General features: G+C 43.4%; 2 protein-coding genes across 5 annotated transcripts; one reads left to right on the forward strand and one right to left on the reverse strand.

Moving 5' to 3' along the window:
• The first annotated feature begins 4,707 nt into the window (after positions 1–4,707).
• Positions 4,708–28,379, forward strand: SSR1 (signal sequence receptor subunit 1). 3 transcript variants are annotated; one of them, XM_065397776.1, is made up of 9 exons: positions 4,708–4,887; positions 13,744–13,862; positions 16,443–16,530; positions 16,752–17,014; positions 17,876–17,952; positions 20,237–20,315; positions 21,437–21,530; positions 26,432–26,495; positions 28,246–28,379. In XM_065397776.1, exons 1-9 carry the CDS (start codon positions 4,803–4,805, stop codon positions 28,250–28,252), a joined length of 876 nt encoding a protein of 291 aa, XP_065253848.1. In that variant the 5' UTR covers positions 4,708–4,802; the 3' UTR covers positions 28,253–28,379. The 3 variants fall into 3 exon arrangements, with proteins under 3 accessions (XP_065253848.1, XP_065253850.1, XP_065253849.1); XM_065397778.1 differs by having other exon boundaries at positions 26,432–26,466; XM_065397777.1 differs by lacking the exon at positions 28,246–28,379 and having other exon boundaries at positions 26,432–27,259.
• A 42,952-nt stretch (positions 28,380–71,331) lies between these two features.
• RREB1 (ras responsive element binding protein 1) lies at positions 71,332–215,668 on the reverse strand. 2 transcript variants are annotated; one of them, XM_065397861.1, is made up of 14 exons: positions 215,600–215,668; positions 215,270–215,458; positions 149,428–149,541; positions 147,797–147,996; positions 143,183–143,272; positions 141,748–141,911; positions 119,249–119,393; positions 117,917–118,056; positions 98,404–98,593; positions 91,590–94,341; positions 84,910–85,074; positions 75,828–76,565; positions 71,750–72,076; positions 71,332–71,698 (listed from the first exon to the last, which is right to left on the reverse strand). In XM_065397861.1, the coding sequence occupies exons 2-14, from the start codon at positions 215,421–215,423 to the stop codon at positions 71,556–71,558; spliced, it is 5,322 nt and encodes a 1,773-aa protein (XP_065253933.1). In that variant the 5' UTR covers positions 215,424–215,458; positions 215,600–215,668; the 3' UTR covers positions 71,332–71,555. The 2 variants fall into 2 exon arrangements, with proteins under 2 accessions (XP_065253933.1, XP_065253934.1); XM_065397862.1 differs by lacking the exon at positions 84,910–85,074 and having other exon boundaries at positions 71,332–72,076.
• Between the last annotated feature and the right edge of the window lie 72,690 nt (positions 215,669–288,358).

The raw sequence follows: 288,358 nt of genomic DNA on the forward strand, positions 1-288,358 counted from the left end.
ATCTTTGTAATTTCCACAGGCAAAGATGTTGGCCTGCTTTTCCAAAAGCCATGTCTGAGGTAAGTCAAAGAATGTTGCCAACGATTGTTTGTAATCAAAAGTGACTTATTTTGAGAAAAGTTGGCAAAATATATCTGTTTGGATATTATCTGCTGAGAGATACTTGCCCCAATAACCAGGATTTAGAGCAGGGGTTCTCAAACTGGGGGTTGGGAACCCTCGGGGCTCACGAGGTTATTACATGGGGAGTTGCGAACCGTCAACCCCCACCCCAAACCTCGCTTTGCATCCAGCATTTATAATGGTGTTAAATATATTAAAAAGTGTTTTTAATTTATAAGGGGGGCCGCACTCAAAGGCTTGCTATGTGAAAGGGGTCACCAGTACAAAAGTTTGAGAGCCACTGATTCAGAGGGTCTTATCCAGTTTCAGATTAGACTTTATTGTAAATCAATGCATAAGAGCATTTCAGTACATTAAGAATGAGAAGTTAAAAAAAAAACCTAGAGAAATCTGCAGACTGTGATTTATGTTTTTTCCTATAATTTACAGGGTCAAGACGTTCAAAAATCAAATGGAAACAATGTAGATACTAAAGAACAGAAGATGAAATATTCGCTCTGTCACTGTCAGAGCAGCAAATTGCATGTGTTCAAGTGATGTATTACCATGGACAAAACACTATTCATTTTACACCTTTCCTTTGTATATAAATTACTGAATTAACAATGGGAGAAAACTGAAAGTTTGAGGGCAGCTTTTGGATGCAGTGGATTCTTTCCTGAGTGCTTTGCATACTGGACTGGGGAAGGCTTTTCCCAGTTTCAAACTCAATATATATCTTGCATTTTGATTAATAGTAAAAAAATCCTACCAGTTTGACGTTGGAGAGCCTGGTAGTTGACAAGCCTGGGATTATTTATGTGGAGAAGCCACTGCAGGTATCTCATTCTATGCCTAGCCTATCTGTGGTGGGGGATTTAAAAATAAACTCCAACTTTAAACTGGGAGCATATGAAACACTGCAGGTTATACAAAGGAGTCTGCATGGAATAATGTAATAAGCAGCTGCAGGTTTAAGGCTCAATTATGCAGTGCCTTCTGGAGGAAATTAATAATTCTGTCTTCAGAGCAGGGTTTGGATACTGTGCAATAAGACCTGGGGCCATGCACTGAACTATTAAGAGAAAACAAAATGTCGAATAGCTGCTTAAGTAAGCACCATCCATCCTGAGCACTGAATGAAGCAAAAAATAGTATGTGGTCATGCAGTTAAATACTGTATCATAATGAATGTGTGCAAGGAGAACAAATTAAGGTTGAATTTTTAACTTTTGAGTAGTTGACTTTGCAACCTTATTAGTGTTCTTTTAACATAGTTTGTTTAATTAAACAATTCACTCATCATTATAATATTAAGAAAGTTTAATTCTCAACAATATTCAGAGAAACTAGGAATTGTTTTGAAATATACTACTAAATAGAAAATTTGGCATCTCTGCTTCTTACTAGTTTGCAGAAAATCAGGCCTCATAGTTTTGCTAGATGGTTGGCTGTTTGAAATTACGGCACTTTTATATGCAAAAGTACTCTAACGCATATGGGCCCTGACTCAATTCTCACAAAAGTCAACAGCCATCTTTCCATTGACTTCAAAGGACATTGAATCAGGCTTATAGGCCCCAGTTGAAAAGTACATAGGCACCTGCTTAACTGTGATAAGATGTAAGCACATTACACATTTGTTCCTGGCAAGTGTGCAACACATGCACACACAACTCATATTGATCCCATGGTTTAAGAAAAAAACCACCAAATACCACGAGTTTCACAACAAAATTATGAGAGTTAGCAACACTGAACAAAACCCTAATCTGAGCTTCTGGAGATGTCAGGTCCTGGTGAACGACACACCAGGGAAAGACCCAGTGCCTGACATGTCCATTTCATCTATCAGTATCCTACCCCAAAGAGATGCCTGGTGCCGACATGGACAGTGGTAGCCAGGTCCTAAGTGCAGGGGGAGCAAACATAAAAAAGGCGCCCCTCTTAGCTCCTCCTCTGGCCACGCCCCCCTTGGCTCCTCCTCTGGCCGGCCACGCCCCCCCTTGGCTCCTCCAGCCACGCTGTGGTCATGCTGCGCCCCCCCCCCCCCCCTCAGAGGGGCTTGGTCCGGGGGGAGGGGGCCGGGGGCGGGCTGGCGGCGAGGGCTAGCTGGGGCTGGCGGCTCCCCCTGGCGGAGCAGCAGGCACAGCCTTTGGGGAGGCCAGAGGGCTCCTCATGGCGGAGGTGGGGGGAAAGCCACACGGCTCCGGCCGCGTTCCGGGAACTGGGGCCGCCGCCCTGGGGCCGGAGCCGTTGGGGCCGGGGGTGTTCGGCCGGCGCCGCTCGGCCAGGGCCGGAACCGGGGCTGGCGCGGCCGGGGCCGAGCCGGGCCGGAGCCTCCAAGGCCGGAAGCGGGCCGGTGCCGTGGGGCCTGGGCCGAGCCGGAGCCGCTGGGGCCGGAGCCGCCAGGGGTGCTCGGCCGGCGCCGCTGGCGCGCTCGGCCAGAGCCGCCAGGGCCGGGAGCGGGCCGGCGCGCTCGGCCGGAGCCGCCAGGGCCGGGAGCGGGCCGGCGCGCTCGGCCGGAGCCGCCAGGGTGCTCGGCTGGCGCTGCTGGGGCCGAGCCGGGACGGAGCTGCCAGGGCCGGGAGCGGGCCGGCGTGCTCAGCCGGAGCCGCCAAGGCTGGGAGCGGGCCGGCGCCACAGGGCCTGGGCCGAGCCGAAGCTGCTGGGGCCGAGCCGGGCCAGAACCGCCAGGGCCGGCGCCCCAGAGCCGAGTCAGGGCCGCTGGGGCCGGCCGGAGCCGCTTGGCCGGGGCCAGTGGGAGCCGCTCGGCCAGGGCCGGACTGGGCCGGACCGCGTCTCATCTCGTCTCCCCGGAGCCCTCCTTCTCGCGTCTCCCCCCCCCCACTTACCTGCTGCTGCCGCCGCTGGCCTGCCCCCTGCTTGGTTTTAGACTTCCCGTGAACGTGTGATTCATGTGATTCGTGGGAAGCAGGGGAGGAGGAGGAGCAGGGGGGCGGAGCATTCAGGGGACGGGAGGAGGGGGAAGTGAGCTAGGGAAGGGGTGGACAGCTGCTTTTTTTTTAGGCGCCGCTTTTCAAAAATGTGATGGGGGAAGCGGCTGCCTCCCCTGCACCCCAATAGCTCCGCTAGTGGACATGGACCATCTTGGATGGAGAAGCCAGTGCCTGGGAGTGGATGGTGGGGGATTCACACTGTCCTGCCTTGATTTAACCCAGGGGTTCTCAAACTGGGGGTCAGGACCCCTCAGGGGGTCACCAGGTTATTACCTGGGGGTCACGAGCTGTCAGCTTCCACCTCAAACCCCGCTTTGCCTCCAGCATTTATAATGGTGTTAAATATATTAAAAAGTATTTTTAATTTATTGGGGGGGTCACACTCAGAGGCTTGCTATGTGAAAGGGGTCACCAGTACAAAAGTTTGAGAACCACTGATTTAACCCCAATGAAGGGTGAGCCCCCAGCCAGCAGCATGAGAGTCTTGGTGAGTTATGACATGGGTGTTGGGGTGGGGTTAGTTCTCTCTCCTCCTGTTGGGGTTGCTAGGCCTATATGAGCCAGAGTTCTTCCATGTTTAAACTATGTCCTTCCATGTTTAACTCTAATCGGCCTCAAGAGCCAAGGACAGGAATTGGAATGTGTAAACAGCCAGTTACCAATTACGACCTTGCTCATACTAGGTACCAAGCAATAATGATGAGGTTTGCATGTTTCTAGCTGGAGAAGGGGCAATAAACTAAGGGTAAACAAGACCAGGTAACTATTTAGAGGAATGTTACTAACAAGCTAGATTTATAGCCCTAGAATGATTTAACGGCTTAAATGTATAAACATGCCTTCGGTAGAGAGGGGAGGGGGAGTAGAGGGAGGAATGGTGTGGGGGGGTGGTAGAGGGGGAGAGAGGGGGGGCTTAGTTGTAAAGTATAAGAAGAGAGAAACTGTTTTTGCTGGTGTGCTCGATTTGAGACTTGCCTGTCTCCTTGCACCACTTTGAGATCTCAAATAAACTTTGATTGTTTCTCCACCCCGGTATGTTTATTGGCGCGAAGCACACCGGGCAACGAACCCCGCTGTTGTTGTCCTCGGGCCTCTGTGCCGGCAACACTCCCACACCTGCAAAAAAAAGTAGGGCTGGCATTAATAAATGCAGGAGGTGCTGAGTTTAGAACAGACGTCTGGGTTATCTCACATTATTAAAATGGACAAAACGTAGTCATAGCACAAAGCTACTGGGGACAGTGACAGCTAGCATGGCCCCCGTTCCCCCCGTAGCCAGGTTGGCTGCACCTCACAGCTACCTGCATTGGGACAACCAACCTAGTCCCCGTCTGGCGCAGAGTCCCCCTGCTCCTTCGCATAAGCGCGGGGGGAAAGGAGCGCTTCCCATAGACTTGACAGAAGAACAAGTTCGCACATGCGCAACGTGAACCTTACGGAGCACCTTGCTTGAGCGCACTAGGGGCCTCGAAAATGAAACCGTTCGTCCGGCACATGTGCGTTTGAGGTTCTGGGCATGCGCCCTAAGGGCCAGAAGAAAGCGTACGTGTTGTTTAAGTCACGTGATCCCCTCCCTCTTCCCCGGCGGAGCCACGTCCTCTGCGGTTCGGGGGCGGGGTCGGAGAGCGTGCGTGGCGTGGCGTGGCGTGGCGTGGCGGCGCCAGGTTCCCGGATGGAGGCGATGGTGAGCGCCATTTGGGCAAGAGCAGCAGCCGTGGACGGCGCTAGGTAGCTGCTACTATGAGATCCCCGACCCAGCTGCTGCTGCTTGTGCTGTTGGCCTTTCCCGCCGCTCTGTTGCTCGGCGGAGTTCGCGGCGGCCCGGGTGAGGACGCGCGCGCTCGTGTTCGGGGAGACGTTGATATTTGAAATTCGAACGGGAAACGTTAACCGCTTCCTGGAGCGGGCGAGCGCGTGAGGGGCTGGGCCGGGGCTTCCCCGGGTGGGTGGAGAGACCAGGTTCCTGGTCACAGAGTGTCGGGCGGGGGGTTGGCCCGGGATCCCCCTGTGCAGTTTGGAGGCGGCCAGGTCCTGCCTTCCTGGTGCCTGGCGGTGCTGGACGTGCCAGCGGCAAAGGCAAGCGCCTTCCCCCGCGCTCAACTGGGGCGAGCCGGGGGGCGCGGGGAGGTTGAGCTGCTCGCTGTCCGCGAGGCTGACGTGTCACTGGTCTCCCCACTCCGGCTACCGGCCCTCGCACGCCGCTACCCCTGACCAAACTGCCCCGGGTCCGTGGCTTCATCCCGGACACGTGCCGCACTCCCCGGTGCCTCCTGGACGCCCCTGGCAGCCGGACTAGCCCGCGCCGGTACTCGGGGGTAGGTGGTGTCTCTGGCGGCCGAGTGGTCTTCCCTCGATCGGTCACACCACAGCGCGGCCAGCCTCGGGGGCAGGGACTGTCCTATTGGCCTGACACGTCGGGCCACAGTTTGTACTGCTGCAGTGAGCAGTAACTTTCTAGCGGGCACCTTCGCTTGGGGGGGGGGGGGGGGAGGGAGCATCATTTCAAGGCAGCCAGTAAGGGCTGTGTGACTACGCAGAGCGGCTGCTAAATTACAGCAGGGAGTGCTTGAAATGGCCGTAAGGATCGTTTTTCTGGACTTGCTATATAAATTGATGAGTGCCTACTTTAAAACGGCAAGAAAATGCTTTGGCAGCCAGTCTTCTCTTCTTCCCTGCCCCGACGTGTCCTTCAAATAATAAAACAAACACTCACGTCTGTTTACACTGTAATTGTATCTGATTTATGCCTTGAAAATTGCTGATAATATTAAGTTGAAAGAGGGTTGAAGGGTAATGCTGTATTTGCACGCTCTTCTGCCTGGGTACTGTATCAGATATCATGTGTTCCTCTTCCCACAAAAAAAGCAGCTCTCTTTTTCTACTATTGCCACATCATCATTCCTTCTGAAATCCATTGAAGGGATCGCAGATTAGTGTGTTGTTTAGGAAGCACGTTTATGTAGTGAGATATAAAATAACATAGCAGGCACTGGCTATAGTTAAGGTTATGTCATGACTTTAATTATAAATCCAGTATTCACAAACTCTTAACTTTCTGAAACCTTGTAGGGCTGAAATTATTTCAATTAGTTGTGGCTAAGCAGTAAACTTGAAAAGTTTCTGAAAGTCTTTCTACAAATTGCTAAACATAAAATTTGAATTCTACAGATGTTCTAATCCTCACAGAGGCTTAGGGCCTAGATCCACAAAAGGATTTAGTAATTGTGATGCTGAACCTTGTGACACCTAATTTTTAGGCACCTAGAAAATCACAGGAATTATACTTCAATTTAAGAAGCCTGAATTAGGCGCCTAGGCTCCTATATAAAGAGTGGGGAGAATTAGGCCTGGGCTACACTGAGGGGGAGAGGGGGTTTCGAACTAAGATACGCAACTTCAGCTATGCTATTCGTGTAGCTGAAGTCGAAGTATCATAGTTCGACTTACCTGGCCGTCCTCACGGCAGCAAGTCGACGGCCGCAGCTCCCCGTCGACTCAGCTTACTCCTCCTGCCGAGGTGGAGTACAGGTGTCGATTCGGGGGTCGATTTATTGCGTCTAGGGAAGACGTGATAAATCAATCCCTGATAAATCAATCCCTGATACATCGAACACTACCTGCTGAGCCGGCGGGTAGTATAGACGTACCCATAGACTGCAATCCCCTAAACCAGCAGGATAGGCAGGGAGCTGCCTAAACTAACCAATGAGAGATGCCAACTGGAGGGGTATAATAAGCAATCTGAATGAGACTGTTTTAGTGCCACACTAAATCCAGATTTTTCTCTGGTCCAGGAGAATTGCTCCTAGCCTGTTTGGGTGTAAGTGCCCTGCAAAGCTGCTGTTTTGCTTACAAGTTCCTTAAACTTGATAACTTTGGATTTTTCCTCTATTTTTGGGGTAGAGTGAGGAAGGGAAAGCAGGTGAATTAATTTTGTTTCTGTAACAGTGAAAGGTCACTATGAACTTGAAATCTCTTAATCTAAAATGAGTTGAATAGCTCCAGGTACTGTATCTACCCTTGATCTCCCTGACAATTTTTTTGGATTTACAGTCCCATTCTACTATATTTTAAAACAATATCTTTCCTACTTAGTTGTAGGTAGGTTGATGCCTCCAGGCCTCGCTCAGGTTTTGGGCCCACAGGGGAAATAGTAAAACTGATTGCACATGAAATGCTGTCAAATGCATGAAGTAAATAGGGATTTTCTTTCTTTTCTTTTCAGTTAAGGTAATTTTAGGTGTAACAACAGGTAAATTAATTCAGACAAATGGGGTTAAGTTGACTGTCTTTCAGATCACAGTGCTTAGAACAGTGGGGGGTCTTATACATAGATTGAGTTATTCATATGTATGTTTGTAGAGTTGGACCTCTGAATGCTTGTCAGGAAATTAAAGTTCACTTTATTATAAAAGGTGTGGCTATGTTGTGCAAAGGTGTTCATGTTCTTAAACATGATAACTCTTAATGTTTGATGAAACCATGCCATTCAATAGAAAATGTAATATGGTCAAGTTAATGAGACCCTTAATTTTCTTGTTGTTGAGCATTTAAATAGTTGATCGTGCACACCTGCAGTTCTGTTTCTGGTGGGGCGCCCTGCATGAGCCATATGATTGGGGACTAAATTTGTAGTCTTCAAACTTCATCAGTATGTGCCTACATATTTTAAATGTGTGTCAGAACTCACTTTTACAAATGAGGATTTGAGCTAATTTCATAGGTGCTCATATCATGAATGTGATAAAACGCCTAATGACTTTGAATTAAAGTGCAATTGATCCAAACCAATTATAGATGTGAATGCCGATATTTGTGATGGGGGAAGAATTTCAGAGCAGGTGTGGAAAAATAGCACAAGGTGACTTTAGTTATAAATCCACTATAGCATTCTGATCATTTTGACCTGCTAAAGTGAACTTTCTTAGGTCCTTGAATTGTATCCTTTGCTATAATTTGATATATACTATATGATATTAGCAAGGCCCTTGCCTTAGTATTTATCGAGTTCCCCCCAGCTCCCCAAAAATCCCAGATTTTGAAGAAGCTAGTATCTGGATTTTACCTTCCCCCCCCCCTCAATTTTGATGTTGGGGGAGGGGGGCGAGGGGACCCAGGAATCTCACCGAGGAAGCGGATGGGGTCAGGAGGGTGCTCTGTCCGGCAGGGAAAGTGGACAGGGCTCTGTGCAGGCAGTCGCGGCTCCCTGCTCATCTCATTCCCCCAACGTGCATGCGCAGCAGCCACCAACTGACAGTTACCCTCCTCTGCCCAGGCATGCTGAGGAGGCTGACGGGGATTCTGCGAGGAAATGAATAGGTCTGCACTGAAGGGCCAGGTCAGTTGGGTTCTCTGCCCAGTAGGCGAAGTAGACGGGACTCTGTATCCTGGAGAATGAGATGGGCAGGAGCCAGGTCCCAGTAGCTGAGAGAGCCCACACACAACTCCCCTTACCCCTGCTGGAGAGTGTTAGTACTCATGGGGTGCAGCCTTCCACTCCCCTCCTGACCTCAGCCCTTCAGTGCATTCCCATTCACTTCCTCTGTACAGGGGGGAAGCAAGAGGGGCAGGGAGCCAGGCTCCAGCACCCAAGACCACCCAACCAGTATGTCATGAGTACCCTGGCTCCCATGAGCACTGAACACCCCTTCTCCCATCTCCTGCCTGCTGCCTTTTGTTTTCATATTTTACCAATTTTCACCTTTTTAATTTTTGAATAAACACTGATATGTTCTTAGGAAACTTAAGAAAAAAATAAAACTGAAAATGAGAAGGGCTTAGATCAGGGGTCGACAACCTACAGCACGCGTGCCAAAGGTGGCACGCAAGCCGATTTTTGATGGCACGCGGCTCAGCCCACCGCTGCTCTGGGGTTCCGGCTGCTGCCCCGTTGCCAGCCAGGGTCCCGGCCACCGGCCCCACTCAGCGCTTGCTGCTGGCCTGGGGACCCCCAAGGAGCCCCAGGCTGGCAGCGGGCTGAGCAGGCCGGCGGCTGAGACCCTGGCTGGCAGGAGCCGGCGGCCGGAACCCCAGAGTGGCGGCGGGCTGAGCGGGACTGGTGGCCGGGACCCCAGACCGGCAGCAGGCTGAGCCGCTCAGCCCGCTGCCAGTCTGGGGTTCTGGCCACCAGCTCCTGCCAGCCGGGATCCCTTAGCCCGCTACCAGCCTGGGGTTCTGCTCACCCAGGCCGGCAGGAGGCTGAGCGGGGCCGGCGTCTGGAACCCAAGACTGGCAGCAGGCTGAATGCTGAGTGCAGACTGGCAGAGGGCTGAGTGGGGCTGGTGGCTGGAACCCCAGACGAGGATCCCAGGCAAGGATCACACTAAATTGATAAGATCTGCATTTTAATTTTATTTAATTTTTTTTATTTTAAATGAAGCTTCTTAAATATTTTAAAAACCTTATTTACTTTAAATACAACAATAGTTTAATATAGACGTACAGAGAGACCTACAAACGTTAAAATGTATTACTGGCACGGGAAACCTTAAATTACAGTGAACTTGGCACACCACTTCTGAAAGGTTGCCGACCCCGGCTTAGATGTTTGATTCCATTTAGTTCTAATTTCAGACATTTTCCCATCTTGAGCCAAAATATTTTGCAGTATAACAAATAGCAAGGGATAGGTAATGAGCACTGGAGCATCTAGTTTAGCTCAGTGGTTCTCAAACTTTTTTTTCGTGGACCACTTGAAAATTGCTGGGGGTCTCAGTGGACCACTTAATGATATTTCCAAATGTTGTTTGTACCATTAGCTAACTATTGTAAAGCGCTTTGGATAAAAGCGCTATATTAAAAAAGCCCCTTAATAGGTTTTTTGTTCTACAAATAAAAGCACACAACTCATATTTTTGTATCAGTAGTCTTACCTTTCTAATGCAAGGATATGCCCTCTCTCCCCCGCCGCAGCAGCCCCCGAGATGGGGCTGGGAAGGAGGGGGGGTCTGTCCCCCACCGCAGCAGCCCCTGAGCTGAGGCTGGGAAGGAGGGGGGGTCTGTCCCCTGCTGCAGCAGCCCCTGAGCTTAGGCTGGGAAGGAGGGCTGTCTCTCCCTGGCAGCTGCAGCCCTAGACCCTGGGAAAGTTGCCTCTTTTTCTGGCCGCTGCAGCCCTGCACATCTCAAATTCCCCCCACCCCCTCTTCTCACCCCACTGCCCCCTCCCACCGACACCTTATTCCCCCCAAGACCACTACCTCACTTTATACGTGTGACTTCTCCAGCGTCCAGGCACCTAATTAGTGGAGCCATGCCTGCGTGGCTCCAATAATTAGGTGGGTGGCCCTTTATTTTGTTGTGTGCAGCCGCCCAGGCACGCACCTTAGAGGGGACTATCCGCAGACCACCTCAATTGAGCTTGTGGACCACAGTTTGAGAACCTCTGGTTTAGCTGAATGTACACATAAAATGGTGCATTTATTTCTGGCTTTTAAAGATTTCTCAAATATAGTCCAGATTCTCATAGACTTTAAGGTCAGAAGGGACCATTATGATCATCTAGTCTGACCTCCTGCACAATGCAGGCCACAGAATCTCACCCACCCACTCCTGTAACAAATCCCTAACCTATGTCCGAGTTACTGAAGTCCTCAAATTGTGGTTTAAAGACCTCAAGGTGCAGAGAATCCTCCAGCAAGTGACCAGTGCCCCATGCTCCACACTGCAGAGGAAGGCGAAAAAACTCCAGGGCCTCTGCCAAACTGCCCTGGAGGCCCCAATATGTCCCATTAGCACACACAATGTTACTTTACCTATCCCACAGTTGCTGAAATGTATAATGTCATTTGCCTGCTCGGTCAAGGTGTGTTTGTGATACGAGGAACAGAGTGGAATACTTTGAGGCGTGTTACAGAGCTGTGATTATATTCGGAAATCTGTAGTTTGCACCTTTCAACATGTAAGAGCAAAAGGAAGAGCTGCATGTGTACCTTTAGGATCCAGTATGCATCGTTTCAATGCAGAATTGTGTAGGTTGTGTCAGCAGCAGGGCATACAGCTTTTATTACTAAGGATCTTGTCAGCTGTGAGATGGAATATGAGAGAACTAATGCTTTAATGATGGTTAAGTGAAAGTGTAGGTTTGAGATAACTGGTGAGTAAGCACAAGGGAGGTGCAAAAGGCTGTGAAATGGTTCTTAAATTGTACCTGTGAGTCTTTCTAAGAAGTTGGCTAAGGGTATGTCTACACTGCAATTAGACACTCATGGCTGGCCGTGTCAGCTGACCTGAATTGTTGAACTACATGAATGAAAGCAATCCAAACAGTCAGATTCCTCAATATACATAAAATACCATGATTTTATTAATCCTAATGATTACTAAATTAATTTGCATCTGATTTTTCAACTTCCTGTTGTATAAATGTTTAAAATTTAGTGGATTACTTAGAAATAAAGAACGAGGAGTACTTGTGGCACCTTAGAGACTAACAAATTTATTTGAGCATTAGCTTTCGTGGGCTAAAACCCACTTCATCAGATGCATGCAGTGGAAAATACAATAGGAAGATAGATCGATAGATATACACACAGAGAACATGAAAAAATGGGTATTGCCATACCAACTCTAATGAGACTAATCAAATAAGGTGGGCTATTATCAGCAGGAGGGAAAAAGACTTTTGTAGTGATAATCAGGATGGCCCATTTCAAACAGTTAGAATCATAGAATATCAGGATTGGAAGGGACCTCAGGAGGTCATCTAGTCCAACCCCCTGCTCAAACCAGGACCAATTCCCAACTAAATCATCCCAGCCAGGGCTTTGTCAAGCCTGACCTTAAAAACCTCTAAGGAAGGAGATTCCATCACCTCTCTAGGTAACCCATTCCAGTGCTTCACCACCCTTCTAGTGAAAAAGTTTTTCCTAATATCCAGCCTAAACCTCCCCCACTGCAACTTGAGACCATTACTCCTTGTTCTGTCATCTGGTACCACTGAGAACAGTCTAGATCCATCCTCTTTGGAACCCCCTTTCAGGTAGTTGAAAGCAGCTATCAAATCCCCCCTCATTCTTCTCTTCTGCAGACTAAACAATCCCAGTTCTCTCAGCCTCTCCTCATAAGTCGTGTGCTCCAGCCCCCTAATCATTTTTGTTGCCCTCTGCTGGATTCTTTCCAATTTTTCCACATCCTTCCTGTAGTGTGAGGCCCAAAACTGGACACAGTACTCCAGATGAGGCCTCACCAATGTCGAATAGAGGGGAACGATCACGTCCCTCGATCTGCTGACAAGAAGGTGTGAGTAACAGTAGGGGGGAAATTAGCATGGGGAAATAGGTTAGTTTGTGTAACTCTCCAGCGCATCATCAAGGATCTACAATCTATCCTGAAGGACGATCCCTCACTCTCCGATTTTGGGAGACAGGCCAGTCCTCGCTTACAGACAGCCCCCCAACCTGAAGCAAATACTCACCAGCCACCACGCAACAAAAACACTAACCCATGAACCTATCCTTGCAACAAAGCCCGTTGCCAACTCTGTCCACATATCTATTCAGGGGACACCATCATAGGACCTAATCACATCAGCCACACTATCAGAGGCTCGTTCACCTGTACATCTACCAATGTGATATATGCCATCATGTGCCAGCAATGCCCCTCTGCCATGTACATTGGCCAAACCGGACCGTCTCTACGCAAAAGAATAAATGGACACAAATCAGACGTCAAGAATTATAACATTCAAAAACCAGTCGGCGAACACTTCAATCTCCCTGGTCACTCTATTACAGACCTAAAAGTCGCAATTATTCAACAAGAAAAACTTCAAAAACAGACTCCAACGAGAAACTGCAGAACTAGAATTAATTTGCAAACTGGACACCATTAAATTAGGCTTGAATAAAGACTGGGAGTGGATGAGTCATTACACAAACTAACCTTTTTCCCCATGCTAATTTCCCCCCTACTGTTACTCACACCTTCTTGTCAACTGTTTGAAATGGGCCATCCTGATTATCACTACAAAAGTTTTTTTTCTCCTGCTGATAATAGCCCACCATATTCGATTAGTCTCATTAGAGTTGGTATGGCAACATCCATTTTTTCATGGTGTGTGTGTATGTGTATGTATGTATATAAACTTCCTACTGTATCTTCCACTGCATGCATCCGATGAAGTGGGCTTTAGCCCACGAAAGCTTATGCTCAAATAAATTTTAGTCTCTAAGGTGCCACAAGTACTCCTCGTTCTTTTTGCTGATACAGACTAACACGGCTACAACTCTGAAGCCTGTTAGAAATAAAGAACACTTTCATATCAGCTACACCAAATGTTATAATCTTACAATAATAAGACATTCATGGTAAAATCAGGGGTCTAAGAAGCAGCTTGGTTACTTCCTAGTACCCTAAGGCAAACACCTTGACAGACCTTATTTTCACTTTTTTCTCTGCAGTTGTGTGCACCAAAGCTTTAATTTGTTTTGAAATTGCTGGTACATAAATTACTAAATTTTAGAAACTTATTCAATAGAAACTGAAGTTTCTAAACTGATAGTGATTTCTGCTTATACAGACCAAAACTTTTGCATAATATTTTGCAACTAAAACCTCAAACTATTTATCTCCTGCCAGTAAATGTAAGTCTTGGAAAACTGAAGTATGATCCCAACATCCCGTTAGTCAACCACACTTACAGAAAATAACTTCTGTTATTTCCATCTTGTTTTGTTACTAGGTTCAAGTTTACTAGTTGCAGCCCAAGATGCTACGGAGGATGAAGAAGCAGTGGAAGATACGGTAGTTGAAGATGAAGATGATGAAGCTGAAGTTGAAGAAGATGAACCCACAGACTTGGTAGACGTGCATACATTTTGTTTCAAAGCATTAGATTATACAGCTTCTTTAAGTTAGAGGTTAGATGGATTAGAAATATGGATTTTAGTATACCGTATTTAATTTCTTTAAAGTGGCTAAAGAGAAATATAATTAAGGACCTTAGAAATACTTTCAATTTGGGCAACTGGGAGGATATAAGAGGAACAACTAAATAGTAATTGGAACACTGGCTGTGCCTAACAGCATCTTAAAAAGAGAACACTAACTGAAATTGCACAGTTTGTTTTTTCCCACTTCAACATTCACCTTAAAAAGATAATGGTATTTCTTCAGTGTAAATTTGGTTTGTCATATTGTCTCTTTGAAGTCTCACTTAAGCCCTGCAATAATGTTTGAAGTCTAGTTTTGAGGCATATTTTTGCTTCTATTAATTACATCTGCAGTCTGAAATAAAATCACCAAGGTACATTTGTCGTGCCACCAGAAATGTCACTTTCCTTTTTGAGGTAACTATTTCAAAATCTTGATGTGATATGATTTATGTAGTGTTACTAGTCACCTCTGGCAGATTTAACATTCAGCTGTTAAATACCTCGTAGAGGCTAATCTCTTGATATCCACTCATGCACATTAATGCTAAGAAATTAAAATGAAAACTTGAGGTGTGGGAATGGGAAAATAAAGGAAAATGGAGAGAAGATGAAAAGAGGAGGGTGTTTGTGAATTTTTATATATAATAAAAGCAAAGAATTGCTAGATTACTGCTTGATAAATACATTTGATGCATTTTACTGGTTTTCATCAAATTTATTTGATGCCCTTCCATACTACGTGACCAGCTTAACAGCAGTCAGATACTATTCAGCAGGAATTAAATATTGGTGGTATTAATGGAATACATTCAGTGTACATTGTCTATTTAACCATCTCTAGTAGTAAGTTGAAAATTGTTAAATAGTGTTCAAACAGTATAGAACTGGTTTTGTAATAACACAAGATGTGGCTTTGCATTGAGGCATGAGATATCTTTCTCTCTGGTTAGTAGGCTTAGTTCTTGGGTTAGTAAGGGAATAGAGGTAAATTTTTGAAGTCCTAGGGATGAATAAAGTAGTGAACGCTCTAAAAATTTCCTGTGTGCTTGATTTTCTTCAAAAAATATTTGGTCCAAGAATAAACATAAGAATGTAAGCTTAACTGAAGCCTAACCTTGACCAACAAGTTGACAGCACTTGGTTAAAAGTAACCTTCACACTCTAACTTTTATGTGATTAACAGTATCTCTCACAATATATCTACAGAGTTCTACAAGTAGAAAACAATATTATAATGTGAGGTGTACCTCATTTCAAGGATTGTAGCATTGGTAATATCCTTACCAGGCTAGAAACACCTTTTATTATAAATAGCTGCTGCCCTTAAGAATTCCTAGATTAATAGTAAATCACTACCCAAATTTTTACAAGACATAGGATGCCTTGTTTCAAAAGTCTGTCCTCTTATTTGGAGATGGAAGGACAGGCAATTGGTATACTATTATAAGATAGGGATGAGAAAATGAGGCCTGTCCAGAATGTGGACTCAGAGAACAATTAAAGGGACTGAGTTCAAACACAATACAACTTTTTTACCATTAACATCTTAAAATTCAGTGGAAATAGTCTTTAAACAAAGATTTGTCTGCAGCAAAACTTACTTTTTATTGTCTAAGCTATATTCTGTAAGACCTTTGTTTTAATAAGCGACTGACACCATCTTGGAGTGGGTATGGAAACTTGCTTGAATTTTTGAAGTTATTTTTAGACAGTTCATTTAAACAGTGATTCTCCTGTTGCTTTGTGATCAGAAGCCTTATCCTTTAGGTAGAATTGAAAGGTGTTTGTCAAGACATCAGTTGAGATTATCTTCCTTGTAACAGTTGACTACTTCTGACTCCTAAAAAAAAGTGTCAAAGTACTGCACTGCTTTAAATGTTTAGTCATGTCATCAAATAATGCAGAGACTATACAAACTTATACACCTAACTTGGTTAGTAAACAGGGAATTATATTTTGGCTATTTAAGTAGTTACTTAAAAATCTTCTTAATATGTTTACATTTAACACAATTTTATATTGCATAGACAATTATTTACAAGAAGGATGCCTTGTTCTCGATTTTCACTTTATTATAAAGTAACTAGATGCAGAGGGATAAAACAGCCCTTGGCTTAGACCAAGCTCTTTGCTTGTTTTCAAAAATAGAGAACAACCACGTAATCGGGGAAAACAAGACTCCACAATTTTAGATTACCAACTTCTAAGCACCTCTTGTACTCTAGAGCCTATGAATATGGTAATCATGCTGCATTTAACTCTGTGGCCATTTACAGGGCTGGAGAACTAGCAGCTCAGGGTCAAAGAGAAACAAACAGCAGAGAGTTGACAGTCTGTCACATCTGTTACAGCAGCAGCTGTAAATGTTTTGTCCCACTGATTTTGTTACAGGATGCCACACAACAAAATACTTCCGTTACACTTAACGTATAGGATTCTCATAAAATGTGCATATTCTTTGCTTCACCCTTTATTATAGGTTTTTCAAAAATTTCTCTTGTCTTAGATAGAAGAAAAAGAGGAAGAAGACTTATCAGGAGAACCTAAAGCCTCACCTAGCGCTGATACAACTATCTTGTTTGTGAAAGGCGAAGGTAAGATGTGCACAAGTCCTGTAGCAATCTAACAAATGCTTGGCTGTTGCTGACTAGTCGCAAGTTTTAAATGTCATTACACATGCATAAAACAATGTTGAAGCTCTAATAAAGCACTGTACAGTTTTGTTAGGGCTGAGTTTAAACTGGGATTCTTGTGCACTTTAACACTGGCATGGCATATAAAAACTTTTTTCTAACTTTATGATATTATGTTCTAGACTTTCCTGCAAACAACATTGTAAAGTTCCTGGTAGGCTTCACCAATAAGGGTACAGAGGATTTTATTGTGGAGTCTCTTGATGCCTCTTTCCGGTACCCTCAGGACTATCAGTTTTTCATCCAGAATTTCACAGCTCTTCCTCTGAACACAGTGGTTCCACCACAAAGACAGGCCACATTTGAGTACTCATTCATCCCTGCAGAGCCTATGGGTGGTCGTCCCTTCGGACTGGTTATAAATCTGAACTACAAAGACTTAAATGTAAGCCCAATTTTGGAATTACTTTTACTCCTTCAAATTAAAGTGGAATTGTGGGCAGGAAGGGAAAGGCTAGTGTTTTAAAAAACACTTAGTGTCTGTGTAGATTACATTAAATGCTTAGACCAACTTATTTTTTCTGTTATGGATATGAATTTGATTGTAGATCTGTACATGTTTTGTGTGCTATAAAATTACACTTGAACTTCCATTAGCTAGGGACATTATAGCACTTAAGGATAGTGAATGGTGCTCTGTCTTTACAGAAAATCTTGACTTTCTCCTGAGATCTCGTAAACTCACTGGGTGAGATTTGTGTAGTCCCATGAATTTGAATGAGTGAGCAATGCTGGCAAGTGTTGTCATTAGCTTTTTAAAAGATTTATCAAAGGCACTAATGGGAGTTAGGTGCTTGGCTCCCATTGACTCTCAGAAGGAGTTAAACATCTAACAGCTTCTTGCACCTTTGAAAGTTCTCTCCAGTGAACAATGTAATAAGATCCTCGGGTGCTCAATAGAACATCTCTATCACACTACAGAAAGACATGAAATTAGTATAGCATTTGTGCTAAAGCCATGGATGCTGTATCACATGTTCTTATGTAAGATTTTTTTTTTGTATTCTACGTACTTACCAAAGGTATTGCTCTGCAAGTCTTCAGCTAGCTCCAGTTTCAGAACCTCTTGCAGTGTTTTCTCCCATAGCTATATGACTTACCTTTTTGTTGTGAGCTAATCAGTTCCTCTGCTCTCCACATAGTAGTTTGTCCTCAGCAGAGGTTTTAGAATCTCATCACATTTCCTTGGAAGGCATTACAATTATGAGAGGTTAAACTGATTTTAAAAAAATCATCATTGTTGCAGGGCAATGTGTTCCAAGATGCTGTCTTCAATCAAACTGTTACAATTATTGAAAAAGAAGATGGATTGGATGGAGAAACGTAAGAGAAATTTGAACTTGCTTTTGTTGGTAGTACATCAGCAGTAATGTACTGTTATATGTGGCCACTTAAAAATGGCCTCATTTCATGGAATGCTGGAAATCCTGTATGGCCTGGTGATGGTAGAGTATTCAGAAGAGGGGAGAGGAAATGTTAACCCAACACCTCAGAAATAGAGGCTGTGCTTTCTTGTTTAATGTGAAATAAAACTGATTGGATATGCAGTTAAGAAATTCTGTACCTAATTCATATTTCAAAATATAGCCATAATATTACTATTTCAGATAGGATAGTTTTCACTACTTTTCTGTCTCAGATCCAAGTCCAGAGCATAAGTGTGGCCTATTGGGAATTGCAGGAATAGTCTCAATCTGAGGCTGTATTCCTAAATAAAATTATTTGTAGGGAGGAAGGGTGTCACAGATGGTTCAGGGTATTGAGATGTGGTCCACATTTTGAAGGCTGAAGTACCTGTGATATACAATTTTACTTCTGAGGCACTGTTTTAAATTAGTCTAAGTTGCAATCTGAGGGATTCTTTTCAGGTGGCAACATGTGAATTTTTAGTCTAATTCCTAGTTAACCATATGCGCTCCTCACAATTTTGGGGAAATGCAAAGAGGCTAAAGGTGAATTGCTGTGAAAACAGAATTACTTGTCCCTGGAAGTAGCTTGCAGTTCCTTGTAGGGAAACTTTTAGCTGCTTTACTTGATCTGTGGATTAGAGGCATTCCTTATGAGCATTCAACTAAATCGTTAAAAGAGAGAAAGGAAATGATGTGGTACTCTCACTACTTGTTGCAAGGATGTGGCACAGTACATACTTGTTAAACGTACATTAAAATATTGTGTGTGGCATTTTCAAAAGCACCTACATCACCCTTTTGAAGAAGATACCGAGCATTTACAGAGGACTGTGTACTAGAATTTGCCTGCTTAGCAAATCAGTTTTCAAAAGCTTACTGAAAACGTCTGTCTTTTGATGAAGATTCTGATTAAGCTCTTTCTGCAATGATTTTTATGAAAACAAGAAGTCCGGTGGCACCCTAAAGGCTAACAGATTTATTTGGGCATAAGTTTTCGTGGGTAAAAAACCCACTTCTTCAGATGCAAATAAATCTGTTAGTCTTTAACGTGCCATCGGACTCCTTGTTGTTTTTGTGGATACAGACTAACACGGCTACCCCTCTTATACTTGGCACAATGATTTTTATGGTTCATAGATTTAGAACTTCTTGTCAGCTTCAGCTTGTAAAATTGGTTAGTTTAATACCTTGGAGGATGATCTACTGTTCATAAGAATAAGGGAACCTAACCTCTTAAATACTGAATGAGATTTAAACTATAATTGGAATCTATAGAAAAAGAATTCAACTATCCACTTAGTCTGGGAAATGTACAGGCTGTTTCAGAGAATTCAGCTGTAGAACACTCTCTCCGTAAGTTCTAATTTAGGTACCCACTTCTTAGGATGCTCCATCACCAGTAAAGACTTCAGGGTATCCTTGCAACATGAGCATTGAGGTGGTGTATACTACAGAAGTGATTATGTAATGGGGCCTCATAGCTTTTGTAACTGATTAGTAAATTAGCAGTCACATTTATTCATTCTCTCTCACTCACACACACCCCATTTTAGAATTTGGTATGTTACGTTAACTTTAGCAAATGTGAACTTAGAGAAATGTCAGTAGCTAAATACATACACCTCTACCCCGATATAACGCGACCCAATATAACACAAATTCAGATATAACGCAGTAAAGCAGTGCTCCGGGGGGGGGGGGGGGCTGCGCACTCCGGCGGATCAAAGCAAGTTCGATATAACGCGGTTTCACCTATAACGCAGTAAGATTTTTTTGGCTCCCGAGGACAGCATTATATCGGAGTAGAGGTGTATTTGTTGAAGTCTACCAAATGGCACTTTTTTGTATGAAAATTTACCCTGTTTTTCCAAGTAAAAGTTAAGATTACTGTAACTTATGCAAGCCAAACAACTCTATTTGGTTTACTCTGTATTTTACAGTACTTTGTATTAAGCTTCATTATTTCTCATCCTCCATTTTTTCCTGAGAGAGATGGGAGAGAGACCTCAAAACTTATTTAAAAAAAAAAAAAAAAAGTGCTTGTAAAACCACACAATATGCAGAGGCACTCCAAGGACCTGATAAAATTTCTGCAATTACTTCTCATTCTTTGTTTTAAACAACTGATTAGACTTCAAACTGAAGATGACCCTACATTTTTTTTTTTTTTTTTTTTCTTCTCCCTCTTACCAAATAAGAATCTTCATGTACGTGTTCCTGGCAGGACTTGGCCTACTTGTCATTGTTGGTCTACATCAACTGCTAGAATCTAGGAAAGTAAGTAAGCAATTATGTACACTTGTTAATCATATACAGTATTCTGTTGATACTGAAGTGTTAGCTTCCAATCAGAGCAATACACCTTTTGTGGCCTATTATGGCACAAAAGAACTCATGAAAATTTAACTTTGATCAGTGAAATTGAAGGGAAGCAGATTAATACTAGAATTCCTCCTAGTCTTGAAACAGAAATGTGTCTTATGAGCTGTTTTGTAACTTGAAAAAATTATGCTGATGAGTTGCTTGTCTACCACTACCTTTGCTTACCTTCTTCCACCATAGGAATGGTCAACCTTGTAGAATAAAAGGCTCTGGTGTTTTCCAAATGTCAGGCGTGTGCAGCTACAAAACTACATTTTCACGTACTCTTTACAACCTCATTGAAGTCCTTCCTCATTTCCTGCTGTTATGTCAGCTGTTAATGCCCTGTCTTAACTTGTATTGTAACCTTTGGGATTGGGATCATGTATTCCTACATGTTTATATTTGCTTAGCATGATAGGCCTGAGTCTTGAACACTATCATCATATTACAACTAATGGTTTGTCGTCATACTGATTTGGCCAAGTAGTACATCTAGTGAAAGTGTAACTCAACACTCCAGGTACCACAAGGGTGTTGATTTCAAAGAGTAATAATAGAATGCTATTAGGGAAAAATCCTAACTTTTTCAAAATGATAGATCATAAGTATACTGGAGATAAGAGTAGTGTTTTGTAGATTTGTGCTTTTTTGGTAATTATTTTAATACTGTACTGCATCACTTATATGTATGGAGTTGTATGGGAATCTAGATATAATTCCTGCTACATGGAATGAGGATAATCTGAATTTAAAAGCGCAAGATCTGACACTTTATAAGAGTTCTGACAAATTACTTAAGGTGTCAAGTTTGCTGAAGTTAGGCTACAAGGAGGGCTTGACACTGTAACTGTTCACAAGCTTAAAGGTGTATTATTTTGTGTTTGCTTAATGACAGTTGGCTTTTACTAAATACAGGAATTCCTTATTTAGGTTTAATACCCTGACATTTGTACTACATAAAGCTTCCTTATGGAAGGTAAATCTGTTCACATCTCTGTGTGAGATAAACATATTCTTGCCTCAAACTCTTCCAGAGAAAGAGACCAGCACAGAAAGTAGAGATGGGCACATCAAATCAAAATGACGTTGACATGAGCTGGATTCCTCAAGAAACTTTAAATCAGATCAGTAAGTAGTAAGCCTTTCACAACTAGGGTATGATTCACTTGTTTTATCAAACTGTAAAAAATTTTTTTTCCAGATTCTTAAGCCATCTGCTTCATGAAACAAGTTCAATCTAGAAGTATCTTAAGTATATGCACCTTTTTGTAATAACTCTTTTGCGTATTACACAGTAATTGGTTATTTTAAATAGTGAGCTGTTTTTAAAGGTAGACTCTAAACAGACTTTTGTAGAGCTAACAGTGGCAGCCACCACAAACTTTGCCTGCCTGCCTGCTAGTCATTTTCATTATATTCCATTTCACTGGTTAGCTAGAAGCGAAGTCCAAAATAGGTGTTACATGGCAGAAGTGATCTATATAGAGGCTTTTTTTAAAAAAATAAAACCTTTTCTTTCTTACCCATGCTTTCATAGACTGGCTTTCAGCACTGCTGACCCTCCAACCAAAGTTTGATCACAGAAATCTGAAGGGGTCCTGCTGAGAAGTCCTAGTGGAATAAGACATTTTCCCATTCCCTCCCCTCCGAGTTTTCAGTCTGTAGAATGAACCCATTTAAGACTATCAAATGATCATCAAAGTGTATGATCTTGTACTTATCAAACACAAAACATTAAGACTAAGGTTGTGTAGTTGTATTGGAGTCCTAAATATCACTAACTTCTGTTAAGAATGCTAAACCCAAATTCAGTATCTGATTTTTCTAAGGCTGTTTGAATGCTTGTGGATATTTCTAACTTCTCTTTTGCTGTCTTTTCTGTTTTGCTTTCCTGTGGCTTCAGTGCAGAGTAGAAGAGGTGAGGCATTTAAACTTTGGTGCTTTATAGTAACTGGGGGGCTTTTACTATGCATCTACACTAACTGGTCTCTAGTAAAATTCTAATTCATCGCTGTATATGGGAGTCAGTGTAATAGCATGAAAGCACTGGTAAGATTTAGGGCCGTCAAGCGATTAAACAAATTAATTGCACGAACAATAATAGAATACCATTTAAATATTTGTGGATGTTTTCTACATTTTCAAATATTGATTTCAATTACAACACAGAATACAAAGTGTACAGTGCTCACTTTATATTTTTTTTACAAACATTTGCACTGTAAAAAACAAAGTATTTTTCAATTCACCTAATACAAGTACTGTCATGCAATCCCTTTATCATGAAAGTTGAACTTACAAATGTAGAATTGTTTTATTTTTGAATGCAGTTATTTTTTGTACACAATGTAAAACTTTAGAGCCTCCAAGTCCACTCAGTCATACTTCTTGTTCAGCCAGTCACTAAGGCCTGGTCTACACTAACCCCCAAATTCGAACTAAGGTACGCAACTTCAGCTACGTGAATAACGTAGCTGAAGTCGACATACCTTAGTTCGAACTTACCGCGGTTCAGACGCAGTCCACACGCGGCAGGCAGGCTCCCTGTCGACTCCGCGGTACTCTTCTCGCCGAGCTGGAGTACCGCAGTCGACGGCGAGCGCTTCCAGGATCTATTTATCGCGTCCAGACCAGACGCGATAAATCGAACCCGGAACTTCGATTGCCAGCCGTCGAACTACCGCGGTAGTGTAGACCTGGCCTCAGACAAGTTTGTTTACGTTTGCGGGAGATACGTTGCTGCTTGCTTCTTGTTGACAATGTCACCTGAAAATGAGAACAGGCATTCACATGGCAGTGTTGTAGCCAGTGTCGCAAGATATTTACGTGCCAAATGCGCTAAAGATTCGTATGTCCCTTCATGCGTCAACCACCATTCCAGGGGACATGCATCCATGCTGATGGGTTCTGCTCAATAACAATCCAGGTCAGTGCGGACCAAAGCATGTTCATTTTCATCATCTGAGTCAGATGCCACCAGCAGAAAGTTGATTTTCAGTTTCAGTGGTTCTCGTTCTGTAGTTTCCGCATCGGAATGTTGCTCTTTTAAGACTTCTGAAAGCATGCTTTACACCTCGTCCTGCTCAGAGTTCGGACGGCACGTCAGATTCTTAAACCTTGAGTCGAGTGTTGCAGCTATCTTTAGAAATCTCACATTGGTACCTTCTTTGGGTTTTGTCAAATCTGCAGTGAAAGTGTTCTTAAAATGAACTACATGTTCTGGGTCATCATCCAAGACTGCTATAACATGAAATATATGGCAGAATGTGGATAAAACAGTAACAGACATACTATTCTCCCCCAAGTAGTTCAGTCAGAATTGAATTAACACATTTTTTAACAAGCATCTTCAGCATGGAAGCATGTCTTCTGGAATGGTGGCAGAAGTGTGATGGGGCATATTAATGTTTAGCATAGCTGGCATGTAAATACCTTGCAGTGCTGTCTACAAAAGTGCCATGCGAACACCAGTTCTCACTTTCAGGTGATATTGTAAATAAGAAGCTGGCAGTATTATCTCCCGTAAATGTAAACAAATGTGATTGGCTGAACAAGTAGGACTGAGTGGACTTGTAGGCTCCGAAGTTTTACATTTTTGTTTTTGAGTGCAGTTATGTAACAAAAAAATCTACATTTGTAAGGGTACGTCCAGACTACCCGCCGGATTGGCGGGTAGTGATCGATCTATCGAGGATCGATATATCGCGTCTCATCTAGACGCGATATATCGATCCCCGAACACACTCCCGTCGACTACGGAACTCCACCAGGGCGAGCGGCGATAGCGGAGTCGATGGGGGAGCCGCGGCCGTCGATCCCCCGCCATGAAGACGGGAGGTAAGTCGAAATAAGATACATTGACTTCAGCTACGCTATTCCTGTAGCTGAAGTTGCGTATCTTACATCGACTCCCACTCCCTAGTGTAGACCAGGCCTTAGTTGCACTTTCACGATACAAGTACTGTCATGCAATCTCTTTGAGGTGAATTGAAAAATACTATTTTTACAGTGAAATATTTGTAATAAAAATAATGTAAAGTGAGCACTGTACATGTATTCTGTTCAATATATTTGAAAACATCCAAAAATATTTAATACATTTCAATTGGTATTCTATTGTTTAACAGTGCGATTAAAACTGCGATTAATCACGATTAATTTTTTTAATTGCAATTAATTTTTTTGAGGTAATTGCGTGAGTTAACTGCAATTAATCAACAGCCCTAGTAAGATTACGACAGAAGTTTGGGTGTTGCAGGTAAACAACGTATTGCAACATCTAACATATATAGATCCTCCTTTAGTTTTAGTATTCTTGTGACTCTTGTTTTGGTAGTCTAGTTTAAAGTGCACAGCATTTTATTCCCCTCATAGTATTGCATAGATGAAGGCTGCAATTGTGAGGAAACTTAGTGAAAAGAACAAAAATCATGCATATGAAACAAGGTCATGTATCTCATTTTAAACAGTTAGTTCACTTTTAGTACAGATAACTGCATGTGCCATAATATCTCTTGCATGTAGAATTTTGCACACAGTTAGTCAAATCTGTGAAACTTTAGAAATCTTTATTACGGTGTGGAACTACTCATGACCAGGACAGGGAGAAAGGTAGGTGAGTACTGCAGCAGCATCCAGGAGAATACCACAGTATGCACCTACTGTATGAAATTAGTTATGCAAGCTGATGGAAGTAATAGTGGCTATGGATCTGTGGCCTTAGATAATGTGGCATGTGAAGTGTAAGAGTAACCATTAGAAAACTGACAGTTATATGACTCGTGAGGGACACTGGTCTGCTGGATTAGGCATGGATGCTATTGAGACCTAGTTTATAATCTTTAGGCTGACACTGAGTTGCTGTGATTGTGGGCAGACTACTTAAACTTCCTGTGCCTGTTTCCCTATCAATAAAATGGGAATAGTATTTTCTTACCTGATAAAGGTCTGAGGACTGGCTGTTTGCACACTGCATCATAATTGTGAAATGCTATAAAACTATTGGGTCCCTTCCTGTATCCTACCTATTTCTTTCCACAGGTCTTTTGGTGGGGAGGTAATGGTATAAAAGACACTAGAAGGAATAAGGAGGTTTGTAGAGGGAATGTGTATCAGAATTATGAAAAGGTGCATAAATTAGCACCAGAGGATTTGAGTAAAATGGAGAGATTGATAGGGGTCTCAACAGCAAGGCATAAAATACTCTCCCTGGAGCCATGGGTTCAAATTTAGGCATGGATTTATATTTTGGATTGTATTAATTCTTCTACTCTGTTTTTGTTTGCACAAAAAGCATCCCTAGAGCAAAGGACAGTTGCAGGCCTGCCATAATCCGTTTTGTAAACTACCAGGATTAAACATCAAATGATTTTATAGTATTGTAAGGCTTGAATGATTCCTAGAGTCATGGGATTTAAAATCATCATGGCTAATATCTCTTTTGCCCTGCTGAATTCTGATATGGTTACCTCAAACCATTAAAGGAATACTTGATTCCAGCTGTCAGCTGGTAAAGCATTACTCTCTAGAGGTTGATATGATGCTAGAAGATAATATGCAAACTGTTGAAGGTGTTTAGTTAACGGAAGGTAAGTGTAGGGTTTTTGGCATGGCTTCTAAAGGAACTGATAAAGCGTGTAATCCTTTTAGCTGGGTACAGATTAATGTTTTGAATGCAAAGCATCTTTCATTTAGGGTGTATTTTAGCATTTTTATTTTTATTTTTTTACAAACAACTAAATATAGTCAGTCCCGTGAGGTATGTGTCAAAGAACATGAAGATTTATATGCCCTGAAGTTAAATAATAGATTTTAAATACTATGCTATTAGCATGTTCAAAACCAATCAAGTAAGTTTCTCTTTCATCCCCAATCTGCCTCCTGCATGGCAGTGTGCTGGAAAGCCAAATGGCAATTTCCATTCTATTCAGGAAAAGCATGAGAATATTTTAAAAAAGAAAAATGTGCCCTTTTAATCTGATGTACTATTTGCAGCAGTTTAGGTAATCTTGTCTCCTTTTCTCCTTCAGATAAAGCTTCACCCAGGCGGTTGCCGCGCAAAAGGGTACAGAAGAGATCAGTGGGATCTGATGAGTAAATGTTAATTAATACAACAATTCAGCCTTTACTAATCCTGCCCCTCCTCCCCCTTTTTTTTCCTGGATTGCAGTAGTGCACAGAATCCATATCAACATGAGGAAAATACTACTTACTATTTGGACTGATCAATTTATCTGACTGGTGATAACATTGCTGAAAACATACTTCTCATCCCTTTTTTTAAGATAACAAAATTGCTTTGGGGGCAGGGGGAATAAGAGTTAACCATTAAGGTGTGTGTGTGTATAAACAATTGATCTTAACAATCATTGTGCTACCTGAAATGTGCCTTTAGAGTCCTATGTAATGCTGGCTTGTCATCTGAAACCTTTCTGAAGTGTTTTCTCTCCCCCGCCCCCCAGAAATCCAAATGTGTAGTTGCCTAATCTAGTCTGATTGTATCCTGTTTATATAAGAGACTTCATGCCTTTTTATTATGTAGTATCCTAAAGTTATGAACTTCATTCTTTGCTGCACACATAGCTACTTTTGTTAGGATTTTTTGTATTTTCCTACTTCAGTGATGATGCACTGATTATCTGGACTTTTTTTAAATGTAGTTAGTATTCTAAAGGCACAAGCAGGTGTAACTGCTTTTAGCAGTACAGAATTTTTTTGCTGCTGTTTGATATAATGCGCACACTGAGACCTAAGAATCCAAATGTATTTGTATAAATGTTAGAGGGATTTTTACAGCAGCAAAATTTGTGAAGCATGGAATGGTATGTAATCTATATAAAATTCTTTTTACAAAACCCCCCGTTATATCTGTTTAAATTGTTAGTTTATTTAACTGGTGCCAACAGTTCTGGTATTTTGGACCATAGAGAGCTTTGGAATGCTTGCTCAAGTAATTAATAGGCCCCAATTAGTGTTCAGTGACTTCCCCACCCTTACAAAAACTAGAAGAATCACAGGTAGCAAAATGCATTGAGTTTCATAAGTTATATTGGATGCAAAAGATAACTGTCTTATGAAGTTGTATGTTATGCAGAGACTCTAGTTAATGTACAGTAAAGAGACTAATTTTAATTTCGAATATAACCTGCAGGTGTACAAAGCTGAGTTTTTAAATGACAGTAAAAAAGAAATTAACTTTGACCCTTTCTTTTGTGAAGTTTTGATCTTAGTGAAGTACTTAAATTTTGTTGTAAAATACTCATAGTTTTTTAAAGTAGCTGAGTCGTAGTGAAATGACAGCTATTGGAAATACCTAATTGTTACTCAGACTTTAAATTAGATGGTGCTTCATGCAAGTTTTGTTTAACTTGCTTCTTCAGGTTGATAATTCCAGTATATTCCCATTATTAAATACATGCTAATTTAACATACATTTAAAAGATACAATGCAAGCTATGCACCCTCAAATAGGATTTGTTTTGTAGAAGACTCTAGTTTCATGATTACTATGAACTTAAGTACAGATCTGTCACTAAAAATGTATAGGAGAATAAGTTTTGGTATAGGCAACTGAATTTCAGTCCTGCATTCTCTGATTGACAGTAAAAGGAAGGAACATAGGGTCATATTTTTGTATACAGATATTTAGGTATCTAAAGATATAGATAGGTGCTTCTGAAAATCCAACCTGTCTGAATCATTAGGTGCCTAAATACCTTTTTTAAAAGTCCCTTAGTCATCATTTTGAAGTTTGCTCAGTTTGGGAAAGGCAGTGATTTGGGACGTGTAGTTTAGTTTTATAGTTTTCCTAGTGCTTATTTCTTGATCTGCCTTTGTTCTGCAGGGACTGAGCATCTGAGCCAATGACAGATGAACAATACCTGCAAATCACTTCACCACACTCGGTGTGAAACAGGGTCTAAGGTCTGAAACTCCCTGTACTGGCGCTACTATACTATAAACTTCCCTGTAAATGAAGTGTGAAGTATTTTGACTCTTGTCTTGGTGTGGAAAGTAACTTTAGAAACATCTACTTCCTGTTTTTAAAAGTGCTTGACTTACAAACTTAACATATAACTAGCCAGTAAAGAATATTTAATTACCACACTGCAGGATCTAAAAGATTATTAAAAGAAATCTTGTACAAGCTGATCATAGTAAATCAAATACACTTAATCAGTTGAATGTTACCTTCAAAACAACAACTTTGTACATCAGCTAATGCAAGCAACAGGCCACTTCAGCTAAACGGAGGATGGTTTATCAGGTTATATTCATATTTCTCCTGATTCAGCAAAGCAATTAAGTCATCAGGGGAGAAACTGACTGAACCCTTTGCATTTTAATCTCAGGATTATGCCTGGTATTTAAATTTACGGTTGCCCATCATCACATGCTGGAAAGATTCTTAGTGAATTCAACATCTCTCCTAGAGTCAATTTGAAGTCTGGAAATAAAGTGTTATCTCCATCCACATTCCCAAGGAAAATAAAGGTAATGAGGACAATTCTGGATGTGAGTAGTTGCGTTGGAGACAGTCATCACACAGGAGGCAAACCCTCTGCACTGTACAAAGGCAAAGGACCAGAACACAGTTACTGTGATGGGGGTTCCATACGATAGCAATTTGGAATATCCAACTTCATTCTTTCACCTTAGTGTAAATGAGAAAGTGGCCCTCATTCTTAAGACTTCTGAAACAGATACATAGTACAGCTTGAGATTTAATAGGTACAGCTCTTAAACTACACAGAACTCAGATGGAAGTATCATGTTTGACAGTTATTTCTAAACAATACACTCACCTAAGTTGAACTGAACTCTTGATCTTTCTTAGCAGTGGACCAATTTAATGTAAAATAGAACTAAGAATAATTACCACTGGAACAACTCAAAAATAAGTTGTATAAATAGATTGTTATACCATTAAGTTAGTAAAATCAAAGTGTTTTTTTTAAGGCGAGCCAATTGTTTAATACCTCCATTACATCAGGTAATCAAGGTCACACTTAATGGGCACCCAGCCAGTTGGAAAGGGAGGAAGAAGGTGGCTGTATGTGGTACAGAAGGAACTAGAGCCAATCTTCAAATTTCTAAGCTTGCATGGGGTGTTGCAGTAGAGGCTGGGTATGATGTAAGAGGAAAACTTTGGGGTGGGGGGTTACAGTATGCTAATTTTACTTAGTGACTTGAGTTGTAGTAATCACACTTGCTTAATTTCTTTTTAAGGCACTACTTCCACCACTAGCATGAAATGCTTATAGTGCCACCATTGACTTAGGGGTTGCTTACTACAATTTAGTGATATCTAACAGCTTCTTGGGGAGAACCTTCCTACTTTTGGCTCTCCATTAAGTACTTTGCATGTATGAAATAGCATGGTTCCAATTTTTTGTTCTCCTTTAATATACTATAGTTAAAATTTAGCAATACTGCAGTTCTGTGTGAAATGGCTGAGCCTATAGCAATAATAATTGATCCATGTGTTGAGAGGAGATGCTAAAATAATCAATCTTGTACACTAAGGTCTTAGTTGTATGCCATAATGGGCTACCTTACCATCTGCAATTGTACACTTACGAGTTAAGTATTAAAGCTTTTTAGGATTACCATATTACTTTAAAGGGGTGTAAGTAGCCTACTTTGTGCACATATTGGGCATTTCATCAGGTCACTAACTTTTAGTCTAAAAAGGGAAAGCTATTAATCACTTTTCCAAAGGAGAACTTGCATTAAAATCAGTTTCACGTCGTTAGTGCTCATAATAGCATGCTGACTATTAATTTGAGTATGTGTCTTAAACAGTTCAGATTATCAATGCTCCTTTTTCCTTCATCCTACTATCAAATGCTCTATCACTGAAATTTCAGCCTGGCAGAAGCAAATAAGCACAAAAGTAAATCTGAATGAACTGCTTTCCAGGCAAATCTGATACAAGAGGAAGTGACTAAAGCCAGACTTGCAAATAGAATTTTGTATGAAGAACCATGGCCAAGTAGCATAAACCAAGAAATTAGATGGAGAAGGCTCTAGTGATAGGCCTGTTGCAGATTTAGTATGACTGGGAGACATTTGACATGGCTGTACAGATCTGTGAAAAGGAAATAATACTTCAGTCTTTATGCACTGTTTATAAAGGACTCTTGAAATCCTTGCTGGTGCTCAAGACCCATTACTTACACTGAAGAGCACTGAATTTATGGCAGCTAGGGGAAAAGGTCAAATACGAGTCCCAATCTCTGTGAGGGAGTTAATGTTAAGTTCCTTTGAAGATGAAAAATGCTAAATTCATAGAAGTAGCTCATGTAATACTTGTCAAGATTTTCAGTACTGTGCTGCAAGACTTGGCCCTACCCTGATTTGAAGAGGTGGTGATTGCTGTACAGAAGACTTATGCCCTTCCACTTGATCAGTGCTCATACTGGATAGAGTGCAGCAGCCTTACAGGGCATAAGAATCTGGATTTTTTTTTTTTATATACACCATACTATTGTTTCGCTAAATATATGAACAGAGAACCACAAGGAACTTTCACTGTAATAAAGTAGGTTCAGAAGCTGACTTCACTCTCTCCATTCTGTTTGCAGTACACTAACCATCTTAATCACTTTTCCATGTAAGCAATTTAGTTACCACAGCAATGTTATGATTCTGAATGGGAGGGAACATGCTCTTTACAGATATAGTTTACAGACCCACTTTGAGAACCCTTTTGAAAGTGACGGGACAGACTGTTCTGGACAATTGAGGTTCAGCTCATTGAAGTTATACCACAAATGAAATACAAATTGAATTTTTACTTTTCTTACCTGCAAATTCTTAAACAGTTTAAGGGAAAGCAAAATCACTCTTGAAACTACATCTCTAGGGATTTTTTTTGTAAAACAAACTTGAAATTCTTAGCTTTTTGTAGTTTGGTTTGTTAAATAAAGTACTGGTATAGCACTAAAAAGCTTGATTGGTATTCTGTGATTATTTTTGCTGATAAGTGACTGCAAATAATTTAACTGTGCACATGTATTTAAGCAGACTTAAAACACCTTGTACTTTAAAAGCTATTTCTGTATTGAACTGTTGTACACAAACCAGCAGCCTGAGCTCATCTGTAAAAAGAATAAAGTACTCGATTGGGAGGGAGGGGGAAAGCAGCAGCAGCACCTGTTCTGAGCATAACTTATTTATATTCTTCTGTTATCCTCTTGAAACACTTCAAGAGGATAACAGTTAAATTTACAATGACCAGGAAAATTTTCAGTTACCTCCAACTTCCTGCCAGCTTGAAAGGGTTTACAGGTTCCTGGATGATTGGATCTATGAATTTCTGCACCTAGGAGAGACTGAAACAAAATGCTTAAGTAGTTAATTCATAGTTGATGGTTGCCCATACTCTAATTCACAAAATCAAACTTTCATGTTAAGCTCAAGTTACTATGGAACAGTGGAGAAACAAACAACAGAAGAAGTAGAAGCAGTTTCCAAAACACTTATCTTTGGTTTCTGGTGCTGCTACCTTTTAAAAGAAACTGGAACTTAGGCGCACACACCTTCAATTTAGTTATGACATTTCTTAGATGACAAACTAGCCTTAGGTATGGATTCCTGGCACAAATCTTCACATAAGCTAATGCTGGAATACAAATTTGTACATTAAAGCTATAGGGTAGGGGTGGCCAAACTGCTGCTCCCAAGTCCCATGCGGCTCTTTTACAATTAAAGTGCAGCTCATGGAGTGCCTCATGTCCCCTACCCCATTCTTTGCCTACCAGACTGGGGGGAGCTCTAGGCTTCTGCCTTGCGGCGGGGTGGTGATACAGGCCAGAAACTCCAAGCCCTGGCAGGTGCGCCCAGCTCTCAAACTTCTGAAGATCATAGTCTGCACCTCAGAGGGTCAGTAAATTTGGCCATCCCTGTTATAGGGTGAATAGCAGTAAATTATAATCTGCAATAGACTAGTAGTATAGTTTGTAGGCTGACACTGAAGGAATTAGAAAGGTACTACTATTAAAGGTGTAAACTGTAGTTGCCTTAGAAAGTATAGTTCACATGCTCCTTGTTTTTCTTATACATGCTCTGTTTTTTTAATGTCCTGAAATGTCAAATTCTTTCATAGACATCTTTCACCCCCAGCTGCAGCCTCTAGTTTAACTGAGACCAAACCAGGTTCCCTTAAGTCTTTGAAGAAGCTGGGCCTGCTTTCCCCCTTATGTTACCAATTTTGCTCATTCTCTTTATAACAGTGCCCTTACCACTTAGCTGGTGCTTTGGCCATGTGGATACCCTACCATGCTACTCTGTGCACAGTACTAATTTCCATGCATAATATACATCTTCCCTCTGTTAGTTCCTAATAGTTGGGGAGTCAGTGTAGCCAAGACTTCCAACCTGCCTCAACAACCAGATCCTTTCTCTTGGCATAGCAGGCATTAGTGGCAATCCAAAAACACACATGGTCCAGTGCCCAAAATATTAGGCAGCTGGAGTTTGGCCAGTCCCCTAAGATTTGACACTAGAAAATGTGCATATGTAATTTGGTTTCTAGAACTACTTGACTGATTTAGTTAATTCAACTACATTTAGTTAATTCTGATAGTGTTATGCTGACAAAAATTTATTGACCAACACATGATCTAATCCTTTTTACACTTGAATATAAAATGCAAACAGGGCATTAGAATTTGGTATTGGATCCATGGTGCAATAGCCAAGTTAGTGGCTGCTGTTAGTAAAAACTGACTTATCTGTTAACACGAAGTGAAGACTCCATTCAGTCTCATAACTTACAAAAAGGTACTGTGTAAATTACAGAGGAGTACAGCAGGACTGAGACACTGGATTGATCAGACAGGGAATATATAACAAGGCAGTTTTAAGAGACAGGAAGAGCTAAGCCAATCTCCACCATAATTTATTTTCAATGGGTGCAGAAAACCGATCACATCTGTTTTACTTTCTGTATCATAAACCTTGATGCTTCATGAAAGTATGTAAGTTGGACAACAGGATCCCTTATTGCAGCACCAGAAAATAGAGAAAGGAGTCGGGTACAGTCAAGCATGTTAAAAATTAGCCCTGCTCAAAGTACACAATTGAAAATAAACAATATAAAGTTAGTATAAAAAAGCCCCCAAGTGACAACCCTAATGTCACACCTATCTGAAAGTGAGAAGCTGTCCAGCCTTTAACCCAATTTAGCCAGCCACCCAAGCGACAGCTAAGCAGCAAACACTCACAAAGGAATGAAGTACTCAGAAACTACATCAAAATGTGCCGCAAGTAAATAACACATGCTGTGCAGATCCAACAGCTGAGACTTCAGGCCACTTCCGCCATGTCTGAAGCAACATATTGGAACACTACTTATTTACCAGGTCTTCTGCATCTCTCCCAACTTGTTCTGGGCAGCTCTGTCCACAATGCTAAACTCATGGTATAGACAGCTAGTAGGAAGTGGCTTCCACAGTCAAAGTGAGAGTGCTGATCCCCTCATCATGAAAGCTAGGTGTGGTCAGGGTCCTCCTGGCATGTCCTTCAGATGGGCAGGAGATGGGTACTTTTGGAGCAACCACCAGGAAAAACTTCTCCATAAAAATTTTCCCTGTAGTTCCTACATCTTGCCCTCTGTAATTTGTGAGTGAACTACTTACTAGACAAGTGAGACAAAAATGGACCTCTAGATTGTCATTTTTTAAACATACGAAATCACAGACCCACGTTAAGTTTTCTTTTTTACAGCATACATTGTGTGCTGTCATATAAACATGACCAAATTTTGTAAAGGGGTTCATATAGATCAGTTCGCTAACTCGAATAACCTGTGTTAGGGGGAAAGGGGTAGGGAGCTTAGAAAGCAACAGAAACAAAGCCAGACTAGACATGTAGGAAAATGGCTCAACATAAAAATAAAGTGGTTGTGGCATGTCCCGTTGTCATGTTTGGGGGGGAAATAATCTTAACTCATGGAGTCATGGGATTAAACTATCTGCAGCAATAGAAAAACACCCAAGTCAGGAAGAGCTCTATTTGAATATTAGTATCTCATGCAACACCATGTGCTCAAAAAGTGAGCCTGGAGTAATGGACCTTACCTCACATCCAAGTCTATGTGCTACAAATGAGAGGGAGGCTTTCTAGCTTTCAGTCACAGCAATCCAGGTCCTTCCTTTGGCACCTACCTGCAATTTGAAAGCCTTGTACTATTTTTGGACAGTCAGATGCTAACAAATATTTGACCATACTACATCGAATATGGAGTCAACAGGTTATACTCCCTCTTTTGGTGATCTGCATGGAACAAATCCATGGTTCAGTGCAAGTCACATGCACAACAGCCCACTGCAGCAGAACAACCACTTAGCAGTCTTGTTTGCAATCTCAAAGGGCCCTGAACGGTCATAGAAACAAGTGCCCCTAGACATGAGTCTGGGTTCTGAACCATGCTTGTTGGGCGGTTGCCCATGAAATGTTTGTTGTGAGGATAGAATGATTCCCTGTCCAGAATTGTCAATCTGACACCAGTCCCTACTATTCATTCACTTAAACAAAGCTCTCTACTTAAAATCAAACATAAAAAGTGACTTAGGGTCTGAGCCTCCGTTTCCCTGCACATTGTGCAATCATTTACACCAGTGCAAAGTGAATACAAAATGCTACCGTGATGCTGTGGTCGTGGTTTACACTGGTGCAAGTAACCACAATTTCCGTGCTCCCTATTGACTTGATTTTCCATTGCCCTGCACTTGTGTTATCATTTATATATCTGCAAAGTGAATGTAAAACACTACCAGATCAGAATGGTAGCTTTGCACAAATATAAGTGACTGGACAAGGTGTAGGGGCACTGGAGAATCAGACCCCGTCGTTCCAATTCTGGAAAGTTCATAAACACATGCTTAAGTCTGTTCCTATTAAAGACAGTCCTTAAGCATATCCTTAACTAGCTAATGTCTATAGGATTTATGCACCCTTCCTCAATAGGGATGCTTCCAAATCCTGCAGGAATCTGTATGCTTGCTGGGTACAGATTTTAATAACTTAAAATAAGTGTCTTGACTGCTGCCTCAACCTGCTCTGTACACACCCATTTGCCTTCAAAAGTCATAAGAAAACTAGTGTCATCTGTTACAAGTCTGCCAGCATTTCAAGTTTTGCCTGTCCCAAAGATTTAAAAACAAGGAAATAATCTAGCACAAGTGCCAGGACCGTGAGATACACATATGTTCCTGCAAATTTCATTTACAGAAAAATGTGTATGGAAGTCAAAGAGCAGACATACTTCTCATTCAAGAGCCAAGATTTCCAAGTGCACAAAAGAGCAAAATCAATTCTCATTTTCCTGAGCTGGAATCTGCACCAGTTCCTTCCCCAGAGACCAAGATTTTGAACTTTTTGAGAGCAGACAGTATAACCACCAGTTAATCTGCACCACTTGGGTGAAATAGTTAAGCATTAATTAGACAGGATCATGGTGAAAATCTTACCACACACATTACTATAGCCTGGAGAAGATTATGCAGGCAGCAGTACCACAAGTTGCCAGCTGGGGGATCTCCAAAAGCAAGTTACAGTTCATGTTCATAAAAGGTAAATCTAAAGTTTCTTCTCTCAACCGCTCACTCTTTAAAAAGCAGAATTAATCTGAATGGAAAGATCACAGATTAAACTGACCAGTTTTTTTAGGTTTTTATCCTTCCCCAACATCCATGGTGACTTTTTTTTTCTCATCTCCAATTGCATATTTGTTAGATGGTATGAAATGATCATGTTTTGATTACAGGCATCTACTACATGTAACTTTACATTTGAACTTTGTTCTTATACAAATGTTGCAGTAGTACTATGGAATATTAAAGTACTGCTGTAATATTAAAGAGTTTCGGCAAAATACATATATGCAGATACTTGGTAACTCAACTAAGCAATTAAAAAAAAAAACCTCACCAACCTCAATCTGGATTACTCCATTTGTTCTTTTTCTTGTGAGAAGGATTTGATGATCAAGAAGTTGAAGTCCACGTTTTGCTTGTGGACAGTTTGCACCTAAAATCATGGTTGCACATATACACAAATTTGGCCCCAGTGGGCCACTGGAAGCAGGCGCAGGATGACAAACTGTATGCATGTTTCACCCACATTGCTCCGCCAATGCACCTTCGGTTCCAAACCTCATCACCTGTGCTCTGCGAGTTGTGCCAAACTGTGTGGTGGTTTTGTTATTGGAGGAGGAGACCAACAGCTTCATTCACTTGGGACCTAAATCAGGCTTTCAAACCCAGCCTCTAACTCTCCATGCCACCTGGCCACTCAGTGAGGTTCTTAATGATTCATTAGAGGAAATGGGCCAAGTTCTGCCCTCACTTCTGTGGTTTTTCGTGAGATCTAAGTCAGAGAAGAATTTGGCCCAATTCATCTAAAAATTACTGCGTGTCACGTGGTCATTCAAAGTGCAGCTGACAAATAACCAACATGCTGAGCAAAACACTTAACACTGTCACCTCTACATAGTGAACAGTGGAGGATTATCAGAATCCCAAGCAAGGACCTGTAAAACCTTTTAAGCCTGGTTGACACCAATTTTTTTTACTGGTGTACCTATTTTGGTTAATGATAATTTTTACACCAAAATACTTATGACTTCATCCACACTAGGGGTTGTACTGGTATATTGCTATAAAAGGTACCGTAGAGTTTATTCCCCTTTCAGCGTGGGAATAGCTATACCAATATAAACATCTTTATACTGGTATAATTACATCACACTCGGGGGGTTGTACCACTTTAACTACACTGGTCTAGTTAAAGCACTAAATCTTTCTAGTGTAGAGAAGCCCGCAAGTCTTTGTCTTGCAGGCAGCCAGAACAGCTATTGCAGAAACCCAGAGGCAAAGCTTACAGGGATCAAAATCTCAGTGGGTACCTGAGTAAGCATTCTATTTCACATTCAGCTAATCATTTCTACTGCTGTTAGTTCTTAGAGGAATGAGGGATGGCAAGCAGCCTTCTAGGTTCACACCCATTCCCTCTCTCCCAAAGGCTGCTTGACATCCTTTTTGTCAGTGCAGGATGCTGATCCTTTCGGAGATTAATCAGTCAATAAGGCTGTGTATTCCTTTCCCCAACATGGGCTGCGGGGTGTGGGAGTGCCACTTTTCACAGAACAAAAATGTACTGTGACAGATTCCAAGAATCAAAAGAATAAAGGCATTCAAACATGATACACTTCAGTAAAATCAACCCAGGTGTGCCAGAGCATCTACTGTATCAAAGTCTTTGTTCAGTTGAGTTCATTCCCCTGCAGCATCCTGTTCAGATACAAGTTCTATGGCTTTAATGGCTTGTGTTTACCATGTAGCAGTGGGGCATGACCCGAAAAGGATCTTTCGGCACTTGCGCTGTGGACTGGCACACAGACAACTAACCGCAACATTTGCCAGTTCTAGAAAACCTTCTGTGCTGGCCTGCCAGTTCTGAAGGATGGTAATAAAACCAGTGCATGCCTAAACCCTTAGGCCTTGGCTACACTTGCAGATGTACAGCGCTGTGAGTTAAACCTGACTTCATGCAGCTGAGTAGGGAAAGTGCTGCAGTCTGTCCACACTACAGCTGCCCAGCGCACTGTCGTGGCCACATTTGCGGCAATTGCAGCGCTATTGGGAGCGGTGCATTATGGGCAGCTATCCCACAGAGCACCTTTTCCCATTCTGGCGCCGTGGGTTGTGGGAAGGGGGCGTGGGTGTGGGGCATTCTGGGTCCTGTCCCAACGCCCCGTGATGCATCGCTTCACATCCCAGAAATCCCTTTGTTTCCGTTCACCTTTGGCACCATCTTTCAACGGTTTCTGTGCAGCGCGATCTGTCTGCGGGAAATGGAGCCCGAACTGCTGAGGCGTATGCTGACTTATCTCACCAGCACGTCACATTTGGTTGTCGAACTATTCCTTAAGATCCAAAGTGACAGTGAGAGTGAGGAGTCCGACGATGCTATCGAGCCGCGTAACGCATATGACACGAAATTGCCTGTGGCATTCACGGACATGCTCAGCACCGTGGAACGCTGCTTTTGGGCTCGGGAAACAAGCACCGAGTGGTGGGATGACATCGTCATGGAAGTCTGGGATGACGAGCAGTGGCTGCAGAACTTTCGGATGAGAAAAGCCACTTTCATGGGACTGTGTGAGGAGCTTGCCCCCACCCTGTGGCGCAAGAACACGAGATTGAGAGCTGCCCTGCCAGTGGAGAAGCGGGTGGCTATTGCAATCTGGAAGCTGGCAACTCCAGACAGCTACCGGTCTGTCGCAAACCAGTTTGGAGTTGGAAAGTCGACCGTTGGAATCGTGTTGATGCAAGTTTGCAAGGCCATTAATCGCATCCTACTCAGAAGAACCGTGACTCTGGGTAACGTGCAGGAAATAGTGGATGGCTTTGCACAAATGGGGTTCCCTAACTGTGGAGGGGCAATAGATGGGATGCACATTCCTATTCTGGCACCACCCCACCTAGGATCCGAGTACGTTAATCGGAAGGGGTATTTCTCTATGGTTCTCCAGGCGCTTACGGATCACCGTGGGCGTTTCATTGACATTAACACAGGCTGGCCTGGAAAGGTGCATGACGCATGCATCTTTCGGAACACTTGGCTGTTCAGGAAGATGCAGGCTGGGACTTTTTTCCCAGAGCGGAAGATCACGGTAGGGGAAGTTGAAATGCCCATTGTGATCCTTGGAGATCCCGCTTACCCGTTAATGCCGTGGCTCATGAAACCCTACACAGGGAGCCTTGACAGCAGCAAGGAACGGTTCAACTACAGGCTGAGCCGGTGCCGAATGACTGTGGAGTGTGCCTTTGGCCGTTTAAAGGGCCGCTGGTGATCTCTGTATGGGAAGCTGGACTTGGCCGAAAACAGCATCCCCGCGGTTATATCTGCGTGCTGTGCCCTCCATAATATTTGTGAAGGGAAGGGTGAAAGCTTCACTCAGGCACGGACCTCCGAGGTTCAATACCTGGAGGCTGAATTTGCACAGCCAGAGAGCAGGGCTGTTACAGGGGCCCAGCGCGGGGCTGCAAGGATTAGGGATGCCTTGAGGGAGCAATTTGAGGCTGAAAACCAGCAGTGATATCTGGTGCCCTGCACGGAAGTGAAGTGCAGTAGTTCCAATCTTTAGGAATCAGTGTCTGCTAAGCAGACAAGCAGACTTGCAGTGCCTGTTTATTTCCTGGGCTAAGGAGTCTTTTACTTTATGCAATAATAAAGAATGTTTTCAAAGCCAAAAAATCCATTTATTGAAAAGAAACAAGGGGGTGGAGTGGGGAATGGTACAATCACAGATTCGCGTATGTCCTGTCTGGTGTGCTGTGCAGTGAGTGCTGCACTTCAGGACAGCTATACTGCATGGTGATGGGGGTTGAGTGCAGAGGGTAAGGGTCGTGGTTTTCAGGGCTGGGTGGTGAAGATACTGGTGTTGGAGGCAGCGGGTGGCGTGAAGAACACGGAAGTTGGGGAAAGTGGGTTGGAGGTGACAGTGGGGCACAACGGAAAGAGTTTTGGGACAAGGGCTGTAGGGGGGGGTGGCGTTTGCGGTACTGCTCCTCTTTCTGCATGGCTACGAGCTCCTGGATAGCGTCTGCTTGGTGCTCCAGGATGCTTATGAGCCGATCCGTGCTTTGCTGCCAGTGCTCTGTGCTTTGCCGCCGGTGCGCTGCGTTTTCCTGGCGGATCCTGCTTTCTCTCTCCCTCCAGTTCTGTGCTCTCTCATTCTCTTTAATAGATTGCCGCATCACTTCTTGCAGCATGTCTTCTTTGCTTTTTCGCGGTCTCTTCCTGAGTCTTTGCAGTCTCTGAGCAGGCGATAAGAGGGACGGCTGAGGTCTCAAGGTTGATGCTGCTGTATAGGCAAAATGCAACATTTAACAGAGGCAGCATTGTTTATACCAGACAGAGTAATGATTCCCCCCGCACTTAAGGAGTAGAAAACACACAGGGTCTACACAATAGCATAATTTTCCCGTCCGAAACAGAGCACACATATCCCACTGGAGCCTCAAAATGGTGAGTAAGGGGGACTGATTGTTTCAGGGCTGCACTGTCCTCTGGGTTTCTGTGCCTTGGGGAGAGCCAACAGCTTCAGGGGGCACCTACACTGAACACTGTCCCAACATTTTCCACAGGAGTTCGTCCTGGACGATATCTCGCTGCTGAGGGTGACCTGGGAAGCAAGGGAGGGTCTTCTACTGCAATGCGGCTTCCGCCCTGGCCCATATGCAGCTTGCCTGTGTGCAGCAATGGTCCCCCTGCCCCTCGCGGCACAGTGGCGTGGACACGTTAGCCTGGCTGGGACAAGGACCACGGTGGCTCTCCCGATAAACCTGCGCAAGTGCATTGCACACATTCTGGATGAGACATTCGAGGAGATTACCGAGGCCGATTACCGCGATGTGATAAACCACATCAATGCACTATTCCGCATCTAGGCATGCATGCCTAACCCTCCTCTCCCAAAGAGCCCGCACCAAAAAAATTCCTTCCCGGAAAAAAAAAACCGCTTACCGGGAACCTGCTCTTCTGTTTGTCCTCCACCAAGTACCAGCCGCTGCGACTGGCTACCTTCCTCCTGGCTCGAGAAGAGCTCCTGGCTGCATGGCTCCAGGGATTCGGGGTGTCTCCATCCGGCCCACCACCATCACTCCCATTTTCCTCCTCCTCTTCCTCCCCCCCCCCCCCCCACCGGCTCTGAAGTGTCCATGGTGGTGCTCGGAGTGGAGGTGGGGTTAACCCCAAGTATCGCATCCAGCTCTTTGTAGAATCAGCAGGTCACGGGGGGAGCACCCGAGCGGCAGTTTGCGTCGCGGGCTTTGCAGTAGGCACTCCGCAGCTCCTTCACTTTAATCCTGCACTGCAGGGCGTCCCGGTCATGGCCCCTTTCCATCATGTCCTTTGATACCTTCCCAAAGGTATCGTAATTCCTACGGCTGGAGCGCAGCTGGGACTGGACAGCTTCCTCCCCCCAAACACTTATGAGGTCCAGCAACTCGCCATTGCTCCATGCTGGGGCTCTCTTGGCACGTGGAGGCATGGTCACCTGGAAAGATTCGCTGATAGCACTCCACGCCACGCCGGGCTGAGCAAACAGGAAGGGGATTTTTAAAATTCCCGGGGAATGTAAAGCGTGGGTCCCATGGTTGGTTACCTGAGGCCAGGGCAGTAGAGTTTGAACTGATGACCAGAGTGGCTAGAACAGGCATTGTGGGATACTGCCGAATAATTCTGGAGGCCATTCACAGCGCATTGGGCGGCCACACTGGCGCCGCAGCGGCAGCGCCAATACTCACTATTCCTCTCAGGGAGGTGGAGTACATGCAGCGCTGCAACCACGGAGATACAGCGCTGCAAATGCCTTGCCAGTGTGGACGGGGAGTGAGTTACAGCGCTGGGGGCGGCTTTACAGCGCTGTAACTCGCAAGTGTAGCCAAGGCCTTAGATACTTCTCATCTGCAGATCTAAATGGCTTTACAATGGTGGCCAGTATCATTATGCCCATTTTTAATCGATGGAGAGACCAAGGCACAGGAAGGTGAAGCAACTTACCCAAGGTCACCCAGTGTCAGAACTAGGAGGAACAGAACTCAGCTCTCCAATTCCCATCCAGGACCTTGTCCAATAGATTATCATCCTATTCAGTTCAACTGAGCTGATTCCTTGAACTTTCTGCAGGTAAATTCCATATTGCACTTTTGCTGGGACACTGGAATAGATCTGATCCCCTGTATACAGACAGGGAGCCTTGGAAGCATCAAAACTGGCACTTGCTTCAAATTAGGCAGCAGCAGAGGGAAGTGTGATTAATCTGAGCAAGCTTGTTGTCAAGCTTAAAATGAACAACAGTATTGCCAGTGTTAGGCCTAAAACTTCCGGAAGCTTTATAAAATGAGCTTTGCAAAATTATCTTTAAAAAGCAAGCTTTGCAAAATTAAGCTACAACTTGTGGTCAAAAGACGCCTACAACCAGACAATATTTTATGCTGACTCCTATATTGTAAAATAGGTCATGCCCCCGGGTACGGTTTATTGAAACCACCTTTGAAATTTGTGGTTAAGAGACGCTGCAGCCAAAGAACTGATTCCTATGTGGGTTTGATGGGATAGGCCTTTAGGCATAGGTCATCAAGATAACCTTACCCACAATCAAGTTAATAGCCCATTTAAAGGTAAGTTACCTAGAAAACTAAGAAAAACCACAGTCGAGACAGTGGGCTATATAGAAATAAGCTATCTCCTTAAGCATAACTTATAAAATTAAAACAATAATTGGCTACAAGGAAATAAGTAAGCATGAATTATACAGCCAAAGTGACAACACTAAATTTGGCCTAACCTGATTGATTGACCTGCTTCAAAACACGGCGGGCAAATAAGATTAAATGTGTAGAACCTCAGGGGTGTGTGTGTGTGTGTGTGTGTGTGTGTGTGTGTGTGTGTGTGTGTGTCTTGGTCTAAGAAGTTATTCTCTTTGATCGGTCTAACCCGCACCCCCTGAACCAAGGAAACCTGAACTGCACCGACTATCTGCACTTGGCCAATACAAAAAGCGGTCGACTAGAAGGTAACATATTCTCGGTAGAGTAAGGTTTTAAAAAGAAAAAGTCTGGTTGCATGCAGAATAAGGTAACGGAGTAAAGAAGTCTGGGTTGCTCAAGCTGTTTTGATCTCAAGTTGTACTGACACTATAGTATTAAAAAATAATAGTGTCGGGATAATTTGATCTGAAATTATATTAGTGCTGCAGTATTAAAAATAGTAGTAAAAGTTTAATACTAGTGTTAAGTTGTTGTATCTTTGTTTGTACTTATGATTATTAAGGGCAGGAATAAAACTTGTAAAAACTGTCAATGTTAAAAACATGCTTTTATAGTAATAAGTAGCTAATGCATAACATTACCTGTACTTGTGCTTGTTTGCAATATAATTTGTCATTTATATTAATCCTTATTCAATGCTGGTCTTTAATTTTTCTTTTCCTATTCTGTCTGTGTTGCATTTATAGCCGTAAGTCATTAAAAGCCTATCTGTAGAAATAATCAGTAGTTTTAATTTCTTTATACGGACACCACTTAACCTCATTACATCTGTGTTGGATGGTGGGAAGTAGCAATCACCCAGAGCCCCATTTGGGCCCTGATGTGTGTCCCCTTCTTCCTATATCTCCGCAGGAAGAAAGGGAAGGAAATAAAACTTAGGGGAGAGAAAGGGGACCCTGCCCAGGATTCCTTTGGGAGCATTGTGTCCCCTTCTCCTGTAAGTCCTCTGAGTTTATCCCCCCTGCTCCCTCCACTGCTCTCAGCGATCTGATCTACAGGCTCAGCCTAAGCATGCCTCAAGAGCAGATCAGCTGGCTCCAGGCATCCCCTCTGCCTCCTACACTCCCATCTCTCCCTCAGTGAGAGTGATAGGTCCATCCCATCACACCTAGGGTGACCAGATGTCCCGATTTTATAGGGACAGTCCCGATATTTGGGTCTCTCTCTTATATAGGCTCCTATTACTCCCTACCCCCGTCCCGATTTCTCACATTTGCTGTCTGGTCACCCTAATCCCACCTCTCTGGCTTTTCTCTGCACATGTGAAATAGGTGAAACGCCAACAGAGTTTGAATCTCACGCTTCACAGAGGTTGTGTGTCTTTCATGACAGAAGATCAGGACTAAACTTTTGCTGACCTCCTGTAAAGGAGAAAACTAACCACCAATGCCACCTACTGGTCAGGCTGGGGTAAGGTTGCCAATTTTGGTTGGACGTATTCCTGGAGGGCTCATCACATGACATAATCTTTAATTAAAGATTAATCTTTAATTCCAGGAGACTCCAGGTTGATCAACCTCAGCAGGGGTGCAGCAGGTGGTTGCCCCTTTTCAGTTATAGTCCTGTTCTTCAGTTCCCCAAAAGGCTTCAGGGCTTCTTCCTTAGCGTTGTGGAAATAACACAGCCTTCTGCCTGTCAACACAGCTACTTAGGCTATGTCTACACTCAGGGCCGGCTCTAGGATTTTTGCCACCCCAAGCTAAAACAATTTTGGCCACCCCCCCCCCCCCCCGTTTTTTAATTACCCCACCCCCGGCCCCGCCTCAACTCCGCCCCTTCCCCAAATCCCCAGCCCTGCCTCCTCCCCCCAGGCTCTCAAGCCTAGGAGGGAGGGAGGGAGGGGGAGAAGCGGCGCGTGCGCCGCGGCCACTCAGAGTCTCCCCCTTTCTCCCAGGTTCTCAAGCCTGGGAGGGAGGGGGAGCAGCGGCGCGCGAATCAGCTGTTTCGCGCGCCGCAGCCGCTCGGGATCTCCCCCTCCCTCCCAGGTTTGAGAGCCTGGGAGGGAGGGCGAGTAGCGGCGCGCAAATCAGCTGTTTCGCGCGCCATGGCGCACGAGCGGCAGCAGCAGCGGAGGTGAGCTAGGGCGGCCGGGGCACATTTTTAGGGGCGGCAGGGGCAGCATTCTGGCACCAGCCATGCCGCCCCTAAAAATGTGCCGCCCCAAGCACCAGCTTGTTTTGCTGGTGCCTAGAGCCGGCCCTATCTACACTACAGCTTATGTCGGCATAAGTGACTAAGGCTATGTCTACACTGCACTTTTGTTGGTAAAACCTTTGTCTGTCAGGGATGTGAAACCCCCACCCCACTACCTACCGACAAAAGTTTTACTGACAAAAAGCGCCCGCATGATCAATGCTTTGTTGGTGGGAGAGGCTCTCCCACTGACAAAGCCACCGCCACTCGTTTTATTTTTGGTTTTATTTTTGCCGGGAGGAGAGCTCTCTCCTCCTGAGGAGGCGGAGGCAGTGGAGGACGGAACGGCTTCCTAGCCTGCTGAGGAGTGTGCAGGCCCAAGGAACAGAGGGTAGCACGGGAGTCTTTAAGGCTGTGGAGCCATGCATCAGTAAGCTCAGAGAAGAGCCCTGCTCCCTCAAATGGGGGATCCTGCAGAGTAGTCTGCATCACCCTAATGCCCATGGGCCGGATCCGGATCCGGCCCGTGGGATTTGCCCCCGGGGTGCAACAGGCCCCGAGCTGCTTTCAGAAGCAGCTATCAGGGCACCATGTCTCTGGGGCCGGGGGGGTTGCTCCAGGCACCGCCTCCCGAAGCTCCCATTGGCCGGGAACGGGGAACCGCGGCCAATGGGAGCTTCAGGGGAGGTACCTGGAGGCGCGGCAAGGGCAGCGTGCAGAGCCCTGTGCCGCCCCTCCCCTCCCCCGGGGCTGCGCAGGGACGTGGTGAGCGGCGCGGCGTGGGGCAAAGGAGGCAGGGAGTGTGCCCGCGGGTACGCGGCGCCGGGCCAGAGCCCGAACCCCTCCTGCACCCCCCATCCCTGCCCTGAGCCCCCTACCTGCACCCTGTTGAGCCGGGCTCCCCTTCCCCAGGACCGGGCTGGCTGCTTTAACAGCCCCATGTGCTCCCTGGCAGCCTCCCACCCGGCAGCACCAACACAGCCGCTTAAGGTGGCCCGCGGGGGTGCTGCCACAGCCCCCCCCAGGCAGCTGCCCCCCCTCCAGCCCCTGCGGCTCCCCGCGCTGGCCGGGGGCCCGGGCACCACCCGGGGGAAGTCAGGCCGCCCCTGAGCCCAGCCCGCCTTAAGTGGGGCCCGGGAGCCAGCAGGCCCGGGGCAGGGGGCTAGCCCGGCCCACAGGACCCCCACGCAGCCCGGCTGCGAGCTCAGCTCCCCGGTGCTGTTCGGGGGCTCCGGCCCGGCACCCTCGGCCTTGAGTCCAGCCCTGGGAGCAGCCCGGCCCCTCTGCGATCCACCCCGGCCCCGCTGCGATCCGCTCCGGCTGCCTCTACCCGGCCCCAAGCGCCCAGCCCGGGCCCCAAGCCTGCCTGCCGGGACGGGGGAGCCCAGATCCCCAGCCCCGGGCCTGCCTGCAAACAGCCTACCCTCCTGCACCCCAACTCCCTGTCATGAGCCCCCTGCCTGCACCTCTCACCCCAACCCCCTGCCCTGAGCCCCCTGCCTGCACCTCGCACCCCAACCCCCTGCCCCACAACTCCCTGCCCTGAGCCCCCTGCCTGCACCTTGCCCCGCAACCCCCTGCTCTGAGCCCCCTCCTGCACCCCAACCCCCTGCCCTGAGCCCCCTGCCTGCACCCTGTACCCCTCCTGCACCCCAACTCCCTGTCCTGAGCCCCCTGCCACACCTCTCCTGCACCCCAATCCCCTGCCCTGAGCCCCCTCATACAACCCCACATCCCTCCTCTGTCCCAATCCCTTGCCCTGAGCCCCTTCCTGCACACTGCACCCTTCCTGAACCCCAGCCCCCTGCCCTGAGCCCCCTGCCACACCCCGCACCCCTCCTGCACCCCAGCCCCCTGTCCTGAGCCCCCTCATACAACCCCACACCCCTCCTCTGCCCCAATCCCTTGCCCTGAGCCCCTTCGTGCACACAGCACCCCCTCCCACACCCCACCCTTTATGATGTTCGCCTTTAAAAAAAAAATTCCCTGGGTGCACACCCTAATGAAATGTGCTGCGCACGCCTATGGTCTGCATCTCCTGGGACAGCCCAAGGACAGTAGCCAGGAGCTAAGCCTCATGACCACTGCGAAGGCGACCACCCTGGCCGCCAAGTCCGTAGCGTCCCAGACCATGTGGAGGGCACCTGTCGCTACCACTCTGCGTTCCTCCACCAAGGCGGCGAACTCCTGAACTCGGTCTTGTGGAAGGCCTCCTTGAACTTGCTGATGGAGTCCCACAGGTTGAAGTTGTACCTGCCTAGCAGGGCCTGATGGTTAGACACCTGAAGTTGCAGGCTGGCCATCAAATACATTTTTCTGCCAAGCAAGTCCAGCCTCTTGGTGTCTTTATTTTTCAATGTGCCACGCGCCTGGCCCTGCCTGGCCCTCTGATTGACAGCGGACATTACCAGGGACCCCGCTGGAGGGTGAGCGTACAGGTACCCAAACCCCATTGCTGGGATATAGTACTACTTTTCCACCTTCTTGGAGGTAGGCGGGATGGAAGAGGGGGTCTGGGTGGACGGGCAGTGCAACCCAGGCCAGGGCGGAGAAGACTGACATTAAAGAGGTCGGACTCCTCTGCTAGCTCCTTGACCTCCAAGTTCAGATTGGCAGCCACCCTTTTGAGGAGGGCCTGGTGCTCGTTTGCGAGGAGCCCGCCACTGCTTCATCCAGAGACGACAATGATGACTGCACTGCAGGGGGAGGGGCGGCTTCCCCTTGCTTGTTTGGGGACAGCTCCTTGGGTGTCAGAGCCTGCTATTGGATTCAGCACCGTGCTCCAATTCCAGTGCCAGCGATGCTGGAGGTGGCTTGTCCCATGCAGCCAGAGAGGAATGGTGGGAGTATGGGACCGGCGTAACAGGTACGCCCCACGTGTTCCAGTACTGCCACTGAGCAGGAGTCACGCCGGTCTCACGGATCAGTGGTGATTCACCTTTCCTTGGTGAGGAGCTGAACTGTCCTTCGGACTCGGACCACTGCCTTTCCAGTGACCAGGGCGGAACCATAGAAGTCTGAGTGTGCCGACTGACCCTCATCAGCGACCAGTAAGGAGAGGACCGGTGCCTGCCCAAAGAGCGGTACCAGGGAGTTGGAGACCAGTGCCGCGACCGGGAATGATCCTGCACTGGGGGGGGCGGTCGACACTGGGAGACTGCCTAGGCGATGGTGACCTGCGCCGTGGTGATCTCTGGTGGGAGGTCCAACGGTACTGTGGGTATGGGGATCGGCGTCACAACTCAGGTGTCCCGTGCCTCATAGGTTGAAATCGTGGTGTGAGGGGCCTGGGTCTTCTAGCCGGGGACCGAGGCTGCAGTGCTGGGGTTCAAGGCCGCAGCGATGGGGACCGACACCTGCAGTCTGGGGACCAGGGACATTCCACTGTTTTAGAGAGTGGTCCCATAACTGGCTTGCACTTGGATGCTGGGGCCTTAGCCGGGTCCGTTGTTTGGCTTGGCGTCTGCGGTGCTGGCAAGCCTACTTGTTCTTTGGCCACTGGGGCCGCTTCGGGCATTGAAGGCCCTATGGGAAGTCAGGGTCCCCTGCTGCTCCCAGGAGTCGGATCCCTCGCTGGACTAGGAGGGCTAACCACAGCGGTACTCTCATGTAGCTCCGGGATGGGCATGTGGCCTGACACAGGTCCTTTGCCTGAAGCCCCCTTCCCCTCTGGTTCCGGCGGGCCCGTTGACTTCTTAGGCACCAGGGAGGGGGAACGGTGCCAGGTGGGTTCTGGTGCCGGTGATGCGCTGCGTGCTGATGCAGAGGTGCTGGGTGTGGACTCTGATCGAGAGGGCTCTGAGGCAGGATGAAGCGCAGCCTCCATGAGGAGGGTCCCCAAGCAGATATCCCTCTCCTTCTGAGTTCGAGGGAGAAAGGTTTTGCAGATCCTGCATTTGTCCTTTCTATGGGACTCCCCCAAACACTGTAAACAGCTCTCGTGGGGGTCACTAATGGGCATCGGCCTGCTGCACAATGAGCATGGCTTAAAGCCTGGGGACGGGGCATGTCCTGCTCTGAGGCGAAGTCCCAGCTGGGACTCTAACTACTAAACTACACTAACACTTAATGGTCTAACTAAGTACTATAAATACAAAGGAGACAGAAAAATGGGTTGTAAGAACCGCGAACGTTCTTGCGATGCAAGACAAGGCGCTCCGACCAACCGTCACTGGCGGTAAGAAGGAACTGAGAGGGTGTAGGGCCGGCGGTGCCTAATATACCGATGCATGAGCGTAGCACTCCAGAGGGCGCCACAGCCGCCCTACGGATACAGCCAAGGCAAAAATCTCCTATAACTGTGCACATCGGCGCACACAGACCTAGACTGGAATTGACATGAGCAAGCCCTCGAAGAAGAAGCAGCAGCTAAAGTACAAGACCACTCATTATGCTGTCTAGATATTATGGAGATGAGTGCCATAGAAATAATATAGATTAGAGATATAAATGTGACTGTAAATGTCCTAAGAACTCAAGCAATAACAGAAATGTCCTTTGTTCTCCCTAGACTCATTTATATATATTTCAAAATTAATAAAAACTTCCCTGGCTCTTATCAATATTCAATTACTACAATATACATAGAAGAAGAAAGGTGCTAAGTGAATGCCCTGGGCTCATTAACCAGTGATTATCTCCATCACCTTAGGTAGCTTGGAAATACCTGTCAATGTTTCACTTGTGCAGGGTGCAGGTGTCTCTTTCTGTGGAGCTAACATTTTGCTGACACTTCCTCACTTTGCTTTTCAGCAGGTGAATCCTGTCTGATGAACAGGAAATGCATCTGCCAGTTAGACAGCACAGGAAAGGCACCGTCTTTCTAGCAGATGCTTTAGAGTAAATCCCTTTCCATTTCTGGTTTTACTGTTTACCCCAGCTGGGAAGTTTCTTTTCTAATGCATTTCTAGTTTCCTAACTTACCTCCTCAGGCTTGTCCCAGTGGCAGCTGCCCATTTTAACGACATTGCCTTGCGTTTAAGGCATGTGTGTTTGGCAATAAATACATACATACAATTAAGGGCCAAAAATTCTGCCATCAGTTACACTGGTGTCAATGCAGACAGCCCCATTGACTTCAGTGGAGTTACTCTGGTTTTACACCAGCATTAGCAGGGTAGAATCTGACCCTAAAGGCTCAATCCTGCAAGGGACTAAGCTCCCTCCACTCTCCTGGAGGGCACTTCACAGGATTGGCCCTGTAGTAGTTGACTCTTTTTTGTAGTTCAATGTAGTGTTTAAAAATCTCTTTTCTACTACCCAGCAGTTTTCCTTTAAAGTGATAATATGGAAGTGCCTCCCCTCCTTATTACTCTTTTGTCAGTTCTGCAGAATCCTATGCAGACTCTGGTGTCTGGGAGATGCATTGTGCTAGCAATAAAATAGGCTGCTAACAAGGAAGTGTTAGCAAATCACAGAACATCCCACTGCTGCAATAGTTCATTGAAGTACTGCCACAAGGAGCCTTTCTAAGCAAAACGGAAGTGGCAGCAAGGGAATAGCTGCCATCTCTTTTAATTAGAAGTATGTTGGTTAAAGTGAGAACCTTTATCATCAGGCAATGACTTTTGCCAGGCAGAAGCTGACATGCAGCTGAAAAAAAAAAAAGCACTATAATGATATCAAGAGAGTCTGGAGTACATTGAAAGACAAGCACTACCCTGGGTACCATCACCAGATCCACAAGTGATGACATAATCCAATAGCCAAAACAGGGTAGGCATTCAGTGCCAAAACCTACCACCCCGTCCTCTAGTCACCACACTGATCAGTTTCAAAAGGCATTCCTTCCTCTCTCCTGGGACCCAGGAAGAGCACGCTGGGATTTGAACACTGGTGGGTCCAGGTCTGGGACACAGCCGCATGGGATATGTCTACACTGCGATAAAAGAACTGCAGCAGCAAGCCTCAGCGCCTGGGCCAACTCACTTGCACTCAAAGGGCTAAAAATGGCAGTGTAGATATTCAGGCTTGGGCTGGAGCCCAGGCTCTGAGACCCTCCCCCCTCACTGAGTTTCAGAGCCTGGGCTCAAGCCCAAATCTCTACACTGCTATTTTTAGCCTCGTAGCACAAGCCCCACTGGCCTGAGTCACTTGCTGCAGGCTCTGAGACTTGCTGCTGTGGGGTTTTATTGCAATGTAGACCTACCCAGTGGCAGTTTCAGTCCTGACTGGTGCTCATTCTACAAGATTTGAGGGATAACTGTCTAGAGCCAGGAGTCTGAATTCTTGGGATATAGAGCTGGCTCTGCCACAGACTTGCTGTGTGACCTTGGACAACTCAGCATGCCTTCGTTTCCTCTTCTGTGAAATGAGGATGATACTACTTTGCAGGGGTGTTGGGATGCTTTGTTCCATAAAGCCCTGTGAGGTCATCAGAGGTAATGATGCTGCAGATGTGCAAAGTATTATTATTATTCCTATTACCATAGAGCCTCAGAGGCCCAGTCATGAACCAGGACCCCATTGCATTCTCTAATGACTTTCTTCCACTGAATATTATGTAAGTAAGGGGAAAGAGAAGGAGACTGTAGCTCTGAAACCCAGACACGACATAGCACACTTGGGGTTTGTTCACATTAGGGATTTTTGCACTGGTGTTGCTATACCAATGTACTACTGCAATCTCCCCAGTGTAGATGTGTAGTACTGGTCTACAGTGGGGCACCTGTGTGATGAATAAGTGTAGCAACGCCAGGGCAAAGTTCTCTCAAATACATGGCACACAGCAATATTTTAGAACAGGAAGTGAAGAATGCAGTTTCCAATTCAAACGGCAAGTGGGGTAGATAAAGTTATTGCTTAGTATTATTTGTTATTTCTACAGCTGTAATGTCTAGGACCTTCATTGTGGTAGGTACTGTACAAACAGAACGAACGGACAATTCCTCCCCCAAAGAGCTGACATTCTAAGCAAATTAAAGAAATTGCAATTCTGAAGGACAAGGAAGGGATTCAAAATCCAGAAGGCATTCAACCCAAACTCCACTACTTATATAGTGAGATATTGTATAGTTGTTAGTGGAGCTGGAGACACTTAAAGGGACACAGTTAAAAAATAATTTACAGAAAAAAATTCTTTATATACTTGCATTACCTTAGGTATGAAGAACTTTCCTCCATCTATGCTTGTTGATTGTTGCTTTCCTCTCAGCATGGATAAGGAAAATAGTCATTAATTTCACATGTATTTGTTTACAGTCAGTTTCTAATCCCTTTCACTTAGGTTCCCATGCCATAGTCCCCTAGCACAATGTTTGGGTTGCAAACACTGCATGAAAATGTTTGCTGTTCAATAAAAGTAACCCAAACTCACTATTAGAACCAAAAAAAAAAATCCCACCCCAAACAAAAAAAACCACCCCAAAACATTTCTTTAGGTTGTAGGTTTTTAAAGAGCTGGATGTTTTTATTTGTTATAACACTGAAATTTGAGGCCACCTTTGAGCTGACGGCAGCCCTTTCTGCATATGCAGATCCTCTACACTTGAGCTAATGAGAGGAAAGGTGAGCAGACAGCAATGGATATTTGTCCAGATTAGGACAGAAAGTAGTTTTTTAGTGTGTGTTAACTAGCCCAGTCTAACACGTATTCTGTAACTTGAGGCAAGTTGACGCTAACATGTGCTACGGTACAACTTACCTTGTCTACACTAGAGTTATAAGACATGTATGTTAGAACGTGGTAATTAACACATTCTAACCCCTCCCCCCCATACTTTTTATCCTACTCTACACATACCAGTCCTATAAAGGCATGTTCACCTAAAGGAATAGCAGTGAGTATGTTTAAATTGGAAGCTCTTTGGGACAGGGACTATCTTTTTATTCTCTATTTGTACAGCGCTTAGCACAGTGGGTTCCTGGGTCTATGGCTGGCAGTGGTGCTCCTAGGTTCTACCACAATACAACTAACATCCAATAATAATAAAGGTGTATTAATCAATGGAGAGGCTTTTGCATAGTTCAGACTTGATTCTCTGAGGTGCTGAGCACCTCCTGCAAGATACTTAATGCTTTCACTTTAATTGACTTCAGAGAGGCTTGAGAGCACTCAAGCTGCTCTCATGATTGGGCCCTTAGCAAATGATGAATTCTGTTTACCTGAACCTTCCTGAGCCTGTTGTTCTGCCCATCCCTAGACTCAGAAGAGAGGCTATAAATGCTAAACATACTTGAATAGTTCTCTGTGTACGTGCTGCTGACAGAAGTGTTTTGCCGCTTGCTTACCTCTACTGCTCAGATTATGTATCATAATAAGACTGTCTCTCATGGTTCAGGCTGGCATGTTATACTAGCCAGGACACATCTTTATCAGCGACTTGGCCATGTTCCATATTCTGTCATGGGTTGTATGCACAAGAGAGTAACTGTCTGAAAACTAGCCCCGGGCAAATTATTTTGCACTTACCACATTAATCTTCAGTCATAAAATATGGAAATGATCAGGCCTTTCATATTGAAAGGGAAAATTCTCCTTTTCAATCTGTATTGCTTATCTCCTGGGTTGCCCAATTAATACAGTAACTCCTCACTTAACGTTGTAGTTATGTTCCTGAAAAATGCGACTTTAGGCGAAGCGATGTTAAGCGAATCCAATTTCCCCATAAGAATTAATGTAAATCTTTAGACCAGACAAAAGACTATATATATATATATATATATATATATATATATATATATATATATATACACACATACACACACACACACACACACAGAGTATAAGTTTTAAACAAACAATTTAATACTGGTACACAGTGATGATGATTGTGAGGCTTGGTTGAGGTGGAGGAGTCAGAGGGTGGGATATTTCCCAGGGGATGCCTTACTGCTAAATGATGAACTAGCAATTGGCTGAGCCCTCAAGCGTTAACTCACACTCTACAAGGCAGCAGGAATGGAGGGAGGGGAGACAGCATCGCAGACAGAGACAGAGACACACACCTGTGTGTGAGAGAGAGATGCGCATTTCCCCTTTAAGTACACTGCCTCGTTAATTAGATCAGCTTGCTGAGACCGCAGCTGCTGCCAGCAAGCTCCCTCCATCCTGAGCCCTGTTGTGTGTGCCCCTGCTCTATGGAAGATGGGGTAAGCGGGGTGCAGGAGCAGGGGGAGGGGGACACCCTGACATTAGCCCCCCCTCTTCCTCCCCTCCCCCCTGCACAGCAAACAGGAGTCTCGGGGAGCAGCTCCAAGGCAGAGGGCAGGAGCAGCACATGGCAGTGGGGGGAGGGACAGCTGCAATTGCTAGCCTGCTGGGAAGCTGCTGCACAGGGAACTTAGGGGGAGCTGATGGGGGGCTGTCAGTCCACCCTGGTTCCAAGCCCCCACCAGCTAGCTGCAACGGGCTGCTCTTCCTGCAAGCAGTGGACAAAGCAGGCGGCTGCCAAACAACGTTAGAAGGGAGCATTGCACAACTTTAAAGAGCATGTTCCCTAATTGATCAGCAACGTAACAACGAAACAACGTTAACTGGGACGACTAAGTGAGGAGTTACTGTATTTGTAAACTGCTTTACCGTTCTCTGATGATAGGCACTAGAGAAGTTCAAAAGTGGTTATTATCCACAGTGTAGATCTCTCCGTGGCATATTCTCCACTCCTGCATATAGAACATCCCTTTGGGTCAATGGCAGTGCTCTGAGCAGAATAAGTGAAAAACATGGAGTGAGGCTAAGCAGACTGCCTTAGGGATTGGAGGAGGGGGGGGGGGGGAGTTTTCTCTTCAGTTTTTACTGTTGGGAAGATCACTGTAAGAATTTCCACTGCTCTACTTTTTGAGCTAGTTGTGGAGATGTAGCACACATTGCCCTGGTCCACACCACTAAATTACTTCAATATAAGTACGAATTATTCACACCCTTAAGTGACGTAGTCATACTGGCCTAAGCACCGGTACAGACAGCGCTATGTCAACGGGAGAAGCTCTCCTGTCAACATAGCTACTGCTTCTCGCGGAGGTGGATTAGCTAAGCCGATGGGAGAAGTTCTCTCCCATTGGCATAGAGCGTCTTCATTAAAGCGCTACAGCGGTGCAGCTGTGCTGATGCAGTGTTTTAAGTGTAGACCTGCCCATTGTTACAGCTACATTATCAATAGCTAGAAAGTGCCTGTTTTGCCAGCAGGATTCCCTTTCTCCAGGGGATACTAGAAGTGTTATGATTTATGTGGGTTTCAAGGGTTATCTGCACTCTGAAAAATCCTACTATTGCAGGGATTTATGATTTGATTGTGATAGAAAAATTCCTTCTTTTCTGGAGTGGCTCCGGCTTGTAGGGTCTCTGGAAGGAGCCATGGTAGATTAGCTTTATTTCTAATGTTCCCCACACACATCTTGGATCACCCAGGGTCTTTTACAAAATCATAAATATTTTCTAATACACAATACAAGCAGTAACATTTCACAAACTCTTGAAATTTGAAACAGAACAAATGGAGGGGATTGAATACAGGGGAAAGTGGGAAAGGGAAATAAATGTGAAGCCTCCACGATGCTACTCAACTAAACCTTGGGGGCAAAAAAAGGTTTAAAGATTTTTGTTGTTTGCTTTTTAATTGGGCAAGGTGATCTGAGTGGATTCCAAAGGGGGCAAGCTCTGCCCCCTAGGGCCTACCACAGGAATAGCACAACTGATAATCAATTGACAGGTTTGTCTGCACTGAAAATTTAACCTGGCTTCAACAGAGTTTTCCCCTTAACACACTCTGTGTTCACACATCTGCTGCACAGTGAGGCGGCCACCATGTCCTGAGCTATCAGACAGACCCTAGTTAGCAATAAGCAGGATAAGCTACACCAAGGTTAACTTCAGTGAAAACTGGGTGGCCTCTACCAGTCACAACAATCAATAGATGATGGTCCTTCAGTCCCTTCCCACAAGCTCCTGAGCACCCAATCCTGTGTACTAACTTGCCATCTAACTATGCTCTGATTCCTCACTGCAAAGGATCAACCAAAGTGGACAGCACTGCAAGGAAAATATAAAAGGGCTCAAGGTGAGCTACCAGAAGACCATTTCCAGGTCTGGTACTGCCCTGATGAGCTACCCATTGCATGATGCTCTGTTCTCAGTAGCATCCTGAGCATGGAGCTCCATTTCAGTTGAGAATCATCTGTAGAAGTGGGAAGGGGGTGTGTTGGAATTTGGATGTCTGCAAGGATAAGGAACTCTCCCCCTCTGGACAGCCAGCCCCCTAGGGAGGGAGAGGACCTTGGCCCCAAATTGCAATATTTCTTAGTTGATCCAGATCAGGAAGAGCACAGCAGGGTGAAGAACCACCACCAAGGGAGGACACAGCCATAGTGATCCACAAGGCCCTGCATAAAGATGGAGCAGTATCCTTTCCAGCTAGTGTACTTGCTTGCTTTCTATGGTGGCCTTAGGGTGGGTACATGTTTCACATAAATTGCACTGGTACAGCTCAAGAACCCCATCTGCACAAATCCCACAAATATTTCAGAGATATTTCCAACTATTACAATCCTGGAGGCCAGAACAGCATTAACCACCTTGCAAACCTTCATGCCTACTGTGCCAACTGTGGCTTTACCAACCAGGAACTGATTGGCATCCACAGACTGTTACAAATCTGTTGGTAGCCTCCACAGGGCAAAAGCCACACACTTCTCCTCCCACCTCCTTATCCCATCATCTGCAAGCATTGGCATGCAAACATCCACCATCTTAGTCTGTCTGAAGTGGCACTAAGGTCCACCTGCTTACCATCTTCTTGGATGCAATCCATCCATCACTTCCTCAGCTTTCCTGGGGGGCCTCTTTCCTACCACCTTTTCCTGCCAGGCTATCTTCACCACGTTGTCTTCATTCATCCTCTGTTTGTGTCTGATCCAGCGAACTCATGCTTCCTAGATTTTGTCAGCCACATCATAGACTGATTTCCATCCTAATGCTTTCATTTTGAAATCTGTCTCTTCATGTAACTCCTCTTATGGCACAAAGAAATCTCATCTCAAATACCTACAGGGCTTGAACCTGCCACCTCTTTACCACCCATGCTTCTGCACCATACAGCATTGTGGGGTGCACTATTGTTCTATACAATTGGGCTTTTAGTCTCAGTGGCATACAATTGTCATATACAACACCTGAGATGTTATTCCACACTCTTCCAGCACTCCCCAGTTTGGACTGTATCTCACATTCTAGATCGCCATCTTCTGTGACCCACCCACCAAAGTACTTGAATTGGTCAGTCTGATTTAGTCTCACTCAGTTAATCTCTATGCCCAGTTTCCCTGTGGCACCTCTATTGGCCAATATGACCTCAGTCTTAATCATGTTCCTTTTCATCCCATTACAGCTTAGCTAGTCATACCACTGATTTACTATTTCCTCTAGGTCTTTTTTTTTTTTTTTTTTTTTTTTTTTTTTTTAAAAGGCTGTCCTTATTTCAATGTCATCTGCCTATAGCAGCTTCTCACCTTTTCCCATTGGGATCCTCCTGTTGACATAGTCCATCAATGTGATAAAAAGCAGCAGACTGAATGCCAACCCCTAGTGCAGCCCAGCTTTCACTTCAAAGGGACTTGTCATTCCAACATATGTTTGGATCACTGTTTTGGATCACTCACCATAGCTATTAAATCATTAGACAATCCATATTTCCTCAACACTGGGGTGAGAATCCTTCTGGCCATTTTATCAGATGCCTTTTCTAGGTCTATAAAAGCACAGAAGCCATCCTATGGATACTCTGTTTCTCTATCACTTGCCGAATTACGAAACGTGGCATCTGTGGTTCCTTATATTTTCCTAAAGCCAAATGGTTCTTGTTTCAGGAGTAGCTCCATCATTCTCCTAATCCTAGCATTCAAGATACTTTCCAGTAACTTCATCCCTTAATGGTTTCTGTAGTCATGGAGGCTTCCCTTCTTATGTACTGGGACTAAGACAGACTTGCACCAATCTTCAGGATTTCTCTCGTCTCACCGTACAGCTTTAACCATTCTGCTCATCCATTTTATGCATCTCTTGACCAAGACTTTCTGCCATCACATCATCAGGTCCTACTGCCTTAACATTCTTCATTCCCTGGACTGCATTTCACACCTCCTCCTCTGTCATGTCAGACTCAGACACCATATTAGGATCACAGATTTGCAACACCACCAAAAAAAAAAAAAAAAAAAAAAAAAGGGGGGGGGGGGCTTGCCTCATGTAAGAGACTCTCCAAGTATTGTTTTCTCCTCTCCTTCACTTGTTCAGATGTTACTAGCTGTTTTTCTTGGTCAGCATTTACAAATGGTATTGGCGACACCAACCTCCTTCCCTTTGCGTCTTGTTTTTGCAATGCTATAGATGGATAGTGATGCACTTCTGAAAAGTTATTCACCTCATCTGGGCATTCAGCTACTCAAAGGCCAAGGCGAGCTCCTCACAAACCTCCAAGAATGGGGCTTTCCTCAGACAAAAGTACTGGACCTACTGCTATTCATCACATGTTTCCATCACAATGTAGTCCCACCACTCTGTGCTTATGGTCCTGGTCAAAAGCAAAGCGCAGCAAGTTGTGGTGCTATGAACCACAGAATATGCACCGAGACAGCTGCACTGTCTCTCACGGCCAGATACAGCACCAGTGAGGATACAGGGCATGACAGCAGCCTGCTGATGCTGACACTTTTGTCCAGTGAGTTAGGCTACCACATGTTAATTGACCCATGATTATTTATCCCATGGTTAACATGCATTGAAGACATAGCTTAATACACATTGGTGGGAGCCCCTGCAAGGGAGATTGAGAGAGGGAACAGCTGCCAGCACAAAAGGCATGACCGCAGGGACAAAGAAAAAGGGAGCGGTCTCTTGGACCATAATCTAAGTCAATTTTGAAATTAACATCAATGTGCATCTTTTAAAAAAAACAAAAACAACAACAACAAAAATGGCATGAATTACTGAAAGAAATGGGAGGGAAAAACCAAAGTATTGGAACTGAAATAGGAGGGGAAACAGGAACATTCAAAAGAGTAAATCATTACCAAAAAGCCTTGCATACAAGGAATTCAAGTGATATTTGCATTGTCAGGAGAATGAACATGACAACGCATATTTACTTTCCATCGCTAAGTTCTATGAAACATTTTGGATGACCACGAAAATCCTGTGAGCAAAGCAGTGAAGGTCATACAAGGCACATCAATAGTTTCAGAATGTAAACGATTAAAGAAAAAGAAGATAAGAGCAAGAAAAATTGCAAGTGCAAAGAGGATTTCATAGAATCATAGAATATTAGGGTTGGAAGAGACCTCAGGAGGTCATCTAGTCCAATCCCCTGCTCAATGCAGGACCAACACCAACTAAATCATCCCAGCCAGCGCTTTGTCAAGCCAGGCCTTAAAAACCTTGAAGGGTGGAGATTCCACCACGTCCCTAGGTAACCCATTCCAGTGCTTCACCACCCTCCTAGTGAAATAGTGTTTCCTAATATCCAAACTAGACTTCCTCCACTGCAACTTGAGACCATTGCTTCTTGTTCTTTCATCTGCCACCACTGAGAACAGCCTAGCTCCATCCTCTTTACATGATATTAAGACAAATGTGAGATTTCACATAATGTGTGTGAAACCAGAAATTAATGAGACGTTTCCTTGCCTCAGTGTACTGGAGACAGCCTGGGAAACATGCCAGAAGCAAAGATGAGTTTTCTGAGGGGAAGAGGGGCATTACTTACCTGTAATTGTAGGGTCAATATATGTGGTCCCTATTCGTATTCTACACATGGGTATGCATGCACTCCATGTACCTGAGACTGGAGATTTCTATTAAGTAGTGTCCGTTCGTCTTTGCCTGTGGAGTTGCTCTTCTTGTGCTCTAAAGTGAGGGTGTAACGGGCGGCATGGGCTGACCCCTCTCCAGTTCCTCTTCTTACTGCAAAATCAGGAAAGATCCAAAGCAGATGGGAAAGAGGGTGGGCAGTGGACTATAGATAGGGACCACATATCTCAAAGAGCCTCCAGTTACAGATAAATAATCTCCATTTCTTCAAGTGCGGGCCTTTATGCGTATTTTCACATGGATGGTGGAAAGCAGTATTCAAACAGGACGAGGGTGCCAGGATGCAGTTGGAATAGATGCCTGCATGACTGCAGTCCCCACAGCAGTGCCTGCTGAAGAGGCCTGGACTAAAGCATAACGTTCTCTGAAGATACAGATGGAGCTCCAGGTAGCTGCTCTACAAATGTCCAGTACAGGCACTTTTGCTTGAGGTTGCTTGTGCTCTAGTGGAATGGGCTCTCACCCTGCTCAGGGGAGGAATAGGTGCCAGCAGATAAAGAACAATGCAGCCAGAGATCACCTTAGAGAGTCTCTGAGTAGATAGTGCTTGTCCTCACAATTGCTCCGCTATACGGCAAATAATTTTGGTGACTCCTAATCACTTTTGTCCTTTGTAGACAAAAAATGCCAAAGCTCATCTGGCATCAGGAAGTCTCCTCCCCTTATTGGAAGTATGAGGTTTTGGAAAGAAATTACCTTGGGGATTAATTTTGGGTGGAGTCGAAGGGAAGCCTTCTTATGAAATATGGTGTATGGCAGGTCAGCCTCAGTTCGTTCATCCTTCTGGCTCAAGGTATGGTGACTGGGAATGCGACCTTCATTGAGATGTGGGACATGGAACACGTGGATAGCAATTTGAAGGGTGGTCTGATAAATGCTGAGAGTACAACGTTGAGGTCCCATTGTGGTGGTGCTGGTTTCACCACTGGTGGGAGGTCCTAACAAGACCCTTCAGAAATCTAATTATTGTTGGGTGAGTAAAGATAGAGTGGCTTTTTACTGGAGGATGGAGGCATACATTGCTGCTAGGTGCTTCAGCAGCAAATTAATGGAAAGCCCTAAAGTCTTCAGGTACAAAGGATAGTTTAAACTATCAAGGTTATCTGCTGCTTCTGGGGATAACTGTTTCTGTTGCATCCAAACTAGAGAAATGCCTCCATTTAGCCAGATAACATTTTCTGGTGGAATCTTTTCTACTTTGAATGAGAATAGATTTAAAAGCCTTCGAACATGAGCATTCTGGGTCTGATGCTCATCCAAATACCAGGCTGTGACATATAGGGAGTTCGGGCTGGGATGTTTGATCTTGCTATTCTCCTGGGTTAACAGATCTAGGAAGGGACAGATGCTGATAGGAGGAAGGATTGGCATTTGTAAGCAGTCCGGAAACCAGAATTATCTGAATCAGTTGGGTGTGAGAATGACTCAAGCTTTACTGTGATAAATCTTTCATAAAACCTGTCGTAACAGAGGGATGGGAGGAAAGATGTACCTCAGTGGACCTTTCAGGATAACAGGAGGACCTCACCCCTGAGGCCTGGCCCAGTGCTGTGCTGGAGCAGCATATGTTGGACTTCTTGTCTAAGAGGAGAACAGGTCTCAGGTGTTGCTCACTGCACTGGTGGTCTGGGGAGAAGTGACCACTAGAGTTCTGTGCACCTGGTAGATATGTAACTTACATGTAATGTTGTTCCTGATGCACCAGTTCCATAAATTGACTGTCTCTGTGTTGAAAGAGAAAGACATTTGGATTGTTTTCTGTTTTTGTAGTTCAAACACTTAATGCTGCTGAACCACACCAGAATTTTAAGAGTAACAAAGAGGAAAGCTTTGACTCTGGCAACTGAAGAGATACTTAGGGACTTGAGCAAATGTGGCCCATACCCTTTGTAGTGCGGTCGCCCCTTCCTTGGGTCAGAGAGAGGCCACACCGCCTCACTACGTCACCAGAATTGCTGTCTAGAATCCAGGGAACTAATGAATCAGGTGCTAGCGCCCTGACCATCCTGGCGGGCCGGAGCACCAGACAGTCTATAGGCTCAGGTCCTCAGGCAGGGCAGAGCAAATAAGCAGTTTGTATGTTCTGGCCCTCAGGTAGGGCTGAGCTAACAAGCAGTCTATAGGTCCACACCCTCAGGTGGGGCAGAGCCCCAAACAGCCTGTCTTCCCAGCTCTGGCAGATGGCAGACAAACGCAGGCCTTTTGGCCTATGGTGGGGAGGCTGCCGCCCCAGGATTTGAGTTGGCAACAGGAGTAAGGGGACTCGGGCCCACCCTACTCCACCAGGACCCAGCCCAGAGCCCTAACAGTGATGGAATGTTTCGCCACTGGGTCAGCAGGGACTTGCCCGCAACATGCTGACATGGATTCAGGCCACAACCCAACTAGACTATAGTCTAGTGTCCCTGTTACACTTCCTACTACCCTTTTGTTAGGTACCTTGGCTCCGTGGGTGTCCTCCATCTCCCTGACGCAGATAGACAGTGACAGTCCCAGCAGTTCTTCTGCGGACTCTGTCTCCTCCAGGGCCAGGGCACTGCTTGGTTCAGCAGCAGAGTCAGAGGCCTGCAGCAAGTCAGGCACATCGGTCTTCTTCCCTGGCTTGGCTCCAACTGAGCTGGAGGATCCACCTTTTGTATTTCCTGTTCCATCTCTCAACTTCCAGTGGCAGGGGATAGCCCAGCCTGACTCTGCCCACCTGAGTGCCGAGAGTGGTTCCTCCCCCTCTGGCTCACAGGGAGGCCACACTGCCTCCTACGTCCTCCCATCCCTCATATTTAAAAAAGGATATAGGTCCTGGTCCTGGAAATGTTTGCTACTGATGTAGAGCATACTACTAGGCCTTGTTCCATTGGAGTTAATGGAACAGCAGTGCTTGCAGGATCAAGACCCAGTATTGCAAGTAGTGGTACATAAGACACCTCTCCCGTGATGGAAGTGATGAGCAGAGTTCGGCAGGAATTAGCATCTGGTTTTACTCACACGGAGTATCAGTGGCTTGGACATAGGAATGCACAGCAGCCTTTACAAGTCTACAGCTGACCCAAAACTAGAAGGGTTTGTAAATACCTCTGAGGGGGAAGACATTAGATCTAAAAGAAACTTTATTAAAAAGAGGGCAAGGCCTTCAAAGCAGCTCATCTGATTTAATGGAGAGAATGGTGAGGTGGGGTAGGTAGAGGTGGACAGGAAATGTAAAAATAGATTGGGCAAAAATGAGGAGAGGGATTATCCCTAATAAACAAACACACTACGAGACACTGACATGGAAGAGGATGTGGGGTTGAGATGGGGACAGACCCTTAGCCAGCAACTCAGTGTTTGGCATCGGTTACAATGAGATGACGAATAGCACCCACGACAGAAGGCAATGTGTCGCGATGCTGATCACGAACACTTCTGCGTATTGTTCACAGTCGTGGGCACCACATCACAGGACAGCAAAAGCAGTGAAGAATTAGCAAGAGGTGCAGGGGAGGGCAAAGGTGGTATGTGTCTCCAGGGCTAGCATTATGTGGAGAAGGAAGGAACACTAATTCATATTGATTTAAAAGGGGAATGAGGAGACCTTCTGATGATCTCCTAGGCCCTGGTGGGGGTTCACTATTGTAGCCCTGTGGGGAGCATTTGCCTTTTTTTATAATCACTGAGATCCTGAGATTTACAGCGCAGCAACACTGATGTCCCACACTGAGTGGAGGTGGCACCACCAAGGCCTCCTTTTCCCAGCACATTATGTAGCTTCCTTACCACTAGGGGAACCTCTCAACTTTAGGTGGCCATGCATAGGGGACCACTTTCCTAGAGGAGACTGGCCAATTTCTCACCCTCTCTCCACATGCCTTCTCTTCTGGCTATAGAATGCCTTTTTACTCCATGCATGATTCTCACTGCTCTAGGACCAGTTTCTCCAGCACTTTATGCTTATTTCTTACCCTCTGCCCGGGTCACTTCATGTACAAACTTCCCTCTCCTGACCCCGAAAGCCTGGCTTTGGACCCTCCCTTTTCCTCCTTTCTAACTGAAAGGAGACATTATCCCAGGCCTGCACAACTCGTAAAGCGGCGAGGGCCATATTACTCCAAAGAAAACAGCTGAGGGCCGAAACCCCCCGAGCGCCGCCAACCCCCCCCCCCCCCCCCCAGCGCCACCCAGCCGCCCCGAAACACAACACACACTCACACACACACAGCGCCGCCCGCCCCACGGAAACAACCCCCCCAGCGCCGCCGAAAAACACACGCACACCCCGTGCCACCTGCCCCATGGAAACAAACCCTCTTTCCCCAGCGCTGCCCCACCGAAACAGCAGTATTGAACCTCGGAAATATGTTATAGCGGGCCCCTAATATAGTATAATTAAGGTAAAAGAAATATGTCTTTTTGCTAGAAGTAGAATAAGATCTCCCCCCTCCCCCTTGTAATCAATTGCCCTGTTGAATGAATGAGGTGTGAATGAGGAAGGCGTGGAAGGCAGGCACCTCCAGACAGCTGCAACCCTTGGAGAGGGCAGGGCCGGCTCTAGGATTTTTGCCGCCCCAAGCAAAAAAAATTTTGGCCGCCTCCCCTTTCTTTTTCATGCCCCCGGCCCCACCCCAACTCCACCCCTTCCGAACCCCTTCCCCAAATCCCCAGCCCTGCCTCCTCCCCCGGCGTGCCGCATTTCTCCCCCCCCATTGCTTCCTGTGGGCCCCCCGTGACCTCCCGCTCTAGCTCACCTCTGCTCCGCCTGATCCCCCGGGTGTGCTCCCGCTCCGCTTCTTCCCACCCCCCCAGGCGAGGGAGGGCAGAGAAACGGAGCAGCGGCGCGTTCAGGGGAGCAGGTGGAGCAGAGGTGAGCTAGGGTGGCGGGGTGCAGGAAGTAATGGGGGGGTAGAGGAACCGCTCCCCGCTCCAGCTCACCTCTGCTCCACCACCACCGCCTCCCCCGAGCGCCCGCCACACGGCTTCTCCTCCCTCCCAGCCTTGCTGCGCGAAATACCGTTTTCTCACATGGCAAGCTTGGGAGGGAAGGGGGAGAAGCGGAGCGGCGGTGCATTCAGGGGAGCAGGCGGAGCGGAGGTAAGCTAGGGTGGGGGGGCGCAGGAAGTAACGGGGGGGTAGAGGAACCACTCCCCGCTCCAGCTCACCTCCGCTGCCTCCCCCGAGCGCCCTGCCGCTTGGCTTCTCCTCCCTCCCAGCCTTGCTGCGCAAAACAGCTGTTTCGCGTGCAGCAAGCCTGGGAGGGAGGGGGGAGAAGCGGAGCGGCAGCGGCATGCTCAGGGGAGCAGGCGGAGTGGAGGCAAGCTGGGGCGGTGAGGGCACTTTTTCCCCATGCCCTGGAGTCGACACCTATGATGGCCAGAATGCCGCCCCTAGAAATGTACCGCCCCAAGCACCTGCTTGTTTTGCTGGTGCCTGGAGCCAGCCCTGGGAGAGGGGATGGGAGCCAGACCAGATCAGTAGAACAGGTCAGCCACCGATTCGCCGCTCGCCTCCTCAGCCCTCCTCCCCCGGCTCGCCTACTCACCCCCCCGCCACTGCCTGCTCGCTCGCCTCCTCAGCCCCCCACCCCACCTGCCCCCCCACCAGTGCCCACCCACTCGCCTCCTCAGCCTCCCACCCCCCCGGCTCGCCTACTTACCCCCCGCCACTGCCCGCCCACTCGCCTCCTCAGCCCCCCCCCCCGCCACCGGCTCACCTGCCCCCCCGCCACTGCCCGCCCACTTGCCTCCTCAGCCCTTCACCTGCCCGGCTCGCCTACTCATTCCCCGCCACTGCCCGCCCGCTCACCTACTCAGCCCCCCTCCCTCACCCGCTGCTTGCCTACTCACCCCCCTGCGGGCCGCACACTGAGCCCATCTACTCAACCCCTGCGGGCCGCACAGTGAGCCCACACGGGCCGCAGGCGCCCCCCGGGCCGCATGTTGTGCAGGCCTGCATTATCCCATGATTGAAGAACGGAGGCCTGGGTGCAATTCCTGGCTCTGCCCACAGACTTGCCGTGTGGCTTTGGGCAAGTCACTACACCTCTCCATGACTCCATTTATCCCCATTTTATCAATGGGGATAATGATACTAACTTTGCAAATCACACTGAGATCTACAGCTGTTAAGTGCAAATTAATCTGTTACTATTATGATTATTGCCAGGGTGGAGCATGTTATCCAGCCTTAGTCCCAGCAAGCGAGCCAAAATTTCTTGGGTCACATTAGGATACTCAAGGCTATAATACTAAGAAGGATTAACACCTTTTTTCTTAACATTGGGCTTCTAGAGGCAATCAAGCTATGGGAATTCTAATCAAGCTCCTTTCACCTTAAACCAGACAGTGAGACATGCCCCTTTGTCATCTCTTGCTCCTCTTTATGCCTTGTCTCTCTCCTTGGATATTAGCACGGAGAGTCAGTCTAAGGTACTGCCTCAAGGTGGTACAACAGTTACACCTGCTGGGTGGGTGCAGGGCCACTTCCAGGAAAGTGTCCAGCAGGCCCCTGGGTTTTCGCCTGAATCCAGATAGTTGTAGCTGCAACAATCAGGATCCCTTGAAATTTCCACACGCAGCTTGTTTTTCTTAGCAAGTTGCCTGCAATTTTGAGTCCCAAGCATAGATCTCCACAAAAGCAAGCAAATTAATCTGAGCTGGAGGTTTGAAGAGAAGTCAGAAGGATGTTTCTTCCGGTCTTTTGCCTCCTTACTTTCTGGTTTGCGAGGCTGAGTCTGAACAGAGTGATGGAAGGATTTCAATTCAGGGTGGGGATGAGAAGTACAACTTTAAGAAACAGAACGGGCCACATGCATCTGTCCCAGTCACTACTCATTTCCTATTCTTTCCCCACTCCCTGTAAGTACTGCGTGCGCACATCCCAACTACTGCTATTATGTGACTAAGGAGATAATGGCAAATATAAAATATTTTTATTCCTTTCTCCTTACCAGAGATTTCCAGGCTGAATTTCCATCATCTCTTACCAATAGCAACCCAAGTCAACATTTCGTATTGCAATCTGGGGGCAAATATCGGGTTTTCACCCAACTCCTACATTTTGAGACTCTCCTCCCATTCCCCCACCCCCAGCTACAGATGCCAACTTTGTGCTTTACACCACCATGCAAGAAGATGGGGTCTGGTTCCTTTCCCAGCAGAGGCACCCTTAACCCTCAGCAATGATTCCCTGCAGTGCTCTGTGAATGTAGAACTTCAGTCTTTTCCCCAAGCCCAATGCTTGGAAAAACAATAAATGTAGTTGGCACTCAAAAATCAAGCCGAAACCCCATGGTTATTCCCAAAACAGGATGGCTCCGTTGCCCACTCTGTGGGAGTTTTGCTTAAAACATATTATGTCAACAGAATCAAAATAATCTAGGTAAAACTTCACGTTTAACGCACATCTGAGAGAACAAAGAGGTAGCATTTTTGGCATATAAAGGTAACACCAATAGCCCCAAATGTCTTGGCACTTCCCCCACACATCCGCCAACCAGCTGACAGCCCTACAAATGGTCTTCAGAAACCAAGTGTCACTGTGGCAATGGGGGGGACTAGAAGGAGCAAAATAAGGTTGTTTTGGTAGGTAGCTGTATTGCCCAGTAGTAGTATTTGGTTTCTCTCCTAAACTGTTGCAGAACCAGGACAGGAAAAAAATCACGGCAGTCACAGGGCCAAATTCAAATGGAATGGAAGGGAGTGTAAGTTACATGTCAGCAAAGCCGTTTCTGGGGAGCTTAATTTGGTATGATTTAAATACATGAGGCTACAAAAAGGTGTAAATCACAGCAGCACAGACTCCTTTACACATCACTTCACAGGTTTAGAAGGCAGGAACGATCATCCACAGGGAAGGGATTTAAAAAGAAGCAGATTCTAAGGCCTTGGCTACACTGGCGGTGTACAGCGCTGCAACTTGCTGCGCTCAGGGGTGTGAAAACGCCCCCCCCCGAGCGCAGCGAATACAGCGCTGTAAAGCGCCAGTGTAATCAGAGCCTGCAGCGCTGCACACTCGCTCGCAGCGCTGCAAGCTACTCCCCTCGGAGAGGTGGAGTACATACAGCGCTGCGAGAACTCTCTCGCAGCACTGGCGGCGCGACTATACTCGTGCTTCACAGCGCTGCTGCGGCAACGCTGTGAAGTCCCAAGTGTAGCCAAGGCCTAAAACTCCCTGCATTTCCCTGGGCTCTAGAATCTTGAGCTCAACCCAGATGGTCGTCACCACCCTGTGAAAGGCATTCTATATGGCAGACAAAGTGCAAGTCGGAAGGCCGTATTTACCTGACAAGCTAAAATAAAGCAACATTCTCAGGTACTTTGCACATAGCTGTCTATTACATCCTGAAGATTTCACAGCTCTAATAAATTCCCTGTGGAAAATTCAACTGTGATGGTAGTCGCCACAGAACAACTATTTCATTTATAAAGAATACTATTCATATTTTTTTTTAAGTACATCCCCTGACAAAGCCATTTACGTATGTGATCATAAAGCTGCAGTTTAAAAGTGGAAAGAGAAGTTCAAACTAAAGGTGGCTCTAGGAAACTGGCATGAAAATTTTGCCCCAACTTTTTAGTGAAATTTTAACCAAAATCTCCCCCCCTCCCCCCAAAAGCCATCGTTTTCAAAAGCTGTGACTTGCCCCAAACTGGTTGGAATACAGGACAAAATGTTCAAAATCTTTTGACCATCTCTAGTTCAAACACAGCCCAACAATAAGGGAGAACCATAACACCATCCCTACACATAAACGCAGACTCTGGTTTGTGTATAATCCTTCACAGATAGGCTTAAAAGCAAGTTACAACAAACCCACAAGAAGAGCCGTGTCCATTTTGCAACCTATAATTTTTAAATATAACATTTTATTGCTTAGATGGTTTGATACAGAACAGGTTTACTTTCAATTTGAATTTGGAAGTACTGTACAACTGAATAAAGAGAGGAATAAAAGTACCAAAACAAATGTGTGATTCTCTGTTCATGTGGCATAAACCAGTCTTGTACACAACTTTTAGCAGCAGTTTAAGTTCCCTTTAGAAAAAATATGAATTCTACACATTTATTATTGTTTCCTGCATGGGCTGAAATCACTAAGATTAACTTTCCTTCTTGAATAGAGAGAGGGAGAGAGAGACACACACACAGAAGGGGAGAGAAGATTATGAATCATTCTGAAAATGGAATCAGACTGTCACATAGCTCCGAAAAGCCATTTGAGAATAGTCACAAACATAAGTTCTCTTTTTCTTTTTGCGCTTTCACAGTCAAGTGCTTAATGTAGTGATTGAATTATTTCATCGTTAAGTCCATTGCAACTCTGACAAAAGAATTTCAGAAGATCCATTTTTTTTTGTAAAAGCCCTGAGAAAGGAAAAATAAAAGGATTCAAACAAACAAAAATAATAGAGACACAAATTAGCTGAACATGCAAACTAAGCCTAAGATTCACCCATAGTTTAAACATGTTATAAACTTCACAGTTTAATATTGGGGAAAAAAAACAACAACAAAAGTTTTCTCAGTCAAACTCAACTAATAAAAATGTCAATAAAATGTGGCAAGACCTTATAATCTACTAGGATATAGATAAAGGCTAAATAAAGCTTTAAATCAATAGTGATTATTGCTAGCAGATGTCCCGGCAGGCTGCTGGGAATTGATTACTCGCTACATTGTTCTGCAGCATATAGTTTAGTAATGGCTTCTCCCCCACAATATTGCGCAGTTTAGTGTGGAGAGCTGCAAAAAAAACCCCAAAATTAAAAATAAACAACAAACAAACAAAAACCAAAAATACCCACAATAATATAATTATTATTATAATTATAATAGTAATAAAAAAAATTAAGGGATGTGTGAACTTGTTTAAACTAAGTAGAACACACCTGGTAAAGTTTTAAAGGAATCATTGGTTCTGATTTTTATTAATTTGGAGTAACTTATTTCAAAACTGGTTCATACATCCCTAATAAAAATCACATATACCTCAACCATTTTTTTTTCTTATTTTATATGCGAGAATATCACTTGAGAACATTTTTCTTCCTTTGAATTCTGGGGAGTTGGATTTCAGTCTCCAGAAATTTGTTGAAATATATATATATTTATATTTATATTTCAACAAATTTTCCAAATATATATATGGAGAGAGAGAGAGAGAGAAAAAGAGAGAGAGATTGATTTAAGGCCCTCTTCTTCCAAGACTATTGAAAGTAGGACATGTGATTTTGCATGGGAAGGGATAGGAGGATCACAGTGTGGGTGAGGGAGCTGAAGTGGTGGAACAGCACAATGAGACTCCGGCAATACTATGGCTCTGTCTGTCCCAGAGATCATGACTGAAGGACACCAAGAACAACAGAATGCTGAGCATACCTAAAAATGCACAGCTACAGTAGGATACATTTTGCTTAACCCAGTAAATGCTGGTGGTTGGGAGTATCTCCTGTTGTAGGCCACAGGAGGCCTGTGGAGAAATCCCAACCCCCAGCATTAAAGCGATTAAACTATCAATATGAAATTTAGAAACACACACTAGTCTTCAAGCATCAACCCCAAAACCTCAGGAAGAAAGATTTTTTTTTAAAACTTATTTTATTTATTTTTAACATGTTTTATATTTGTAGTTTTATTACCAGTAGTATTTTCTTGCTTTAGAAAAAGACGGTAGCAAGATCACGGTAAGGCTCGCATTTCTTTCTTGCTTTCTTTCAACTGGAAGACTAAATAACTTTGCTCATTAGTAACAAATGTCATGTGATCGGAACCAAGCGATTTGCAGTGCCTTCCTCATGCACTCAAGGTGGGAAAGGGAGTCCTTTCATGACCCTCCCCACACACACCCATGCTATCACTAGTGAGATGTTCCCCTGTACATTTGTGATGATTACTTGCTGGCCTCCATTTGATTCTCCAGTCAGAGGAAGGGTTCCATTTAAGTACAGTAGAAGAGCTGCAACATGAGAGGGGAGTTGGTGAAAGCTTAAACAGGGGATCCAAGCTGCACTGTAGATCTCCGTGGGCAAATATTGCCCATTTGTTTCTGCTGACTGCAGAGACTAGCAAACTGATGAATTTATAAAATAATAATAAAATAATAATAATAATAATATATTGAAGCAAATCAAACATATATAACAGCGGGTGCATAATTTCCATAGGTTAAGTTGCTATGTAACTCTTCTCTGTGTACTCAGTCCACAATGGCCAGAAAGAATGTCTTTAAATGGTAACTAGATTACCATTTCTAATGCTGAAAAGTGGAAACAAGTTATGAGGTTGAAAGCTCTTTGTCTTTCCTGGTTTTGGCTTTAACCAACTTTGAACACCTTCAACCACCATGTCGTTAATACCTGGAACTGGATTAATGCTCCATCGTATGGCAAATGCAAGAACGTCTATACTGAGAAAAATCAGCATCTTGTACATATTTCCTCTGGCTATCTCATCTGAAATTCATGTAATTTTCTTCCAGTTATTGGCTGTGGTATCCAAGGGCTTCCCCACCCCACTGCCCCCATTTCCAGCTCAGAGAACAAACACAGCGACTATAACAGATATACAAGAACAAGCTCACACACACACCAATACGAAAGGTAACATTAATGCTTAAATGAAAAAGGTCCTCTCCAAATAATTCATTAAAATATTACAAAAAAATCATTTTTTTTTTTTTTTTTTGAAAAAACCTATGATACCAAAAGATCTAATAAAGTAGTAAGGCACTCAAATCAGTATATACCGTAGTCTCTTGCATTATTATACTGAAAGGCATATGGCACTGAATCCAGTCTGCCATACTATGCCACAGCTGAAGGTCACTCTTACAAAATATACTCCAAAAACCTTGCTCTGCTGGTTTTAGTTTGTATGCTGGGATGGGTCCAATTTCATAGTAAGAATTCACTCAACTCCCAAAAGCTGAGGTGTACTATCTGCAGAGGCAAGAATGTGATTCATGGGAGATTTTTTGTTGTGCATCTCCAGCAAGTCCTGAATGAAACCTGATGGACTCTCGTGATCACAGTTACCCCGAGATTCCTGATCTTTTGTGATCTGTTTCTGTGCATTCTTGCTGGACTCTGAAAGGCAAGTACTGGCTGTTCGTCCAGGGATTTTCTCCTCTCTGCAAAGGGAATCCTTCGCTGCATTGGCCGGACTTTCTTTTCGGTTTCTAGAGACAGATGAATGGTTACCAAGGCCTGCAACTGAGTCACACTCATTTTCTGAGATGGGGTTAGTGCCACTGTGGATAGACTCATTTTCACTGTCTTCTTCACACCTAGACTGGGTCTCTTCTTTGTCACTCTCCTTCTCATGGTTCCTAGCGTTCTTGACCTTCTGGTGTATGCGCTGATGACGAACCAGGCTGTGTTTCAGAGTGAAGGTCCGTTCACAGGTCTGACATTTGTATGGTCTCTCTCCTAGGACAGAATTAAGACCAAAATATAACTAAGATTATAAATACATTTCCCTCTCTCTTTTCAGGACAGTACAACATACAAGACTGTTCTAGACCAACGATTCTCAAACTGTGGGTCGGGATCCCAAAGTGGGTCACAACTCCCTTTTAATGGGGTCGCCAGGGCCAGTCCCAACAATGTTTAGTCCCAACATTTACTGTAGGATTCCCTTTCACGTGACTTGGATAACTACCTGCTACTTGAGTAGTAAGGCCGACAGTTAGGTTCCTAAATAAAAGAGACCTGATTGAGAAAGGTAGTGAGCTTCCACAGTGGGAGCTGCATGTAAACAGCACCTCTGAAAATCAGGCTGCTTTTCTTTAGGTGTGTAATTTTAGACACCAACATTTGCAGGTGTTGGCTTTAATTGAAGTCATATACCAAATAAATGCGCGACTTGCCACTTCTGTAACAACGGATATTTAACAACTCTGTACCTAAAATCTGTGTAACTATATTGTTTCAAAATCTGGCTGTAAAACTACAACTAGACTGAACTGTATGTCCACCTGTGTATCCAATTGCCTATTTAATAGTGAATTTACCTGCAACTACCCTACTGAAACACAAGCCAATGGTTTTAGAGAATTCTTCAATCTTACCCAAGGTCAGCAGGATCTGGTAGTGAGAGAGTACAACCTGCTCATATGGTTATTCATTGTTAAACATTTAGCTATCACATAAACCTCAGGGGACTGTAAAGGCATCTGCTGAAACATGTATTTTTTAAAGGGACTATGTAGTAATTTGGGTAGATGGGTTAGTAAATTGACATGCTGTATTCAGCATCCATAATTCATGTCTGTTAACATTCCGTGCCCTTAAGTGAGCAACTTTTTCTGCCAGAAGTTCAGAAAAGTCTTTTGAAACTCAAAGATGTTTGTAAAACTGAGCCAACGGCATTGAGGCAGCAGTTTCCTTTGCAGGATAAACAGACTGCATGACTTTCTTTCCCCCTGAAAAGGATGGAAATTACCACAAAACAGTAAAGACTAGCCCATGGCACACAGGGGATGGGGTTCATAGAAGGAATGAGGATGATGGGCCCAGTTTTTCTGAGCAACCAGTATTTAAAAAACAAGCCAGGCAGCATGTGAGAAAACATTTCTTCCTCAGTCACTGATAGAAGGGTGAACATTTTACACACAAATTATTAAACCAACTAGAATGGAACCTGCATACAAATGAGTTCTGAAATAGCAAAACTATTTCTTGTTAAGTAAAATAAGAGTCCCATAGTGATTCAATGTGCAAATGTGGACCAAGCTGGAAAGTACCTACGCTTATAAGAGGTTTCTGAGGCAGAGAGTAACTTTACTCTCAAAAGGTTCTGGTTAGAACCAGGGGAAAAAATTTAACCCCCCCGCCCTTTCTTATTTTTCCAAAAAAATGTTTCACAAAAAACTGGCAGAGTGCTGTAAAGCGTCTTTAACTCAGAATCAGGTCCTGTTTAATGCTGCACAAGCCCTTTGGTGCACTGCATATCCTGCATCCATGATCAACAGAAAGGAAATTAAATTATGCAAGTTTGGTATGATTCCACGAATATGATAGCTTCTTGATCTTTTAACAAATATGAGTGCATAGAGTGAGCTCATAAATTTGAAGAGCCCACAGCAATGGATTGAGCCAGACTTACTGTAGGTTGTATAATATACTAGAAAATAAACTGTAGGGAGCACCCTGCATTGGAAGAGAAATGGACTAGAGATGAGCGAATGGCTCTTCCATGCATCTTATTTTTATTCTTCAGGCAGGCATTGTACAAATTTTCCCCACATAGCCCTGCCAATACACCTCAGTCTTAACCCAAAATATTCTTGCTATGCTGATCCTAGCCCTCTTTTTTGTTTTATTGAGAGGTCTTTTTTAAAAACGAAACTTTTCAAGAAAGAGAAAGCATCTCACAGATTTTTGCCACATATAAATTTGAACGAGCAAGGGAAAAAAAAAAGTCAATGTAAGTGATTGAGAGTCCCCAGTTGGGGAAAAATGTGGATGGGGTCACAAAAACAATTTTTTAGAAACAACTATCAATGAAGCTAGTTAAATGTATTACGTTTGAAGGAAAAAATCATGCATTGGTCAAAGTAGTTATTCAAGACTACTACAGAAAAGGTTAAAAAGTTAAAGAAAGCGGGGGGGGGGGGGGGGGGGGGGGAAGAGAAGAGAAAGACTCCAGTGACAAGTCCAACAAACCTTCAGGAACAATGAAAATATTAAAAGTATCTGACACATGGATTGTTGAGGAGCTTATCCTCAGAAAGCACAAAAGCAGCATTTGGCTCATCAGAGAATGCTATGTTAGACTTAAGAATCTTTCACCAAAGGCTTTCTTGAACACAGATGTATGTAGTGATTTTGTAATGGACACAAATAAATACAAGAATGAGACCAAACTAGTTTTTCCTTGTGACACAACCCACATGTCTAGCAGTGAAAACTAAACTCACTACAACACTCATCCTTCAGACTCATAGCCCGATTTTCAAAGGTGATGATCTTTCATTGACTTCAAGAGGATTTGTGGGTGCTCAGCACTTTGGCAAAGTCACACTAACGGAGATTTGGTGTTATTTTTTTTAAAGACTTCAATCAGAAGTCAGTTTTGCATCTGAGAAGTTAGTTACTCAGGTAGGTAAAACATTGGACCCGCACACTTTTTAAAAGTGTCGTAGTGTCGTTACTTAAGTGAAGCTTCACCTTTGATTAAAATTTAAATATGACGTACCTAAGCTTAATCAGAAAATATGTAACAATGAAAAGCTATGCCAAAAACCAGCACACAAAGGAAGTCTCTTTTCCTGATGTCACTTCAGCTTACTGCTAAGTGAAATTAAGCACACCTGAATTCTACACATTTGGAGTGGTGTGAATGATTCACACCTCTTTGGGGTCACAGTTATTGCTCAGCCATTCTACATGTGGATGACTGCGATTTTACTAATAAAAATGGAAGAGTCATCTAATCCTCCCTCGTAATGCAATGTTGAACAATATCCTATTGCATAAGCAGAACCCCATTTATTCCACGACGACTAACTGCACAACGAAGTCACTGGAGGGCATTGTACTAAATGTATACCACCTGCTCTGCTCGGGTTCAGAGAAAGAGTGGAAGCTGATCATGGTGTTGCCTCTCATTCAGATAAACATAGCGAGGAGTGTGATCAAACAGATCCACCGAGGCATGGAGATGCTGGGTCTCTAGAATCATATGCTAAACCGACTCCCCTCCTCCGATGTATTCCCTTTATAATGTCATTATACTCCAATGTGCAACAAAATATAAGAGAAGAGCAGAGCCACAGAGGAGGGGGCAAGGAGCTGGATATAAAATCTGTGCAATAGTTTCCCTGCTCTCTCCTCACCTCCAAATTCTGCACCATCTACGTGGAAAAATAATTTTGAAAAAATGTAAGCCAACTACCCCCATCCCCCAGGTAGATAAATATATAATTGACTATGTATTTCCACTAAGCTTTCTGCAGATGTAAAGGATTTTGAATGTTTACCCTTCTCTCCCCATTCCTCTCCAATTAATTTTATGTTGCCACAGAAACTTAAACTCGCCTCATAACATAGTTTGATTGTGCAGCAGAAATTAGAAGTCCCTGCTCGTGCTGAGGTCCATCAGGCAGAAGAGCTCACAGGATGCTGACCATAAGCAGCAATCTCCTCCCTGCAATACTGTCTCATGTTCTCCACTTACCTGTATGGGATCTCATGTGTCGTGTCAAGTCCTGTAGAGACCAAAACCGCTTGTTGCACACAGTACAGACTTTCTTCCTCTTGTCTGCCTTTGTGGTACTCTTAGCCCCATTAGTCTTTGGTTTTTTGTCGTCATCACTCTTCTCACAGGATTTTCTCTCTGTGCTCTCTCCCTCAGAGATGCTTTCGCTCTCTTCATTCTCCTTTCCTGTTGCCTCACAGTCCACAGAAGATTCTAGCACCTTTAAGTCCATTGGGGGCTCTTCCTGATCAAGAGTGGAGTCTTGCTTTGGGGGAGCTCCAGCTTCCTCCTGAACACTTTTGCTTTCATCCTCACTGCTCTTTTCATCCTTTCTGTCCTCACGAGCATGGGCCTTTTTGTGCCGGCCAAGAGTGCCAGCAAATTTGAAGGTTTTCCCACAAACGTCACAGGCATGTTTCTTTTCGCTCTGAGAGCAGTTACCTGCACTCTGGTCACTCTCTGCCAGCTTAAAGTCCATCAGCTTACTGGCAAAATTGAGGTCAAGGCTTTTGTTACTTACAGAGTCTTCCTCCGGTCCCTCTTCATACTCATCTGGTTTTTCTTGTGCATCCTCTTCTCCTTGGGGCGAGTCAACCTTTTGCTCCTGTTTGGGACTGCATTTGTTTTCCGGTAGCTCCGTTTCTTCCTCTGGTTGCTCTCTCTCGCAGGAGGTCAGATCCAGCACCCCACCTAGAGTCTCCAGATCTGACTGACTGTCTGTAGGCAAAGAGAGGGAAATTTTCGTCAGTCAGACATCCTCTACCAACGCAAAATTAACTATGTGTCCTGTCAAGGCATCACAGACTTACTAGCATCACTTCTAATTCATTCAAGTTATTTACCGCCAAGGCCAGTAAATGTACACCTGAGAAGAGAACATAACAGACACCAAAAATGAGGCCATTAGGAGTCTGTAACAACATACTTTCTTCTCCAACATACAGCTACTGGGTTCTTGGGTCTCAGTTTCATTGAGCCACAGTATAATCACTCTCACTACAGAGAACAAATGGTAATGCTCGGATACCAAAGAAGGGGAGGTAGGTGCAATACTATTATAAATGCATACCAAAGATCTGCAATTATTTTTTATTTATAAAACAGGAGCGTTTTTATGCATTCTCAGAGACTACTTAATCAGTCTGTTTAAGATGTGGTTTCTATATAATGGAGCTCCTTTGCAAAATAAAAACAATTATACTAATTAAGTACATTTAAGTGTTAAAGATTGTTACATTCCGAATTTGGGTAGATACAGATATAGGTCATATTGACATACATCTGACATATAGAAATCATGGAAATTTGTGCCAGTACAGGATTCAGTTCTCTATAGTGAACACATTTATTAAAATGATACTACACTGAACTAAGACAAAAATGCAGCAATAGGCGACATCACCCACGGTTTTGTGAACCCTGCAACAACCATTCATAGGGTGAGTTATCAGCCTCAACTACTGTAAGGCTCCCTGCTTTTATCACCTTGTGTCACATTCTTAACATTGCTTAAAATACAGTTTGAGTTAAATTCCTTCATTTCTTTAAAGAAAAATGGAGGCAGAGACAGAGCGCTTCTGAATTCTATATAGAGGGTGAATATGTAAATGGAAAATAATCCAGACCAGATTTGGATGCCAAAGTTGAGACTGACGTATGGGACGTAATTGCAGCTGTTGTGCCTCTTTTTAGTTAAGATTTCAGGACACAAGCTAGGCAAATCATGTTACCAAAAGCTGTGACTCTCCTTGTTTTAGTCAACTGTTTGCAACATTAATATAGACCTAGATGTTAGTATTCATCAAGTGAACAGTATCATCTTTTATATTTATCATGGATCTAATATTTTGAAAAGACCTCTAACATGCTATATGTACTAGCAGCCAAAACACTGCATAACTAACAGTGGATTTAGTGTTTAACTGCAAGTCTAATAGCTTCTTAGTATCTATAGAGATTTAAAAATGCTGATAAAATTTAAAACTATTTTCTGGCTGACACATACACAGCATATGGAGTTTGTCTCAGAATTGCCTAGATTTTTTATTATAAGCTTCTCTCATATAAAGAGAGCAACCAAAGATGACAGTAAGATAGTTATAACGCTCTTGATAGTTTGGAATAGGTTTTTGTAATACAACACCTTCACAGTGATAAGAAACAGCAATTAAAGAAATATTGTGGCTAAGCAGAACTTCTAGTAATTGTGCGTACCCACTTAATACAGCATAATCCTGATACATTTTGTTGGGGGGTAGGAAGACCACAGAATCACAGAAATGTAGGACTGGAAGGGACCTCGAACTGTCAGTTCAGTCCCCTGAACTGAGGCAGGATTAATCATTATCTACACCATCCCTGATCTGTCAGCAAGATGCAATCTCACTTGTTAAATCAGAATAGATTGTATATTTAACTACCTTTGTAAACCAAAGGGCCATTAAAGTTTTCAATAGAATTCATATTCCAACCTGTGAAAACATAGGACTCAACCATAAATTGGCACATAAGGGATTTTGGGGAGGGAGATGACTCTCGAAAACAAAGATCACCTGGAAGTTCCTTACAAATTTGTGTTCATACTTTGCCCTTTTTGGGTAATATTAGCACACAGTTTATATATAGTGGATTTTCAAGGGGGAAATTATGAGAAAGACTTATGAACAAAAGAGTGGGACATCTATTGTCATTTGAGAAATCAAACTGAAATGCTATGGCATAACTCTAAAATTAGCACTGCTCTCCTACACATACTAACAAAATATCTATCATATATCAGAAGTGCAGAAAATGCTTCTGGATACTGTGATATTTAAAGCTGTGGAGTTTTCGGCAGGGGAGCAAAACTGGAATCTCATTGTCAGGCTATATCCACACTGGGAAAGTTTTTTTTTTTTTTTGGTAAAAAGTTTCCCACTGGTTCTAACAGCTGTTCAATTGAACTGGGGTGAGATTTAGTGGGAGCCATAATGTAGACAAGGCCCTGGTGGCTGCATCTATTGTTAGCCACACATTTTTTTAAACTAACTGAAATGCCTAGTTTTGAAAATATGGTACTGAAAGGGCAATTGGATTCTCAGTTTCCAAAGTAGCAAGGGTCATGGCACATAGCAGACAAATCTTTGGCCTTTTAACACAGCCTGTTTTGCAGTGCCTGGAGGGCCTCCGTTGCCTTCTCAATAGAAAAGCCCCAACTACACTTATTACGTGACAGGCAAAGGTCGAAGCAAAAGGGAGGAGCAGGACAGGTTCTTGACTATAGGCTCTAGTTAATCACTAAGCAAATCTATGTAGGGAATGAGAGGGTAGGGCGAGGAAAATCTGTATCCACCCCAAAGACCTGTACTAGCCCAGGGAGGTAAGGGCAAGTCACAATGATCTTGAAATATGATGAACCATCGTAAAATGGCTGCCATATTCTATTACTGTCAATGGGACTGAAGCCACAGGTTGACCCTCAGCAAGAGGGATGCTATCTCCCACGGTTACCAATGGGTTTAAGCCAGGCTGGTCTCCGTGAAGATGGTGACCCCTTAGTCACTATGTGAGGGCCTGGCAGGGAACAGAAGAATGTGGAAGTGCCAAGAATGGGGCAGTGAGGGCAGAAGGAATGTGTTAGGGAACAGGAATGGAAATTATGAGAACTCAAGAGGCATGTGGGCAGCAGGAGGTGGAATGAGGGGATGCAGAACAATGGAGAGCATGAGGAGACTGGGGTTAGGAGTGCAGAGGAATGGGGGGGAAGGGGGGAGAAAAATCAAGAGAGACACTGAGGGTGCCCCAGCTTTAACAAATCAGGAATGGCATTTTATGGACTCTTTGCAGCCCTTGCAGTAAGACAGCAGATTCGACACTATACGCTACATGCTTGTAACTTTACAAACAGAAGATAGTGAGGGCAAAGTAAGTAAAAGAAACATGGATCTATATCACCCTAGAAGGGCTGTGCAAAAGTGGGAAAATCTATTTTGTTTTAAAAAGAACAACCAAACTTTACCCAGTTTCTCTTGGGACCAAGGTGGGTGCATGGTCTCCTGTCATTCTCTTCAATGCAGAAGATCTATTCCAAAGGGTGGGTGGATTACAGATTGAATTTGAGCATGTCACCCTTTGGATGTGGATGAATTGATGTCTCTGACGTCAGGAAATGGAGTACAGAGACGGGCTTAGAGCCAATCAGGAGTTAAAACCTTGTGAGCTGGAAATAGCTAGTCTAGCTGTGAGAGCTTTCCATTCCAAAAGCTAGACATCATATTAAGGTGTCCTGTTCCAGATTCAGATACAAACTAAGCTAGGAATACATGAAAATCTGCAGGTGCACGTATTGGGAGCGATATTTTTTGCTGCATCTGGATCAGCACACATTTTTAGGAACAATTTCACAGGTCTGTTACAAAGGGGCTCAGGAAGAGGCGTTATTACTCTATGAAAACTGGGGGTTATAAGCGAAAAACTGTTTTGTAACCTTAATATTAGTAGTTATTATCAGAAAATGGTCTAATAGTCTCCAAGGAAGTTGTAGAAACCCCATCACATAAAGACATTTAAAAACTGGGGTGGGCAAAGCACTAGAACTAATGCTGAAAGAACTGGCACTGCCAGAAGGATAAGATAGAATAAAATAGAATATTAGAGCATCCATCTACATTCACCACCATCCCAGTGCTTAACTTCTAGGCTATCCCAAGGAACACCACCTTTCATGTGTGTAAGATGGCACATTTTCTCTCACGATCTGAACAGCTTCCACTAGGTGGAACCATTTGGTAAGTTTTTTTTCCATTTTTAAAAAACACACAAGGTACAGCTTTTCCTAGCTCCACCACCAAAGTAGGGAACACCTGCCCAATCACAAGAGGCTTATGATATCAAAGCTCTAAAGTGTTTTTTTTCCCTTCTTCATATTCACTCAAAATATATATTATTGATACCCCTATTAAATCTAGTCACCTTTAATGAGAATAATACACTTTAAAAACAGCCAGTTTACATTTGAGGATTTCAGTCATACTCCTAAAACCCTTCCAACTAAAGGGAAAATTAAAAGCATAAAAGGACAAGTGCAATTTATTTAAAATAAATAAATCCTATCAACTTGTAATAAATGTGGGGGAAATCACCATTTTACCAAAAAAATAGTTATTAAATACAGTAACCGGTGAAAAACCAGATGCCACGATATTGCTTATCTTCTGATACAGGTTCTGATCCTGCAATACCTTCAAGTGAATAGTCATTACTCACGTGAACAGTCCTATTGACTGATATGAGTGAAATTGTTCAAGACTGAGTCCATTAATTATGTCCAAGAAGTAGAAATCAGTATCTGAATACACTAGAAAGCCTGGAGAATTTCCAAGCTGTTTTAAGATGAATTCCATTGTTTAATCAGGAAAATGTTTTTATACTCCACTGGTTAATGCAAACGATCATTATATATCTTCTATACAAGATTCTCTACTAAGTAATAGCACTTGCTTTAAAACAACTTAATGGCTCTTGCCTTTGTCACACACTCTAGTGCTAAGCAGCTCTTCCTTTTGTCATGAACTATGATCCGGAACCTGAAGTTGCTATGCATGCGCTGGCCACAGAGCCCTCTGTCCTGCTAGAAAGTAACAATGATCTATTTGACATATACTGGGGGCTGCAACAGTTGTTGCAACATCATCATTCTCCAGTGTAGACAGGGCCTGAGAGATGTAAGGACGAACCACAGAGATGGAGATAAGCAATGATGGATTCTGCTAAACATACTAAATATACTTAATTTGTAAATATTTGCCCAGTTACCTCTGGAAGTAGTTCTCAACTGTCTCATACTGTGGACCACTTCCTGAACATATTTGTCTGTCTTTCTGTATTACAGAATAGAGAGGCCCTCTCTTACCCCACTCCCAATTCCACACCTTCCCTGCATCAGTTAGAACATAGTCTTTAGTCACAAGAAACAGTAAAATAAAGTTGCTTTCATATGTTAGATATGGATATTTTATTATGTCCCCCCACATTTTGTCTCTGGTTATTTCCTCTCCCTGGGTCTAGGGCTTCACATTTACTTATACCAAGTCACCCCTCATTGCCTGAAGTCTGACTTTTTCTCTTCTCTTCTGTACTGTTACAATCCTCTTCGTTTATACTCTGTGGCTTCCCTTCATTTCAGAATGCTGCGTACAGGTTACTCTCTCACCTAGGAAGTGGAAACATACACATCCTCTCTCACTTTCACAGATTCTCTATCCATCTCTGAATCCTATTCATAAATGCCACCCTGGTTTTTGAGAACTCCTATAGACTTGTTTCATATTACATGACCTCTCAAATTGCATTTCCTGTCTTTACATCTCACCTTAAAGCTTTCCTCTTTGCTTTACCTTGTGGTTGTGTCTAACCCTCATCCAAACATCCCTTCCTTCCCCTTTCCAGTGACACTGGTGCTGGTAATCACTGGCTAATGACAGCCATCTTCCTTACAACCTTTAAAATCACAGCCCTTGCAAACTTCTTCCATTTTAGCTGGACTACACTATTTACCCACCTCCTATCAGAGCCAGAAGAAGAATTAAAATAATCCCTGTCTCTAAGGTAATATCATTGAAACAGAAAGTATTTTTAAAATATAATTTGCGTTAATCATTTATGCTCTTTACATACCTTGGACAATGAAAGTAGACTGCAAGTCCAAGGCTGTACAATGATTTGGGAATATGATTAAAAGACTATTTGGTCCTGTCTTCACTGCAAGACTACACTGTGTGGGAGGAACAACTGTATTGTAACTGCATTCCCCAACACTATTCCTGGGGGAATTCTGCATCACTGTGCATGTGCAGAATTCACGTGTCCTGCAGAATTTTATTTTTTTCCGCAGAAAATACATTCTGCCCCAGAAGTGCTGCAGTTCCACCTTTCGCCCACCAGAGGCCACTGTGGCACCAGAACAGCCAACAGCATGAATACAACAAGGAGTCTGGTGGCACCTTAAAGACTAACAGATTTATTTGGGCATAAGCTTTCCATGGGTAAAAAACCCATTTCTTCAGATGCATGAATGCAGCAGGCTGTTCTGGTACCACAGCAGCCTCTGGTGTAGAAGTTCGTCACAGCACCTGGCCTGTGGAGCCAGGTTAGGACAGAGTGGGGCACACGGGGCTGCTGGGAGGTCACAGATAGGGGTTCAGAATGGCTAGTGAAGGAGAACAGACTGGGGCATGGGCTCAGGAGCTAGTGTGGTGACAGCATTGAGCCAGGGACTGAATGGGAGTGGGGGTGCATGGACACACGGGGATGGGGAAGGAGGCTGCAGGGACCCATCAGGATGTGGGGTGCAGGGACAGGGGCAGATGTGCCTGACTGAATGGGAGAGGCTTGGGATCAGCCAGGGTCTACATGGGGGAGGCTCCCCAACTCCCTAACAATCCTTCCCCTCCCCCCACAAGAAACCTGTTCCATACTTCTCCCCCCAACAACCCTCCAGGTTCACTCCAGTGTCCTTCCCTCTCCCTCACCTCTTCCGTTACCCCTGGACACTCCCAAGCCTTTGCACTGCCTCTGACGGGTGCAGGAAATACAATTCTATACTGTAATTTAAATGAATTCCTCAAAGTTCTTATTAATATGCCTAGTAAGGAATCTATTTGTCAAAAAACATACAGACATACTTGCTCACAGATATTTTGAAATAAATTATGAAAATAATTGAAACTGGTATGATTATATTGTGTTATTTTGACAAATAAAATATGCAGAATTTTGCAGAATTTTTAATTTTTTGGCACCAAATTCCCCCAGGAGTACCCAACACGGACGTTTATAGAGTATAGATCTGAACTTTATCTTGATTTTTAAGGCCCTAACAGCACAGGCCCAATAGCCTAGTTAAATAGGACAAACATAATTTACTTTGACAAAGTAGTGTGGACTGAACCAAATGGTACTAGAACAATCATGCACTGTCTAGACAGAGACCGAGGCTAAATCACGCCTTTTTGAATAATATTCCACTTTGATTGCAACCACCTTTGCAACCCAACCATGTTAGAAACCTCTTTCGCGACAACCAAGTTTAAAAACTTTCAAGCAGGGTTTTTTAATTCTGTTGTAGGGAGAGAACACAGAAGGCCTCAGATCCTGTCTACACAATTTTATTCTGTCAGGGGATCATGTTATAACATGAAGTCCCCTTGATCAAGTTATGACATGGTTTGGTTCTGTCTGTGTAGTCAGGAACAAACCATATCACACCTATGACACCAAACTGTGCTATATAGCCCTGTAAAGTTAAGGGCTGCTAACACAGTTATAACACAGTGTAGTCCCATTTTGACAGGCAAGGCCAAATCATGCTGTAACATGTCCCCCAACATGGTAAAGTTTATTGCGAGGCTAGCACTTAGCCGGATCTGAATTACACCGTTTAAAAAGGGATTGCGAGGGATTCATATTCTGGTCCCTCTTCCCTTCATTACAGTACAACGCCATCTATCAAAGAATTGGTGGATATTGGAAATCCTCATATAAATGGGAATTCAGAAAAATGGAAGGAAGGTATGGTGCACCCTGATGCAACTGACTGTTGGTTAAATCAGGGTTCAGTGTAATGGGGTTGATTTGTAACTTTCACTAACAGGCTAATCAAAACCACGTCCCTTCTGCTGCTTTTAAATTCATTGCTACAACACAACTTCTATGAAACCTACTCAAAAGATTCCTGACACGGAAGCTCTCTTTGAAGTATGTATGTACTTCACAATGAAGGCTCACCCGTGCAAACTACAACCAGTAGCATATTAAGCAATTTTCAGGCAACAGACTCACACAGCCATCTGCTTGGCTTCCCTCTAAGTTCGGTCTCTCTTATGTAGTCAACAGAAAAACTACTGAATAATTGCAACTACCCTTGTTCCTATCAGCTTGCCCTTTCTGAACAAACACCACTCCGCCCTCTGAAAGCTAACTAAAGCCTTGTGTCATGCAGCAATGTATTTGCTTCGTTTGTCTACAGTCTCCAAACAAATTAACACAACTTGTCTTGTTATTCTGAACAACCTGAAAGAACTACCTGTGCTATCATGAGATCCAGCATCACTTTCTTTAGACTGGGGGATAAGCCCGTTTCTTCTCAGAGAGCAGTTGGCAACTCCATGTTTGCGCAAGAGGTGGCGTTCACAGTTAGATTTGGTAGAAAAGAAGACATCACATTTTTGACAGGGGAAGGGCTTCTGACCTGAAGCGGGAAAAAAAAAAAATTTATCTATCTTTCTAATGTGTAATAAGACCCTTTCTGGTTTCTCGTTGGTTTGAGACCATGTGTGATTAATGTGACGATTATTTTTCCCCTACAACTAAAATTCCATCCTATCCTGCCTGGGTGGATGAAGTTCCCTCTCACTTCCATAGTGTCCCAGGAAAACTACTACAACATACTAGTTGTAAGATCCTCAACAGAAGGATCTTTTCTCTGTGTGTGTTGCATCAGGCCTGCTGTGTTACGGGCCTGATGCAACTTCCCTCTGAAATCACTGGGGAGGTTTTTCCATTGACTTCAGCAGAAGCTAAATCAGGTCCTGTGTGAACAGCAATGATCATCTCTGCATGTTTGGAATAAGAATAACCAAAGGAGTAAAAATAAAAAGCTAGAACAGCAAAATAGGACTGGGTATAGAAGGCTTTAAAAAAGCCAAAGCAAAAACAAATGCCATGCAATGGAATCAGAAAAACAGACCTAAAAGATACCTCTCTGAAGAAGGAAGAGGTGGGGACGAGGGGTGTGTATAAAAGGAAATCAGCTACTGTAAGAAACCAAAGGGTAGCCTCATCTCCTTCATACAACGCAGACAATATGGTCACTTCCCTCACTTTAATCTTCCATGAGTTGGGTTCTGTGCTAATTAGCATCTGAATCTGTATTAGGGAATCATGTGTCACTTAAACAGCCCCATATCTCACAACTGAACTGTGGTAGTCACACGGCTCCCTCAGATGAGTTCTGCTTCTTTTCCTTTCTTGATTTTCTCTGTGTAAATTCAGCGTTCTGCAAGTGACATGGTACCACTGTCTATAGGCTGATAAATTGCTCACTTCTTAGTTGGCCAGCTAATTATGTTGGCTGTAAAATTAAGACTTGAAATATTTATACCATCTTTGTCTCCACTTGTACTTGGCTTCTTTCCATAATCCAAATATAAAACAGAACTTCAAAGTGGAGGCCCTTTCGCAGTTTGCTGCACGTTAGCTCTGTGTTTTCCCATGTTTCTCTGTGTGTATGCAGTAGAAGGTTAGTTTGGAATTAATTATTTGTAACTCAGCACCAGCTTCTCAGATCAGAATCTCCTGGCCATTTCTAACATGGAAAGCTTTCACACAGCCATCTTTGTATAAAACAGTCTAATATATTTACAGCAGTTACAACCTAAACCTTTTGTTCTTCTGACCTTCGCACAAATACACACATTAGACGGAGGTCTCAGGTCCTACCTACAAATCCTGCCTGTTGTGCAAAATGTACTCTTTCCCCTCCCCCCCCCACACGTATTTTGCCAACATCAACTTAAACTAATAGATTAAAGAAAGACGGTTAGGCCTCAGAAGGGCCACACACTTTGGACTCCACAAAATAAGAACTTAAAAGCTGGACCATTCTCTCTCTCCCCCTCTCTTTTTTTAATTAAAAAAAAGTTTTGCATAAGAAAATGCAGGAAACCCTGGGTAATCCCTTTAATAGTAATGAGGATTTTTTCCCCAATGAACTCAAAAGTGCTATTTCAAATAGACTCAGGATGTGGCACACTTCTCAGAAGTTTGTCCAAACCCCCACATTTTATTTTAAGTCAGGTAGCAAATTACATGAAGAGACAATGTTTTGGCCTGAAGGCTTTTTCCCTGGCTTTAAATAACAAATTGTTCTCGTGATAGGATACCTCATGCAAGTAGGTACATTAACTTTTTTTTAGTTAAACTGATCAGGACTGAGCTTTTGAGTTTTAATTATTTACTTTTTCCATAAAGACATCATTGCTTGGCCTGAAGCTTACACATGTGATGCAAGACGACTCATTGTCGAACTCAGAAAGCAATGCAAAAGAACTACTGTCTGGGTCAGGCAATTTTTAGGGAATCTTCAATAGCATCTATTTAATACACAAAAAAAGGATTACGAAACAATTACAGCATAACATAAGAGAATTTCTTAACTTTTCTTAAACAGAATCAGCTCATGGTATTTTCAAAATTTATTTATTTTTTCCACTGTCACCATAAGGGGGAAAAACATAATTACTATGACAAAGTGTAACAGTGAAGATATCAATTCAAAATTAAGTTATTAAAACAAAGAATTTTTAAAACCTAGTTACTTTTCTTTATTTGTGCCTTTATGTATTTCTCAGTGTGGACAATAAAAACAGACTTGTCAGTCTCATTTTATTTATAGTTGATTTCATTTCAGAGTCTAGTGGTTACTTGGCAAGGTTTGCAAGTCAAAGTTTATTTGTTTAAAAAAATGCTTCTACCAGTAAGTCTTAGCAACATCTCACTGTTAAAACGTTAATGTCAAAAACTCATTTTTAAAAACCTAAGCCCTGGGCCAAATTTGACCTGACAGCATCCGTTAAAGAATCATTCAGGAAGGTTTTTAATGAGCACAGCACTGATTTAAAATATATATGGTTAACCTGCTGTAGACTCAGGGGTCCAAATATACCAGATTTTTTTTTAAACCATGCACTGCCCCACATGCAAGGAACGAAGTGAAATTAATCATCTCTGAGGCACCCTCTTGTTTGTTTCACTTTACTATTGGAACACAGAGGAGGAAGACGGGGAGAAAAGCAGAGGGATGAGGGTGGGGAAAATAAAGTGAAGGGAGAGGACAACTCGAGGAAAATCAAATACAGTCAAGCAAAGAAGAATGAAGAAAGAAACATATTAAAAGGACAAGGGTTCAGCTATACTCAGACACAGTGGTACAAGTGTACAGGTACCACTTCTGTGCTCTTCCACATCAGAGTATACCTGACCCACTGATGACCAACTGCATGCTGTGCATCGCAATACAAACCAACGGTATTTCATTTACAGGTCAAATATTTCCAGAGAAAAGTTCCTGGAGTCACAGAGGAGTACTGAGGTGGAGATGAGGAAGTGGAAGGAAGCTATATGGGATTTGGTAGTGCGAGGGATGCAGCAAAAAATGTGGGAGAAGATGACAGATGGGGAACTTAATGATGGGGTAAGGCACCAGCACTGAAGATGAGGTGATGGTGCTCCGGCAGTATAAAAGAGGAAGGGGCCAGCATGCGTAGGATGGGGTGTCAAGAAGCACAGACTGTGTTTAGTTATTTTTTTAAAATGGGGGGGGGGGGGGAAGGGAACCACATTTTAAAAATTAAAAACATATTCTGACCCTCCTTGGAAGAAATACCCCCAGTATTAACAAGCATAAGGCACATATATTTTAACTTTTTCACATTTGTATAACACACTTGCTTAATGTTGGCACGTGAACCCCAATTTAATGCTTGAAATGGTGGAGCTTTTCCTCATTAGGATACTCATTTGCTAAGCTAACTGGATAATTTAAACACTTGAGCCTGGGAACAATACAGATAAGTAACAGATGGGGAGAGGTTATTCACCACTTCCCCAACTAAATCAATCTCCATTATTTGTTTCACAACAGCTTATTACAGAAATATAGGAGGATGTGAGGAAGGGGACGTGGTGAGTGGCAAAAGCCAGGACTGTAGGCCTGGCAAATGAGAATACAGTGCCAAGATTTCCCCCTAACTCCTTCAGATCTGTTGAGGCCAAAACCTTTAAGTGTCTCCTCCATCACTGTCCCAAGTCAGGGAATGCATAGCAAACTGAATAAAATATTCATAGTTTTCATGACAAGAAGGCTAAATAGACTTGCTCTGAAGTTTAACCAGAGCTACCCAACACATTACGGAGTTCTGATCTGCGAGAGGGGCTTCGGGAAACTCTCTTTTCCCAAACCACCTACTAACCTGTAGCTGTCCCCCTCAAGAATTCCCATTGCACAGCTTTTACTATCACACTTCTCTCTCTGGCACCCATCAATATTGTATCTACTACACCTGGCTCCCAACAATTTCTTCTATGTGGTCACACCTATGACAGAAGGTCCCATTAATGTTTCAAAAGATTTACAGCTTGCTTTTGTTATTCACGACTGCCTTCCTGACCAGTACTTTATAGGCCTTCATATCTCACTCCTCCTTGGTCATTCCGTGTAGTCTCCGAGGCCTTGTCTACACTAGAGTTTTCAGCTGTCAATTATGTTGCACTGGTGCAAAACCCCGAGTATAGGGTTAGCGTGCTAGTGTTACCCAGGCTAAACTGCACTAGGGCAAGTCATAGTTTATATCAGCAAACCACATCAACACTAGGGGTGTGTACCAGCACAGCTACACCAGTGTCACTACACTGATGGCTAAAATACTCAGTGTAGAAAAGGCCAGAGTGTACCAGGATGAATCTGAATTGATTGTAACCATCACTGTAAGTGATGCCATCAGCAGAGTGGCTGCTCAGCAAGAAGAAGGATATTGGGCTAGATGGACCATTGGTCTGACCCAGTCTGGCCATTCTTATGTTCTTTGCCTATGCTGGGGATCTGCACCACTTAACGCTCTCAGTGGCCAGACACCAACTGAGCTGTACTGGTGCAAGTCCCTAGGGTAGACAAGCAAAGCTGCTATATGAACTGATGGAGCTCATCCCCAGCTTGGAGTTAAGGTAAGTTCCACCAGTGCACATCATGGCTTATTGTGGTTTCCTCTGTCTACACTATGTGTCTGACCAAGGCAGATACTTTGGTGGCTAGTCATTGTCAGCTGTAAGCAGAGCAAACCCCAAGTGAAGACACATAGCGTTCTGCCTCACACACCGGATGCTGCTTTTCTGCTAAGGATGCATTTCCTCTTTGGAGGGTGGTGATTTAGAAGATGATTAAGAGAGACCTCAAATGCCCCTTATCACCGAAAACAAGCTGTGTATTTAGCGAGGCAAAGCAATTTGTCCTGTGCAAGGCAGAAAATAATAGCTTTACTGTTGTACGGGTGTTCTGCAAGTTACATGCTCATGTCACCCAAAGTGGACTGTAACAGGGATTGCTCTATGGGTCAGAGACCCTTTAAATTGCTTAACTAACTTTTTCCAGCTCTTAAGTTTTCTCTCTTCATTAGAGACACAGTCAGTTATTATATTTTGCATTCTTTTCAAAATGGAGGTTAAACTTCCCTACAGTCTGTACAAGCAGTAAATTCCTTTGTGAATCAACACTACTTGGTTAATATACAGAATTCCCACAGGAGAGAGCATTGCTTACAAATGCCCATTACTCTTATTTTTTTTTATGTCAGGATTTGACATTCCTCAACACAAAAGCAAATGCTAAGAGCTTTAACTGCTATTTCTCCTCTTTAAATAAAATGAGAGAGAGACTAGGGGTCCAAAACTGCAGCTTTGCTTCTCTCTGTACACAGGATGAGAGTCTACCCATGGCTCTGCTGCAATGCTAGTTGAAAAAGGAACGTAAAAAGCAATGCAGCATTCACTACAGCATTATTTATTTGTTTTAAAGTGAAAAACAAACAGATCAGTCTCCTCATAATGCCCTTGGAATATAAAAGTTTAATGTTATTTACGCAGCAACACGAGATTAAGAAAAAGTTCCAAGGAATATACAGTAAGTCTTCTTGCTTCAGGGCATAAGCCAGCCTCCTAAATGTCTGGGGTTAGGAAGAAACATCCCCTATGGTGCAGGTTATTATGCAGCTGTTCATTATGATATTTCTTGCACTTTCCTCTGAAGCACGGGGTACTGACCACCCTGAGCAACCAATACTAAACTAGAGGGACCACTTCTTTGATCCAGGATGGCAGTTCCTACGATCTTGTTCTGCTATAGAGTTTTACATTTATTTGGTCTCAGTTTTAAATTTCCTTATATATTTACTAAAGCTGACAAGCTGCTAATAAAGAAAGGCAGCCAAACAAATAATCAACAAACAACTATTCAATACCTAAGCTCATCTTCAGAATAAAGTTAGAATAATTGAAAACTAGAGGGAAAATTCTCTTCCTAAGCACAACAGAAGAACACCACTGATGTCAACTGAGGCTACAACTACACAGTGAACTCGGGGTGTGATTCCCTGGCTTGTGTACACATACTTGCACTAACTCTCATTGAGCTAGCATGAGTATAAATAGCAGCAACAGAGGCACAACTGAGCCGTGCCACGTACAAACTGCCCGGGTATGTACGTGGCTCAGCTGTTCCTCTGCTGCTACTACCACGAATATACTGCTATTTATACTTGAGCTAATGCGAGTATGCATACACAGAATCACACTCCTAGCTCGTAGTGTAGACATAACCGGATTTGTGCCAGATCTGTACGACATGTAGGAGAGCAGAATTTACTCCTTGATATCCATGTACCGAGCTACAATATTGACAAACACCATAGTACAGTGTTGTGTTTTCATACCCCAAAATAATGGGAATGGTTGAGAAGTCACCAAAAAAGAGCAAAACTATTCAGACTATAAACGGGGAGATGAATGAATGGATGGATGGATGGATGACACCCTTCCCTCCCGTCCCTCCAGCTAACATGGTGCGCTGAGTCTCCCAAGAAGTCAGAGAGTCTCTTTCAGGGAAAATAAGCTCAGTGACTACAACCTAACCATTACAGCATGAGGTTCTCTTACCTGTGTGAGTGAGCATGTGGCGCTGCAGAGAACTCGCCCAAGGAAAGACTCGGGGACAATAAGGACAGGTGATTTTTTGCAGGCAGTTTGAGTAAGCATTCCTCTTTCCTCTCAGCAGCTTATCGTCGGCAGTTTCTCTCTCGTCTTCACTTGTTCCGTTTCTGTCAGCTTCCTCTTTGAAATCATCAGTGGACTGCAGAAATGGACTAAATTTATTAGTGTCTGTGGTAGCTAGCATCTTCTCTATGCTAGCAAACTCCCCGCTTGACTCCAGGTCCACACCACTGCTCGCTTTAGGCTTGTTTTTCGTTCCTTTCTTCCTACCTCTTTTCTTAGCCAATCCAGCATCAGCAACAGGAGACTTTTCTGGAACATTTGGATTGTACGCCTTCTGAGTAAGGTCACTGGGAAGGCTGGAATCTTTCTGGATAGCCATCGTGATTGTCGCTTTTGGTTTGGAGTTCCCTGATTTATCAGAACCAGCGGAGCTGCTGGCTGCCTTGGGACTGGAGTCTGTTACCTCTGTTTTCAGCAAAGCAGGAGCAGAAGACACAGATGAAATGATCTGGGCAATAGAAGCCAGAGGTGGCAGCTCTTTAGTTACCGGAGGCTTTGGCAAAAGAGGTGGTGGCTTAGGCCTTAAGGGTCGCAGCAAGCCAGGGTTGCCAAGAAGAGCTGGGGAAATGATTGGGACAGTCAAATGCAAGGGACCCTTCAGTGGCTGGGAATGTTTGAGGGCTCCATTTTTCTCCACGCTCCCGTTGGTACTGAAGGCCAGAGGGCACTGCTGACAGTTATAGAGCTTGTCGCTATTCCCAGAAACTTGGTCTTGTTTCTTGGCTTCACTCTGGACATCATCTTTATCCTTCTTGAGGGCTTTGGGAATTGACAGGTCTATGGGCTCCATGGAACAGTCATAGTGAGACAAGGAAGAGGTGCCAAACAGGTTCTCCTGCTTCACTTGCACTGTGCTTAAGTTTTTGTTCTTTTGCGAGAAGTCTAAGGGCTCATCAAAGTCCATCGGGAAATTATTTGCAGGTTCAAGTTTGATTGGAACATGAGAAGGTGCCCCCCGCAAAAAGCCATTCTGCGATTCCAGGAAAGACGTGATGGACTTGCGGTCCATGTAAGTGCTGTCCTCCAGTAGTGGAGGGTCTGGCTGGTTCTCCTGAGGACTGCAGTCCACTGCCAGGATGTAGTTCTCTATCTCCCTCTCTTGCACATGTAAGTGTTGCTTGAGGATATGGTGAATGCAGTTTCGCTTGGCTGAGAAGGCAGTGCCGCACTCTTTGCACTCGAACGGCTTCTTCTTCTGGCAGCCGCTGTGAGTCCTCATGTGGATGCGCAGGGCGCGATAATGCTTGAGGTCCTCACCGCAGAATTTGCATACTGTGTCAGGGGAGCAGAAAGCATCCACCATCTCCGCCGCATTGCTGGTGACATACTCAATGTTCTTTTCTATGTCCTTCCTGGTCACTTTGAGGTGCTTTTTGCGCAGGTGTCTCTCACAGTTGGCTTTCACTGTGAAAGGATAGTGGCAAATTTTACAGATGTACGGCCTCTCTCCACTGTGCGTCCGCAGGTGCCGAATCAGTGCTGCCTTGTCAGCTGCAATGTATTCGCAGATGTTGCACTGGTAAGGGGAGATGCCCAAGTGAGAGCGAATGTGAGCCCTCAAGACACCAGAGAAGGCGAACACCTGGTCGCAGAAGCGACACGGGTACAAGACTTTCCTCATTGCTGGTGCTTTCTTGTTTGCGGCCCCCGCAATGATGGCCTTGAGGTCCCCTTCTGTGACCTCTTGCTTGATCTTGGCTTCCATACTCAAAGGCAACAGGGCTTCTATGATACTATCTTGTTCCAGCTGGGTTTTCATTTCGTGCTGACTCAGTGGCTCTGTCTTGGGCTGAGGGAACAACTGTGAAGAAGGACTGGATTTGTTTCCTGATTTGGACTGCGTAAGGTGAGCCCTGGAAGCGGACTCCGCAGAGTTTTTGATCAGCCTCAGTGGCGGCGGGGGAAGGCTTGGACTGATGCACCCAGGCGAGGCTTGCTGTGCACTGATCAGTGGAGGCGGCGTAGAGGTCGCTACGACTGTTCGAGGAGCCACCAAGGGCTTTGGCTTTAGTGGAGGCATATGCTTGAAAATAGACTGCACAGGGACAGGAGGTGCCTTAGAAAGTGGCGGAAGACTTATCTGAGGAGGAGCTGAAGAAGCCATCTTCAAGATCTGCTGAATGTCGGCCAGTTCAATGGCAGACTCGTTGGAGATGGGTTTGACCACAATACTGCTGTCAGGCTGAATGATAAAGCCCTTCTGGAAAGGCTGCAGCGACAGGAGCTTCATATTCTCTTTTGTAGGCGGAAGGACCGAAAAAGAACCTCCCATGGAAGCAGCTTCCAGAGCAGACATGTTCAGCAGGCTAGTGCTGCCAGGTTCCTGAGGTAGGTTACTCTTCAGTGTTCTAAGCTGCATGTCTTGGACCTCATCTTGCATAACCTCCTCCTGTTTGACAGGCTTGATGTCTTTGGTGTGCTGTAGGCCCAAGGACGCCATGTAGACTTTCTGGTCTGGGTTCTCACCAGCTGGGGTCTTTACCAGCGGTTTGTGCTTTTCTTTTCCCTGATCAACCATATGGGTTTCTGTGTGCAGTTTGAGTGCCGAATGCATGGGGAATGCCTTGTTACATGTCTCGCAAATAAACCGATGAAATTCACTGATGCATCTTCGCAGATTCGTTTCACACCAGACCTACAAGATAGCCACAAAATAATGTAACTGACCTAGTATTTGAATTAGAAAGCCTAAATATCAAACAAGCCTTATGTTTCTGCAGAAAAAGAAAACAAATTTCACTTCTCCCCCTCTCAAGAGATTGCAAATTTTATGGCAAACTTTCTTCTTTTCCAGTGTAAACTAACCTTTTTCAGAACATGAAAATTATTATTTTTTCAAAATATCCCTTTATATAAACAATCAAATAATATCGATCAGAAGTTAACAAGTAATTTTATTAACAAAAGAGAGAAATTTAAAAGGGGGAAGGGGGACAAACAAGAGGAAAGAGGTTTACAGCAAGTGAAGTTTATGTAAATTTATTGTAAAACACCTCATAGGGGAACATATTTAAATTCATGCATACTTTTATTAAGGTATGTGTGAATTAAACGTAGCCCTCAGGCTACTCTCATGTTGCTAGTATTGCCCGTGTGTGGCAAAGTTTGTCCACCATTGTTTTATACACGCCAGGCTTATTCCACGACATCATTTGCAAACAGACAGAGGGCTAGCACTAGGTTTACAGCATCTACATTTTTGTTTATTCCGGTATCCTCCAGGGTTTGCAACTCAGACAGGCAGGGTTAGCAAAATGATGTTTCTAAAAAGACAACATGTTTATTATGCCCAACAATTCATCGCCCTTTAAAGAAAGGTAAATCCTATGCAGAATCCTGGAGAATGCTTAGATTACATTTTTGCATACCTACAATCATATATATATATATATATATATATATATATATATATATATATATATATATATATGTGTGTGTGTGTGTGTGTGTGTGTGTGTGTGTGTGTGTGTGTGTGTGTAATATCTTATACATGTAGTGGTGATAATTATGTGATAAACTGCATTAATATGAACCTATGACTACATCATCTGCTTTCTGCCTACTAATCCAGCTCTTTCAGGACTAAATCTAACTTTTCAAACTCCTGAGCAATTTAGTAATAAAAATAATAAAATAAACCAACCTGCCAAAAAATGTTCCCTTCTTTCCTGAATATGGAATTCCTTCAAAAAAACCATACCAATCTGAGATGCAGATTGGGATAGTTATATACAGTCCTGCACCAGTGATAGAATTTAGGTCTAGTACAGGGGTACGCAAACTTTTTGGCCCGAGGGCCACATCAGGGAACAGAAATTGTATGGTGGGCCATGAATGCTCACAAAATTGGGGTTGGGGTGCAGGAGGGGGTGTGGGCTCTGGGGTGGGGCTGAGAGGTTTGGGGTGCAGGAGGGTGCTCCAGGCTGGGATCGAGGGGTTTGGAGGGCAGGAGGGGGATCAGGGCTGAGGCAGGGAGCTGGGGCACGGGGAGAGGCTCAGGGGGTGCAGGCTCTGAGCAGTGTTTACCTCAAGCGGCTCCCGGAAGCAGTGGCATGTCCCTTCTCCAGCTCCTAGGTGGAGGCGCGGCCAGGCGGCGCTGCATGCTGCCCCATCTGCAGGCACCGCCCCTGCAGCTCCCATTGGCGCATGTAGGATCCGGAGAAGGAACATGCCACTGCTTCCGGGAGCCATGTGGCGTGGCCCCGACCCTGCGGTCTCGGGGCCAAGCCGCGTGGTGCAACCCTGACCCAGCGCCCTGGCCAGAGCAGGGCCAAGCCGCGTGGTGCGGCTCGCGGGCCAGCTTAAAACAGCTCGCAGGCCAGATGCGGTCTGTAGTTTGCCCACCCCTGGTCTAGTATCTTGCAACCCGCCAGAGCTAGAAAACAGAGATTAATCCCACTGGGAAGGAGAGATTACCAGCCTCCTAATGGGGCACTCGCTGAACCTGGATGGTCCTGAAGTATTGGACTTTTAAGTCAGGACCTTTCAGTATACAAAATTCTATTTCAGGTCTTTTTTTGAGAGGCACTGTAAATATATTAATTTTCATTTTCTTCTCCTTGTGAGCCCTCTCCACTTGGACACATGGTAATTAAGGCAGGTGGGCTTGGCAAGATTTCCAGTGCAAAATTTTACAACTCAAAAATATTTATAAAATGCTTTTTCTGTAAATTCTGTAGTACGTTCAGAATTCATGCAGATATGGGGGTAGTGTAAAGATTTTATAGGCAAACATTTGGGGGAACTGTCTAACCTCACCCCAGGCGTCGCCACGCACAAGTAATATAAATTTCACAAACTGACATAAGAACATAAGAAAGGCCGTACTGGGTCAGACCAAAGGTCCATCTAGCCCAGTATCTGTCTACCGACAGTGGCCAATGCCAGGTGCCCCAGAGGGAGTGAACCTAACAGGCGATGATCAAGTGATCTCTCTCCTGCCATCCATCTCCATCCTCTGACGAACAGAGGCTAGGGACACCATTCTTACCCAACCTGGCTAATAGCCATTTATGGACTTAGCCACCATGAATTTATCCAGTCCCCTTTTAAACATTGTTATAGTCCTAGCCTTCACAACCTCCTCAGGTAAGGAGTTCCACAAGTTGACTGTGCGCTGCGTGAAGAAGAACTTCCTTTTATTTGTTTTAAACCTGCTGCCTATTAATTTCATTTGGTGACCCCTAGTTCTTGTATTATGGGAATAAGTAAATAACTTTTCCTTATCCACTTTCTCAACATCACTCATGATTTTATATACCTCTATCATGTCCCCCCTTAGTCTTCTCTTTTCCAAACTGAAGAGTCCTAGCCTCTTTAATCTTTCCTCATATGGGACCCTCTCTAAACCCTTAATCATTTTAGTTGCTCTTTTCTGAACCTTTTCTAGTGCTAGAATATCTTTTTTGAGGTGAGGAGACCACATCTGTACACAGTATTCGAGATGTGGGCGAACCATGGATTTATATAAGGGCAATAATATATTCTCAGTCTTATTCTCTATCCCCTTTTTAATGATTCCTAACATCCTGTTTGCTTTTTTGACCGCCTCTGCACACTGCGTGGACATCTTTAGAGAACTATCCACGATGACGCCAAGATCTTTTTCCTGACTCGTTGTAGCTAAATTAGCCCCCATCATGTTGTATGTATAGTTGGGGTTATTTTTTCCAATGTGCATTACTTTACATTTATCCACATTAAATTTCATTTGCCATTTTGTTGCCCAATCACTTAGTTTTGTGAGATCTTTTTGAAGTTCTTCACAATCTGCTTTGGTCTTAACTATCTTGAGTAGTTTAGTATCATCTGCAAACTTTGCCACCTCACTGTTTACCCCTTTCTCCAGATCATTTATGAATAAATTGAATAGGATAGGTCCTAGGACTGACCCTTGGGGAACACCACTAGTTACCCCTCTCCATTCTGAGAATTTACCATTAATTCCTACCCTTTGTTCCCTGTCCTTTAACCAGTTCTCAATCCATGAAAGGACCTTCCCTTTTATCCCATGACAGCTTAATTTACGTAAGAGCCTTTGGTGAGGGACCTTGTCAAAGGCTTTCTGGAAATCTAAGTACACTATGTCCACCGGATCCCCCTTGTCCACATGTTTGTTGACCCCTTCAAAGAACTCTAATAGATTAGTAAGACACGATTTCCCTTTACAGAAACCATGTTGACTATTGCTCAAGAGTTTATGTTTTTCTGTGTCTGACAATTTTGTTCTTTACTATTGTTTCAACTAATTTGCCCGGTACCGACGTTAGACTTACCGGTCTGACAAAACCTCTATACCACACCAAAATGTACATATAAAGAGCAGAGCAAAGCCCATCACGTATTCCCGACTCTATCATGTGTCTTTTATAGGTCTTTTAAATGTGGAACAAAACTAATTTTTTGTTTGGGGGACAGGGAGGAGGAGCAGAGATTAATTTTTAACAGCCCAAAAAGTTTTCCTTTAAAAAATTATTATAAAAAACCTTTAACAAACTAACCTAAAAGGCATCCTCCAAGACGCCACTTGAGATCTAACATTGAGAGGAAAATTGTGGAATCTAAAAAGGTTGAATATGTTCTATAGCTTTCCACAAAATATTCTACAGCTAGTCCCTGCATTACCCAATACAAAATCCTTCAATTAATTCAACAGTTAAGCGTGGCTGCGATTTTCAGAGCTAGGGATATAGAATACCTGAGAAATGCGGGGGAATTTCCTACAGGAGAAGTCTGTGAATCCCAAATCATGGAAGCCTGCTGGAATTGAAGGATTGTTCTGAATGAAAGGCTTTCCCAATGGGTCTCTTGGAAGCTGCTTGTGAATAACTGCATTATGACGCAGCAAACCCCGATGAGTGCGAAAGGTAATACAACAAGTGTCACACCTGGAAAAAAAAGAACACAGTAAAAAGTCACAGAGTGATTTTAAGTGTAAGGAGAATGGTCATCTCTTTACACTGGACACGGTATCTTTTCTGTCATACTAACAACTTGGTAACAGTAAATAAAGTTGTGGCCCATAAAATGCTTAGCAAAACAAACAGGACAGTTTTTAATCACGATCACTTTCTACCAGCTTCTGGCTAGTACAGTAAGTTCACGGGAAGTTCAAAGAATGCAGCACATGTAACCTGAATGTCACATGTTAACGGACAATTAAGAGAGACTGGGACCACAGCATGCTGACACTGTTCCCATTGTCTCAAACAATCTACTTTGATAGCTTTATGTTGTTTAATTTAAGTACAAATTCTGGGACTCCAGTGCTGTAAACATCTTAAAATCGTAGTGGTGGGGAAGGAAAGGATGAGAAGTCAAACTCAAGTCAGCAAGCACCAAAAATCATATACCGATAGCCTTTTAAATTATTGTTCACTGTACTACAGAATTTCTATTGACCCTATAAACAAACTTCTATCTATGAAATAGCAGAAACCATATCATTGTCGTACTTTCATTGGTTTTCCTAGTGTAATACCACCTCACACTTTCTTTTACATTAGAGCAGGGATCGGCAACCTTTGGCATGCGGCCCTCCAGGGCCAGGACAGTTTGTTTACCTGCCGTGTCCGCAGGTTTGGCCAACTGCGGCTCCCACTGGCCGCGGTGTGCCGCTCCAGAACAATGGGGGCTATGGGAAGGGCGGCCAGCACATCCCTCGGCCCGTGCCGCTTCCCGCAGCCCCCATTGGCCTGGAGCAGCGAACCACGGCCAGTGGGAGCTGCGATCGGCCGAACCTGCAGATATGGCAGGTAAACAAACCGGCCCGGCCTGCCAGGCAGCTTACCCTGGCGGGCTGCGTGCCAAAGGTTGCCGATCCCTGCGTTGGAGTATAACCTCTTTGGAAAAAAGCATCTGAAGCAGATTCAAAAGTCTCATATCATACACACACACCTCTCATAGTCAATGTATCCCAAAGACTGATCACGAGTGAACACATTTTGATACCATACCCACACCAAACAGCAATATTTGCACAACCCTGACTTGCACTATAAATGTCACATTTAAAATTCACAGTTTTCAGAATGCAGCAACATTTAGACAGCATGCCAAGATCAAGTGTAAACAACTTGATTAAATATATGGTATCCTAGATTTATACCATAAAGAAGAATTCAAATCTCAACACTGTAAATACACCTCTACCCCGATATAACGCGATCCGATATAACACTTCAATAGCTCAGACACAGGTCAGGGGTTTGATACGGGAGTGGGTGGGTGAGATTCTGTGGCCTGCGTTGTGCAGGAGGCAAGACTAGAAGATCATAATGGTCCCTTCTGACCTTAAAGTCTACGAGTCTACCCCGATATAACGCGATCCGATATAACATGAATTTGGATATAACACGGTAAAGCAGCGCTCCAGGGAGTGCGGGGGGAGAAGGGGCGCTGTGCACTCCGGCGGATCAAAGCAAGTTCGATATAACGCGGTTTCACCTATAACGCGGTAAGATTTTTTGGCTCCCGAGGACAGCGTTATATCGGGGTAGAGGTGTAGTAAGCAAAACATTCTCACTGAATTCAAACAAAGACAGATCACTTCTATCAGCAGTACCTTGCCGCTATACTGTCAACTTTGCATTAAGGTGTCAGTTTCACAGAAGCAAATGCCAATGAATAACAGTAATTTAAACTCTGCCAGTGGAAATTTTATTAGCAATATTTGTACATTAAACCCTATTCTTGCATTCCTGCTATGCTATGCTCCAGAGTGAGGTTTTCTGCAATAAGAGACTTACCCACAAAACAAACAGTGTTCAAGTCATTTGTCCCTTAAACTGCTCATAAGAAGAATTTTTTTGACATCCGCCATTACTAATACTGCAGAATCCCATTAATAAAAAAGTGTTTTAAAAAAATCAGTAGCTGGTCTTCTAACCTGATTTCTACTACGCCTTACGTAAATGCATGGCAGTTTTACTGAAAGCACAGTAACTGTCTTCAAGGTAAGAAAACATCCTGCAATTGGAAAGAGCTTCTCTGACAAAGTCCTGAAACAGTCCCCTTCTCTCTTGACCCCTAACTCACTGCCATTGGTGCGCTTTTTATCACTGTGCAAACTTTCATGGAACTATTTTCAGAGAAGAATTAAAAAAAAAAAAAAAAAAAAAAAGAGATAACCAAGTCACCCACAAAGTAGCTGACCTCATATTCCCCAAGTGCTGAAAGAAACGAGTGTGAAGTATATGTAACACTGCTTTTGTTATCATCCTGTGTAGAAGGATAGGACATGATTATTACACTCTTGAGCTTTAATCTGCTTTATCTCCTCTGTCAGTTCACTTGCATATTATCTTAATAATTACTGCCAGGGTACTGTCTGCATTCAATTAAATATGGAATCATGCACATTTACAAAGCAATTGTTTACTTCAAGGGCTCTGATAAATGTGATGACAACCTTTGGTCATGCTAGAGAAATACCTATGTGTTAGAGTTCTTAATATCATAATTTGCAGCTGTTCTGTTACTAGGTCTGTGATACTTGTTATTCTAAGATGTAAAGCTTTGTCCTTTCTTTAAAAAACAAAACAAAACAAAACACCAGAACAAACCCCATGTGTGAGACCACATGGGAAGGCGGGCATCAAGGGTTAAATAATTACCAAAAGAACTTGTATAAACATAGAGGCATAAACTCTTAGAAAGGATGACATGTCAAACATGAAAGCAAAGAGTGTCATCAGTAACTTTCCATGGTGCCGGAACAGAGGAATAAACTTTAAAGTATTGTATGTATTATTACATATGGTTCCATGGCTTGCAATACAACCTAGCTACTTTGAAATTAATGTTAGTCTGATCAGAAAGTTCATTCTGCCATGTTTTCTTATTATTTATTTGTACTGTGGTAATGCCAATAGTCTCCAATCATAGATCAAAGCCACAAACCCACAAGTTTGATAGAAGTAAATTTTGTTTTCTATACACTCTAACCTTTCAGATGCAATATATCCTAAAGCACATTTTATAAAGGGATGAGTTAAATACAGGGAAGAGATGTGCCTGGAGGCAAACATGGCAGCTATTATGCACTCTGCAATAGCTCTGACCCAGCTCTTTGCATTAAAATCTGTTTTATTGAGAGGCAGGAAACAGAGAGCATAGAGTTCCCTTTTAGTATTTTCAAATGGTGCCATAAATTCTTGAACTACCACCTGAACAAACTAAATAGGAATAAAAGGGTCTTCTCTCCATTTAACATATCATCTGAAAGACAGCACAGCTCATGGAGCAGCATTGCCTCAGACAGTACCACAGCATCTGGACAGAACACAGAGTTCTAGAGGGATGATGCACCGCAGTCCTACCATCTTATGCCCACTCTGTGTATGATCTATACCGGCTGCCTTTATTCTGTCCTCTATTCTGTCCTCGTTAGGTTTTAGAGGTCTTGTCAGAAACAACACTCAAGAGTCTTTCGTTGAGCAGAGTCTGAGTAGCTGTCTGTGCTCCTACGCCACCTACAGTTTTAAGGATTTGCAAGTGTTGCCTCAGGTTGGCAAGAAACCTGGTTGAAAAATGGCAAATGTTTTCCATTAAATATTAAAAAGAAAAAAAAATGTAGAAAAAAAAGTTTGGATTTTCACAACTGAATTTTTTTGTTCCCTTCCTTCTTCCGCCCTGCTGGACGGGGAGAGAAAGAGGAAAGAAAAAGGTCACGTGATTTTTGATTTGGTTGGAAAACGCTTTTTGTTCATTAAATGTTTTGACAAAAATTTCATGACCAGCTCTAGTTGGCAGGTAATACTGCCATTGCTATGCTGGGCCCTAGGGTGTATAAATCACTGTCCCTTGACTGAACATCTTAAAGCAGTATTGGAGCTGTATGAGACAGTCAATACAGTGGAGACAAAGGCATGCCCTGCTCTCCTCCCTCAGATGCAACACACAGATTCTCTTGTGGTTCAGACTCCTACATCTCACAGACAGAAACAAAGGTTTAGGCAGTGAGTCAGAGAGGAAGGATCTCAGGATTTAAATTGCATAGTGTAGTGAATAAAAATTCTGTCTCACACTCAACACCTGTTGACATGGCTTCAACTTAGAAAGCTGAAATAAAACCGTCAGGAAAAGCCATCACCCAGAAACTTTTGGAACAGCCTCTATCAGCCAGAGACACTTAACTCCAACAGGCCACTCCTAATGCCTCCGAGCTAGCTCTTGGCACCTTGTTTCTAAAATGCTCTCCAAGGACAAAGGAGGTCATTGTAAATCCATTCCTGATGCAGAGCGGTGCAGATAGAGCTGTAGGCTCTTAAGGTCTCCCAGGATTTGCAAACCTCACTTGGGCTTGTCAGTCTTCATTACAGATTCAATGTATAGCCATTTTGCCCAACATTGTGTGTGACAGTTTTTTCATTAAGTGCCAAGGACCTCTGAGCTCTTTGTGTACAATTAATTTAGCTTTCAATGCAATGGCACTACAGCTGTACAAATGAATGCCAATTCTATGACAAAGACATACAGCTATTGCTATACTTTATATTGTAACTGATAAGGGAAGTTTCATATTATACTGGTGAATGGTCAATAACATACTAAATATCTTCATATTATTCCATTTTAAAATAAGTTGTCATGATTGACAATACACCACACTGTAAATTTGTTTATTTTTTTTTACTTATTTTATTTGTTTAATTTAGGAAGCCAGGCCTTTATCTTCTTGCTTTATGGATAGCATTATCTTTCACCTTTTAAATGAAAAACCACATACAATTTTTCTATCTGGAAATCATATTCCTAAGAAGCAAAGAAAATAGTTTAGGAGAACGCTTAACGTTTTTTAATCTGTGCTTAATGGCTTTGGAAAGAGTATGAAAAGTCTGACATGTCAAATAAAGCATTTGAAACATATGGCAAATGTCACAATGAATAAGAAACCCATTACAATCTAACAAGTATGCCCCATGCCCATTGCCAAGTCAAATAAGGATGGGATGATTACCTAAAACACAGATAGAAGTCCATGAAGGATTTTAGTGGTGCGACACCTGAACATCTGAAGGAGGTAAAGACGTTGTATTTGCAAAACAGGTTTCTAGCTGTACTTGATGTAGGCTGGAATTGTTTTAGAATTTCCTAACATGTGCTGTAGTTTTCTATAAATATGAATGCAAAGTGAACTTTTTCTCCAACTAGAGGCAACTAAGTGAACAAGAAAAAAGAATAGTTGCAGTGAATCTGTGACTGTTTCATAATGGGCCTCATTTTCAATCACCTTGCACCTTGTGCTGTCATTCAGATCTATGCAAAGTGAGTGTAAAACACTAACATTCTGATCTGGTAGCATTTTGTACTCACTTTACATTGGCGTAAAATGCTAGAGAGGGGAGAAACAGGCTCCAGAAGTTACAGGTGCCAACCCCTAATGTAGATGTGAAACACCAATGTAAACTGGGGTTGACTTGGAGCTTAATCCCCATCTTTCTGCCAATGCAGCACGTCTACATTATTACAGTAGGGGTTTGCAAGAGTAGTCACACTGGTGCAAATTATCTTAATGTAAACAAGCCCTAAATTTACAAAGGTGAGGAAGAAAATGTATCATTTAAAGGAGAATGCTGGTGTGGAAACAATAATTAACATATAAAAACACTTTAATGTCCTTTTGAGAAGTAGTCAACTCTGGGTAGCTTGCTCATGAGGCAAGCCAAGATGTGCAGCACTTATGACTAAAGTACATATGCAAGAGAGGTTTACATAAGCAGGGCCCAGTCATTATCTTATTCGCTGGGCTAATTCTAATTTGTCAGCAATGTGAATAACTTTTTAAAAATAAAAAAATGGAATGGCTCTCTCTAAAACAAGATGCAGAATCACCTTTATGTGTAGTTCACTGTAATTTTTAAGTAAAGGACTGTACAGGCAAATAGCAGATGCCTCTTACAATTTTCAATTTCAGTAGTCAATGTCTTTCAAATTCTAAATTATTATACCTCTACCATTCTGTTATTGAGAAATTAAAATAAATACTAGCCTCTGCTTTACGTAAGACCTAGATAAAAGCAATGTTGAAATGTTCCAGAAGCTTAAGCTTCTGGATCTATAGCAGAAGATGACTAAAAAGTAAAATTCTCAGAGCTGTGTGGATCAAAAAAGGCTGTTATGCAAATATGGAAGCAAACAAAAGCTACGTTAATTTCCAGACTCCATTTAAAGCAGATTTTAAAAATGCATGACAATTTTTTCCATACCAATTTTGCCCTTTTCTAGCCAATATTTTAAGTGACTGTCACAAACAAACAAACTAGCTATAAAAAACAGTCTATGAGCAGTTTCTCCTCCCTTGGTGTTCACACCTCAACTGCTAGCAGAGCACCTCACCCTCCCTGATTGAACTAACCTCGCTATCTCCTCACTGACTTATACCTGCCTCTGGAAATTTCCATTACTTTCGTCTGATGAAGTGGGCATTCACCCACGAAAGCTTACGCTCCAATACTTCTGTTAGTCTCAAAGGTGCCACAGGACCCTCTGTTGCTTTTTACAGATTCAGACTAACACGGCTACACCTCTGATACTTAACAACATGCAAGGCACTGCATTTAGCCGTATGGAATGGAAATCTATCAACCTCATGAAGAAACTTGCACAAATACAGACAGACATCATCTTCCTTTCCAAATGCAAACGGATGGACATCATACCAAATGGACTGAAGGTGAAAAATCCATTGCTATCTACATACTGCACAGACCACAGTGAGAGATTATGCCATACACTATCTAAGAAACTAAGGAACCACCTGATCAGCAACCTATACAGCAAACAGAAAAACATCAAGGAAGAGCTCTCCAACCTGGAGACTTTCATAAATAAATAACCAACCCTCCACACAAATGGACTTTACTAAAATAAGACAGGAGATCTACATTACACACTTCACCTCTCTACAAAGGAAAAAGGACCGTAAACTGTCTAAAATCCTACCTGCCACATGGGGCCACAACAGGGGTACCCCTAACTCACCCAGCAATATCGTCAATTTATCCAGCTACACACTCAACCCAGCAGAAGAGTCTGTCCTATCTCGGGGACTCTCTTTTTGCCCCAGCACCCCCACGAACATGATACAGTTCTGCGGTGATCTGGAATCCTACTTTCGCCGCCTCCGACTGAAAGAATACTTTCAAGATAACACTGAACAGCGCACTGATACACAGATACCCTCCCACCAACAACACAGGAAGAAGAACTCCACATGGACTCCTCCTGAGGGTCGAAATGACAGTTTGGATCTATACATAGAATGCTTCCGCCGACGTGCACAGGCAGAAATTGTGGAAAAACAACATCGCTTGCCTCATAACCTAAGTCGTGCAGAACGCAATGCCATCCACAGCCTCAGAAACCACCCTGACCTTATCATCAAAGAGGCTGATAAAGGAGGTGCCGTTGTCATCATGAACAGGTCTGACTACCAGAAGGAGGCTGCCAGACAACTCTCCAATACCAAATTCTACAGGCCACTTCCCTCAGATCCCACTGAGGAATACACTAAGAAACTGCACCATCTACTCAGGACACTCCCTACACTAACACTGGAACAAATCAACATACCCTTAGAGCCTCGACCGGGGTCATTCTATCTACTACCCAAGATCCACAAACCTGGAAATCCTGGACGCCCCATCATCTCGGGCATTGGCACTCTCACTGAAGGACTGTCTGGATATGTGGACTCCCTACTCAGACCCTACGCCACCAGCACTCCCAGCTATCTCCGTGACACCACTGATTTCCTGAGAAAACTACAATGCATTGGTGACCTCCCAGAAAACACCATCCTAGCCACCATGGATGTAGAGGCTCTCTACACAAACATCCCACACACAGATGGAATACAAGCTGTCAGGAACAGTATCCCTGATGATGAGACAGCACAACTTGTTGCTGAGCTCTGTGACTTCATCCTCACGCACAATTATTTCAAATTTGGTGACAATATATACCTCCAGACCAGTGGCACCGCCATGGGCACCCGCATGGCCCCACAATATGCCAACATTTTTATGGCTGACCTGGAACAACGCTTCCTCAGCTCTCGTCCACTCACGCCCCTTCTCTACCTACGCTACATTGATGACATCTTCATCATCTGGACCCATGGGAAGGAGACCCTGGGAGAATTCCACCATGATTTCAACAGCTCCCACCCCACCATCAACCTCAGCCTGGACCAATCTACACGGGAGGTCCACTTCCTAGACACCACAGTACAAATAAGTGATGGCCACATTAACACCACCCTATACCGAAAACCCACCGACCGCTACGCCTACCTTCATGCCTCCAGCTTCCACCCCGGACACACCACACGATCCATCGTCTACAGCCAAGCGCTGAGGTACAACCGCATCTGCTCCAATCCCTCAGACAGAGACCAACACCTACAAGATCTTCACCAAGCATTCTCTAAACTATGATACCCACACAAGGAAATAAAGAAACAAATAAACAGAGCCAGACGTGTACCTAGAAGCCTCCTGCTACAAGACAGGCCCAAAAAAGAAACCAACAGAACTCCACTGGCCATCACCTACAGTCCTCAGCTTAAACCTCTCCAACGCATCATCAGTGATCTACAACCCATCCTGGACAATGATCCCTCACTTTCACAGACCTTGGGAGGCAGGCCAGTCCTCGCCCACAGACAACCCGCCAACCTTAAGCATATTCTCACCAGCAACCACGCACCGCACCATAACAACTCTAACTCAGGAACCAACCCATGCAACAAACCTCGATGCCAACTCTGCCCACATATCTACACCAGCAACACCATCACAGGACCTAACCAGATCAGCTACAACATCACCGGCTCATTCACCTGCACGTCCACCAATGTTATATATGCCATCATGTGCCAGCAATGCCCCTCTGCTATGTACACTGGCCAAACAGGACAGTCACTACGCAAGAGGATAAATGGACACAAGTCAGATATCAGGAATGGCAATATACAAAAACCTGTAGGAGAACACTTCAACCTCCCTGGCCATACAATAGCAGATGTAAAGGTAGCCATCTTACAGCAAAAAAACTTCAGGATCAGACTCCAAAGAGAAACTGCTGAGCTCCAGTTCATTTGCAAATTTGACACCCTCAGATCAGGATTAAACAAAGACTGTGAATGGCTATCCAACTACAGAAGCAGTTTCTCCTCCCTTGGTGTTCACACCTCAACTGCTAGCAGAGCACCTCACCCTCCCTGATTGAACTAACCTCGTTATCTCCTCACTGACTTATACCTGCCTCTGGAAATTTCCATTACTTTCGTCTGATGAAGTGGGCATTCACCCACAAAAGCTTACGCTCCAATACTTCTATTAGTCTCAAAGGTGCCACAGGACCCTCTGTTGCTTTTTACAGATTCAGACTAACACGGTTACCCCTCTGATACTTAGTCTATGACAGAATCCTTTAACACAGGGGTCGGCAACGTTCGGCACACGGCTCGCCAGGGTAAGCACCCTGGCGGGCCGGGCCAGTTTTATTTACCTGCTGACGCGGCAGGTTCGGCCGATCGCGGCCCCCACTGGCCGCGGTTCGCCGTCCCGGGCCAATGGGGGCGACGAGAAGCCGCGGCCAGCACATCGCTTGCCCGCGCCGCTTCTCGCCGCCCCCATTGGCCCGGGACGGCGAACCGCGGCCAGTGGGGGCCGCGATCGGCCGAACCTGCCGCGTCAGCAGGTAAATAAAACTGGCCCGGCCCGCCAGGGTGCTTATCCTGGCGAGCCGCGTGCCGAATGTTGCCGACCCCTGCTTTAACACAAAGCTACACTAATAAATCATCCAGCTCCTCTCACTTGAATCCCCAATGTGTCAGTATTCTTAAGTTTGAATTCATACGGCATTGCTCTGTTTTCTAGTTCACATCATCCTTAGGATTAATGCCATCTTTTTTAAGGACCAATGCAAAATACTGTGCTGGCATTTTACAAGGATAATGGAACAAGGTAGAGAGGTTATGGAAGGTGGGGGGGGGGGGGAAGAGAGAGAGAGATTACGCCTTCTCATCTAATTTCTTACTCCAAATGCAGAGGTGGGGAAAGGAGTGCAGGGGAATCACAGTTCTATCACTGATCATTTCAACTGTGGAGAAGGCTGTAATAACCCCCCCCCCCCTTTTTTTTTTTAATTTAAAATTTTCACATTTTGTCTGTGAAGTTCTTATCAAGTGACAGACATTCCTTCTTGAAAGGATTTCATTGTTCACATGTTACTTCTCTTGCCTCCTCTTCTTGGGAGAGATGGGGCAGAAGAAGAATGAATTGGTTTATGCTCTTTTTTAGCTCCACCCAGTTCCAGACATTCAACTCCTTTCTGGACAACCCCCTTCCCTCCCCTGCCTTCCTACCCACAGCCCTGAGAAATGATGTCAAACAGCTGCTCTAATCTCTTCCAGTTGCTGGTAGACAGAGTGATGGAACAGTGGCAGCTCTCTGACCACGGCTGCTGTCTCCCACTCAGCTACAGTCACAGATGTCGAATACATACCTTCTCCCATTCTCTACCCTTCCAACAAGACAACTCCATTTTTTTCAACCCAGACTCAGTGCGGTGTGAACACAGAGCAAGAGCCTGACAAGTTTGATTGTGTAAGGGTTAGTACAAAAGTTGTACATTACAATACTACACTGTGCAAAATCTGCACAGAGCACAAGGCTGAAGAGAGACTTCCCTTGTATTGCATGGGAGGTTTCTGACATAGCAGACTAGGCCCCTGATGCAAGCAGCTCTAGTTAAGTCAACAAAGGTGGGGCTTTTATTTTAACTTTTCCCTCATTCTCCATGGCCTGTTCTCTTTTGCTTTTACTTCTTCTCCTTCCCTTCAACCTCCTTCTCTCTCTCCCCACCCTCCCGATAAAAACAAAACAAAACAAAAAAACCAACCCCCCCCCCCCCCCGACCTTGGATGCAGTAAGGCTGGAACCATTTCATCAGACATTCTATTTATAGGATGATGCTTAGCAAGGGCACAATGCTATGTACATTCCAAACACTGCACATTACTCTTGCAGTCTGGACCAACGTGTAGAAGCGTGTGCAGCTCTGATATAAACCAGGGTGACGTTCCAGAGACAGTATTTTAGAACTTGCTGGTATGCTGCAGAGTCAGTTTCAGCATTAATATATCATGACTCCCATACTCAAAGTAACTCAGGTGAAGCTGACCATTACCAGATAAAAATCACAAGTTACTTTCTGAACAGATTACTCTGTTAGTTCTTGACTTTCTTCCCCACCCTTTTCAAAAATAAGGGGGAAGCACCTCACATTTCTGGCAGCAACTTAATGAATTCTGTTTTCTAGCAAATGACTGATTTTTGTAACGTCAAGACAGATTCTGACATCTCTACTCGGGTAGAGATGTGCCTCAGTCTGCAAGTGGCCTCACTGATTTCAATTGAATTATTTATGGAGTAAGGTACTACTTAGCATGAATAAGAGGAAACAGAATATGGCCCACAGTTATTTGTGCAACAAAAAATGTAGCTCACTTTCTTATAATTAAGTTTCTTATAACTTTGGCCCTAGAATCATAGAATATCAGGGTTGGAAGGGACCTCAGGAGGTCATCGAGTCCAACCCCCTGCTCAAAGCAGGACCAATCCCCAACTAACACTAAAAGATAAGCATCAAGAAAGCTGCTTGACAGAATCACAGAGCTAGAGCTACATCTGACCAGAAACAATTTTGATCAATTTAAAAAAAAAAACTACTACAAATGTACCAAAGTTGTAGGGTTACGCACCAAATGGCCACAAAAAAAAATCTTCATTTGCACAACACACAGATGGGTAAATGTATAGACGTGCCTATGGGCACAAAAATGCAATTTTACCTCTTGCACCCTCCTTTGAAAATCCAGTCCTTTGTGTATCACAATGTTCCTTTCAAATACCCAGTAGTTGTATATTTTAAAAAGCTTTTGCAGAAATTAACAAAGGATATTTGCTACAGAAAAAGGCCCCAATAAATGTTCTCTCTCACTACATTACTTAGGAAGGAAGCACATCTCTCTCCAAGAGCTGGTCTACACTAGAACAGCTCTCTGTTGATGACAACAGGTGTCAGCACTGGGTGCAGCTGAACCTGTACTGAACATGGCTTGCCCTTGTCTGTACTTGCAGCTAAACCATGCTCAGTACCTGTTCAGCTGCTCCCCTGCTGATGCTGTCACTAGCACCAAGTAGTCTTTTTAATGCAACAAACCCTGGAAGATGGGATGGACTAGCACACTAGACCTGCTATACCAGTCTCAACCCCTACCCCCCACACGAAGCTCCTTTCTGTAGTACACTCAGCACGTCATCCTGTTTCTATTCTCGTAACCAAGCTAGATATTCAACACGCTGTGACATCCTACACAGCTTCACATAGGGGATGTCCTCTCTGCATCCACTCACTGTCTGATATCCTATCCAGCAGCTTCAGATTCCCAGGCTCACAGCACAATGAGATCCCTGATGTGACCGTGCAGTCTCTATGTCTGAGCAGGACTCAAGTGCTCTGTAGAATTTCCTCGTTCTCTTTTAAACAAAAACACTAGAGTGCACTGTAGCTAAAATCCTTGTCTTTTCTGACAAATCAGCACAAGGACAGATGCTCTAATAAACCTCACCCTGTTTTATAACTCAGTTTTATTTTATTTAGTCAGTGAACAGATGCATTCTCCAGCTTGGTTGCATGGGGTTTTGTTGTTGTTTTTTGTTTTTGTTTGTTTCCTTGAGATCATTAGGAATTACTTTCTGCCAGTTTATTGTTTGCTTACAGGACTTACCAGTATGAAGCCAGGCTCTGATCTCGATCACATGGGTGACTCAAATCAGCTCATTGGAGTTACTCTGGATTTAAACTGGTGTAAAGGACATCAGAATCTGGTTCATTGTTTCCATCAGCAGGACATTGTTTAAACTCTCCAAGCAAGCAGCTCTTGTGACAGAACAGGATGCCAGTGAATTGAACTGACAATGGCATGCAACTGACCCCTTTGGCTTAAAGCCTTTAGCTCCACCCTGTCTAGTAGCCCTTACTAGACTAGGTTAGGTAAACTATTCTCACTAATGCAATTTAAAATGCTGACTATAATTACAAAGGTGGAATGGCAGGGTTCTTAACTTGCTAAAACCAGAAGGAAGGAGTCTGTGGGTGCATCTATGCTAGAATATTTCATATCTGTCCTCCAGCACTTGGCAATAGTGTATGTCCTTGTGTATGTTGGGCTCAGGATTATTCAGCAGAGTGTTATGAAAGTGATTTTCAGATTTACAACGTGCTGAAAAGGCTTGGACCTGATTTATGCTTGCACTGGTACTAGAAAACAGGTATGAAACTTTATAGTGTTACACAGAGCATGCGTCTCTGGTATTGCACGCTGCTTCAGGTGGCATGTAAGCAGACAAACAGAACTTTGGGTCTTGGTAAATACGTAAATTATTTCCATCAGCATTTTGTTTTCAAATGCATTTATTTTGTCATTTTTAAGTCTACAGATATATCCTAGATAAATATAGATGATTTGTGATCTTAAACGAGTCTTTTTGTTGTTGTTTAAAATCATTTCAGTGCACTTTAAGAAAATCCTACCATTCAGTCTCCTGGCTAGTTTCTCTCTTGGTTGCTGATTAAAGGGACCATCATAACAAAGGGCAAAAATATACTGCTGTAAATGTGAAATAGTCTAGCTACTTTTTAAAAGTTTCATTACTTTATTTATCAAGTATAATTTTGAATACAAGCACAAAGGCCGTTTCACCGTGGCTTGACTTCAATGGGACTACTCACATGCTTAAAGTTAAGCACTTCTATAAGCTTTTGCAGGATTGAGGCCTAATACTGCCTCTCTGTGCAGCATCCTGCCACCTACAACAGGTGTTGCCAGGAAGTGTAACAAACCCAGCCTGACCTGAACTGCAAGCAGGAGCCCATCTCTGGGATACAGGAACTGATTTCTTCCTCCTATGTGATGTCATATACCACCAGGATTCCATGGTTTGAATACAAAAGTTCAAGTAATTATTCTGCTTAGACAGTGCTGGGAACACCACCTAAAGTTAGATTTGCCTAAAATGGAAAGTATTAAGACCCAATTTTCAGTTGCCTATAACTTTACAAAACTTTCATTGTTTGGTCTGAAATTTTCCCTTGCCTGGTGTCTGCCTCCAGGTGAATTTTTTTGTGAAAAAAGTTTTAGAAAAATGGATCAGCTGATAAGGAAAAAACTGACATCTTCCCAAACTTCATTTTCAGAATGTTAATAAGTGCTCACAACTGTTTTGTTGAGAAGCTCTAGCACAGTGGTTCTTGAACTTTTGTACAGGTGACCCCTTTCACATAGCAAGCCTCTGAGTGTGACCCCCCCCATATAAATTAAAAACTTTTTTACATATTTAACACCATTATAAATGCTGGAGGCAAAGCGGGGTTTCGGGTGGAGGCTGACAGCTCGCAACACCCCATGTAATAACCTCATGACCCCCTGTTTGAGAACCCCTGCTCTAGCACTTCCATGGCATCTGAAATTTGGCATGGGGTGTGTTGCCCAAGGGTGCCTTCATTTCCCTTCTGAAAATCTATCCAAATTTGGTTGAGTTATAAGTGTAATAAAAATAATCTTTTTTTTTAAAAAAAATCACTGCTCTGACACGCTCAGCAGAAGTTTGTAAGATTTCACCTAAGAGCCTTCTACAGTTACCAGTTATTCCATTAGCTCAAGTGGTAAATGTCTTTACAATGGAACTAAAGTTCACAAGCCTGCTGACAACCCATGGGGGGCAGTATGTTCCACATAATGGAATATCTATTTTATCAGTTTGCTGGGGTCCTGCAAAGAAGTTAAGAGTTTATGATCCTGCATTTAAAGGCACTGTCTTGAATGGCCCAAAAGAGCGCATTTTTCAATCACGTTAGCTCAGTTAAGCTAGTTTTTAACACAATAGAAAAGCTCTCTGAAGACTTGCTAAGATGCAGGCCAACACATCTGAAGCCACAAGAGCTCTTCTCGCAGTTGCTGTAATTAAATAAAAATATGTATTTATTTTAAAATGTGTCTAGAAGGCTTTTGCTAGGTGTTAAAAGCTGGCCTGCAGAATGATTAGCCCCTCCCTCGTCTCTGTTCTGAAGAGCAAAAAGAGAGTGTTCGGGGTAGGGAAAAAGGTCATTGTGTCCCCCTGAAGCTGTGAGGGAGGAAAAATTAAAAGCCCTTTCAACTGTGGGTACAGGGGGAACTGAAGACAGCGGGGGGGTGGGGGGGGAGAGGGTAACTTTTGGTTAGAGTAAAATCAAGTGAACTTTTGGTTAGAGTAAAATCAAGTGAAGAGATTTTTGGTGTACATACTTTAAAAAAAAAAAAAAAAACCCTCACACTTTACATTAAGCCTGTTCCATTGTACTTGCCAAAGGAAAGAAGAGAAACCTCACACACTGCCTCTAGAGGTTTCTCCTCAGGAAATCCTCATGTCTCATACTTCTTGAGTGTTGCTGGTGCTGCTGATGCAGTCGTGAGTTGTCCATCAGGTGACATTTACAGGCATTTTTCCATGTCTGACAGCAACAGGGAGCCACAAAAGATTCCAGAGAAGTAAGCCTCTGCATGAGATTTCTCCTTTTCCCTGTTGGCTATATAGCGTTTCTCAGTTCAGCTAATTATATCAACGCTCGGATACAAACTCACCAAAATAGCTGGAGCCCTGCAGAGAAATCACTGGCTTCTTTAAATAATCGAAGCAGGGGAGGAAGAGGATAAAAACAGCACTGTTGTGCCACCTCCCACTGATAATGGTCACTGCAAGACAGTGAGACAATGTTGCTCTATCCAACTAATGTTGCTAATTAGGGTGTGGCTTCCAGAGAGTTCAATGGGATGAGAGGCTACCCAGAGAGGTTAATTCCATGAAGGAGCTGCAGTACCTCAAGCCAATTGTTAGCATAACAAAGGGCTCTATTTATTGCCCAAAGGGTAGAGCAGTTCTTACCATAATTATCAGACAAAGATGCAGGATTTAAGATTTTACATAATCAAAAGGTACTCTCCCAAAAGGAGCCCTGCTCACATAATCAATGGATTAAGTATTGTTTATTCTGCTGTAAGTAAACAATGAGGTACTCACAGCTCTGAGGCTTTGCATAAACAAGCAGCACTCAGGAAGACAATGTCCTGTGTCTTTTTCTTTCATTTCAAACAGCTAACCCTCTGATTTAAAGTTGTTCATTTGACAATCCTGGGAAGGGTAAAGGCCCACCCTGTAAATTACAGTGTCTCATATGCTGACCCAGAGGCTACAAACCACTGGGCAGTGTTCCCTTTCCTAATTCTTACAAGCAAAAGTGTGTGAGAGAGGCTGTTTCCACAAGAACCTTTCTGGAAAATGACCTGCTGCTGCTAACCCCAGTGCAGTGCTAAATCTACATGATATGGTGATTAAAAACCACCAGCAACATTTTTCCTGTACAGTGTTTATGCCTCTGCATCCACTAGGAGAGCTACACTGGTGACCTAGATGGTGGGAAAAGGCTAGTGCACTCGGCTTCACAGCATTTGTATGTGTGTGGAAGACAGAATAGTCTTACAACAATAAACACAGACTCTGAAAAATCAGACAATGTGGGAAATTTTAAAAATAAACAAAACGTAGTCTACTATTGGGAAATTTCCCAGATCCCAATAATCGATGGCCAGTCACTGGCGCAGCTGCTTCAGTACAGACCCCATGTATAGACAAGGAAGCCATGGTTTATACTGGTAAAGTATCACTGGGTTTCAGGCAGGGTACACCATATTTGTCCTTGTCTAGATTAGGAGAAGTATGCATTGCTGCAGCTACACTGGTGGCAGGACATTGATAGCCACAACTGGGACAAACTCCCACTGTAGATGAGGCGTAACTCAAGGATTTTTGCTTTTAACTCAAGAAGACCAATAAAAGTGAGTATCTTTTGCTTCCCTGCACTGCAGTGACAGCACAACCAGTTGCCGTAGCTATCACATCCATGCCCTTTCCCCTTGTTTTTGTTTTTTTAAATTAAAAATCTCTAATTTGATTAAAACCCAATACTTCACAGGGGACCAGTCTGCTATATTGGGCCAGCCCAGGGCAAACAATGCCCTGGAGCTTGTCTAGACTAGGATGAAAGGTGGGTTTTTAAAACATGTTAGCTCGCTGCATTTCAAGGTTAGCTGGCCAAGGTGAGCCATAAGCACTAGCACAGGGGTCAGCAACCTTTCAGAAGTGATGTGCCGGGTCTTCATTTATTCACTCTAATTTAAGGTTTCGCGTGCCAGTAATACATTAACATTTTTAGAAGGTCTCTTTCTATAATTCTATAATATATAACTAAACTATTGTTGTATGTAAAGTAAATAAGGTTTTTAAAATGTTTAAGAAGCTTCATTTAAAATTAAAATTAAAATGCAGAGCCCCCCAGACCAGTGGCCAGGACCCGGGCAGCGTGAGTGCCACTGAAAATCAGCTCGCGTGCCGCCTTCGGAATGCGTGCCATAGGTTGCCTACCCCTGCACTAGCATTTTAGAAAGTGTTAAAACATTTTACAAATACCCCTTTTATCCTTATGTGGATAAGCTCACAAAGCAGCCTCACTCCAGCACACTCCCACACAGCCTGCTCTCCGTGGCTTATAGCTAAGGAAACTTCAGTCCTTCCCAGGAAGCACAACTGCACTAGCGTGAGGAGGAGTATAAATGGGACCAGCGTGAGTCATTACTGACAGGCTACAGGGAGAGCCTATCCCCGCATAGCAGCAGATTACTCTGCTCCCAAGGTAGGGGGCTAGCTATGCTGCTACCTTCTGTCCATTCTGTGGAGCAATAGAATCCATCTTACTCAGCTTCACTAAGTACAGGCTCATGAAGACATCATGTCTCCATAAAAGCTCTAGAACTAAGCCATCAATGACATGCTGACTTTACTGACATGCTCAGTTACCTGCTCAATAAGTGCATTCTGTGGAGTGATTATCTCAGCCCTCCTTAGACAGCAGGAGGAGGGGAATATATAGAATACTGGCAGAGGCATCATTTGCTATTTTGTACTACATATAATTAAAATATACTGGACTTATGTTTTGCTGGATTAAATTTAGAAAAAAAGCACTTTGCCCTTTCCCCCACTAAGGACTACAAATACTTGTGATTCCTTTTAAGCTTCTTTTATATATTTTGACATAGTAATATCATGATAGTGTGACTATGGATAATATCTGATGTGGTTTTAAGTTTATTTGCAATACGATCTATCTGTTCTAACAAAAAGTTTCACTCCAACCCTGCCCCGCACCATCCAGTAGAAAAACAAATCCTCAGAAATAGAAATCTTTTCAGAAGGGTAAAGAGTCAAATCAACAAAGGTGTCCAAATACTCTGTACATGAGATACTCTTCAAAAATAAACTTAAGATGCAGCCAATGCTCATGAGTTTGATTTACTGATGCTCCTATATGGGAGATATTTGATTTCTAAGTATTTAAACCAGACTTGAAATCTGTGTTATTTATGTCCTCATGCATTTGGATTTACCTGTTCTAAAAACAGGAAATATCACAGCAATCACTCAGACAAAAAATTAAACCTTCTTATCCAAATGAAATGACATCTAAAAAAAATTGTCTAACTGTAAATTTTTCTTCCTTTAACCACTATTTGATACATCACATTTCAAAAGGTAAAGCAAAAAAGTGTACATTTTTGGTAAGGTCGCTTCTTATATATGGGAACTCCCCCTGCCCTTATTCAATCTAATTTAAAACAAAAATCATTTCTGCATGACCGGCTACTATAACCATCCTCTCCATCCCGTCCTCCTTCTTTCCCCTAAAAGAGGGGAGTCAGTCAGTAATTAACACTTATAACAGGTTTTCATCTTCAAAACACTCTGTACATAAAGCTGGTCGAAATTTTTACAAATTTCAAGTTGTTTTTCATCAAAAATTTGTTTTTTGACAGCTTCCTCCCCCTCCCCCCCAATTCATGGGTTTTTCCAACAGCTGTGTTTGCAAACAGCACCCCTGTGAGACAATCTATACTACCCCTCATTTACAGATGGGGAACCTGGGGCAGAAGGGTTAAGCAACATGTTCAAAACCACAAATGGAGTCCGTTAACAGTGTAAAAGGTGGAATGGAACCTCCCACACCGTCCTCTGGTGACAGGGAGCATGTTCAGGCCTATTTCTTACCTCAGTGAGGTATCTGGATGGGTCTCCATATGGGTCTCCAGCCCATACTTGCATACAAATTCTTTGAAACACACTGGACAACGATAAACTTCCTCCTCAGCCTTCTTCTCCACTTCACTGGACTGAGCCTCCTCGACAACCTTCAGAGAGATGAAAACGCCCGTCACAAGGACTACGCTCAGTGAGCCAAACATGCAATCCAGACAGAGTCTTTCTGTCACAATGTACCAGCCCATGACTTTGCTACAGGCTACTGAAAATGACTCACTCCAGAGAGACACAGAGAGCTGCTGGATCAATAAGATACATTAGCTAAATGTTGACTAGTCCTTTAGAAGGTACAGCTGCATCACCCCAGATCATCATCTCTTATGAGAACTAAACAATTTATAAACAACTTTAACAGGGAAGAAAATGTGCACGTGAGATGTTCAACTCTGCTGACCATTTAACTAGCATCATTACCCCTCCCCCATCACAAAACAGGCTGTCAGCCTAGGTTATTTATGCCAATGAATCACTGCCAGCCTCTAACTCAAGTGATCCAGAGAAGAGCAGTAAAATTGTTCATGTTTTCTACAGACATCTTCTAATTACAGGAAAAAAAGAATGCACCGAAACAAGAGATGTCTACGTTGAGTTACTGCTAGCCTAAAGAGTATAAAGGGCCACTGTCAAGTTAAATTTGGCATTTAATGTATGTTTTGTATAAACAAGCTGTTATGAAACTAAACCCAATAGAAATATTGTATTAAAAAAATGCCAATGGCAACTTATTTTTTTCAAATGAAATAAATATTTCCTTGCGGTGTTTGAAGCATAAACACTGCAGCAGTATGCTAGTATGGGAGACCCTCAATGTGAAATGGACTACAAACCAACTATAAATTTTCCAGAGAAAAAATTTAAACTGTTGTCAAGATTGAAAGTAAATATTAGTGACTTGAGCTTTAAAGGCCTTCCAAGTCTGTTAGGTTTATCAAAAAAATAACACAATCCTCCACACATCAGATTGAGTTTCAGCCTAAATGGGTAATTTATTCTCCATCTAATTTTCATTGTCCAAATTGAAATGCAAAAAGGAAAAAAAAGCTTAAATAGTGAAATGTAAAAGAGATGTTGAAATTCTTTCAAATTTGAATAATCTAAGATGTTAACAACACAGGTAAGAACATCTGTGTTTTAAATATATATATGATTTTAACTTAACAGTGTTTTCTGGATAGGTTCTTTCATGCACAATTAGGTAAATATCAGATGCGAGAGGTTAGGAAATCAAAATGGGGAAAATGGTGGTCAGGAAGAGATTCTGCAACATGCATCGTAAAGAACCTTTTTTGCTGGGGTTCGTTCCTCTCTGTCTGTCTCAGGCTCATGACTAAGTTTCCTCTTACAGGACAATCGTCTGCGCTTCAGAGGAGATGGGGGAGTAGTACTTGCAGTGCTGTTTGGATCCTTCTCGTGAATCTTCATGTGTCTAAGTAGGAGAGGGAGGAAGACAGCCTTTCAGCACCCAGATCAGGATTCTGAAATTCAGCATAATTTTAATCCAAATACCATTCCAAATATTTGACTTCAAGTAATAAACACAACTTCCATAAACTGGATTGTGCTTTTCAAGCAACACATAATGTAGGGCCTGATCCTACAAATGCTTACTACCCAGTGCATGAGCAGTCTCATTAGTAAGTGTTTGCAAGATGGGGCCCTTAAAATTCATTCATGCTAGATGACAAGAACCCTTCTTTCCTATGCCAGAACGTACATCAGCTGAAAATGGAAATCACGTGGAAGCATCACAAAACTTGTGAACATGTCCTACACATTTATGAAAATATGAAGTCCCCACAGTTTGATTTTTATAGCTTAAAATTTATAAAACAAGGTCAATCTTGTTCTATGTATCTTGCAACTCTGCTAACTGTACCAGGCATGCTTATAAACCTCCATATCAACAAAAAAAAATTTTTTTTAAAATATATTCATGTTTCACACAAACCAGCAGGAGTGGTCTGTATTTTACTGAAAAGGATTGGTATATAAAAAGCACAGATGCATTTTAAAAGTTGGAAATAATCATGCACTTATAGACACTAATTTATAAAATACAGAGTTCAGTTCCCCCAATGAAAGTTAAATAGATTTTTCAGGTTAACCAAGGCCTTTATTATATAACATGTGGGAGGAAACGCAGGCCATTAACTCATGTCACCTTGGCCAAATCACTTGAGCAATCTGTGCCTCAGTTTCCCCATCTGTAATATGGAAATCATGCTCATCCACCTTTACGAGGTGCTGTGAGACCCTTGGATGAAAAAGAGTAAGCATCGTTATATCATAAAGGATATTATAAATAAGTAAAAAACCCACTGAACAAACCCAGGGATGTTCAGTTACAGGAAATATTGTACCACTTATAAAAGCGTTTCTTTTTAAAACAAATAGTTTTGGCTTACATTGTACTAAACCTTTTATTTATGCATGAGCTTTTGGGGAAAAAAATTCAAAAAGCACCTAACTGACTTAGGTGCCTAGATCTCATTTAACATTTATAGCAACTTAAGCTCCTAAGTCACTGGGTATATTTGGAAATTTTACTCCTACTGGTTTAGTCACTGTTTCCAGACACAATACTAAAAGGCAATTTGTCCTGGTCTACACTGGTAATTAAGACTGGAATTTTCCAATGGGATTTGGGCACCTCGCTCCCTTATTGCACCATTTAACTTTGTGTTCAATTGTGACAAAGTTTATAATCTTCTAGACAAACCTTATATCTTCCTGCAACTGGCTGGCTTAAAACACAATCAATTATTTTGAAGACTGGCTACATGTGAATCACCCAACATTTTAAATTAAAGTTACTTTTAGATGCCAGGTGCATGACATATGAAGATAACATAATGAATCAAACTGACCCCTGCTGCAACTCCATTAAAGCCAAATGGGATGAGTCTGACCCAACATGTTTTACATATATTTATTTCCTTTTCACAACAACTGAACCTTGAAAACACACACACATGGCCTTGACTATGATCTTGCTTAGCGTGATGTAACATCAGGAGTAACTCCATGTTTAGTCAATAGAATTACATTGATGTAAAACACGTGCAAGATCAAAAATGATCCTGCAAGGTGCTGACCACTTTGAATTCCCAATGAAATCAGGGAGACTACACTCTTCACAGGATCTGTCCCCCCAGGGCAAGATTATGGCTTCTACTTTGCACCCACACAGGGGGTGTAAGGTGCTCCTTTGCTTTGCCCCCCTCCATCAGCTACAATACAGGAAAGGGAAGAGGAAGCAACTACACAAGAGAGCAGAGAGTGGGCAGAACCTTGACTCTGCACAGCCTCCTTCCCCACAAACTATGCTGGCCAGCGGTATGGGAAACGAATTTGTACGAGGTAAGATAAGTAACAGACTCGACTGGAGCACGGGGAAGTAAACCCAAGGACCCAAATTGTACCTCAGACAGCAAAGCAACTATGCGCTGCCCCTTCTTTAGGACATGCAATTACCCCCCAACTGAGTACTTAAATGTCCTATTCCTAGCTCATATTTATGGCAAATATTTGAAACAGCTTCTCCAGATTTGCACATTCTAGTAAATTCAATCATTCTTTTCATTATTCAAGAACAACTTGTTAAAATAAAAATATAAATTGAGACAATAGAGTCTACAGGCAAGATGCCTAGGTGCACTGAGGCCAGTCAGATCTCTCCCAGCCAGGTTTCTCCATTTTTTTTTGTTTGGCATTGCTCTAGTTCCCTGCTCCAACCAAGCCAACCCCAGAGCTTTCTACGGATGATAAATCTATAGGATAAAGAACAGTCAGTTATGTTCATACAGAAGCACAGAAGTAGAACGTAACCATTTGTTCATTATTTTATGCTATAGTTGAAGATGAGCTCGGAAAAAGCAACGGGGGGGGGGGGGAGAAGCGAGTATTTTAGTATTCAATTCATTGGCAAGGCTAAGGCTGGAAGAGGTATGGGTCTTTTTTTAAGATAGTTTTCCAGTTAATAGGCAAGTCTAAAAGTGAGATACAGATATTTGTGTTACTCACACACATATATTAGGCCAGCATATTTAACCTTTTGGCAGCATGACTGACACATAGCTAACATTATTTGGCCAGTGCCTCTTCAGAGAGTCAGTATAAGCAAGAAATTAAATACACACACACACACACACACAAAACACCTCCCAGGAAAAATTCTATACTATAAAAGAAAATATGAGAAACCCCAGCTTAAAGATTCTATTCTATCCCTGAGAAGCGTGCATAATTCCCATTAGTAGCTACACATGAAAAATATTCCTTAGGGCCAGATTCGCTGCTCATGTTATTTTTACACCTGTTTAGCATCAAAGGAACAATTTTTGGTTTACATGAGTGCAAGTGAGAGGAAAATCAGTTCCAATAGCAAAGAATGAAGGTCTGTTCATGTTTTAATTTTGCATGTTTGAAACGAAACAGTCCTAAACTACTGAGCCATAAACAGGAAGACACCCCGACTGCACCTTTGACTTTTACTGCATAGGTCAAACGTCAAGAGACCCTGATAGCTCTCTGTGTGTGGAATCATTTAAAAAAAACAAAGAAGCAGGTTCCAAGTTCTCAAATAAATTCACAATCTGCCCCTACAGTACAAGGAGCAGATTTATTCTTTGACAGGTCAAACAGGTTTCACTGCATTGAATCGAGGGTGGAGAGAAAGAGGATTACTAGAACCACCACCCAAGATAAGCAGGAAGAGAAAGCAGACCAGTACAAAGGACAGACCCAATCTTCATCATCTCCTTTACCTTGCAGCAGGGACATGACATAGTTCAGTCTGCCTTCAGAAAACACGATCCTCTGACTTATGCTGAACTGTAACAGATGTCAGATTGCATCCACCACCTTTTATTGATTTATTTTTAAAATACAGTCCCTGCACTAGGCCACATCTGCACGCTTGAGGGCTATGGCGCCATAGCTACTTGCAGGGGAGATACAGACTACAGTGACGGAAAGAGTTTTTCCATTGCTGTAGAAACACCACGTCCCCCAAGCAAGGATAGCTAAGTCAATGGAAGGTTACTTCTGTCGCTCTGGCTGCACCTACACCAGGAGTTAGGTCAGCATAGCTACCGCACCGGAGTGTGGATTTTTCACAACCCTGAGTGCCTAAGCTATGTTGACTTAAATTTCAGTGTAGACCAGGCCTAAGGTTCATTCATTTAAAGTTTCTTAACTCTGAAAACAGACTAATATTTGTGTTGCCGTATCCTCCTTTAGAAGTGTACCAAGCAGCTCTAAATTGGCCTCTTTTAGGGGTAGATATCGCAGCAAAAACTGAGGGCCAGACATAGATGCTGGAACTAGGGGTGCTGGGGTACTACCGCACCCCCTGGCTTGAAGTGGGTTCAGTCATATACAGGGTTTACTTGATCAGTGGTTCTCAGCATCCCCGGGGCCAGATTCTCAGCTGGGGGTATTGCATTATTGATGTCAATGGAGCTAAGTGAATTTACACCAACCATGGATCTGGCCCAGACATGCACAAGAGAAATATGGTACTTCACATAGGCACTCTCAAAACTATACTTTAGGTAGGTAGCCTGAGTATGTGCATGCACACACATACACTTGGGAATTGCACAGGGTGGAACAAGAGGGTGTAGCTAGGGCTAATGGGATGAAATTAAGGAAGTGAAAATTTAAACAGACTAGCAGGAAAAACTTCAAAGCACTGAGAGTTATCAGTCTATGAAATAATCTACTATGGGAAGTGATGGAAGCCTCATTACTTGGAATTTTTAAAACGAGACCAGACAAAACACCAGAAGAGGTACTTGTAGGAAATAATCCTGCATGGGAAGGGGAATGGACTTGATGATCTTAAAAGGTCTGTTCCATCTCTAACTTGAAAGCTTTAAGAAATGCTATGCAAAAAATGCAGATATCTTGCTCCACCAAGTTTTTGCAGCAAGTTTGTGTGCAAGAACTCCCCTCCCTTTTCCCTCCCAAAATTCCACAGGTGAGTCAAGAATATCTGATAATGCTACAATCTTATTAGTCAACCCTCTAGCAACATAGGTGTTTTTCACCCATTTTAGTGCATTTTACCCCCTACTCTCTATCGGTGTTATCTTCTTCTCCCCCAGGCTCAGTCCCTTACTCTCCATCCCCCATCTTCAGGCAACTGAACTCTGATGATCACATGATTAACATTCAGACCAAGATGATGTGGCACAAAAAAGCTGCTTTTCCTTCTCTATCTTCAGCTCTACTTTAATCCACAAGATATGGTTTCAGGAGAGTAACATGTGAGTAATCCAGCACTGCTACTATTGAAGAAAGAGTGAAAAAAGTGAATCTCTCTAGTTTTGCTATTTTTGGTTGTTGTTTTTTTTTGGGGGGGGGGGGGTTGTTTTCTCTGCTGGGATGACATTGGCTGAGTATGTCACAGAGGCAACTCCTGAGAAAAGCTTGCACCAGTGGTTCCTACTGGTCATGATCTGACCTCCAGAAAGGGTACTGCCTAAAGTTTCAGGGAGAAGTCTAGAAAATGCAGAGGTTGTGTGTGTTCAAAAGATAAAATCTTCAGAGAGCTTAATACCCCCACAAGAGCCAGGAATATCCTTTGAAGAGGATTGGGGGTGTGACGGAATAAAAAGGTGATGACTGTGGCCTCTGACTAGTGCCCGGGGTTAAAGTCCCTCTTCTTTTACTTCTTTGGCATGAGCAGGACCGCTTGTCAGTTAGGATAGGCTGGTCCAAGGCAGGTCTGACCAAAGGAAAGAGAGCTTACTTACCTTGTACAGTAACTGAAGTTCTTCGAGATGGGTGCCCCTCTGGGTGCTCTATGTCAGGACCTGTGTGTGTGCCGGTGCACTCTGGATCGGAGATTTTTGGCTGCAGGTTCGTGCCTGGGCCCTACACACCATCACACTCCGACATGAGGGTACACAGGCAGGGGGCAGATCCACCACCACTCCAGTTCCTTCTCAACCCGCAAAGTCTAACAAGAGACTCCAAGGCAAAGGAGAAGGAGGGAGGGTAGTTGAGCACACACAGGAGATACGTCTTGAAGAACTCCATTTACTGTACAAGGTAAGTAACCTCTTCTTCTTCGAGCAGTGTCCCTATGGGTGCTCCACATCAGGTGACTCCTGAGCAGTACCTCGGTCATGGAGAAGGGTGCTGAATAGGCGGATTCAGTACAGATCGTAGAACAGCTTCATTGAAAGCAGTCCCAAGGGTTGGGGCTGGTAGACAGCTGAATGGAATAATCTGAAGAAATCACCTCCAGGATCCATCTCTCTGAGGTGATGAGCTCCCAGGGAGGTAGACGAGCTCCCAGGGAGGTAGACAATGGGAGAGATGATCCCCATAAAGGAGGCAGAGGGGAGAGGTGCAGGGTAAGATCTGGAGTGGGAGATAGCTCATGACCCTTGACTAATGGGTCAAAAAAGGGGGGGAAAGTGCACATTCAGGCTCTCCCAGGGTGCAAAGGTCCCCATGGAACAGACATCTGGAAGCTACCAGGGACCCCGGATAGAGATCCTCTGGAGTCAATATGTCAGGCAGCAATGGAAACGGTATCGAAGAACGAACAGTGCATGACAAAGGTTTTGTACTGACTCTGGAGCCCCCTGTTTCAAAGGCACTGAGTCCGGTGTCGATGTTGGTGCTACTCTGGGAGGCATCTCAGTAGGCAGCTTCTTTGCCCATGGCTTCTGAGACCCAGACTGAGGGGATGACTTTCCCCTTTTCTTATCCCATTCCAGACTATGGGGTCTTTTCTTCTTAGAAGGCCTGGGTGGTGCCACAGGGCCCCCAGGATCTTTGTCTACCACTGGAGCAGTGGTGGCTGGCAGATCTGATGTATACGGGGTGACTCAGAGAGCACTCCATTACCTTTGTCTTCCCTCAATTTCTTAGATCTGCTCTTGAAACCTTGAAAAACACCCCCGAGTGCAGCAAGTTTCAGCGCTGTAAAGCGCCAGTGTAAACAGTGCACCAGTGTTGGGAGCCGTGCTCCCAGTGCTAGTAGCTACGCCTCTCGTGGATGTGGTTTTTTTAGAGTGCTGGAAGAGCTCTCTCCCAGCGCTCTGCTGTGACCACACAAGCCACGTTAAAGCACTGCTGCGGCAGCGCTTTAGTGCTGCCGGTGTAGACTGGCCTTGGGGATGTGAGACTCCCCAAGGCCATGGAGAAGGCAGCTTAAATTTTTGTTGCCAAGGGGAAAAGACCTAGTGCAGGTCTGGCAAGGTTTGGCGCCTGGGGTCTTGGGTGTAACCTGAACTCAAGGCTGTGGGTCAAAGCCCAAGAAAAATCAATAAAAGCCCACATCCCGCAAAGAAAAAAGGGGAAGGAGAATCCCATCCCCTCAAAACCACAAACTGTGCAAAATAACAGAATGATGTAATAAAACCTATGAAATAAGGAATAAATGAGCGACGGGTGTAGCAAGCTGAATGGCTAGCTAAATGGACACCACAATGCTCCGTCTCAAGCTGCAAATGGCTGAGATGGAACTGCAGTGGTGATGGGTCCGCCCCTCCTGATATACCCTTGTGCTGGAGCACAGGGGTGTCTAGGGCACAGCTGTGGACCCGCGGACACAGCTGACAAAAATCACTAGTCAAGAACGCACAGGTGCGCACACATCCTCATGAGGAGCACCTATAGGGACACTGCTTGAAGAAGAACAGCAAATCCACAGGAAAGCCAGGAGGCACTTTCAGTGAAAGATGGTTGAGAAAGTTCCAGGCTCAAAAATCCTGATTAATTGCTGAGCACACGGTTAGCAAGTGTATAGGCAAGACACCCTTTCCCTCACTGCTCTGGAAACAATGAAGAAAAGTAAAACTAGCCATTACCAATTCAGAGTGATTGTTTGCCAGTATCACGTCCACGCTTCACAGTCCACACATTATTCTATACCATTTCTCTAAAGCTTTCTTCACTTTACCACTTTATGTACCATACATCCCACTGCACTGCGAGAGGCCTTTTCTCCCCTCATTTGATTTCTGAATGCCGGATCACTACCTGACCTCAAAAAGAAATGGATGGTACCCATATATCTGACATCTATCTGAAAACAACAAGTGTAAAACCGCCGTATATTATTGCAGTATATATAGCCATCTAAATATTCTGGTAAGCAGTTAGAGTGAGAATAAAATCAGCCATGTTGAAAATGGCTTCTTTCATAAGCTACCACCTATATCATAGAAATTATTCTTCAAAGCAAAACACTCTTCAAGATCTACCAATCTAGTAAGCTCAGCATTCTGTGGAGATGTAAGCTGGTCAGATGGGCAGTAGGTCTAGCTGCCCTGACTACAATGTAGCTGAAAAAAATTACTGTAAGTATGGTCTGCTACTTATTCTGATAATTCTCTTCCCTAATTGCCTTCAGTGTACTATTATTTTAGTTTATGTTAATAAATTGACTAAAACAAAATCAAAACCACATACTTTCAATATTCCACAACAGAGGACATATATACAATTATATAAAAAAAGGCCAGTTTCACCCGGATTTTCAATCCTGCACAACCACATTAAATTCAAATGAAGTGCTAAGGATTTAAGACAGGCCAGGTTTTGGCCCATTGTGCTCTTTTTGTCCTTCCATGGGATGAAAAGTGGCTCAAGAGCGACCGAGTGCCAACTTTAATTCCACTCATATCAAAACCAGGACCTATTTTGACACATTTCCAGCTCAAAACGTCTGTGCAATTATTATTATTTCATTCTGCTTGGCAGTTCTAACTCCAAGTGTCCTAAAAAATATAAAAGACAAAAACATTTCATTGTATGGATTCATTGCTGTCATTTGAAGCAAGAGGGGGGAAAACCCAAACAAATACAAAATGGGCTTGTGCAGCAGTGTTTTCAGGAGCCAGCAGTCAATACAAAGACTGTTAGCCCTCCCCCAAAGCCTGGATGTGAAGATGACTAGAGCTTAACTCCAAAGTACAGTAACACTATATACCGGAGTTAAACCTCCAGTTGTTTGTTTGTCAAAACATGTTAAGTCATCAATTTGTATCGACAATATATGTTCAGTCCTAATAATTACACGCAGCCACTACTTAGGAGAGTCTAATTCATTCAACACTGTCAGCTGTAATCGCTGGGATCAGAAAGATGTAGCTAATTCTGAAATGAAACATGACTGGTATTTGGAAGGGTTTTTGTTTTGGTTTTTCCTAACAGCTTATCAACGACAACAGTTGCTATTCAGATCCTCCCAAAACACTTAGTAAACTCAGAGACATTCTGATGCCAAAACCCCAACCACCTTGTGAAAACTCTACTAACACCGATGAGAAATTTCAATGCCGAGATGTTTGCTTTTATTTGAAGTATTCACACAGTGCTGAATGATTAATGGCTAGGATCGGCAAGGAGCAACTAATAGTGAGAGAACGCTGTGTGGCTATGGCGAAGCTAATAAGAAACCTAAGACAATACACTGGAGCAAAGTGACCTCAGCAGAAGAATTGGGTGTGGTAAACAGGTCAGGGACGAGTTATGTTAGAAGCACTTGCTTGCTCTAAGTTCAGAGCAGTTAACCATGGCTATAAACAGCAGGATATTTCATTTATGTTTGATTGTTTTTTTTAAAACACTGGGCTGTTAGTTTACTTTGAAGTACAACCCCGATTGATCCCGCACTGAGCTCTGTCCAGGGGGAGTCCTTCACCCACATGAAGCATTGCTGAACTTAACAGGGCTCCAAGCAAGTGGCAGAGTCCTCCAGCATGGAGCTCATTGCAGGATCGGGGCCTAACAGGCTAGGGAAAACCTTAGTTTAAACACTGCTTATAAACACTGGCAAGACTGCCAGGCCAAAGAAATACTCATCAGAATGTGTCTAGTTCCAGATTCTCCAAATGGTTTAAAGGCCACTGCTGAAAGAGTCCTATGCAGGGCGGTGGTAAATCTAAGGCTAAAGTCTATTCTTTGGTGTCTTTTTGTTCTATGTTTGTACAGCACCTAGCACAATGCAGTCCTTGTTCATGACTAGGGCCCCTGGATAGTACAATAATACAAACAATAAACAATAGACAATTATCTATTCTATTCTATCTAGATTCTTATACTGCACTCATCACTGTAGTATCTGAGTGACTTCCAAAGTGCATTAAGCAGTATGGCTAACATCTGTCATGGGTTTGTTCTCTCATCCTCTCCTGAGGGGGAGAAGTGTGTGCAGCTGAATGTTTTATTTTGCATTGCGCTTGCACGCAAAACACACACAGAGCTATCCGTGTGTTAGAAAAGGCAAGGCCAAAGAAATGCGCCTTGCACCTAAAGCAGGAGGTGGGGAGGTGTGTGATGGTCCTTAGTTCCTGGGGCAGTTCATTCCACAATCTTGGGCCAGCCCCCCAAGAGAGCTCTAACAGAGCAAAACAAAACCAAAAACAAAGAAACCCCACAACACCATTTCAAAAATCATCATTATGATAATATTTCTAATGGTTTAGAACTATCAAGTCTATTTGGAAGCTCCATGTTTGCAAAAGCTGCTCATGATTAATTTCCGATTCTGGTAAATAAATTCCTTGATGGAGATACCAGTAAGCCTGTGAATTGTAGTCAATGCCATACAACATAAAGCTTTCTGAAGTCTGCCAATATACATTATAGCTAGAGTGTACAATACACAACCACACACATGCTTCTATTTTAGTAGTTTTACCCAAGAGAAGAATTTTTTTTGGTCAAAAATAAAAAAATTGCAGAAATGTGTGTGTGAGAGAGAGATCTACAAAACAAAAAGGGGAAAAGTACTATTTCTGTAAAGCAGACCTGTATATGTTGTATTAATAAATATCTAAACAACCAACTTGCTATACTAAAGTCAGCAAGTTCAACCAGGTTTAGATGGATACAAATGCACTCCCATCTTTGCTTGACATTATCCCTGCTCTCTACCAAAAGTGTTGTCATAACACCTCAGGAAAAAAAAAAAAAAGAAAAGAAAAGAAAAGAAAAAAGGAGGCAGCTATTCCAAAACTACATGCCTGATGCTGCTGCAACAGTGAAGTGATTCAGTAGTGGCAGCCCGCCCTGTACATGCTTTTAAAGCCAGTTTTCCCAAAGGGGAAGAGGTTCATTTGCAATTGTAATCACGCAATGCACAAGCAGAGAGAGAGATGGTGGAAATTCAGTGTGAGCTTCCCAATGCTGCCCTACCTAACTGGCTTAGAGGCACCTTGCAGTAATTCAGGCTGTGCCACATTAACAATGACAAAAGACATATGGTGACTTTGTAGATGAAAGAAACTCTGCTTACTGAGGGGCAGAGTTAAACACATGACACTCTTCAACAGGGTCCTCTGATTCTGCAAGCTTTGTAAGAAATCCCTATTTGTGCGGTGTTTATTAACCACATATGCATATAAGCCTAGCCACTGACCTGCACATTTGGCTGTTTCTATTCAATGTCTTAAGACATTCCCATTAAAAATAGATTTAAGAAGGAGAGAGCAATTAAAGCAGCTTTAATTTCAGCACAAATACAGAGCACTGCAAGTTAAAGTTTTATCCCCCTTAAAAATAAACAATGGTAAAGAAATCTGAGAAAAAAATTAGTTAAAAAAAACCCCAACATGATGAGCAACTATGTCCAGAATCAGACATAGCCTACTCCATTCACTGCCCTCTAGCATTTTGCCATTGAGTATTGCTAATGGCAAACAGCACAGAACAACTTGTTATATCGTATGGCACAGAAAAGAAACAGTACACACAAACGCTGAAGGTGCTTTACAAAGGGAATAAAATTAAAAAAAAAATCTCAAGGAAAATGCACTATATTACAAAACCACATTCTAGATAAAACAAGATCTCCGCACTATCATGTCAGTGGTATAAATCAATGACTGCTGAGGAGGAGGGGAAACAAATCGACTCTATGCAGAGATTCTCAAACCTTTCCCCCCCCCACACACTGCAGACCACATCCTAATAGAGGAATTTCTTGTAGACCACCTCCCCTCCCACTCCTGACTCTCTGGCCCACCTATTTCTCCCATGTGTGATCCCATAGCATCCTTGTGGTAACCACAATTGCCTGTGTGGGAAAGTAATGTTAAGAACATATTTAATAAATTTCTTAGCTGTCTTTTAATAAAATTTAGCAGCTGGAAACAGGAGTGCCAGCACCACAAAACTAGTCTGCTCTCTATGGGCCACCAGACATTGCACTGTGGAACACCAACCACAGTTTGGGAACGTCTGCTCTAGGGATATGAACTTGGATGCAGTCAATGCAGATGTAGACGACTGATACATCTCATCATTAAGGCTGTGTGTCTGTCACGGATTCCGTGACTTTCTGTGATCTCCGTGACTTCTGGAGAGGCCGCTGCTGAGGCAGTCTCAGGCCACTGCACCCCCACCCAACAGCAGCAGTAATTTGGGTGTAGGAGGGGGCTCAGGGCTGGGGGTTGGGGTGCGGGGCGATGCTTACCTCAAGAGGGGCTCCCCAGAAGTGGCCGGCATGTCCCTGCAGCTCCTAGGCGGAGGGGCCAGGGGGCTCTGTGCGCTGTCCCTGCCTGCAAGCAACCCCCCCCCCCCCCCCCGCAGCTCCCATTGGCTGCGGTTCCTGGCCAATGGAAACTGTGGAGCCAGCGCCAGTGGTGGGGGGCCAGGGCAGCGCACGGAGCCCCCTGGCCTTCCAACCCTTTGAAAGGAGCTGCAGGGACATGCCGTCTGGTTCTGGGGAGCTGCGCGAAGCCGGGTAGGGAGCCTGCCAGCCCCGCAAACCCTCCCCCCCCCAGCACCCATGCTCCCGCCCCCGGCCTTCCTCCCTCCCCAGAGCACCCCCGGTCCAAGTTTTAGTTAGGGGTATATAGTACAAGTCATGGACAGGTCACGGGACATGAATTTTTGTTTACTGCCCATGACCTGTCCATGACTTTTACTAAAAATATCTGTGACTAAAACGTAGCCTTACTCATCAGTTTCAAGTTTGCCATTGAAGAGGTGTCACCTGCCAAAACAATACAGGTGCCTCTATTTTAAAACAGCAGGAAGGGTTGCCTGTCTTCCTCTTCCTAGGACAGCTTTCTCGAGTCTAGACATACTGGAGAGTTTGGTCAGAGGAGTCACTGGACATAGTCCTGAGCCAGAGCTCAATGCAATCAATAAGTCTTCAATGGGCTGTGGATAAGGCCCCACGAGAGCTTACTCTCTCAGCTTGGACTGGCAAGAATACCAGTAGATCCTCTAATGGAAGATAAAGCAATATTTGTATACCAAGTACAACTCACCTACTTAATATAGAATGGCACTGTCAGTTTACATAAATAGGCAACTTCCCCATACTGAAAGCCAGCCACCTATGTATTAGGTGTAACATGCAGACATGTAGCATAGTGGGAAAATGAGCATGCCAGGATCAGACTGCTGCTGTTTCATGAATCCAAATGCTGAGGTTTTTTGTCTCCAGTCTTCTTCTGTTTTTAAGAAACAATTTATTGCTAATGAATGGCTTTAAAAAAAAATAAATAAAGAAAGAAAGAAAGGAGAAGCTGACAATGAGTGCCTATATTCTGAGGTTTGCTAGTTCCAGCATGCTAAACCAGAACAGGTTGGGCAGCTTACATATTGGGGAGTGGGAGGGGAAGGGGGAGTTAAAGCTAGACATGCGTTAAGGTGGAACTACAGCCAGTACAAAAAACACAGTTTAAGATAGTGACAAAGGTTTTCCTCCTTATTCTCTTAGGGCCTGTGTCTACACTTACAGCACTGCAGCTGCAGTGCTGTAGCGTTTAGTGAAGACACTACCTGCGCTGATGGGAGAGCTTCTCCCATTGGCGTAGGTACTCCACCTCCCTAAGAGGCAGTAGCTATGTCGACGGAGAAGCCCTACACATTAGGTATTGCAACAATATATATTTTTGTACACATACCTCCACACTACAGAGGATGTATTCCAACATGCAGAGAACATTCCTCATAAAGCTCCCCAACAACCCGCATTTTTAGTGCTTGGTATATTGATCTATTTCCTCACCTGTTCCATCTTGTTAAAAATCTGCAACATGGCATATTGCCATTTGTCCTTAAAATGTTAGGTCTACAGAAAAATCCTATAACGCTGGGATTAAAGCAAAAGACAAACAGCTTCCAAGTCCCAAAGAGATTCTTAAATCTCTAGAGCTGGAATTCTATCTTTTCTTGCAGTCTTGTGTTAAAGATGGAGAGTGGAGGCAACTTTCCTGAGCAGGCAGAATACTAAACCCCTAAAGCAGGTGTTGCTCCTGGGCAGGTACTTATGAAGATAAATAAAGGTCTAAAAGAGCCATGTGATCGGTGACTAGAATCTACTATGTCAAGTGGCATGTTCTCGTTTGAACTGTGACATGGGAAACAAAGCAGCACTAAGCTATGCTGAATACATGCTATTATATGGAGATTTATGTTATTACCTGTGATGAAATTGGTATTACCCCTGTATTCCAGATCATCTTCCCCACTACAAACACATGCAAACCAGACACCCAAACCTATTGCCAGCAGTGCACAAAAGTGTAAGACAGTCTTAAAGTGACCAAGACCAGATTTACGTAAATTAGAGGGTCTGAGACCACACACCCACTCTGTAGACTTAGAGCATCCTTGACTCACTTGTATGTTCAAGAACTGAAAAGGCCTGGATATGCAAATATAATGCTGCTTATTGTATATGCTTCAGTTCTCAAGAACAATTGAGCCAACTAAGGACAGAGTATAAACCTTAACTCTGAACTTCCTTGCTTTTCTGGATTCTAATCAGACTCCAATATGAGTGTTTGTGTTAACTTCACAACTCTTTAATAATAATTGAAGAGGAGGGTGATATTTCAATGGCAGTAAGTGGAGTATGACATACCTGTAATCATGACATCTCCCTAAAGCTCTTAAGGTCCACTGAACTGTTGCGTACTTGGATATGACTGACCACAACAGCTCCTTTAGAGGCTTTATTTGTGTGTGTGTGTGTGTGTGTGTGTGTGTGTGTGTGTGTGTGTGTGTGTGTGTGTGTGTGAACTCAGTTTTTATTGATCCTGCACCGGCAAGGTTTATAGTAAAACTATTGAGACTCAGTGGCACTAGCACTTTCTGCTATATTGGTGTGTTCACAACACTGCCAGTTTTTCCGGTCCTTCACTTGGAGTCTTCATAGGTGCCCAGTTACTCAGAGCATACCTGCTGATAGTTTTAGTCTCCACCCAGTTCATGCTTTCACTATACTTACACTGCATATTACTCAAAAGAAAACACATTTTTAAATTAAAAAGAAAATCAAATGTGTTGTGTCTCAGTTTTCTGCTACAACTATAATTAAAATCATCTTACTTTGGAAGCAATTAGTTCTAACTGTGCAGTGCTCAAGAATCAGGGCATCTGCAAATGCTGAACAAGTCTATCCTCTCTCATATGCTGATGTCACAGCACCTTGATATTGGCCAATGATCCTACATTCATCATAAGACTGAGTTCGAGACCATGTCAAACATGACTTGTCCAACTAGCCCCACTCCTCCATAATTAGTTCAGTTTAAGGAATTCTGTCCAGTTTTAATTTCATGTAAACCAAAATTTCTCAGAAGTTAAGCAAGGACTCATCCCAGTGCATGAGTTGATCTAAAACTAAATACAAAGGAGAATCTAATGCAATGCTGTATCTATTATAAATGCACAAAAGTCAGGTAATTCATTATGGTCATATAGAAAATATAATTTGACTATATTGCACATATATAGTCTTTTGTATGCTGCTAATTTTAATGCCTTAATTTGTTTGTGCAAAATATCTGTACCATGGATGATGTGAAATGATCACTGATTATATTTATTACATATATATTTGTAAGGCATGTAGGCTGAACTTTTCAAAACTGCCTAAGAATTTTAAATGTCCAATTCCTATGAATTTTCCCTTAGGCCAGGGGTTCTCAACCTTCTTCTTTCTGAGGCCCTCCAGAACATGCTATAAAAACTCCAGGGCCCACCTGTGCCACAACAACTGGTTTTCTACATATAAAAGCCAGGGCAATTGCCTGGGGCCACAGGGGCCTCCATGAAGCTATTGCTCAGGCTTCGGCTTCAGCCCCAGGTGGCAGGGCTCCGGGCCCCGGGCTTCAGCCCTATGCAGTGAGGCTTTGGCTCTCTGCCCTGGGCCCCAGCAAGTCTAACACTGGCCCTGCTTGGCGGACCCCCTGAAATCTGCTCGCATCCCTCTAGGGGGTCCCAGACCACTGGTTGAGAACCGCTGCCTTAGGCAGCTCTGAAGAAGCGTCCAACTGAATGTTGCATTTAGGTCATTTTTGCACTGTACTTCCCCCTTTTTAAAAGGCAGAAAGTTTGTCACTGTGTTTAACTATGTAGAGCCTAAAAAAATTCTCTTCTCAACACGCTATCTAAAAATCAAACAAATGCAGGACTGTATGTGTAATCAGAGATTGTACAAATTCTATCCAGACTCCACATACTTTGAGGTTATATGCTATTTAATCCATTGCACCTACAATGCACATAATACACACCAGAAGGGATCCAGCACCATAATTAACATTGGAGGAATTCATGGGTGGGTTGCAGAGAAAGGATGCTTTGGCAAGGTCAGAAAGAGGGTCTGTAGAATCAAAAGTTGTGTGCAAATACCTAAAGTGTATGCACACACACACACACACACACACACCCCGTACCTGACGCATGTACCTATATTTTAAAAAAGTAAAGGAAATATGGTTTATGCTCAGGGACAGTAAGTGGGTCTCACTCATTTCTTAACCAATGTTTTGTAAACCTCACAAACTGCACTCATTGACTAATGAAGAACTTATACACCCAAATTTTAAATGAAAGCTGCTTTCAAGCTCTCAAAACATTCAAACATACAAAAGTGGGGAGGAATGGATTCTGAAAAATGTCTTACTCAGAAGGCAGAATTGTATCATTCCCAACAACAAAAAACAGCAGCAGTTATGACATTGCACACTGACTTGATCCTTTTCAAGAAGTTTGTGGAAATTGCCACTGAATAAAAACAACATGGATGAATTTTCAGAGTAGCAGCCGTGTTAGTCTGTATCCGCAAAAATAACAGGAGTACTTGTGGCACCTTAGAGACTAACAAATTTATTAGAGCATAAGCTTTTGTGGGCTACAACCCACTTCTTCGGATGCATGAAGTGCCTTCTTAACTCAAAGATTAAAAGAAAAAATGACGTCTTTGACTAGAAGTCTTTATAACAGTTTGCCACAGCAAAGCTCCTGCACTTCTGCTCTTCTACTTAAGTTTCAAGATTTTTTACATGTATGCACTGTATGGGAGAATTTTTTTGGTTGAAATACCTAGGTCATCCCACCATTCTTTTCAAAACATGCTACGGAATCTTTAACAGCCACCAGAGACTGTCAAGAAAGGAGCCAGTATGTATCGATCTTACCTTCTGACATTTACATTTTATTAAACCTTCAAGTTTTATGGAAAGTTTGTCTGTAACAGACAGAAAAATGCCATTTAAAATAGATGTGTACAGACCATCCTAGTCATAAAACTGGAAGAGGATCCAGGGCAGGATGACCTTTTATCCAGAAGGAACTATTTTGGGGAAGCTCTGGGGATATTTTCAACTTCTACATTGAGTCCTTAACAAGTTTTGCTTCAGCAAAACTTGACCACAGAATTAAGTCAGGCAAGCAGTTTTAGACACCCCAAGTTCCCTTAATAAAAGATAGCACCACAAATACACAAGCAGAGCAACTCATTTGTTTTGTTTGTTTTTGAGGGTTGGGGAGCTGCAACTTTCAATTTCTTGTCAAAGCCAAGGCCCAGAGAGTTTCCCAAGGTTTTAATCTGCTAATTATTGGATACACCAACAACATACAGATACGGCAAAAGTGACAGCATGGATTAAAATACTCTCATAACATTTATCTACTCCAACACTTACTTCAGACTCTTCTTCAGACAGGATTTGAGGTCCCTATGCTTTCAGCTCTACAGAAAGCCCTCTTTTACGCGCGCGCGCGCGCACACACACACACACTCACATTTTCAGTGTAAATGTTGTAAAGCGTAAGCATATAACTCATTCACTGGGAATGAGAGAAAAAAAAAACCCTGCTCACCATCTTTCTAGCACAAGTATGTGTGGATCTGCATGCTCTAAATAGCAGTGGTCCTGTTAAGACAGCCTGCATTTTCAGGTTTATGTCTCAACCTTAATACGATTTTGAAAAATAGTTCTTTAGTTCTTTTCAAGAACAAGATTAATAACAAACTCCTCCATAGGGTTGTGTGTGTTTTGTAAGACATAAGAAATAAATGGATTCACTCTTTCCAGTGTTCCCCAGAAATAAATAATATTGGAATACGCAGCCTCCAACCTCTCCTCTCTCTCAAGGAATTCCACTCCCTGACAGACCCGGAGAGATCCCCCCCACTTCAACAACCCTTCTCCATTAAGTGCAGCAGTTCAGCAGGGTCAGTGCCCCATTCAGAGAAATAAAAGTAAAATAAATTAACTTCCCTTCAGTGTCTATGTGCCATTCACTGTTGTTCCTTGAACCGAACAGCTCTTCCAGATGAAGGCTCCATGTTGGGCACCTGGCCCAGTGCTTCAGGCTGTACAGTGCGCCTTCCAGTAGGGAGCTCCAAAGTAGCAGGACATTTTGAGCAGCCTGGTAGCCATGACAGAGACCTCTCAAAGATGCCCTCACTCACTCAGTCCAGAGGACAGTTACAGTTCCCCATTTAGAATGCTGACCAAAAGTCATCCAGTTCAGAAAATGAGGCCACGCTGTTCACCTCAGTTTCAGAAGAAGTGCTGAAACAGTGGTTTTTTTCTAAGCTTCTAGCACCGGTTCGGCTGTACTCGTGGAGAGAGGGCGTAAGGTCAAGGAGGATGACAGAGTCAGAACTTTAAGAAGTCAGAGGCTATGACTCATTCAGAAAAGAAACAGAAGATTTATTCGGAAGGTTGAGAAGGATAGCCTCTATACATCCGGCAAGAAATGTAAAAGAAGCCAAACTGCAGATGAGGGAGGCTAGGACAACTTTGGAGTAAAGATTAGGACAAAAGCCAGACAACTATGAAAGTCAGATTAAAGGGCTAGGTATGAATTAATTTTACGGGGGGAAAAAAAAACAAAATACACTGTATATACACATGCAGCATTCACATTTCTTTCCTTTCAATGGCTTTTAGGTAAATACAGTATTAGGTGGCAAGACTCCAATGCAGGGCAAGGAGCATTCAAAGTTACCTTTCTTCTTCTACAGCAGGTCCACAAATTACTGATCTATTAAACATCACTAGCTCCCGGCTCTGTGTGATACCCCAGCATGATCTCTGCTCCTGCCATCACACCTATCATTGGAGTCTGCCAATAAGGGTATAAAAGTCTCTTCCCTCTCCACTTGGCACGTTTTTTTGTCATCTTTTAAATATTCTTATTTTAGCACAAAATATTAAAAAGAAAACTAGAAAAACTGTGCAATCCTGGGGATTGGGGACGGGACTGGCCTCCCCCCCCCCCGACAGAGCACAGGTACAGGTGACGTCAAACTGCAGGTGCAGAGTGCCTGTAGGAGCTTCACACCAAGAGGGAGCTAGCAAGCCATAGCGCATCTTCGCTTGGCAAAGCTGACATAGAAGTAAGTTTTGAATGTAATGTGATGAAAAGCCTTTACCCTCGCTCATTTATGGCTTGTTGGACTCGATGCTACAGTTGTGTTTGAAATCCATATAAAAGAATTTTCTTTGGACCGCCTTTAACTAGAAGTACCTGGTTTATACTTCAATAGGGGCAGGATTTCACCCTGCGGGTAGTTTGAGATCATCTTCTGCAATGACAGACTAAGTCAGTCCAGTGTGAGACTTCTGCAACATTCACTGAGCTGCTGCAGTCTGAAATTGGGCAGTGAAATAAGAGCCTTCAAAAGGTTTGTTCGTTTTTAAGTTTAGTGTCTCAAACCTACACCCAGATATCGGACAATGGAAATGCTGTTTATAGGGAGTCTATTCCTGGTGGACCCATCTTAATGCTCTAAATAGCTGCTGCACTGCATGCTATTTGGCTTAAATGAAAAGCCTCACAAAAATTCAAAGCATTGATATTGTTTTGATACATTTATTTCCTTTAGAGAAGTCATTTCTTAAGTCAACCATAGCCTGCATTCTGGCTGATCTGCCCTTCCTTGGGGATCAGGTTTGCACCTGACTTGTTCTGTTTAACACATGACCTCACAAAAGAATGACAAGAGATGCACCCACTGTGAATCACAGCAGTGAGATAAGCTTGTGGGCTGGGAATCTGAAGTACCATCTCACCCCTAGGGCAATCCCTGCTGCCCAGTAAGGAGGCACATTAAGAGAGCAGTGCTGGTAAGCAAGCACTTCTGCTGGCACTGTACCCATTCTATGGTTAGATCAAGGATCATCAGGTCTGTCAATCACTTTTCATGGGCACTAAAACAAGTAACTACAGCATAAAATGAAAGAGATCATGTATTCCAATACTGTACGTTTATCAGTAACATGTTTCTGTCCCAGAACCTAATTTTCCCTGAATTTTTACCTTTTGGAAATTACTTGAGAGAAATTGTACCTAACTTTTAAATTAGCATTTTCCCATTCTGGCTGGCCAGGCAAGCTGTATCTTAAGAGACAGAGCATCTACTTGGAAATCAAGAGACTTGAGGTCGTTGGTGTGACTAGAACCAACTTCCTGTTCCCTGGAGAAAAATAATGAGACATGCTGAACATTAAAGCTAAAAAGATGGCAAACCCTCCACATTTGACCCCAGGTTTGGGAAATGGATATAAACAAAGCAGAGAACTCACCCTCCAATGCTGCCCGTCACAACATCTTAGACCCAAAACAAACAAGCCTGCCTTTGCCACTGCAGGGAGTACCGTGTCAGATACACAATATGTGAGAGACGTGTCAAAAGTCAACATACAGGAAAGTGTTAGTCTAGCAGAAAATGAAACCATCAACCTGAGAGCATAAGAGAGAAGATGGTTCCTCTATTGGCATCACATTAGACAGAAGGAGAAAATGTAACCCTGCAAATATGCACACAGTTTTAAGTTTATGTGCCATGTGAGTGTGTCTAGTATTACACCAGGGGCCCAATTTTTATCCTGCATTTCATCAGCCAAATAAACATTTTAGGTGCCTTAATACCAACTGCATTCAAGTTTGAAAACTTAGTTCTTCCATGTTTAAATAGGAGACTTTCAGCAATGTGTTTACAACTCCACTACTCCAACCCCCAATAAACCCCTTGGAGCACAGAAACTAGCATCCAGGCAACTCTAACTACCAGCCAGCTACAACGGCTACCAGTTTCACTCAGCAGAGGCTAGTATCCTCTCTCTTCAGACCCATCCCCTTCTAATCAGAAAATTATACAAATCACACAGATACAGATGCAAAAATACTGTCATTTTACAGTATCTTTTTAAACGCATACACATCATGCAAAGAGGATAAAACAGCAAGAAAAATGTCAAAGAAATGTTGGCCAAGAATTCATCTATGCTCTACCTCTGCCTAACTGAAATCACTCCTTTAAAACCCAGCTTTTCAGCATTGCCTACAAAAAAAAAAAAAGTTACTTAGGCTATGTCTACGCTACGCACCTTTTAGCGACACAGCTGCAGTGTAGCCGCTGTTTGTTGGCTCTCCCGCTGACAAAAAACTTCCACCCCCCCAACAAGCGGCGGTAGCTCCCGCTGACAAAGCACTGTTCACACCGGCGCTTTTTGTCGGTAAAACTTTTGTCATTCGGGGTGTGTGTGTGTGTGTTTTTTCGCACCTCTGAACGACAAATGTTTTGTCGTTCAGGTTCCAGTATAGACAAAGCCTCACACTCGAACCAAAGAAAAAAACAGACAAGAACATACTCCTGAACCCCCACAAAGAACTAGCAAGATGTGCACTTGCTACCACTCTGGTCACTTCACTTATCATATCCCTTTCCCCTTACCTGTCTTTCGTTGGGCTGCTTTGTAAATCGTTAGTTCTTTGACACAGGGAATTAATCTTCTTATGAATTTGGAAAGTGCTTAGAATATTTTAGGTGTTACAGCAATACAAATGAATTAAGTCATTGTGTGGGAGAAAAATGTGGGTGTGATTAAGTGTTTTGCTTCCTCAGTCAACAACATGTATCATTATATATAAACTAAACTATAGTAACTTTTAATTTTGACAACCTGTTATAGACCTAGGAAATTCTTTGTAAAGAAGTAAGATGACTAGAGCATGCAAATATGTAAAAAAGGACAGGCCAAAGAAGAAGCCCCTTACTGATGGTATTTAGATATTTAACTACCCAATCCACCCACAAATCATGCAGATGTCTATATGAAACCTCTTACATCTGCCAAACTGAAGCTGCAAAGTAAGAGGCTGGTTGTTGCCCCTTTAAAATTTGAGCCCATATGTTATTCCTCAAGAGCCATTTATATGACAATCTAACCTCTGTGGCACCTGAACAAAAAGAAAGTAGCGCTTCCAGATATTATTTGTACCCATAGTTGATTGAGCTAAAAACCCATCCCCAATTCTTACATCATCCTAAAATCTAGCATTCTGGCAGTTCTGGGGGATTATTGTGACACAGAGCATATCATCACACACCTTCTTTGTTTCTCTCTCAGCAATAATGCACTATACATAATCCATACTTCCCTGCCCACGTAAAAGCCTTTTCCTTACTTGACAGTCCTGCCAAGGAAACATAATGCCCCCACATTCCACAATCCTTTCCACGCTCCTGTGTCATGATCAGCACTCACCTGTGCATGTTCCCATTGGTGGTGAAGGATTGTCCACATACTGAACATTTATAAGGCCTTTCACCTGAGTGCACCAACATGTGGCGATCAAGGGAGCTTGCTGAGCTCAGAGACTTTCCACAGATGCTGCAGGAATGGTCTGTCCCTCCAGTGTCAGTGTTATGCTAAAAGCAAGCAATGATTTTCATTGAATTCCTCCTATGTACTGCCCAGGAAATATCAGAGAACTGTAACAGCTAAAAAAGTAGTGGTGTTTTGGGTTTTTTTTTAAAGAGCTACTTAGCAGGGTACTCAACGTAAAGGTAAACCTTACATGCTTTTCTTTTCATTAACCCCTTCACTGCCACAAAACCACACCAGGAATGTCTGGCTGATGTAGGCCTACTGTGTTGTGCAACATGTCCAGCACATCCACTGTAGAGTGCAATGCAGGAGGGTGAAAAGGTATCCAGACACAAATGGTTAAGGGCAGAGTGGGGGGAGGGGAGGAGAGGAGAGGTGTTGTTTAAACTTGAAAGATCATTTAAAAATATGTATGCATTTTTGTCATGAAAGTGTCAATTTACATTTGTTTAAAATTAGTAAGTGACAGAATGTAGAGCAAAATTCTGCCATTGGATGGACACCAGATTTTTATGGCTATGTACGTGCCTTTTAGGGTAGAATCTGGCCCTTAGTTATTAACACCACATGAGGATCTTTACACAGACTAAAATCAGTGTGATATGTTGATGATGATGCTAATTAAAACTATATGTTTTAGCATAAAAGGGAAAACTGAAATACACATTTATCCAGTGGACACCAGAAAGTGAACCCACCCTCAATGTTCAAAACAGATCTTTTTGTTCCTTATTATGAAAAAAAGACAAAAGTTCCTTTACAAAACTACCTAAAAAAAAAAAAAAAAAAAAGAGAGAGAGAGAAGCAAGAGGAGGACATTTAGCTCCACAAAAAAGGTGCTGTTTGCTAAGTCACTTCTTTGTCTAGCTTCCCAGAGTTGCTGCACTCTGCATAGGACAGAAGTGCTTCAATATCAACCTGAGCTCATAGCTTCTGTGTTCATGGTCCTTAATTTGCATGGGTGTTGAAGGTGACTATGGTGAAACAGACAATAAAAGCAGGACACGTCTTTCTAATGGAAATGTTGTTCTGAATCCTCAGATTACTTTAAACTTCCTTGAAGAGGAAACATTTCATTGCTTGGGAATAGGCTGGGGTAGAGGGGAAAGAACCCTACAACATTTGTGCATTCCAAAAATAAATTTAAATATGAAGGCACAAATATGTATGTGAAAAGTGAACCACAGTCATAATGAAGGACTTCTGGGTTTGGACAAGGAATGATTTTTGTTACTGAAAAATGGATCTCTCTCTCCAAGTCACTGTGCTCTCTTTAATATAAAAGAACGATTAAGATAAGTAGTCAGCATACCTGACGAATGTGCATAGTTAGCTGGTGCTGTGTAGTGCAAATCTTCTCACACAGAGGACAGGTATAGGAAGACTTCTCTTCTTTTGTTTCCTGTAAGAAAAAAAACAGAAAAAAACAACAACACACAAACATAAAAGTAGAGAAACCTAAAAGCTAATATCACAACTATTGATGGGGATTGAAATCATACGCAAGAAACGTAAGAACATCTCTCAAAGAACAGAATAATAACTTGTATTTACACAATCATCATCCTGAAAGATCCCTAAGGAAAGCTTCAGAAACTTTATAATTTACAAATATGGGTCGCTTCACCCACCACAAACATGCAGCAGCTGTTTCACAGCTCACAGCAACTCTGCAACAGCAGTTTGGGACAGGAAGTGAAGGCAACCATTGTGACCAGCTGAAACTGCCAGAAGGAATTTAGGTGAGCAGAGCACAAGTACCCAAATTGGAAGTTGGCCAAGACGTGAGGGTTAACACCACTAATCTTCCAACAAGGACCAATGAGATCTTTAAACAAATCATAGGGGCCTACATTTTACATTTCATCCAAATGACAGTGCAGGAGCGCAGTGCCTTTAACATAACACTGCTTTGCACAGGGAAGTGCTGCACCTACTGAATCACCAACACCACTTTTTAGAGCATCTTGGATTTTTCCTGAAAGTATCCCACCCACATGTGGGCCAGAGCCAACCCTTCTTAAGTTTGCAAGATCTGATGAAATTGTAGCCTTCAAGAGGTAATGATGCAGGAGTATATGCGACACAAACAAACACAATATACCTTATTCTCCTTTCACACTGGTGAGAACCAGAGTAACTATGGTCAAGCCAGAATAAGAACAGCGAGTAGAGAATCCAGCTTTATATTATGAAATACGCCCTTGAGACATTGACTCCACCACCAAGCCAAGGATGCAATGGGACTCCAAGTGGAAATAAATTAATTTCACTTAGTTGGCCAGAACTGCTGTTAAGTGACGAAAGGCACATCACCGACAACCCTCCACAGAAGCACAGTGCATTGTTATTATCTGAGCCACCAACTAAAAAGCAAGAGTGTCTGAGACTGAAAACTGAACATGGTTCTTCTGCAGAACAGTGTAGCTCTCTACCGACCAGGAAGACCCAATGTTTGTTATTTAAACCCCTGGTATCTCAAGAATGCACAAAAATCATCAGTGTTGCAGCTGCCGAGTATCATGTTTATACTGAAAAGGTATGTTCTACTTGAACTTTCTTGCCTGCTATTTTAAGTATTCTTGGTGCAATAATGAAAAAAGATGAATAGCTCCTCCATCAGAGATACTGTGTATGTGTCCGTGTCCACCCATTTCCTCTTTCTAAAAAAGCTCACTGGAGATGTCAAATAAAAAACTTTCCAGAATGTATGACATACACATGAACGGAGGTTGCCCATTCCACTGAAAAGTGGATGGCTAAAATCCCTTATGGTTGTGTACTAGAGAATTTAAAAGTGGATGATGCCAATCAGGTGCTCGGAAAATTATTCTGAAGTCCCATGCAATTGAATAAAGCAGTAACTGCTCTATAGTTTTTTTTGGTTTGTTTGTCTGGGGTGATTTTTTATTTAGCAGGTGTGGGGGGGAGACCATCCTATAGAGGGGAATATAATTTACCTACTAAATTTTATAGAATTGTTCAAAAATAATGGTTATTTTCTATTCATCTCTAATAGGACTTTTCTGTATGGACAAATGGCCATTTTTCTGCATCTTTTCAGCTCAAAACAGAGTAAACAATAACACTGATCTCAAATCCCAAAAGCATGAGACTTGTGATCTAATTTGCAATGATTAGCCTTTTTTGCCTTCTCTCCTACACAAAGAAAAATCCTCCCACTGTTTATAGATCTACTATACACAACTCTCTACAGCAGACTTCACTATAACATTGACCAACGCCTCATGTACTTGACGTTCACAAAACACTAGAAGGCAAGTGGGGAAAAAAAAAGTTTCTCTGAAATCTGTACATCCCCAAGAAAGCTGATCAAATCTGTGCAGTAGAACATATCACATATGGAATATATATGTAATTAAAATACACATATTCCCCTCCACAAATGCAACTTTATTGCACACAACCAGTTTGTGGAGTAATGTTCAGCTCCAGTTATACTGCAGCTCTGTTAAAGTTGGCTCAGGGCTGGGAGAACAAACACACAGTGCTGTGAGGAAAATCCCTGCAGCTGTGCTGACAGTTTAGATGGTGTTTAATCCCCAGAGATATCTGTGAAATTATCAGTCAACTTCTTTTTCCTTTTTAGCTAAGGATACAATTCTACATGATACAATTAATTGTTTCGAAGGCTGCTTTCTAGACTGTCTGCTCTTTGAATCAGCAAATTAACAAAAGATAGAGTAATTACTGGTTCACCTTGAAGCAAAGATCAGACACACATTATAGCTCAGCCAGAGCTGATTAGTATTGACTCTGGAGTTTATTATTAACTAAAACCCAAACTTTCTCCAGTGCTCACACAGTACACACTGCATACCATAATACAGGTCAACCAAATCAAGGGTGGCTGACCACGGAATTCTAGTGACTAACAATGCAGACAAAAAAGTTTAGCATCACTTCTGTAAAAGCAGCATCGCTGAAGAATTAAAAATGCAACACTAAGAGTATGTCTTCACTAGCAACGTTAAAGTGCTGCCGTGGCAGCGCTTTAACATGGCTGTGTAGTCCCGGCACCAGTGCTGGGAAAGAGCTCTCCCACTGCTGTAAAAAATCCACCACCACGAGGGGAGTAGCTACCAGCGCTGGAAACGCGGCTCCTAGCACTGGTGCACTGTCTACACTGGCACTTTACAGCGCTGAAACTTGCATCGCTGGGGGGAGAAGGGTGTGTTTTTTCACACCCCTGAGCCAGAAAGTTGCAGCGCTGTAAAGTGGGAGTGTAGACAAGGCCTAAATATCTGAGTTGCTGCAGTTGTGCTGGTGTAAGAGCACTTCCTGAACTGAAAGATAAAATTAGCAGCTCATTTGTTAACTACACTTGCTTAAATAAAGCAATTTGGCAGTGCTCTTCTGCACCCAACTGCTGGCAAATCTCTTTAAGAGTTTCACATTAGGTAGATTTGTTTTCTTGTTTTTCTCCCTTCTTCTCTCTTAAAAGTGGCCTGAAGCCTCTTTGTAACATCTTTTCTTCAGGAGAAAATAAATGAAAAGTTATAATAGATGAGGATTAATGTGCATGTGTGTTTATGAGACTCTAGGCAGACCAGAGCCAAGATAAAGGCAGCATCATAAAAAGAACCATAGACTTGGGATAAGGATTCAGGAGAGACTGTTTCACTATAACCCCATGGAACATAGCAATGAGACATAGAAAACCAAATAAATTCTGTTACCCTTTTACTATACCTCGGGTGTGGGATGGGGGCAATTCTGACCAGAATTTAGACTCATATTTGCAATGCACTGCACTGAAACAATTCACCACTTGTAATGTGCTTTGCTGGAAGTAGAAATTTGCTGCATCCGGGGTTGCTAGAGTCAGGCTACAAAACAGACTGATACAAACTTAATATTGCCCTGAAATCCTGTCAATTCCATTTTTTCCAGTGAGACAAGTATTTACCTTATTGGTGGTAACCTATCTCCACCTAAAAACAAATCAGCTATTTTATTAATTAATTTATTTATTTTTACACTGTAAGAATCCCTCTTAATCCTGTCACATTTACTCCTTGAGCGTCCCTTGATCCGATGCCCACTGAAATATCAGGTGGAATAAAGGTCAGCAACGCTAACAAACTCTCCTGAAGCCAAATCACGTGGTGTCCTAACAGCAGACAGCTGTTTAGTAGCCCTGCCACTGACACGAGTCTGAACAACACACTCCCACTTAATGTAACTTTGGACTGTGAACGAACGTTAGCGGGCAAATCTTTCATGCCAACTGCCAGACAATATACTCCTATGTTCGCATTTATCTTTATGTCACCTGACATATTTTTCTTTTCAATTAACATATTTTAGTTTAGAGGAAATAAAATCTAAGCCAAATCAGAAGCCATTTATCTGAAAGACTAGTTTGTAGGCTATTAATAAATTGCTACAGGAACATCACATAAGTAACACGGTTTTGACTGATATTCTCTTCTTTGTGGTGGTATTGATACAGTGCCGTCAACTGGTAAATGTGATAAACCTGATCACCCCCTTCGCATTTGCATTGCGTTATGCAGTAAGTCTATGTATTTGTTTAAAAAAAGAGAAAAAGTAGCAAAGACTATACCTTAAAGAACAATGTGTACTGGTAGAGGGACAGACTAAGGCCCTGACTGAGCAAAGCACGTAAGCCAGGGTAATTCAGTGGGAATACTCACATGCTTAGAGTGAAGCATGTGTTTAAGTGCTTTGCTAGATCAGTGTGCAAATGACAAGAAGGTCTTTTCCAGCTCAGATTTCTATGCTTATTCTGTGAAAAAAGTCACAAACCACACATGGACTTGTGACGCATTTCAGCTAATGCCACCATGTACTATTTGAAAAGCAAAAATGACAATGAAAATTAACTCCTTTTCCTCCACTGTGAAACTCTCTCACCCATTGCATGCTTCGAATTATATACCTGGTTCCTCCTGCCAATCCGATTTGGTGCAGGAGACTTCGATGGGGACTTGATGTTTTGAGAGTTCCCGCCATTTTCAGCAATCTTCCCCACACTCATTACTGCTGACATCATGGCATCAATGGACGACAAGTCTGTACCTTCCAAACTGTTTGGTAAAGTTGGTGTCTTGTAATTGGTTAAGCTTTTGAGCTGCTTCTCTGGAATTGTAAACAAAAAAAGTTGCTGAGATTATCAGTTGGAGAGCTAATGGTGTGTTCAGCAGTATGCAGCTGATGGAAGAGACATGGTCCATGCCTCAAAGAATTCACAACCTGTGTGATCTGAAAAAGTAAAAAACAGTAGTTCATAACAGTTTGGGGTCCTTTATTAACAGGAAAGCTACTAAAGTTCTAGAAAACATAAGCCAAGTTGCGACTTTTTCTTTGAATGCTCTGTTCACATGAACTTGACCTTCAAACCCCCAATACAGTACAGTAGAATCTCAGAGTTACAAATACCTCAGGAATGGAGGTTGTTCAGAACTCTGAACAAAACGTTATGGCTATTCTTTCAGAAGTTTACAACTGAACATTGAATTAATACAGCTTTGAAACTTTACTATGCAGAAGAAAAATGCTGCTTTTAACCATCTTAATTTAAATGAAACAAGCACAGAAACAGTTTCCTTACCTTGTCAAATCTTTTTTTTTTTTTTAAACTCTCCCCCTTTTTTTTAGTAGTTTATGTTTAACACAGTATTGTACTGTATTTGCTTTTTGTTGTTGCTGCTGCCTGAGTGTGTACTTCCGGTCCCAAATGAGGTGTGTGGTTGACCGGTCAGTTCATAACTCTAGTGTTTTTAACTCTGAGGTTCTACTGTAGAGAGTCAGTAATTCTGGGTTTAAAATCAGACGTCGCTTAATTCTCTTGTCATAATACAGCATCTTGTTGGTGTCCTGTGTCCACAGTGAAAGACTGGAGCACTGTTCATGAGCAGTTGCACTTGCAAACACATTGCCATGGTGGTGAGTAGGTGTTTTGGGTAATGTTACATTAAGGTATAAGAAGTGCAATGTAGAATATACATAGAATATTTATTCTACATCACATGTAGGAAGGATGTTCTTGTTTCAGATACTGTACCTAAATAGTTGGGGCACTAGGTGTGTGGTGTTCCAATTTATGGACATATTACGTAAACATTAACATACTAGTAAGTCTTTCATATTCTGCTTTAGAAACATAAAAAGAGCATGCTTTAAAACCCCAGCAGAGTCATCATTTAAGATGAGCAGCACAGAACCCAAGACTTAAAATCTGAATATATACAGGAAAAGCCATTATAAGAGATGACGTGGGGGGGGTGTGTATAACAAGGGACATGTACACTTGATCCTCTGTATAATGTGTTTTGGGGAAAGAAGTATGGACATTATAAACAGGTGTTTTATGAGGATAAGTAATGCTGTGCCAAGTTACTGGGAGCCAAAAAAGAGAGTCTTCATTTGTAAGCCTTCCAGTGGTGAGAGAGTAAGTGTTTGTGCTTCTGCTCTCTCTATATATAAAATGAATAGGGATGGAGAAAACTCTTACAAATCTTGCTGATCCCTTAAATTAATGAAGAACATAATTCTAGTTAAATAAGTTACCTTCATTTTCCTCCCTTGACTGCTGAACAATGAGGTTTTCTTCTTGCTTGCTGCTCTCCCCACTTAGTGTATTAGGCTTAGCAGAGTCTAGATCCTCTATAGCACCCTCTAGTACTGTACGAAGAAAGGGGGAGAGGGGAGGTAAGAAGGAGTACATTAACTATGAGGTAGTTTTAACAGAGAAAGACTTCATCCCCCTAATTTATGTCCCAGATTCAACTTGCAAAAAAAGGAGATAGAGTACATCACTGACACTACTGACATCTGGCTGAGAAATTCAAGTGTATTCTGCAGCTAGAGAATTTCAATAATTCAAGTTCATACATTCCGCACTTTCCTTTTAGAAAAATTACAATTTATTCTAACAGATGAATTCATGATGACCCTTTGCTTAATGCTAACAGTGGAAAGGATGACTGAAATTTCTGGTTTCAGAGTAGCAGCCGTGTTAGTCTGTATCCGCAAAAAGAACAGGAGTACTTGTGGCACCTTAGAGACTAACAAATTTATTAGAGCATAAGCTTTTGTGGGCTACAACCCTCTGGGACCATTCAGCACATTTCTCATATCCACTGTCCCAGTTTATCAGTAATTACTGAAAATATACATAAGCTGGTGGAATTTTTCCCCCTCCTCTTGCTCTTTTTTTTTTTTGGAAGCCACACATGCACTTATCAAGCTATTGTCAGCAACTCTAACTCTGTGAGAAGGACACCTCTCTGGTTCAAATATGCCAGAATAGTTTTTTGAAGGCCTTTTTTGAGTGGCAGACATTCCAGGAACACAACAAAACATAACAAACAAACAAAAAGTGATTCCTGGGGGAAGATTTTTTTTCAGCAAGTAACATTGCAAAATGCAATTACAGTTTTAACAGAGAGTTGCACCATGGTAACATTGAAGAAAAATAGTTGTTACTTCACTATTGAAACAAAGAACATCAGCCTTTGGAAGCTTTACCATCTCAGAATTCAAAATGGTGTCTGTCAGCAGGCCTTTAACGGCATTACGTGCTTTTATTTCCCTATTACAGAGGCTACAAGGCTCAAATAGCAGCGAAAACAATAAGGATTATTTTTTTGTAAAAAGAATGAGCACATCTTACTGTAATTATCCCATTTAAGGCATCATTGAGCTTACACAATATGTTTGCACTTATGTAGCACTTCTCAGTGGATCCCAAACCGCTTTGCGAACATTAATGAATTAATAAAACATCATAGTGATGTCCACTTTACAGGTAGAGACAGGGCCGTCCTTAGGATTTATGGGGCCCTACACAGTATTATTAAACTGGTGCTCCTATGCCAGCGCAACTGGTGCCCCAATGCCGGCGCATTTGGATCTGTGAATACTGGTGCCCCTATGCTGGTGCAACTGATGCCCTTACACTGGCGCATTCGGCTCGGTGAATATGGCCCCTGCCTTCTGCCTAGTAAGGAGGCTGCCGCGCGTGCTGGATATGGGGGAGCCGACCCGCTCTGACCTGCTGTCCTAGTCATAGGCGTGGACTCTGTGGGTGGGTGCTCCGGGGCTGGAGCACCCACAGAGAAAATGTAGTGGGTGCAGAGCACCCACCGGCTCCCCCCTCTGACCCCTTCCCCCGTGCCTCTCGCTCGCCAGTGGCCCCGCACTTACCAACTCCTCCCCGTCCCGCCCTGCACTTCTGGAGCACCGCAAACAGCTGATTTGCAGCCAAGCTCTGGGAGGGAGGGGGAGTAGGTGAGGAAGAGGCGGGGTGGGGGTGGAGCAGGGGCAGGAAGAGGCAGGGCGGTGGGGGCTTGGGAGTGGGGGCAGGACCTGGAGCAGAGGGGGGGTGTCGAGCACCCCCTGGCAAGATGAGAAGTCAGTGCCTATGGTCCCGGTGGTGCCCTAAATTTTCGGGTGCCCTACACAGCCGTGTATGCCTAAGGACGGCCCTGGGTAGAGAAACAAAGGCATAGGGAGACAGAGGGCCCAATTCTTCCACGTTTGCTCAGGCTGAATAGCTCCTTACGCCACGCCTACCTTCACCTCAGTGGGAGGAAGGATGGCAGAATCAAGCTCTGAGGGACTACTCACTTGCTTAACGGTTACCCATGTGCTTAAGTACCTATCCTAAATCAGGACCTGAGTGACTTGACACACTGGGTCAGTAACAGAGTTTAGATTAAAAACCTAGGTGTCCTGATTCTAGTCCTGTGATCTACACACTAGACAATGCGGTCTGCTCCCTAAATTGGGCTTTTATAAACTGTATGTTATACTCTCCTGACTGACACACTCTCTCCCAATTTTAATACCTTTCCACTCAGAAAGCACTGATTTTCCCTTCTGGTGTGGGCCTGATCCTGGGAGGGGCTGAGTATCTAAAATGGCCACTGAGTTCAATAAGGGTTGCAGGTAAGGTGACCAGACAGCAAGTGTGAAAAATCGGGACGGGGGTGGGGGGTAATAGGAGCCTATATGAGAAAAAGAACCAAAAATTGGGACTGTCCCTATAAAATCAGGACATCTGGTCACCCTAGTTGCAGGTGACCTGCACTTCAAGATCAGGCACTGCGTTTCTAGCAGAATTCCAATTAATTTCTTTGTTATCTTCCTCATTTTTGCACAGCTCTCAGATCAGGGTTTTTGTTAGCTGCAGTGTCAGCTTACTTTATTTTGGCCCATAAAAGTGATGGCTTTTTACTTTTTAAGTCTCAGCAATGAAGGGTTCATGCAGGAGTAGATTTATTTTAAAAACAACAACTACAAAAGTAAAAATCACAACATTTCCCTAATAGTTTAAAATTTTTGACATTGGCCCAAACTTAATCTTACTTAACAGCATCCCTTTAGTTAATACAACAGAAAAACTGGAAAAACTATTAAACCATTTTTCTGTTTTTGTTAAAGCGAACAACAAACTTAGTTTAACCATCTTTCTTTCTGAGCAGATCAATAACTATTCTTGAATTTTTCACCCAATAACCAACATGTAAGTCCTTAATTATTAGATACTTTCTAAAACAGTCAAAAAAAAAATCTATTTAACCACTGTGAAAACAGGGTGTGGTCCAAGGTAATTTAAATACCACAGGAGGTCCTTTCAGAGAAATAAATTCTGAATTCCTAGCATTGTTTTTAGTTGTTGATTCAAACTGCTCATCAGAAAGAAAGAAAGAAAGAAAAGGGCAGACATGCAAACATCAGCCTGAAATCTCACCTTCAGTTTTGCAATCTCTGTGCAAGTATGCCTGGTATACATCTTTCAGAAAGGGCACAATACAGTACAATTGCAGCCCATAACAGCTTCTGTTTACAAATAGCTATTTTATGACTGAAACTAAAATACAGCTTTCTGCCAACTCAAACAAGATGTTTGGATACTGATCTTGTTTTTAAACAGGACGCCAATTTTTTTCTGTACATTAAAAACTTCCTAGTTTGCAAACAGTTTAAAGAATGAAACTTAATTTCTGCAAGAGTAAGTATTATTGGAGTGCACTAAAATATATTCCAGTACTGTTGTGGGAAGGAAAACTATACCACTGAAACAAAGACAATAGCATGCATTGATTCTGGAAGCACAACTTTCTATTTGCAATAGGATATAGCAACAATAAGAATACTGGGCCAAATCACTTCTTCCTGTGGGAAAACCCATGGCAGGGAGGGGCCCTGGGGCAGGAAAATTCAGTGAGTTTTCTCTTGCAAAATTTATTACACATCTGGGGGGGGAGGGAGGGTGCATTCCCCCCTCCCCAAGTAGAAAAGAGAGGGTTTGGCCCACTGAACGTATTTCAGGGAATCAACTGGGGAGACAGAGCCAAAAGTATGGAAGTTCTATAACTGCCTGGCTACAGGATCGCCTGTCTTCTCAAGCTCTCAGGGATCCCTCTGCTTATTGCTGCACTGGGCAATTACCCCCTTCCCAATTAAAGGAGATAGGAGGTCCACAATGAAGAGGGAGCTCAGCTTGGAGGCAATACAAACTCAGGCTGCATTAAACACTGAACCAATCCCCTATGGAGTAAGCATTCCATCCTCACTCCACCCACATGCACACAAATTCAGAGCCAGACATATGACTGCAGGTTCCCTAGCAAGAATCTGTCCTTTCGCTCTGGTCCTGGCTGCTCAAATTGTGCTGTGGCTAGAGGTGTGGCATCTGTAAGTGACTGAGGCCATGCAGGACCACAGAAAGCTGAAGGCTGCAAATAGCTGTTTGTGCCAAAGGCGAGATTTGAAACAACTGACAACCAGCTTTGATGGGACAGTAAAGAAGAGACTTGAACAAAAATCATGCAAAACTTGTTGCTTCCCATTCAGTCTGAACAGGAAGGCATTTGCTAGATCTATTTCCTCCTTTGGGATAAAATGTGACTCCACAGTATGCTGAAACTCAGCTTATCAACATTTACTCCCCGCCACCCCCCCCCCCCGCAATTTTATCTTAAAAAAAGATCGTTCTTGATAGTTACAGCATCTTCTCCTTTCATTTTAAAAGCACTAGTGAGAAAGCAACAGGAGAACCTTGGTTACAATCTTTAAAGGGGGTAGGAAGAGGGAAGGAAGAAGAGATGATGCTTTTTCACAATCACTCGACTCACCACAGAGAAGCTGCTACAGAAGCAAAAAGTGTGCCCCAACCCTTTGGAGCTATTATAAGTTTTTACTACAGTTTGTTCTACTGTCTTGCACATGAGCGCTCCCTTTGGAATAGATAGGAAGAAGCACACAATACACACAGTGCAGGCAAAGAAAGGGCAAACCTGATGTATAGCACAAAGCTGCTCATTGTTCCGCTTAAAAAAAACAACCCCAAAACCACATTAATGTTAAAATACAAGCTGTGAATTAATTGGGCCAGAAAAAATTAAATACTTTTAGCTAAACACTTTTCTTGGTTTCATTAAACACACTATGTTCTATACTATGGATAATCTTTTCTTTTGTGGGGAGGAAGGAGGATTCCCATCTTAAAAACACATACTAAATGCATTTCAAAACACTTTTCTGGGCCTAAAGAGCATTACTACTCCTACTTACCATCCCCCTAAAATGACCTACTTTTTCAATGAGAAGCGCAACCAAAGATTGTTTAAATGCAAGTCCAGGCAGTGTTACTAATACAGAGATTTAGAGAGGAATAACTTTCTTCAAATCAGCAAGGGGACATCTTGTCTGGGACAAAAAGCCCATGATAGCTTCTTTCTCGGTGTTCCTAAAGATACATCTCATAGATTGCAATTCACCTCCATTTAGAAGTCCAGTACCAAACCTATTTACCACTAAAGTTGCACTTGAGCCTTCAAATTAGGACTTAAGTGAGACGTAAGTGGTACATAGGTCTCGTGCTGAGTTTCTGCACGGGAATGAATTTCACTCAGGGTATGCAATGGGAAACTGTTTCTCCCCACTCATCTCCCATGCTGTTGGTCACATCAAAAGAAGGATTACAGTTTTAGTGAAATTTTGCATCAAAGCCTCGAGGGTAGCAGGGAGGAGATGGGGAGGAAACAGGCTGGGTGGGAAGAAGAAAGAGTGATACTATTCAATGCCACTGCCTGAAGCAAAGGAAAACCAAAGAAAGTTTTCCAACTGACCTTTTTTAATACCAAGTCTGCCCTGGCTACTGAAGTATTGGTGCTGGCGAGGCCCCAACGGCAGAGAAGTTTACTGGTAGCGTCACCTCACTGTCACCACTGCTGGAGCACCAGTACAGAGCAGCCTATATGAAAAGAAAAGCAAAAAGGATAAGACAGCAGAACAGGACTTTATGGTGGCAGTTCTTTCTACTACTTACCATTAAGTCAAAAAGGCACTGAGACGATTTCCAAAAATGTCTGAATACACACACGTAAAGGTAGAATTTTACCCAGAGAAAATGTCACTCTAAACTCACAAAAACCAGAGAAGCACATCTTTAAGGGCCACCCTCCAACCACTAAACGGAGACTGCCTGTTTTGTTTTGAGCCTTTTATGTTATTATTCGTATTAGAGTTTGTTAGCAACATTTGGTGTATTTATATTACCGTGTCTATGTAGGTGTAATGGTTTATGCTTTTGCTTTGTTTAAAAAAATAAAATAAAATAACCGAACCTGCCATCTCTTCACCCTCAAAGATCCGTCAATATCTCATATGCTTATTTTTCCTCTATAAGAGCTTAGATAACAAAATACATATGTACCATAAAAGTATGTAGGATTGGCAACATGGGCAAGTTAATGATGCTGAAAAAACTACAGCCCTTTGAGTCACCATTGTGTTACTTCAGTTGCATGATGTAACTGTACTGAAACCAGTGCAGCTATACTGGCGTGCAACTAAAATAATGCAATGGTGAACCAGTCCCCTGCCATTTCGTGGATGAGATTCACCAGTATGCTCCAGCTGCCCTGTGCCACTTCAGTGACACAAAGCAGCCCTAATGTAATTGTGAATTTGATCTCTGTCTTATCTTTTGTGCTCGATTTCTTAACTTTAATGTTGCATCAATGTTTCTTCATGGTCCGATATGGTATGTTTATGTATATGTGGTGGGAACTGCCTCCCTAACTGAGATTAAGGTGTGAGGCAAGAAAGCTGGATCTACTGTGCAAGTACTGAAAGTGAGAGCAAAAACTGGATGGCCCCAGATACGGATTGAGTGCCTGGCTCTTCAATGGACCGGCACCTTGGATAGTCACTTACACCTGCACACAGGGGGGTGAAACTATCCCATTCTGATTGGGTAGCATTTTGCACAAGTGTGACTACACAAAGTGCCAGGCACTGAGACAGTGATCACTACTGACACACCCATATTTAGGTTGGATAGTTGCTGAAGAGTGTAAACCCCTTCTTTCCCAATCTGGTGGCAATCACGCCCACCTACAGAGTACCCAACAGCTAGCACATGACAAGGAAAGCTAGTCAGAAGAAACTCCACACATCCTTACTGCTCCTTCCGTTTCTGGGTTTAGCTTATTTAACAACAAAGTCCCAGGAAATAAGGTTCTACATATTTCAGTAGCTTCAGGAACTTGCTCAAGCGAAGAGGAGATCAGGATTTGAAAGGGATCTGAATAATGTTGTTAGTAGCACTAAAATTATCAGCTACACAAGCTAGGACAAAAACACGCAAGCAACAAACTGAAGGCCCACAAAAATCAGGAAGGAGTTTTCACTCCTCTCCTCTCTAACCCCTCATGCTACAGCATGGCACAACTGGAAATGAGGAGGCGGCTGCCTTCCACTGAAGCCGGAGGAACTGACAACCATCAGAGGAAGACACTAGATTAGATGGACCTTTGGTGTAATCCGGTATGTCTATTCCTATATTCCTTCTCTGCTTGCTAAAGACAGACACAAAAGCATTACTGTGTCTGCCATAAGAACTGCTTTGCATGTGTTCTGAAAGCTAAGACAGCTGTGTGAATGACTTAGAGTTCCAGGAAGTAGATGTGTTTCTTGGCTTTAAGTCTGGTTTATTTGCTTTAGACGGAGTGGCAAGCCAGGCAAGTTCCCTCCCCAAAGAGTGGCACTGGCTGCAAGAATACTGAGACGCTTGAGACTTCACGTAGTGTCTTTCAGTAGATAGATGAGCATTTCCCAGTTCTGGGCATTATTTTGCTCTTTAGACAGTATTGTCTCATCTCACTGGGCAAGGAGACTTTTTTTTTTTAAATACAAAGATTGAGGAGAACATGGCAGTCTGAGACCATACTGCTGACAGCAGCACCAGGGACTGACGGAACAACTTTCCAAACTCCCTGTCCTCAAGCAGCCAACCTTGGGGCAGAGCCAGGGGGAGGAGAATTCTATTCTGTTCTATATAGGTTCTTATATGGCACTCATTGTAGTATCTGAACTCCTGCTAGTGCTTTGTATCTCTTGGGGATGCCGTGATCAGAAGCCTCATTGGGGTGAAGATACAAAACAAGCCAGCAAGGAGAGTGGCCCTGTATACAGCCAGGAGCTGTTTCTGCAGAGAAGCCCTGAAAGAACTGAGGAAATGCCTTCCCTGTAGTGGCTCTTGGGCCGCCTTTCCCTCACTAAGCAGCAGTCAGAAACGAGAAGTGCCCTTTCTCCTGGGGGGGGGGGGGAGGAGGTAAAGGGGTACTTGTTAGACTCCTTTAGTGATGTGTTATGATAAGCAGTGCGTCAGATATCAAAGCACCACATGGCACTCCCCCTGGCTCAACCAGGAACTATCTTTTATTGAACCAACTTCTGTTGGTGAGAGAGACAAGCTTTCGAGCTTACACAGAACTCTTCTTCAGATCTGGGAAACTTATTCAGTGTCACAGCTAAAACACAGGATGGAACAGATTGTCTACTTATGCTAAACAATCTGTTCCATCCTGTAGTTAGCTGTGACACTCTGAATACGTTTTCCAGACCTGAAGAAGAGCTCTGTGTAAGCTTGAAAGCTTGTCTCTCTCACCAACAGAAGTTGGTCCAATAAAAGATATTACCTCACACACCTCGCCTAATATCCTGGGACCGGCAGGACTGCAACACTGCATTTGACCAGGAAAAACAGGCTGGGGCTGTAAAATAAGGAAACATGGTCTAAAATGCAACAGGTAAAGAGATCTGTGGTTGGGTCCTCTTGTTTGTTAAAAAATAAAAACAAACAAAGGCGAACCATAATACAGCCAGATCATTAATATGAATAAAGTTTAACCTTTGGGAAAGTTGTATATGCCGAGATGTCAGATACCCCTTTAAAAGGAAAGGATGGGCAGGCACTGTACTCCAGCTTATGGAAGGGATTTCACATCCAGGAGCCTCAATAATAGAGCAGATGGATTAAATCTGGAAGAACCAGATAGAAAGCTTGTGGTGAAAAGAAAAAAAAGGGGGGGAGTGGGAAAGAAAAGAAAAGAAAAGAAAAGAAAAGAAAAGAAAAGAAAAGAAAACCCTTACAACCCGAGACAAAGTGCTCCTGGATTCTAAAAACGTCTGCTGAAGAAAAGCTATGAGGACTACATGCAGGCAGAGCTGGACAACGGTGACATAGAGGCTGAAATCCCAGACGGTATAGCCAGTCCAAGCCATGGGATTCCTGCTGTAAAATGAACAGGAGGAGAGAGAACCTGATGAGAGGCATGATGCTGCAGCTTTGCCCTTTAAAGGCGGGCCAAGAGCAGGCATCTGTGTTCCATGCAGTGCAGCCAGAGCCTGCAATCAATTGTTTCTGAGACAAGTTACAAACGGGGACTTCTGTGTCTTATCAATTGGTCATGCAGATGCCTAGGCATCCACTGTAATGAATCGGTAGGGGACAATTGGTCTGGTTGTTCTTATTACAGCATTGTGAAAACAGCAGTCGTAGTAATGCTGAGACGAAGGAAAGCCACAAATTGGTGATGTCGAATTGCTCACTGGCAATCGGTCTTTGCACCTGTTGGTCAGGAGGGGAGGCCCGTCAGTCCCAACTGGTGGATCAGATGAGCAGAAACGTATCAGACATCACTCTGCAGTTTAATACCCTCCCCTGAAGCTGTTCGGGGCATCTTTCCTCATGGATTTAAGATGAGAGGGTTTAAAACTCAGATGTGTGTGTCAGGCACTAGTTTGTGCAGCAATTAGTGTCCTAACCCTGCACTTCTCACTATGTAGCTGGAGTTGCGTTGGCTGCAACAGGAAAAGGCTGAGGAAAGATTAGAGGAAGGCTGGATCATCAGTATGAAGCGTGCACAGGAAGCAACAGCAGATCTCCTGATAATGCTTTGCATCTCTGGGGGGAGCCCTGGTCATGATCTGCTACCACCTTATAGGGATTTTTTTTTTTTTTTTTTTTAAAGATACTCACTGAAGGCTTGGCTATATGGGGAATTTTAGCAATAGTGTCACTTTGGAAGCAGCATAGGAAAAATAAAACTCTTAGCCAACAATAAGAGTGTCCACATGGGGAGTTATACCAGTACAACTATACTGATCTAATTACGCTGGTCAGTTTCCCTGTATAGACAAGCCCTAAGGGGACAATATTAGAACAGTTTGCCAAGGAGTCCTGAACAGATCCTGGAACGCTGCTGCAGCAACGCCTCTGCCACTAATCATCTCCTTTTATTACAAACTCCAACCCCCTTGCTCACCCAGCTCTCAGTTGGGAACACCTTACACGGCTGCACCCCACAGCGCTTTGCACCTAATGAGTTAATTTAGTAAAACGATGCATGACATTAGAAAACTTTGATTAGAAATCAGAGGAATAAAAATGTCACGGTTGCCACCTATCACGATTTTATTACATTTCGTAAAATCTGATGGAGTCATGGTATTAAATGAGCATCTCAGCTTTTACTCAAAAAAAAAAAATTATTTGTATGTTTCCAGCCCTCACAGTTGTGGACAAAAGCTGGAAAGCATGAACCCTAGAGGTAAAAACAAACAAGAAAGCAAATAATTTTTTTTTTTTTAAAGTCTTATGCATTATAAGCCAATCATGATTTTTTGGGGGGTGGCCTGACAATTTTTGAATGCTTGAAGATGGCAATACTGTGGAGAGAGTTCCTCCTTGGTACAGCGATTCTCTTACACCCTACAATGAAGTTTTGTTTGTTTTCATTTTGTTTTTAATTCATAGCACATTCTACTAATGCTACTTTTAGATGAGAAGCTCACTGAAATACCACATTTGATTTAATGGGGAAAAGACTCAATTAAACAACAAAAACAAAAAAGTTTTTCCGATAGAATTGTTTAAGAACGTGCAGCTCTTCTTGCTGCTCTTTTCCAGGGAGCGTGCCTTGCTGACAGGATTAACTACTGCCAGACTCACAAAGCTGGAAGACAGCTGCCACATGGCAGCCATTTATTACAAGGCACCACTCCTTTAAAGTCAGGAAAGAGACAGAGCCTCTTATTTTCCGCTGTGTTATCAGCAGGGTTCCCTTGCTCCACAGGCTTTAGTGACTGGACTTTTTCTAAACAAACACCTCCTTTTCTCCCCACCTTGTTAACATCATCATATTACTGTCTTCTGCTCCTGGGTGAGCACAGGATCTATCCTCTCTACTGTGTATTCCAGACAAAAACTCTATTAAAACAGTTAAAAGCTCAGAATTTCTGTATAACACACACACACACTAACTCACTCCTCTACTTTACAATAAAATTTAATTAGAAAGTTTTAGTTTAACACAAACCAACAAAACGAAAACCAAGAGGGAGGGAGACATACTGGAGTGAAGGAATGCAGAGTTAAGGTACTATAACAATAAAAATTCTGACCCCACATATGTGACCTCTCATCCACCCAAAACACACATTTCTTTACACCTGCACTTATTTAATCTATAATATTGAACATGGAGTACAGAACACTATCTCAGGCTGATCTCAAAACCACTGCCTAGTCATTGACCTTTTCCGAGTCCACATGACCATGATGGGCCAGACACACATTTCTTTCCTTCTTGGCACAGACTAAAGACCTGACGGGCTTACAGGCCACCATCCTGCAGTCTTGCATCTTACTCTCTAAATAAGTTTTCAGACAACACCGTCCCACATTCCACTCTGAGCCAGACACACCAACATATCACATCCATTAAGATTAGATATCCCATTGTATATTAGTCATTCCCTTTCCTTCTATGATTTGCACCTCACTTTAGAGATGCAGGCCAGCTATGTAACTTTACCTTGTGCTGTCTACATACACTTGCTGCTGATGTCAGAGTACCACAGGTCACTCAAACTGAGCTCATGATTTCCCCCAAGAAGGAGAGAAAAGAACTTCCCGGGTGTAAAATGTATAATTTTTTATGCCAATTTTTTGATGTGAAATGTTTCTAAAGTAGTTGTATACATGTGAGCACATCCATGAGCTCCTTTAAGTGGGCAAGGCTAAGGTGGTTCGTGGAGCTTTAATTCTGAAGTCAACTGTTTAATTTGTTTTTCTATTCAAATGAGATTAAATTTAATTATGATATATGAAGTTGACTGCCCGCTAAACCTTCTAAAGTGTGTTGAGATCCTCGGATGGATGGCACTATGGGAATGCAAAATCATATTACTGTTTCTGAACATTAATTTTCTTGGGGGGGGGGGAAAAGGAGGAAAAATGCTTATGTTTTCATGCCTATAAGAAAATGAAGCAAAAGTGTTTAAATGAATTAGGAGCAGCTGGGCAATGCACCATCCTCCAGGATCAGCAAGGCTCCCATAGAGCATCTCACCCTATGACACAAACGGAGCATAGACGAAGTTTTTTGGGGGCCGAGGGAGTCTTTTTGTTCTGTGTTTGTACAGTGCCTAACACTAAGGGGGCCTGGCCTATGACGCGGGCTTCTCGGTTCTACAGTAATACATATAATAATAAGTTTAGCAATTGCTCATGGAACTCAAAAGTTCCCCAGCTTTGTTAAAGGAGCTTGGGAAGAATTCTCAAAAGACATTTCTGTATTTGGCTATGAGGATGGGAGGACACACACAACCTATTCTTCTCCCCTCCCCCCAGGTATGTCTGCTGACCTTCTACATTCCTTGTAGTATTGCTTTTGGTCCAATGGACTTTATAAGACCCACAGGCATTGCAAAGGGATTTTACAAAGTACACATGCCTCGCCTCGTAAGACCTACAAGGACTCCATGGAGGTCAGCACAGAGCACTGCAAGCACTGTAAGTTCTGTGGTGGTAAGCAAGCGAATGACCAAAATCAGCTGAGTAGGCCTGGTGACTGCTTAAGGGACAGGCTGCTCCTGCAATGCTGTATGCTCTGCAGGCCATTCCTGCTGACCTGGGAAACTCTGTAGTAGGAACAGTCTGAAGTTTACTGAACTCCAAGGGCTAACATCTTTGCTATATGGAGGTGCAAACAACAGTGAAGTCACCAGAATTGTGACCACCTGTGTCAGCAGTGAGTTTAGCTCTATGAGCTTCCATGCTCTGCTGGATGTATCAGTAAAGCTTTCAACATCCTTGAACTACAGCTCTGGTAGTATGCAAGGATCCTGGGAAAACACACAAGACTCCAGTGACGGACACAGCCATACAGAAAATCAGACATTATTGCTACTTAGGAAGCATCATTACAGAGGATGGAAGACTGGGTACTGAAGTCAGAACCAGAATAGCAAGAGTGAAAGAAACATTCTGGAAGAATAATCATCTGATGAGAACGGACATAAATCTGAAGATTAAATTCTAACTTAAAAATTATATTTGATCTGTGTTAAATTGCAGCTGTGAAACACGGACATTCAAATGATAAAGAAACGACAGTCCTTCAAATGTTGGTTTATAGAAGAATTCTGAAAATATCAGATAGATTGTGTCACCAACTGGAAAGGACTGGAATTCAGCAAATGCTAGTGTAAGCTATTACGAAAAGAAAGATTCAGTTTGCAGGGTACCTTTTAAGAGGTTCAGAGGGCGATATGCATGTTTACGGGCATTGGAAGGGAAAGTTGATGGCAGAAGAACATGAGGCAGAAAAAGAAGATCGTGGATGGATGATGTGGGATCCTGGGTGGATCAAGAGGATTATTCCTCAACAGAGAGATTAGCAGAGGACCATACAGAATGGGCTACTATTGCTGCAAACTTGCAGGCTCCATCTACACTAAAGCACCTACAGCAGTGCCGATGCTGCTGCGCTGCTGTAGCGCTTCTGGTGAAGACTCTCTAAACCGATGGGAGGGAGCTCTGCCGTCAGCTTAATAACTCCTGCCTCCGCGAGCGGCGGAAGTATGTCAACAGGAAAAGCTCTCCCGCTGTCTACACCGCCACTTAGGTTGGTATAACTTATATCGCTCGGGGCGTGTATTAGTCACACCCCTGAGCAATGTAAGTTATCCTGAAGTAACCAGTAGTGTATACAAGGGCTCAATTATGGAGATACAACATAAGAGGAAGATCATCATCAGCTATCTGGATTTAAAGGATCTTACAAACACCGCAGGCTTTCATCCTTCTACTCATCCTCACTGTAGAGGCTCAGTATGAAGAGACTACAATTCCTAGCATGTGATGTTCCACTTGTTTGGACCAAATTAGCAAACTGTGACCAGTTCTTTCCACAAGCCACACATCTATTACAAAACATCAGGACAGTTGCAGTGTGCCTCATTGTAGGCAGACATTTAGATACACTCCTTGATTTCCTCGCAAGTTGCTTGAGTATCTGTTGCTGGTCCTAAACCACCCTCCCCTACAAAAAGGAGGGGTAAATCAACAGATGACACAGACAACTCTTTGAACAATCTATCTATGAAAAGGGCAACTTGCTTCCTTCTCCCCTTGAGATACATATTGAACACCAAAACATAGCCTGTTTCAAGCCTCACAACAATAATTACACTTGTGACGGATTCTGGGGAGATAAACACAAGAACAGTTATTTTATAAACATTTCCATATCCAGCAGGAAGCAAAGTCCTCTGGCAGGATGGTATTAGTTTGCTAGTGAAACTAAGCTAATCAGTTTTCAAATAACGTATATACACTCACTGTATATCAACACTGTATGTGTTAATTCACAGATACTGACAATGATCCTGCCATTCAAACTCACTAGGATGAGCAATGTTCCTGTGTGTTCTCTGAGACAGACAGACTGACCCTGCTCCAATTATAAGATCAAGTTTTTTATAATTCCAGACCAGGCGACTTGGTTCTCCACTCGCTCATTCCGCTTTTGAGCTGGTTTGTATTGTAAAGTGTAATTCCACTGGCTTCAGTGGTGCCACTCATAACCTGCACCAGCGTACGAGGAAAATCAGGCCTAGAATACTTAAGAGAGCTGGGGAAAGTTCAGCAAAGGTTCACAGAACAGGTCACAACTATAAGAGCTCTGATTGCATTTATGCTTAATTTGAAAGGCCAATGGAACAGGAAGATCACATACTCATTCAGAAAAAGATATACACTCAATGTGAAAACACTACAGCTGAATTTGTACTTTCCTTTAGAGACACTAAACAGTAGCAAATGCTCCAAAATTAGAGTCTCCTTCCAGTTCAGATATCATCCCCTTGCAGTATAATGTTTCAGTGAGATCCTAATAGAACTGAGCCAGTTAGATCAAGGGAGATCACCTAGTATGATTGAGGGGGTTGAATCTCTAGATAATATTGCTGTTAAGTTTGAATTAGTTAAAACAAGAAAGCTGCCGGGGAAAGCAATACCACCAGCTCTAAATCAATGACTTATCAGTATGATGTGGCAGCACTCTGGTTAACAAATATGCTAATTTCATATATGGTGATGTGGTACAATTTATCTATTAAGAATTGGGCTGAGGCCACCAGACTCATTTCACTTGTTCCCTAATTCAGACTTTAAGCAAGGTTTCTGAAAGCAAGAGAAGGTATCAGCACTTGCCACTTAAACCCCAGCTAAAGCAGTATCTAAGAGTATGTCTACACTGCAATTAGGTACCCATGGCTGGCCTATGCCAGCTGACTCGGGCTGGGGCAAAGGGGCTGTTTAATTGCAGTATAAGCATTGAGGCTTGGGCTGGAGTCCAGCCTCCAGGACCCGGCAAGGTGGGAGGGTTCAAGAGCTCTGGCATCCAAAGCCCGAACATCTACCCAGCAATTAAACTGCCCCTTTGCCTGAGCCCCACAAACCCAAGTCAGCTGGCCCGGGCCAGCCACAGATGCCTAACTGCAATGTAGACATACTCGAATAGGTCTTTTCCATATCTAACTACTATGATCCTACACTATATAAATATAATTTATGAAGCTGAGCAACACACACACACACACACACACACACACACACACACACACACACACCAGCCCTGGGCGGAGAGGGGAATATCATCTACAGGATGAGCTTTGTTACAAATATAAAACACTACAAAAAATGATAACCCATAACATACCCCATAGCAAATTCCATATGGGTCATCATAGCCAAAACAAGTCTATGGATTCCCCACCAAATCCTCTTGTATAGCCCCAAAATATCACAAAAAAGGTTACTTCTGAAATGACAACTGACTTTAAAATAGCAGTAACACAGCTCCTAGAAAGGTGGGGGTAATTAGGAGGATTAGCACATCTCTGAGGGAAGTCAGAGGTTCTGTCTTGGCCATGTTTCATACATCAGTAAACCCAGGGGAGTGATCAGTTCATATCTGTGCTCCCTAGGGTGCCTAATTGCTTAACTGTCTTACCAAAACAAAAAGACTGTGCCAGCGTAAGTCACACTAAATTAAAGAAACACTATCCGACGAATAGCAAAATCATGTTTGTTCTTTTTCACTAGAACCAGAAAAGATTACATTTTGGCCACATATGGCACACACAGAACTCAGAAGACCTAAATTTGAGCACGTACTTGCTACTAAATTGGTAACAAATGCTCTAAGCACTCTCTTTCCTAAGACACCAACACTCATGGCAGGGGAAAGGGGGGCAGGGAGGAGGAATACAGTAAATAGAGATCAGATGCCTTGAAATAATAGTTCTATTCATTTAAACTCTTCTCTTAATTATTAAAGAGCCTACAATCAGGAATGAGCTTCAAATATAAAATTAGAGAAGAAAATAGCTGATTGGATTCTAGTGAAAAGCAACAGAGGGTCCTGTGGCACCTTTAAGACTAACAGAAGTATTGGGAGCATCTTAAAGGTGCCACAGGACCCTCTGTTGCTTTTTACAGATTCAGACTAACACGGCTACCCCTCTGATACTGGATTCTAGTGGCATCTGAAAATAAAAAGCCCCAGTCAGTAGCAGACATAGTTGCCTAAAAGCTTGCTGGCTGTGAAGTGGCTATGCCTATAGTTAATGAAGCCTTGTTTAAACAGTTGTTTGTGATGAAACAAAGGGCCCGATTCTCCCCTCACACACTGATTTTACAGCAGCACAACTCCACTGACCTCAGTGGAGATGCTCCAGATTACACCAATGTAAGCGAGAGAAGATTAAGGCCCAACATCTTTCAAAGCAGTTGAATAGCTTAAATAAGAAAGAACCCTTTTCAGTAAGACGACCCCTGTTCTTCCCTGTCCTTTTATCTTTTCTTAACAGTTTGCCATCCAGGAATAGGAGGGAACCCCAGCTGCAACAGCCTACACTTTTATCTTCTGCTGACCATGCAACAACACAAAGCTGAGTGCTGGATTTCCTGCTGCTTGCCTAAAGGGGCTGTTCGGCTTGTTTAAATATTGCTTGCCTTGGGAGTTTTGGAGTTGTGCCCAAGCAATGTACTGTATCTTCCCAGCATCCATTTCAGCATGTACTTTAAAGGTCTCTAAGTTCGATGTACTATGCCCTGCCGCACTACGGGAGGGGCTTGATGCCTTTAGAAAAGTCATCTTGTTTTTTTTCAAATCTATTCACGTGCCGTGTTCTGTTGCAGAGCTAACAAAGGGTCCCCGCCCCCACCCTGAAAACATACCTCACATTTAATTCAACAAAGGAAATTTTGAAACTAATTAAATGTGAGTAAAGTACGTTCTGGTATGAAGGGTTATCACGAGGAAGAAAACGAATGCCATGTATTGTCTATAAACGGTTATCAATGCTCAGTGCACAAACAGCCTGAGATAAAGTAGAGCCAGCAGCTGTGCACTACTTTCAATCACACAGGTGAGCTACAGTACAGTGACCCCGAGTTACGCTACGTTTTAAAAGTCTCCAGATTTATTTATTTATTTATTTTTAAAACCACACAGATATTTACTGGTTCCTCGGGACAGTGAAATTTTGAGCCTATATGATACAGCTGTACCAACCAAATTACAAATGTGACACGGCAAGTGAGTGCCCACATGCAGCACACACAAATAGAATCAGTGATCACAGCTACAGCATATGCCTGTAAATTTGCAAGGACACACCTCAGGAACAGTGAGGCCAGATAGACTTAGGAAAGCTGATGCATACTTCCTGAAGAGGTCTGATTCTGTCAGCATGATCAAGGGGCCTGGGGAGAAGGCTGCTTGGAATGGCACTGTAGTGGCACAACGTGCCCACAAATGCTGCTTCACTGAGGACAAGAGTCAGCCAGCCAGTGCATTCCTAAGAAATGGGCAGTGCTGGCTGGAGAGCGAGAGGGGCTGTGGTGGTGATGACTCATTACATCACTTGGGCAGGAGTCCTTGGCAGGCTGAAATTTGGGAACCCTGCCTGCAAATTAACACCGGGTTTTCTGGCAGAACACCTAGGGAAAATGGTGGTGCAAGCAAACTTCTGCATGAGCACCACATAAATAAATCAATATTCTGCAAGTCCCCTGTAAGTCACCTAATTAAACAAATACTGTATCTAACATATGAAGCACAAACAGGGCAAGAATTAATGCAGCAGACAGCCCTTTACAAAACCTTGGTAAGAGGAGGTTAATATGAAATCTAGCCTAGGAACAACAAAAATGTAAGTAGAATGTCTCCTTTATCTCTTCTACCAACTAAGGTCTATTTCAAATTATGTTTCTTTCTTTGAATTTGTGAACTTGAATGTAGTGGGTTCCCCATACCTCCTCCCTCTCTCTCGACATTCAAATTTAATAAAGCCAAGGGTTTCATAAAAATACCTCCTTCGTTCTCAAAAAGAAAATCATCCTTTACAAACCCTTTCAAAATCTTCCATTTACCCGATTACCAGGTAGCCAGGATTCAACCTTGGTGGCAAGGTCAATGAGAAGATAACCTTGGCTAACAGCATGAATCCACATTGGCCCAACGGCAGCAAAACGTGGCCAACTCATTCAGCATCCTAAAAGACAAAGCCCTTATCAGCCCCAGACCAGGTTAACAGCTGATATGGACAGAGAAGAGATAAAAATCCAGATTCAAAACTTTCTTGTGAAACTTCTGAACGAAAGGTTCTTGGAAGGAAAGCTTCAGTGTATACTGCTCATAAGGAACTTTCAAAAAGGTGCTACTGAAGATGTTTTGCTGAAGACGAAATATACATACACCCACAAATACAGATATGTTTAAGACAACGCTTGCAAGGAAATGCAAATCTAGAGGTGAAAACTTATCTTTAACCCATTCTGCACTGGCTCAGTATTGGAGCAGGGATGAGAGATCTGTGCTTGAATGTTTCACGCTATTCTGGTTCTATGCTCTAATGCTGTAGTTCAATGAAGCAAGTTAAAGATGGAGCATTAGCAAATAGGGTTGCCAGGTGTCCGGTTTCCAATTGGAACGCCCGGTCAAAAAGGGACCGTGGCGGCTCCGGTCAGCACTGCTGACCAGGCCGTTAAAAGTCCGGTTGGCGTCGCAGATGCGCAGCGGTGCTAAGGCAGGCTTCCCTGCGTGCCTTGGCTCCACTTGGCTCCCGGAAGCAGCAGCATGTCCCCCCTCTGGCTCCTAGGCATAGGGGCAGCCAGGGGTCTCCGCAGGTTACCCCGCCCCAAGCACAAGCTCCGCAGCTCCCAATGGCTGGGAACCACAGCCAATGGCATCTGCGGGGGCGGTGCCTGCAGATGGGGCAGAGTGCAGAGCTGCGTGGCCGCGCCTCCGCGTAGGAGCCGGGGCAGGGACATGCCACTGCTTCCGGGAGCTGCCTGAGGTAAGCACCGCCGGCAGCCTGCACCCCCTCCCACACCTCAACCCCTTGCCCCAGCCCTGATTCCCCTCCTGTCCTCTGAACCCATCCATCCCAGCACGGAGCACCCTCCTGCACCACGAACCCATCATCCCCAGCCCACACCCCTGCACACACACACCCCTGTCCCAGTCCAGAGCCCCCTCCTGCACTCCGTACCCCTCAGCCCCAGCCTGGAGCCCCCTCCTACACCTCAAACCTCTCATCCCTGGCCCCACCCCAGAGCCCGCACCCCCAGCTGGAGCCCTCACCCCCTCCCGCACCCCAACCCCCTGAAAATGAGTGAGTGAGTGAGGGTGGGGAGAGCAAGTGACAGAGGGAAGGGAGGGATGAAGTGAGCGGGGGCAGGGCCTCAGAGAAGGAGTGTGGCAGAGGGCAGAGCAATGGTGTTCAGTTTTGTGCGAGTATAAAGTAGGCAACCCTATCAGCAAGTCGAGAACAAATGTGTGGCCAGTCCTATTTACATGCCACCCCTTGTTTAATCACTTTTTTTGCATTCTTTATGCTGCAAGGACCCCTCTTTTCATTCAAAAATCTATTGGAAACTCATTTCTCCAACAAAGCTCATTGACAATAGTCTTCCTAAACAATACTTGGGGTCCACTCCTTCCTTCTTTGCTCAAGCATAAGATCCAATTAAATGGAGTCTGAAGTGTGGAAAAATACTCCGGATTGTAAACTTTAGAGTGCAAACTCCTTGGGTCAGGGGCTTTCTTCATGTTTGTACAGCATCAAGCACACACAAATAGTGCTCAATCATTCCTTTACATTTGTTGAACTGAATCACATCCTTCACGTCATTTAAACTTAAATTTTCTGCATTTAGCTGCTTGCTATTTTTCCAGTGTAAACTGCCCTTGACTCAATTACCCCCTCTCCTGCCCTTCTCACCCCCAAAATCTATCAAACTACATAAGTAGCCATGCTGTACTAATGCATAATAGCACCATCACACATCTAGACCATAAAATGTGTACTCAACAACTCATCTGGCACTAAGCTGTTTTAAAAACATAATATTTTCAAACCTTGAATCTATTATGGGGAATAGTGGGAATGGTGCACACACCCTGGCATATGTAGTTGACCACTTCCAGAGTCTGATGCATCATCACCAGAAAAAAATTGAAGAAACCAAGCCTCCCAAAGAAGCAACAGTCTACTTACTGTCTGATTCCATATCTGCAGACCCTGATAGCCTCACTCATAGTGCTCACAGTCTAGCAGCAGATGGGAAGCTAAATAGGGTTACCATATTGCAGTCCAGGAAAAAGAGGACACTCCAAGGGGCCCCGGCCCCGCCCCAACTCCGCCCCCTCCCCAAAGTCCCTGCCCCAACTCCGCCCCCTCCCCTGAATGATCCGCCCCCTGCTCCTCCCCCTCCCCTGCTTCCCGCAGATCAAATGTTTGCAGGAAGCCTGAAACAGGCAGGCAGGCAGGCAGCAGGTAAGCTGGGGCTGCGGGGAGTGTGTGTGTGTGGGGGGGGGGGGGGGGCGAGGAGGCGCGGCCCAGTCCGGCCCCCCCGGCTGAGCGGCTCCCTCCGGTGGCTGGCCAAGAGGCTCTGGCCCCGGCGGCTCCGGGCTGTTCCTCACTGCCTCAGCTGCAGCTCCTGAAGCCCTGGATCGCAGGCTCTCCTCCCATATGCTTTCTATAGTCCAAGCTTTGCCTGCAGGGTTGCGGGGGGAGCTATGGTGCCGAGCACCCCCCTCGCCGGGCCCCCCCAGGCGGGGGGTGAGGTGACACCCCTACGTGCCCCGGGCCGGGCCGAGCCCAGGTCCGCGTCCCTTTAAGAGCGGGGCCTGGCTGAGCCGAGCTGGCGGGGGGTGGCTCCGCTCCCCGCTGCAGGCTGATGCTGGAGCCTGGGCTGAGAGCCCAGCTCGTCTCCTGCACCAGCTCCGGGCGGGGCTTTGCTGCAGCTCCCCCAGTCCCCCAGGGCTGGGCTGCCCCACAGTAGGGGCGGGTTGCTTGAGGCAGGGCAGGACCCGGTGGCGCCGAGGGCTGAACAGGCCCGGCAGGGCAGTGCGGGGGCTGCTGGAGGGGGAAGCTGGGGAAGGGGTGGCACAGCCTCAACCCCCTGGAGCTGCCTGCCCCGCGGAGGAGGCAGAGGGGCGCAAACCGCAGCAGGACCCCAAACCCCCGGGGGAGGGGATCTGGGGCCAGCCCGGGGAGGCAGGAGCAGCCCCGGGGGTGCTGGGCGCGTGCAGGGCAGAGCCCCGGGAGAGCCCCAGCCCCGCGGCGGGCAGTGCTGCAGAGGAGCCCGTGCCCCGCGAGGGGAGCCCCAGGCAGGGGGAGCCGGGCCGCCCGCACCCACCTCTCGCGGCCACTCCATGCTGCTCCCGGTACCGCTTTCCGCCAGCGCGGCTGTCCTATCTGCCGCTTTTGGGTCTTTAAATAGCCGTCCGGGGGGAAATCCCGGACATTTTTAGTTTTTTACAAATTTCCCCCGGACGGCTATTTAAGACCCAAAAGCCGGACATGTCCGGGGAAATCCGGACGTATGGTAACCCTATAAAACATAGAATTTAGGTAGCAAGGCATAAATGCTGTTCAAGCAGGAGATGCGACCCATCAGCTGTTTTTGCCTTAGAATTACTACGCTGTGTTTTGCGGGACCGTTTTGCTTCATAAACTGCTGCTACATTTTACTGCATCGGTGCACAGATTTTGATGTAGGAGAAGGAAGTCAAGCACCACTTGTAGCAGCAAGACTGTAGCCATTTTTTCCCCATGGGCCTAAAACAGTGGTTTTCAATCTGTGGTCCGTGGACCCCTGGAGGTCTGCAGACTACATCTAATGTGTCGGGGTCTGCAGACTATGTATAAGATTTCCAAAGGGATCTGCACTGCCACTTGAAATGTTTAAGGTGTCCGCAAATGAAAAAAGGTTGAAAACCACTGGCCTAAAACAGAACCCCTTCCTCTCCCCGCCATCCCTCAGGAAAGGTTGACTGAGAAGCAATATTTTGTTTTAATCGAAAGATCAAACAAGGCAGAGTTAAGAAAGCAGATTAACAGGGTAGCGTCACTCACTCTTCCCCTCCCTTTAGACAACAGAAGCAAGCTTCATATCAGGAAGCACCACTAGCCTCCACAGCAGCAGCAACAGAAGTCCTTTGGAATCACTGCCCTTTGCAATTCAAACTTTTTGGCCTTTTTCCTTCAGGCCACTGCTGTGCACATGCTTTTTATTTTTCATTTTTAAAACTTCTGCTACTAATAAAAAAAAGTTATTGCAAATATCATTTCTTTGTATTACCATATTCTTGAGTGACTTCATTAATTAGCAGACTGACCCAGCAAGATGCTGAGCCTCAAGAGACTAAACAAATGGTTTCTTTCAGCTCTTCCTCCATTTTATTTTTGTGAGAAAATGCACTAAGTACAAATGTAGGGCTCTGAAAGGAAGTTTTGCATATTGAGTTGAAAATGCAAACATCCTCACTTGAAGGAAACACTTAATTTTTAAGCAATTTGTGCATCTCTGGAATATTAAGTTCAGCGATAAGCAAAGCTTAAGAGCTGTTCAAAGCCAGCAAGAAAATAGAAAAATATCTGATGCTATCTTTATCTCCGAGCCTCTAACGTACAAGCAAAGCTGGTACTGCCAAGGGCACACAACTTGCTAGGTAGTAGTCCCAGTTCTAGTCAGCAAACAGTGAAGAAAAAGGCAATGAAGAACTGCAAGGACCTAGACAGGTTGAACTAAATTTTATTTATATTAAAAAATACAAGAGAAAAAACTGATGAACTAAAATGCATCTAGCAAGCAAAATTATTTTGAAATGACTACCTTTATGACACCATGAGCATCCTGGTCCAAAGGAAAAGTTCACAAGGTTATTTCTATGTCAAACTATCTATCAATCTGCTTCATTATCTCAAACTTCCTGTTTCACATAAGGTGCAAAAAAAAAAAAAATCCTTTCAGCAGAAGTTACTTGCAGAAAGAAGACACATTCAAACTAAAATCCTTGTGGCCAAGGGTTTAAAAGAAATAAATTCCCCATCAATTCAGTGCTGCTGTTTTCACAGGAGCAGGAATGCATGCAAACATTGGGCATTATCAGGAAGAAAGCAGAAAAGGAAAGTACACTAGTGTGAACAAACACTTGTATGCCAGGCAAGCACAATGATGGCTAACAGTGCAGAACTTCTGTTAGCACAACTAGAACATCCACCTTCTAAGAAACCACTTCCCATCATACTTGTCCCACCCCCGCTCCTCAATGGTGTGCTATTTATTGAAGTTTAAAATAACTGGGCAACTGATCTCTAACCAGGCATCAGAAGAGTTGTCTAACAGCATACCACCGCCCTACAACATGTACAAACCACCAACGAATAAAGCTGGTGGTGAATTGCAAATTTTTGCCTAACTGAAGTGTTAATGGGGTCTCTCTTGGTGACATCAACACATTGCACACCTACAAATCCACTCTACACACAGTCAGGTTTACAAATATATACAGATACTCTACACATTTGCTTCCACCTTGTGGATTACTGGAGATGGAAACAATAGTATTTTTAAAACAATGTATGAATACCTCTAAAATTAGTCTCCAGGGTAATCTGTGGGCAATATACCATATTGTGCTATAAAAAGCAGGAGAAAACCCCCCCACTAACCATGAAACCACTTTTTCATTTCAGTATTGCATTTTCTGGGGACAGTCTGTGTGGCAAGGGGAAAAAAACAACAACAGTTTTGCTTTTATTTTACTGAGTCTCTCTAAGCACAGAGCTACCCACTGCAATATTACTCTACACAGAAATTATCAGTGTGTTTAATAAACTAAAACATTTTTGAAAGTGTCTGGAATTTATAGAGCATGCAAAAAATCTTACCATTGCCTCATTCCCCTAACCAAATAAACAAAAAACAGGTAACTAGTAAGAATGTTTAAACTAAAAAAAAAAAAGGCGATCAGTTTATCAATTGCTGGATACAAAAGTATAAACTAGGGGTCTCAGAGTTCTGCGCAAACAAATTCAGCTAAAGATTAACAATACCCCAAACCCTGCAAGATCTTACTTGTTAAAACCAACTTGAATCAGCCAGTTCCTACACTTGCTTGTCCTTGCTAAGTTAACTGCAATTTTAGCATTATCAGTATACCACAGCCCCTTTTGGATTATTTGTTAAGATATCAGCCTTCTTCTGTCGCTACATAAAGCATCAGTGGATCCTGTTTTGTACATTTTAAATTCAGAGAAAAATGTCTCAGGGGTGCTAGGTGTGTCACACATTCCACTGTTCTATGTACTCCTGCTGTGTGGAAGGAAAGGTAAATATTGCTGTAGTGTATCTCGCTCCCACAGACACAGAGAGCAGCTCAATATTATATTGCAATCAGCAGGGCACCATTACAAGCTAAGGCCCTAATTCTGCAAGTGGATCCACACTGGCAGCCCCCTGCTCTGGGAAATCCCCATTAGCTCCATTGAGATTTCATTCATACATTTAGGTGTGACTGTGCAGAGCACTTTGCAGGATTGGACCCCCCCCAAAGACAACTGCTGAAGGATTTCCTGAGACTATTTAGCAAGCTGTGTGTGGGGGATGCTTCCCCCACTTTGTTCTCCCCTGTATTTTGAAAAACAACTTTCAAACTATACTTATTAAATCTGGAGTAGAGGGGTCTTTAAAGATGGACCCATTCATTAGCACTAGACATTAAACTGGGGGCAAACCAACTCTCAAAGACAAATCCTTAAATTATCTTTAGAGGTGAAAGAGAGATAATTTAGCGCACAGCTGTGTATTCTGCACAAACAACATGTATAATGCACAATGTATGTCAGAGATGGGCCCTACATTGCAAAGTCAAGATCCAGAACTGGAATAGGTTCCAAACTTCTTCAGTATTCAGACAGAGTTTAGGACAACAAATTCCAATCTGGTCCTATTTTTAGTTTATATACGTACACTTACAGATATCTCTGTTTACAAGAAACATTAAGAACCTATGACTATTTCTAAGAACTGCTCTTTCACTTTGTTGCAGCCACTAATGCTTTCCCTTATCCAACCAATACGCTTTAAAAAATGTATTCCATATACCGGCAATGTTAATAAAATATTCCTTCCTGTCTTCCACTTGTACAAAACTAAACCCACACCTTACGAGGGGATTTTATATCATATTCAAAGGAAGAACAGGTTATACTATGCGTGTTTACATAAACCAAAGAGAGCGTTATTGATAGCTAGACATATTATGTACTAAAATATATACACACACACAAAACTACATTAAAAGAATGTTAAGTTTGTAAAGTCAAACAGTCAGAAGTTTAGAAATGCTAGAATTAAGGTTGCCTATGCAACCTCAATTTGACCCCTTTGTGTGTAGGTATTATGATACAGTCTGTAATTACATGATCACATACTATTTTTTCCACAGGACCGCCTAAAACTGGGCCAAATTAGGATGGAGTTTCATGGAGATGGCACATCTTTGACATGAGGGCAACACCCCTGCCAAATTTTTAAGTCCCTGATCCTAAGCATTGGGGTAATAGGACTTGTCAAAGAAAAGGTTACCAGAATTTTTTAAAATGCGCAAGACAACATACTTTTCCAAAGACCCATTCTTGGACATGGCTGAACCATTTTGGCTGAAATCCCCATCCCCACCCCAAAAAAACCCCACAGCCTGAGGCATACACCCAGCATGTAAAATTTCAGCCCAAATGTTTAAAGTTTGGTAAAATTGTAAGTAGGGCCAATTCATGGTCCATTTCATCCTCATAGGATTTTAAAAATCTAAAATGTCATGGTTTCAGATATTTAAATCTGAAATGTCAAGGTGCTGTAACTGTGGCGGTCACAACCCAAGAGGGGGTTGGCGGGAGGGTGTCTGGAAGGCTATTGTGTGGGGGGGTGAGGTGGGGGGGTTCACGGTATTGACAGGCTTAATTCTGCACTGCTGGTGGTGGCGGCTGCGCTGTCTTCAGAGCTGGGTGGCTGAAGAGCGGCAGCTGCTACCTGAGAGCCCACCTCAGAAGGCAGTGCCACCGCCAGCAGCAGCGCAGAAATGAGGGTGGCATAGTATGGTATTGCCACCCTTACTTCTGTGCCACTGGCAGAGGTGGATCTGACCTGGTCCCTGGAGCGGCCCATGCAGGAGAAGAAGTCCCGTCCCTCTGCAGCCCAGCCGAGTCTAGCAGCTGGAGCCCGGCACATGGTAGGAGCCCCTGACTGGGACACCCCCAACCTTACCCCTCCCCAGTGCTCAGGGAGTTAAAGGGGCCTTGGGCTGCCTGTGTGGTTGTGGGTGACCACAGCGCCCACGACATCCACTTGTAAGGCAAGCCATGTCCCCCCAAAAAGAAACAACCCCCCCATATCATGCTACCCTCACTTCTACGCTGCTGTTGGCGGAGGCGCTGCCTTCAGAACTGGGTGCCTGGCCAGCAGCCACCACTCTCTGACCACCCAGATCTGAAGGCCGCAGAAAGTACAGGTGGCAATACCGCGACACCCCCCCACCCCCCATAATAGCCAGATTTCACGGGGGGGGGGGGGGGGTGTGTGTGTGGACGGACCAGATTTCAAGGGGACGTGTTTTTCAGGGTCGTGAATTGGGTAGGGCCCTAGTTATAAGCAACTGAAAACAGTCTTATAAATGGGAAATGTCAAGCAGCCTCAACAGATGGCACTACAAGCCCCGCCTATAATTCCATGCTGAGAGACATGTCAGGGCTCTCTTTCCCCCTTACTTGCTCTCTTCGGAAGACACCTGAGAATTAGGATTCCCTGAACAGCTAAGAGATTACTGGATCAATCCATCCCGTAACCTAGGACCCTAGTTCAAAATTCTTGGAAGTGGCTAGTTTGGCTTCTTTGAAGAAGTCATCTGACCAGTCTTAAACAATATTGCTGCTATTGCCAACACAATCATTCAAAAATCCATGAATCAGGTCCAAAAAAATCACGCTATTTAAAAAACAAAACAAATTAGTTTTGTTTTTTAATTTCCATTCCAGTTTTTGAGCCATGATGGTGCACTCAGTTCACAGTTTCAAGCTTTTTTTCCTGCAGCTATGAAGGCTAGATACTATCATTTTTTGAAAAAGAAAGTAAGCTGAAATTCTCAGGATCACTTGACTCCAGGAACTTTTGCTTTGAGAAAACAAACAAAATATCGTGAGACTTGTGAGTTGGCAGCACTGTAATTATTTTCCTTATTTTCTATATAAAAATAATCCGTTGGTGTTTGTATCTTTAAAGTAAGTTACCAGGGCATCTAGAAGTGATACGTTTTACTAACACTGATTCGCCACTCTCCACACCCATGTTTGATACGTTTTATAGTTAAGGTCCTGCAATCCAGCAGTTGTTCACCTGGCAGTAATTTATTTTCAAGAAAAAGTTGCTTTATCCTCCAGACCCAACGATGCTCGAGTTCGTCCATCCCTAACGTTCTCCCGAGACACTAATGTTTTCAGAGAAACTTGACTGTTTCCTGGACTTCATTAATTTTGAGCTGCAATCCCTCAGTCAATAGATAGGGTTGTTCCTTTTAGGCAGCACTGACTTGCTCTCAGATAAACCCTAGAGGCAATTTGTGTTTAATGTACATGATACGTGCAACTTGTGTACGCTACTACACACACACAGCTTCTATTTCCTTCTAAGAACTCCACAGGGGAATGCACTGATTCAAGTTTTTCCTTTTCCGATGTTTCTCAAAGCACAGCCACTCCTTACTCTTCCTAATTACTAAGAAAGGTTAAAGCTCACTGATCTGATGATAGCTGCAAGTCTTTTGATGAAGCAACAGTGGCTAGCTACTCGCTGAAATAGCCTGATTAAGGATAAAAAAAAAAAAAAAAAAAAAGCACTACAAGCAATCGTAAAATCCAAATGCAAATTCTCTGCCCATCATCCCAAACATTAGATAACAGTCACTCTAACACAAAGGATAACTTGAGGGGAAAAAAAAAAAAAAAAAAAAGCTTAAAAAACCCCAAACTACATCAGCAACGGTCAGCTCATGAACAAAACCTCTGAGGTGTTATCCAGCCAACAGCGGAATGTATGTGGAAAATACTGGGCATTTAAAGAAATCTGCCCAACTCCCCCTACCCTCAAGACGCTCACCCTGGGATCTTAGTATTTCACAATGACAACCCTTCCCATTTCTGAGTTTGCTGGTGAGGAATTAGAACTTAGGCTTGTTTTTTTTACCCCATCATACACTGTTGTCACATTAAATGCCAGTAACAGCTGCTTAAATTCATAGAGCAGAGCATAAATTTTCTCTCTCTCTCATCATTATGCTTCTATCTACACAGCAGATGTTAGTGGATTTAGGAATACAAACTCAAACAGAGCTACAATAAGAGCAAACTGGTGGTCACTTCCAGAGTATATAAAATACAACTGCAACACAGGTCTGTGATGAGATGAATCCTTTTATATGCCTACCATATTTCCTTCATGTCTAGCAGAAAACAAATCCCATTTTGGAGCATTCATTTATTTAGTTTCCATCTTTTCTCCTTCATTCTTGTTGCTCAAGGACCAATTCTCAATTCTCTTTTAAGGGCTTTCCTCAAGTGCTTCAGGTTCTAAAATGCTGCAAAAAAATGGAAGCCTTTTTTCTGCATGAAAAATTACAAACACAGTGGGATGTTCAAATTAATTTAGCTGCTATTAATGTAAATTTTGTTTTAAAAGCTATTAATCCTTTGGGCTTTTTTAGTTTTATTCATTGTTTTGATAACAGGGAACAAGTGGTTTCCTGTTGCAAAGTGTGATCTTTCAACTTTGAGATGTGATTTAATACAGGAACTGGAATCTGTGTACAGTTCACATACATTCACACCACAGTCATAAGGCACATAAGGAGGATGTACCTGCAAGGTTTAGCACACCCATACAAAGATGAACACTACATACTACCACACCTTTTCATCAACAACTTTGTTAGGACTCTTAAAGCAAGAGCATGTTTATATTATGTGCATCTGGATCTACTCAATAGGCTTGTAAGCACTGTTATTATTTTATATTGCTAGAGCTCCTTTCTTCTCCAAAGAGTTCAAAAAGTATTTCCAAACCAAATACAGGAATCATGCTGCCATCCTATCCCAGAAGAGGCTGACACCAGGATCACCGTTTGACTGTGCAATAGTATAGAGATGAGAAAATGTTGGTCAAGAACACTGGAACGAAACCCTATTCATATAAAGTGCTGTGGGATTTTCAATGTCTACTCAGAGCAGATTGAAACTAGACGCCTGATTCTCCCCTGCCTTGCATCTTGAACTGCAATTCAGAAAGTGTACAAAGTGAGATGTTCTAATCTGGTAAAGAGTGTTCGACCCATTTTGGACAAGTGTAGCTGACTACACAAAGCATCAAATAGAAGAGAATCAGACCCTACATTTCTGAAGTCTCAACCTTACTGTGTGGGAACTTTTCAGATATCTCTACACTATAAGCACAATCATGGCACAGCTGCGGTGCTGCAGCTCTGCTGTTATAGTGTAGACACTACAGCAATGGCAGGGTTTTTTTCCATTGCTGTAGTAAATCCACTCCCTGCAGAGGCAGTGGCTAGGTCAAGGAAAGAATTCTTCCTTGACCTAGCTGTGTCTGCACCGAGGCGTAGGCTGGCTTAACTATGTCTCTTAGAGGTGTGAATTTTTCACGACGCTGAGTGATGGAGCGAGGTCGATCTAAGTTTTAGGTGTAAACCAGGCCTAAACTGCATGGAACTTAATTTATCTATCTCAAAAAGAAGGAGGGCTGGTTGATCCTGATGGGGAATTAAATGAAGTTCCAGGGGATGTAAAAGCCTGATTCTGATCTCACAAAACACCAGTGTAAGTCAGAAGTAATTCCACTGAAGTCAAACGTATAACCAGTGTCAGAGCAAGAATCAAGCCCTTAGGCCTGTAAGCCGTCTGCTCCAGCGTTATTATTTCAGTTTACTCACTGAAGTGTATTCCTTAAGAAGTCACCCGTTTATAACAACTCATCTTAGAATAACATGGTTCGAGTATGATTAATCGTCGTCATTATTTGCATTCTGGTGACACGTTCATTGTGCTAGACACCGTCCAGATGCACAGGAAAGCCCTCCCTAACCAAAGAACTCGCGATCTAAGGCCTCCATCCTGTACACTGCTCCTTATGGGCAGACCCCTGCTGTCCCAAAGAATCCCATTTTATTCAGCGGGGCTCCACATGGGGTCTGTAGTGGAGCAGTGTGCAGACTTGGGTCCAGGACAACAGACAACATGTGAACAAAAATACACATAACCTTTAATAAATAAGATCCTGGGACTGACACAGCTATGACAATACTGCACACACACACACACACACACACACACACACACACACACACACACACACACAAATAATCTATCTCTAACTGAGCCTCTGCCCATCCTTTACTGTGGGAGTCACAGTAGAAGTGCGTCCTGCAGAGGGATTTGAAGGAGAATGTTTAAACAAGTTTAAGAAACGAGAGGGTGTAATGAGTGTACAAAGATACAACTGCTAGAAACCAGAGTGCCTCACTTGGTACAGTAAACAGGAAAGTGGCTATTCTGTTCTTCTGCAGCGTTAGTAACTTCTCAAACAAAGAAGCCTGATCGAGCCAGACAGAGAGGGGCTTATCAGCTTAAGAAATGGGAAGGATGGTCCAATTAACTGCCAAGCAGTCAGACATAATTCACCCTGATGAGGCCAGTAAGAGCAGACAAGACAGAGAAAGTACATGGCCTGCCCTTTTATGTAACACCCATGCTGCAAACCATCCTGGTATCAAAACTTTGTCTAAATAAAGGACCAGTCATCAGAGGAAAATACACCTAAATCCAGCATGTGAATTTAATGGTACCTTTCTGATGTACCAGTCCCCCTAGCTGTGTGGGCTGGCAGCTCATGGCACTGCTAGAGCTAGGATCCAGAAGCCATGGACAGTGGAAGCAGAGGAGATATTGCACCTGTTATCTTGTGTTCATTGCATTGCATTGACACTGGAGACATGAACATTCCATGTTGCCTTCCTTAACCCCATATCCCTGCACTGTCTCTTGTCCCCAGCCATTCTTACCAATAGGTGGAGAATCAGTAACTCCACAGGAAGTCGCTTCCTGGCACTCAAAACGGAAAGTAAGTCATTGTAACAACTGAGTAAATAAGCTGTGAAGCGGGGAGAAAGAGGAATTAAAGGGGGATGCAGAAACGAATAGTTACAAAAAGTTCTCAGCAGACCATAGGTATTGGTGGGGATTCATCATCTGGCATGTAACAGATGCTTAAAAAAAAAAAGTTTGCAAACAGAAGGATCATAAATATATCTGACATTAAACTTATTGAGAGACAACAAGATCTTTATTCTTAAAAGAATGCAAATGCATGCATAGGAGCCGGTCCTTCTCATATGATAAGACAATTTGTTTTATATAATCCTCTTCATTTTTCACGGTGCTAGACTTAGAATGTCATGATCAGAAACATGTGTTTCGCACACCATGAACTGGAGTGTAAAAACGGTTGTGTGGAATATTAATGTTACGTACGGCAACATCTCATTTGTCAGTCTGTTACCAGGAGCCAAGGCATCTGTGTGTTACTAGAGAAGCTGCCTTGCAATGGAGTGTTATAGTGAGCATGAACCAGACTATATATGGTATGTTTACTGAATGTTTAGGCATAAACATGTTACAAAAGAAATGATGTGCAGCGTCGTATATTAGACTCTGGACTAGCTGCTGTAAGGCTAAACTCTGTCTCACTTAGACACTAATTCTTCATATTATACTCAGCTGCATTTGACTGTGAATGCCTCTGAAACCTCTAGAAAGCAGGTACAGTTTATACTGCACAGTAATTATTAACTGTGCAGAATATCAGCCTTCCAGCTCCACCCTCCTACATTCCCTCTCTCCCTCCTTCTCTTCCTCCCCCGCTACTTTCCTGCTCTGGCTGTTCACAACGCAACCCCATAGAGGGCATGAAAGTACACGGAAGAATGTTGCTGCAGAATGTTGCCTATTCTACAGGATGACAGGCACAGACAAGTGCACCATCTATGTCTTAAGAAACAGCTGGCAGTGAGAGTGCTACACTATCTGCCTACCCCACGTTCAAACCGAGTGTCTTCATGAGACTATTTCATAACAGAAAAAAAATCTTGAATGGGTGGAGGGAGGAGGAGGGTTTACTGAAGATGCCTTAAAGCATGGAGAGAAACTTCATAACTGGCTTCAGAGTCTTGCCTAACCTGTTTTGTGGTATGTTCCGTTTAACTCTTTTTTTGGCAACGAGATCTAGATTGCAGCCCCTTTCTTCTCTCTGGCTCTATTTCACATTCTGTCACACACTAGCAACACCCTGGCTCAAGGAAACACACTAAAAGAAAACTAACAACTAAATCCAACACAGATTGAAATCAGACCAACAACAACTTTATTATATGGAACTGGATCTTCCTTATCAACCATTCAGGATTGCCAAATCTCAAGTGTCAGGCTTCCCACTTCCACAGCAGTTCTTTGCCACGACACCTTCCATCCCCAAAAGATAAAACCCTACCAAACCAAAGCAAAAAACAAAACAAAAAAGAAATTAGTAACCTACGATTGTGGGGGTTGGTGAGTTTTGGTTTGTTTGTTTTTTTAAACAGAGTTCTTGCCCTGAAAATCTAGCACAGGGCAAAGAAGGAGCAGCAGCAGCAGCCATCACGGCATCGCAAAGACAAACATTTCTTCACTTTTGCATTATGTGGGGCATTTACAGGGTTAATGGATAGCCTGCAGATCAGAAATTTACCTGCTTAGCAACAAAAGCATCAACTCTAAGCTATTCTGGTTCTCTTTAAAGTCAGGATAAGCAGTTTCTAACTGGTGGGAAGAACTGGGTGATGGTTCAGTAGCCATTTTAAGCAACAGATATATTAATCATGGGAGTTCAGTAACACAGGAACGGTGGATAAAGAAAGGAAAGTAGAAAACAAGGACCTTTAAAAGCTCAGCAACACATACTACAACTCAGTTGCAGCATCAACATACATAACACACATTTCAAGAAACCAACAATGTCAACTAAAAAGAAAGATCATTAGATGACCTTCAGAGTATAGGATATCCCCCAGAGCAATCAGTATGAGGCAAATTATATTTCCTGGGTTTCCAGTCAGGTTTTTACGGACTTTAGGAAAGACTTCTAAGTCCATTAGAAACAGGCTGCAACATCCTCTACACCCCCTCTGCACCCTCCCCCCCCCCCCCCCCCGAACTGCAGAGACAAAACATTTGCAACACAGGAAAGACTGAAGTGTTGAAGACGAATGCTTAAACTAATCCTTTTTAAAAAAAAATCTACTACAGCATTGAACCCATTACAATGTAGAACCTGATGCATTTTTATCAGTCTGTTCCGCCATATCTTTTTTAAGACACTGAAAAAAAAGAGAGAGCCTCTTGGAAACCTGAACACACTTTTATAGCTGTATTTACAAGACCTTTCTTATAAACCCCTCTGGGAAAGGCTGCTTTTGTTTTTGTGTCCTGTACAATAAAAATGCATATGAAATAAATAAATAAATAAATAAATAAATAGAGAAAGTGGATCTGCTTCTCTTTTTGGATTTGCCAGGATGCTGGGACATGCAGAGTGTTTTGTAAGTTTTCTGTTGAGTTACCAGAAATGATCCTCAATCAGTTTCTTGGTCACACTGGGGCCTGAAATCTGTTACAATTATTAACTGTGCTCCAGTCACATGAAAAGAACAAGCTTTCCCCTCCCATCCTCATCCCGTGGGTAATTTTATGTGGGTAGTGTGTGCAAGAAAGACCAGTAGAAAGGGAAAATCCTCACAGAAAGAATGCATGCTCTATTTCTATTTCTGCTTGGAGGATACATTAATATGAGTTAGGATCAGCACTCTTCAATGTTTTGAATCATTCAAGTACCCACAGAAAGATTGCAATGAGGAATTTTTTTCACTTTTTTTTTTTAAAAGGGGGAAGGGAAGCTAAAAATGTTTGCAATTATTCTCAATTATATCTTTAAAGAGCTGATAAAGGAATGTGAAAATATTTCACTATGATAGCACTTTTAGAAGGGAATGATAATTTTTTAAGTTTCAGTTTTGGTGGGTGTGTGGGAGAAGAGACAAGGGGGGAGAAAAACCACACTACTTTTCTGAGGGACAACTCCTTGCCGACTTTGGCAGAGATGAATAAAATTACAGGCTCTGATTAGCTGCTAGGACTTCAAAGATTCAACTGAGAGCCCAAATCCACCTTCTATTGGAACTGCCTGTACTTATATATCTAAGTCAGAAATGGTCCTCCAGTTTATACCACTGCTGTGATTTAAATGCAAAAACCACAAATGTAAACTGTAAACCTCTACTGTGAAACATTATATTTACACTAGGAAGAGAGCTATGCTGGATACCCAATGTTAAATACATTCCCCTTTGGATTCCCCAAAACCTAACTGAATACTATTTAAACTGCTCATATCAAGAGGCCCAATCCACCTTCACAGTTTTCACCTTAGGTACTGAACACTATGAGGCTACAAGAATGGCCAAACCACGGAGGTCAAGGGTTAGTGGGGAAATGAGTCATGCCTGACATCAGATGTCAAACGCAGCTGATATTTTAGAGCCAGAGGGCTTTTTATTTTACATTTTTAATTAATCTGTTACACAAAGGAGAGTCTCCATATAGATAATTTAAAAGTTACATCTAGGATGTGGGTTTAAGAAAAAGGATAGAAGAAAAATATAAATGAATATTACTGTTTCCTCCAAAATACTAAATGCATTTTCTTCTAAACTGTAGTCGACTTAATACCTGGATCACTTGATCTGCATTTATGTTGTATCATGTGTCGGTTTATAAAATATTTAATATTAAATTGGTAACAAGTCTTCCCCACCCAAATAAATTAAGGAATAAGTTTTCCATTTATGAATAGAAATCCAGCAGACAGTATCAGGAACCAGTAAACTCATGAAATAAGCCTGTATTTCCTTAAAATTAGAATCTATGCTTGTTCGGTAGCCTTTATATTAGTGTTTTTCAGTACATCAATATTCTTTCTACAATTTGCATCTGAAAAATGTAAATCATTTCACAAAAAGGAAAAAGACAGACTACTACTGTGGACAAAATGGTGCCATTTAATACAAAAATCTGGTTTATGCAAAGACCTGTTATAGTGCATGCTGGTCCCAGGCAGAGTGGGATGCAGCCAGTTATATCTAACAGTTGTGCCCTCAGCAACAAATGGTGCATTCATAGAACTGGAAGAGCCTCTGTCTAGGGGCTCTAAGTCCTGCAAATGAAACAATCAGTTGCTGACGTTTTCTGAGGGAGGGTATGGCTAAAGGGGCTGAGCAGGAGTCGTCTGAGCTACAGAAAAAAATTATATGCAAAAGAAATATTAATAAAGAAAGGAGAAAAACAAAAACCGCCATTATCACCACACTCTTATTGCATCAGCTAGGGATCAGCGAGCCAAGTATATAGCAAATGCCACTCAAAAGGGAGTAACATACACAACAGAACAGCAAGCACATCAAGGGAACGAGGCAGAAAGAGAATAACTTTGTTTAATGGACTGATATTTTTAAATAAAAACTCAGGAGTATACAAAACCCACACTTGACAGCCCAAATAAGCTTTGCACAATTTCATATTACTGCCTTATTAACTATGCCACCTCCAGATTGGTAACAAAAAGGGAACATCTGGTACTAGCTAAATGTCAGCTTATACAATCCCTTGAATAATTTTTTTAAAAGTTGGAGCTCTACTGTGACATCCATCAGAGCTGTTACAGTTGAGGGTCTGTAGGGGCTTACTCTAGAAGCACCCTGAAAGTGTGACTGATAAGTTTTTGTTTACACAGGGCTTAAAACCTTTCAGACAGGTTCTAAAACCCAATTGTCTTTGGTCATTACAGGTAAATAGAACATCTCAATGGCTACAAAGTTTGACACTCACTATCCTCTAAGACAAAGAAGTGTATCAGCTGTGCAAGCCCTGAATCAATAAAGTCAAAACATATTGGCCTCTCAAGCATAATGAAACACCCAAGTACCTCAATGCAAACCGTGACTAATATGCATTCTGGTTAACTAATTTTTAGTACAAAATTTCACTGCATAATACTTACTACATTTTACCTCTTTCTATACAAAATGCAACTGGAATTCAGTGAGAGCGCCAATGCTCTAATTAGTCATGACAACACACATAAGAATAAAGTTTATCCTGGAAATCTTCCCCCCCCCCCCCCCAACTAAGACAGATCCACAGATACTACACGTCACTTGAGGTCCTGGGGCAGATCCACACCGGTTCAAGAACAGAGTCCTTAAATATCTTCTAGATGAGACAACTCTGTAGTTGGAGAAATTAGATGTCCTGTGTTACACAGGAAGTCAGATTAGATTATTATAATGGCTCCTTTTGGTTTTTAAAGTCTTATGAATCTATAGCTGAAAACTGGACCTTGATACTGTGGGCACCGAGAAGGGCGTATAGCCTTACACGTAAATTAGAAAGTTAAATGTTCATTTGAACATTCTACTACAGAGCATGCAATACCATTTCCTGGGGTGAATTTCAGCACTGTTACACATCTGCACTAAGGAAGGGTCACAAAAGTGGATCTCTCATTTGAAGAAAGGAGATTTTCAAATACATATGGGATATATTTCCCTGTTCTTCTGCACTGACAAGTCCACAAATCCTCCAGTGGGTTGGGAGGAATGCAGCCTACCAATAAGCAAACGTTGACAATGTTTTGCTGCATTGTGGAGAATGGAAGGTAGAGAGAAAAGGCATAAAGTAGACTGGTCAGCTAAGTTTAGGATAGTGCGTTCATGCTGATGGCTCCCTCCTGCCTTTTTCTTGAGAAGAACTCTGTCTTTATTGAAGCTGCATCCGTAGGCAAATATGTCTAGTTCAATATCGCCAAAATTCTGCATCATTAAATGAAAGATATCAGTGGATAGGCACTACTCTGCCTCGTCTATTGTTTGGTGGCTCAGCCAATCCACCCGGTGATGTTCCTTCTGTGGATGTTAGAAGCCTTGCCAGACAGGAGGTTCTTCCTAGAAGAGTAAGAGGCGAGCTTCCCATCACAGAGAAGCAGATCTGATATCCCAGTGCAATATTATGGTGTCTCCTTACTACATGTGTTTGGTATTGACACAAATAGTAGCCTGGGGCCTCTGTTTAGGTCTCTCTGTTCCCAAAGATAGATGGTGTACTTATTTTCCCTTGACAGCCATTTCCCTAGGCTGTTCCTACAGAGGAATCTGTTTCCCTAGATCCACTCCAATCAGTGCAGTTCTGAGATCCCACATGTGGGAGAAAGGGGGAGAGAGTGTGTCAGAGTGCATCAGACTGGGAGAGAGTTGAACTTTGGAGGCCTGGTCATGCTGGCGGCAGTCTTGGTGCGAGCTCCAAAACAAAACCTTGCATTAGCCTCATATGGAGGCTCTCCCATTGGGCAACCATGCCTAGCGGGCTCGTGATCCATTGCACTTCTTCCACTAGGTTTTTTCAAATCTTCCATATGCTGCTGTACAGTTTTCTGATGTCTCTCCAGAGGAATTAACGTTTGGTGGAGGTCAAGTCTGTTATTGGCTAGGCTTTTTTCCCTATTCACCCAGGAAACCCAGCTTCGTTAGCAACTGAATTTGTCAGGAGAGCTCGAAACTTGCCACATTTTTAATTTAAAAAGCTCCAACAAATTTTTGTTGAAATTTTTCAAGTTTTTCAACTGGCTCTAGTTGGAAGTCCACACCGGATTACTTTTTTCTTGGATAGAGCCTTTGTGAGGATATAATCTAGACGTGGATTCATGTATATCCCCTTCTGACTTTGTGAAGTGCTTCAATCCGTGGTTAGTGTAAAGGGCCAGGCAAATTTTAGAGTTTAAACCCTTGAGAGATGAGGGTTTTGGTCTCACAGGTCAGCAGCGGGCATGTCTGTCCACACAGAAGCAGCTATAAAGGCAGGCCAAAGTGGTAGGCTCTTCAGGAGAAGGGGTTTCTTTCCCCAAAACTGCAAGCAAGCTGAAGACTCACAGTAGAATCTGTAGGACTACTGCTGTGAAAGAAAAGTTGGTTATGAATTACTGGGTAAGGTTACCAGAACTTGGTAATGATTGGCAAGCCATTTCGAGATTAATGGTAATATTTTTCTTTTCTGATTACTTCTTTGATCAGTACAATTTTATTGCAATAAAGTTTGTATTACATTTGCATAAATGATTACAATAATACTAATTGAAAAGTCATTTTACAAGCAGGTAAAAAAAAAATCCTGTCTGAAACATGCAACTTTTTGCAGTTTCTTACTTTACTTGTTTATGGTGATTTGTTAAATGTTGCTGTTATTTAAGATCAAAACCACAGTACGTTCTTTGTCTGTTTAGGTGAAATACTGCATCACTAAAAAGGTTGTAATTGCAAGACTGCCTTTAAAACTAATCTCTCCCTCTCCCCCCACTTCAGCACAGCTACAGGCATGAAGATGCAGGCCAAAGTACAAGGAAAGAGCATTGGCCAACTGTTGCAGCAGTAGCTTCCCTCCTCCCTTCCTCATGTGGCACTTCTGGACCAATCATTATGCTACACCCAGCTGTTCTGCCCTGCTCTCGCTCCACTGACTGACAGCAGTGCACTGTTACAGCAGAAGGTGTCATCCATCACCGAGAGAGCATGAGAGAACTCTACATTGTTCTCACAGTGTACCAGAAACTTTAGACATCACAAATCCAGCCTGACACATCTGCAGTTTCTCTCCCCCCCCCCCCCCAGCCTCACCCCCAAGGCAGAATATGAAAAGCAAATAAAAATTAAAACTTGAACCTTCTTGTTTTAGGTTATGACAGATAGGTTTGAGTTAAAACAAGCTGTATGCACGTGTAACTCATTTCAGCTAGAACGCCCCTCCGTGCCTCTTCTTCACATCCCCCAACTTAAGGTAGAACAAAGGTGTCCGATCCTCTTCTTTCACACTGGTATGACTCCTATGACTTTAATGGAGTCAATCCTGATTTACACTCCAATAAGTGAGAGGAGAATCTGACCCAAAACGTTCAAAACATTCCCAGCTGACAGAAAACTGTACCCCGCACCCCCAAAATGCTCAGCTCAAGGAAGCTGTTGGCTGAGTGAGGCCACTAATATTTCTATGAGATTCTTCTAGTTTCCTGCACTAAATCTATTTTCATCACCAAATACACAAAAAGATAAGATTTTAACTATGCACACGTGCTACTTATTTGAAGGCCATGTTTGTAGGGCAGTGTTCCCCAAATTTCACTCATTTAATTTATAATGGGTTTTGGGGTTTTTTTTGTTTGTTTCTTTTTTTTTTTTTTTTTTTTAATTTTTGAAGATTTAAGGTAGGGATACCACTTTCTGCTGCGTCATAATCTTTACATAATGTTTCCTAGAAAACAAAAATCAAAACAAGCATTGAAATAATTTAACTAAAATGTTCTTTGGCTGGGGGTGGGAGATCGGGTGTATTGATTAGCATAATAAATTTTTTTTACAAAATAATAAGTACTTGACCACTTGCACCTGATATTTCAAAAGTTATTATGATGGCAGGCCTTGCTTTGTGTTCTGATTACTGGTTCTTTGATACCTCAAATAATTAAATCATTGCAATGGCAATTTACCTAATTTTCATTGCTCAGCTGTTCAGTGCATATGTTACTTTACAGAGAATTCAGTAGCACTATATCACCTATACAATTAAAAAAATAAAATAAAAAGCAATCCAAGAAAATCTTCACAACCCAGTTTCTAATCAGGATGATTTCCCATCATTTTTTCATGGGAGATAACATCTCTTTTGCTCTTTGGGCTCCATATTGCACCATTGAAATTAATGGGCATTTTGTCATTGCTATATAGGAGCAGGCCCAATTTTGAACGAAGTCGTTGAAAAGTTAATTTGTCATTCTCTGAAGTAGTGTGTCAGGGCAGAAAAATCAGAACAAATCCACCATAACCAACACACATACGTTAAATTACACTTGAACACTTTTACTTCAATGAAAGATAAAAGGAGAAAAACCTGCTTTTTTATACAAATCTGCCCTTTTCACAAATTGTAGTCATCTCTGCCTCTTGTTAAAATAAAGAAAAATCTACCATCCTTTTGACCTTGGACTTGTTCATTTCATCTGTCTCTCTCGGCACATGCTCTTTGCTAACCATTCAGCATGCTCCGAGGCCTGATAAAAGTGGTTAATGTTTACTGAAACCTGCGTATTAACTGTACTAAACCAGATAGGGGGAAAAGAAAGGCAAAGTTCTGCTAACAGCATCCATGACCAATTTAAAAAAAAAAAAAAAAAAATGTGCACACATTTTACTTCTTAACTAAGCCTTTTCACTGCCCAAATACAAGTATCAGTAGTCAAGGGGAAAATAAATAAATGAAAAAGAACAAGAACTTTAAATCCATCTCTTCAATTGTTTGAGAGAGTTAGTCACTGATACTGCGAGACTCATACTCAAAGTTCTATAAAAAAGTAACAATTAAGTTTGTTTTCTAGAACACATAAAAGAAAAAGGAAAATCAAGTATTGGTGACTGTGGCCTACTTTCTGTGGATGCATAATTTAACCCAAAGTAGAGGTTTTAAAAACATCTACGTGTCCAGAAAGGCTTAGCAGAATTATTGAATTCCTTTTTCCAGTTCTTCTGTTGGAAATTTTATACATCCCTGCTTTAACAAAACCTTCTAAACCTCTTTTTTTGTCGATTTCATAGGGGAGAACAGTATTATTGTGGCTGTTCAAACAAACTACAAGGTTTAACATTTCAGCAGCTGCCTGAGCACACGTTAGTTAAGAAGGGAAGTAGGGCCTTCTTGTAAAGTGCTTATCTTCACTCAAACACTTTTAAAATGTGCATTTTAAAATATAATAAATAAAGTATTTTTGACAGGCTTACCTCAACAGTTTTGGTTTTATTAACATATTGGGTTCATGCTAAGAAATATACATCACCACTCTTGGTTTTAGCTTACTGACATTTTGCATGTTACTTCTTCAAATGCCCATATTTCTATCTTTTTACAGCTATTTACAACGCTCCCAGAAAACAACTCCCCACCTTGAATCTTTTCTGCCACCATTGTCCTTTTGTCAGAGCAGGATGCTCTCAGGTGCTTAAAACCAACTTTTTTTTGTACTAAAGGGCTGCAATAGAACCACAGTCACCTTGGAAACAAACATCACCCACTGTTTGCAGAGCAAACAATGGTACCTTTTCAGCCAGTATGAGGCAGGCAGGGCAAGGGGCAGCCAAGCAATTCTGGGACTTACAGGAGTGTTAACATATTGCATTCATTCAGTGCGTCAAAAAATAGTTCAGCACTAAAAGTGAGGCTCTCTCCAAGTGAGAGCCTTTGGCTGCAAACCACAGACAAGCTCATAAGGCTAAGAAGGTCAAACCAGTCTCCCAGTTCAGTGACAAACTCTCTTTTCATAGATAATCTAACAATTATTTTTTAATTGCCTTTGACATCTTATGCACCAGGCAAACAATTTAACTGGTTTTATTCAACAAAATTGAAGTGTTCAGCTTTGAAGAAACACTCACTGAAGTTTTATGAACATGTCAAAATATTTTTAAAAATTATTTACCTAGGCCTACATAGCTTTCCATTCAACATACAACAAGCCTGATTTTCAAAAGGGCTCGCAGCAATGTCTGGCTGCTCAGTATTTCTGAAAATCAGGCCTTAGAGCCAAGTGTACAAGTAGTAGGAGAAATGGGGTACAACTGAATTCAGTTTTTGAAGCATCATGGCCCATTTGACTATGATGGCTATTTTGTAGACATGTAAATAATGTACACAAACAAGTATTTGACCTTACAGAACAATAATGGCTAAAACTATGAGCAGTTTTACAACAGATTAATTTTCTTCCCCAGTGGATTTTTCTCTCCTGTTGTGATAAGTAAAAGCAAATACGGTGTACTTAGAAGACTCAATAAAAATGTGAATCCTAAAATCCTCTTAAGAAACATGTGCTACTTTTTTTTTGTTTTTTTAAGTACTGATTTTATTTTATATTTTTAAATGCAGGACAAATTATTTTAGTGTTTAAAAAGAACAGGGGTCTGTGGAATAATTAAGTTAGTAATTATGCACTTAAGTGCAACAATCACTAATGTATTTTATAGCATCTCCACACCAAGCAGCAAACACCTAATTAGTCTAGATCAACAGGGAACTAAAATCCAACTGCCAGCATGTCTTTCAGGTCTTTCAACACAGGAATGCAAAGTACTATGAAAATACCACTGTTTAACTTGTATGTACAAACTAACACTCCTCTAACTCATGAAGTAGGGCAAACAAAATTCACCAATTTTGAGAACTGTGCTGAAGTGATGGGATGGGCATGGTGTGAAGGTGAAATGAATTAAAACTACACTTCTACCTCGATATAACGCTGTCCTCGGGAGCCAAAAAATCTTACCGTGTTATAGGAGAAACCGCGTTATATCGAACAAGCTTTGATCCGCCGGAGCGCGCAGCCCCGCCACCCCCCGGAGCACTGCTTTACCGCGTTATATCAGAATTCGTGTTATATTGGGTCACGTTATATCGGGGTAGAGGTGTACGTGGTGTTATACAGGTTTCCACATCACAACAGAAAAGTTTCTACAAACTTGACAGCTCTTTGGGAACACATTCTTATTTCTTGATGCATGAGGAATTTCCTTTGGCAGATAAGAATTAAAAAGATTTAAAATCCACAACAGCAAATTATACCAACCATAACATTAGGAACACCAGTGCTTTATTACTAGCCAGCACTGGAGTGTTAGCTCCTGTGTCTCTCTACCTCTGTCTTGACTGGCAAAATGGGTGTGTGCTTTTCAATCATCCAGTTGGCTTAGCAGGACCAAAAAGCTCTCTTAACACTTCTTAGGATGTAGAGGCTAACACAGTTGAAGCTGTGCATGGCCAGTTAAAATGGCTTCCAATGTGTCAGCCTGAATCTTAACAAGCATTGAGTGCTTTTTCTACTGAGTTTAGCTAACTCGATTGAGCTCAACTGAAACACTCCCTTTTTCACCTGTCAAGACAGAGACTCGCTATCTTGCTAATTGCAGAGTCATAAGGAAGAGGACTTAACTGGTATAAAGTGATTCACATTCACCCATCCTTTACTTACAGCTACAAAACAAAGAAAGCAAGCACATGACTGAAAGCAGAAACAACTGGAGGATCTTATTCCATCCTTATGACATGCTTCCGACAGCCATCTGTATGAAAAATAGTGTTAGTTCTAGCAGAATGAAGGGATCATTAAAACGTCTCTAGCGCTGCCACATCATAGCTTTAGAAAGACAAGGTGGGGTGAGGTAATATCTTTTATTGGAGCAACTTCTGTTGGAGAGAGAGAGAGAGACACACACAAGCTTTCTAGCTTACACAGAGCTCTTCACACAGCCCAGAGCTGAAGAAGAGCTCTGTATAAGCTTGAAAGCTTGTCTCTCTCACCAACAGAAGCTGGTCCAATAAAAGATATTACCTCACCCACCTTGTCTCTCTAATTTCCTGGGACCGACACAGCTACAACAACACTGCATACATCATAGCCTGGATACTCTTATTTCAGAATAAGAGTATCCAGTTAAATCAGTGAAACAGTATGTCTACACTAGCACTGTTGTTGGTAAAACTTCGGTCAGTCAGGATGTGTGTGTTTTTTCACACCCCCAATTGATATAAGTTTCACCAACAAAAAGCACCCGTGTGGACAGCACTATCTCAGCAGGAGACGCTCCCCTGCCGACATAGCTACTGCTGCTAGTTGGGGGAGGTTTAATTATGCTGATGGGAGAGCTCTCTCCTGCCGGCATAGAGCAGTTACACAGGAGATCTTACAGCGGTGCAGCTGGAGAGGTACAGCTGTGCTGCTGTGAGATCTGTAATGTAGACATAGCCCAAGACTGGCTTTTTGCAGTTTAGCTTGTGTCACTTTGGAAGTGGTTTAAACTAAACCCCCAAAAAGCTCCTCTTATTCTGGAATAAGAGTGGACAGATGGGGAGTTCTCTCTGTTTAATTAAACCAGCATAACTGGAAAAATTTCCGGTGTAGACAAAACCTTGAGTTTCTTCTTTTAAAATATATTGCTGAAATGCTTAGCAAGTGAAAACGGCAAACACACATGTGCACACAATATAAACTCCAAGGAAATTCAGTGCCGTGAGTATTCTTCATGTTTAAAAAAAACTTCCCTGAACTACAACTGAGCTGCAGAAGCAGCAGTTGCCGCTGAAGCACTACCAGCCCTTCCCCCCTGTAACCATCCCCACCCTCCAGGAGCTATCTCAAATCCTCAGGCTGTGTCGACAGCCAGCTGACAGAACTGTTTAGTCAGCAACTAGAGAGAGAGAGAGAAGCAGCCATTCTCTCCTCCATCACTCCCCTGCTGCCTTCCCTCATTACCTTTCTCTTCATAAACAGCTAGCAGAGGAAACATGCTCTGTTCTACAGCCCCTCCCTCCCAAACAATGTCCATTAGCAGTTTTGTCAGCAACTTATCTAACTTTCCGTGTGGCTTTTTTTTTTTTTTTTTTTTTTTTTTTTTTGAGCTTTGTGTAACCCTCCTTCCCCACCCCACCCCCTTAAACCAAGCAAGAAGAGATCCAGAATTACAGCTTCAACTGTAGCAACTTCCTCCATCTTCTGTGAGAATATCACGTCAGGGAGCTCAACATGTTTCACTTCCTTTCTGAAGCACAATAGCCAGGGCCCCAGGTGCCAAGGTTAGCTTGTCCTTTTCCTTTCTGAGAGCTGATTTCCAAGTTCTTTTCATACTAGTCTCTCATCAAATACAAAAAGCTTGAAACCATACAAAATTACTACTGCTACAAATAATTACTTTGCACTTTTAAAGTGCATTTCCTCTGGTGCGAAGTGCTTTATAAAGGATTATCCACATTTTACAGAGAGGGAAACTCAAGCCTTGTCTATGCAGAAAAGTTGCGCCACCTTAACTATACTGGTATCATTAAAGCTGTACAATCACTCTCGCGCAGAGGCAGTATTATGGGGATGAAAGTGCTTATACCTGTATAGGTTATTCCCATAGAGGAAGCGATGTAAGTTATAGCAGTATAACTGCACTCACACTAGGGGCTGTATCAGTATAACTATACTGGTTAAAAATAAATAAATAAATAAATAAATAAATAACATAAATATCCCCCCCGATATAGTTATACAAAACTGTGTGGAGATCAGGCCTCAGGAACAGAAGTTAGGCAATTTGCCCAAGGCTATACAGCAAGCCAACAACAGTCATCAAAACAACCCAGGTTTCCAGACTCTCAGACCTTTGCTCTAACCCCTAGTGGATACTGTCTCCAAATTTGAAAAAGCACATCTAAAACTGAGCATTCCATAGAAATGAAATGTAATTCTTGGGGAATATATGCCCTGCAGCTCAGGAAAAAAGGCAAAAGGCAAACACTAAATAATCAATTTAACTTATTAAAGAAAGAGTGGAACCAAAACAGCTGTTCTTAGTAACAGTTTTTAACAGAAATGTCTATTTTTAATATTTAAAAAAATTGAACAGGTAAGTGAAAGGTATAATTGCTCACACAGATGGTGCTAAACAAATTTTGTCTTTATGTCTTTGTATTCTGGAATGCAAATTCAGGCCTTCTGGTGCTGAACTGGTTTTAAGGAACTGGGTCTGTTTACTCACTTGGCAAAACAGTCTAATTCTCAACATTAGTGGAGGTGGGAAAAGGGAGAAACTACTGCCTATATACTTCATGAAACTATGCATGGTTTATATAAAAATAACATGACCCAAAACAAAATATCCTCCATGTTAAAATGTCTGAAATGAACTACCATTTAATTTTGCATCTATGAAGCAGCCTCTCCTTCACAATATAGTCTGTTTTCATGGGGAAAGAAAAAACCAAAAAACCCCACATACATCAGTTATTGGTCTCACACTGTATGTAACTGTAGCTTCAACTTCTATTCATCTCAAAATGTTTTTTCTAGAAAAATCACGGTATTAAAAAAAAAATCTTCTGTATATCTACTCATCATTGCTGCTTGTATCAGAGATGTAAAAATTATTGAAGCAAACAGAAAAATCCTCCCCTCCCCCCACCCACAACCACCAACATACTAGAACAGTGGTGAAGATTCCACTTAAATTTCATAGAAGCCATGGAAAGAGTTTAGGACAGAACTCCTTCCTAACTTACTCCTTTGTACTAAAAGTACTGCAGTACACATGCTACACAAGACTGCCCAGAGCAGCAGAGCCTATAGACAGGCAGCTGCAATATCTACATATGAAGAAGGTGTGTTTAGGATGAAGGTGTAGACTTTATTGTGAGTTTTCTGGTTTGAACCCATCTGGCCCTACATAGTTATAAAATAAACTTTTAGAAATTTGGAAACAAATGAACCTTTGTGATAGATTATTATATCATGGATAGTCTAGGTCAGGGATCAGCAACCTTTGGCACGCGGCTTGCCAAGGTAAGCACCCTTGCGGGCCGGGCCGGTTTGTTTACCTGCCACGTCCACAGGTTCAGCCGATCGCGGCTCCCAATGGCCATGGTTCACCGCTCCAGGCCAATGGGGGCTGCGGGAAGCGGCGCGGGCCCAGGGATGTGCTGACCACCACTTCCTGCCGCCCCTATTGGCCTGGAGCGGCGAACCGCGGCCAGTGGGAGCCTCAGTCGGCCGAACCTGCGGACATGGCAGGTAAACAAACCGGCCCGGCCCGCCAGGGTGCTTACCTTGGTAAGCCACGTGCCAAAGGTTGCCGATCCCTGGTCTAGGTCAATAATATGCAGGCTTCAACACTTCTCCATACTCCATGTTTTATTACTACACTTAAACTTCACTAACACAATCCATGAAGCACATTTCCAAGAGAATTATTGCACTCTTATATTCAGGTGTTCAGTGTTACTTGGCTTTTAGCACACCTTAAGTCATGCACCTTATCACATGACCTTAGATGTCCAACAGTTGCTCAACGAGTTATTCTTAGAGATGGCTTAAATGAACTGTTGATACAGAGGACAAAATTCTGCTCTTGGTTACACAGGTTTACTTGGAACGAAGTCACTCCAGATATACCCTGGTATAGCCAAAACTAAACTTGGACCACAATCTTTGGTAGTAAAACAAAAAAAGATGTCCGGGGGGAGGGAAGTCTTTTTATGACTTACGTATAATTTAAACAGATTGTCACATGAACATAAACTTAAAATAAAAGAAGAAACTACTTAAAAAGCAATTTTCAACAGCAATAAAACTTCTGTATTCCACCTGCTAACAAAGAGATTAGTAGCTGAGGAGTGATGGTGGTGATTGGGTGGGGGAATGGGATGGTGATTGGGTGGCCAAGGAAATAATAGCGAGGTCACTAATTCATCATTATGGACTTCCCGGATATCAAAATAGAGAAAGAAAGCTATTTTGTCCCTCCCTACAACCTAAGTATAAAAGACAAGAAAAAGGCATCTTCAAGAACAAAACATGACTCTAGCACCCAGAGAAATCCATTTAGGATTTTTCCCTACTGTAAAAGTGCCTCTATCATTCTGACTTATTTCATCAGCACTGTTTGTCATCATATATCCTGCTGTGTATTCACCTCTGACTAGTGAAGAAGTTGTGTAAAATAGCAGCTTGGAAGGCAAACATCACAGTTTGTCTCAAATGGAAGGGCAGATGAAGAAGTAGTGAACCCGTATAAAAGCCTTCAAACTAATATGTCTGCCTTTCTTTCGGTGTGCTACCAGCATTAAATGGTAAGAAAGCACCTACCAACTGGTGGAAGTCAGAGAGGAAATCCACAATTAACTTTAATGGAGTTGCAAGTCAGAATACAGATGGTTTATATCAAAAGTTTAACAAAGCACCTTATAAAAAGGGATGCACTGTACCTGCATGACATAGCAAAACCACCCTCCAACTCCATGGCTGCAAAGGTCCATGCCCCAGTAGCAGAACAGATGTGGTTCCTTTGCACAGATGATGGCTTTGGGTGCCCAACCCAGCACAGGGTGTACAAGCGTACACCACAAAGCACAATTTAACAGAAGCTCCCTGCAGTGCAACAAGGAGCTATTGGGATGCACAGCTGTGTGGATTCCATGGCCCATCCCAAGCAACAGAGGCATGCTGGAAGGCTAGGTCAGTGAGTTGAAATAACCTTGGTAGAGTGACTCTGGGACTTGGGCAGCGAGGGACAGTAAGGGGTAGGAAGACATCCTCTTTCTCCTACAGCCCCTCAACAAAGATACCCAATGTTCAGCCTGCTACTCAGGGACAGGATGACAGGGGATTTGGCCATGCAGGTATGTTCTTGTCTCCTGGGTTGCAGCTGTTAGATAAACAAAAAAACATCTGGTTGTCTAAGTTACATACCTTGAGAATAATTCAGTTAGCACATAGCCAGGGTCTGCTTTCACATTGTTTTTTACATCCTGGAACTCAACTGTCACATACAGTCACTCCTGATTACGCATATGAAAGCAGAAGTCAAGCCCACAGTCCAAGTCCATGCCAGTTTAGGGCTAAATTCCTTAACCCTCACGTGAACTACACAACCCTCAGGACAGCAAGTACACAGAGCACTGCCAGAGTGCCTTAAGACCAATCTTGAATCCAAAAGTAAATTCATGGATCATACCAACAATCACGGTTGGCAACTTAAGTCAGGATCCCCTAAAATGAAAACTTCACTGCATTTAGCTGATCCTTCACTTTATTTAACAGACATACCTTGTACTGTAGATGCTGGGCTACCAAACTGGTTTTACATAGTGAAAATTCAGCCTCCACTATAAAGCACTACAATGTCATAATTATAGCTGGGACCCAATTCTGTTACTTTTAAAGGCTCTATAAAACACTTTTAACACTAAGAAACTGAATACAGTCATTATACCCAACAAGCTGGATATGAGAGTAGTATCCCGGGTTTAAAAAACAAAACAAACAAACAAAAAACCCAACAGAATTCTGTTTTTAAAAGTAACTATTTTCTAACACCCAGTAAAGGCACCTTTACTACTCAAGAGACTCAGACACCCAGACATTAAAATGTGCACTATTTACAGCTAAATGCCAAGCTTTAGCAAGATTGACTAAGCCTTTTCATCAACCCAAGGCAAACTGAGTATCATGCAGTATATGGTGTATGGGTTAAGAAGAGACTTTAGAAGCCAAGGCTCCTCTTCTGGTTTATGTCAGCATTATAGAGTGCAGAGCACTTTTCATAAGGAAAGGGTTTTCCTCCTGGTGACCTGGCCAATACGTCTCTTCTCCCCCCACCTTTCACTCTAGAGGTGGCTGCATTTCTGTAGCACAATATATCTATACAGTTGTAAAGCACTTTGGAATCCTTCAATGGATAAGGGTCTATAAAAATAAATGGGGTTATTTGGATAGTGTGAAAAGCAAAATAATTTCCTTTGGAAAACTTTCTTATTTGTTCCAGTCCCAAAGTGTGCGAATTCCCTTATAGACCAGAGAGACAGGTCCCTGCCCCAGAGACCTCAAAGATGCGATATACAAATACGCTGAGCAATTATAAGCATAATGGGATGGGAGTAGGAAAGAGTTATAGCAATAAACCTTTTTTAAAGCAGGTCAGTGCAATTCCTATGCCAAATTTTTAGACCATAGTAGATTGGTGAATCCTGGCTTCCATCACCTGCAAATACTCAAGTATTTCTCGGCTTTGATGAGTTTTCTAACTTTTTATAGCTAGTATCACATGGATGTGGATGGTGTCCACAGGGTAAATGCCTATTGTCTCTGGCCAAGTTTCATTCCGTAGGGTTCTAGTTGTGCTTGGAGAGCTTCAGGCTACCATCGGGGAGGGGGGAGAATACTGAGTACACCAGGGATCGGCAACCTTTCAGAAGCGGTGTGCCGAGTCTTCAGTTATTCACTCTAATTTAAGGTTTCGCGTGCCAGTAAATACATTTTAACGTTTTTAGAAGATCTCTTTCTATAAGACTATAATATATAACTAAACTATTGTTGTATGTAAAGTAAATAAGGTTTTTAAAAATGTTTAAGAAACTTCATTTAAAATTAAAATAAAATGCAGAGCCCCTGGAGCAGTGGCCAGGACCCAGGCAGTGTGAGTGCCACTGAAAATCAGCTTGCATGCCGCCTTCGGCACGCGTGCCATAGATTGCCTACCCCTGGGGTACACTGTTCTTGTCAATTAACGATACTTCTCAGAGGGAGGGCAGGGATCAGGAATCACTCAAATCATTAGGCCCTTGATCAGTTATCCATATTCTGATGTTAAAAGGCTGTCCATAAATTACGTAATGCATAAGGGTGTCCTTAATTCTGTGTGTTTGTCTTAGTGTTACAAGGGGGGTGGGGGTGGGATGGGGTGAGTCTTGAAGAAACAAAACAAAACAAAAAAACCCACCAAAAAACATGTTATGTAATTTATGGACACCCCCTAATGATTGTGCTATCTTCCTGTGTCCAGTCTGCCTCTATTGGGCAAGTTTATTGAGATGATGGTGGAGAGAGAACCCTGGCTGTAGCCCTCAGCATTCCTGGACGTCTGACTATGGACTTGTCTTCATTAGGAAAAAAAAAAGGTATATTTTTAACACATATTAAAATCCCAGCATAGACAAGGCAAGTTGTAATTTTAACAGGTGTCAGCTGTTCAAGGTAAACCCTTGACTCCACCTAAGCTTTAACTCAACCAGTTCAGCAGCTGTTAAAAGCTGCGTGCCTTGTCCACTCTGGACTTTTAGAAGAGTTAGTTCGAAAGTTGGCTAACATGTTCTAGCAACATACCTTTAAATCCTAGTCAGGACAAGACCAAAGATTACCTATCACTATCATCTTGCTTGTTTTGCAGGTATTCTGAAGGCTCCATCTTGCAGTGTTCTATTTCGTCACTCCTACTTTTCAATCTGTATCTGTAAGCTCTCTGGGACAAGGGCAGTGCTTTAGTATGTGTCTCTGTACCACCTAGCATCAATCCTGATTGCAGCATCTGGTTGGTAATGTAATAGGCACTACTAAAAATATTGAACAGCAGTCACTGTCTCGTACAGTGGTTTCAGTGATGCAATTTGAGATAACATACGGTAAATATGGGCACACACCTCTACATCTCTTTGTTCAGACCTGGACAGTGTGCTGACTCCATTCTTGTGCTCTGTGCATCAGTACATTAAGTCAGCTGAAGCATTCTCATTCAAAGTCCCTACATCTGAACATCAAGGGGAGCTGTTGGCCTGGCTTTTCCAGCAGAGGTCCATTAACTCTGAAACTTCTTTCCCTCATTAATCTGAGAGAGGCCAAAGTTTGATTTCAGATCATGGGCTGGTTTAAAGGTCCATTCATTTACTCAGGCTTTGGTGTGAGTGGTGAGAAGGGTCCACTGTTTGTCAACCTGTCTCCTTTCACAAGCACAAAATCTCACTTTTTAAATGCAAATAATTCACAATGTTCCACCTCGCATCAGTTGGAAGCTAGATCCAATATATTAGCAATGACTAGATTTCACAATTTTATTAGTACTTGTATGCCATCTATTAAATGACGGTTGTCTATGAACCTACAGTTTTGTGTGTTCAGCTTCCTAGACAGGAAGTACGACCTACTGGTTCAGACACAAGACTGGGAGCATCTCTGTTGCACTTTCCCAGTTGCAAAAATTGGGATAATACTTATTCTACCTGAGCAGGCTGTTGGGACAGCTAATGTATTAAAATGTATGAAGTACTTGTGAGCTTTCTGGATGAATATACAATGTGCTATTCCTATTAGTAAAACTAGCCTGAGTCTTAACAAAACCTTCAGCCTGACAGAGGACCATGACAAAATCCCAAAGAATGTCAATGATATTTGTCATTCATGGTATGGTATACGGCATCCCAGCACAATATTATTGTACTGAGCATTGGGGCGGCAGCACTTCACCCTGCTAATTTAGTCTTCTTGTGAAAAGTGTGGGACCGAGAGCCAGGAGACTGAACAGATCCTGCGATGTAGCCTTGCCTGACAATGTGTCTCAGTCCTGAACTGGAAGAATTACTCCCAGACAGATAAGAAGGTAATTCACTTCTCATATATATTCAATCTAGGACCCCTCTATCGAGTGCCTATTATAGGGGGGAATTTTGCAATGTGCACCCGTCTCACAAAGGTCAGACAGCTAACTGGTGGCAATGACTTTAATTCATTGCTCCCCTGAACTGAATTTGAAATGTCAAATTCCTACAAGGTAAAAAGCTTCAGCACATCTTATTACTAACACCTTGAGCATCCTGTCTCCCTGGTATCAAGGAGAACAAAACAAACAAAAAAAGGTTGCTTTATACAAAGCAACCCCTGGTCTTGCAGTCTGTTTTCTTCACACAATTCCCATCCAACCATTCCCCCTCTGCCCCTCAGAGTTTAAGGCGTGTTGGCTATGCTGACATCAGTGATTGGCTCCTGGGGCTGTGAAGATAGCTGTTGCTGCTCCTGCTCATGGCCAAGAGCCAAGTCTCTCTGCCTTTCTGGTGATGCTCCCTCCTGCTCCCCCTCCCTCCCTTGCCCTCGGGCCCACATGTTTGCAGGGTGGGTGAAGTGGTCACTGGCAGCCTTTCCAAGCAAGCTGAAGCAGAAAGCTAACTTTCATTCCCAGCCTCAGATCAGATGCAATCAAAATGTTAACCCCAAGTTTTGGCTGTCATAAGTGAAACAACCGTATTTTCTTGCCAGACATCTGAGGCCCAAGTTGTCCTTATGACAGGTCACCTTTATAAGACAATCCATCACACCTACCCTATTGGGTGGGTATCTTTTTTGATGCAGATACCAGGGAGACAGGATGGCTGTAGGTTGCCATTTCAAATCCATGGCAACAGAGTGCATTCTCTGGGGTAGCTGCTTTGTACAGCACCACTGCTTATTCTGCCCACAGAGCCGACTTAACCAGACCAGGGAAGGTCACATGAGCGTAAGGGGATTCCTCAGTGATGCAGAGACATTGTAGGGCCTCTAATGGTATTCCTCCTTCACCCTACAAGTAGCACTGTGGGGACAAAAGGGTGTGGCTAGAGAAGATGGAGCCAAGTCAATCCTTAGCTGCTGCATTTTTGACTACTGGTGACCATTTGCAGCCAGCACACCTAGAAAAGGGAGATAACCTGCACAGCATCAGGATCAGGGGAGTGAAAAAAAATGATCTTTAAGGCACCTTTGTTTTTACATCTTCCCGCCTGCGCACTGTGGCTCTGCAGCCCAGGCCCAGTATGCCACGTTTAACAAATTATGCACAAAATTAAAAAAAAGTGTGAGTTGTTGAAATACTACACAGTTTTTGTTTAGATATTGCAGACACTGCATTTGAGTTTTTGTATACTTCAGATCTCTAATTAACATAATTTTAAAGAACATAGCAACATTTACTCTAGTGTTTCTTCAAAGCCACTTCCCAATGGGCCAAATTCTGCAGCCCTTTCTCAAGTTGAGTAGTGTTTACTCAACTAGTCTCATTGGCTTCAATGTGTGAATAAGTACAAAGCATACAGTGAGCATGGGTGCAGATTCTGTCTCTTATCGCAAATAACTTTTTTTAAAAGTAAAAGTAGGCCCTAGTCCTAACAAAATTTAATTTAACTTAACCCACAAGTAGTTTGACTGACTTTAATGAGACAACTCATATGAGTAAAGTTATGCATATATTTAAATGTCTGTACGATTAGGGGCTGGCACAAGCAACAGGTATCATGACCCTCTCCTCATCCCTTTGACACACTAAATCCCTAACATGTTAATGAACAATATTTGGGTCTGAAAGGGCTTTTTCTGCATTGCTACAAGTTAGAGAGTTAAAGAAGATAACCAACACATGCAGAGCAGATTTTCCATTCACGTATTTCTTAAGGAGACTTTTTTTTTTTTTTTTTTTTTAAAAAGAGAATTGCCAGGAAGAGATGGAAAGAGGAACAGCTTAGGCTCCTAACGCTCAGTTTATCTGGACTAAAAGGAGTACCAGTAATGCAAATACATCAGTGCTGCACATCAGACACAATACGCCTAACACCTTGAGATGCCAGGAAGAGAGACACCTATAAAATAATTTTATTTACAGTAAAGATTAAAAACACTAAACATTAAAATGGTTATTTGTTACACTCGGAGATTAATAAAACTATTGTACATTACTTAAAGAAAAAAATGTGTTATAGACATACACAACTCTCAACCCCCTTCCCCAGCCCCAGTACCAGAATGGAAAGGGGCTGATGCAAACATAAGAAAGAGTTTCTAGAACAAGCCAGTCAAATTCATTAAAGTCTTCATTAACTCAGCAGGGCAAAACCCATTCCTGTTTTCGGAGCTTGTTACAGCAACATGACTAAACATGCTCAACAGTCCAATTTGATAGGATGCATCCATTTGCTAAAGCTAAAGGAAGATGCATTTCTGTTATATATGGCACCAATGCTGTCACACGGTTTTTCAAAAAATGTTTAGAAAATAAACCTCCTGCATGCTTCAAGCCATAGTATCATTGGCCTTATAAGTGTTTAACCTCTACTTGCTATGCACCGTGGGCAAATATCTGACATCAGCTTATTCCAGCTTTAGTAACACTGAACTGCATTTGACTGGGAGAAACCCAGACACAATGGAACGCTGGAGTTCTGAACCTCAACTAGTTAGTACTTAGTGTCACATATATTACCCTTGGTTTGGTTTAATCCAGGTAACCTGATTAAAATGGAGCCTTCTCTAAGGGGGTCTGTTTCTAGTGATTTCCATTACTCAATATACTTTCACACTTTATAAACCAGGATATATGATATACATTCTAGCTGGCATGCATTTTTTTTTAAATCTTAAACGTGAATTATTTATGCTGCACCCTAAGTAATTAAAGTTAATTAGGTTTTGAATAGAAAGAGTGAATATTTTAGTAGAATTCTGTACTGTACCAACAATGTGATTATTGAGGGAATGGCACACTGCTCTATTCCCAGTTTCTTCCTCAAACCTCTACATTTCAGGATTTTAACGCTTAGCATGTTTACATCAGGGCCTAAAACAACACAAACAAACCCAATGGATGTGCAATGAAGTTTTAAAATATGCACAGAATTTTTAGGAGTATACTCAGTGCAAAACTTAAAAAAAAAAAAAACTACCCAACCTAAAGATTATTAACCATGTATATTTACTGATGCCACCGCATAGAGAATCAGCATGTCTTTCCTTTATGCGTGAACAAAGCGTTCATGAGAAGTGCCCAATTCATGCAACCAAAATCCTCTGTTTATATACACAAGCCAGGGCGGTAGTAGTACAAGATTAGGACAACCTCCAAGGGTATGAGGGAAGTTATTATTAAATATTTATGTTGCAGTAGTGACTACCAGGTCATGTCCACATTGTGCTAGACACTGGACAAACGTGGTAAATGTATGAGAGTCCCTGCCCCAAAAAATGTATAATCTAGGAATTAGGATATAAGAGGTGGAGGAGATAAACAAGTTGGCAGAAGTCGAAGAGGAAGAAAGGATGGGTTAAGCAAAAAACAAGAAGATAGGATATTTTAGCAAGTAGTTATTTAGTATCTATGCCCTCCTTCAATTAATCCATTAAATCGCTGACTTCTCGGCTAAGTCGGCCAATAAGGTGACAGAACCAATTTTGGTGATTTTTTTGCTATGTCTACACCTACACACTGGGAAATACTAGACTGAGTACTAAAGCAACTCATTTCTGGATTATTTTGGCTGTTATTGAGAGAATATTTCTTGTAACTTATGTTACATTCATTTGCATTGGTCCTCTGGACTATTCAAAGAACATCTGACTCTCTCTCTCTAAATAATCAAATACTAGTTAGCATTTGTGGAAGGAGCTGTTGTATTCAAACCGCTTGCTAGGAACGGTTACTGAGCATGTGACAGGTACACACGGTTGTGTTCGTCCCATCCAACGTGAACAAACTATTTTTGGTCCAAAGACTTTTTACTGTACATTTTAAAAAGGAAGTACAATGAGCACAGACATGGAAACATTTACTGTAAGTTAAATGAGTGAGGCAGAACATGCAAGAGAGCAGCTTCCAGAAAACCAGGTCAGATCAGGAGCCAGCAAATACTTCCTCAAGAGGTCACTCAACATTCTATATGGCCACGCAACATCTACAGTATAGCTGACTGAGAGTATTGTATGTGCTGAATATTACCAGATGCCTACTAGTTTTCAATTGCATACAAATAGTGGATTCAAAACCCACACACTGAAGGATTTGGAGTAAGAGCTACTTAATACTGGAAATAAAAACTCTGGCCCAAAACAAGCCCCTTAGATCTATACACAAAGAGAAGAATCTTCCATGTGTATCTCTCACTCTTTCTCCAGGGAAGGCTGGACCCTTGGGACACACAGTCTCCCTATCATTCCCCACAGGGAAACCACTGGAAGGTTAACACAGCCTCTGGGTTGCAGAAGATTTTTCTAGGGCCAGCTGTGAATGGAGCTCCACTGCCAGGGAACCAAAATGGGGAAAGACATTTTGGAGGCAGCATAGAGGCAAATGGCACCCATGGCGGCTGTCAGGAGGAGAGGGCTACGCAGGAATAAAAAAAACCCCACAACATATGTTCAACATGGCCCACTTAATATTCTTGTGAGAACCTTAACTTTAATTTCTGACTTTTGAGCATTTAAGATGTCACCTTAGCTTTTTTCCCCTCAAGGCGGAAAAAGAACCATGAAAAAATCCAGAGCAACTAGACTTAAAGAGCTTACAAATTCCACCAGCTTTGAAAGCAGAGCTTGAAAACTGCCTGAATTGCAGTTAATAGGGCTGCAGAGTTTACAGATTCTGTTGGTTCCCTCCTGCAGTGTTTAAAATGTGCATGGCTTCCTTACAAGCTACTAGGCATCCACTATGACATATGGATCACTTCACCCTCTACTCAAATTTAGTCTCTAATTAGGGACAGCATGGCAGTCATTCTGTGCATAGCAAAGCTACAGGGCGGTCTGGTCTTTTTATAAATAAAAAATAGTAATAATAAAGGTGAGGAAAGAAAGAAAAAGTTTCTTCCATAAAAGTGAAGGGAGTTTAGGTGGACAGAATGGAGCAAATGCTGCAGATCTTAAATGGAGCAGAGTTTCCAATGACTTAAACAGGAGTTCTGCTCAATCACAAACCACAGAAATTACCTAAAATTGCAACAGGATGAGGATAGTGGATTTAATACGTTTACTGATTCAAACATTGCTATGGGACCTTAGAGGGTAGGAAAGTAACCTATCTGCCATGAAAGTTGTTGTGGGATTAGTTACCAGAAGCTGTCAGGGCCTCAACTTTAAGTCTCATTTGGAAGTCATATGAATGTACAAACTGACACATATTTGGGCCATCTCATTAGGAAAAAAACAAATGCTATCTTGAGATGTTAAAAATTCTCTCTTGAGAAATAGGTCATTAGTTTCAAATAGCATAAAGTGTAAATTACATCTACGCAGAAAAGCACTTGTTACCCCTCATTTAACTTATACCCCACATCTGGGGAGTGTACCTTGCATTTGCAAATGGAAGATCTTAATAATCCATTAGGCCTTTTCAACCTCTAACTTCTATAGCTTTCAATTATTCTTACAGTAATTTAGTATCTTCATTTAAACAAACCAAAAAAAAAGTTTTATAAGCTATGGTGAAACATTCAAGCTGTGACACAAATTACTAGAGTAAAAAGAATATGGGATAACAACTGTTGGGGGGGGGGGGGAGCTGTAACAGCACGTTACTTACACATGGCAACCACATTAAAAGTTCATCGCCATATATTGCCCTTTGCATGCATGCAGTTCCACGGACATCAGAGTAGAGTTCCACACATGGATGCAGAACAGTATAGGGTCATTAATATCTTGTCTGCTTCTCAGGTTTTCAAAACACTAAAAGAAATTAGGCATCATAATGACTTCTTTATGTCAAGACAAGCATTTTTTTCTACTCTTAGAAAAACCCACCTGATTTTAGTAAATTCCTTCCTGCTTCCCCCAACCAAATCTGACAACTGTGAAAATTATTTCTAAATTGATCCTTCCCACCCTCAAAAGGAAATAGAAGAAAGATCTTGTTTGCTAGGACTACCCCATGCAAATCTCTATGGCTGAGCTATAAAATAGGGGGTTAAAAAGGAAGTATGGAAACAACAATATACATGGAGAAAGTTTACTGCTGTAACGTGCATAATGTATTTATATGAATTGCTGTATGGTATAAAACCTCAAGCTTCTGAACACTTACATCACATACAAGATGAAAAGATCCTCAACAGTGTCCTCAATAAAACAAGCAAACAAATACAGATGACAAAAGCAAAGGCTACCTGCATTTTTAGGATTTAATGTTTTGTTTCCCTCATCTTTAAAACAAAAAAAAGGAACCAAATTCCTACAGAAACTCATTAAAAACTGGCTATCAAAGTTCATTCATCTTCCAGCTTCAAAAGATAAATGATGGCGCCTATCCGCTCTGTTCACACTGGCACTTGTCGGTGTAACTTACGTCACTCAGACGGGTGTTTATTTCACACACCTGAGCAACATAAGTTATACCGACAAAAGTGCTAGTATAGACACAGCCTCAGAAGGGACTTAGAAGCGTCTGAAAAATTTACCTCAAAGCTTAAAAAAAGAATATTCTTCTTGTTCCAAACATATTAGTTTTCAGTTTATAATTTGAGAGAGATCAAGTTGATCTGATTGACAAGCATTGTGCCTCCAGGAAGATATGGAAGTCTCACATCTTCCTCCAAACTGATGTGATGAAAAGACAAACAAATCCAAGTAATCCACCAATATTAGCTAAAAGCTCTTTTGCACTATGCTAAGACCCTATGCTAACATTTAAGTAGAGAAATTCAAATACTACATTTAATATTCTTCCACGACAAAAAACCGATGGTAATGCAAACATTGGGGTGGAGAGAAGGTTGTAATCAAAGCTGTTAAAGGACTTAATCTAACAACCCTCAGAGTACCTATTTAGTATACAAGTCTAACTATGTCTTGGGGAGAGGGTTTCCAACAGCTTTTCTCCGCTCTGTTAGTTTCATCCTGATGGAGCTCAGGGAGTCTACAGGTGAATCCTCATTAAGCTGCTCTGTCTCTAGGACTTTACAGAGGCTTTCAAATACTTGTTTCAATCACTCTGAATAAACAGTCTCCACCCAGTCACCCACTTCTTTTGTCTAAAGCACCTATTCACAGACAACTACTGTACTGATTGGTAGGCAGACCAGACTGAAAGCTGAAGTACCATTAAAAACAAGATTCACCGGAATGCCTCCAGATTGCTAGAGGAAACAGAGGTCCAGATTCCGTTCTGTTACATCAGGGTAATTCCAGACAAACTCCACTGACCCAATAGAGCTCTGGCAATTTTACTCTAGTTTAACTGAGAGCAGAATCTGGCCCACACGTCTTATCGCCCTTGCCAGGCTAGTTTACTCTGAACCAATGCCACTGCTATGGGAGTGTGAAAATGAGAAAATCTTTTCAAATTGCCTGCTAACTGGACTTTTTATTTCACAGGAAAGCAATATTAATATTAGCGTCAAAGCAGTTAATCATTCATGTAAGCACAAAAACAAAGAACAGGATGCTTTAGTTCTGCCTTAAGAGTTGTAGCCTCTCAAATCATGTATGTCCTGCCTTAAAGTGTTGCTATATGAAACAAATTGATGGCCAGGGTGGGGTTGAAAGAACTTTTAAGGTGGGAAATGCTAATGACTGGTTTGCATCCAAGATGTACCATCATCACATTTCTGCACTGAACAAAGGAAGTCAAATCTCCTCCAACTCCTGATCAGATGTATCCCATAGCACTGTACTTCCCAGCCCAGCCCATCTATTTTCATTAGTAATTAAACACTAATGACTGAACCTGACCAGGCAGAGCTAAGCAAATTTCTGTTTTTCCCATGGAAAGTGATATCAAACTTTTCAGCACATCATCAAAAGTGAAAGGTGGGAGAGTGGGATTTCTACTCAGTCTGGATCCCATCCCCCCCTAAAGGAATATTTTTCATCCATAACATCTTTGTATATGGTGACAAACAATCATTGTAACTGCTGTTTTAACTAAGATACAAGAAATGGAAAGTAGACCTTTTACAGTCCTCAGAATAGCTAGTTTTAATTTTCAAATTAAATTAACAAATCAGATCTCCCAGCCAACAATAAGAAATTGGCTAGTCCCATTGTTTCCTTGAAGAGAACACTCTTTCTCCTCCCAGTTCTATATGTGATCTCCCAAGACATTTCTTGGCAAGTTTGTAGGGTATATGAACACCATGGTCATAATTAAAATTATATGAAGAGAACACAGTGCAAACAAACTCTGCCCCTTTTCAAAGCTTCAGTTTGCTCTCATGAAATGCATTCTAAAGTTGTGATGGGGGGCTGGAGGGAGGAAGGAAGAACATTGGTGATAATGCAAACTATGAACCATTTTGTTTGAATTTAGAAAGGAGGGGAAAGAGTAACAGATGTGAAAGGCAGGCATCCTCACTACTTTCAGCAGAACTTAAAATAGTACTGCCAATCTCCTCTAAGAGAATGGAACGATTATCAGTTGGGGGGGGGAGGGGGGGAAACGTATTGTCACATTATCACAGAGACTGTGGATCGTGACATGTATTCATAATAATGGTCCAGTAATATATTTCTCTCTTTTCAATGAAAATCTTGCCAATATTTAAAGAAAATTATGTCATATGATTTCGCACGCTTTAAATCTGTAAATCAATACAGATGACAATTTTAGTTAAGAGGATTTTCTGTACAGAAAAAGATCTAAAACTTTTCTAAACAAAACAGAATGTACTTGTTTTCTGCTTGTTGCTGCATAATCTTTGGTGCTGCTTTTTCCAAGTGTGTCTGCACAGGCTGCTATCCAACATACATCAGTTGCTCACAGAGCAATGTATAACAGATAACTCTTCAAGGACATTTGTAAAGGGCACAAATCAAGGGCCAAATCCTGCAAACACTTAGGCACATGAGTAAGTTTATTCACATGAGTAGTCCCAATAGGCTATTTATGTGAGTAAATTTACTCATATGCCTAAATATTTTTCCAAGATTTCACTCCAAGATCTTTGTCTGACACTTAAAAAAGAACCACTGTAAGTAAACTAAAAATTTATTTACAAACTTAAAAAGGACAGAATCCCTTACAAATACACTTGGGTTAATTTTAGCATCCTTCTGTTTAGCTGCTTAGCAACACTTATCCTATGACCTTCTAAGCACCACCTACTTTTACAAGGGATAATGAATATAACCAAAGGGATTTCTCTCTCTATTTTTGTAATCTATACAATGCAAGTACAAGATTAATTTTTATTTCAAGAAGAATTCCAACAGGCCAAACTATGTTTCTAATTAACAGAGTTTTCACTAACTAAAGGAGAGTAAATTCATGGTGCAGCTATGAACATACTGTGCCATTAATCCAAACAAGTGAAAAAATCCTTAAGATAAAAAACAAAAGCACTGCAGAAAATAAAACTGAGAAGTTTTTGTAATATGTTGTGTTCACCTTGGGTATTAAAAGGAGTTTATTAAAATTACTATTGACACACAACATAGACATTCAGCTTTTTCAATCCTGAAACTTCAGGGATCTCCTGACCCTCAAATCCAAAATAAAGACCATATGACCAAAAGGTCACTGAATGATGTAAACAGTTAAGAATGGATGCACCACCTGTACCAGCTGAGTCAGACTGAGACATTCAACTATACTGAAATCTGCTAATAAATTAAACTTCAAACTTTGGAGAAAAGGACAGCTAAACTTGTGAAACTACATTTTAAAGCATGTGTTCTATTCTGTTTTAATACTAAAAAACACAAGTTCCCTATTGCAAGAATAAAGACGTTTTTATAAGAAATAATAATGTGGGAAGATTGTTAAAGGATAGATAAATTAATGGCTAAAAAAAACTATTGATTGGTAAACTGAAGAGATGATCATTTAAAAAAAATTGGTTTCCTATGAAAATAAGCTTGTAGAAAGCGTACAAAACTGTCTAAATGATGTGTTTTTTTAAAGCTACAAGATACCAGTCAAGTTCTAAATGTGAATGCCTAATCAAAAAAAGAGAGAAAAGCATCAAGATCAGACCAACTGCATTGTACCAAGTAAGGACATTAGGTGTGTTCCCCACTGAATGCTGAAAAGAAGTGTTGTGGTAACCTGACTGATTGGATGATGGATCCATGCTGTTTCTGAGTTTCTAACACACAAAGGAATCTATTCTCCCATGGATGTACCTAACTCCCGATGATGCTAATGGGCATTATGCATGCACACCAATAGAATATACCCCTAAATCTTCAAAGGGAAAATTAAAACCTAAAACAAATATGGCTGGCCTGGCCATGAGTCACCACATCCCTCTCTCACACACCCAAAAACTCTGTGGAAAAAGGGAACTGTGGTAACATATTTTATGTGCTTCAAAATAGTAGGTCTCAACACAGAACTTCAACCTTATAATAGAGGTTTCCACTATAAACTTCAGAGATGGCAGGCCAATTTATGTCTTTGACAACTCCTACTGTAGTTGTTAAAAAGCAATTACTTGTTTTAAAAATCACAGTAATTGAATCTAGGGTCTGAATTAGAAGGGCTGGAGAAAAGGACTAAAATTATTTTCTCTCTCCCACACTATCCCAAGTCACATTTAGATACTAGTTGAGTATGTAGTTTAACAGAAGCACATAACCACACTTGATCTTATCTAAATCATAAGACATGCAAAATAGGATGGTGAAAGTTAAGATCTACTTTGGTTTTTTTCAAAAATCACTTCAATAGGCTCCTTCATAGGATTAAAGCATCTCTTTGCTCCTTTCAGCTATCACCCATCCTAGGAGCAAAAAACAAAACAGAACAAAAACAAATTCTCCCCATCTTTTCCACTGATTTTCCTAAATGATTCAATCTAGCCTCCAGAGGAAGAGATAATTTGGATATTAAATCAACCAAACAGATCTGCACTTAAAAAAAAAAAAAAAAGAACTATCTTTCCACCCCACCCATCTCCCAAAAAGAAACTATGTGTGAGTGAGTACTGGTGGTGCTGCTGCTGGTGGTGGCTCTGAAGCCGTGTAGAATTTCGTAATGGAATGTGAACTGCTCATCCGGATCTGGGCTCGCGTTCTGTCTTCTACCCAGTAAGGAGCAGGGGAGGACAAATCTGCTGAGCAAGGAGAAATACTCTCCTCCTCTTTTATAACCCATCAAGGATGCATTGCAGAGCGCAGGAAGATAATGTAACTCAGAGGTAAAAAAAAAAAAAGAGGGAGGGGGGGAGAGAGAAGGAGCCAGAGGAAACTTATCAACGACATGACAAAGTTCAATCCACCACCCTCCCCTCCCTTCCCTTCTCTAAAAAGTTTAAGCATCTCCAACTAGTCTCCGTCTCCGGCTACCCTACTCTGCCCGACAACAAGATGCGTCTGTCTTGGGAGCACGATGTTGCACAACTAGAAAACTAAAGTTGAGTACAGAACACAAGCCACGCTTCCCACTGCTGCTTCTCCCTCCCAGCCACCCTTATTACAGAGTGTAACAAGTCCAACTCTGGACATGGTGCCAAGCCCAGCCTGTGCAGGCTCATTATTTGTTACACTGAAGGGAGAAAGAAGTGCGGGGGGGGAAAGGGGAATCAGGTTCTTGTAGTAGTTGACTACCAAGCCCAAAGGAGGAGGATCTGCATCCTCATTGCAACTCCCACTTAGCCACAGAGAGAGAAAATATGCTGATCAACAGAAGAGAGAAGAGGAAAAAACCTCTCCCCTGCTTCTTAGCAACGATTAAGGTCGCTGTTTCCTAAGAGACGAGTCTTGACTAGTCCGCATCAACATGGGGGGGGGGGGGGGGAGATACAGAGGGGGAAAACTTTGCTTTACAAAAAGAAGTCCTTATTCCAAGAGATCTTAAAACTTACGTTATTAACACACACACACACCCCACACATAAAACTGCAACACGAGTAAAGGATAAAAGTTGGAGTGCGAAGAAGAGAACTATGCAAGATCTGGTCCAGCAAGCGAAGGATTAGCTAATATACCCCGTTTTAAAAGAACTGGCAAAAGTAAATATGATCTGAACTATTTCCCCTATTTCGGATGCTGCCCAGGCTCCTTCCTGTACTCGTGACGATGTGTGTGTTTCTTTCCTCCTACAATCCACATCACACACACACAGATGTGCCTCTGCCACAGCACAATGGCAGAGGAAAGAAAAGAAATACAAACACAACACTCCTCTTTTTTTTTAAATAAGTGTGAAAACTCCAGATACTTTTTTTAAAAGTAGCGACCCTGAGTTTGTAACTTTACAACAACAAATAAAGGCCAGGAAGGGGAAAGGACACATGATCATGCAAGGTCCCCACCTCCCTCCCAAGGGCGGAGGGGGGTTGAGAAGAGAGAAAGAGAGGTATCAAAGTGCAAATTAAAGACACACATGGATGCTTCGATTCATCAACGAAACAAGGCGAAAAGTTAGCAAAGAGATGTACAGAATAAAACGTTTTCTACCTTGAAAGAGGAGCCTTCATCTCACGTTTTTAAAATCCACCCCCCCCCCAAAAGGGGGGATAAAAATGAAAAAAAGGCTAAGGGAAAGGGGGCTCTACAGTTTAGGAGGAAGGGATGAGTTGGGTTAAAAGAGGTTTCTTCCTCGCAGCCGTATCCAAATTGTGGTGGTTGCTGGTTAAAAATAAACTTTGCAGCAGGAGGGGGAGATGATCTGGCCAGATTCCTGAGCTCAGACGGTTTAATATGGATGAGCATCAGGTCCTGCTGCAGGCAAAAACGCTGCTGCTGGTGCTGCTGGTTGGTAGAGAGTCTGCAACAGGGAAAGGGGGGGGGGAGAGAAGGAGCAAAGGAGAGAGAGGACAGGAGGGAGGAGCGGGGGGTGGGGGTGGAAGGGAAGAGGGAGGCTACACAAGCTCATCATCATCTCCACCACTGCCAGCCAAACTTTTTTTCTTTAAAAAAAGGAACCCAAGAAAGCCCCCAACTTCTCACTCTTTTTAAAAAAGTTGATCAAAAATGAACTTTTCTCTTGAACAAAAAATTGCAACTTCCTAAACCCCTCTCTCCACCATCCCTCCCCAAAAGTTTTTTTTCCCCTTTAAAAAAAAGACCCTCATACTTAGCCACTGCTGCTTCTTTGTAACAGAGTTAAGAGCATAGGTAGAAAGGTCCGGTCGTACTTACGCTTGCTTTTGCTGGGGCTGGGCTGTTTGCGTCGAGACATGATGCACTGATGATGGGTTGGTGAAGAGAGAGGAGGAGGGGGGGGGGAAAGAGACGCAAAGTTGTTCCGGAAAAAGGAATCAAAATGGCGTTTCTGTGGATGTGCAAAGTTCATCAACTCCACAGTAACTTCCCTTCCTCCTCTTCTCCCTGAAGGGGGGAAGATGGGCACAGTTAGGGACCCCTCCACCTCTGCAGCGGTGTTGTGCGGGCGCCCCCCTCCCTCGCGCACACTCCCCCTCTCCCCCGCGCGCACACACACACTCGCGGCTGTGCCTCGCTCCCTCTCACCCTGATAAGTAGACACATCACGTGTTGCTCCTGCTAGTCTCCTGGGGACGTGTTACTCAGGCTGCCGCTGCTACTATAGCAGCCTGTTGCAAGTAGCAGCATCTCTAGCTCTCCCCTCGGAGCGGGGAGGGGCTCCGCCAAGGAGAGAAGTGAGCGAAACTTTTTTTTTTTCTCTCCTCCTCCTCCACCCCAGTTGCGTGGAGCCAGCTTCCTGCCTAGAAACTTTTGCGAGCTGGCAATTCCTAAATAGAGAGCCGCGGTCCCCTCTAATCGGAGGTGATTCACATCAACAGAGAACAGGCAACTTCTCTAGCAAGTGAGAGGTGCGCGATGGGGGTGGGGTGAGGGAGCTACCAGACTAAAAAGGATCTAGCTAGTAATGTACCATCTGGCTGCTGCTCCCCTCCATTACAGAGATCCATGGTAAGGAGGAAACGCTGCTGCTGCGCAGAGCAGTTGAGTGCTGGTGGCTGATAAAGCGTCAGGGATGCAGACGGTGCAGTATCTTCGCTGAAGGGCTCGCTCTGTGTGTGTCTGTCTCTAGCTGCTTAATCCATTGTCAGCCAGGTGCCACGCATTCAGCCCGGCCGTCTAATCACTAGGAAAGGAAGAAGCCCATGTTGCCTGTTGCACTTAAGCCTGCTGCTGATGGTGCAGCAGCATTCCAAGCATTAGTACACTACGCTTCCAACCATAGGCACGATGTGCCTAAGGCAGCAGCTGACTTGCATCCTTACATACAGACGTACTGTTTGAGGTTTTTAAAAGTTTTCACATATGGAGTCTGTAGACATCAATATTCAAAAAAGAAACTAGGTGAGAGGTGAATCAACTTCTTTTCTTGTAAACAACAGACTAGTGTTGTTGTTTTTCTTTTCTAGCAGTTTGAAAACACTTTTTTTAGAGTTTGTTTGGCATGCAGTACTTCAGGAACTAAACTGGTATATCGTTTCACCTTTAAAAATTTACTGTACATTCTATTACTGATGGGTTTTTTTTTCAAATTCAAAATTTGTTATATTTCCTTTACCTGACCAAGGTGAAATAAAAGTTCCAGAACTTTTTATGTTCTAACTCATCATCGCATACACATAGAGACCAACATTTTATTTAGTGCAAAGTTTGAATATTATAAACTTTGAATACCTGGCTTCTTGCTAGAATCAGTTATACTCTCTAACAAAATTAAATTAAATTAAATTCATGAGCAGCAATGAGAAAAGCAGCATCAGAACAGAGGACCCATACACCATTTGACCAAAGGTAAGATTCAGAAAATTACAAACAAAGTGTCATGCAAAAACAAGCCCATCAAATGTTCAGAAGTGCTCCAACTTGAATGGTGTGGCCATTTTCATGGTTTTCAAAATGAAAGTATAACAGAGATTTTAGCAGATTAAAGGGGGATGTAGAAGGATATTTCTAAACAAGTTTTAGGGATTTCCCTGAAAAGCCAGGAGGAGCTGACAGTTATGGGACTGATCATAGGAATAAATAAATAAAAACATGTGGCAACCCTCTGCACTGGAATCTCAACTGAAAAAAAAAGACAGTCTATGAAAAAAGAAAAATTAAGAATATTTCTGGAGTGTGCCACAAGGAGTAGATGAGGAACCAGTTCATTCTTTCAGGAAGTGGTTTTTATTACATTTCTTAAACTAAAACTAGTAAAGCAATGTCTTTGAAGTATCTTTTTTAATTAAGAGAGCAAATATCACTTTTGCTAGAAATTATTTATAGGACACGAGCAGTATTTGAAAAGGAATATCAAAGGTTTTAAAAAATAAAGAGTTAGGCTGAAGACAAACCGCTTGCATCCGTTTATTAAAACTTGGTTTCATATTCTCACAAAGAAAACATTTCAGTAGGAAAGGTAAGCTAAATTTCATGTGTGTGTGTGTTATGAAGTCAGTGATTAAACTTGTGACAAGTAGCGCTTCACTTGTAAGATATCAGTAATATATAAAGCTCTCTATTGTGTCATACTTCCTTGAAAAGCTTTTTAAAATTGTGGATCAAAAAGTGTGTATAAAGGAGTCTATTATATGTGCTTCAACAAAACTAAGTATATTTTACATAAAGAATAATGAATCCTTTCCCAAACGCTAAATAAAACCAATGAAATTCTATGAAAGAGTTCTGGTAGCCTCATAAATGTGCAAATGTGAAACCCAATCATGTAATCAGAACCCCAAGATGACAATGAAGTCTTAATATATTACAGTTGGGACAGTAGTTTATGTACACAACTGATATTTTAATCAGTTAAATGTTGTACAATGTCATGAAAATATAACAGTATATATATATACATGGTAAGCATTATTGTTATTTCAAACTTCATTAACACAGAGTTATGACTGCCTCCAGATCAGTAACTAAAATTCAGAGACTCTTGTAATAATATATTAGCTTATGCTAAAAAAACAAACATTGGAATGTATGAGAATTCTAAAGAAGATTCATATTTTATCAAAACCAACATGGGAAATCATGGGAAAACAGTGTAAAAGTGCCCTGAACTTCTTTATTCTGCACCATTATCCTCACCATCAAATGCACTATCTAGCTATGGTAGAAGAAATGTGTCTGTGATAAATACATACATACATACATACATACATACTGTAGTATTCTTCCAAACTCAGCCCATAAAACAAGCTCTACCTAGTTGTGATGCCAAAATGAGATGACATGCACAGTGGATTGTTCAAAATACAGTTTTGCATGATCTGCTTGGCTGGGTTTCACTTTAGGGGAGATCAGATGTCCTACTCATCTCTGCTTGGTTCTTTCTTGATTATTGGAAACAATAACCGGTACCTCCTTTTATATGTGCTTTGATTAGCAGTGAAATAGTTAACTGTAGACATTTAAATTATCATAATTGGGTATCTGAGTTATCACTCCATTGAGATGAATGGGAACAGTTCACACTTCTCAGAGCTATTATTCCATGCTCTCTACAGATTGAGGTGGACATCAATTACCAGGATTGAGATTCCATTGGGGATGTCTTCACTGCACAGTTAACCTGAGTGTTAGTCACTGTACATTTATAGATGGTCTTTGGCCCAAAGGGCTCGTCTACACACATTTTCTGTACAATAGAGGGTTGCATTAATTTAACTGCATCAGTTTATAAACCCAATATAATTCAATTGGTGCAGTTCCCTAGTTTGGATGCAGTTATACTGGTATAAAGGTGTCTTAAGCATGTATAATTTATTTCTGTATCCTTACCAAAATATGTTATACCAATATAAGCAACTTTATACAAATATAATTGCAGCTACACTAGGGGTTGCACTGATTTAAATCAATTTAGTTAAATCAATTAAAAAACTGCATGCAGATGAGGCCAAAGTATTTGTAATATAAGAGTTTGTAATCTAAGGCCTTGTTTACACACAAATGTACACATGTTTACTGGTAAACTAAACTAAACTGGTTTAGTTAAATTGATACAAACCCTGGTGTGGAAACTCTTAGTTGGTGCTGACCGTATAACCTCTGTATGGCTCACCTAAGACCAATATAGGGGGAGGGATAGCTCAGTGGTTTGAGCATTGGCCTACTAAACCCAAGGTTGTGAGTTCAATCTTTGAGGGGGCCATTTAGGGATATGGGGCAAAAATCTGTTGGATGATCTAATTGGGGATTGGTCCTGCTTTGAGCAGGGGGTTGGACTAGATGATCTCCTGAGGTCCCTTCCAACCCTGATATTCTATGATAGTCTCATGTGGAAACTTGTACCATCTTGCTATAAAAACTCTACCATCCTTATTCAATTTTATAGACATCATGGACTCTTTAATCAATCTTGAAAGATGGATGTTTTCTTGAGGGGATAGACAAAACAGAATAATATATTTACAACCAAACAACTGTATCCAATCCAGCAAACCCTGAAATCTGGTATACAATGGTGGATTAGATATGGGTTTGGACCATGCAGCTATTATAATGCTCTCATAGGAAAAATGAGAGGATTTTAATGCCTATAGTAGCCTATGCAATTACAGCGGGTCAAAAAATTCCTTGTTTAGAATTTTTTTTAATAAAAAAAAGGGGAGGGGGGCATTTTGTTAAAAATGTCATAAACAAACAAAACCCAACATCTGTTTTCTAATCAGTTCTGTATGCAGGTATTATAACACCTGCATAGGCCAAAGCATAGAATATCAGGGGTATAAGGGACTGCAAGAGGTCATCTAGTCCAACCCCCTGCTCAAAGCAGGACCAATCCCCAGCCAGATTTTTGCCCCCGATCCCTAAATGGCCCCCTCAAGAATTGAACTCACAACCCTGGGTTTAGCAGGCCAATGCACAAACCACTGAGCTATCCCTCCCCCAGTTTGCACAAACCTTATCTAATAACTCAAAAAATCTAACCACCAAATTTCCAGAAATAGTCCAAAGTGCCTGTTTTTATCAAGGCAAGAGATTAAACCTGATTTTGAGTTATCAAAAAGTGAGAGAAATTAGAATAATTTACTTTTCAAGCTCTCTCATTTTACCTCATGCTTTCAAAACGAAAAAACACAAAATGCAGCATCCTCTGATTTTGGACCATGCATGTGGACTTCCAGGTAAATGGTTGAGTTTTGATGAAGCATGACATCAACACTGAGCAGACTGGAAGGTCTTCAGAGGCAGGCACCGTGTCTTTACCCACTATATAAAATGCACCATGCACATCCATGGTTCTATAAACAAATGTTAAACACAATGAACTATACCACAAATATATAAACAACTGTTTTATAAGTCTATTACAGGCTTTCATACATTATTAATTTGATTAAAAGCATCAGGGACGCAGCTACTTTTGGTGATATGAGAGCCAGTTGTTCCCATCCCAGTGGAAAGACAACTTTGCCCCACCCTCAGTTTAAATATCAGAGAGGCTGATTCAAGTTATTCAGTGAGAGCAGAAAAACAGGATATGTAACTGTATAAAGGCCACAGTTAAATGATGCTGTGATGTCTTGAAGCAAAGAGATTGAAATGAGCATTTGCTCTGAGAGAAGAAGATAAGGGTTATCTAGTAACTCAGAAATTTTATTCTGGTTAGATATTATCAGTATTCTCTATTTAGGCCACAGAACTTGGAAATTACTTTGCCACATAAATGTTAGTATTTTCAACCTTAACATGCCACTTTGAGTCATATCGGTCCTGCTAGTGAAGGCAGGGAAGTTTGGTCCAAAATGTTGGCCCTGACTTTACAATACTTTTAAGCTGCATTCTAATGTAGGGGATGGGGCACCTACAGAGAGCCAGTGATCCTTGGCCATCTGACCTCAGGTTCAGTGGAAGTTAAAGCAGCTGGGGCCCTACTTTAGCTTCTGCTACTGGAGTTGATGCCAGCAGAGGACTTGGAGCACTGTGGGTTCCACCATGCTCCCTCCTGCCACCCCGCCAACATGCAGGGGTCAGATGGCATAATTACACAGCGCAAAGTGAACTTGAAGGATCAGAGAATCCAGCCATTGAGGTTTTCAGAAATAAGCTTTTATAAAATATAAGACCAAAAGAAATGCTTCCTTGAATTTCCTTTACATTTCAACCAAGATTAAAAAAAATAAAATAAAAAATAAGCATGCACTCTGTTTTTTGCATAGCTGCAGTATTCTAGTCGAAGTTACATTGACTAGAAACAAAGGTAGAACCAACTAATGTGTGTTCATTGTCCAAGATGGGAACAATGCAAAAAGTAATCAGACAGCACACATGATGAAAAGTTCAATAAATATTTTGTTAAACATTTTTTTAAATTAAGCCTTATTAATTTCAGCAACACAAAACCAGAATCATACAGACAATACCATTTAAATAACACCACTTAGGTCTTATCTAGCACTTTTCAAGTCTCAAAGCACTTTACAAAGGAAGTATCATTATCTGCATTTTACAGATGGAGAAATGGAGGCACTTAGATGTAAAGTGACTTGCCCGAGGTCACTCAGCAAACCAGTGGCAGAGCTGGGTATAGTTACTTCCAAGCCAGTCCTAGCTTTATCCACTAAGCCACACTGCCTCCATTTAGTGGACAAAGTATTAGCAGCAAATCATGTGAAAGTTATCATCAACATATGGTATTTTAGTTATAACACAAACAAAACGCAAAAAAACCCCTAATATTAGGGCTGGTCCACACTGGGGCGGGGGATCGATATAGGAAACGCAACTTCAGCTACGAGAATAGCGTAGCTGAAGTCGACGTTTCCTATATCGAACTAAAAGTACTTACTTTGGGTCCACGCGGCGCAGGCAGGCTCCCCCGTCGACAGCACTTCCTCCTCTCGGCGAGCAGGAGTTCCGCAGTCGACGGGGGAGCGCTTCTGGGATCGATCTATCGCGTCCAGATGAGACGCGATAAATCGATCCCAGAAGATCGATCTCTACCCGCCGAATTAGGCGGGTAGTGTGGACCAGCCCTTAAAGACCATATCCTTGGCCTCACTAAGTCTCTTTGAGCCATTCCAGCACTGCAAAGCAGTCTTAAAACTGGCTTATCTGGCCAGCTGAGGATTCCTCCTCTTGTATAGGGAATCCTCTAGCCGTACTCAGACAATGTTGCTGGCTCTATGCCACTTCTCCCCTCACCGCCCAGAACCTGGAGGGTATACTGGGAGTGAGGTCTAAGTACTGTTGTTCTCCAACAATCCCTGGCTGCCAGAACAGCCCCCTGGGACCTGTTGGAGCTGGGTGCAAATTAAAGCACCTCTGAGGCTGCTCTAATGTATGAGGAGCTGAAAAAGCCCAATATTGGGAGAGTGTAAAAGCAGCATAAAGTTCTCTTTCCCCCACAGCTATACTTTAGGTTCTGCCTTGAGCAGAACTTGGCCAGGTGTCTAGCCCTGACCGTACAATAGCTAATCATGTGAAGAACTAGAAAAAAAGAGAGATAAGAAAAGAGCCGTCTATACAGTGCATATCTGGACAGAGGTAACACTGACTAATGAGGTAATGATCCTGAGCCTTTTCTGGAGTATCTCAATCTCTGAGACTAACACATCCAATAAACTATTGGACATTGTGTCCCAGATACACTGATAAAGAATGGCCAAAGTGATAGCCGGTCAAGTTATATATCCATAAGTCTAACGATTACTGTCCTCTTTAGAAGAATAACTTTATACAACAAACAACAGTGGCTTAGAATAGGATTATTACAGTTTTAATAATCTAAAAAAAAGTGAACCTGGCAATGTCCCTTTAGACATAATGAATTTCCCAACAAAGTTTTCAAATGTATAGCCTACCTAATGTCCAGTATCGATTTTTTAAATGTAATATGAAAAATTATATGATAGCTATTTGGCATTTACATTCTCTAGCAATCTCCCGGTTCACCAACATAAGACTCAAAAACAGCCTGTACAGCCTGGGGTGAATCCAGAACTTCTGCTTCTTTTAATACTTCTGAATTGTCACCATGTACCTTGTCATCACCACCAGGCAGTGTCATCATGTTTAAATAAACCAAGTTAGGGTTTACCCGCAACTAGTTGATTTGATAGTGAACATGACTTGTTCTTGTCTGTATTGACCAGGCAATACTTGTCAACATCATGATATCTAATTGATTAGTAAAAATCATATAAATTTCCTAGTGAAGACAAACTATAAGAGAGCTGTGTGTTTAGCCAGACCCTGTTTTCTTAAGTGAGGTGTTGATTATGAAGCCTGGCAATGACAATTTACATGTTGACATTAACTATTTCACTGCTAGTCATTTAAGGCCTGATCCAGCACCACTGAAGTCAATGGGAACAGGAACAGGACTTTAAGCAGAAACATCCAGCTAATGAGTTGCCCAGTGTGCTTGGATATAATAGATGGTTAGAGAGATGAAAAATACTTGTATCATTTTATTCATCCTCTGAGGCTGCTGCAAGATTGTTCCTTGCAGTATCAAGGGTATAGACAACTTTGGTTTATTTGGGGGTAGGTGAGTGGGGCTAGAGCTAGTAATAAAATAATAACTGTTGAATATGGCTTCAATGAGCAGTTTGGTTCCATAACTAAAGTGAGCTAAAAGAACTTCTGTTCCAAAGTCAGTGTTTCCTTTATTTACTAAGGCAATCTCTAGCTTCTCCAGTGCTTTGTTCAGTTTAGTTTTAAATGGTCTCAGTTATGGAGCTTCAACCAGTTCCCTTGGAGACTGGTTCACAGTCTGACAGATCTCACGGTTAGGGGCTTTATCCTGATTTTTGCAGCCTATATTTTTCTTTTCTTAACTTCATGCCACAACTATCTATAGCTCAGGGCTCTAAGGGTATGTCTGCACTGCAATTAAAAACCCACAGCTGGCCCATGCTAGCTGACTTGGGTTCATGGGGCTTGACCCAGGGGGCTGTTTAATTGCAGTGTAGATGTTCGGGCTCGGGCTGGAGCCCGGGCTCTAGGACCCTATGAGGTGGGAGGGTCCCAGAGCTCAGGCTGCAGCCCAAACCCAAACGTCTACACCTCAATTAAACAGCCTCTTAGCCCGAGTCAGCTGGCACAGGCCAGCCATGGGTGTCTAATTGCAGCGTAGATATACCCTAAGAGAGCAGCTAGAGATGTGGGGAAGGACAGCCAGAGCAGTCAGCCGAAGAGATGGCGGAAGCAGGCTGACAGGGAGCCAGGAAGGAAGGAAGAACAGAAAATAGGGGCCACCAGCCATAAGAGGAGTGGAGAAATGGGAAGTGAGGCAGCAGTCATGACAGCAGATAGGAAGCCTCAAGGCGAGAGAACAAGAAAGCAGGGCAGCAGCCTTCATGGGGAGCTAGTTTAGGCAATATGAAAGTGGGGGGAGGGGATAGCAGCTAACAGGATTTGGGGCAAGGGAAGCCTTAGAAAGGTGAGGAAAGGAACTTCCAAGAACGATGGCAAAGGGAAAGTAGTGGGCCTCACCCTGAGTAGTAATAGGGGAGCCACCCAATGAAGAGAGTTCCACCACTCTTTCCCTCCTGTTTTGTGTCTGTTTACACCATAGACAACTTTGTCTCCAGAGTTTTCCAGAGTTTATAGACTTTCTAGAACTCTTATTTTAAAAATAAAATGCCTTCAGGGAAAGAAAACTTGAAATTTAAAAACAATTCTAGTACTAACAACCTGTGGATGTTAGGAATTAGGTAAATTTGAAATTGACAATTCACAGCTGGAAATAATGCTGAATATAAAATTTTGTCCATTCCCTCATCCCCCTCAGCTTCTTTCTCAATGGAATTCTATATCCTGGCTCCTCCCTGTGAAGCTATACAGGAGCTGGTGGCCTTCCTAATCAGAATCTGGAGCCACATTGATCATTCATTTTTTCATTTACTTCTTTGGCCAAAAGGGACTGTGCTTTGTCTGAAATGAAACTAGAAAAAATATGGCTACCAAAGGCACCGGAGTGAGATGCTCCCTGATATGCTACATAGCGTGCAATTAAAGAGATGGAAATTTGAACTCTAAACATATATTTTCAAATAATAGAGCACAAACTGGAGCCTTTTGCTCAAGACTCCAAATCACCACCTCGGAATCAGTCTGTTTAAATACTGTATGCACCCAGGGCCGGTGCAAGGATGTTTCGCGCCGTAGGCGAAACTTCCACCTTGCGCCCTCCCCCCTCCCCGAACCCTGCGGCAGCTCCCCGCCCTCCCCCGCCCTGAGGCGCCCCCCCTGCGGCACCTCCCCACCCCCCCTCCGCCCTGAGGCGCCCCCCCCCCCGCGGCAGCTCCCCACCCCCCCTCCGCCCTGAGGCGCCCCCCCCCCCCCCCGCGGCAGCTCCCCACCCACCCCCGCCCGGGGAGCCGTGCGGCAGCTCCCCACCCCAGCTCACCTCTGCTCCGCCTCCTCCCCGAGCACACCATCGCTGCTCCACTTCTCCCGCCTCCCAGGCTTGCGGCGCCAATCAGCTGTTTGGCGCCGCAAGCCTGGGAGGGAGAGAAGCAGAGCGGGGCGGCGTGCTCAGGGGAGGAGGCGGAGCAGAGGTGAGCTGGGTCGGGGAGTTCCCCTGCGTGCCGCCCCCCCCCCCCTTACTTGCTGCAGGCGGCCCTCCCCGCGCCCCCCTGCCCCAGCTCCCTCCGCCTAAATGCCAACGACGACCGGGGCGGCCGAAGATCCGGCTGCTGCGGTCGCCGCCGAAGAAAATGCCGCCCCCCAAATGCTAGTGCCCTAGGCGACAGCCTAGGTCGCCTAATAAGTTGCACCGGCCCTGCATGCACCTGTTGCTTAAAGATTTAAGGATGAAATAATTCAAGACTAATATCTCAAAAAAACCAAAAAATCTGAAATCCTAGCACTTTAAAAAAAAATTCTTTGGGACCTTTTATGATCTGATAAATAAACCTTTGTGGCTCCTTCACTTGTTTGTGAAATCATCTCAACAGCTGGTTTTGAATTAGATGACAATTTACTAGAGAAATGTTTTTTCACAATTTTTTTTTGACAAACGTACATATTCAGTTTATGTTGGTCATTTTATTTGTTCCCCCCCCCCTTCTCAACAAAGAGTGGACCCATGAGATCTTGACTAATGATACTGATTGTGTTACTGTGTCTCATTTCTCTCTCATGTGATTGAAGATTAACTTTAGAATCCCTTTTAGTGACAAATTGTCACTCCATAGTTATCATTATAGTTCTATGGAGTTATTTATTATAAATACACTATAAAATCAAAAAGCACTGAGAATGACACCTATTGTAATTATATGTGCTGAAAGAAATGGTATAAAGGTGGCAATCTGGGACAATGGGGGAGGAGCAGGGGAATGTTAATGAGCCTGATGGCACCATGGATTAGAACTTTTACCTCTGGAGACCTGGATGCAAAGCCTGATTTAGAACACAAATGAATTTCATGAATTCATCCTAGTCCCTATTGGGGAGTTATGCACATGTTAAAAAAACACCACCCGTTGAAGGATGCTGACATCCTCCAAGCCTAGAAAATAGAAACACTAAATACAGCATGAAAATGTAGAGCAAGCAGCAGCTAAGCTAACAAAGAGATGCAATGTAGTTTGCTATCCTACCGCCTTGTTCTTTTACTTTTTTGTTCACATTTAGTCTTGTTATGGTATTTATTCTGGTGATGCCATATGTCATAGAGATATGTAATACAGTTTTAGGTAGTGTATAGTTTGCTAAGTGATGTGAAAATATGAGTTGTGGCTTTTCCTGTAATTGCAATTGATTTACCTCAAAAGACCTGTGTAAACTCCCGCCTACTGTTTTCAAAGCATAGCTTGCTTCAATAAAAAGACTGTTTACAAAACAAACCAACCCACAGATCCACCACCCAGTTTGACACAATTCACCCTGATTTTCACTCTTTGCTAAGGAAAGTCTTGGGGCTGGATCTACAAATGATGTTTCAGGTGTAGACGGAAGATGACTGAAATAGCTATATAGAGGGAATTTACATGGTGCTTACTTCCATTACCATAGCCTGACTAACCCTGCTGTTATTAGTCCCTCATTATTATGAAAAAAAATTACCTAACCAAGCTTAACAGAATAAAATAAGAGTATATTGCCTATAACTAGGAGCTTTGCAGGATCTGGTGTTAGCCTGTTGGTACTAGTCAGACAAAAATGGTAGTTTAGACAGCTGGAACAATTGTGGAGTTAAGATAAAGTAGGTTAGGAAAGGTATGAAGTAGTTCAATGCACAAGAGTAAGCAATGTGACTACCTTTAGACACGATTACTTGGCCAGTTTTTAGGCTAGTGATGACAGCAACAGGTAAGAAGGTAAAACAAAAAGGAGAAAAGCAAAATTACTTGTACACAAATCATAGAATATCAAGGTTGGAAGGGCCCTCAGGAGGTCATCTAGTCCAACCCCCTGCTCAAAGCAGGACCAATTCCCAATTTGCCCCAGATCCCTAAATGGCCCCCTCAAAGATTAAACTAACAACCCTGAGTTTAGCAGGCCAATGCTCAAACCACTGAGCTATCCCTCCCCCCCATGATGATAGAAGCATATGCAATAAGGGCCTGGCCTACGCTTATAAATTAGATCAACCTAGCTGTGTTGCCCAGGACTGTGAAAAATTTCACTCCCTGAGCGCAGTACTGGGCTCAACCTAACCCCTGGTGCAGGTTGTGGTAGAATTCTTCTGTCAACCAGCCTACTGCTTCTCAAGGAGGTGGATTAACTACAGCAATGGAAAACCCCCTTCCATTGATGTGTGAAGTGCCAACACTACGGCGGCACAGCTTCAGCAGGATAGCTGTGCCACTATAGTGGCTGTAGTGTAGACTTGCCCAAAGACTGCTGAACTGGAGTTACGTGCTTTCTAGAAGTAAGATATTAAAATATGGCCATAGCTGGGGAATGATGGGGAGTTTAATATACAAGGATTTGCTAAAGGTAATGGTTCTAACTTGTACTACAATTGCCTGGGTCTGAATTAGGGAGCCATAACTGGCTCCCTGTGGCTACTTCTCTACACTATATTTAAGCATAGTTCGGACTTGGTGGTAAATTGGGGCCAAGGTCTTTAATTACACAGCCACATACTATTTCTCAAACTACAATATAAAATCAAGACTTTTTCCCCTGTAAACTTGGGAATGTGTAGCATCTTGTCATTTTTTTCATCATTATTATTATTTTAGGCTAGAACTTTGATCCTTGGAGACTGTAATTATTCAGCTAGTAACAGTGATAACACAGTAAACACTATCTTTACAAAACTATCTTTGTGTGTATATCTATGGTGTCAAAGGGCTTATGGTTGTCACCCATCCTGGTTATCTCGGGACAGTTCTGTATGATGGGAACTTCACAAAATTAAGGGGCCCTAACATATCTTTGGGGATCGGTACAGCATGATATAAGGATACAACTCATGTTCACGAATTGTGAATTGACAATTTTCTCCCAAAATGTAAAAGGTTACAACACTGTGGCTTTTCTGGAATGCTAGGAAATGAGGCAAGTATGATAAATAAGTTGAAAGACAGACCATATACCAGGGGTGGCCAGACTGTGGCTTGCGAGCCACATACAGCTCTTTCACAGTTAAAGTGCGGCTCGCGGAGCCTCTCCCTGCCCCCCTGTCCCCCACCTGCCAGACTGGGGGAGAGGGAGCTCGAGACCTCTGCCTTACAGCAGGGTGGTGGAGTAGGGGCTTCTGCCCAGCGGGGAGGGGGTCTCAGGGCTTTAGCCCCACAGGGCACACCTGCCAGGGCTCGGGGCTTCAGCAGGAGCAGGGCTAAAGCTCCGAGCTTCAGCAGGTGTTTCCCACGTGGCTGAAGCCACGAGCTCCGGCAGGTGTTCCCCGGCTCTCGAACTTCTGAAGATTGTCGTAGGCTCAGTAAATTTGGCCATAGAGTTTAGAAACCATAGTTCTTAATCAAACTACTCAAATGGCGTAATTTACTGGAGAAAGCACACATACAGGATTTGCCATATGAGTCTGAACAATTGGTCTGTTGTCAAGTCAGACAGCCTGCTTCTGGTAGTGACCTATACCTCTAATAGAAAAGAAAAAAAGCAGGCCAAGATTTTCCAGTTTAGGTGCTGGTAGTTAGGCACACAACTCCCTATTTGTTAGACACCTAAAAAGTGGCTTGATTTGCAGAGGTGTTGAGCACTTGCATTATTCCAGTGGGTGCCAAGTACCTCTGAAAATCAAGTCACTTATTTACACACCTAAATGAGAGCTAGATGCCTAACTATAGTCACCCAAACTTGAAAATTCATGTCTTAATACATATAACCAATTGTGCAATCATTGGTAAATAAGGGAGGGAAAAATCCTTCCAGACTCTTGCAGTGATTACCTGATGTCCTGAAGTGAGAGATCTGATTATTGCTATCTTAGACTGTAGAATGACAAATGTTGTTAATAATAAGATTACCTACTCTCCTTGTAACTCCTGGAAGGCTGACTTTGATTAAATGTGATAATGCCGTAAGGAATTTTGTTTAGAATACTATATAGTTTTTGAAATCTGCCGCAGAGAAGAGGGAAATATTTGAGAAACAATTACAAAGAAAACACGTTAAATTCCTCCCAGTTAAGTCTAAATGGTGGGGAAGGCTTATAGAGGCCAATGTGCTTAAGCCAGATGTAAAGAGTAGCATAAACAATAAAGAGAAGGCTTTTAAAGATACAAGTAATCTGATGAGATGGTTTGAGAAACCCATAAAAGAAGAATGAATGACGCAAGTTTAAAGGATACATAAATCTTTTAAAAACATAATTTTAAAAATATATATTTGATTAATGTTTCCGTCAGTTATATTTCACAGGAGACAGAACACGTTAGGGATTTGGAGACAGGATAATGCAATGATCTGCAAAACAGGCTATTTGCTATTGCCTTTATGCAAAAAGAAGAGGATGGAATCAGCTATCTATGACAGGAATCCTCTTTTCTGGTATGGTGAGCAGAAGTCAGTGTGCACACAACAATGTTAAAAAGACTGGGTAGTAAACATATCAAATAACACACATTCATGAGTTGTATGCAAAAAGTTTAAAAAGAAATCCTACAACATTAGCAAAACGTTAGCGGAATGCTTCTGAATAACAGAAAAGTCTATAGATTATTAACTTAAAACTTACGGGGTCTGGTTTTTGTTCCAAGATCCCACTATGGAAATCTCGACTCTGAATGATGACCCAAGATGCACCATGTTAGTAACGTCTCATCAATAGAGCCCCATTGCAAACTGGAGAGGGCCAATACACAGAAAGGCAAGTGTTGTCTTCTTACAACAGTGTGTTGTTAAGAACATAAGAATGGTCATACTGGGTCAGATCAATGGTCCATCTAGGCCAGTATCCTGTCTTCCAATAACGGCCGGTGTCAGATGCTTCTGAGGGAATGAACAGAACAGGGCAATTATCAAGTGATCTATCCCCTCTCGTCCAGTCCCAGCTTCTGGCAGTCAGAGGCTTAGGCAGGGCCGGCTTTAGGCCGATTCAGCCGATTCCGCTGAATCGGGCCCCGCGCCTAAGAGGGCCCCGCAGCTGTCCACCCCGCCCCCAGCTCACTTCCCCCTCCTCCCCTCCCCTGAACGCTCCTCCCCCTGCTCCTCCCCTTCCCCTGCTTCCCGCGAATCAGATGTTCGCGGGAAGTCTGAAAACAAGCAGGGGCGGGCAGGCAGCAGCAGGTAAACTGGGGCGGGCGGGGGCGCGAGGAGGGATCTGGGGAGGCGCGGCCCTGTCCAGCCCCGGCGGCTCTGGCTCCAGCTCGGCTCGGACCCCAGGGCGCCGGCCCCGGTTACGGCCGAGCGCGCCGGCCTGGCCCCGCGGCTCCGGCGCCAGCCGAGCACCCCCAGCCCCGGCCCTGGCCCCCCGGTTCCGGCCAAGCGCGCCCTGGCTGAGCACCCCCAACCCCGTCGGCTCCGGGCCGGGTCGGCTCGGGCCCCGGGGCGCCGGCTCCGGTTCCGGCCGAGCGCGTTGCCCCGGCCCCGGCCCAGCCCTGGCGCCGGCCGAGCACCCCCGGCCCCGGCCCGAGCGGCTCCAGCCCGGCTCAGTTCGGGCCCTGGGTTCCGGCCAAGCACGCCGGCCCAGACCCGGCCCCGGCCCGAGCAGCTCCGGCCTGGCTTGGCTCAGACCCTGGGGCGCCGGCCCCGGTTCCGGCCGAGTGCGCCGCTCCGGCCCCGTGGCTCCGGCCCGGCCCCGGCGCCGGCCAAGCACCCCTGGCCCTGGCCCGAGCGGCTCCAGCCCGGCTCGGTTCGGGCCCCAGGCACCGGCCCCGGTTCTGGCCAAGCACGCCAGCCCGGGCCCGGCCCCGGGTGAGCACCCCCGGCCCCAGCCTGAGCGGCTCTGGCCCAGCTCGGCTCGGGCCCCGGGGTGCCGGCCCCAGCCCCGGCCAAGCACGCCGGCCGAGCACCCCCGGCCCCAGCGGCTCCGGCCTGGACCCAAGCCCCGTGACCCCGGCTGCAGCGCAGCCTGATTCCTGGGGGCGGGGCTTGCCAGCAGCAAGCCCCGCCCCCAGGAATCGGGCCCTGCTCTTGCTAAAGCCGGCCCTGGGCTTAGGGACACCCAGAGCATGGGGTTGCATCCCTGATCATCTTAACTAATAGCCACTGATGGACCTATTCTCCATGAACTTATCTAGTTCTTTTTTGAACCCCGTTATACTTTTGGTCTTCACAACTGACCATTTATTCCTACCCTTTGTTTATCTTTTGACCAGTTGTTGATTCATGAGTGGACCTTCCCTCTTATCCCATCGCTGCCTGTGCCTATTTTGCTTAAGAGCCTTTGTCAAAGGCTTTCTGAAAGTCCAAGTACACTATATCCACTGGATCAGCCTTGTCCATGTTTGTTGATTCCTCAAAGAATTCTAACAGGTTGATGAGGCATGATTTCCCTTTACAAAAGCAGTGTTGACTCTTCGCCAACATATCATGTTAATGTATGTGCCTGATAATTCTATTCTTTAAGTTTTAACCAGTTTGGATGGTACTGAAGTTAGGCTTATTGGCCTGTAATTGCCAGGATCACCTCTGGAAACTTTTTAAAAATTTGGTGTTACATTAGCTGTCATCTGGTACAGAGGCTGATTTAGTGATAGGTTCCATACCACAGTTAGTAGTTATGCAATTTCATATACGAGTTCCTCCAGAACTCTTGAGTGAATACCATTTGGTCCTGGTGACTTATCACTGTTTAATTGATCAATTTGTTCCAAAACTTCCTCTACTGACACCTCAATCTGGCACAGTTCTTCAGATTTGTCACCTAAAACGAATGACTTAGGTGGGAGACTCTCCCTCACATGCTCTGCAGTGAAGACTTATGCGAAGAATTAATTTAGCTTCTCTGCAATGGCCTTGTCTTCTTTGAGTGCTCCTTTAGCACCTCAATTTTCCAGTGGCCGCACTTATATTTGGAGTATACATATAGTTTGAGCCTCTATTATGATGTTTTTTAAAAGTTTCCACACAGCTTGCAGGCATTTCACTCTTGTGACTGTTCTTTTTAATTTCTGTTTACCTAACTTCCTCATTTTTGTGTAATTCCCCCTTTTGAAGTTAAATGCTAATGTGGTGGATTACTTTGGTGTTTCCCCCCCTACAAGGATGTTAAATTTAATTAAATTATGGTCACTATTACCGAGTGGTTCAGCTATATGTACCTCTTAGGCCAGATGCTGTGTGCCCCTTAGGACTAAACCGGGAATAGCCTCTCCCCTTGTGGGTTCCAGGACTAGCTGATCCAGAAAGCAGTCATTAAAATTTCTAGACACCATTATCTCTGCATCCCATCCTGAGGTGACATGTTCCCAGTCAATACGGGGATAGTTGAAATCCCCCATTATTATTGTGTTTTCTGTTTTTGTATCTTCTCTGATCTCCCTGAGCATTTCACAGTCACCATCGCCATCCTGGTCAGGTGGTTGGTAGTATATTCCTACTGCTATACTTTTATTATTCAAGCAGAGAATTTCTATCCACAAAAATGTGATTCATTTAAGATTTTTACTATATTTGACTCTATGCTTTCTTTCACATATAGTACTACTCCCCAACCAGTGTGATCTACTCTGTCATTCTTATACATTTTGTACCCGGGTATTACCGTGTCCAAGTTTCTGTGATGTCTAATATAGCAATATTCTCATTTAATAGCAGGCACTCAAGTACACCCATCCAAGTGTTTAAAATAAAAGTTTAAATTTTGTATACAAGGACTCTTAAAATTTGTCAATACTTAGTTGTCTGCCGTCATCTGATGTAATTGAATTGGACTCCTTTTCATTTGACTTTTTCTCTTCAGCTCCTACCTGTACTTTATCAACATCTATCCTCTCCTCTTTACTAGAGTATCCCCTTTAATAAATCCTCCCCTAAGGGATGTTCCTGTCTGAAGTGTGTGGTCCTCCGCACCTGTCGGCTTCCCCCCAACCCTTAGTTTAAAAACTCCTTTGCGACCTTTTTAATTTTACATGCCAGCAACCTGGTTCCATATTTGGTTTAGGTGGAGCCCATCCTTCCTGTATAGGCTTCTCCTTTCCCAAAAGGTTCCCCAGTTCCTAATAAACTTAAATCCTTTCTCCCAACAACATTATCTCATCCATGCATTGAGACCATGCAGTTCTGCCTATCTAACTGGCCCTGCATGTGGAACTGAAAGCATTTCAAAGAATGCTACCATGGAAGTCCTGGACTTTAATCTCTTACTTACCAGCCTAAATTTGGCCTCCTGGACATCTCTCCTACCTTTCCCTATGTCATTGGTACCTACATATATCCCGACCTCCGGCTCCTCCTCAGCATTGCACATTGGTTCTGCAGAGCTTAATTTTAATATTAGTATTTTATACCATTTGAGATTTAAAGTGACCTTGCAAACCAAAATCCAACCAAGTATTTACCTGACCCCTTTAGGCACAAGCACTATGCTGTCATGAGGTTCTGTAGTGATGTGGTGTCACTAGCATAGGGCATGCCAGGGCATCTGTGGGAGCAGGAAATGTGATCCAGAACAAGGCTGGCCACCACAGGATCTTAAAAATTGGTGTCAGTCTAAGGAGGGTAAGTTTTAAATGAATAATGTGCAGCACGTACCTCTTAGCCTGCTGGGAAGGCATTCAATATATACTTCTAAAGTTATGGAATTTGCATATCCATTTTATGTTACCTTTAGCCAAAAGGAGTCTACAAATTAGGAAATTTCAGATACCCGATTAATTAAAACTGGCTCTAGTGTCAGCCTTTTTTTCAACAACAACAACAACAACAAAAAAGACCATGAACAGTGAAATGGATTTCACAGAGGGATTTGCACTAAAAAATCACAATGAGTTTCTCAAGAAGCAACCTGGATGTCAAGTTAAGCATATATATGTGGACCGGGTTTACCAATATGGGAACAGGGGCAGACCAGCTGATGTATCTAAATGGCTGAAAGTGTGCTAAAAATAGAGTTGTGGCGGGGTGAGTGGCAGGAGGGGCTAGCCGCCTGAGAATGTAAGCCTCCAAGACTTAACACATACCTGAGGCAGCTAGCCCCTCACACCACTGCAGCTACACTGTATTTTAGTACGCTTGCTCGATGAGAGCTAGTGTGAATGTGTCTCCTCGTGCTGCGAATCCCACCCCCAGCTCAAAGTGTAGACATGCCTATAGTTACACCAGTAAAAGCCCTAGCATGAATGCAGTTATACTGGTCTAAGGTACTTTTAGACCAGTATAACTGCATAGCCTTGCAAGCTTGGGCTTTTACTGGTATAACTTCCTTAAGTATAAACCAGCCAGAGACTAAATCTGAGTCTTGCAGTTTTCACAGCATGTTACTGTTTCTGCAGGTGAAAGAAATTAAGAGAGACAGAATATGGGTCTGACAATGTAGTAAAATTATGGGGCTTTAATGAGAGAGCTCCATTTCTAGAAGGAATTCCTCCTTTCCTAATTTATGTAATGGCACCTTCAAAATGCTAATAATAAATAATAATATACTGTTCTTGGGTCCATTCACACAAGAATTGTCAACTGTGGTCATCCAAACAATTTATAAATAGGTGTGAAGAAGGGGTTGACAGTTTCCTAGAGAGGAGATGTGGGCTGAAGGATACTGGGGAAGCAGTGGTGGATTAATGCACGGGACCACAAGGCCTGCGCCCAGGGGCCAATTTAGGGGCCCCCGCAGGAGCACTGGAACCTGTGTAGAAGGAGGAGAGCCACTGGTGCTGGAACTGTGGCTCCACCCCTTGCTCCTCTTCTTCCCCCTAAGGTTGCGCCCCTGAGCAGGCCAGAAGCCATTGCGAGGCAATGGTAAGAGTTGCCCAGAGAGTCTTTGCCGCTGTGGGGAGCCCTGGACCCTCCAACTGCCCAAGAGCAGCCCCTGGCCCATGTCCCTACAACCTGGGACGTGCCACGGGTGGAGGGTTCAAGGCTCCCCACAGTAGCCTGGGCTCCCTGGGCGGCTATTACCATGGCCCGGCTCTGGCTTCCAGCCTGGCTGGGAGTGGAGCCTTGGAGGGAAGAGGAGGAGCAGGAGACGGGGTCCCATGGTGAAGGTGTGGTGGGGGACCCATATGGTCTTTGTGCCCCATGGGGCCCCAATAAATCTTAATCTGCCTCTGTAGAAGCAAACAAAGTAGGAGGGTTGAAACAGACAGATTTTTTTTAACTGGCTTTTTCTTGGCCAGACTAGAATCATAGAAGATTAGAGTTGGAAGAAACCTCAGGAGGTCATCTAGTCCAACCCCCTGCTCAAAGCAGGACCACCCCCAAGTAAATCATCCCAGCCAGCGCTCTGTCAAGCCAGGCCTTAAAAACCTCTAAAGATGGAGATTCCAACACCTCCCTAGGTAATCCATTCCAGTGCTTCACCACCCTCCTAGTGAAATAGTTTTTCCTAATATCCAACTTAGACCTCCTCCACTGCAACTTGAGACCATTGCTACTTGTTCTGTCATCTGACACCACTGAGAACAGCCTAGCTCCATCCTTTTTGGAACCCCCCTTCAGGTAGTTGAAGGCTGCTACCAATTCTCCCCTTCCTCTTCTCTTCTGCAGATTAAATAAGCCCAGTTCTCTCAGCCTCTCCTCATAAGTCATGTGCTCCAGCCCCCTAATCATTTTTGTTGCCCTCCACTGGACTCTCTCCAATTTGTCCATATCCTTTCTCTAGTGGGGGCCCCAAAACTGGATGCAATACTCCATGCCGAATAGAGGGGAATAATCACTTCCCTCAATCTGCTGGCAATGCTCCTACTAATGCAGCCCAATATGCCATTAGCCTTCTTGGCAACAAGGGCACACTGTTGACTTATATCCAGTTTCTCGTCCACTGTAATCCCCAGGTCCTTTTCTCCAGAACTGCTGCTTAGCCAGTCGGTCCCCAGCCTGTAGTAGTGCACAGGATTCTTCCTTCCTAAGTTCCGGACTTCCCACTTGTCCTTGTTGAACCTCATCAGATTTCTTCTGGCCCAATCCTCCAATTTGTCTAGGTCACTCTGGACCCTATCCCTACCCTTCAGTGTATCTATCTCTCCCCCAGCTTAGTGTCATCTGCAAACTTGCTCAGGGTGCAATCCATCCCATCATGTTGAACAAAACCGGCCCCAGGACGGCCCCTGGAGCACTCCACTTGATACCAGCTGCCAAATAGACATGGAGACGTTGATCACTACCCGTTGAGCCTGACGATCTAGCCACCTTTCTATCCACCTTATAGTCCATTCATCTGATCCATACTTCTTTAACTTGCTGGCAAGAATACTGTGGGAGATCATATCAAAAGCTTTGCTAAAGTCAAAGTATATCGCGTCCACCGCTTTTCCCATATCCACAGAGCCAGTTATCTCATCATAGAAAGCAATCAGGTTGGTCAGGCATGACTTGCCCTTGGTGAATCCACGTTGACTGTTGACTGATCACCTTCCTCTCCTCCAAGTGCTTCAAAATGGATTCCTTGAGGACCTGCTCCATGATTTTTCCAGGGACAGAGGTGAGGCTGACTGGTGTGTAGTTCCCCAGATTCTCCTTCTTCCCTTTTTTAAAGATGGGCACTATATTTGCCTTTTTTCAATCGTTTGGGACCTCCCCCAATTGCCACAAGTTTTCAAAGTTAATGGCCAATGGCTCTGCAATCACATCACCCAACTCCCTCAGCACCCTCAGATGCATTGCATCCGGCCCCATGGATTTGTGCATATCCAGCTTTTCTAAGTAGTCCTTAACCCAGAGGTTGGCAACCTTTTAGAAGTGGTGTGCCGAGTCTTCATTTATTCACTCTAATTTAAGGTTTCGCGTGCCGGTAATACATTTTAACGTTTTTAGATGGTCTCTTTCTCTAAGTCTATAATATATAACTAAACTATTGTTGTATGTAAAGTAAATAAGGTTTTTAAAATGTTTAAGAAGCTTCATTTAAAATTAAATTAAAATGCAGAGCCCCCCGGACCGGTGGCCAGGACTCGGGCACTGTGAGTGCCACTGAAAATCAGCTCGCGTGCCGCCTTCGGCACATGTGCCATAGGTTGCCTACCCCTGCCTTAACCTGTTCTTTCACCACTGAGGGCTGTTCACCTCCTCCCCATACTGTGCTGCCCAGTGCAGCAGTCTGGGAGCTGACCTTGTCTGTGAAGACAGATGCAAAAAAAAGCATTGAGTACTTCAGCTTTTTCCACATCATCTGTCACTAGGTTGCCCCGCCCATTCAGTAAGGGTCCCACACTTTCCCTGACCTTCTTCTTGTTGCTAACATACCTGTAGAAACCCTTCTTGTGTTAACCTTCACATATCTTGCTAGCTGCAACTCCAGTTGTGTTTTGGCCTTCCTGATTACACCCCTGCATGCTCGAGCAATATTTTTATACACCTCCCTAGTCATCTGTCCAAGTTTCCACTTCTTGTAAGCTTCCTTTTTGTGTTTAAGCTCACAGAAGATTTCTCTGTTAAGCCAAGCTGGTCGTGGTTATTCCTGCCCCTTTCTCTTTTTTGATGAGGCCCCAGACCCACTGGAACCAGTGTGGGTTGCTGTGCAGAAGAATAATTTGGGGAACGTACTGGTGGTGTGTGCTTTCTGTGCTGCAAAGTTCATCTCTGTGGAGGGGGCAGGAACCAGGGGGATGTTTCAGTAGCTCTGCCACTACATGGATCCATCAGTCAAAGCCTCCCCAGGAGGCGAGGCACGGGAGCGACAGTAGGGCTGCAGCAGCATTCATCCACTACTGGCCTGGGCATGGGTGAAGATTCCTTCCCTACCACCTCCTGCTGGGAACCTCTGCAAGCATCCCAGCTGGCTCATATTATGCACTAATTTCCAGAGTTTGGCCTATGTTTTTATAGTAAAGAAACCAATTATGAGTTTTTTCTCATCTTGTTTTTTTCTTAAATTCTTATTCCGCTGGAGAAGCAAGGAAATAAGGAAGATGAGGGGGAAAAAAGCAGGAAAGTGAGATTAAGATACACCACGGGTTGGCAACCTCTGGCACGCGGCTCGCCAGGGTAAGCACCCTGGCTGGCCGGGCCAGTTTGTTTACCTGCCGCATAGGCAGGTTCGGCCGATCGCAGCTCCCACTGGCCGCGGTTCGCCGTCCCAGGCCAATGGGGGCGGCGGGAAGCGGCGCGGGCAAGGGATGTGCTGGTCACAGCTTCCCGCCGCCCCCATTGGCCAGGAGCGGCGAACCGCGGCCAGTGGGAGCCACGATCGGCCGAACCTGCCGACGCGGCAGGTAAACAGGTGCTTACCCTGGCGAGCCACATGCCAGAGGTTGCCGACCCCTGAGATACACCATAAAAAGGGCAGGTCTGTTGAGCCAGATTGCCTTAGTAACATTTTTGTTGTTCTCTTATTCTTGGGGTACGACTTCACTACCCGCCGGATCGGCGGGTAGTAATCAATCTATCGGGGATCGATTTATCGCGTCTTGTCTAGATGCGATAAATCGATCCCCGAACATGCTCCCTGTCGACTCCGGAACTCCACTAGAGTGAGGCGGTAGCGGAGTCGATGGGGAAACTGCGGCCGTCGATCCCGCCCCGTGAGGACCCGAGGTAAATCGATCTAAGATACTTCGACTTCAGCTACGCTATTCATGTAGCTGAAGTTGCGTATCTTAGATCGATCCCCCCCAGTGTAGACCAGCCCTTGGTCAGGTCTGCAATGCTTCCAACTAAATCAGCATCCTCTTCCCTAAGTCTAATGTGAAACAGTGATCTTTGTTTTGTTTTGTTAGTGAGGATCTGATTTTCAGAGGTGCTGGGCACTCTCATCTTCCAGTGACTTGAGCTGAAGTTGCGAAGCATTTTGAAAATCAGGGCCTTAACATGGAAAGAAAATTGGGAGTTGGGGGGAAAGGGGTCTGGAATAATAGGGGGTTAGCACGCTTTGAAAAGGCCTGGGTCCAGGTCCCTCCACCCCTAACCCAGCCTGCAAAGCAAACATTGCCAGGTGGCTTTAGAGGGGTACTCTCACAGTCCCTTTAAAGGGTGTAGATTTGTAGATCTGGCTGGAATTCTCTTCATTGCTCTCTGGGCTTGGGTGGGAGGGCCTGGAGAACAGCGTAGCCTTGGGGGATGAAACCAAATTTCTCTTAACTGAGTTAGTTAACAGGAATTCCGAGAAAATAGGATTGTACTATAATGACTGTTTCTGATTAAATGCAAAAAACCTACATCTCCCAGGGTCCAGTCACTGCTCAGCCTCTCATTTGGGTGTTGTCTGAAGTGTACAGTGTATCAGTGTATAATACAGTGTATTAAGGTACGAGGAGCTAGGAGGGCAATTAAGACTTTTATAAGTCTTTTTTAAAAGGGATCTAGTAAATTCAAGGCTAAAGTTTTGAAAAATTGTATAACACGTAGAGAGGTTTTAAATCCACCATGTTCTTACTTGCAAATCCTTTGAGCTCCTTATGAAGCATCTCATTGGAAGAGGGGTTATTAAACACCTGACTTTTGTTTGAACACTACCAAAATCAGGGAAATGTGTTTAATGAACATTCTTCTTGTTCAAAGTGTTCAGTTTCAGTGTTCAGGTTCTGCACTGATATTGTTTCAAAACTGTTTTCTCAAGGCCCTCTAGCACATGGTGTTATGAAAAAGTTGTCAGACTGGTTCTAACACATCTCTTCAGCACTGATAAGCAAAAGTTCACTGAAGTAATTATGAATAAGATAAAAGCAGAATAATCCTGTAACTTTCTTAAAACTTTCAAGTTGAATTCAAACTCAATAATACTTTTTTAAAAAAAGTGAGCTGTTGAATTATTAAGCTCAAGCACCCTTTTTTTTTTTTTTTTTTTTTGTAAGTTGTTAGAAAACTACAGGGATGTTTCATGCACTGTTCTGCAGAAAGAGGGTATGTCACATCCTGTTAGAGTGTCTGCTTTTAAACCTGTTTTGTGAGTACTCCACTGAATCTACAACTGCAAGCAACTTTGAAACTGCACTAAGTGCACTTCAAAAAGAAAATGGAACATTATTGTATTTTGGTTGCTAAAGGTGAGATACTCAACAAATAACATGGTTTTCTTAGTCTAGTTAAAGATTTAATCTTGAAACTACTCTGTTTAACAATGCCATCATTTAAATGGTAATAGGCTTTGAGGTCCCTATTCACTGTGGTGGGGGATCATACCTTTGCTGCTATTGTTTCATCCTGTTTACAGAGAAGTTTCTGCAATTCAGTCTGGTAAGAAGAACAAGGCACTGGGGATATAAAGCTTCAAATGGGGTGTGGCTAAACCTTTAAACTTTTCTTAATAAGGCCCAATTCAGCAGCCCACTGAAACTAAGCAATGTACCTTGGTAGGGTGCATTATAATTTCCCTGAGCAGCACAGACAAACTAAGTTATAAACTATGAACTATGTTGTAAATGAGGGTCTTATAAGACCGTGGCTACATCTGTGTTGACACTGTCAACAAGAACAACTTTACAAAACTGTACAGACCAGTCTATTAGCACAGTTTTTTGGCAAAGCAGTTTTTATAACACTTTTCATTTTTGGCCACAATGGCCAGGGAGACCAGGTTGGCACTCTGCTAGCAGGAACACGTTTAAACTGATCTCTCTCACACTGCCTCAGTACGAAGGGAGACAGGGCCTAACACTACCTGACAGGACCTCCAAAACAATGAAAGCAAAACCACTCTGATTACCCACAGTTCTGATTTTCCACAAGTGGATTCAGGTCTCAGAACTGAAGCTATGACTCATGTGCAGTCCATTCTATGTTCCCTGTTGGCCTGTTTCTCCACTAACCAGCCTCTCACTGCCAGACTAACTCCACTTGGGAAAGTTGATCATACAGTCTCCTCTGAGGCCACAGTCAAATACCAATCATGCCATAGATTTTGGGCCTAATTCTCCATTACAGCTAAACTGTGCTTGATGCAGGTACGTTTTAAGACATCTTTGTTCCTCCTCACGTTATTGGCCCTGGTGGGGGCCTGCCTAGCCCACAGCATAGATTAGAGCAACCTCAAGGTCACTGTAAATTGTGAGTGGCTGTAATGGCCTTCTAGAGGCCCTTGCAGCAGCCAAGAAGAGCTAGAGAGCAGCAGCTCCCTGGCCATTCCTCCCTCTCTGACCCACACTCAGCATGTGCTTGACACAATATTATCCCCAGCATAAAGGGAGTCCCTGATGGCTGGTTGAACAAATTTGACATCCCTGTTACTCTGTCAGAGAGACATACAGCGGTCCCAATGTAGCAGAGACTCAGGCCCTGTGTGTCAACAGCTGTACTAAGTGAAGGAATTACCACAAAACCAAGTGCCTCTCAGTTGCAATATGCTTAGTCTTCACAGGTCTGAGTCACTAGGTTCCTTCCAAACGCATGTAGTAAACAATACATAAATAACATATGGTAACACATTGAAGGTCTGCCACAGCACTAGGAAAATGATAGATTGAAATCCTGGCATCTGGATTCATGAGTGTGAATCCCTGCAGGCTCCTGCCAAAGTTAGTGAGACTACGTGGGTGCAGAGATCCACACTCGTGGATCCCATTGAAAGATCAAGCCCACTGACAGTCCTGTGTTTCTGAAGGACTGTCAAGAGATTTCACAAAACCAAGTAACATTCATCAGTGTTTGTCCACAAAAATAAACATACAAAACCAAAGCAATTATTTATCTTAAAGCAGTAGGGAAAGGTTGTCTACATCTTTTCTATGTACTGAGACAATGGACTAAATTCATCCCTGATGTAACTCTGAGCATTTAAACATGCAGTTAGTTTGGATTAAAAAAGAAAGAAAACTGATCAGTGTTAGAGTTTATTTGTTTTATTTTACCACAAGTTACTTGCTTTTTTATGTGATTCTTTTTATTCTTAAATTTCACTTTTAATAACAACTGGCTACCTAAAATGTACAAGCATAATTATCTCACACGAAAAGTGAAACACTATGATTCATCATCTGTGTTCTTGAATCAAAGGGCATGACTGGGTTTAAAAACGGAGAAACTAGACTAGCTTGCAGAGAAGAGAGAAGCTAGGTTACAGCATTACCCATTGGATGCAATATCCAAAGGGGCACCAATTTGAAGCAACAGGATTAGCTGCAAACTCTAGTCCGTTCACTTTTATTTCTTAACAAATATACACATCTTTCTATGTCCAGCTATGGGACATATCAGTGCTTGCTACATAGCTCTAACTTGAAATACTTGCATACTTCTAAGTGAACCAATGGGCCTGATAAAACTCATGTACAATGAGAGTAGAATCAGGCTCCAGGAGCTTGTAAAGTACACTGGACTTTTTTTCAAACATAAGTGTTTTAAAAAGTAATCAGCAATAAAACCAAGAAGAAAACTGATCTATTGTAGTATGTGTCTTCTCTGTTTTCTGCCTCTCAGCTCTCAATCCTTACTCTGAAAAGCAAGGCTCTGCCCCGGTGAATAAAGGCACTATAGGGGAAAGATGGAAACCAGACTATATGAGCTGGGGGGAATAGGGAGGAATGGTCCATGATTGGGCCTAATGTTGAATATTTGTTGGTTGTTCTTTTGGCTTTGTTTTCAACTTCCATAGTGTTTAGTTTGACATTGTCACAATAAACAGCAGAGCTGCATGTAATCTGTCTGGTAAAATGAGAGCTATTTATTAGCAGTAAACACTAGAAATGGATTATATGAAAACAAACAGCACAAATTTCATTCTTCAAAAATCTGCAAAGTTTAAAAAAAAAAACTAACTTTTTAAAGTAAAAGAAAATTGCAAATAGCCTCCTACTGTAATGTTCTGAGTGAAAGCAGGGAGAACAGGGTGCTCAGTATCTCCAGGGTTAAAGCCCTAGCCAATCAAAAAGCAGATTATTTCCACAGATATTTTATAATTAGCTTATGATATCCAGGGGATAGATACAATGGGTTTCAATAGAGCAGCAAATACAAATCATGCATTAAACCCTAACACATTCTGAGGTTTGGTGGAACATTTTATAAATGTTTATGTGCCTGCACTAGAACTGCCTATACAGTTTCAGTTTCCTCATCCACCATTAGCAAGGTTCACCTATAATATTTACTGCATCATTGCATCCAAGCCAAACTTGGTTACTGAGGCAACTAAGTTTTTCTTCTCAAAGGGTCACAAGGAAACACATCCTTCAGGATCCCCTGGTAACCGTCAGCCAGTATGGCTGGGGAACATCAACAGTGAAATGCCTGCTTTCTATCGCTAAGGCAGCGCCGCCTATGTCTGCAACTGGGGGGGGGGGGGGGGGGGGCAGAGTCTAGTTACATTCCTGACCCACTTTCACATCCCCTCCCTCCTCCTCCATCTCCTCCTCCTTCTGTAAGAGCATAGCAGCAGCCAGTAAGGGCAGCAGGAACCTCCATTTAGCAAGACTCAGACACCCTCAACTACCAGGCAGTCTGCTGTCTCCTAGCAAGCAACAGAAGTGCTGCAAGTTTCTTTATTTGTAGCACTGAAGCAAATGCACACCATTACCACAAGTGAGCCTAGAGAGGGCATATTCTTCCCCTTACTTCATTCCTTACACACATAGCCCACCCTCTCTCTTCTCTTCAACTCCCTCCCCTCCCCCCCATATGTGGCTGGCCCCTTTCTCCCTAGGCCCCACACTATGGGTGGCTGTACTCCTTCCTACTTCTATTCTTAATGGGAGTCCTCTTTCCTCTCCCCATCACCCACATACACTCTTTTATGTGGTTGGTGCTGCATTTCTCTTGCCCTCCCATCACACATTATATGGCTCCCCATGTCTAAAATACAGTTTATGGGTCTGCCGCCCATTTCTCTTTCACCACCACCACCCACCCACACTCTTTATGGGGCTGCTCCATCTCTCACCCACCCTTGTCCTTCTGGGGCTTGTCCCCTTCCCCCAACTCTTGGGAAGCGAGGCATTTCAACACCTCCTCCCACTTGTGGTACAGGGGAATTGAGGTGACAGGTTTTGCAGGCCCAGGGATCTGCATCCTTAGTGCTGCCCACTGTACCCTGCTTGGTTACTTTGCAAAGTGCATCCCCATTTCCTGCAGCCCAGTGACAGGGCTTAAACACTCACACCTGGCAAGGGCTGAAGATTAGCCCCCACAATGCACACATACACCCCTGGCAGGACAAACTGCTCTCCCATGTTTATCCCGACCCTGACCATGCTGTGTACCAGGCTGGGGCCTTGCTCAGTGCCTGGCAGAGGCGCTGCTGTTGCAGGAGCCTAGGAGTGGTAATCAGCCCCGAACCTGGCTCCTGCCTGCACACTTGCTGTGGGCGGGGGAACGGGGAAGGCTAGTAGGGAGAGGAGAAAAGGGAAGCTGCTGCAAAATAAATGGGCAATAATATCCTGCCCTGTAAAGTCTGGTACAGCCCCTCTACCCCCATGTGGCTCGCAGGCAGTCATCTTCTCTATGAAGAATGTATGGCAAGTGCCCCCTCTTCCCCATAGGCCATATGTGCAAACTTCTCCCTCACTTTCACGGGCCACGTGTACAAACTCCCCTCCCCCATGAGCCATATGGGCAATTCCCTCCACCCCCTGTGGGTCATGTGCACCCCCGTGGGCCACATATGCATCCTTCATCCCCTATGGGCTACGTGTACACTCCCACCCTCCTGGGTCCTGTGTGCATCGCCCCACCTCTCACAAGCCATATCGTTGCATCAACCCCCCTATGAGTCCCCATTGGCCCTGTCTGCACCGGGCTGCATGGAGCCCTGCTCCCAGCAGCAAGCGTCCCCTTCCTTGTCCCTCACTAGTTCCCCTGCACTAGTGCTGCTGCTGGGTTACTCGCCCCTCCCGGCCGCCTTGCTCCCCAGCGTCCCGCAGAGCTTGCGCGGAGCAGCCAGACCTGCCTGGTGCCTGAGCCGCGTGGCCCGACAGCTGCTGTGGCTCGACCTGCTCGGAAGCCCGGCTCGTGCTTTCCCTCCCCGGGGGAGCCCCGGCGGCGGGCGCAGCAGCAGGAGGGTTTCCCAGCGCTCCGCTGCAGTGCGCGCTCCGGGTGAGAGAGGGGCTGCACGCAGCCTGGGTGCAGCTGCTGCTCAGGGAGCTTTACCCTGGGAGGGGCGTGCGGGGCAATGGCTAGAGCCGGAGCGCTGGTCCCAGCTCTGCCACAGACTCACCGGCCGGCCTTGGCCGCGGCACTCAGTAACACACCTGCCTTTCCACGTTCAGGTTTACGTTTCATTGTTTGCTTTTACAAAAAGTTGACTTTTTTCCTACTGAAAATTTCAATAGAAACCTTTTTTTTCCTCCACATTAACCCCATTTTCCAAGCTGCTCTGCTTCTTATTTTTGCTTTATTCTCCTCAAGGGACAGACATCTTGCTCTCAGGTATCAGACAGAGCAACATCTGGTTTAAGCAAGTGCCTTTCACATTAATTTTTCTCCAAGTTAAATGGTTGCACTTTCAGTTTCACCAGGGACCAAGACCTTTTCCCTCAGCTTTTCTGTCACTTTAGAGCAGGGGTCAGCAACCTTTCAGAAGCGGTGTGCCGAGTCTTCATTTAGTCACTCTGATTTAAGGTTTCACGTGCCAGTAATATATTTGAATGTTTTTAGAAGGTCTCTTTCTCTAAGTCTATAATATAGAACTAAACTATTGTTGTATGTAAAGTAAATAAAGTTTTTAAAACGTTTAAGAAGCTTCACTTAAATTAAATTAAAATGCAGAGCCCCCCGGACCGTTGGCCAGGACTCGGGCACTGTGAGTGCCACTGAAAATCAGCTCGCGTGCCGCCTTCGGCATGCATGCCAGAGGTTGCCTACCCCTGCATTAGAGTATTCTCTGGGAAAGTAGTATTGTGTTTCTTACCTCACTGGTTGTGTAAGCTCTCATCCTGTAACACAGGCTGAGTAACGCCTGACATTGAAATTCCATTGATAAAAATTTTACTCACCAAAGTTTACTTGGTGCTCCTGGTCCAATTCCCAGTGAACTGCTGTCTACCTCTCAGTATGTGATATTGGCTGCACTAAGGAAATTTTACAAACATTTCCCTCACTAAGGAGGTTGCACAAAAGTGTCTGTTCTGATGCATGTGTGTTAGCACCTTTAGGAGTTAAAGTTTAGAGGGAAACCGCACCATGTCATCTAAGGCAGGGTTAGATTTCACCCCACAAGATTCACTTTAGAAAGGAAAACAAAACAAACAATAATAATAATAAAAAAAACCTACCTGGTCCATCAGCTATGGAATATTGGTACTTCAAGGATATCGCTACCTTCACCCCGATACAGAAGTTGTAGTGGAAATGGGGAAAGCGCTTAAATGCAGGTCTTATACATTTTCCTCATCCTATAGTTAATGCTGAGAAGAAACTTCCATACTAAAATATTGGCTGAAATTTGACATGCTTATTCTCAGACCAAAGGTGACATTTTTGTGGAAAGTGATATAAAAATTGGCTCATTCATTTCTGAGTAAGGAAAAGTCATGCTTTAATAAAAATTGTTCAGATTAATTTTGCACTTGAATAATTTAAAACCAACTTTGTTTTCAAATTTGAACTTTATATAGTCTTAGGCTCTGTTCCTGTAAACACTTATGCACATGTGTAAAGTTATGCACATACTTAAGTCTTTGCAGGATTGGGGCCTTAGTCTTTAATGAGAGAAACGAGCTTTGCTGAACTTAAAAAACCCTAGAGTAATAGATAAATTAATAATGCCTGAAAATAACATTAAACATATACAACATTTAATTTTTATTACCTGTGTAAGAGCAAATCAAATCCTGTTGTCGATATATATATGAATATGTGTGTATATCAGGATTTCTACATATTGAAATGAACACAGCTGTATTTTTAACAAATGAGACATTGAAATAAATAGGCCTGATTCTCAATGACACTAAGAACATTTTACACTGCTGTAGTGTAAAAGGGCCTTGAAGCATATGTAAATATAATTTATTCCAGCTTTACACAGCCAGGGGGGCAAATCCTCAGCTGTTGTAAATTGTGCATTGAGTTCCCCAGTTGAGTGCATTGAGTCCCCGTCCCCCCAGTGTGGTGTAAAGTGGCCTTAGTATAAATGAGAATTAGGCCCAAATGTCTTTCTTTGACCTGATTCTGATCTCACTTACACCAGTTTTACACAAGTATAATCCAGAGTAAAATTGGTATAAGTGAGATCAGAAACAGACCCTTAATTTATTTATTTCAGTGTGAGATCATGTCAGAAAAAATGTCTGTGCAATCACTTTTTATTTAAAAAAGATAATTAAACACATACCAATAGATAATTCAGCATTACAGTTGATAATTTACACACACAACTGTCTGGAAATTCAAACTTATATTTCCCATAGCAGCCACGGCTCAGAGCCCTTGTCCATTTTGCTGTAACATACATGATGTTAAATTTAATATCTAAATTATATGTACAATATGATCAAGTTATGGTTGCTATGGGATCCATGACTTTGAATTTCCTTAGTTTTGTGCATTTACATTTTCAGCCACAAAGCTTCAGTCCTGCAAAGACTTATGTACTTATTTAACTTTACACTCCAGGAGTCAGTGGCACTATTCACAGTATGCAAAGATGAGCATGCTTGTGAGCCTTTGCGGGATCGGGGCCTAAACAAAGACTGCATTAATAACAAGTTTTCTCTTTAGTAGCTTTTTGAAAAATAGATGAATATGTCAGTCCTTCCTAGATGCATTGTGACCATGGCACAAGCTCATCTTTTGTTCTAAATGGCATCGAGTGCAATTGTCAGCCATAGAATGAAGTGGAAACAGGTACAAAAAATTAGAAAAGAAGGGGAGATACACACAGTCAAGGAAATAAGTGTGGAAAGACTACAGTGATGGTTGCAAAAATTCACTCACTTCAGTGTCTAATATATTTTTTACTGAGGTAACCATAATCTATAGGTGGCTTATAAACTATGATTTTTAGTAGGCCACTAAATTACAATGCTACAAATAATATTTAGATTTGTAAATGTATAAGAACATGATTGTGACAAGCTGTGAGAAAGCCTGTTTTAATGTATTGTTATTGATAAACAAGGTGTGTCTGTTTAATACAGGATCTTAAATTGTTAGTAAGCCTGCAATAAAATGCCATAATAATGCAAAGTATTTCCAAGGGGAGCTGTAGGGGCTGTCTGTTGCATGTATTCATTAGATAAAGAATTAGGTTGCAGTACTCCAGAGTTAAGGTTTATAAACTAAACTATTTATTTTAGAAGTTCATACACTGGTTACTGGGGGAAAGAAAACACTAAGGGCTTGTCTACATTAGACAGTTGTACCATTTTAAATAGACAGATATAGTTAAAACAATACAATCCCCTGAGTATGGACATAGTTATATGTAGTCATAAAGGTGCTTTAGACCAGCCTAGCTATTTCTATATGAGAAGGGGAATAATATGTTCATGATAAATTTATGAATGGGATTATATGATGCGGTTGCTTGCAGGGGGCTGGACTTGATGATCTAGGAGGCCCCTTCCAGTCCTATGCCCCTAACCAGAATAGTTACATCAATAAAACATTTAAGTGTAGACTAGTCTGAAGGAGGCTAAAAATGGCTTGATTTTCAGACGTGCTGAACAACCACGGCTCCCATTGATGTCCATAGGAACTGTGGGCATTCCGCACCTCTGAAAATCAGGCTACTACTTAAGTGCCTGGATTTGGTGCTTGATCTGGATGTAGGTATGGATTTAAATACTTAACTCCAGGCAACCAAATTTGACTTTCAAGTATCAGGAAACTAGCGTTCTATCCCAATATGTGGGGGCAGGGGAAAGGGGTTTTACAGAAATACCTGTCTTCTCTCCATACCAGACCTTTTTCTTATTCTGACATTTTATTTAGAATAATTTATCAATGTAGACAATGCTGTATGTTAAGTAAAATGTACCAAACAAATAACTGAATCTGTACCCTAGGGAGTATACATTCTAAAGGCAAAATGGTTACATTATGTTATACTTCAGGTACAAATGCAGAATGCTGAACTATCAGTCAAAATAAGTCATAAAATAGCTAGATGTTGAGTAGATTTTTGAAGGAGCAAAGGGAGGGAGTTTGATGGTGGTTAATGGGGAGGCTCTTCTAGGTGTATGAGGCAGTGTGAAAGAAGGCATCAAGTCTGGAGTGCACAAAGGGTAGGATTAGGAGAGAAGCACGAGACAGTTATCTAAGATCTACTTTATGGAGACCTATAGCAACAACAAGAACAAACAAGAAAAGGGAGTGGGGGAGAAACTCCTGCAGCTGACTTTTTATTCCTTTTATTGCAAAACAGGCAAATTCAGGTGTGCTGTCTAGGGCCTTCTCTTCACTGTTAAAAGGGTGCATTTTCTACCTTGGGGTAACCCACGCTCCTGAATAAAAACACAGTAAAGACAAGACACTGACTGGGTAAACTAGATGAGCTCAGCAATATACCCCTGCCTGGGGCTCACCTTAGGTAATTTACCTCACTGTAACACTAAACTGCCTTGTCTTTACTATGTTTTTACCTTGGGATAACTCTGTGTTATTTACCTCCCTCGGGTAAAAATTACACCTTTTTTAGCAGTGAAGATAAGGCCTAACTCTGCCTCAGACATCTCCCTCTGTAACTGGAATTTCAACAAGTACCTGCCCCAAAGATTAATGCTGCATTGCATTTCCAGGCATGCCACACCTCAAACATAGGCCTAGCTTCCTCCAGGCCCCAGTGGAGCAACAGAATCTTTTCCTGCCTGGGTAAACGAAGGGATTGTATTCTGGTCTAGGAGCCAGTCTCCTAGAGCTGCAAACACATTCTACTAACAGATTATTAGGCAGGAATCCACCCCATCACAGGAACCTTAAAATGTTATCATCTAGGGCCTCTTTCATGGCTAAGAAGGGGGGGGGGGGATTCTTCCCCCTTCCTAAAGATTTATAAAGTCTGTTTATAATATCTTAATTGTAGAAGTAATGTCTTTTAAACATATGTGCTTTCTACAGCACTGTGAATTTTATCATTCTTTCCCCCCCTGTAAATTCATAGGAGGTATTTCTGCATCTGGAAACTGTCAGACTACCTGAAAGACAACACACTGATACAGTTAATTATAAGGAATAAACACCATGGGGGCTATAACCAATCTCTAGATATGAGTCAATATTTTGCTGTTGAGCTAAAGGATAAGAGTCCATTATTTTCACTCATGTTATATTCAGTAAAGTCTCTGTTGCACATAATGCAGATTTCTTTACATGCTGCATGGCACAGAGCCAAGGAATTATAGCGTGGACAGGATTTTACAATCGGTTGAATTTAGGGATGAGCAAACCTTGAAACTCTAAAAGGTTGAGGGAGAAAATTCATATTTTCAACAAATTTTCAACTTGTTCTTATTGTCAGTCTTTTATTTTGGGATACCAAAGCCAGCAACCTTTTGTGGGGGGATAAGCAGCTCTCTTCCATCAACCTACTATTATGATATATATGGCAACAAATAACATACTCTGGACCACAAGAAATTCCTTCCCTATCATGTTGGGTGAAATTTACCTTTGTGTATCAACAAAAGTCATGTGCATCACTGAAATCCTCAGGTACCATGATGGTTCATGAGGACTTAAGTTGTGCATATGCCTCATGCTGGCCTTCTGTAAAGGGATGGATTTCACCCTTTCTATACACTATATCTAGTTAGTTATGACATTTGAGTTTGCAAGAGAGAAATTCCCAGACAAAATCTTTGTTGACTGGAGTTAGCATATCAGGTACATATTAATAACTTAAAGGAGGAAACCTCTGATAGAATGCTGTTTTGTTGTTGTTGTTTTTTTAGAAAAGCACATACACACAAAAGTCTGAGCACCATAAAATTCAATCTTAAACAAAACACACACACCGTAAAATATGGGTAAAGAGTTAAAGTACCCTAAACAATTTTAAGTCTGCCCTCATATCCATACTCACCCTACATCTATAATCATGACACAGTTTTGCACCTGCATAGTATACATCTATGACACTGAGCCACATATCCACACTACATTGTGCTATTCACAGCACACCAATGTATGTGTCACTCAATATGTATGGGTAGGGTGACCAGAAGTACCGATTTTATAGGAACAGTCCCGATATTTGGGGCTTTGTCTTATATAGGTGCCTATTACCCCCCCCCCCCCGGCCTGATTGTTCATATTTACTATCTGGTCACCCTATGTATGGGCCATCTATCCAATGTTTCTAAACTGGTGGGTCATGACCCCCAGGGGAGTGGTGTCACAAAAAGCAATCGGGGTGTCACGCAATGTTTAAAATTGTATTACACATTGAAAGAAAATTAAATGTCCAGAATAACTTTGGGGCAGCCAAAACCTTGTTGCAGGGAAATATGGGGGCAGGAGGGAGACCCTCAGGAGGTTCAGAAAGATGCGCGGGGCAGGGACATTATAATTTGATACAATTTTTACTCTTACTTTCATAGTAAATATAAGGGGGTGGCCAAAATTTTTGACTTAGAAAAGGTTGAGAAAGGGAGCAGGTTCCAGTGCACATGGACTGATTAACTACTGTCCAATTGGGCCTAAGGGAAGGTGCCTGAGCCCTGTGAAAGGGGAGACAGCTGCAGGCAGTTAGGTAGATACCTGCAGATGCTGCAGGGAGTCAGAAGGTATTGGAAAGGGGAAAGACTAAGCTCTAGGCAAGAGGTGCTGGGGGAGTGGGAAGACGGACCCTCAGGGAAGAGTTATACCGAGCATGGCAGTGGGTGAAAGTCATAAATTGCTAGAGAGAGGACAGATCTTAAAGAGGAGGGGGTGAGACTGAGATGAAGACTTTTAAGCTTTGAGTTTTCTTTGAAAAGACTTTGTGCTGGCTGTAATAAATTGGACCACACTAAGGGGGAATGTTTTGAATATCTGGCCCGTGTGGGCTTTTTAAGGGAGCCTAAGTTAAGAAAAAAACCTGACAGGCCTTAGCTGAGCCATACTTGGCCAGAAGGGGGTGCTACAGAATAGGTGTGCCTAGTGACAGTGCCTCAAAAAAAAAAAAAAAAAAAAAGCAATGCTGGCAGAAAGTGCTATACTACAACTGTGTCTACACAAGGGCTTTTTTGGGAATAGCTGTGCCAGTTAGGGGTGTGATTTTTTTTCCTTCCCTCCCCCCAATTTACAGAGCTATGCCAGTACTACTTTTAAGTGTGGACCAGTCCTAAGATGGAATTTAAGGAAGCTGGAGACCCAGTTTCTTTCCCTGACTCTGCAGTTGACTTCCTGCATGACCTTAGGCAAGTCACTTAGACCCAAATTTTCAAAACTGGGCTCAGGTTTTAGATGCTCTACTCTAGATATCTGTGCTGAGCATCCCTTCAACTCCAGCTGAAGTCAACAGAAGCTAACTACAATTGGTACCTCTGAAAACAAGTCCTTAAGTGTCCGAAGTTATGCAGAAAAATTTAGATGCCATGTTAAAAATGTGGCTGGCTAATTCTGTTGCAATTTCTGGATCTGCATAATGGGCATGATAACACATACTTCCAAGGCTGTGGTAATTAATGCTTGTGAAATGATTAATGATTGTAACCTCCTGTTTACAAAGCCCTTTATATAGGAATAAGAGATGAGCTCTGTGACTGTGCTATCTAATCTGTCATTTCTGTAGGTCTCAAATAGGTATGGGGAAACTTTTACCTTTTTTCTTAGCAGGTTCAATGAATGTAATGTGCCTAAGAAGATTGGGTTTTAATGGGGAGGGTTACGGGATAAAGGAGATTTTGATTCCTTTCACTTGTTTGCAAACATTATTTCCCACACATATCACTGCTGGTCAAAACAGTGCTGCTCTCCTTAACAGAAGTTAAGGGAGAGCAGAATTACTCCGTAATGTTATGTAACTGGACAGGATTATGCTTGTCCAAACACAGGATAACTTAGCCTGCCCTTTGTGCTTGATATTTTATCCTTTTTTCTTTTGGGGGTCCAGTTAAGAAATTTGACTGGGAGTGGCTGAATCACTCCCAATCTGTTCTTGTTCTGTGCTTTGGGTTTTGCTGAAATTAGAGGGAAGCCTTGTCCTCTTCTATGCATGTGAAGTTTCCCAATTCTTTCTCATCACCATCACCTCTGTGGTTAGTACAGTATGTAGCAACAAGTTTTGGTACTCAGCTGTAACTGAGAATTTTATTGTTGTTGTTGGTCCGAACACTCATTCTGTGCCTCTGTGCTGTACGTAGGCTTTGCAGAACTTTATTTTTTTATGATGTTGACAGATAATATACATTTTTATTGATCTACATTTTCACAATTGTAGGAAATTAGGGGTGGGTCAGATAATGATGTAATGACAGCAGATGTTCAGATTCAAAGAGTTAGAGCTTTTGAAGTGTTAAAACAGAAATTGTGACATCACATCTCAAAACATACAAAGTAAATATCCTTAACTCAAACTCTAATAAGTTCTCAAGCAGCATTTTCTTACTTTGCCTATCTGTAAACTTCAAAAATATTTCTATCAATAATTTATCAGTTTGTGTGTCTTCAGTGAAATCAACATTTACCAATACAATTTTAATTCTTCCAAGCCTAGCTGTAATGTTGGTCCCTCCCTTTTTACAGTGAAGCCAATGGAGCTATTCTGACTGACACTAGGTGAGGATCTGGCTTCTTGTGTTTAAAAAAAAAAAAAAAAAAAAAAAAAAAAGAACAAAATCCTAACCAGGTCACTGACATTTCGGTCTGCCCCTTCCCTCCCTCTACTCCTTCCCCTTCAGCATCCCAATTGTGGCTTTGGTGTTGCTTGTCCTTTGCTTTCTCCACTGCACACATCTCTCCTAAGGGTAAGACTCACTCACCTAGGCTGGGAAGAGATATAATGGAACCTAGTAGATACAGACCACAGCTGGACAATCTGGGCACCAACAGGGCCCTGTTTTTCAGAGAAGGCCACCATACAGTACATGTGTGTTCTCCAAACTTCTCCCTCTTGCCAGTAGTCAGTCCAATAAGCAGGCTGTCATTGGCCACCAGGTTGAGATGCAAACAGGAGCAGAGGGATGGAACCAGCAGGGCCCAGGGTATGTGAAAAGTCCTTCTCATCACTAGTGGTGGAGAATAGAAAGGATTCAAATCTAATAAACAGGGAGGGGATAAATTATTTCAAGCACAGCTGCTGTAGCTCCCTGGCTCACTCACTCTCTAGCAGACTGAAAACATAACTTGTGATGTGTCCTGGGCTGCATTAAGCAATCTTAGTGGATTGCTGACTCTGCTATGTTGCCCACCCACAGCCACTGGCTCTGTGGAGGGAGGCTATTAGTCCTGAAAGCAATCCTGCAGCAGAAGAGTGAGCCACATTCTCAGAAGGGGCTAAGCCTAGAAAAGGATTGGGGCTGCTGGTCAGATGGCTGACAGGAAGACCTTTCACTAATACTGGCAAGGGGGAAAGCACAGTATGATTATGGGCTCTCTCTTTAAAGAAAGTCACGGGAAGTAGGGAGAAGGCAGAGAGTGATTCTAGTGGGGCAGAGCCAGGGCAGGGGTCAGAAAGATATTGGGGAATAGGAAATGTATGTGGGGTACCTGAGAATGGGGAGAGAGAGAGTGAGGATAGCAATAAAGATGTAGGTACCCCAGGAAGAGAGGAAGGGACAGGCAAGGGATCTGGAGAATGAAGAAGGGGGGAGACACACAAAAGTGAGACAATAGTGACAGCAAGAAAAAAGAGACAATGAACAAAATGGAGAGATAAGAGAGCAAAAGATTTGGAGAAAAAATAGAAATTAGAGAGAGGAATAAAGAATGGAAGGAGAGAAAAAAAAATCAGGATAACAGGCAGAGTGAATTTTATTTTGTTTATGCTTAATCACACATTTCCCTCAACTTGCAGGAATCGCTGGGTGAATTGTATGGTCTGTGCTTTGCAGGAGGTCAGATTGGATGGTTGTAGTGATCCCTTCTGGACATAAAATTTATGAATCTATTAATTCTATTTCCTGGCTGAAAAGGAGTCCTCTTTAAATCCTGCAGAGGTGGGGATGGGGGGAATCTTTGGGCAGGGTGCAGCTTTTAAGGTTGGGGGAAAGAAGAGGCATACCATCGACTGAACTACACAAGTCACATTGAGCCTGTTTGCATGTGACTGTAGGATCAGGGCCCTTATTAATCCTTGTTTTAAAACTTCTTTTCCCATGCAGCTAAGAACTGTTGGTCATACATCCGTATACCTGTGGCTGTCTTTTCCTTGATCATAGGTCATTATTTTTGTTTTTAAAGTTTGCTTGAAGCACTGTCACCTTTTCTGAGCATAACTTTTGCTTTTTATTACAATTGTATCAAAAGTACAAGTTAAACCCGCCTGCCCCTGAAAAAAAATCTGAAATCCCAATCCTGTTTGCAGTGAAGTCAGTGTGTTTGTATTTGCACTTAGCCTATCCCCAAAAGAAAATTTTTGAATAATATATGTTAACTTGCTGTGCCTGATTCTCATTTACACTAGGGCCACCTCACCCATTTCTAGAAGTGCCAGGGGCCCTTAAAGTGGGGGTAAAATAATTTATTTCCATTTTAAGGCCTGTTTACACTGGCAGAGCCATGTAAAGTGGTGTTTGTTTAAATGAAAATCAGGCCTAAGATGTTTAAAAAAAAAAAAGACTTTCAAAGGAACCCAGTTCAGAGATGTGGCATGATTACTTTGTGCCACCAGAGGGTACTGTTCAGTATTGTGAACCCAGAAAAGAATGGGAAGAGGGGAAGAGCACAAGAGAGCGGTTAAAGTAATAAAACACAACAAAATGTTTTCCTGCATGTTAGGTCTAACTCCAAATCCTAGAGGCCTGGCAGCAGCAAGTCACTCACTGTCAATAGTGTAATCCTCTGGATTATTTGGTTTGTTTGTTCTTAATGCTAGTGATCTCTGCCTGACAAATGTCAGCTCTCCAGAGAGAAAGTGTTTGTGGCCATATTGATCTGCAGGGAGCAAAAGGGCCCAGTTGATAACATGCTTGTTAAATCTTGAGGATGTCTGGTTGAAAAACAACATTTGCAGTCTTGTTTAAAAGTGTCAGGCTATTAGACCCAACTCCCCACCAATGTAAGTAGGCATCATTTCGCAGAAGAGATTTAAGACAAAACCTCCCGTTACTTAGCCTCTGTGCTAACTCAGGGTTTGGTGGCATTTTACCATTTCCCCCTTCTTCCATCATCAGCTATTGCTTCCTTTAGGCCTGGTCTACACTACACCTTTAATTCGGATTTAGTGGCTTTAATTCGAATTAACTCTGGAACCGTCCACACAACGAAGCCATTTAATTCGAATTAAAGGGCCCTTTAATTCGATTTCTGTACTCCACCCCGACGAGCGGAGTAGCGCCAAAATCGAATTTGTCAATTCGAATTAGCGTTAGTGTGGCCGCAATTCGATGTTATTGGCCTCCAGGAGCTATCCCACAGTGCACCATTGTGACCGCTCTGGCCAGCAATCTGAACTCGCATGCACTGGCCAGGTGGACAGGAAAAGCCCCGGGAACATTTGAATTTCATTTCCTGTTTGCACAGCGTGGAGAGCACAGGTGACCACAGAGAGCTCATCAGCACAGGTAACCATGCAGGCTGATAATCGAAAAAGAGCACCAGCATGGACCGTACAGGAGGTACTGGATTTGATCTCTATATGGGGAGAGGATTCAGTGCTAGCTGAACTGCGTTCGAAAAGACGAAATGCCAAAACTTATGAAAAAATTTCCAAGGGCATGATGGAGAGAGGCCACAATAGGGACACAGATCAGTGCCGCGTGAAAGTCAAGGAGCTCAGACAAGCCTATCAAAAAGCAAAGGAGGCAAACGGTCGCTCCGGGTCAGAGCCGCGGACATGCCGCTTCTACGCTGAGCTAAATGCATTTCTAGGGGGGGCCGCCACCACTACCCCACCTCTGACTGTGGATTCCGAGCTGGGGATAATCTCATCAGGGACACCTGATGATTCCGCGGAAGGGGAAGAGGAGGAGGAGGAGGAGGACGAGCTGGCAGAGAGCACCCAGCTCTCCGTTCTCCCCAACAGCCAGGAACTGTTTCTCACCCTGACTGAAGTACCCTCCCAAGCCTCCCAAGCCAGCACCCAAGACCATGACCCCATGGAAGGGACCTCAGGTGAGTTTACCTTTTAAAATAGAAAACATGGTTTAAAAGCAAGCATTTTTAATGATTAATTTGCCCTGAGCACTTGGGATGCATTCGCAGCCAGTACAGCTACTGGAAAAGTCTGTTAACATGTCTGGGGATGGAGCGGAAATCCTCCAGGGACATCTCCATGAAGCTCTCCTGGAGGTACTCCAAAAGCCTTGCCACAAGGTTTCTGGGCAGTGCAGCCTTATTCCGTCCTCCATGGTAGGACACTTGACCACGCCATGCTAGTAGCAAGTAATCTGGTATCATTGCCTGACAGAGCCTGGCAGCGTATGGTCCCGGTGTTTGCTGGCATTCAAGCAACATCCGTTCTTTATCTTGCTGTGTAATCCTCAGGAGAGTGATATCGCTTAGGGTAACCTGGTTGAAATAAGGGAATTTAATTAAGGGGACTGAGGTGGCCGTTCCTACTGGGCTGTTTGCCTGTGGCTGAAAAGAAATCCTTCCCTGCATTTAGCCAAGTGCAAGGGGGGGGGGAGGATTGGCCCAGAGCTTTTCGCGTTTTGCTAGCAGGGATCTTCCCTGATACCAGCCAGGCGGTGGGGGGAGGGATAAAGCACTCATCCCAGAGAATTCATGGCGGGTGGGGGGGGGGGGGTGTTAGTTTGGTTCCTGCAGGGATCTTCCCTGATACCAGCCACGCGGTGGGGGGAGGGATAAAGCACTCATCCCAGAGAATTCATGGCGGGTGGGGGGGGGGGTGTTAGTTTGGTTCCTGCAGGGATCTTCCCTGATACCAGCCACGCGGTGGGGGGAGGGATAAAGCACTCATCCCAGAGAATTCATGGCGGGTGGGGGGGGTTTGTTAGTTTGGTTCCTGCAGGGATCTTCCCTGATACCAGCCAGGCGGTGGGGGGAGGGATAAAGCACTCATCCCAGAGAATTGGATGGGGGGGGGGTGTTAACCTTCAGCAGCAGAAAACAAGCTAACAGGAAAACTGCAGCACAACGGGCTTTGCTTGGTATGTGGGAAAGCAGGGCGCAGAAGCCTAAAGACAGTGGCTTACCATGGCAGCATGCAAGGTGAATTCTGTTTCCCCGACCTGCGTCTGTGATCTCTAGCAGCAAAGCCACAGGCACTCAATATTAAGAGGCAAAATGCGACCTTGCACAGAAATCACATGTGCTATGTAATGTGAATAGTATACACCGTGAAAGAGTATAAGCATTGTTCTGAAAAATGTATCTTTTAAAAAAATTCTCTCCTTTTTTCACTCCCTCCAGCAGGTGCAAATGTTTCAAGCCTCCCTCCTCCTTCCCGAAGGCTATCCCAGATAAGGCGTCGTAAAAAAAAAACGAGAGAAGAGATGTTTTCCGAAATCATGCAATCCACCAGGAATGAAAGAGCTCATCTGAATGAGTGGAAGGAGACGGTTTGCAAGTATAGGAAAGAAGCCAGTGACCGTGAGGACAGGAGGGACCAACGTGAGGACATGAGGGACCAACGTGAGGACAGGAGGGACCAACGTGAGGAGAGGAGAGACGCTCGAGATGAGAGGTGGCGGCAGGAAGATCAGAGGAGTCGGGAAGCAACGCTGGGGCTGCTGCGTGAGCAAACAGACATGCTCCGGCGTCTGGTGGAGCTTCAGGAACGGCTGCTGGAGAACCGAGTGCCGCTACAGCCCCTGTATAACCCCCCTACCTCCTCACCATGTTCCATAGCCTCCACACCCAGACGTGTAAGAACACGGGGGGGGAGGCTCCGTACACCCTCCCATTCCACCCCAGTGGACAGCCCAAGCAAAAGGCTGCCATTTTTTTAACCTTTTTTTACTGGGCTTTTCCTTCCCGCAGATCCTCCTCCCAAACCCCACTCAGGTTCTGTGCCGCTACAGCCCCTGTATAACCCCCCTACCTCCTCACCATTTTCCATAGCCTCCACACCCAGATGTGTAAGAACACGGGGGGGGGGAGGCTCCGTACACCCTCCCATTCCACCCCAGTGGACAGCCCAAGCAAAAGGCTGCCATTTTCTTAACCTTTTTTTACTGGGCTTTTCCTTCCCGCTGATCCTCCTCCCAAACCCCACTCAGGTTCTCTCCCTCTTTTTATAATCAATTCATAAAGAATAAATGATTTTTAAACAATGGTGACTTTATTTCCTTTGAAAGCAAGCTGGGGGAAGGGGGAGGGTGGGTTCCTTACAGAGAATGAGTCAATAAAGGGGGCGGGTTTTCAGGAAGGATAAACAAACATAAATTTCACACTGTAGCCTGGCCAGTCATGAAACTGGTTTTCAAAGCTTCCCTAATGCGCAGCGCTTCATCGTGTGCTCTTCTAATCGCCCTGGTGTCTGGCTGCGAGTAATCAGCAGCCAGGCGATTTGCCTCAGCCTCCCACCCTGCCATAAAGGTCTCCCCCTTGCTCTCACAGAGATTGTGAAGCACACAGCAAGCAGTAATAACAATGGGGATATTGGTTTGGCTGAGGTCTGAGCGAGTCAATAAGGATCGCCAGCGACCTTTTAAACGGCCAAATGCACATTCTACCACCATTCTGCACTTGCTCAGCCTGTAGTTGAACAACTCCTGACTCCTGTCCAGGCTGCCTGTGTATGGCTTCATGAGCCATGGCATTAAGGGGTAGGCTGGGTCCCCAAGAATAACAATTGGCATTTCAACATCCCCCACGGTTATTTTCTGGTCCGGAAAGTAAGTCCCTTGCTGCAGCCGTTTAAACAGATTGGTGTTCCTGAAGACGCGAGCGTCATGAACCCTTCCCGGCCAGCCCACATGGATGTTGGTGAAACGTCCCTTGTGATCCACAAGTGCTTGCAGCACCATTGAGAAGTACCCCTTGCGGTTTATGTACTGGGTACCCTGGTGCTCCGGTGCCAAGATAGGAATATGGGTTCCATCTATTGCCCCACCACAGTTAGGGAATCCCATTGCAGCAAAGCCATCCACTATGACCTGCACATTTCCCAGAGTCACTACCTTTCGTAGCAGCACCTCCGTGATTGCTTTGGCTACTTGCATCACAGCAGCCCCCACAGTAGATTTGCCCACTCCAAATTGATTCCCGACTGACCGGTAGCTGTCTGGCGTTGCAAGCTTCCACAGGGCTATCGCCACTCGCTTCTCAACTGTGAGGGCTGCTCTCATCTTGGTATTCTGGCGCTTCAGGGCAGGGGAAAGCAAGTCACAAAGTTCCATGAAAGTGCCCTTACGCATGCGAAAGTTTCTCAGCCACTGGGAATCGTCCCACACCTGCAACACTATGCGGTCCCACCAGTCTGTGCTTGTTTCCCGGGCCCAGAATCGGCGTTCAAAGCCTATAACCTGGCCCATTAACATCATAATCTCCAAAGCACCGGGGCCCGCGGTCTCAGAGAATTCTGTGTCCGTGTCCATGTCCTCATCACGCTGGTCGCTGCGCTGCAATCGCCGCCTCCTCCTCCTCCTCGCCTCTTGTTTCTGGTCCTGTGTAAGCATAAACTCCACGAGAAAGCGCGAGGTGTTTATAATGTTCAAGACTGCGTTCTGGAGCACAACGGGATCCATGCTTGATGCAGAATGGAGTCTGCAGAGTTCACTCAGGAAAAAAGGCGCGAAATGGTTGTCTGCCGTTGCTTTCAGGGAGGGAGGGGGAGGCTGTACCCAGAACTACCTGCGACAATGTTTTTTGCCCCATCATGCACTGGGGTCTCAACCCAGAATTCCAAGGGGGGTGGAGACTGCGGGAACTATGGGATAGCTATGTAAAAGCTACCCACAATGCAACGCTCTGGAAATCGATGCTACTATGGTAGCTTGGACGCACACCACCGAATTAATGGTGCCTAGTGTGGCCGAATACATTCGAATTTATAAAATCGGTTTCCTAAATTCGAATTATATAAATTCGAATTAATCCTGTAGTGTAGACATACCCTTACACTGAGAGAAATAAACATGCATTTATACCTGATGGACCTGATGTCCCATATGTGTAGTGCTGTCCTGCAGAACTTTCCTTATAAAGCCTTCTTCACTCACACAAGCATTCCCTTGCAGCAGGATTCTAGGGTGAAATGAAGCCTTCTTGGAACAAATACTCAGGGTAAGAGCAACGGGTAAGGGAAGTTAACAACATGGTGAGGGAGAGAAAAGGATGAGGGTAGCTGGCTGTTCAACCTGCTTCAGAAAAGCAGATGGTAAAACAGAAGAGCCGTTTGTTCACCAAGCCAGCTGCTGAACAGCCACACCCTTGTCTGTGATCATATTCTAATTCCATGGAATTTAGACCTGGCCTACACTTAAAAGTTAGGTTGACATAGCTGTGTTGGTCAGGAGTGTGGATTTTTCACACCCCTGACTGACATATCTGTACCGACCTAACTAGCAGTGTAGACGCAGCTGTGTCGACAGAAGAATGTTTCCATCGAAGTAGCTATCATTATTTGGGGAGGTGGTGTTCCTACACAATTGAAAAACCCCTTCTGTCAGTGTACGCTGTGGCCTGGCCTACACTAAAAAGTTAAGTTGACTCAGATACATGGCTCGGGTGAGAAAAATCCACATCCCTGAGCAACAGCGTTAACCTGATCTAATCCCCAGTGTGACTATCACTAGGTTGACAGAAGAATTCTTCCGTCGATCTAGATACCAACTCTCGGGGAGGTAGATTACCTACACCGATGGGAGAACCCCTCCCGTCGCTGTAGTGAACATCTAAGCAGACGCACTACAGCAGTACAGCTGCAGGACTGCAGGTGTGCTGCTCTCGCATTTCAAGTGTACACAAGCCCTGTGTCAGTGCTGTGGGGTTATGCTGGTATAGCTATGCCAACATAGCTGTATCCCATTTCAGGGTTGCTACTTTTTATTGGACCAACATATATGCAAGCAGAACAGAAGATTTTAGGCCAAAGAATCACCCTTTTTATGTTTTGGCAGTTTATGAAGCTGTGTTTTTTGTTTTGCACTAAAATTTGTGTGCACGTTGGTCCACTAAAATATGACATCAGCTTCCTTTGTGAATATTGACAATAGTGTTCTAAAATGCTTTTCGTTTTCCAAATTCTACCTTTTTAAAAACATGCTGTGTCATCAGTGCCATCTTCCAATCCATTGTTGTTGCTGGAATTAATCAATGTGATAGACCAGCGTTTCTCAAACTGGGGTCTGTGAAGGGTCCGCTGGCCCCGCTGATGAACTCCTCCCTGTCCCTTCTGCATGCCGGGGAACAGCTGTTCAGTAGCGTGCAGGAGGCGCGTAGGGTTGCCAGGTGTCTGGTTTTCAACCGGAACACCTGGTCGAAAACAGACCCTCCCCAGCCTAGTAAAAATGAGCAAGTGAGTGAGGGTGTGGGAGAGCAAGTGATGGAGGGATGGGGGATGGAGTGAGTGGGGCAAGGCCTCGGAGAAGGGGTGGGGCAAGGGTGTTCAGTTTTCTGCAATTAGAAAGTTGGCAACCCTACAGAGTTGGCCTGGGGGGGAGGAGCGGGGATGGGGTATGCTCGGGGGGAGGGGCCAGAAAGAGGGGGGGAAGAGGAGGGGCTGGTGTGGGGCGGGAAGAGGAAGGGCGGGGTGGGACCTTGGGGGAAAGGGTGGAGGGGGGGGCAGGGTCTGGGGCTGAGCATGGGGCTTAGGGGTCTAGGGTGACCAGATGTCCCAATTTTATAGGACAGTTCCGATATTTGGGGCTTTGTCTAATATAGGCGCCTGTTACTCCCCACCCCTGTCCCGATTTTTCACACTTGCTGTCTGGTCACCCTATAGGGGTCTGTGAAAAATTTTAAATCAAAATGGGGGTCCTCGGGTTGTTAAAGTTTGAGAACCGCTGCGATAGACTGTATAGGGTACACCGCCAGAAATGGTTTTTCATTGGCTGAAAAATTCATTCTGGTGGCTTACCTGCTTCTTCCTGCTTCATTTACCCAAAAAGTCTGAAAAGATCAGAATGAGTGTTAGTTTTTCATGAATAATGTTTGAAATTTTCATGGAAAAAATTTCACTGAAATTTCAAAAATTTAAAATAATTCTACCAGCCCTAGCAAATGTTATTAACTTTCCTGTTTCTTCAGAACTTAGATGAAAGGTTCTCAAGCCTCATGCTTGAAATACACTAACTGATCACCAGTTGGTATTAGAAATACATCTCTTACATAGTGGTATTATTGCAAAACTAGGTGCATTATGAGTAGGGCCGTACCAAATTCACAGCCATGAAAAACGCGTCACGGACCATGAAATCTGTTCTCCCCCTGTGAAATCTGGTCTTTTGTGTGCTTTTACCCTATACTATACAGATTTCATGGGGGAGACCAGCATTTCTCAAATTGGGGGGTCCTGACCCAAAACGGGGGGAAGGTTGCAAGGTTATTTTAGAGAGGTTGAAGTATTGCCACCCTTACCTTTGCACTGCCTTCAGAGCTGGGCGGTCAGAGAGCAGTGGCTGTTGGCTGGGCGTCCAGCTCTGAAGGCAGCACCCCACCAGCAGCAGCACAGAAGTAAGGGTGGCAATACCATACAATGCCATCCTTACTTCTGTGCTGCTGCCTTCAGAGCTGGACGGCCAGAGAGTGGCGCCTGCTGACTGAGGGCCCAGCTCTGCAGGCAGCAGTGCAGAAGAAAGGGTGGCAATATTATGCCATCCTTACTTCTGCGCTGCTGCTCGCAGTGGCTCTGCCTTCTGCGCTGGGCTCCTGGCCAGCAGTCACCACTCTCCAGCTGCCCAACTCTGAAGGCAGCACTGCCACCAGCAGCAGCACAGAAATAAGGGCAGCAGTACCACAACCCCACCCCTACAATAACCTTGTGACCCCCCCAACTCCTTTTTGAGTAAGCACCCCTACAGTTACAACCCTGTGAAATTTCAGATTTAAATAGCTGAAATAATTAAATTTACAATTTTTAAAATCCTATGACCGTGACATTGACCAGAATGGACCATTAACTTAGTAGGGCCCCAATTATGAGGATTTTACACCTCTGAAGCATTTGACTTTGGCCATTCTCAGAGACAGGTGCTGGATTAGATGCATTATTGATCTGTTTCAATATGGCAGTTCCTGTGTTTCACTTAATTCTGCCAGTAATTTAAACAAAGTTAGGTATTTTCCTTGCAAGAGCAAGGAAATTCAAAAGTAAGGTTGGGGCACTTATCTTTAATTCATACCTGATGAGATTTTAAAAAAACAAGAAACAAAACCAGTCAGCTATAACTTTGAATTTCGTGGCTTGTGTCACACGGATGCAATTTAAAAGCAGGGTATTTTTTTAACTTTTTTTTTTTTTTTAAGAGGAATGAAAAATCTTTTGTGTGAAGGCATCATAATGGATTATTATTATTTAAAATATGATTCTGTTTCTTCAGGGCCTGATTCCATGCCCATCACCATAGTGTCTGAGTGCCTGACAAGCACATGAAAGTGAACACACAGATCTCTGGGATCTCCGTCTTTCTCTCCATTCTTCTATAGGGAGATTTTTTGGTTTTGTTTTGTTTTTTTACGTAATGTGGTTTTGGTAGGTTTAGGTCAAAGAAAGGAAGGATAGGTGGAAAAGGGGGAGTTTACATCTCATTCTGGAGGCTCTGAGGTCTGTGGTTTAAATGATTTCATTCTGAAGGTGCTCAGGATCTGTCCTGGAAGTGATTTCTGCAATTACAGACTAGTCACTGAGAAAACTCTCCTGCACACACAACCTTCACCCCTTAGGTTGACTTTTCCATTATTCCAATGGAATGGATCTGTCATGTGACAGAGTGAGGTGGTCCTTCGGTAATTTGGGCTAATCCTAAATATGGAGGGCTTTGAAAATAAGGACAGTAAAACATTGAAATTGATCGAGTATTCAATTGAGAGCCTGTAAAGAGAGTGGAGCGCTGGGGTGATGTGCTCCTGGCAGCCTCATTGCTGAGTTAATGGACTGCAGTTTTCTGAACCAGTCAGACCTTTCTTAAGCATGGTGGTTTCATTTCTAGGCACTGAGGGCTGCAGCAATAGGAAAGTCCTGTATGCACTGATCACCAGCCCAGGTCCGAATCTGATAAATGTGTGTGCCGCCACCTGGCCAGCAAGTTAGGAAAGGGTGGTTTTTGTATCTGTGTCTATTTAGTTTTCCTAAAGCAGTAAGGAATTAGTTCAGGCGAATGCTAAGGCTGCAGGCAGTTTTAACAATCTGAGATGGGAGCATTTTACCGTAACAGCACCAAACTCTGGAGGAGTTTGAATTCAGATCCAAGCACAATGCACAGGTTCCTCTCTAAATAAAAGTAGCAAGATGAGAAGCTACTCTGGGTTAGTGACTTTTAGAAAAGAAATGTAGAACTTGCGTGGATTATTACTCTTATCAAGTCTGGTTTGCATGCTGTATAGATATTCAGAATGCACTTTCATTGGGGTAGGGGATATCTGACAGCCGAAATAAGAATGCGGAAACTGTAGAACAACTGACATTCTGCAGGATAAACACTCTTTGCACCTAGAATATTCTGCTTCGGCTACTCTGGTTGCTGCTGCTGCTGCTGCTGATATAGTTTCTGTCATGGCCTGTGATGAATAGCGTGCAATGTTAGTTCAAGATAAGAGCCTACAGCATACTGGAAAGATTCCTGTAAATACGAATCCCAGTGGTTCTGACTTCCTTGACTGGGAGGTGATTGACTAAATGGCCATGCCTGCTACCAGTTACAAAGTTGCCAAGCTGTTAATCACCCTCTCCGCCCTTCCCCCCCAAATACCACTTAACTATTCTAATGTCTTTCTATTTAGTAGAATAATCATGTGAATAATTATTGTTTGATGAAGACTATGGAAGAATATAGCTAGTTATCATAATGCTTGTGGGGTGGGAGGGAAGGGAGAAGGTAATATTTTGGAACATTCCTCTCAAGGATGTCAAGCAGCAAGAGCTAAAGCATGTTCTGCATCAACGTTAATGTCGCTATCTCCAGTATTCTGTTATCACTGCTGGTATTGTGGTCTGCAGATGGAAGGTGGGAAGGTATCTCTGCTGATTTCAATGGTTAAAATAGTTTGTATTCTACAGCACTTTGTATCCTAGGGTCACCAAGCACTTTAATGAATTAAACCTCTCGGCACCTGTATTATTATATCATTGTATGGATGGGGAAGCTGATTTGCCTAGTGCAGGGGTCGGCAACGTTCGGCACGCGGCTCGCCAGGGTAAGCACCCTGGAGGGCCGGGCCAGTTTTATTTACCTGCTGATGTGGCAGGTTCGGCCGATCGTGGCCCCCACTGGCCGCGGTTCGCCATCCCGGGCCAATGGGGGCGGCGAGAAGCGGCGCGGGCGAGTGATGTGCTGGCCGCGGCTTCTCGCCGCCCCCATTGGCCCAGGACGGCGAACCGCGGCCAGTGGGGGCCGCAATCGGCCGAACCTGCCGCGTCAGCAGGTAAATAAAACTGGCCCGGCCCGCCAGGGTGCTTACCCTGGCGAGCCGCGTGCCAAACGTTGCCGACCCCTGGCCTAGTGTGTCTCACAGGAAGTCTGTGGCAGAGTCAGGAATATAACCTGCTCTAGATCTTCTGATTTATGGCCTTGTGTTTTAACCAAAAGACTGTCCTTCCTTTTAACATATCTGTCTTCCTTCTCTTTGACACTATTCCGTCCTTTCATATTACTTGGGTAACATCTGATCCCTATGATTTTTGTATTGGATCAAAAAATCTAGTAGTTTATTTCCTGCTGTGCTAATTTTGCTGCATTTATTGAAGATATCATGAGACTCATCACAGGAGTCAGGGTGAGCTAAACTCTTTAAAGCAAGGGACAATCCTTGTTTTTACTCTGACTAGCACAATGAGCCCGAGACCTCATATAAATAATAATAGTCATAACTTCAGTGTCCTGGCCAAAATTCAGTTTGTATAATATAATTTTGCCTACCTAAATTCCTCCTGAGCTGCTGCTGAATATATTATTCTTTACTTTCTGTCCTAAAATGGTGTGTAATGTTGCTGTGTGTAGATGTAAAGCTTCTGCCCCCTCCAAAGTGGCTTAATTTCAGTGTTGGATGGAGTGATTCCTATAGAGAATCAGTTCAACACCTGAAGTTTTAGTGTTTTCCTTGGATATAAGGTGCTACAGTTTATACATGACATTTATTTTAACTGTACTGTAAGATTTTTCTTTTGATTTTAATCTCATCTTAATGGTTTGAAACTTGCTTGCCATTTTTCTCCTCTAAATGTTTACAGCTGAATAGGCATCATTGGGAAAATCCTGGCCTCATTTACCTCCTATGAAGTCAATGGAGTTGCACAAGTGTAAAAGAGGACAGAATTTATAGGATGTGCAAGCTATCACTTTGTCTGGAAAAGCAGCATGATCTGGTGGATTGATTTTTAGGGTAGGTGTGGAGAGGATTCAAAAATTCCTGATTTCTGAAGGCCTGATGTACACTCAGTTTTTGTACTTGTATATCTATTTTGGTTGGGGTAGTGATCATTTTCTTCTTTTTTTTAAACCAATAATTATACTGATATAACCCCTAGTATAGATGCAGTTAAGCGTATAAAAGTGCCTTATAGCACTTCCCATGCAGGAGTAAGGGCTTGCCTACACAGAGAAATTTACCGGAAGAACTATGCTGGGTATAATTATTAGGGCCATGCCGAGTGTGGATGTTCCATTTCATGAAAAATTTCAAGATTTTGAAATTTGTCTTGTTCCCAATCAGAAGGAAACCCCCAAATATAGAAATGCTGCAACGGAAAGTAACAAAGCACATTAAAATGTTTCATTTAAACAAAATCACAATGTTCCAATTTCAACTCTTTTTCTGTGTGTTTATTTTGTATATATAATACAAAGTTTAAAAAATTCAAAACCAAAAACCTAAACATTTCATTCTGAAAATTTCCAAAGGGGCCATTTTTGACATTGTCAGAACTCCCCCCTCCCCCTATTTTTCTTCCAAAACAGATTTTCAGCGAAATGACCCAATTTCACAGAGTACTTTGATTTTGACAGACCCACATATTCTGATGGAGTATAGATCTATCAAAGTTTCTCTGGCAGCTATTATTAGTAATAACTATACCACTATCACTGCCCGAGTGGACGCTCTTATTCTGCAGTCAGAGTGCCTTTTTCCAGTTTAGTTTGTATTGCTTCCAAAGCAAGGTAAGGAATTCCTTTATCTAAGGAATTACTCAGGAGTGATACAAACCATTTCTTTCCTTCAGGGGTGGGATGAATGTGCTTCCTCTGCAGCAATCATGGCTTCCAGACCCTGCCAGCTAAAGATGCAGTGGGTCTAAAGTCAGGTCATTATACCCTATTCCAGACTCAGAGTTTGCTAAACCTCAGGCCATGGGTGGGAGTGGGGGTGGTGGGGGGTGGGAGAGGGAGAGGGAGACACTCCAATATTGGGGGAAAGAACCCTAGGATGGCAAACCGTGCTATATGATAGCCACGTACTGGATCTGATGCATGAAAACTATCTCTTGCTGAGCTCTGCGGGTTGCCCCAGGCAACTGTACTCATGACTCTTACATGATGCAGCAACCACCAGACTGCTGCAGTTCTTCTTACACCCTGTCACAGGGGCAGCTCAGGACAACTCCCAATCTGAGGTGAGATTGAGACAGACTGTGTGTGTGTTGGGAGAAAGGTGGTGCTGTCTCTGACGATGCCAGAACTCTGGGGAGGGTGGAGCTGCTATCATTTGCATTTCTCCTGGGGCTTCAACCCCACAGAGGTCTGACCAGAAAAATGAACCATTCCTGCTGAACGTAGGTCAACAACGACAGTTTCTCTTTTTCTTTCCCCACAGTCATTTTCACCTGTCTCTGGAATGGACTCTGTGTGACCGTTGCTTGCTGTAGGTTTGTGCCCCCTCTCCTCAGCTGACCATCTGCTTCCCACCTTCCAGATGTAGTCCAGATAAGAGTCTTTCCTCATGCAGCCTAGGCATATTTCTCACAGCTGTGAGAGTGGGCTAAATCCATTGCTTTTTCCCCCAGGGAGAGCAATACAGCTAGATTCTCAGCTGGTGTAAATGACTTCAGTGGAACTCTGTCCCTAGGCTTTCTTGTGTCTCACCAACAGAACAATTTACAAAAGTTCAATTAGTTGCAGTTGTGCAAACCCTGTGAAGGTCACCGTATGCACAGGTGTCACTGAGGGCATAGTTTAACCTGCAGAACCTTTATTACAGGCAACTATGCATGAGAAGGAAAGAAACCAACATGGTTCTCATCCCAGTTTGAGTTTGCAGGGCAGGCAATGAGATTTTTGTTATGGATATAATTGAGAGATAATAAACATGGAACCCTCCCCAATGATCATATTTTTAGAGTCCTTTGTCAGATCACAACAGCACTTTAAGGTATATTTCCAGTCTTAACCCTAACAATCAGGGCCAGGAACCTTATACTAATAACTCTAGGAGGTCTTGTTCATTATTTGTCCTCTGGACCCTTCATACTAGTTAGGCTGGTGTAAAGGGTGTGCAGAGCAGCCACAAGAACCCTCAGGGAATACATCCAGAGTAGAAGGGCTGTCTGTGCAGCAGCCCCAGGTGGAGGGAGTGTTCTCTGAGGCCTGGAGATGGAGCAGAAGCAGGGTGTGTGTGGATTGGATGCAGGAGGGTGCAAAAAGGGTGTATGGCCCAGTTGGACTTGCACCCTGATTATTCTGGGCCCTGCAAAGCCCCATACGTTTAGCAGTGGCATTACTTAGGGCAGCTCTAGGCGTATAAGGATGTTAAGCATCCAACTTCTATTAGAATTCATTCAGCTTCATTCTCTTGTGAGGTCTTAATTTTACTAGTTCTCCAGTCACAACAGAGTCTTCCTGCATTTCTATTCATTTTTTTTTTTAAATGGTGAGAAAAATAAATGTCTTTGACTTGGAGGGAAGAGCGCCACCTGCTGAAGTAGAATATTGCATAAGTTGTGGTTAAAAATAGAACATCAGCCAAAATAAAATCAATGGCTTTCAAGTTTTGCAATGCAATGCAATGACAAGTAAGATGCTATATAGCCAAGATTTTAGAAAAATTATTAGAAATTTGGAGTGCTTCAGTTTTTGGCGTGCAAACCTGAGCTGCTGTTAAGGGGCCTGACTCAGAGTGAATATACAGCACTTTCTGACATATGGTCCCTTTAAGGTGCCTCAGATTGGACACCCAAAAACTCAGTCCCCCTTCTGAAAATTGTATCCTATACTTCTTGTTTTATAAATACACAGAAATCTCCCTTTAATTTGTAATCAGTACAGGACAGGGGTATGTGCAGGAATTTAAATGTGACCCTTTTGGTCACAGAAACTCGCTGCCCCCCATCCCCACCCTGTTCCAGCAGGAGCTCGATCTTCCCTGCCTCCGCGGCCTTGGGCCGGAGAAGTTCTGTGCCCCCAATGATTATTGTGGGGGGGCATGCCCCTGCTTGACCCCCTCCCCCCTTGTGCATGCCCCTGGTACAGGAAGGAACAATTAAAGAAGCTGCAGCTATCTGTCAACTGAGACATAAAATCAGGGTTGGAATTTGGAGGCTTTCTTCCTTGTGGTTGCTTACTGGAAAAGGTGCAGCTTGTCCTTTTGCAGATACAGTAGTTACACAGTTCACAGAGAACCAGGTAACCCGCTGATGCAATTGACGTCACAAGAATGAGAAACAGGATATCTTCTGTGCACTATTGTTCTCCCCAGGACTTCAGGCATGATGTTCAGTTACATGCACCAACCTGTATGGACAGTGCTGCTGTGTGAATGATGTCAGCTGGCTCAGTGCATTAGGCCCAACTAATCAAGAAGGGTGTGAACTGTAAAACTAAATGCTCTTCCCCTAGTGAAATTAATGTCTATGGCTAAACTTGGACCCTTGGGTTTTTATTTTTGTGTGAGTAATTTAGGAACAGTTGAGGCAGTGGCTGGATTATGAAATCGGAACATTTCTGAAATCCATCATGGGCTGTGACATGTTCCCATCTTTGACTAAAGTGTCGGATTCTTGCTGACTTTACGTTGGTAGCTTTGGCAAGAAGTAATAACAGCATGAATCAGGATTAGCTGGCACCTGCTCCAGTCATTGTGGGCATGTTTGATCTTAACACCAGCTGAGTTCTATCCTTTGGGGGAAAGACTACTAGGCCTATTGTAATGCACTGAGATGAGGCTGGATTTGCTGGGTGTGGCGCAGCATCAGTTCATCACTCTCAACCAGAAGGAGGGATTTTTTTTTAACATAACATGGGCTGACACAGTATCTGGTCAGATTTACTGGAGCCTAGTAATATTGTCAGCTGTACAATGTACCCCCACTGTACAGAACTCAAAGAGCAAGACAGCCCATGCTCTAGTGTGCTTATAATCTAGTCTGAAGGACAAAAAAGCACCAAGAGACCCAGATTGTCCTTCAGACAGGACCATGACATGGAGGCAGGTGAGACATTATCTAAAATTATGTCAGCACTACTTGGATTTTTAGGATTTAAATGGGAGCAGCGCTGCGCCCTTCCGCCTTGTCTCTCCCCCCATCTTATTCTTTTGTTTTTCAGATCTTTGTCCCCTCTTGTGCTACTTCTCGTGCATCTGTTTTGCTGGAAGGCTGTTCTTTTAATTTAAATGCTCCCCAACACAGTCTCCACTCAGCTCTCCCCTGTATGTAATCCAGCTGAGTAGCAGCAGGAGGGTCATGTTGGTACACCAGCTCATCAACAGTACCTGTGCACGAGTCAGATCAAATCAACAGCTTGAGCCAGTCACCACTGATCACTCGGGGTCTGTTTCTGGGCCTCTGCTGTTCTACACTCAGGCTGCCACTTAGCTCTCTAGTTTTGTCACCTCCAGGATTTGGGGCAATCCAGTGAAACATTCCTACCCCTGCCACCCTTTGAAGGATGCAAGATGCTTTCTTTATCTGTATGAGACAGATGTGCCTAGGATAAGATGGGACATTCATAGTTGGAGATCATATTGCCGTTGTTCACAGTTGGGGGCTACACTGGGGAAAAATGATGGAACTCTAGTCATGTTCCCCATGCCTGATGGCTTTCCCTCTGTTTTTCCCCCCTCTCCCATGATAGTTACTGCTCCCTGCTCTCCATTCCCCTCCCCCTTTGGCCCTCTCTTTTCCCCCCTTCCTTTTATTCCCTGGTGACAGTAGCTTTTGCTTTTCTTCTCTTTGCTCTTGCCAGGGTAGAAAGATCAAATCATTGTTTTAACTTTGTTAGCAAATTGTTCTACTACCCTTCAAAGTCCAGGGCTGTACAAGGATTAGGTAATACAGTTAAAACAGAGATCAGTCCTGTGCATGCAGGCAAGGACAAATTGTTTTAGGCCACTGCCTTGTTGGGAACATACTCATAATGGAACAGTCTTGGGAACACAAATATTTTGCTGGTGTAGACAGGAGCAAAGGGTCTTTTGCATAAAGTCAAAAGGGAGAAAGATGGGTTCAAACTGTGGTACAAAAGGTGAAAGACCAGCGAGACCATTTATTAAGTACCCGGTTCCTTGGAGCACCATCTGTAAAGTGGGCAGCAATTTTTTAATTTTTCTAGGATTATAAAAATTGTATACTAATGTTTGTTAATGACTTAGCATCTATGTTTAAAAAAAAAAAAAGAATGTGGGGGCCAATTCTGGTCTGTTCTGGTGTAAGCTCAGAATAACTCTCTGATAAAATCAGTGGAATGATTCTTAATTTACAGGAGGGTAATTCAGAGCAGAATTTGGTTCAGATTGCCCCAAACCCTGAAAGTCTGCATCTGATAGAGCTGTGAGTTTTATAGCATTCTTATCTGGGTATTCTCATAAAGCTGATATTTTAAGATCAAACCAAAAGCATCACTCAGTAAATAACTGATTGCAAAAAGTAAGTCTGGGGGACTTACTATTCTTTAGGTCAGTTGATCTCTAATGTTTTTAGCCTCTGTGGTGGTTGTTATATCTTCATAAACTCTTTGTATGCACATGCATCTCGTGTTTTTTCTTTGGCTCTCAGTCAAACCAAAACTTCTTGGAGACTGGGTGTGGCGGTGAGCTGTAGAGAATGCAGTAGATTTTTCTCCTCCAGGATAAAGGTAGGGGCCAGAACAAAGATTCCTTCAAAGGGAGTTTTATAATCTGTGTTCACATCTTATTAAGCACAGGCCTAAACGAACAAAATTGTGAAGTGACACATCATCATCATATCCCCTACAGCTTCCTGATTAGAAGCTGACCTCCTCCCCCCGCCCCAGGAAGTTCATACCAGGATGTATGCTTGGCTTGGGTGGACCAATAACAGCCTAGTGCTTGCTGGGGTAGAACTTTGACAATTTAGTGCCCAATTCTGCTCCCATTGAAGTCAATGGAAAACTCTCACTGACTTCAGTAGGAGAAGGATTTGGCCAGTTGCATCAATAGGAGTTGAGAGCTTGCAGAAGGCACTCAGCTTTTTGAAGGATCAGGCCTACGATGCAGACATGAAATCTACAACACCTCGCTTCAGTCAGTCCCTTGATTTAAGAAGCTGCCAGCAACCAAGGACACACCAAGCTGTTGCAATATATTCCTAGTGACTCATCACTCCTGGGCAAGTGCTCATACCCCACTATCTCCCAGTTAACCAGTCACCTCTGCCAAGAATCTAGCTTCCACAAAATCCTCTTTCAAGGACTGCAGAAAGCTTAGGACCTTGGGAAATCTTCCTGCTTGAGTGTAAATCTCTATGTTGACAGATTAATCTCTAGCCCCATCCCCCATCAGTAGAATTTGTGGATTTGATTAATCTCGGAGTTATTCTGGCATACAACAGGGTAACCCAGACCACAGGGCCCCTGGTGGTGAAGGTCTGCTTGGAACCTCCATTCTTGTGGGGTTGCACTAGCTGACTGAGTAATCTCTGGAAGTGGGTGCTGCAGGCTGGAGAGGTTTTGTGACCAAGATGTTGCAGAGAGACCATGATTTAGTGCATACACCATGCAGCCTCTTACTGGGGAGCTCCTTTGGCAGAGCCCCACAATCATCTCCCCTCGCAAGAGGGCAGCAATGAAAGTACTACTCTTCCCTTGCCCCCTTCTAAATGCACATCCTGGAGGTTAATACCCTATGAGACCCTTTCATCGGTGCAAATGGTGAATTTTGCACCTCCTCAGCACTCTTGCATGTGAATCTCACTCTACAGTTGTTACACCTAACTGAATGGGATACAAATGAGATATGCATTTGGTGATTGACTAGCCAGAGTCTGACACTGCAAAATGTAAGAATGTATTGGCAGTAAAGGAAAACTATGTTCACACTGATGAGAACTTGTCATTACAAGCACTGTCTCTTTCCAAAGCCTCTGATGCTGCATTCAATTGATGTATTAGAAACATAGCAAATAATTTAAAAATCACACTCTTTATTTTGTAAATTTTCCAATAATTAGGCCTAGAGCATTCAGCTTGCCTTAAACATTTAGGATTTAGTTAAAGGTTAGCGTTGGTAGAGATGAAGAAGCATGCCCTCATGTGGCAAAAGCTTTTTCTTGTAATACCAGTTTATTTTTCTTCTAACCAAAAATTATCTGCTTCACCAGTTAAAGAGGATGATATTGTGTCTTCAATATCTGCAGACAGAATGGGTGTTCTGATACAGCAGAGCTGGATTACACACAAGCTCGCTCCAGAATAATTAAACAGGTTTTAATTCACATCTTTATGTTATTTCTGTGCAAGTCTGTGTGTGAACATTTTTATTCTGAAATAAGAGTATCCACACAGAGACTCGACCCAAAATAATGAAATGTGTAAATTAAATTAGAGTCTTGTCTGCATGAAAAAGTTGCACCATCTTACTACAGGTATGATTTTTAAACTGACTTAGCTGAACCAGTGGAAACCCCTATTTAGATACTCGTGTTCCTGTTTAAACCGGACTTGGTTTTGGTTTAGTTTAAGTCAATTAGGAATTGATTTAAGCTAAATCAAAATAAGCCACTCTTAGCTCTGGTCTACACTTAAAATGTAGATCAACCTAGTTACATGATTCAGGGGTGTGAAAAAGCCATAGTTAAGATGTAACCCCTGGTGTAGACACAGCTAGGTGAATTCTTCTGTTAACCTAGCTACCACCACTCAGAGTGATCCAGGTAATCCACCTATGGGAAAAACCCCTTCCGTCAACGTAGGAAACATCGACACTACGGCACTGCAGCTGTGCCACTGTAGCCCCAGCAGTGTAGACGTACATTAAAACAGAAATAAGTGTCCACATAGGCTGGATGAACTGGTTTAATTAAATAAATTAATGTAGACATGGCCTTCATTATTTTGGTGCAAGTTTGTGTATAGAAAAATCCACAGAAATATAGTTGCCTTTATTATAAATTTTGTATTCTTGACAGAGAGAGATTAGGTTTTATAACTTTACTGACATTGTTCAGATAAATGTTTTAAAGATCAAAAAGTTCCAGTCTTTCACAATATAACACAATCTACTTTTTACCATAGATTATGATTTATTTTTATTCCCTGAATTTAAAACAGTAAATGTGATTTATAGAAATTACTAGTGTCTAGCAATTTACCAGTATTTTTAAACTTTTTAAAAAAATGATGCACATGGCTTGATAAATTTCATTCAAAGTATGATAAAGGGGATAAAGATGAAAATGAAAGAGCATCTTGTGATGTCTCTTCTGGTGATCTGGAGACTCAGATGACAGATGAAATCAAGGTTTAAGCCCTGACTTCAGGATCATCTCCTGCACGGGAAGTATCCAGGCAGAGAACAGGAAATCATGAGACTCCAATCATGGAGTTTCCACAGGATCATTCCTTATTTTGTCTCCCGCCCCTCATGGAATGGCCTGATGTTTTGGTCCCCCAAAATTCATGATCTCTATGGGTTTGAGGGAAACTGCCAGAGACAGGGGAGCTAAACTGCCTTAAACCTCCTCCATGTCTCTGTAGCATTCCTGTCCCTCTCCCTCCTCCATGACAGCGTGCCCCTGGTGGAGACATGCTGTCATGGGCTGACCTCTTGCCTGCCTCCAGGAGTCCTCCCACAGGGGCTTCACACAACAGAGCAGGGAGAAGTGATTCAATTAATGCTGACTCCCTTGCCTTGATGAGAGGCTAATTCTGTGGAGAGCAGGTCCCTACACGTGTCCCCAGCTCCCCCTCTCATGGATCCCAACCTCCATGGAGGATTTAGGTACCTGCTGAGGGATGTCCATAGGGTCAGGGAAAGTGGGGAACAATGGTACAGAGGCAGTAGTCCCACCCATATCGCTAATTCTGCTGCGTTCTTGTCCTCCTCTCCCACAGAACTGGAGAGAAAATGTTTAGCTCTTTCTTGTGGATGAGACACAACTCTCTGGGAAAGGTCACAGGATGGCCTTGGGGTCAGGGGGTGCAAGATGGTGGCAGACAGCAGGACACTCACCAGAGACTGCTGTAAAAAGTGGTCTACTTTGGCTCCATCTTAAATCCTTTTGGAATCTAAAGTTGGTATAGAATGTGGCAGTTTGCTAGTTGATTGCCTTTGGAAGTCGCTTCCCCACCCCTTGGTCTGACATAGCCTGAATCTATTAACTTTCAGGGCCTGCTGCAATGCTAATCTGTACAGGGAGCTTTAAAAGAGGGAGATGTGTCAGGGGCTGATGATTAGAGAGGGAGGAGGATTTCTTTTATTTTCTATTCTGGTTCTCATAAATCTAAGTAAATAGTCTTGCCAACTCGGATGATATTTGGCGTTTTTCTTGAAGCCCCAACTCCTGAAGTCAACTGATTTATGTGAGCATCTTAGCATTCATTATAAAATGAAAGCCAAGTTTCTACCTCTTGTGGTTGCGGAGTAAAGCTGGAAAATTTGAACCCTAAAGGCTCAAAAATCTGAAGGCAAATAAAAAGAACCCAAAATTTATTATTATTATTTTAAAAAAAACCGCAAGATTTTAAAGCCAGTCTCGTGATTTTTGAGGCCTGACTCATGATTTTTGAATGCTTAGGGTTGGCAATACTGAAATAGCCACATGCTACCCTGACAGAGATCTGCTCCATACAACCAAGCTGCAGGAGCCTTTAGAAGTGTTCAAACTACCACCTGCAAAACAGAGCCATATCCCTCCTGGCTGGTGACAGCCAGCAAAGAACAATTGGCTAATGGAAGAAACAGAATCTGCTAACTTCATTGAAAAATGCAACAGTCTACCCAGTTCTCAAAGCCAATACTGGATACAGAAGACTTCTCCAATTTACCATTCTAAGGCAAAATCACTGAAAGTGGTGACGACCACGTTCCAATTACATGTGACATCTGCTAACAACTTGGGTGCCTTGCAATCAAGCTGCAAGCCAGGGCATGGCCAGAAGACAGCTTGGTGGCACTAAAAGACAAGCTGCTTGTGGCAATGGATACAGGCAGTAGTTCCATACTCATTCTACTGGACTTCTCTGCCGCTTTTAATACAGTTGATCTACTTACATATGGAGTAGATAGTGCAATATTAAAATGGCTCCCATCATTCTTCTCCAGCAAGCCCTGGAGAGTGGAGATGAGCAATTTCTACCCCTCCCCAAAGACCTTCACCTGTGCAGTCTTGTAGAGATTTATTTTGTTTCTGTGCTTCTTTCTTTATGTCTCCCTGAGACCATTGGGAGGAGTGGTGAGATGACACCTGCTCTGTTTCCAACAATAGACCAGTGACTCCCAGCTGCTTTTTCACTGATGTAATCAACATCATCATAAGGATGTCACAGTGCCAGCAAGAGAACAGCTGCTGGACAAAGAACAGCTGGCTTAAACTAAACCTAGGAAAGACCCAAGTGATGCTGGTTAAATGGGGGAAATGCTTCAAAGAACTAGCTGGGTCATTTCACTCCCCTTCCATTGAAGGCATCTGCCCCTGCTTGTCAAAGTGGTGTGTAGGCTGAGGATCCTGTTTGACTCATCATTAAACCTAAGCAATCAGACAGAGACTGTGGTTAAAACTGACTCCTTTCACCTTCAGTTTGCTAGGTAATGATGCCCTTACCTCCTGGATAATGATTTGGCCACAGTGATCCATGTGTTCATCACTCCCAGACTGGAATACTCATTGTACCTGGGGCTGAATGTGGATGCAGTACAGAGACTCCAGCCTGCGCTGAATGTGGCTGACTGGCTGACTCCTTAATGGGACAGGCCACTGTGAATGTATTCTCTCCCCATTGTTTTCCTCTACTGGTCTCCATCCACTTCCAGTGATGGTTCAAGGTCCTGATCTTCCAAGCCATCAGTGGACCAAGACACAGGTAAACCTATGATAACATCTCCATCCCTCACCTACCAGGGCAGTTGCACTCTTCTGAGCCCACAAAGTTCACAAAGGCTCCGATTCAGGAAAGAACTTAAGCATGTGCTTAAGTCCATCCCTGTTCCAGAAGGGGGTTTAAGCATATGCAGGTGACTTCAGTGGGACTCAATGACATGCTTAAAATTAAGGATGCCTTAATGTGCCCTTTCTGAATCAAGGCCCAACGACATGAGGTCCGAGATGAGCTTTCTCAGACAAGGATGTTCTGCTATGGAATAAGCTTCAGAGGAAATTGGCCTAATGGAGAGTGACAGCCTTTAGGGCATGAACCTGCAAGACTCTTGTCTTCAAGGATGCCTTCTCCTCATAGCCAGATTGACTACTTCATTTTTGTTACGTACTTACGTAAATTCAGCTGAAGCAGAGCCTCTTATAAACGTGGCAAGGAGAAGCGCAGATGACTAGTGAAGTCCCTAGCAGATTTCATGTAGGCAGGTCTAGTTTACCTGTGACACCCTTGCCTGGTAGGTGATGGGTGCAGTAGAAAAGCACAAGATAAGATGATCCCGTCCTAGTTCTTGTGGGTGTTATGAGAACCTTTTGATGAAAGCCGCCATGCAATTTGAAAGTTTTCTGTTTTCTACCGCGGTTTCATTTATGCTCTCTCGAGTGTAAGTTCTGTAAAATGCAAAAAATGTTTCTCTTAAAGCGTTTTCCAAGAACTGGTTTGTGGGAAAATGGGAGTTTACTTGGGCTGCACAACATAATAACAATAAAAATCACAAATAGCTGTCTCTGACATAGAGCTTCTGATCAGTAGTTCTCCAAGCACTTTACAAAGGAGGTAAGTGTCATTATTTACATTTTACTGGTGGGGAAACTGAGGCATGGACTGGTGAAGTGACTAACCCAAGGTCACCCAGCAGGTCAATGGCAGAGCCAGAAATAGAACCCTGCTCTTCTGAGTCCCAGTCCGGTGCTCTAGCCGCTGGGCCACATGAGGTATAAAAATGTACACATCAGTGTTTTATCTGCTTTATTTATACAGACTTATTTCCAAAGGAGCGCTCTGGGAGAGGAGACTTTCTAGCTCAGTAACTGCTGCTGCTCCTTGCTAGCCTGTTCTTCAGTTCCTTTATGGCATTTTACGTATGGTCACTTGATACTAGCAGCTGCTTTGTTGCATCACTGTCTGTCACATCCTTCCTTTTATTTTAAGTTTAACTTCCAAAACCTAAGCTAGCCTTTGTCAAGAGTCCCACAAAAAACATTTCTAAAAATAACCAGCTTCTCTTTCAAGCTCAGTTCTAAACCTGTCGCTTTAATGATGCCTAAGCTACATAGTGGTTGATGAGCAAAACATTGCTATCTTCTGTCCATATTTGTTTTCTCTGTCTCTCGAAACAGTATAGTCATCCAGGGAAAACTGTGTGCTCTACTTTGCTGCTGTACAACTGTTATGGATCTGAAAAGTTCCCATTAATCTGCTCCACAGATGAATGTTTCTGGATAAAGCTCAGTAGCCAGATCTCTCCCTCCGCCCTTCTTTTTTTGTGCATATCAAGTGAAGCAGAAAAAGTCTCCAATTTAAATACACCAAGTGAATAACCAAATAGCAAGATTAATTTTTGTTTAGCCCATGTGCACAAAGAAGCAAACGGCCAGTTTTGTATGTAGATTCCTGTCGGTAGTTCATTACCAGCAGAGTCTGTAATAAGTTAATGTAGAGATGCGATGAAAATGTGGGTTAATTATAAGCAGATGGATGTTGATCCATGCACAGCTTAGAACAAAATATCCCAAAGCCTCGTGTTTTTGATGTGGACTCAATTAACAAAGTCCACAACTTGTACCAGAATTTGTTAAAATAGTTAACATAGTGTAAGATTATTTAAAACAACAGCAACAACAAAATCCAAGAAAATAAGGGGAGAATGAAAGACAAGGGACAGAAAAGCATGAGACTGGTAATAAAACGCTGGACTTTGGAGTAGGGCCAAGACAAGCTATTCAATGGGTTTGAAGTTTGGACTAAAGCTGGGTTTGAATTGGTTTTCATTCACTGTCCAAGAGGTTATAAGTAACGGACAGAGAGAAGAAGTTGCATTTAGTTTATCAACTCCCGTCCCAGCTGTGTGTGTTGGCAGGGGTATTATGCTGCCATAGTCATTAGGCTGACTGATACCAGCATGTGGTACTGCATGCTGCAGATTCAACTCTGAAGCTGAAATGTAAAATCCTCTCTGATGCTGGCTGGCACAGACCTACTTTCCCCCCCCCCGACCACATCTGGTCCTAATATAAAATGTGTGTTTAGAATGACTCCTTTAAAAATCCTCCTTGTATTTCTATTTGTTAAAATGTTGGTTAAATTGGTTTAATAATGCAGTTCCAATACCGAATAGTGAAAAATCTGAAACTTTTTCTGGGTGTGATCCTGCCAGGTTTTGAGGTCCCTCAGCTCTACTGATTTGTTTCACAGACTTGAATCTTAAAAGTACTAATTCTTCCCTAAAAACCATCTGCTACTTGCTTGTGGAGCTGTAGTCCAAAACAAATAGCATTTAAAAAACAACAACTTTTCATGATAAACAACTTAATTCTGATGCGTCTCTCCCTGAAGACCACTAAGCGCTTTTACAAAAATGACTGTTGTGCCCTATGTGGAAGATCAAGGGACCATATCATACCATAGAAAGCAGAATTCCCCACTTAAATGTACAGGACGTTTTGCTTGTGGCCCAGAGAGACAGGAAAAGTCATGGACTTTAACTTGTGGAATTTCCCACAACACTGTTTGGTTGGGAAGATGAGCTTGTCTCTCTCCATGGAGAGGGTGGGAGGCCTGGCTTGTGGATGCCTAAAATTCTCTGGGAAGTTCTGTGGATCTGGGGAATCCAGAGGGCTGGGGAATATGAGTGGAGGTCCAAAGACTCCTCAAATCACCCTTTCTTCATGATAACACAGCTCCTTCGTGGCAGGTTCCTCAAAATGACCCCTGGAGGATTTCAGTGTGCAGAAGGGGAAAAAAGTGTGTGAGATTAATGCCAACAGGTTTAGCATTATCTTATGTTAACGTTAGCATGTTGATTGCAGTATGGCCCTTAATAGGGCAAACTGGAGAAATGGAGAGAGATGATTCAGGGACCACTGTGATCTTTTGCCTGCCCCTCTCGCTGACTTGAATTAAATAGTTAAAGTATTATCAGTAAAGGTGATTGCAGCCTTTACATAGCAAATCTCTCGTGTGCTCACGTGGAGTGGCACCTTAGGACAAGGTCAGAGCAACAGGAGGGAAAGGCTAATTATACTACAGGGTTTTTTTTTGGATTGCGGGGAAGAGGGATGCATGGAGGTCAGAAAAGAGAAGGCTGCAATAGTCAATCTGAGGCAGCCAGTCTTTGGCAACAGGGTCAGTCAGTGAGGAAGATGAAGCAACAAATTTTGGGTCAGAATTGTGGGGAAACCTAATTATGAATATCCTGGCATTAGTGCTTTTCAAATCCAAAATGTTGTGTAAGTACAGGCTTCTTATTTTGCTTTTAAAATAAAATCATCTTCAGGCACTGCCTTCCTTAGCACTAACAAAGATTGCTAACTGCAGTCACAACAGCAGACAGCTCTCTTTTAATATTTAATGCTCTTTATTCTGTTAGCAGGCTACTTCTGTTTTCTGGTTTAACAAAATAGTAAGCAAAAAAGGTACATATTCACCCTTCAAGTGATCGTTGACCATTAAAACTGCAACTCCCTCATTCGTGCCTTGTAATTGGTGCAATTATGACAGAAATCAAGTGAAATTCTGATGTCCAGGCCTATTCTTACCTTAAGTATCAGATGACAGTTCAAACAATCTCCTTTGGTCCGTGTTACAGTATATATCCAAACCAAGTCACTTGTACTATAGGGTGATGTGATTGCCAATGATGTGTAAGATACAATGCAAATCATTCATGATGTAGCACTGCACTTTGCAGTATGTCCTCCTATGAACTTGGATCAAAGGAGATAATGTCTGTTACAGACCACAGAAGGCCAGGTAATCTGAGGCCTGGTCTACACTACGAGTTTAGGTCGACTTTAGCCGCGTTAAATCGAATTTAGCCTGGACACGTTCACACGACGAAGGCCTTTCTATCGACTTAAAGGGCCCTTTAAACCGGTTTCTTTACTCCACCTCTGACGAGGGGATTAGCGATAAAATCGGCCTTAGGGGGTCGGAATTGGGGTAGTGTGGACGGAATTCGACGTTATTGGCCTCCGGGAGCTATCCCACAGTGCTTCATTGTGACCGCTCTGGACAGCACTCTCAACTCAGATGCACTGGCCAGGTAGACAGGAAAAGCCCCGCGAACGTTTGAATTTCATTTCCTGTTTGCTGAGCGTGGAGAGCACAGGTGACCACGCAGAGCTCATCAGCACAGGTAACCGTGATGGAATCCCAGGATCGCAAAAGAGCTCCAGCATGGACAGAACGGGAGGTACGGGATCTGCTCGCCATATGGGGAGATGAATCAGTGCTGGCCGAACTCCGAAGCAGTAAACGAAATGGCAAAATATTAGAAAAGGTCTCCAAGGCCATGAAGGAAAGAGGCCATAACAGGGACGCACAGCAGTGCCGCGTGAAAATTAAGGAGCTAAGGCAAGCCTACCACAAAGCCAGAGAAGCAAACGGAAGGTCCGGGGCTGAGCTGCAAACATGCTGCTTCTACGCGGAGCTGCATGCCATTCTAGGGGGTGCAGCCACCACTACCCCAACCGTGTGCTATGACTCCCTCACTGGAGAAACACACAGGGAAGCGGGTTCAGGGTAAAAAGATGAGGATGAAGATAATGTAAATAGCTCACAGCAGCAAGGAAGCGGAGAAACCGGTTTCCCCAACAGCCAGGATATGTTTATCACCCTGGACCTGGAACCAGTAACCCCCGAACTCACCCAAGACCCTGGGGGCACACAGGGGACCTCTGGTGAGTGTACCTTTGTAAATATTACACATGGTTTAAAAGCAAGCGTGTTTAATGATTAATGATTAATTTGCCCTGGCAATCGCGGCCAGTACAGCTACTGGAAAAGTCTGTTAACGTGTATGGGGATGGAGCGGAAATCCTCCAGGGACATCTCCAGAAAGCTCTCCTTCATGTACTCCCAAAGCCTTTGCAAAAGGTTTCTGGGGAGGGCTGCCTTATCCCGTCTGCCATGGTAGGACACTTTACCATGCCAGGCCAGTAGCACGTAGTCTGGAATCATTGCATAACAAAGCATGGCAGCGTATGGTCCCGGTGTTTGCTGGCATGCAGACAACATCCATTCCTTATCGCTCTTTGTTATCCTCAGGAGAGTGATATCATTCACGGTCACCTGGTTGAAATGGGGCAATTTTATTAAGGGGACATTCAGAGGTGCCCCTTCCTGCTCTGCTGAACAGAAATATTCCCCGCTGTTAGCCACGCGGTGGGGGGGAGGGGTGAAGTGATCATCCCAGAGAATTGGGTGTGTGGGGGAGGGGAATTAGTTGGGTTTGTGCTGCACGTTAACCCTGAAACCGCAGCCCCTCCTTTTACATTGCAAACCCATTTTAAATGGCCAACCCAACGGGTGCTTGGTATGGTTAATGAGAGCAGTACTGTTTTAAACCATCCCCACATGTTAACAAGGTTAAAAAAGCCAAAAGACTGTGTCTTACCATGGCTGCCTGCAAGCTGAAATCTGTGGCCTGGCACTGCGTGAGTGATCTCTCACACCAAACCGGCAGGCCCTCAATATAAGAGGAAAAATGCGACCTTGTAACGAAAGCACATGTGCTGTGTGATGTGAACAGCAAAATTTAACGTGAAAGAGTGTACCCATTGTTCTCTAAAATGTATGTTTTTTAACCACCTCTCCCTTCTCCTCCACCAGCTGCAAATCTTTCTCCTTCACAGAGGCTAGTGAATATTCGAAAGCGGAAGCGAAGGACGCGTGATGAAATGTTTACAGAACTACAGACTGCCTCCCACGCTGACAGAGCACAGCAGAATGCGTGGAGGCAGTCAATTACTGATTATAGAAAAGCCCAATATGAGCGAGAGGAGAGGTGGCGGGCTGAATCGCGGGCTGAAGAGCAGAGGTGGCGTGCTGAATCGCGGGCTGAAGATGAGAGGTGGCGTCAGCTTGCACACAGAAGGCAAGAGTCGATGCTCCGGCTGCTGGAGCATCAAACTGATATGCTCCAGCGTATGGTTGAGTTGCAGGAAAGGCAGCAGGAGCAGAGACCGCCGCTACAGCCCCTGTGTAACCAACAGCCCTCCTCCCCAAATCCCATTGCCTCCTCACCCAGATGCCCAAGAACACGGTGGGGGGGCCTCCGGCCACCCAGTCACTCCACCCTAGATGATTTCCCGAGCAATAAGTGTTAAAGTTTTAAAGTTTTAAAGTGCAGTGTGTCCTTTTCCTTCCCTCCTCCCCCACCCATCCCGGGCTACCTTTGCAATTATCCCCCTAGTTGTGTGGTGAATTAATAAAGAATGCATGAATGTGAAGTAACAATGACTTTATTGCCTCTGCAAGTGGTGCTTGAAGGGGGGAGGGTAGGGGAGGGTGGGGTGGTTGGTTTACAGGGAAGTAGAGTTAACTGGGTGGGGGGTGGGGCGGAGATTTCATCAAGGAGAAACAAACAGAAGTTTCACACCGTAGCCTGGCCAGTCACAAAACTAGTTTTCAAAGCTTCTCTGATGCGCACCGCGCCTTGCTGTGCTCCTCTAACCGCCCTGGTGTCTGGCTGCGCGTAATCAGCGGCCAGGCGATTTGCCTCTACCTCCCACCCCGCCATAAATGTCTCCCCCTTACTCTCACAGATATTGTGGAGCGCACAGCAAGCAGCAATAACAATGGGGATATTCTTTTCGCTAAGGTCTGAGCGAGTCAGTAAGCTGCGCCAGCGCGCTTTTAAATGCCCAAATGCACATTCCACCACCATTCGGCACTTGCTCAGCCTGTAGTTGAACAGGTCCTGACTCCTGTCCAGGCTGCCTGTGTACGGCTTCATGAGCCATGGCATTAAGGGGTAGGCTGGGTCCCCAAGGATCACGATAGGCATTTCAACATCCCCAATGGTTATTTTCTGGTCCGGGAAGAAAGTCCCTTCCTCCAGCTTTCGAAACAGAACAGAGTGCCTGAAGACGCGAGCATCATGTACCCTTCCCGGCCAGCCCACGTTGATGTCGGTGAAACGTCCCTTGTGATCCACCAGGGCTTGCAGCAGCATTGAAAAGTACCCCTTGCGGTTTATGTACTCGGTGGCTTGGTGCTCCGGTGCCAAGATAGGGATATGGGTTCCATCTATGGCCCCACCACAGTTTGGGAATCCCATTGCAGCAAAGCCATCCACTATGGCCTGCACGTTTCCCAGAGTCACTACCCTTGATATCACCAGGTCTCTCATTGCCCTGGCAACTTGGATCACAGCAGCCCCCACAGTAGATTTGCCCACTCCAAATTGATTCCCGACTGACCGGTAGCTGTCTGGCGTTGCAAGCTTCCACAGGGCTATCGCCACTCGCTTCTCAACTGTGAGGGCTGCTCTCATCCTGGTATTCTGGCGCTTCAGGGCAGGGGAAAGCAAGTCACAAAGTTCCATGAAAGTGCCCTTACGCATGCGAAAGTTTCGCAGCCACTGGGAATCGTCCCACACCTGCAGCACGATGCGGTCCCACCAGTCTGTGCTTGTTTCCCGGGCCCAGAATCGGCGTTCCACGGCATCAACCTGCCCCAGGAACACCATGATTTCCACATTGCTGGGGCCTGTGCCTTGGTCTAGGTCCATGTCAATTTCCTCATCACTCTCGTCGCCGCGCTGCGATCGCCTCCTCGGCTGGTCCTGGTTTTGCTTTGGCATGTCCTGGCTCTGCATATACTCCAGGACAATGCGCGTGGTGTTCATAGTGCTCATAATTGCCGCGGTGATCTGAGCGGGCTCCATGATCCCAGTGCTAGCTATGGCGTCTGGTCTGAAAAAAGGCGCGAAACTAGTATCTGAAGGACCAGGGGAGGGAGGGAGGGAGGGAGGGAGGGGCGAGTGACGACATGGCGTACAGGTACAGGGAATTAAAATCAAGAAAGGTGGCTGTGCATCAGGGAGAAACACAAACAACTGTCACACAGAATGCCCCCCCCCCCCCCGAGATTGAACTCCTAAGCCTGGGTTTAGCAGGCCATTGATTTGACGGAGGGAGGGGGGAAGGAAATGAATACAGAACAAATCTATTTTTTACATCTTAAGACGACGGTGCAGCATGACTGATAGCCCTCGGCATTTTCTGGGTGCTTGGCAGTTAGCCTTCAGGCCTATTGCATGATCTGATACCCACTGCAGTATGATGACGATGGATACCAGTCATAATATACTATCTACTGCCAAAAGGCAAGGGGTTGCTGCTGTGTAGCAATGTAACCCCACGTCTGCCAGCCCCATGTCTGCCAGCACCCAGATCGCCCTCGGCCTCTTCTGGGTGCTTAGCAGAAAATACTGGGCGCTTGGCAGAAAATAGCATACTACGACTGATAGCCATCATTGTCAAGACAGTTCGATAGGACAGAGCATGTCTGCCCAGGTGCCCATGATTGACAGCCACTGCTGTACGACGAGGACGGTTACCAGTCGTAATAAACCATCTACTGCCAAAAGGCAAAAGGTAAGGGGCTGGTGCAATGCAGCCCTACGGCTGCCAGCCCCACAGCTACCAGCACCCAGATCGCTGATGAAGGCTACCACTCATGCTGCACCGTCTACCGCCAAAAGGCAGTTAGCTGCTGCTGCTGTGTAGCAATGCAGTCCCACGTCTGCCGGCACCCGGATGACATATGGTGACGGTGAGCTGAGCTGAGCGGGCTCCATGCTTGCCGTGGTATGTTGTCTGCACAGGTATCCCAGGTAAAAAGGCGCGAATCTATTGTCTGCCGTTGCTGTGACGGAGGGGGAGGGGCCTGACGACATGTACCCAGAACCCCCCGCGGCACTGTTTTGCATCATTCGGGCATTGGGATCTCAACCCATAATTCCAATGGGCGCCGGAGACTGCGGGAACTGTGGGATAGCTACCCATAGTGCAATGCGCCGGAAGTCGACGCTAGCCTCGGTACTGTGGACGCGGTCCGCCAACGTAATGCACTTAGAGCATTTTATGTGGGGACACACACAATCGGCTGTATACAACCGATTTCTATAAAACCGGCTTCTATTAATTCGATCTAATGTCGTAGTGTAGACATACCCTGAGAGAGAATGGGTCTCTGTGTGTTGGAGCATCCACCTCCCTTATCTGTAGCCTGACCAGAGAAAATTTTTACAAACTTCTTCAGTGGTGCATATGCAGCACTGTGAAGTGCCGATCTCCACCTACAAAACAAGAAAAACATAGCTCTCCTTTGGAATTTATGTTCCTGATGGGGCGTATGTAGCTATGAAACTATGGTGCCTTTTGCTTAGTGTGTACTGCACCTTTTATGTTTCTAAGCATTCTCCTTGACTGTACACTTCAACAGCCATTTTGTTCTCCAAGTTCATTGTAGACTGGCATAGGATAGACAC

This window comes from Emys orbicularis, chromosome 2, assembly GCF_028017835.1.
Source record: "Emys orbicularis isolate rEmyOrb1 chromosome 2, rEmyOrb1.hap1, whole genome shotgun sequence".
Lineage (NCBI taxonomy): Eukaryota > Metazoa > Chordata > Testudines > Emydidae > Emys > Emys orbicularis.

Excerpts from the sequence above, each read along its gene's own strand:
- SSR1 (XM_065397776.1), top strand. The coding sequence starts at position 4,803 with ATGAGATCCCCGACCCAGCTGCTGCTGCTTGTGCTGTTGGCCTTTCCC. Across the intron at positions 13,863-16,442 it reads AAGATGAACCCACAGACTTG|ATAGAAGAAAAAGAGGAAGA; the intron begins GTAGACGTGCAT and ends CTCTTGTCTTAG. Across the intron at positions 20,316-21,436 it reads AACTGCTAGAATCTAGGAAA|AGAAAGAGACCAGCACAGAA; the intron begins GTAAGTAAGCAA and ends AAACTCTTCCAG.
- RREB1 (XM_065397861.1), bottom strand. The coding sequence starts at position 215,423 with ATGAACTTTGCACATCCACAGAAACGCCATTTTGATTCCTTTTTCCGG. Across the intron at positions 118,057-119,248 it reads AACGAACCCCAGCAAAAAAG|GTTGTCGAGGAGGCTCAGTC; the intron begins GTTCTTTACGAT and ends ATCTCTCTGAAG. Across the intron at positions 72,077-75,827 it reads ACACATGAGATCCCATACAG|GAGAGAGACCATACAAATGT; the intron begins GTAAGTGGAGAA and ends ATTCTGTCCTAG.